The sequence below is a fragment of the Vigna angularis genome, chromosome 7 (assembly GCF_016808095.1).
Source record: "Vigna angularis cultivar LongXiaoDou No.4 chromosome 7, ASM1680809v1, whole genome shotgun sequence".
Lineage (NCBI taxonomy): Eukaryota > Viridiplantae > Streptophyta > Magnoliopsida > Fabales > Fabaceae > Vigna > Vigna angularis.
Window position 1 is genome coordinate 36687645 of NC_068976.1, and position 288358 is coordinate 36976002.

At 37.7% G+C, this 288358-nt stretch overlaps 2 protein-coding genes, 2 non-coding genes and 1 pseudogene across 4 annotated transcripts; 3 read left to right on the forward strand and 2 right to left on the reverse strand.

The window, feature by feature from the left end:
- Positions 1-37897: 37897 nt before the first annotated feature.
- On the reverse strand, positions 37898-38005 carry LOC128193404 (small nucleolar RNA R71). Its single transcript, XR_008244625.1, has one exon. It is a non-coding gene; the product is annotated as a small nucleolar RNA R71 (small nucleolar RNA).
- Positions 38006-52403: 14398 nt separating this feature from the next.
- Positions 52404-155238, reverse strand: LOC128197919 (uncharacterized; annotated as a pseudogene).
- LOC128193408 (small nucleolar RNA R71) lies at positions 52720-52826 on the forward strand. The gene has a single exon (XR_008244629.1). It is a non-coding gene; the product is annotated as a small nucleolar RNA R71 (small nucleolar RNA).
- An 11436-nt stretch (positions 155239-166674) lies between the features above and the next one.
- On the forward strand, positions 166675-168133 carry LOC108336314 (AT-hook motif nuclear-localized protein 17). Its single transcript, XM_017572728.2, has one exon. The coding sequence runs from the start codon at positions 167152-167154 to the stop codon at positions 167935-167937; it is 786 nt and encodes a 261-aa protein (XP_017428217.1). The 5' UTR covers positions 166675-167151; the 3' UTR covers positions 167938-168133.
- Positions 168134-186603: 18470 nt separating this feature from the next.
- LOC128197920 (kinesin-like protein KIN-14B) lies at positions 186604-190542 on the forward strand. Its single transcript, XM_052880771.1, has 6 exons — positions 186604-186613; positions 186824-186963; positions 188537-188779; positions 189254-189367; positions 189456-189614; positions 190111-190542. Exons 1-6 carry the CDS (start codon positions 186604-186606, stop codon positions 190540-190542), a joined length of 1098 nt encoding a protein of 365 aa, XP_052736731.1.
- Positions 190543-288358: the final 97816 nt, after the last annotated feature.

The following is a 288358-nucleotide window of genomic DNA, read 5'->3' on the forward strand; positions in this document are numbered from 1 at the left end:
GCATAGTACAGAGTGAGCCTGTAGAGCATTGTTGAATGACCGAGCGATCTGAGCCTTAAGCACCAAACAGTCAGATGCAATAACCAGAGGAACAACAGTAGTGTTGGATGCACATTCTGGGACTTCAAGAGGATGGGCACGTCAATAGTGTAGCGTTTTGGAAGGTCATTGGGTCAAACTTTAGGAATTTGGGCCCAATTGTAGGTCATTTTGTAGGACAAGCCCATTAGGAGGGCATTTTTGGTCTTTTGGTTATATAAAAAGCCTAAAAGCAGAATTCTCGAGGAGTCTTTGATGGGGTTTTCGCAGCCCACACAAATTTGATGTGAAATTAAGAATGCAGTATAATGCTAGGAAGTGACTCTTAGATCGTCTCTCAAGGACCAAATGTGGTTCAGGTAATAGGTCGAACACTTTGTGGGGGGAGGGGGTTGTGAAGATTTTGTGAATGCAAGTAAACTAAACTAAAACACGAATATAAACACGGATGTAAACACAAAATTAAAACGGTTGTTCATTAACTCAATTACAAAACTTTCAATCACAAATTAACAAAATGAAGGGCTACTTTAACCTCTTTTCCAACAAAAATTACCAAACTAACTTAAACTAACATCTCACTTAAATTCTCCCAACCGACATGGTTAAGAACATGCAAATAATTGAAAGAAACATCAAAGTTGAACGATATTGAAGTTGAGTCCCTGAGGTAAGGACCTAGCATGGAATTAATTATATATGTATCCTATGCTAAAGCAAATGGAACAAGGATCAAATATGGTGAATAAAGGCACCATCCAGGCTGTGATAAAAGATGCTAGCATAAGTAGACCGAAAGGTATATAATTGGCAATTCCATAAATGCAATTAGCGCTAACCATAAGCACAATGCGACAGTAATTAAACAAGAAATGCTGAAATTAGTAATTGAAATGCACCAAAAATCAATCACGTTTCCTCTTCTTTCCAGGATGTTCCGTGTGCACCTTTTTCAACAAAGATGATTCAGCCTTCCACTTCTCTTCCAGCTCAACAGCGTGCTTTTACCTATTCCACTTGAATGAAGATTGAAATCAGCGCCCCCTTCTCCATCATCAATCACCGCTACTGCCTGCTACTGGACCCGCATGAGCTGTGTACTCTCCATTACGTTGTATTGCTCGCTGCACCCCAAAAGCAAATGAATCAGTTGTGTGCTTCCTATTTAAATCACCGTTTCCAGCATCCACCTTCCCGTGCACACCAACGCTTTTCATTCTTGGAGGCCGTAATAGCACATCTTCAAATTGAATGTAAATTGCTTTCAATTTCAAAGCAAAATAAATATCACCATGGTGCACTTCTTTGAACTGGACGTCACATGTGCCTTTCTCCGTACCCTCTTCTCAAAGAAAGAAAATAAAACTCAATCACCCAGTACACCTAATGCCGGACACTACCTACTTCTAAAATGAAATAAAATGAATGTGCTCTGTGGTTCTACACAAGACCGTGTGCCTCTTTCCCCAAAATCATAGAATGCGAGAAGAGATTGTATAAACATGCACAAAACCAAATGAGAAATGCAACCAGAATTCAATAAAATGAATAAAATGTCAGCTCTTCATTCATTGCATTCAAAAACAGCGTTCCAAAAAACAAGAGCAGAATGAGAGAAAAATAAAACTAGTAACGAGTGGCGGCTGCCCTAAAGGCCGTGTGTCACCTTTTAATAAGGGTGGGGTTGATGGACAAATTTATGAACACCGAAATACAGCGCCACAAACTTGTTTAACAATCGGCAAGTGTGACCGAATCGTTTCAAGTAATAAACTCGGTAAGACCAAGTATCGTTCTCCCAAAGGACTCACGGCCTAGTTTAGTTATGTGATTCGTTGATTATTTAAGACCTAAGAACGAAATAAGTGGAGTTTAATATGCAAAACAGAAAATAAACATGTATGCATGAATTTGATCAATGGCTAAAACAAAATACAAACACTTCAATGGAATATATGGATGAGTATGTTGTTGGGGTTATCAATTTCATCTTATCCACTCTCATATACTTTAGGAATTCAACATTCTTTTCATCATTGTTAATGCCACTCTCTAAATTACCTTGCAAGAAGTCCTATCCCTAATTACGAGTTCATACGATTCCTAGCATTCCTAATAATTAGTTCTTTTAGTGCAGGAGCTTAACGGCAACCAATATACTATTGGGAGAAATTCGCCGGATCTAGACTTTCCCGTACGTTCCCGTATCGACAAAATCACTAATCATGCATTGAATGAGTTAAACAAAGCAAGCATTGAGCAAAGAGGAAAAACCCTAACTAATGATGAAAGAAAGCATAGGTCTTAAATATAAGATGTAAAAACAAATTCCATATATGAGAGTTTCACAAGACTACATTGATTCCCCAACAACAATACAAGGTTTACTTCACCATATTCATGGTGAAACTAGATGAATAATAATGAAAGAATGAAAGATAAAACTCTAGAAAGGTGAAGAGGTAGCCTGAGCATCCAAGATCCTCCTTCAAAGGGGTGGAAAAGAGAGTGTTTGCTTCGTCCCAGCCAAAGATACAAACCCTAGGAAGCCCTAAAGCTTATATACTATTCGTAAATTACAGAAAAATTAGGCCCAAGCCCATAAAAGTACCGCTCAGCGGTAAGTGCGCGAGCTCGGTTCTTCCCCTCAGCGGCCATTTTGCCTCTCAGCGGATCCCCCGTGAACTCCTGAGTGCCGCTCAGCGGTAAACTGCCGCTGAGCGGTAGTTGCGGCTTCTCCTTTTGCACTTTTTGATGTCTTTTCTGATTCCATCTCTCTCCTTCTTCACTTCTTTCACCAAATTCACCTTAAAACCTGCACAAAAACACTGAAATCAAGCATAAACCTATCCAGCTCTCTTATTTATGAAAATATGAACAAAAGCATGATTTCAAGCTAGTTTCTAAGGGTTAAAGGTTGCTTTTAGTATCAATTTCAAGCATAAAAATAACAATTTTTCAACTATTATCACAACCCCAAACTTAGAACTTTGCTTGTCCTCAAGCAAACAAGATGTAACTCAATCTTCTACCAATTCATATGATGGTCCACTCATACAAAAATCTTCTTTTCAAGATAAGTAAAAACTTCAATCAAACTTATGACTAAGATTTCAATCAAGATGTGCAAATGCTTTAGTGTTCACAAAGTTATTTAATATCCAACAAATGCCATTTTTTCATGAATGATCAATCAATTAAGCATGGATGTTCATGTGCTCATGGAATACTTCCTCACCAGGTAAAGTGTTTCACTCACACTCAAGTGTATAAGAGGTAATCACTCATTCACTCCACTATCACAATGTCACATGAATCAACTTTGCCTTTCATTTAACCACAATCAAAAACATTAACAAGCATGCATCATCACAAGGACTTTTCAATGGCTTATAACGTGGCTGGGCTAACAAGAAAATTGGTTTTTCTGGATCACAAAATCCTTGAGTTAAGAGAATCATAACAACACAATTATTCTTATTTTTCCCCTTTTGCCTTTGCATTGAGCTTTGCCTTTCTTTTCTTTTCTTTCTCTTTTTTCTTTTCACATTCTTATTTCTTAACTTCTTAGCTCAATGCTTTTCCATTTTTCTTTTTCATGCTTTCCCAACAACCCCAAACTTGAACATTTATCAATACCACATAAGATTTTCTACTTAACTCAAGGTAAAGCTTTTCAACAAGGGTTTTCAATTTATGTTCAAGGCTAAGGGTTCAAAGGATAGAACACAAAGTGTTCTCTTTTAATGGCTAACTTTATGAATTTGGCCAATAAAAAGGGTTCCAACAAACGACCTTGATCATATGATGCAAAACAAGCAATTGATTCAATCATAGAAAACCTGGGCAAAATCATTCATGATTCCAAAGTAATAACATTCAATCAATAAAAATTCTGGAGCTTAAAACCTCACATATAAGCTCATTCACATTTGACATACACATCCTGCTTAATCTTACAATCACAATCATAATATCCTGCATTTGTTCACAAAGCTTGTGAATCACCTGTATAAGCATTTTATGTGCACATCTATCTCAACATCAATCAGTCAATAATCATCATCAAGCATTAGTTATCACACAATCACAGTCAATAGCAAACCATCATAACAAACCAGGTTTCCAATAGAGTACATCAACCTTAATCTAAAACAAAAGTAAATAAGTTCAGAACACTTAAACCAACAAAAGCATAAGTTCATGATAGCATTCATCAGTAAATGCTATCTCAGCTCCTCATCAATCTAAGCTGTCCTTTGTATCTTCCTCTTCTTCCTCATCTTCATCATCTTCAAATGCATCATCATCATCAGCTTCATCTTCTTCCATCTCCCTAACTGAAGCTTCAGCTGCTTCAACTCCTCCTCCTTGTACCTGCTCTTCGGGCCAGGCTACCACATTATGGAATTCCTCCATAGTCCACCTGTGAGCTGGAGGTGTATCATACATCCCCACAATCATCTCAGTAGTAGCCACATGCCCTCTATGAATTGACTGTAACTGAGCACCTATAAGAGACATGTACATGTCCCTCATCTGAAACGGTTCTGCTTCATGTGTCTCAGCAGATGTCTGGCTCTGTGCTTGCCCTCTTTCTCTGCGAGCACGGCGTGGTGGAACTAGCTGAGCTGCCTCCTCACCTCCACAGTACTGCCTGTAATATGCCTCATCAATGGCTTTTCTTGGCCTTTCAAATGGTGGAGCAGAAGTGTCCACCCCAGCTATCTTACAAAGGTGAGTGATTAAGGAGGGATGTCCGAGGGGTGCTTTGTTATTTGAGGTATTGGCACACACACTAATCTCATCAGCTATCACCTGCCCAATGTTAACATTTAAGTTCCTGATAGCAGAGTAGATGAAGAGTGTCCGGCTGAGAGTAATATCTGACACATGTGAACATGGCTGAATGTTGGCATGAGAAAATGCCATCCAATACTTTGCAAGAGGAGTCAGATCAATCCTCCTAATGTTTACCACTGAGCCAGATCTATTCCTTTGGAAGTGTCCTCCAGGTATACATAGTACTCTTTCTACATCCTCAAAATCAGCCCCTTCCTCCATGCAAAGAGCAAACTGGCACTGCTCACCAGCCCACACAGTATCCAGGAAGTTATTGATAGAATCAGGATCATACCTGATAGCATGGCCTCTGACATAGCCCAGATAATTTTCAGCTGGATAATCACCAATCTTCTTTGCATTTGTGTAGAATTCCTTTACCACAGCTATGTTGGCAGGTGCAGGATATGTGGCTAGCTTTCCCCAGTCATTCCCTAACAATTGCTCTCCAAATTGAGGAGCAAAGTTAGGTATCATTCAAACTTTTCTCTCCATAAGGAGTCTTCTGTCTTGCACCACCTTGAAGTGCTTCTCATGTTTCCGAGAGAGGAACCTACTAGAATGGGACTGTTCTGGTTCCTTTTCCTTTCTCTTGGTTGCCATGGTTTTCAATTTTTTTCCTAAAGAGGATGCCATTCCTGTAATCAAACCCAGATACAAAACCACAGAACATGATGTTAATCATTAGTAAAAACACAAAATACAACTCCTTTCAAAGCTAAACCACCGCTGAGGGTCAGATTTACCCCTCAACGCCACCAGTGCCACGTTCCAGAACGCAACAACTAAAAAAAATCACGTCTTGCAGAGTGCCGCTCAGCGGCAGTTTACCCCTGAGCGGTAACTCTGCAGAATTTTTAAAAACTTCTTTTTAAGCTAACCTAACTCCACCCAAATGCAATTTTCAGTTTTCCAGATCAAAATCATGCAGTTTAATCGGTTCAAACATCAATTATATCATCAAATCATGCATAGAAATCAATACCCCTAAATATTCATGGTTTGACAATCATATTCAAAATCAAAAACCCTAGAATGATTGATGGAATCCTACTTGACTTAGTCTTCCTTTTGTATTTTTACCTTTCCTAGCTTAGCTCTTAAGGAGCATGGGTTACTATAAATACCCAACTCCTCTCTTGTATTAGCACTTTTGAGCTTAATGGGAATTAAATTTTCTGAAATCAGAAATTATTCTCTCTTGAAAGTCATAGGCTAGAGAGTCCATAGACTCCCTCTAGCCACCTTCCAAGCACCTCTCTTACTTTCATTTTCTATTCAACCGTGCTTCTCTCTCATTTCCACGCTGACTCTCCACTGCCACATCTGGCACGCGGCAGCTACCAGTACGTCTCCACTCCAACGCATCAGCCACGTCTTCAGATCGCGCCTCTCATTCCTTCCCTCATTCATCCATCGCGCCTGTCTCTCACATTCAGAGCGTCTCCTTCTCTCTTCCGATACGCTCATCGTCACCAAACCACATATCCGCACTCCACACGGATCTTCGCAGGTATATTCTCTTCATTCTCCACACTTCATCATCTTCTTCTAGGGTTTCCACCCTCTACCACCATTTTTCTCCATTAAAAACCACTTTTCCACCGTTCAATCTCCATTTACCACCGTTTAATCGGTCCAAATCGCGTCTCTTTCCAAACCTAGGGTTTCATTCGTACTTCTCGGTTCTCCACCGGTTAATCCTAAATCCTAGGGTTCCCTGTATTCAACCTCATTTCCCCTTCAAATCTCGAGTTTCCTATTCCATTCCGCTGCGTCTTCACTCGTCGGAGAAGCTTCGAGGAGTCCGAATCGAGCTCGCATAGCTTCGGTCGTCATCTTCTCGGGCGTTCGTCCATCAATGATCAAAATGCTTTTACTTACTTGGGTGGAGATATTAGATGCAATGAGAATGCGTCCAAGCTAATATGCTCTCTTCCAACCCCAAACTTAGATGAAATACTAGTGAGAAAGTGAGTGAAAGAGAGATTTTTTTTTAAGAGGGAAGAGGGAAAAGATGTAGAAAACCTTGGAAAAGGTATGTGGGAGTGTTTGTGCAGAGAAGAGCCAGCAAACAGAAGCTTATGCACAGCTAAGGGTATAAAAATACCCTAATGGGCTCGGATCCCGCTAAGGGGAAACTAAAGCCCATTCTGCGAGAGTACCGCTCAGCGGCACTTTCGTGATGTGCTCTTCTCCTTCTTTTCTTACCCTACGTGCCTCCTAAACATGCCCCTCACTGGTTCCCTGCAATTCAATCCTCAGATTACTTATGCACAACCCTATTACTACTACAATGAAACAAACAAAATAATCAATCAACTGGGTTGCCTCCTAGGTAGCGCTTGTTTAACGTCACGAGCCTGACCCAAAATCCACCAACACCCATCAGAAGGTGTTACAATACTTACCAACACCCATTAGTAGGTGCAAAATTTTCTCACCAACACCCATCAGTAGGTGTTACACACTTAGCATCCTTCAGTAGATGCTATATCCAACTAGCATCCTTCAGTAGATGCTATGTCCAACAAAATATTTAGGTTTAATTGCTTCCTTTGTCCCCAGTTTGGTTGAATTGTGTCAAATTCATCCTCATTTTTAAAAAAGTTTCATTGTCGTCCTCACGTGGTGTAAAAGTTTCATTGTCGTCCTCACGTGGTGTAAAAGTGTCAATTGAATCCAAACATAGAAAAAATTTGTGTCAAAGTAGTCATTTTTTCTATATCTCTGTGTCTTCCTTTCATACAATCAAGTACAGATATTCATTTTACCTTATCTAATTTAAGGCTTTTCATAGCTCCAGAGAAGTGACATATGAAAGGAAGACACAGAGATATAGGAAAAATGACTACTTTGACACAAATTTTTTCTATGTTTGGATTCAATTGACACTTTTATACCACGTGAGGACGACAATGAAACTTTTTTAAAAATGAGGATGAATTTGACACAATTCAACCAAACTGGGGACAATTAAAAGTTAAAAAAACAAAAATAAAATCAAAAGTTTTTAAATCACTGGGTTGCCTTCCAGCAAGCGCTCTTTTAACGTCATTAGCTTGACCCAGTAAAGTTCAAGTTTTTTTTTCATAGTTGATGTTGTTATCCCACCAACTCCTCAGCTGTTTCCTGTGCACTGTTTTGATACTTCCAAAATGTGGAGATTCTATCTCTATCATCTCCTTCTCTTTATAGCCTTTCACAACCCACAACTTATTTTTGATTCTCACTGGTGTACCAAGTTGGGGTCTTCCTTTCTTCCAGTCCTCAGGAACTTTTCCTCCTCTTCCAATCTTTTCTCCTTTATGCACCTGAAATAACAAACAATGGTTACCTGTAACCTTGGGCTCTTCATCTTGATGGCTAGTCATGTGTGCATCTTGAAATGCAGCTTTATAACAAGCTTCTTCCTCCTGTGTTTGCTTCTCACCTTTAAAGACATCTACAACAACTCTCTCCTCTCGGTCCTGGAGCACCACTATACCTTCGTTTACATCAATGATAGCTTTGGCCGTTTTCATAAATGGTCTTCCAAGAATGATAGGTATCTTTTCTGTCTCCATCTTCATCACCACAAAGTCTGCCAAGAACTGGAGTTTGCCAACACAAACTATAATGTCCTCTGCAATCCCACATGGTTCCTTTGAAGATCCATCGGCCATTACTAACTTAACCTTTACAGGTTTCATATTAACATTGCCGATTTGCTCCAGTAAAGAGTAAGGTATCAAGTTAACACTTGAACCTAAATCAAGAAGAGCTTTTTTAATCCTTTTCTTCCCTATAGTACAAGGGATAGAAAAGCCTCCTGGATCTGCTGCTTTTGGAGGGAATGGCTCCTTTTTAATAGTTTTACACTTCTTTGTATCATCATCTCTACGCCTTTTCTTTGTAGAGACATCTTCCTCAGGTTTGGTGTAAACTGCAATTTGTTGTAGAATCTGCTCCCAAGGTGCATCATTATCCACCATCTTGAATAGTTCTGTGAAATCCAGTTGATTCTCCTGATTCATTGGAAAAGGAAAAGTATTTTTGCTCTCTATTTCTCTTTTCTCTTCTGTTTCTCCTTTGTCTAACTCAACTATCTCATCATTTGTGCTCTCCACCACTCTACATTCTTCCCTGGGGTTAACCTCAGTATTAGCCCCAAAATTTCTGTTAGGTTTTTCTTCCACTTGCTTTGTAATCTGACCCATATGAATCTCCAAATTCTTGATAGCAGCTTCAGTGCTCTTGGGTAGACTTAGTTTTCTGTATAAATTGATTCACAGTTTCTTCCATCTTTGTAAACCTTTCGTTAAATGCAGCAAACTGTTGCCATAGAGTTGGTTGTTGCTATTGCTTGTTGAATTGACCATTTTGTCCAACCTGCCCATTCTGCCCTTGACCAATGCTTGGGTGTGGTTTCCACCCTTGATTGAAGTTCCCTTGACGGTATGGAAACTGGAAGGCCATAAAGTTCACATCTTCCAAAGCTTCTGCTGGAAAGGCACACTGACCATTTATGTGGTCACCTCCACATAATTCGCACAACTGAGATTGTACCTGTGTAGTAGTCTTCAACTCTTTAGGCAATTGTGCAAATGTTTTTGTAAGAGCTTCCAGTTGTTGAGTTAGAATTTTATTTTGTGAACCAAGCATCATCTTGGTTTGTGAACCAAGACCTCCAAGGAAAGTAAGTGTCAGAGCGGATGCAGCGGATGGATTAGCGTGGAACAACAAACCAAGAGGGGGGGGGGGGGTGAATTGGTTCTTACTAAAAACGTGTGCCTTAAAAATTTCTACTCAATTAAACATACTTAGCAAATAATAAAGACAAATAAATAGAGTAAGGTTGAGAGAAATTTGCACAGATAATTTTATCCTGGTTCGGATCTTACCAATCCTACGTCCAGTCGCTTATCTCAAAACAAGATAAACAATTCACTAATCACAAAACAATTACAAACTACAATCACACAGATACAATTTGTAAAAGTTTAGAAAACACCTCTCTTGATGCCACAAGAGATGAGACAACACCTCCTTTGAATCTTCACAAAGGATGAAACACTTCCTCCAAATACTTCACGAAGGATGACTTCCTCTTCCGAACACTTCCTTAGATACACCAAGGATGAACCAACTATTCCTCTATCACCGTAGCAGTATTTCACCAACTCTACAGACAGAGTTTCCTTAACTGAGCAAGAGCACACAATTCTCAAGAGTTTCTGAGTATTTGAGCACAAGGGAAGAGTTTCTAATGTTTTCCTTGAGAGGAAATGAGAGTTTATTTATAGACTCATCCAAAGGCTCTTCCATTCTTCGAAAATGGGCCATCTAACGTATTTAATCGATTAATACAAAGATTAATCGATTAAAATGGGTACAACGGCTAGTTCTTCAAATCTGAAACCCCCAACGGCTAGTGTTAATCGATTATTCTCAGGCATAATCGATTAACTAATCGATTATTATAGGCTTTAATCGATTATTACAGTGCAACGACTAGTCTTCAACTCTGGAACCCCCAACGGCTATTGTTAATCGATTATTCTCAGGAATAATCGATTACCTAATCGATTATTACAAGCTTTAATCGATTATTACAGAGGCAATTTGGTTTTCAGTGTCAGCCTCGTTTTAATCGATTATTACCCATTTTAATCGATTAAAACAGTGCGATTTTGACTCTGGACATTAATTATATAATATAACATTACATGGAATCAAAACCTCTACAAATCTAAGTCCTAGACACTAAACTACAATTATTACAAAAGCTTTCCATCATACTATAAGTCTTCAATGCATTTTGATTCTTGATTGGTCTTGACTTGATTTGGACATCATCAAAACTTCATCTTCATCATTTTGCTAACAATCTCCCCCTTTTTGATGATGATCAAAACCTTCTTGATTTAAAGCTTTTGGTAATAATCTGTATTTAAAACACAACTTACCGAAGAAACAATTGTTAGTGTACTTAGAAATAAGTTTAAGGCTTTAAATATTTCTCCCCCTTTTTGATCATTATTAAAAAGTGATGTATAATGGCTCCCCCTAAATTTATTAGAAATTATACTCCCCCTTAATAAAAAGAAAGTATGCATAAAAATAGTGTTTTATTGAAAATAAAAAGATGCATACAATTATAAATATAACCAATAAAGCAAACAAAGAGGATCTTAGAACTCATCACTTGCGTCACTATTAAAGTGCCGCTCTAATCCTGAAATCCTAGTGTCTAGATTTCTAAGATGAGTACATATTTCTTCGTGTCTAGATCTCAGTCATTTGTCTAGAGAGACTCTCTAGACTATATTCCTCATGCATTTAAGATGGGCCAGCAACATTGGTAGGGTCAGGCATGTGGATATTTGCAGCTTCGTCTTCACTTTCTTGCCCACCAATGGCATCCTCAGGGTGGATGTAGGAGAGTCCTTGTTGGATAAAACCCATCTGCCTCAGGGAGTTATCTCCAACCTTATGACCCGAAAGGACATGCTCATAATGTTCATTTGTGATATCTACTCCTTTGTATTCACAAATTTGGGAGACAAGGAGAGGATATGGAAGAGGTGCAACATCTAACCTTTTGGCTTTGAACATGATTGTTTGAATCAGGTGAGGCCAGTTTAGTGGAATGCTCTGAACAATTGCATACATAATGATGAGATCAGTTTCAGAACATTGGGCATGATTTGACCCTCTAGGGCACAAAAGCCACACAATAAGGTAGTGCAAGAGGCGTTCTTCCATCTTGAGTCCACCAGCAAGAAAGAGGCGAGCATTGCGTTGTCGAGGATTGCGGAGAAATGATTGATACACCATTATCTTGTTGAATTGAGCAAAGTCATTTGGAATGATTTGAGAATTTTGTAAGACAGGAACTTTTGCTACATTTGTCCAAATCTCATTGTCCAAGACAATGTCTACACCTTTCACCCTTGTTTGGAAAACCCCATCTCGAACCTTTAAATTAAAATAGAAGATTCGAACAAGATCTGGATAGTACCTTCCTTGGAGTTCCATGATGTGTTGAACTCCTTGTTCAATGATGAGATTGGGAAAGGAGAAGTTGTAGTGTGTATACCAAGAGAGATCAATGAATTTTTGTTTAATGAGCTTCCTTTCCTTCCAAAATTGGGAGAATGAGTGTTGATCTTGCTCATCGAAAAGCCATCCTTCTATGGTAGCATCTCTTCTGCGTATATTACTCTCTGAAACTTCACTTGTTCTTCTTCTCCTTCTTCTTGAAGGTTCAGCCATTGAGATGGATGGAAAGCAAGGATTTTGGTGAAAGAAAGAGAGAGAGTAAGAGGGAAAAGCTCAAGATTGGTTCAAGTATGGAGGATGGAGAACAAGGGGGGTATAAATAGGCTCAAGAAAGCTCCCCAATGTTCAAAATTTGAGATTTTTCCCGTTAATAGCCGTTGGCAACGGCTAGTTTTGATGAGAAACGACAACATTTAAAAAAAAACAGTCTGGAGCGCTTTTAATCGATTAAATATACTTTTAATCGATTACATAATCGATTAATACCTGGATTAATCGATTAAACCAGTCGTGAATGTATAGGTAACGCTTTTAATCGATTTACACGTAGATTAAACACGTTTAAGCAACGAAAAATGCAATATTAAGTCCAAGAGTACCTATTTTACTATTTCCAATATGCCTAAATCTCTTCCAAGCTCAAAATATCTATCCTTAGGCAATGCTTTGGTGAAAATGTCTGCTAATTGACGCTTAGAATCTATGAATTCTATTTCACAATCACCTTTTTAAACATGGTCTCTAATGAAGTGATGACTAATCTCAATGTGCTTGGTTCTAGAATGCATTATGGGATTCTTTGTAAGATTTATTGCACTTGTATTATCACACTTAAGTGGAATATGATCTAAATGAATGTCATAATCTTCTAATTACTGTTTTATCCATAAAATTTGCACACAACAATTTCCAGCAGCAATATATTCAACCTCAGTGGTTGATAAGGCTACACAGGCTTGTTTCTTAGAGTTCCAAGAAACTAAGGAACTACCTAGAAGATGACATGTTCCACTAGTGCTTTTTCTATCTATCTTACAACCTCCATAATCTCCATCGGAAAAACCTACAAGACTAGGTTCTGTTCCTGATGGATACCATAAACCAAAGGATGCAGTTCCCTTAAGATATTTCAATATTCTTTTAACTGTTGTAAGGTGAGATTCTCTAGGACTAGATTGATACCTGGCACACACACAAACACTCTGCATAATATCCGGTCTACTAGCATAATATCCGGTCTACTAGCAGTAATATCTTCCCTAGGAATCAATTCCCAAACTTGGTTTCTTTCAAACTGGTTGAGTTCTTCTTGCATTGCTATACACCATTGTTCATCTTGAAGAGCTTCCTTAATGTTCTTAGGTTCTATCTGCGACATAAAAGCTACATTCATACAAAAATTAACTAAATTTCTTCTAGTGTTTACCCCTTTTGATATGTTGCCAATGATGTTGTCTAGTGATAATCCTCTAGGTTGTTGCCATATTTTGTTGAGATCTTCATCATCTTGAGGATTATTCATTTTCTCTTCATTGGTTGTCTTTTGCAAATCTTCATTTTCACCTGCATGTGATTCATCTGACTCAAGAGGTTTTACCTCAAGGTCCACAATTTCATCAAAGACAACATGCACAGATTCTTCTATTTCAAATGTTTTCCGATTAAAAACTCTATAAGCTTTGCTAGTTAGAGAATATCCTAGAAAAATAGCTTCATCGGCTTTGGAATCAAATTTTCCTAAATTTTGTTTTCCATTATTTAAGACAAAACATTTGCATCCAAAAATTCTTAAATGTGAAACATTTGGTTTTCTACCTTTAAAAAGTTCATAAGGAGTACATTTCAAAATTGGCCTAATAAGCATTCTATTCAATACATAACATGCAGTACTCACAGCATCAACCCAAAATTGTTTAGGAACACTATATTCATTTAACATAGTTCTAGCAAGTTCCTCTAAGGTGCAGAAAAATTATGAGAAATGCCATATTCTTCACAAAAAGTTTCAAAAGATTCATTTTGAAATTCACCTCCATGGTCACTTCTAATAGCCTTTATTTTCAAATCCTTTTCATTTTGAACTAAATTTGCAAATTTTTTAAATTCTTTGAAAGCTTCACTTTTAAGAGTAAGAAAGAAAGTCCAAGTATATCTTGAATAATCATCTACAATAACTAAAGCATAATAATTTCCTCCAAAACTTTTTATCCTAGAGGGACCAAATAAATCCATGTGCAAAAGTTCTAAGGGTTTTAAACTAGAAACAACATTTTTTGAATGAAAAGATGATTTCACCTGTTTTCCCTTTTGACATGCATCACACAATTTATCTTTCACATATTTTAGTTTTGGTAGACCAATTACTAAGTCTTTAGAAATGAGTTTATTCAATTGTTGCATATGAATATGTGCAGCTCATTTATGCCATAACCATGGATTTTCTTCTTTTACTACTAAACATGAAATATTCCTATTTGATGCATTTTCTAAATCAATCAAATAAATATTGTTATGCCTAATTCCTTTCAAAGCAATTTCAGAAGAATCATTTTTATAAATAGTGCAAGAATTTTGTTCGAAGGTTACCTTGAATCCTTTATCGCATAATTGACTAATGCTAATTAAGTTGTGCTTTAATCCTTCCACATATAGCACGTCTTTGATCATCAAGGTATCTTCACTTCCAATATCTCCTATTCCAAGGATTTTTCCTTTGTTGTTGTCACCATAGGTGACAAAGCCTCGTTCCTTTTTCCGGAAGCTTGTAAATTTCTTTTTATCTCCGGTCATGTGTTTTAAACATCCACTGTCAAGACACCACATATACTTCCTTGGTTTTGATAATTCCTACAACATAAAAAGAACAAGCTATTTAGGTACCCAACTACTTTGTATGGGTCCTTTGGGTTAGATTAAAAAGATTGAAATCATTTTACAACCCAAGCATATCTACCACTTGGAACACCATAATGCTTAATTTTACATTTGTTAGATGTATGACCCTTTTTCATACAATAAAAGCATGATGCAACATTTGTGTTCCTGTTAATAGTTCCTTTTTCTACCCATGCTCTGCGAGTTCTATATTTATTTTTAGGAACAAATTTCTTAGCAGTTCTATTTTCAGAGATTTTACTACATTCTCCAGTGGTTGTATTTTCAGAAAAATATTTGAATTTTATGCAAGATTCACATTCATTATTAGCAATATATTTTTCTTTTTCATAATATAAAACTTTACTTTTTAAATTTCTGATTTCTTCTGCTTGATATAAAAATTTATTTTTCAAACTTGTGTTTTCTTCAGACAAATTTGTAAATTCAGTTTTCAAATTATCATTTATTTTAGAGAAATTTTCAGAAGTAATCTTCAAATTTTCTATTTCTTCAAGAATATTTTCAAAATTTAATTTTAACTCTTTGAAATCCTTTTTCAATTTCTTATGAGCTATGTCTAATTTTTCGGATTCTACTAATAAAGCAGCATAAGTATCATGCAATTCAACTTCACTATCATATTGACTAGAATTATCTGAATCGTTAAATGTACTTACTTGGCTTCCAGCAGTGTTGTCATCCGCCATTAGACATATGTTTGCTTCTTCATCAAAATTGCTCGATTCAGAAATTGATTCGTTATCATCGTCCCATGCGATGTATGCTCTCTTTTTCTTGAAGAATTTCTTTTCTTTCTTTTCTTCACCCTTCTTTTGATTTGGGCAGTCTGCTTTTAAATGTCCCTTTTCTCCGCAACCATAGCATATATAGTTTGAGGAAGATCCTTGATTTTCTCTCTTTTCGTTTCTGAATCTCCCTTTGCCTTTTGTTTTTCTCTCTTTTCGTTTCTGAGTCTTCATCTTCCATTTTGCTTTTGCTCTTTTCTACCTCAGATTTGAAGGCTAGAGTCTTTTTCTTAGTTTTTGCTTCTTCTTCATCTAGTCTTCCGAGGTCAAGTTCATGCTCTCTCAACTTTCCAAATAATGCAGCCATGGTCATTGTGTTGAGATTTTGTGACTCAGAAATTGCAGTCACTTTTGGTTGCCAAGACCTGTCTAAAGATTTCAAAATTTTTATATTAAGCTTATCAGTATCGAAAGACTTACCTAGTCCAATAAGATGGTTTACTATGTTGGTGAAGCGTTTCTGAACATCTACTATTGTTTCCCCTTGCTTCATCCTGAACATCTCGTATTCTTGGATTAAGGTATTCTTTCTAGCTCTCTTAACATCATCTATACCTTTGTGGGTTACTCTAAGTACTTCCCACATTTCTTGTGCAGTTTTACAAACAGAAATCCTGTAAAACTCGTCAACAGTTAAAACAGATGAAATAATATTACGAGCTTTTACATCATTACCAAATTTTTTCTTATCTTCAGTAGTCCATTGGTCACGGGGCTTTGGTTCCTGCATATTGTTAGTTGGAACAAAAGGACCAAATGCAACAGCATCCCAAATATCTATATCAATTAGGCAACAAACCAAGAGGGGGGGTGATAGACGGGGCCTAAGCCCAATTAGTTTAGTGTAGTATTTCTTTTACTTTTATTAAAACATGTGTAAAAGGTGTTAGGCATGTGCTAGATAGGAGGGACTTTTAGTCCTATATATAGCCATGTCACCACCTCTTGTAAGATACTTTTGAGAATAATGAATTAAACTTTCTGTAGAGAGAACTCCAGAATTTAGTTCCCTTGAAAGTCAAGGTTAGAGAATCCCAAAGGATCTCCTCTAGCCACCTTCCATCTCACATTATCATTCTCTCATTTTCCATTATCCGAATCTCTCTCCTCTGTAACATCCATATCACGCCAGTTTCACCAATTACTAGCTTCCTCGTGGCTTGCATCAGATCTATTGCCACGCGTGCCTTTTTCCCTCACGAGTTTCCATCAGCACAACACTACATCTTCATTTCGCGAATCTTCATCTACTTCACTCTCGAGAGAGAGCTCTTCCACCACGAACCACATCGTTTCCGCAGACCTCCCCGTAAATCATTTTCCACCGATTAATTCCCTTCTCGCCGACTAAAATCACTTCCTCACCGTTCAAATCCGCTTCCGCATCAAACCCTAGGTTTTCCACCGAACAAACCTCCAATCCTAGGGTTCCTAATTCTTCCGTTGCCTCATCTGTTTCTCCTTGGCAGAATTTGAGGATTCACGGGTCAAATCGTTTCTTCAGCTGCTTCTCGGTACTTCATCTCGATCAAATCCAGATTTCACGTCGTCTCCGGATTCAGCTCAAGCCGTCCGCTATCAAGTGGTATTCAGAGCCTAGGTTAGGCGCGTACGCTTGAGCTAAGTATCTCGTTTCTCTCTGATCTGAGTTTTACTCTTCGTGGATTCTCAAATTGTCGGTCTCGATCTGTTTTCTATTCTTGAGATTCAATCTGTGCGTTTGGTTGTTTTCAAATTTTCCCGTGTTGTTCATTATCATTCGTTCAATGTCTTGAGTATTTTACTTTGTCTTGTTCATTGTTTGGTTTCTGTACATCAATTGCTGCTTACAGTAGGTTCTGGTTGAGTCAATTTGTGTGTTTTCTTTTCTTTGAGTCTTTTCCTCATTTTAATCGATCCATTTGTTCATTTGAGTCATTTTCATTGATGAATCATATTCTGTCATGTTTACAGTTATGTTTAATTGCTTAAAATGTCATAAATTCTGTGTTCAAAGCTATATTTGATTTTTTTATGAGATTCTGGATTATATGATCAGTGGCTGTACACCATATGAGCTATGATACAGTCATTGTGAGCTCGGGTGCATGCAAAAGTGACCTTAATCTCAGATTTAAGTGTTGTTGATGTGTATTCTGATTTGCGTTTATTGTCATGGCCAATACATATTATTTCGATGATAAAAGGCTTGAATGAGTTCGTATCAGGTGCACACCACTTAAGCCATGAATTGCTGAAGCAAATAGCTTGGTGGCATCTTGTGAAAACTCCAATAGTATCAAAGTTGCAGTTGACTGATCTGCATTGTCTTGTTTGAGTGTAGTTTTTTGTTTTAAAATATGTTTGGCATTTAGATCATTGTTGGACATCTTGCATTAATTTTTCTAGTGTTTTGTTCAAGACTTAATAGATATTCCTGTGTCCAGAAAACTGTGAGAATGCTTTTTGAATCATTGAGTCAAATTTTGGTGGGTTGATTTGCTTGTTTTGAATGAATGTGGGGGGGCTAGAACATCAAAATTATGAAGTAATTTGTTTCTACATCATTAAGCTGTTTAAACCAGTTTGAATTATGCATTAAACTTGCTGATGCAAAAATAGTATGTGTTCTAGCTGCCATACAGATTTTCATGCTTTAAACCACCAAAATTTTGACATGTTTCATTCACAAGTTGCTGCAGCAGATGTATAATTCTGATTCTGGTTTTGAGCATTGTAATTGGATTGTAGCAAAAGGAATGGTCACATTATCTATAGCCTAAAAATATCCTTCAAAAGATCAAGAAAAAGTTCTGAAAAGCCAAATAGGCCTGTGCAATCCATATTTTAAAAACTAAAACACAGAATCAGACTTTGGAAATTGGACTTGGGTTATCCTTGACAGTCTAGTAGCTTCTTGTTTGTCTTTTCTTGCTTTAAAAATCTGTTCTAGCTCTATTCATTAGGTTCATTTTTGAGTACTTTCCTTTTTGATAGCTTTGTTTCTTGCTTGTCTTTGTTGGTTATCTGGTTTTGTCTGCAATGCATGTGAAATCTATTCTGCCAATCTTTAATTGAAGCTTTTAATTGCTTATTTCATCTGGTCTAGAGTTTCCTAGGTTAGAGTTTGCTCTGCTGTTTGAGTGGTTGTCTTGTTTGTCCATCACTTGCCTTAGCCTAACCATTTTTCCTGATTTGAGAAATCTGATTCCATCCTGGTTTTTGGGAATTGAAAGAAGGTAAGTGTGAATGGTAGCATATTAGGTGGTGGTGATCCACAGGATTCTCTGGCTTAGACTGAAAATTTCATTTGAGTGCCTTAAAATGTTTTAAAGAGAACTCTGGGTGCTGTGAGATTAGCGGCTATTGGCATTTACAAGAGTTCAGTTTCAACTAACCATTTGTTGATTGTTCATTGTGCAGGAAACGAAAATGAGATGATCAGAGTGGAGAGTTGTGACTGTTTAAGAAGTTATTGAAATCAATTTAGTTCATAAACTGTTTGATGAAGTTAGTGAGATATTAAATGCTTGAATGTGATTGCTGATTTGCTAGTGATGCTTATTGTGCTTGTGAATGTTTAAACTGTCATTGCACTCACTTTATTGTCAAACATTGCCTGCTGAATTAATTGATCTACTCACTGTTTGACAGTGAAATGTTGATTTCATGGTTTAATTGGGCATGTTGAATGTTGATGTTGATTTGGTAAGATTTCTTTGAACTTGGTAGATGCATAGGAATTGCAAATAATGTGCTGATGGTTTTATGAGCATTTTTGGAATTGCAAGAACACTGTTTTAAAACTGCCAATTTCTGATTTGCCTCACATTACTCTGTCCATTGATTTGATTAGCATGGTCCACTAATTTCTGAATTAGTTAGGACATTGTTCTTGACTAGTGTGGTCCAATTGTTTCTACCCAGTGTAATTCACTGAGTTGCTGCAAAGGCTGCTCTTGTCATAATCAGTTGTGCATCAATCTATTTTTAATTGCCAATGTATCATCCAGTTTTAAGAAGTGATTAAAGTACCTAAATTCCAGTTCTGACTTGGCGGTTGAATTAATTAGGTGGTTAGTTTCTGCAGTGAATTACATCCAATCTAAATCTAGTTGACTGTCCATTTGCACTTGCTGGATTTTGTTGCTGGATTTTGTTTAGATTTATGTGTGCAGAGCTGATGTTTGAGAATTTAGTTGCAGCAGATGTTTACTGAGAAAACAACAACCTAAGCATTTCATATGGAAGCTTTGAACTGAAGGGAGTTTTCTTTTACCTTAAATGGCTTCTGTTTTGATTGAACTGTTCTTGTCATGATTTGTAATTACTTGTAATGTGTGAATTGTTGATGTTGGTCTAAATATCTGTGCAGGTTTTCTCTGTGCAACAAATTGTAATGGACAGTCAATAGGAACCTTTCTCTGCATCAAGTGTACAAACCCAAGAAAGGGAAGGCTCATTTAAGTGTAACTTCCCTCTTCCAATATGTTCGTTAACAGCTCTCTGATCCAGCTTTGTACATTTGTGATTGTAGAGTTGAACCCAAGAGCTAGGAGACTCCAACGTTGTCCAGAAGCAACCAAAAAGCGGAGCACTAGATCCTTCATGCGGATTTGAATCAGGACCAGGATTGAAGCATAGCTGTTATTTGTTTTTTTTTTTAATTGTTTCTTCATTTTGATGTGTAATAGGCTCTATTGTTAGTTTTCTTAATTTCATTGTAAAAGGCCATTCAAAGTCCAAGTGTCTTGGAAGAGTCCTTGGTGCTCTTTCAACTCTTGGCAAAACTTTTCTTGTTTGTGTTTAAATTATAGTGTCTTACGTTTAGGGTGATTTAGGCTAAATGGGATTAAACTCTAAGCCTTGTCACATTAGAGTCCGAAAAGTCTCGTCTTTTAGTGTTTAATTGTTGTGATTGTTTGTGAGTTGTGTTCTTTGATTTTAAAAGTGATTTTAGTTTAAAGGATAACTAGTAGTAACCTAAGACATTTCTGGCAAGGCAAGACTTGGTACTTAAGCAGTCTTCATGACTCACCTCTCTTACCTGGGACTTGTCTAAGTGTGAATCTTGTAAATCTTTTACTCTAGAAAAACTTTTAGAAACAAAGATGTCTTGTTATCCATATAGGTCTTCTAGGAATTTTAATGTTGATAAGCAACTTAGTTACAAAGACATCAAAAGAGCACATGATAAAGCTAGAAGGAAGTCTTGTTCATTTTATGAATTTGATAGGATTGAAGATGATTTGTATAAACAAGCTAGTGAAAGAATTCCATTCTTTGGTGATGATATTGGTGCATTAACATACCTAGCTTGGGAAAAGGAAATTGATGACATGCATTCATTCATGGTGAGCAAAAGTAAATCTGAATCCTTCTATTCTAGAGATAATGAATCTTATATTCTTAGTCTTTACACTTCTAGTTTTAAAAGGCATGCAAGAGAGTGGTGGGATGATAGGAAATATCATGTTAAGATAGGTAGAAAATATCCCATTCATGATTGGAATGAATTGAAAGCTTGTATGAAAAGAAAGTTTGTGCCTCGAGAAATTGAAAGAAACTTAGAACTTATGAGAGAGCTTATTAGAAAAGGTGAGTCATTCATTCAAAATATAAGTGGGTACTCTCGTAGGAAAAGTGAGTTTCTAGAAAAACTTAAGAGGCTATGGGAAGGGACAAGCAAATATAGAATTGAGAGATTAAAAAGAGAAAAACAAAAGCAAGAAGTAAGAGAGAAAAGAGAAAAAGAGAGAAGAGAAAAAGAAAGAAGAGAAGAGGAAGAACGAAATAGAAGAGAAGAGGAAGAAAGAGAGAGAAGAGAGAAAAGAGAAGAAGAGAAAAGAAGAGAGCAAGAGAGAAGAGAAGAAGAAGAAAACAAGAGAAGAAAAGAGGAAGAAAGAGAGAGAAGAGATGAGGAAGAAAGCGAAAGAAGAGAAAGAAGAGAAGAAGAGAAAAGAAGAGAGAAAGAGAGAAAAGAAGCACAAAGAAGAGAAAAGGAAGAAGTTGAAAGAATAGAAATGGAAGAAAAGAAAAAGCAACTAAGGGTCACATCTCCTCCTACCCTAGAAGCTAGACTCTTAAGGGGAGGTTTTCTATCCTCTCACTTTTCTCCATTTATATTTGAATTTTCCAAATTTCACTTTTCTTTCAAAGACTTTGCCACTCCATCTTTAAAAATGTTATCACTTTCAACACATGCAAAGTCACAACTTAGGTTATGGTTACCTTTATGGTTACCAATAACTCAAGATACACATAAAATTGCAAATGAAGAAAGGTTTCCTTGTTATATTAACATTAAAAATTTCAAAATTAGGAAACCTTCTTCTACACATAGTCTTTTATATATATTATTGGGTCAAAGAAAACTAATTAGAGATATGTTTGATGTTTATTGCAGATGGATATTTGACCCAGGAGGAACCCTTGTGAAGCCAACAAAAATAAGTCTTCAGAAGCACCATCAGATTTGAGGACAAATCCTTTCCAAGGGGGAGGGGATGATAGACGGGGCCTAAGCCCAATTAGTTTAGTGTAGTATTTCTTTTACTTTTATTAAAACATGTGTAAAAGGTGTTAGGCATGTGCTAGATAGGAGGGACTTTTAGTCGTTGATAACAGTTGAAAAACTGTTATTTTCATGCTTAAAATTGATACTAAAAGCAACCTTTAGACTTAGAAACTAGCTTGAAATCATACTTTTATCCATATTTTCAGAAATAAGTGAGCTGGACAGGTTTATGCTTGATTTCAGTGTTTTTGTGCAGGTTTTAAGGTGAATTTAGTGAAAGAAGTGAAGAATGAGAGAGAGGGAATCAGAAAAGGAATCAAAGAGTGAAAAAGGAGAAGCCGAAGTCACCGCTCAGCGGCATTTTACCGCTAAGCGGCACTCAAGAGATTGCGGGAGGTCCGCTGAGGGGCAAAATGGCCGCTGAGGGGAGAAAACGAGACGCGCAATCACCGCTGAGCGGTATTTACCGCTGAGCGGCACTTTAATGGGCTTGGGCTTGATTTTTTGTAATTTACGAATGGTATTTAAGCTTTAGGGTTTCCTAGGGTTAGGTATCTTTGGCAGAACGAAGGCAAACACTCTCTCTTCCACCCCTTTGAAGGAGGATCTTGGATGCTCAGGCTACCTCTTCACCTTTTCAGGGTTTATTCTTTCATACTTTCATTGTAATTCATCTAGGTTCACCATGAATATGGTGAACTAAACCTTGTATGTTTGTTGGGGAATCAATGTAATCTCTTGAAGCTCTCATATATGGAATTTATGCTTGCATCTTAATCTAAGATTTATGCTTTCTTTCATCATTAGTTAGGGTTTTTCCTCTTTGCTCAATGCTTGCATAGTTTAACTCATTCAATGCATGATTATTGGTTTTGTCGATACGGACACGTACGGGGAAGTCTAGATCCGGGGAATTTCTCCCAATATTATATTGGTTGTCGTTAAGCTCCTGTACTTATGAACTAATCATTAGGAATGCTAGGAATTGTATGAACTCGTGATTAGGGAGAAGCCATCTAGAATGGTACTTTAGAGAGTGGCATTAACAATGATGATTTGAATGTTGAATTCCAAAAATGTATGAGAGTGGATGAGATGAATTTGACCCCCAACAACATATTCATTCATATATTTCATTGAAAGTGTTTATCTTTTGTCTTTGCCATTGATCAAATTTCATGCATACATGTTTATTTTCGTCTTTTGCATAATATAATCCAAATATTTCGTTTGTAAGTCTTAGTTAATCAAGAAACCACACAACTAAACTAGGCCGTGAGTCCTTTGGGAAGAACGATACTTGGTCTTACCAAGTTTATTACTTGAACGATTCGGTCATACTTGCCGATTGAAAAACAAGTTTGTGACATCATATTTTGGTGCTTACAAATTTGTCCATCAAGTTTTTGGCGCCGCTGCTGGGGACTCGTGGTTTAACTGGTTAATTTGTGTGATTATTGATTATCTTTGACTTTAAATTTGAATTTCTGTTTTTATTTTTTTCTCTGTTTTTATTTTTCTGTTTTATTTTATTTTATTTGATTAGGTTAGATTTGATTTTATTTTATTTGTTTAGATTTTATTTTATTTTATTTTATCTTTTAGATTAGGTTTTATTTTATTCTATCTTATTTGATTCTATCTTCTAAATCTATCTTCTGAATATATATCTTCTTCTATATCTTTTTGTGCTAACAAATCTTTTCTAGGGTTTTGTTTTCTTGTGTATGCAGGAAGCAATTCGGACTAGGAGTAAGAAAACAACAGAACCACTTCTTGAAGGTCTAGAAGAGAGTAGAAGGAGGAGAAGAATCAGAACGTCTAGAGAACTTTTCCCTTCTCCAGAAACTCTCTTACAATCATCACCACAAGGTTCTGTTCATAGCACAGAAAATATGGAGAACAACAATGTTAGAAGAACTCTTACTGACTACACCAATATAGCTGGACCTCAGCACTTTAACAGTATAGCTAGACCTAGAGTCAATGCAGCTAATATGGAGGTCAAACCAGCACTGATTCAACTGGTGAAAAGCAACCAATTTAATGGGTTATCTCATGAAAGCCCATATGAGCACCTCACTACCTTCAATGAGATTTGCAACACAGTCAAAATTAATGGGGTGCCAGACGAAGCTATCAAACTTAGCTTGTTTCCTTTCTCATTGGGAGGCAATGCTAAGCTTTGGTTGAATTCTTTTCCAGAAGAAAGTTTCACAGAGTGGGAAGCAGTGGTCACAAAATTTTTAAACAAGTACTTCCCACAATCTAAGGTGACCAAAGGCAAGCAAGAGATTTCTTCATTCAAGCAGGGCATGGAAGAATCACTGGGGCATGCATGGGACAGGTATAAAAGCTTGTTACGTAAAACTCCCATGCATGGTTTCAAAGAAGAAGAAGTAGTCCTAACTTTTCTTGGAGGGCTTGGTTCACAAACCAAGATGATGCTGAACGCCTCAGCAGGAGGCAATATTAACTGGAAAACTCCAGAGGAAGCAACTGAACTTATTGAAAATATGGCTACTAGTGACAACGAACTCAATATTGAAAAAGAAGATCTTAGTCAGAAGGAGTTGTTACAATTAAATGAGGCCTTGCTTATCCAAAACAGAATTATCTCCCAACAGCTTGAAGAAGTAACCATGCAATTTTCTCAAATACCACAGGAAGTACAACAGGTTTCAATGGTTCAAGAGCACCAAAAATGGCAGGTGCAATCTACTCCAGTTGAGAAAACAACAACACTTGAAGAGACTTTCCAGAGATTCTTAAAAACAAATGCGTCTTATTGTCATAATGTGGATGCTGCATTTAAAAAAATGGAGGTCTATGTTGAGAAAATAGTTGATGAAATGGAACATGATAATCTTGGAAAGGAATGTAAAACTGTTGTGACTAGAAGTGGTAGAGTGTTAGAGGAGAGAAAAAAAGAGAGAAAGGAGAAAGAAAATGAGAGTGAGAGTGAAAAAGAAACATGTGAGTGGAAAGAAAGAGTTGAGAGAGAGAAACAGAAAAAAGAAGAAGAGGAGAGGAGAGAAAAAATTGAGAGAGAAGAGAGACAGAAAGAAAAAGAGTATGAAAAGCCACTTCCTTATCCAAAGGGTTATTCAAGGAAGGAGAAAGAAAAGCAGTTGGAAAGATTCATGGAACTGTTTAAGAAGTTGGAGATCACTATACCATTCTCTGAAGCATTGCAACAGATGCCAGCATATGCAAAATTCTTGAAGGAACTTCTCACAAAGAAACACAAGTACATTGAGAAGGAAACTATAAATATACAGGGCAATTACAGTGCAATCATACAGAAACTACCTCCTAAACTTAAAGACCCAGGAAGCTTCACCATTCCATGCACCATAGGAGATGTGAAAGTTGGAAGAGCATTGATTGATTTGGGAGCTAGCATTAATCTAATGCCATTATCCATGTGCAGAACAATTCAGGGGCTGGAAATTAAACCAACCAGAATGGCTCTTCAATTGGCAGACAGGTCTCTTAAATATCCATATGGAGTAGTTGAAGATGTTTTAGTGAAGGTTGACAAATTTGTATTTCCAGTAGATTTCATTGTGATGGAGATGGAAGGAACTAGTGATGTTCCTCTTATTCTTGGGAGACCTTTTATGAAGACTGCTAGAGTTTTGATTGATGTAGAGAATGGTAAGCTTAAACTGAGAGTTGATGATGAAGAAGTCACTTTTGATGTAGCCAAGGCCATGATGTATCCAAATGATGACAAAGCATGCTTTCAATTTGATGAACTTGATGAAGTTTGTATGGTTCAAGAAAGAATGGTGCGTCACATTTCTCCATTGGAAAAAATGCTTATTGATGCATGTGAAGATTTGGATGAAGAAGAAGAGAAATTGATTGATGAATATCTGATGGACTTGGAAACATTGAAAAAGGGTCCAGAGGAAGATCCAATATTCGAAACAATTGATAAGGAAGAAACAATCAAAGCACAGTCTCCAGAACTAAAAAGATTGCCATCACATTTGAAATATGTGTTTTTAGAAGAGGATGGAACAAAGCCAGTCATTATCAGTAACTCTTTATCTTTACAAGAAGAAGAGCAGTTGATAGAAATTCTGAAAGCCAACAAAGAAGCCATTGGGTGGTCCATATCAGATCTCAAAGGTATTAGCCCAACTTATTGCATGCACAAGATTTTTATGGAAGAAGACTATAAACTAAGTGCTCAACCACAGAGAAGGTTAAATCCTGTTATGAAGGAGGTGGTCAGAAAAGAAGTGTTGAAACTGCTAGAAGCTGGTATCATCTATCCAATTTCTGACAGTGAATGGGTGAGTCCAGTACAGGTGGTACCAAAGAAAGGTGGGATGACAGTAATTTATAATGATAAGAATGAACTTATTCCCACTCGGACAGTTACTGGCTGGCGTATGTGCATTGATTACAGGAAGCTGAATAAAGCTACTAGGAAAGATCATTTTCCTCTTCCTTTCATGGATCAGATGCTAGAGAGGTTGTCAGGGCAGGCTTTCTATTGTTTTCTAGATGGATATTCTGGATATAATCAAATTGTGGTAGATCCAAAAGACCAGGAGAAGACGGCTTTTACTTGTCCTTTTGGTATCTTTGCATATAGAAAGATGCCTTTTGGATTATGTAATGCTCCAGCTACGTTTCAGAGGTGTATGCAGGCAATCTTTGCTGATCTTTTAGAAAAATGCATTGAAGTATTCATGGATGACTTCTCAGTTTTTGGAAACTCCTTCCAAAGATGCTTGGCTAATTTGAACACTGTCCTCAAAAGATGTGTTCAGACAAATCTGGTTTTGAATTGGGAGAAATGTCATTTCATGGTAACTGAAGGAATTGTATTGGGGCACAAAATCTCTGCTAAAGGAATTGAGGTAGACAAAGCTAAAGTAGAAGTTATTGAGAAACTACCTCCACCAACAAATGTAAAGGGAATTAGAAGTTTTCTTGGTCATGCTGGGTTTTATAGAAGATTTATCAAAGATTTCTCAAAAATTGCTAAACCATTAAGTAATCTCTTGATGAAGGATGCTCCTTTTGTGATGAATGAAGATTGCCTGAAAGCTTTTGATATATTGAAGCAGAAGCTAGTGTCAGCTCCAGTAGTTGCAGCACCAGATTGGAATCAAAATTTTGAATTAATGTGTGATGCAAGTGATTATGCAATAGGAGTTGTCCTCGGTCAAAGGAAAGAACAAAAGTTTCATCCAATTTATTATGCTAGCAAGGTGCTGAATGATGCCCAATTGAATTATGCTACCACAGAGAAAGAGTTTCTTGCCATTGTATATGCTTTAGAGAAATTTAGATCTTATCTTATTGGGTCTAAGGTGATTGTCTATACAGATCATGCAGCTATTAAATATTTGTTGACAAAACCAGATTCTAAGCCACGTCTGATCAGATGGGTACTACTGTTGCAAGAATTTGATGTAGAAATCCGTGATAAGAAAGGAAGTGAGAACTTAATTGCTGATCATTTGTCACGGTTAGTCAACAATGAGGTCACGAGCAAGGAGCCTGAAATCTGGGAATCTTTTTCAGATGAATCACTCATGTATATTCAGCAGAGGCCCTGGTTTGCTGATATGGCGAATTTCAAAGCTGCAAGAGTCATGCCGGAAGATTTAACTTGGCAACAGAGAAAGAAATTTCTGCATGATGCCAAGCAGTTTGTGTGGGACGATCCATATTTGTTCAAAATTGGAGCAGATAATCTTTTGAGGAGGTGTGTTACGAATGAAGAAGCAGAAGGAATTCTCTGGCATTGTCATGATTCACCTTATGGAGGACATTTTAATGGAGAAAGAACAGCAGCAAAAGTCCTTCAATCAGGATTCTATTGGCCAACTGTATTTAAAGATGCTCATAATCACGCTAGGAATTGTGACAAATGTCAAAGAGAAGGGACAATCACTAAACGTCATGAGATGCCTTTACAAGGTATTTTAGAGGTTGAGGTTTTTGATTGTTGGGGTATTGACTTTGTTGGACCCTTTCCTCCATCTTTCAACAATGAATATATTTTGGTAGCAGTGGATTATGTGAGTAAATGGGTGGAAGCATTGGCTTGTCCTAAAAATGATGCTAGTACGGTAATTAAATTCCTGAAGAGGCAGATATTCTCACGTTTTGGCACTCCAAGAGTGTTGATTAGTGATGGAGGATCTCATTTTTGCAATTATCAGTTAGAGAAAGTACTCAAACACTATGGAGTGAAGCATAAGGTAGCTGCACCTTATCATCCACAAACCAATGGACAAGCTGAGGTATCTAACAGGGAGATAAAAAGAATCCTGGAAAAAACCGTGACTTCATCAAGGAAAGATTGGTCTCTCAAATTGGATGATGCTCTTTGGGCTTATAGAACAGCAATGAAGACGTCTATGGGATTATCACCATTTCAATTAGTTTATGGGAAAGCATGCCATTTGCCAGTTGAATTGGAGCATAGAGCATTATGGGCTTTGAAATTCTTGAATTTTGATCCTTATGAAACTCAATGCACACGCAGAAGGCAGATTTTAGAGCTTGAAGAAATGCGGTTACATGCATATGATTCATCCAAGGCTTACAAAGATAAAATTAAATTTTATCATGACAGGAAGTTGGTGAATAGAGTTTTCAATCCAGGACAACAGGTACTATTGTTCAACTCAAGATTGAAGATATTTCCTGGGAAGCTGAAGTCAAAATGGACAGGACCATTTGTGATAAAAGAAGTGCATCCACATGGAGCAATTGAAATATTTGATCCATCTGCTGATGATCCACAGAAAAGCTGGGTGGTAAATGGTCAACGTCTCAAGCCCTATCTAGGGGGAGAAGTGCAACGATTTTCCACAATGATGTTGTTAGTTGATCCTTGAAAGTTGGGTCAGGCTCGGGACGTTAAACAAGCGCTTAATGGGAGGCAACCCAGTCACTTGTAAGTATTTTTGTTTTTGTTTTTAGATTCGGGTTTGATGTACTCTATTGAAACCCAGGTTTGTTATGATGGTTTGCTATTAACTGTGATTGTGTGATAAGTACTGCTTGATGATGCTTATTGATTGATTGATGTTGAGATAGGTGTGCACATTAAAATGTTTATACAGGTGATTCACAAGCTTTGTGAACAAATGCATGATATCATGATTGTGATTGTGAGATTAAGCAGGATGTGTATGTCAAATGTGAATGAGCTTATATGTGAGGTTTTGAGCTCCAGAGTTTTTGGTATGATTGAATGCTATTACTTTGAAAGCATGAATGATTTTGCCCAGGTTTTCTATGATTGAATCAATTGCTTGTTTTGCATCATGTGATCAAGGCCATTTGTTGGAACCCTTTTTATTGGCCAAATTCATAAAGTTAGCCTACTAAAATAGAACACGTTGTGTTCTATCCTTTGAACCCTTAGCCTTGAACATACACTGAAAACCTTTGATTGAAAATCTTTACCTTGAGTTAAGTAGAAGATCTTGTATGGTATTGTTAAATGTTCAAGTTTGGGGTTGTTGGGAAAACATGAAAAGAAAAGCATTGAGCTAAGAGCTAAAAATTAAGAATATGCAAAGAAAAAGAAGTAAAGCTCAATGCAAATGCAAAGGTAAAAGAAAGTTGGGAATGAATAAGATGATTGTGTTGTTATGATTCTCTTAACTCAAGGATTTTGTGATCCAGAAAAACCAATTTTCTTGTTAGCCCAGCCACATTATAAGCCATTGAAAAGTCCTTGTGATGATGCATGCTTGTGAATGTTTTTGATTCTGGTAAAATGAAAGGCAAAGTTGATTCATGTGACATTGTGATAGTAGAGTGAAGGAGTGAAACACTTTACCTCTTATACACTTGTGTGTTGAGTGAAACACTTTACCTAGTGAGGAAATATTCCATAAGCACATGAACATCCATGCTTAATTGATTGATCATTCATGAAAAATAGCATTTATTGGAATTTAAATGACTTTGTGAACACTAAAGCATGTGCACATCTTGAATGAACTCTTGGTCATAAGTTTGAGTGAAGTTGTTACTTATCTTGAAAAAGAGGATTTTTGAAGGAGTGAATCATCATATGAATTGGTTGGAGATTGAGTTACATTTTGTTTTGCTTGAGGACAAGCAAAGTTTTAAGTTTGGGGTTGTGATAACAGTTGAAAAACTGTTATTTTCATGCTTAAAATTGATACTAAAAGCAACCTTTAGACTTAGAAACTAGCTTGAAATCATACTTTTATCCATATTTTCAGAAATAAGTGAGCTGGACAGGTTTATGCTTGATTTCAGTGTTTTTGTGCAGGTTTTAAGGTGAATTTAGTGAAAGAAGTGAAGAATGAGAGAGAGGGAATCAGAAAAGGAATCAAAGAGTGAAAAAGGAGAAGCCGAAGTCACCGCTCAGCGGCATTTTACCGCTGAGCGGCACTCAAGAGATTGCGGGAGGTCCGCTGAGGGGCAAAATGGCCGCTGAGGGGAGAAAACGAGACGCGCAATCACCGCTGAGCGGCACTTTAATGGGCTTGGGCTTGATTTTTTGTAATTTACGAATGGTATTTAAGCTTTAGGGTTTCCTAGGGTTAGGTATCTTTGGCAGAACGAAGGCAAACACTCTCTCTTCCACCCCTTTGAAGGAGGATCTTGGATGCTCAGGCTACCTCTTCACCTTTTCAGGGTTTATTCTTTCATACTTTCATTGTAATTCATCTAGGTTCACCATGAATATGGTGAACTAAACCTTGTATATTTGTTGGGGAATCAATGTAATCTCTTGAAGCTCTCATATATGGAATTTATGCTTGCATCTTAATCTAAGATTTATGCTTTCTTTCATCATTAGTTAGGGTTTTTCCTCTTTGCTCAATGCTTGCATAGTTTAACTCATTCAATGCATGATTATTGGTTTTGTTGATACGGACACGTACGGGGAAGTCTAGATCCGGGGAATTTCTCCCAATATTATATTGGTTGTCGTTAAGCTCCTGTACTTATGAACTAATCATTAGGAATGCTAGGAATTGTATGAACTCGTGATTAGGGAGAAGCCATCTAGAATGGTACTTTAGAGAGTGGCATTAACAATGATGATTTGAATGTTGAATTCCTAAAATGTATGAGAGTGGATGAGATGAAATTGACCCCCAACAACATATTCATTCATATATTTCATTGAAAGTGTTTATCTTTTGTCTTTGCCATTGATCAAATTTCATGCATACATGTTTATTTTCGTCTTTTGCATAATATAATCCAAATATTTCGTTTGTAAGTCTTAGTTAATCAAGAAACCACACAACTAAACTAGGCCGTGAGTCCTTTGGGAAGAACGATACTTGGTCTTACCAAGTTTATTACTTGAACGATTCGGTCATACTTGCCGATTGAAAAACAAGTTTGTGACATCATATTTTGGTGCTTACAAATTTGTCCATCAGTCGTATATATAGCCATGTCACCACCTCTTGTAAGATACTTTTGAGAATAATGAATTAAACTTTCTGTAGAGAGAACTCCAGAATTTAGTTCCCTTGAAAGTCAAGGTTAGAGAATCCCAAAGGATCTCCTCTAGCCACCTTCCATCTCACATTATCATTCTCTCATTTTCCATTATCCGAATCTCTCTCCTCTGTAACATCCATATCACGCCAGTTTCACCAATTACTAGCTTCCTCGTGGCTTGCATCAGATCTATTGCCACGCGTGCCTTTTTCCCTCACAAGTTTCCATCAGCACAACACTACATCTTCATTTCGCGAATCTTCATCTACTTCACTCTCGAGAGAGAGAGCTCTTCCACCACGAACCACATCGTTTCCGCAGAACTCCCCGTAAATCATTTTCCACCGATTAATTCCCTTCTCGCCGACTAAAATCACTTCCTCACCGTTCAAATCCGCTTCCGCATCAAACCCTAGGTTTTCCACCGAACAAACCTCCAATCCTAGGGTTCCTAATTCTTCCGCTGCCTCATCTGTTTCTCCTTGGCAGAATCTGAGGATTCACAGGTCAAATCGTTTCTTCAGCTGCTTCTCGGTACTTCATCTCGATCAGGGGGTGAATTGGTTCTTACTAAAAACGTGTGCCTTAAAAATTTCTACTCAATTAAACTTACTTAGCAAATAATAAAGACAAATAAATAGAGTAAGGTTGAGAGAAATTTGCACAGATGATTTTATCCTGGTTCGGATCTTACCAATCCTACGTCCAGTCGCTTATCTCAAAACAAGATAAACAATTCACTAATCACAAAACAATTACAAACTACAATCACACAGATACAATTTGTAAAAGTTTAGAAAATACCTCTCTTGATGCCACAAGAGTGAGACAACACCTCCTTTGAATCTTCACAAAGGATGAAACACTTCCTCCGAATACTTCACGAAGGATGACTTCCTCTTCCGAACACTTCCTTAGATACACCAAGGATGAATCAGCTATTCCTCTATCACCGTAGCAGTATTTCACCAACTCTACAGACAGAGTTTCCTTAGCTGAGCAAGAACACACAATTCTCAAGAGTTTCTGAGTATTTGAGCACAAGGGAAGAGTTTCTAATGTTTTCCTTGAGAGGAAATGAGAGTCTATTTATAGACTCATCCAAAGGCTCTTCCATTCTTCGAAAATGGGCCATCTAACGTATTTAATCGATTAATACAAAGATTAATCGATTAAAATGGGTACAACGGCTAGTTCTTCAAATCTGAAACCCCCAACGGCTAGTGTTAATCGATTATTCTCAGGCATAATCGATTAACTAATCGATTATTATAGGCTTTAATCGATTATTACAGTGCAACGGCTAGTCTTCAACTCTGGAACCCCCCACGGCTATTGTTAATCGATTATTCTCAGGAATAATCGATTACCTATTCGATTATTACAAGCTTTAATCGATTATTACAGAGGCAATTTGGTTTTCAGTGTCAGCCTCATTTTAATCGATTAATACCATTTTAATCGATTAAAATAGTGCGATTTTGACTCTAGACATTAATTATATAATATAACATTACATGGAATCAAAACCTCTACAAATCTAAGTCCTCGACACTAAACTACAATTATTACAAAAGCTTTCCATCACACTATAAGTCTTCAATGCATTTTGATTCTTGATTGGTCTTGACTTGATTTGGACATCATCAAAACTTCATCTTCATCATTTTGCTAACAGTAAGGACTACTTCCACTTCATCGAATCCATGCGTGGGTGTTTTTCGTAGCAAGCTTTTGTATCTATCCCATGCATGACCCAGTGATTCTTGCATGCCCTACCTGAATGAAGAAATCTTTTGCTTGCCTTTGTTCACCTTTGATTGTGGAAAGTATTTATTTAGAAACTTGGTTACCACTGCTTCCCACTCTGTGAAACTTCCCTCTGGAAAAGAATTTAACCAAAGCTTAGCATTGCCTCCTAATGAGAAAGGAAACAAGCTAAGTTTGATCGCTTCATCTGGCACCCCATTGATTTTGACTGTGTTGCAAATCTCATTAAATGTAGTGAGGTGCTCATATGGGCTTTCATGAGATAACCCATTGAATTGATTGCTCTTCACCAGTTGGATCAATGCTGGTTTGACCTCCATGTTAGCTGCATTGACTCTAGGTCTAGCTATACTATTAAAGTGCTGAGGTCCAGCTGTATTAGTGTAATCAGCAAGACTTCTTCTGTTATTATTGTTCTCCATATTTTCTGTGCTATGGTCAGAACCCTGTGGTGATGGTTGCAACAGAGTTTCCGGAGAAGGAAAGAGTTCTCTAGATGTTTTGATTCTTCTCCTCCTTCTACTCTCGTCCAAACCTTCAAGAAGAGGTTCTGCAATTATCTTGCTCCTAATTCGAATTGCCTCCTGCATACACAAGAACACAAAACCCTAGAATTTTTGGTTAGCACAAAAAGATATAGGAGAAGATAAAAAATAAAAACAGAAAAAATAAAAACAAAAAAATAAAAACAGAAATTCAAAATTAAAGTCAAAGATAATCAATAATCACACAAATTAACCAGTTAAACCACGAGTCCCCAGCAACGGCGCCAAAAACTTGATGGACAAATTTATGAACACCGAAATACGGCGCCACAAACTTGTTTAACAATCGACAAGTGTGACCGAATCGTTTCAAGTAATAAACTCGGTAAGACCAAGTATCGTTCTCCCAAAGGACTCACGGCCTAGTTTAGTTATGTGATTCGTTGATTATTTAAGACTTAAGAACGAAATAAGTGGAGTTTAATATGCAAAGCAGAAAATAAACATGTATGCATGAATTTGATCAATTGCTAAAACAAAATACAAACACTTCAATGGAATATATGGATGAGTATGTTGCTGGGATTATCAATTTCATCTTATCCACTCTCATATACTTTAGGAATTCAACATTCTATTCATCATTGTTAATGCCACTCTCTAAATTACCTTGCAAGAAGGCCTATCCCTAATTACGAGTTCATACGATTCCTAGCATTCCTAATAATTAGTTCTTTTAGTGCAGGAGCTTAATGACAACCAATATACTATTGGAAGAAATTCCCTGGATCTAGACTTCCCCGTACGTTCCCGTATCGACAAAATCACTAATCATGCATTGAATGAGTTAAACAAAGCAAGCATTGAGCAAAGAGGAAAAATCCTAACTAATGATGAAAGAAAGCATAGGTCTTAAATATAAGATGTAAAAACAAATTCCATATATGAGAGTTTCACAAGACTACATTGATTCCCCAACAAAAATACAAGGTTTAGTTCACCATATTCATGGTGAAACTAGATGAATAATAATGAAAGAATGAAAGATAACACCCTAGAAAGGTGAAGAGGTAGCCTGAGCATCCAAGATCCTCCTTCAAAGGGGTGGAAAAGAGAGTGTTTGCTTCGTCCCAGCCAAAGATACAAACCCTAGGAAACCCTAAAGCTTATATATTATTCGTAAATTACAGAAAAATTAGGCCCAAGCCCATAAAAGTACCGCTCAGCGGTAAACTACCGCTCAGCGGTAAGTGCGCGAGCTTGGTTCTTCCCCTCAGCGGCCATTTTGCCCCTCAGCGGATCCCCCGTGAACTCCTGAGTGCCGCTTAGTGGTAAACTGCCGCTGAGTGGCAGTTGCGGCTTCTCCTTTTGCACTTTTTGATGTCTTTTCTGATTCCATCTCTCTCCTTCTTCACTTCTTTCACCAAATTCACCTTAAAACCTGCACAAAAACACTGAAATCAAGCATAAACCTGTCCAGCTCTCTTATTTATGAAAATATGAACAAAAGCATGATTTCAAGCTAGTTTCTAAGGGTTAAAGGTTGCTTTTAGTATCAATTTCAAGCATAAAAATAACAGTTTTTCAACTGTTATCAAGGGTCCACACAAAAAACCCTAAGGTGCCAAGTCATTCACCTCCACTTTTGGGTGTAGTCTACTTTACCAAAAATTGACCCAAAATGTGAGAGTTGATTCAAAAATTCTAAACTACCAAATTACAATTTAATTAATTCTAAAATATCTATGTGGAGAGTCTTGAATTTATTTGCATTCTTCCTAATGCCCCAAAATATATCTCCAAAAGTTTTCCTGCAATCAATAATGAACATAATAAACTCAAATAATTCAAATTAATTAAAATAAGAACTTCTGGTCAAATTAAGCACAATTAGCAAAAACGGAAAAATACCGGACATTTAAGCACAATTCCCTGATTAATTCTAGCACAATAAACTAGGTGAAGTCAAGAAAATATTGACTCATCAGTCTCCCAGCCACCACTACGTATTTGTCTTTGGGGAGCTTTCTCTCAATTCCATCCGTCACTTATGTTTATGCTCTAGGATTTCAAGCTTGGTTTTTGTTCTTCTGCTTCCCCTTTTTGGGGAGGTTTATGTTTTTCTTTCTCTTCATTTTTTATCTTCATGTATTGAATCTTCTCTATTTTAATTACAATTTCCACTTTACGTTCTTGCTTTTATGTTTCATAGCACCTTCATTTAATGTTGTTGAATCTTCATTTTCATCTACGCATTGCCTTTCGTATCCAATCCCGTTTTCACCTTTAGATTTTGGATCCAGTCAGTTTCATTTTCGAATTTATGTTTCATTTCTGCAATGTCATTTCTTAATTACGTTCTTGTGTTTGTGCTTAATTTTCCTTCCAATTTTAACTTCATTTTATTGTTCCAATTTACCGTTGTGTGTTACTGCTATTGTTATATTCATGAGCCTTCATTTTGCAATGTTTACAAGCTTGCCAGATTTCATTTCCTTCTACTGCACTGTTTCATTTTCTGCATTTCTCTATTTTACTGCTGTTGCGTTTATACCGATCGATCACTGCATTTAGACCGTTCAGTTCTGAACTTCTTTATCTTATAGATCGTTCGGTCTGCTCACGCTTGCTGTTAGGACCGTTTGGTCGCTTTCGATCTCCTATGCTTTTCTTGTTTACTGTTGCTGCATTTACTTAATACCGTTCGGCTTGTGTTTGTATGTTTCGGTTGCATTTAGTTTTCCGTTTACAGTTCCATTCGCTCGTTGTCTATACCATTCGCCTTGTCTGATTTTCCTTTAGCTTGTATGCTTTTACACTGTAATATCGTTCGGTCTGTTAGAGACCGAACGACCCCCTTCATCTTTTGCTTACGTTACCGTTCGACTTTCGTGTTTTGCTCATTTCTATTTTGTTGAATTAGAGATCGTTCGGTCTCAATGTTAAGACCGTTCGGTATACTGTAGGACCGTTCGATATTTATGTTTTGCAGATTTCTATCATTGCTTTTAATTATTTTTGGTTGTCTTTAATTTCAAATTTTAATTTAATTTAATTTTCCTTGCAAAAACACTTTCAAACCCCCCCTCCCCCACTGTGTGTTTGACCTAAGTCTCAAACCACATTTGGTCCTTGAGAGAGAACCTAGGAGTCACTTCCTAGCACTATACTGCATTTATTTGCACATCAAATTTGATGGGCCGCGACAGCCGCATCAAATTTTTGTGTCATTGCTGGGGACCAACGGTTTGGTTTTAGGTCTTTTGTTGTGTTTGTGTGTTGTGTGTTTGTTAGTATATGTTTTGTCTTGTATGTTTGAGTATGTGTGTTTTGTTTGCTTAGGTTGTTTTGTGTGTTTGAAATTGTTGTGCTATCGTTTCATGGTTGTAGGGTGTTGTGACTTATTGTATGACTAGGGGCAATCCTGGACCCATACCACCCTTTGATCCTGAGATTGATAGGACTTTTCATAGATTAGCTAGGCATTCTAGGAATTTATCTTTAGAGTCTGTTTTTGAGTCAGTTCCATTAGAGACTTTACATTCGACTTCTTATTCTTCATCTATTGTTCCGTACTTTGTGCATACTGCATCTACTGGATCTGTTGCATCTACTATATCTGTTGCATCTGCACCTGATTCTGATTCTGATTTTGTTATTTTTCACACTGAGAACAATATGACACAACCTCCACCTCGCGAGAGGACTCTTAGGGAGATGGCTACACCTGATTTCACCTATGAAAGCTTTTGCATCCAATATCCTGATGAGGAGGTGCCATATGTTCTCAAGACTGGACTAAGCCATTTGTTGCCCAAGTTTCATGGCCTTGCAGGTGAGTGTCCGCATAAGCATCTGAAGGAATTCCACATTGTCTGTTCCACGATGAAACCTCATGATGTTCCTGAAGATCACATCTTCTTAAAGGCATTCCCTCATTCATTAGAAAATGCAGCAAATGATTGGTTATACTGCTTGGCGCCTAGATCCATCACCAGCTGGGATGATCTGAAGAGGTTGTTCTTGGAGAAGTTTTTCCCAGCATCCCGGACCACAACTATCAGGAAAGACATATCTAGGATTAGGCAGCTTGGTGGAGAGAGCTTATATGAGTACTGGGAGAGATTCAAGAAACTCTGTGCAAGTTGTCCTCATCATCAGATACCTGAGCAACTCCTTCTCCAGTATTTCTATGAAGGCCTCAACAACATGGATAGGAGTATGATTGATGTTGCCAATGGTGGAGCACTAGGAGATACGACACCTGCTGAAGCCAGGCACTTGATAGAGAAGATGGCTTCCAACTCCCAGTAGTTTAGCACTAGAAGTGATGCCATTATGGTGAGGAGAGTACAGGACATTGCTACCCAGTCTTCATCATCTGCTGATAGGAAGTTGGAAACCAAGCTTGATTCTCTTGTGAGTTTGATGACACATCTTACATCCAACCAGAGGCCAGCACCTCCATTTGCATCTATTGCACGACTGTGTCCTATATGTCCTTCTAGTGACTGCTATACAGATGCATGTTCTTCTGTGTAGCACCCTATTGCTCATGATACGCCTCAAGCTTATTCTACAAACATCTACAATAACAGGCAACCACAACAGCAAAACTATGACTTGTCCAACAACAGGTATAACCCAGGGTGGAGGGATCACCCTAATCTTAGATGGAACAATGGTCCACATCATCATCAGCAACAACAACAACAACCACCTCATTTTCAGAATGCTGTAGGTCCTAATAGATATGTGCCTCCTCTTGTTCAGAGATTTCAAAGGCAACAGCAAAAGATTCCTGCCCAGCCAGCTTCCCAACCTTCCACTTCTTCGTCTGAGCTTACCTTAGAGAAGTTGGTGAAGCAGATCACTATTCAAAACATGCAATTTCAGCAAGAAACAAGGGCCTCAATCTAGGAGACAAAAGCTTCCATCCAAAGCTTGACTAATCAGATGGGACAGATGGCCATACAGCTAAATCAAGCACAGTCGAAAAATTCGGACATATTGCCTTCTCAGACTGTTCAAAATCCTAGAAATGAAAATGTCAGTGCCATCACCCTCAAATCTGGGAAGCAAATTGTTGTGCCCACTGTGCCACCACCTGCACCTACACTTGCTGCCTCTCAGAGAAAGGATGACCAGGCAGGTCCTACTAGGACATTTGAGGCAGGTGGACCTTCTTCCTCTTCTGGTGGTTGTTCTTCTTCAGGTGGACCTTCTTCTTCTTCTTCTGCCACCTACACCACCCCCATCACTTCTCATGACATGCAACACCAGCCTATCCCTCTTCCATTCCCCCCTAAAGTTATTCAAGGAAAAAATGTGGAAGAGGTGGATAAGGAGATATTGGAAACCTTCAGGAAAGTAGAGGTGTACATACCTCTGCTCGATGCCATAAAGCAGATTCCCAGATATGCCAAATTCCTGAAGGAGCTATGCACCAATAAAAGGAAGATAAAGGGAAATGAAAGAGTGAGCATGGGCAGAAATGTATCTGCACTGATAAGTAAAGTTGTACCTCAGATTCCTGAAAAATGCAAAGACCCAGGTACATTCTGCATTCTGTGCATTATTGGAAATAACAAATTCGAGAATACCATGCTTGATTTGGGTGCTTCCATAAATTTCATACCTTTTTCAACCTTTAAATCTCTTTCTCTTAGAACTTTTCTACCAACGGGTGTGGTAATACAGTTAGCAAATAAGAGTGTTGCCCATCCCACTGGTTACACAGAGGATATTTTAGTTAGGGTTGGAGAACTCATTTTTCCTGCTGATTTTTACATTCTTGAAATGGAGGAAGGATTTTCCCGTGGGTCTGCCCCAATTATCTTAGGGAGACCATTTTTGAAAACTGCACGAACTAAAATTGATGTCTATGCTGGTACATTGTCAATGGAGTTTGGTGATATTGCTATTCGTTTTAATATCCTTGATGCCATGAAACATCCATCTGAGGACCAGTTTGTGTTTCGTGCTCAGATACTTGATTATACGGTTGATGAGCATTTTTCTACTTCTCACTCTTTGCATGATAAGAACCACTTTTTTCCATCACATGTGAATGCTTCTTTTCCATGCACTAAACATGAATTTGAGACTGTTGTTGATTTTGAATCTAAAGTTAAACCTCATTCATGTTCTGAAAGTGTATTTGAGGTCCAGCCTGATACATTTGAATTGCGTGTTGTACCCTTGCATTTAAATTCTGTGGACTTGGATTGCATTAACCTAATTGCAGGAGGTACGCAAAAATTTGACCACCAAGCGCCCAAAGTTGAATTGAAAGGCGCATGCACAGACAAAAGATTCAGGGACAAAGGGAATAGACTGGACCCGCTCATCAACAATCCCTCCTTGGTAGATGTAGGTTTGAAAGAGACTTCTCTGCTCAATCAAGCTTGGAAACGTCCACCATGACTCAGGGAGTTCTCTTTTCTCCTTCCCTCCTCACTTTTATTGCACTTGTCTATATCTTGTGACTGTTCTGATTCTTAATCTGATGATTGTGACACACTGAGGACATTGTGTAGTTTGAGTGTGGTCTATTAGGGGAGATTTTTATTTTTCTTTGTTAGTTTTTGTTTTCTTGGTTAAATTTTTTCTTTTCTAGGTTATTTTTGTCGTGTCTTGTGTACAGTTTGCATGTTTCTCTTGATTTCTGGACTTTGTTTAGGTTGTAGATGTGTCTTTCACTTCATTGATACTCTGATTGGTTGGAAATCCTTACTTTTCTCTGCTTGGAAGATGATTATGCTGTTTGAGAGGTTGATTTGATTGTGACAAATGCCCTGTGTGAGATTTGAGCCACTTTATGTTCTTTCTTGTGTGATATGTCTCTTGATTGCTTGCGCATATGCCTTGGCTTGACTCTTGTTGATTACTCTTGATTAATATGCATGTTTGGAAGTGATAAAGGTAGTTATGTTCTTGAGCCTCTCTAGCCAAATAAGCCTACCTTGTGTTGATCCTTGACAACCCCTTTGAGCCTATGTTTTTCCTCTATTCTTTGTTTTCAAGCTCATACATTAGCCTTAAGTGAAAAAACCATGATTGCCTAAACCTTAAGGAATTTTGGAGCTTTGGAATTGTTTTGGGAACAAGTGTGGTCTCCTTGGGGAGTCTGATGAGTTGGCTAGTTGGTTCCTCTTCTTGGTTGATTGTGTAAATATGTGTATATCTTGTCTCTTACAGTTGTGTCTTAAAGTGAGAGAAAAAAAAAAGAGAGACAAGATGAGAACAGAGAAAAAAATAGATAGAGAAAAATGAGAAAAATAAAAAAAATTTGAATAATGGAGTCAAGAAGAGGATTGAAGTAGAGGTTTGGGTGTGATTTCATTGCATTTTCACTTGTTCCCCATTGCTCCTCTATTCTTTTTGGGTTGTAGATACTTATCCATATTTTATCCTCCCCTGTCCTTGGCCCCATTACAACCATGAAAAGACCTTTTGATTTGAACATGCATATATTTTGAGTGTTGATATTAGAGGCTTGCCAAGTCTGTTTGTGTTTGCTTTCTCGAGTGCATTGAGTTGACAGTGCTTACCTTAGACGCTTGAGAGAAACAGTGATAATGCATCTGTGAGGTTTTGTTGCTTTTAGATTCACCTCTTGAACTGATTGATTATATTACCATGTTTGGAATTGCTTGGATAACAACCATAAGTATTTGTTTCCTCTGATTATCTGTGTGTTGGATGTTGTTTACTCCTTTTCTTTTTCCAGAATCATTGAGGATTGTGTAAATTTGCTTTGTGTCTTTGGTGTCTTTTTGTTTTTGTTTCCTAAAGATTGTGTCACACTGTTGATGTATTCAGAATGGTTCCTTGTTCTGCGTCTTGATTTTGCCCAAGAATGCAAAAGACTAAGTGTGGTCTATTTTGATGAGTCACAAATCTTCATTATACACTTAGCTTTTCGCACCATATTTTGTTAGTGAATTGTGTTTAATTCTCCATTTTTATCTCATTTTCACTATTTGGGCTTAATTTCAAGACTAATTCTTATTTTAATTAATTTGAATTATTTGGGCTTATTATTTCAATTATAAATTGCAGGACAATCACTTTTGAAAAGTTTAGAAAAGGTTTGAACGTAATGCATAGAGCCGTACGGTCTGACACTGCCAGAACCGAACGGTTAGGGTCTGAATGACCGAACCGTCTAACCATAGTCTTGACCGAACGGTCTGTCAAAGATATGACCGAACGACCTGTCAAAGTCTGCACCAAACGAGCTGAGAGCCTTGCTGGAAGCCTCCACCGAACGGTCAGCTACCAGTGGAGCACTGTTGAACAGAATGGCCGAACAATAATGAACTGAACGGCAAAAACCTGTTGTTTGAGAGTGGATGACCGAACGATCATGGGAAGACTGCATAGTACAGAACTAGCCTGTAGAGCATTGCTAAATGAACGAGCGGTCTAAGCCTTAAGCACCGAACGGTCAGATGCAGTAACCAGAGGAACAACAGCAGTGTTGGATGCACATTCTGGGACTTCAAGAGGATGGTCACGTCAATAGTGTAGCGTTTTGGACTTTGGGCCCAATTGTAGGTCATTTTGTAGGACAAGCCCATTAGGAGGGCATTTTCGGTCTTTTGGTTGTATAAAAAGCCTAAAAGCATAATTCTCGAGGAGTCTCCCAGCCACCACTACGTATCTATCTTTGGGGAGCTTTCTCTCAATTCCAGCCGTCACTTATGTTTATGCTCTAGGATTTCAAGCTTGGTTCTTGTTCTTCTACTTCCCGTTTTTGGGGAGGTATATGTTTTGCTTTCTCTTCATTTTTTATCTTCATGTATTGAATCTTCTCTATTTTAATTACAATTTCCACTTTACGTTCTTGCTTTTATGTTTCATAGCACCTTCATTTAATGTTGTTGAATCTTCATTTTCATCTACGCATTGCCTTTCGTTTCGAATCCCGTTTTCACCTTTAGATTTTGGATCCAGTCAGTTTCATTTTCGAATTTACGTTTCATTTCTGCAATGTCAATTCTTAATTACGTTCTTGTGTTTGCGCTTAGGTTTCCTTCCAATTTTAACTTCATTTTACTGTTCCAATTTACTGTTGTGTGTTACTGCTATTGTTATATTCATGAGCTTTCATTTTGCAATGTTTACAAGCTTTCCAGATTCCATTTCCTTCTACTGCAGTGTTTCATTTTCTGCATTTTTGCATTTCATTGCTGCTGTGTTTATATCGATCGGTCACTGCATTTAGACCGTTCGGTTCTGAACTTCTTTATCTTTTAGACCGTTCGGTCTGCTCGTGCTTGCTGTTAGGACCGTTCGGTCGGTTTTGATATCCTGTGCTTTTCTTGTTTACTGTTGCTGCATTTACTTAATATCGTTCGGCTTGGGTTTTTACATTTCAGCTGAATTTAGTTTTCCGTTTACACTTCCATTTGTTCGTTGTCTATACCGTTCGGCTTGTCTCGTTTTCCTTTAGCTTGTATGTTTTTACACTGTAATTTTGTTTGGTCTGCTAGAGACCGAACGACACCCTTTCGTCTTTAGCTTACGTTACCATTCGACTTTCGTGTTTTGCTCATTTCTATTTCGTTGATTTAGAGATCGTTCGGTTTCAATGTTAAGACTGTTCGGTCTACTGTAGGACCGTTCGATATTTATGTTTTGCAGATTTCTATCATTGCTTTTAATTATTTTTTGTTGTCTTTAATTTCTAATTTTAATTAAATTTAATTTTCCTTGCAAAAACACTTTCAAACCCCCCCGCCCCACTGTGTGTTTGACCTAAGTCTCGAACCACATTTGGTCCTTGAGAGACGACCTAGGAGTCACTTCCTAGCACTATGCTACATTTATTTGCACATCAAATTTCATGGGCCGCAACAGCCGCATCATTGAGTTATAATTTTGTTCTGCGCAAGCAAGGCATCATTTGATGGCAATTGTAGAACTCCTTTCTGTTGAATTGGAGTTCCTCTCTCATTATGCAGCTCATTATCTTTTGTAGCCATGTTGTCAATCAATTCAGTGGCTTCCTCTAGAGTCTTGCATTTAATATTACCTCCAGCTGAGGCATCTAGCATCAACTTGGTCTGTGAACCAAGACCTCCAAGGAAAGGAATGACTATAATTGCTTCGTCAAAGCCATGAGTGGACGTCTTTCTAAACAAGCTCTTGTATCTATCCCAGGCTTGACCTAACGTCTCCTCTATGCCTTGTCTAAAAGAAGAGATCTCTTGCTTCCCTTTGTTGATTTTAGATTGTGGGAAGTACTTGTTTAAGAATTTTGAAACCACGACTTCCCATTCAGTAAAGCTTTCCTCTAGAAAAGAATTCAACCATAACTTAGCATTGCCTCCCAATGAGAAAGAAAACAAACTAAGCTTTATTGCTTCATTCGACACTCCATTGATATTTACAGTGTTGCAAATCTCATTGAATGTGGTGAGATGCTCATATGGACTTTCATGTGATAGCCCATTAAATTGGTTGCTCTTGACCAACTGTATGAATGCCGGTTTCACCTCCATGTTTATAGCATTGACCCTCGGCCTAGCAATGCTATTAAAGTGAGGAGGGCCAACAACACTGGTGTAATTCGCCAGAGTACGTCTACCATTGTTCTCTCCAGCCATATCCTCAGTGCTTTGGTTGGACCTTTGTGGTGAGGGTTGTAGAGTGTTTTCGGAGAAGGAAATAATTCTCTAGAAGTTCGAATTCTGCTCCTCCTTCTATTTTCGTCCAATCCTTCAAGAAGAGGTTCCAAAGTTTTCTTGCTTCTAGTCCGAATTGTACTCTGCATACACAAGGAAACAAGTCCCTAGAAAAAAATTGTTAGCACAAAAAGATAGAAAAGATAAAAAATTAAAAAAACTCAAGTCAAAGTTAAACCACGAGACCCCCGCAACGGTGCCAAAAACTTGTTAACCTTCGGCAAGTGTAACCGAATCGTATCAAGTAATAATAAATGGTAAGACCAAGTATCGTTTCCCAAAGGACTCACGGCCTAAACAGTTACGTGATTTGTTGATTAAATTAGACTTGTGAATAAATTCTTATAGGTTTAAATACAAATACTAAAAATTAAATATGAATGCATGTATTGATCAATTGGATCAAAAGAAGCAAAAGTGATTGAAATTATAGAATGATGATGTTGTTGGGGGTTTTCAATTCATCCTATCCACTCTCATGTATTCAAGAATTCATCTTCTTCATTAATGTTATTGTCACTTTCTAATTTACCTTAAACCCAATGTCTTGATGAAGAAAGCCTACTCCTAATCACTAGTTTACAATGTCTTGTCTCCCTAGCAATTATTCATGCATTACATTCGCACAGAAGCTTAAAGGCAACCAATCCTCCTATCCCTATGTCTAGGCAATATTACTATTCGGAGAATTTCTTCATGTCTAAATTTATATGTGTCCATACAAATAAAATCAATGATCATTCAATTGAATTAGTTAAACAAAGCATGCATAGAGTATAGAAGAAAAACCCTAAGAATTAATGAAAGAAAGCATATGGATTAGAGAACCAATTCAATATATGAGAGTTTCAAAGGATTACATTGATTCCCCAACAACAATGAAGGTTTAGTTCACCATAATCATGGTGAAACTAGATGAAAAATAATGAAAGATAGAACCCTAGAATTTGAAGAGTGGAGCTTGAGCATCCAAAATCCTCCTCCAAGGGGTGAAGAAAGTATGATTTTGCTTCGTTCTGCCAAAAGATACTAACCCTAGGTCGACTAAAAGCTTATATAGACTCTTAAAGGTTACAAAAATTGGCCCAAGGCCCATTAAAATGGTGCTCAGCGGTAATTACCGCTCAGCGGTAAGTGCAATTCTTCTATTTGACGCTCAGTTGCAGTTTTGCCCCTCAGTGGTGACTACGGGACTACAGAATGCCGCTTAGCGGTAATTTCCGTTGAGCGGTACTTGCGGCTCTTCTTTTATGCACTTTGTCTTCCTTTTTTGACTCCAACTTATGGCTACTTCACTTCTTCCATTCAATTCATCTTAAAACCTGAAAAAACAAGAGAAACCAAGCATAAAACCCATCCAACTCTCTTATTTCCAAAACATAAGCAAAAGCATGATTACAAGCTAGTTTCTAAGTCATAAAGGTTGTCTTTAAGGTCAAAATTAAGTCTAAAAATAATAGTTTTTCAAGTGTTATCACATCCCAATGATCATCTCTGCTGTGGCCACCTGCCCTCTGTGGATGGACTACATCCTAGCATCTATAAGATACATATACATATCTCTCATCTGAAACGGCTCTACATCATAAGGTTGTGCAGCTCCCTGTGGTGGTCCTCTTCCTCCGCCACAATATTGTCTGTAGTAGGCCTCATCAATTGCCTTCCTAGGCCTCACAAATGGCGGTGTAAAGATATTCACTCCAACTAGCTCATAGGTGTGTAATCAAAGAGGGTTGTCCCAAAGGTGCCTTGTTGTTCATAGTGTTGGCACACACCTGTATCTCATTGGCTGTGACCTGGCCAATGTTAATGCTCATCCCTCTGAGCACACAGTACAAAAGAAGTGCCCTGCTGATAGTAATATCTTAGACATGTGAGCATGGCTGGATGTTGGCATGAGAAAATGCCATCCAATACTTTGCTAGAGGAGTCAGATCAACTCTCCTTATGTTCACAACTGCACCATTCCCATTTGTCTGAAAGTGCCCTCCAAGCACACATAACACACTTTCCACATCACCAAAGTCTAAACCTTCTTACATATTTAGAGCAAACTGACACTGCTCACCAGCCCATCCAGTATCTAAAAATCTGTTGATAGAATCAGGGTCATACCGAATGACGTGTCCTCTAACATAGCTCAAATAATCCTCAGCAAGATGATCACCCAACCTCCTTGCGTTGATGTAGAATTCTTTCACCACTGCTATGTTAGCTGGTGTAGGGTAAGTTACTAGCTTCCCCCAGTTCCTGTTCTCCAATTTCTCTCCAAACTGTGGAGCAAAATCAGGTATCAGTCCAGCCTTCCTTTCCATTAATAGCCTCCTATCTTGGACAACATTGAAGTGACGCTCATGCTTGCGGGAAAGGAACTTATTGGAGTAAGAGCGGTCTGGTTCCTTGTCCTTTCTCTTTGATCCCAAAGTCTTGATCCTCTTGCCCGATGAGGAGGCCATCCCTACATTAAACACAATTTACAAAACCACAAGACACATCATTAAGCATTAGTAAACCACAACACCCTAAAACCATTCCTATCAGCCTGAGGAAAAACAGAACCCCTTAGTGAAACCTGTTCATCAAACCAGCAAACCAACAAGCTTAAAAACCACTCTGTAGGAATCACGCTCAGAGGAAGTTTTCGATAAGTGGCGATTCTGCAGATTTTTTAAAAATGCCTAAAGCATGTTCTAATCTTCACCCACATGCAATTTTCCTAGTTCCAGACCCAAATTAAGCATTTTAATCGGTTCAAACAACAATTAATTCATCTAATCATGCATAAAAATCAAAATCCATAAAGAATCATGCTTAGACAACCATGTTCATATCAATCCATGCTTTTAAAAACCCTAGAATGTAAAATGCTGGTACTTGGGTGGACATGCTAGATGATTGAAAAATGCTCTGAGAAAGTGAAGAAATCAGCCCCCAACAACAATGCTCTCACCAAATCCCTAGACTTGAGTGGAAACTTGGTGCAAAAGTGTTTGAAAGAGAGATTTTGTGAAGGGGGAAGAAGGGAAAAGTGAAGAGAACTCTTTGGAGAGTGCTTGAGAGTCTGTGGGAAGCGGGAGATATGAAAGTGGAAGCAAAGTCGCGCCCTAGGGTATAAAAATAACCTAATGGGCCTAATCCCGCTGAGCCCAATTAAAAAAAAAACAGTCCACCCAAATTTGCAGTAGTCGCGCTCAACGGTAGTTACCGCTAAGCGGCATTTGCAGCACCAACTCTTCTTCTTCCTAGCTTGCCCTAGGTGTCTGATAACAGTTGAAAAACTGTTATTTTTAGACTTAATTTTGACCTTAAAGACAACCTTTATGACTTAGAAATTAGCTTGTAATCATGTTTTTTCATATGTTTTGGAAATAAGAGAGTTGGTTGGGTTTTATGCTTGGTTTCTCTTGTTTTTGCAGGGTTTAAGATGAATTGAATGGAAGAAGTGAAGTAGCCATAAGTTGGAATCAAAAAAGGAAGAAAAGGTGCAATAAAGAAGAGCCGCAAGTACCGCTCAAGACCCGCAGTCACCGTTGAGGGGCAAAACTGCAGTTGAGTGTCAAATAGAAGAATCGCACTTTGATAAACAAATTTTTGATCCCCGGCAACGGCGCCAAAAACTTGTTAACCCTCGGCAAGTGTAACCGAATCGTATCAAGTAATAAAAAATGGTAAGACCAAGTATCGTTTCGCAAAGGACTAACGGTCTAAACAGTTATGTCATTTGTTGATTATCTTAGACTGTACAAAAGAATATTGTTGTTCAATAATGCAAAAATAAACATGAATGCAAGGTTTTGATCAATGGACTTGAACAATGCAAAAAACAGTTGATAGATAATATGAATGATTATGTTTTTGGGTTTACCAATTCATCCTATCCACTCTCATGTATTCAAGAATTCATCTTTCTTCATTAATTGTAATGCCACGTTCTAAATTACCTTAAACCCAATGTCTTGGTGAAGAAAGCCTACTCCTAATCACTAGTTTACAATGTCTTTTCTCCCTAGGAGTTATTCATGCATTATTCGCACAGAAGCTTAAAGGCAACCAACCATCATATTCCTATGTCTACGTTTATACAACTATTGGGAGATCTTCTTCAGTTCTAGATTTCCCGTATGTGTCCATATCGACAAAATCAATGATCATGCAATTGAATGAGTTAAACAAAGCATGCATAGAGTATAGAAGAATCAATTCGATACATGAGAGCTTCAAAGGATTACAATGGTTCCCCAACAACAATGAAGGTTTAGTTCACCATAATCATGGTGAAACTATATGAAGTATAATGAAAGAATGAAAAATAGAACCCTAGAATTTGAAGAGTGGAGCTTGAGCATCCAAAATCCTCCTCCAAGAGGTGAAGAAAGTGTATTCTGCTTCGTTCCAGCCAAAGATGTCTAACCTAAGTCAACTAAACCCCTTTTATCATTTCTAAAAATTGCACAAAATAAGCCCAAGCCCATAAGAATGGCGCTCAGCGGTAATTACCGCTCAGCGGTAAGTGCGTGTCTTCTATTTTTACCCCTCAATTGTAGTTTTGCGCCTCAGCGGTGATTTCGGCACTTCAAAACTGGCGCTCAGCAGTAATTACCGCTCAGCGCAACTTTTTGTGCACTCTGGTTGACTTTTCTGCATTCTAGTTGACTGATTGACTTTTTCGATTGACTAGTTGATTTTTCTTGCTGACTAGTTGACTTTTCTTATTTCTGGTTGACATTTCTACATTGCAATCATTTGGTACTTTAACTCTTCTTTCAAATCATTCCAATAACCTACAAAATCAAAGGAATCTAGCACAAAACCATTAAATTCACCTTCAACTCTCTTATTCAAAAAACTAAAGTGAAAACGTGAGTTAAAGCAAGTTTCTAAGTCAAAAAGGGTTGATTGATTATCAAAATTAAGTATAGAAATAACGATTTGTCAACCGTTATCACAACCCCAAAATTAGAACTTTGCTTGTCCTCAAGCAAACAAGATGTAACTTAGCTTTCAACCAATCAATGCAATGATTCAACACATTTCAAAACCTTTTCTTTTAAGAGAAGTAATTGCCCAAATCAGCTTATCATAAAAAATATCAGTCAAGATGAATACATGCCTTGATTCAATCAGCAACCACATGGTGTCATGGCTGGATTCATTTTGGGCTTATTAGAAAAGGTGCATTCAATTGAAGAGGTGCACACGGGTTGGGCTAGAGTGTCACAGTCTTGGCCTGGTCACACAGCAGCTGCCACGATCCAGTCTAGCAGCGTCCAACACACGTCCAAGAAGAGCTGCACACAGCAGCAAGGTGGTGACGTCCAGCAAGAAGCACACGAGCAGCCCACGGGAATTAATTCTGGTCCAGCTTGGGAGGTGTCACGACATAGTGTGCTGGATGAATGAAGGGGTGCAGGTCCAGCAAGCATTACCGTCTCGCTTTTGAGCAGGTGCAGCACGCGGACAATATCAACACGGCTTGGTCTAGCAAGCATGGGCTTCACGCTTCCAGTAGTTGATTCACGTCCAGCAAAGATGAGAGCAAACATCAACTCGGACATCAGCAAAAAAAAAGGGTGTCCAACAACGTGAAGCAGGTCCAGTATCCAGAAGCTTGAAAGGTGCACAATAGCTGTGATGTTAAGAAATAAAAGCACACGGCCCTTGAGCATCACAGGTCCAACAAGCTTGGGAGCTGCAAAATGAAGAGAACACACGGCCTGCACTCATTGAATTATTACATCCAAAGAGTCAGGAGCTCAAGTCCGGGAATGTAGGGTCGAGGTTGGTGTGCACACTTGGAGGGCTCCAGCCGCCACTTCGGAGAAAGAGGCCTTCAATTGGAGAAGGTGCTACACGGTCAGGGAACGCACGAGAATGTAGGAGGAAGTCGTGATGAGAATGGAGGTGATGCGGCTGTCGCGGCCCATCAAATTTGTTGTGCATTAAAAATGCAGTACAATGCTAGGAAGTGACTCCTAGGACATCTCTCAAGTACCAAATGTTTTTGGTTCGAGAATCAGGTCAAATATGTAGTTATGCAACCAATTGAAACTGAGCAACAAAGAAGGCAGCCGAACGCATGCATCAACAATGACCAGAACAAACTGAATGGTCTACAGTAAGAACTTCGACCGAACGGTACAAGAGCATTCAGTCATCAAGCTAAAGGAACCAAGACCAAGACTAAACCAGAACATAAAGAATCAACCGAACGGTAGTAAATGGACAAACACTTGCATAACTGAACGGTCTAGAGAGGTAACCGATCGGTATCAAATGAAGCAAAACCAGAAAATGCAGAATTCATCAAACTTTGAACGAAGTGCGACAGAAACTAAACTTTAACTTCGAAATGCACAAATAAGCCGAAAATATTCTAAACGTTAATGAAAATACACCGAATGGGATTAAAATGATTCACAACACTAAAGGCACCATCCAACGCAAACTGAGAATCAAAAAGCATTGGAAATGCAACGTGAACAGTAGAATCGCAAACGAGAAATGCAGGAAGGTGACGATGAACAGTGAACAAGATGAACGAGCAATGAACGATGAAAATAAATTAATGAGTAACTGTGTGCATTCCAATATGAAGAAAATATAAACATTTTATCAGTTCAAGTAAGAAAACAACGAAAAGGAACCTCTTGGAGCTCTCCTCCTAACCCATGGATGCAACCTCAAACTCCCCAAGAACAGGTGCATAGTGGTGGCGGCTAGTCCCTAGAGAATTCTGCTTTTAGGCTTTTTATATAACCAAAAGACCAAAAATGCCCTCCTAATGGGCTTGTCTTACAAATTGGGCTCAAAGTCTTAAAGTTTGACCCAATGACCTTCCAAAACGCTACACTATTGACATGCCCATCCTCTTGAAGTCCCAGAATGTGCATCCAACACTGCTGCTGAGTTTCTCTGGATACTGCATGTGACCGCTCGGTTCAAGGAACACATGCACCAAGGCTTTGTCGTTCGGTTCAACAGTGTTCGACCAGTGTAAGCTCACAAACCGTTCGGTATATGCATCCACATACCGTTCGGTTATGTGATGCTCGCCCATTCTATTCAACGGTTGAGCTGGGTTTCCACAAAACGTTCAACCAATCCTTCAACAGACCATTCGATCACATCTTTGACAAACCGTTCGGTCAAGACTATGATCAGACCGTTCGGTCATTCAGACCCTAATCGTTCGGTTCTGGCAGTGTCAGACCGTACGACTATGTGCATTACGTTCAAACCTTTTCTCAACTTTCAAAAGTGATTGTCCTGCAATTTATAATTGAAATAATTAAGCCCAAATAATTCAAATTAATTAAAATAAGAATTAGTCTTGAATTTAAGCCCAAATAGTGAAAAGGAGATAAAAATGGAGAATTAAACATAATTCACTAACAAAATATGGTGCGAAAAGCTAAGTGTATAATGAAGATTTGTGACTCATCAAAATAGACCATACTTAGTCTTTTGCACTCCTGGGCAAAATCAAGATGTAGAACAAGGAACCATTCTAAATACATCAAGAGTGTGACACAATCTTTAGGAAACAAAAAGAAAAAGACACGAAAGAAACAAAGCAGATTTACACAATCCCCAATGATTCTCGAAAAAGAAAAGGAGTAGACAACATCCAACACACAAATAATCAGAGGAAACAAATACTTATGGTTGTCATCAGAGCAATTCCAAAACAGGGTAATTTAATCAATCAGCTCAAGAGGTTAATCCAAAAGCAACAAAACCTCACAGATGCACTATTGTGTTTCTCTCAAGTGTCTAAGGTAAGCAATGTCAACTCAATGCACTCAAGAAAGAAAACATAAACAGACTTGGCAAGCCTCTAATATCAACACTCAAAACATATGCATGTTCAAATCAAGAGGTCTTTATGGATGAAATCGGGCAAGGACAAGGGAGGATATAATATGGATGAGAAGCTAAGCTTGCTTTCCAATTTCCTATCAGTAGATGATGAAGACTGGGTAGCAATATCATGTACTCCCTTCACCACAATGGTGCCACTTCTGGCGCTAAACTGTTGGGAGTTGGAAGCCATCTTCTCAATCAAGTGCCTGGCTTCAGTAGGCGTCGTATCTCCTAGTGCTCCACCACTGGCAGCATCAATCATACTCCTATCCATGTTGTTGAGACCTTCATAGAAGTACTGGAGAAGGAGTTGCTTTGGTATCTGATGGTGAGTACAACTTTCACAAAGCTTCTTGAATCTCTCCCAGTACTCATATAAGCTCTCTCCACCAAGCTGCCTAATCCCCGTTATGTCTTTTCTGATGGTTGTGCTTCGGGATGCTGGGAAAAACTTTGCTAAGAACAATAAGAGAGTTGGACAAGTTTATGCTTGATTTCAGTGTTTTATGCAGGTTTTAAGGTGAATTTGATGAAAGAAATGAAGAAGGATAGAGATGGAATCAGAAAAGAACTCAAAAAGTGCAAAAGAAGAGAAGCCGCAAGTACCGCTCAGCGCCAGTTTACCGCTGAGCGGCACTCAAGAACACCCGTTGGCTCGCTAAGGGGTGAAAGTGCAGTTGAGGGGAGAATTGACTACGCGCTGGTACCGCTGTGCGGTGGTATTTTGGGCTTAGGCCCACTTTTCTGTAATATTGCGAATAGTATATAAGCTTTAGGACTTTCTAGGGTTTGTATCTTTGGTTGGAGAAGACGCAAAACACACTTTTCACCCCTTGGGGGTAGAATTGGAGATGGTGACGACTCTCCTCTTCTCTTTCTAGGGTTTTTCTATCTCTTCCATTCTTTCATTATTGTTCATCTAGTTTCACCATGAATATGGTGAACTAAACTTTGTATTGTTGCTGGGGAATCAATGTAATCTTTTGAAGCTCTCATATATGGAATTTTGTGTTTAAACATCATATCTATGATACATGCTTTTTTTCATTAATTGTTAGGGTTTTTCCTCTTTGCTCAAAGCATGCATTGTTTAATGATGACAAATTTATGAACATCGAAAACGGTGCCATAAACTTGTTTAACAATCGGCAAGTGTGACCGAATCGTTTCAAGTAATAAACTCGGTAAGACCAAGTATCGTTCTCCCAAAGGACTCACGGCCTAGTTTAGTTATGTGATTCGTTGATTATTTAAGACTTAAGAACGAAAAAAGTGGAGTTTAATATGCAAAACAGAAAATAAACATATATGCATGAATTTGATCAATGGAATATATGGATGAGTATGTTGTTGGGGTTATCAATTTCATCTTATCCACTCTCATATACTTTAGGAATTCAACATTCTTTTCATCATTGTTAATGCCACTCTCTAAATTACCTTGCAAGAAGGCCTATCCCTAATTACGAGTTCATACGATTCCTAGCATTCCTAATAATTAGTTCTTTTAGTGCAGGAGCTTAACGGCAACCAATATACTATTGGGAGAAATTCCCCGAATCTAGACTTCCCCACACGTTCCCGTATCGACAAAATCAATAATCATGCATTGAATGAGTTAAACAAAGCAAGCATTGAGCAAAGAGGAAAAATCCTAACTAATGATGAAAGAAAGCATAGGTCTTAAATATAAGATGTAAAAACAAATTCCATATATGACAGTTTCACAAGACTACATTGATTCCCCAACAACAATACAAGGTTTAGTTCACCATATTCATGGTGAAACTAGATGAATAATAATGAAAGAATGAAAGATAAAACCCTAGAAAGGTGAAGAGGTAGCCTGAGCATCCAAGATCCTCCTTCAAAGGGGTGGAAGAGAGAGTGTTTGCTTCGTTTCTGCCAAAGATACCAAACCCTAGGACGTCCTAAAGCTTATATACTATTCTAAAATTACAGAAAATTTAGGCCCAAGCCCATAAGTGTGTCGCTCAGCGGTAAAGTACTGCTCAGCGGTAAGGGCGTGAGTTGGTTTCTTCCCCTCAGCGGCCATTTTGCCCCTCAGCGGATCCCCCGTGAGCTCCTGAGTGCCGGTTAGCGGTAAACTGCCGCTGAGCGGCAGTTGCGGCTTCTCCTTTTGCACTTTTTGATGTCTTTTCTGATTCCATCTCTCTCCTTCTTCACTTCTTTCACCAAATTCACCTTAAAACCTACACAAAAACACTGAAATCAAGCATAAACCTGTCCAGCTCTCTTATTTCAGAAAATATAAACAAAAGCATGATTTCAAGCTAGTTTCTAAGGGTTAAAGGTTGCTTTTAGTATCAATTTCAAGCATAAAAATAACAGTTTTTCAACTGTTATCACAACCCCAAACTTAGAACTTTGCTTGTCCTCAAGCAAACAAGATGTAACTCAATCTTTTACCAATTCATATGATGGTTCACTCATTCAAAAATCTTCTTTTCAAGATAAGTAAAGACTTCAATCAAACTTATGACCAAGATTTCAATCAAGATGTGCACATGCTTTAGTGTTCACAAAGTTATTTAATATCCAACAAATGCTATTTTTCATGAATGATTAATCAATTAAGCATGGATGTTCATGTGCTCATGGAATACTTCCTCACCAGGTAAAGTGTTTCACTCACACTCAAGTGTATAAGAGGTAATCACTCATTCACTCCACTATCACAATGTCACATGAATCAACTTTGCCTTTCATTTAACCACAATCAAAAACATTAACAAGCATGCATTATCACAAGGACTTTTCAATGGCTTATAACGTGGCTGGGCTAACAAGAAAATTGGTTTTTCTGGATCACAAAATCCTTGAGTTAAGAGAATCATAACAACACAATTATTCTTATTTTTCCCAAATTTCTTTTGCATTGAGCTTTGCTTTTTCTTTTCTTTTCTTGTGTTTTTAATTTTCTTTTCATATTCTTAATTCTTAGCTCTTAGCTCAATGCTTTTCCTTTTTCATGCTTTCCTAACAACCCCAAACTTGAACATTTAACAATACCACACAAGATTTTCTACTTAACTCAAGGTAAAGCTTTTCAACAAGGGTTTTCAATTTATGTTCAAGGCTAAGGGTTCAAAGGATAGAACACAAAGTGTTCTCTTTTAATGGGCTAACTTTATGAATTTGGCCAATAAAAAAGGTTCCAACAAACGGCCTTGATCATATGATGCAAAACAAGCAATTGATTCAATCATAGAAAACCTGGGCAAAATCATTCATGTTTCCAAAGTAATAGCATTCAATCAATAAAAACTCTGGAGCTTAAAACCTCACATATAAGCTCATTCACATTTGACATACACATCCTGCTTAATCTCACAATCACAATCATAATATCCTGCATTTGTTCACAAAGCTTGTGAATCACCTGTATAAGCATTTTATGTGCACATCTATCTCAACATCAATCAATCAATAATTATCATCAAGCATTACTTATCACACAATCACAGTCAATAGCAAACCATCATAACAAACCAGGTTTCCAATAGAGTACATCAACCTTAATCTAAAACAAAAGTAAATAAGTACAGAACATTGGGTTGCCTCCCAGTAAGCGCTTGTTTAACGTCACGAGCCTGACCCAAACTTTCAAGGATCAACCAACAGCATCATTGTGGACAATTGTTGCAACTCCCCTCCTAAATAGGGCTTGAGACGTTGACCATTCACCACCCAACTTTTCTGTGGATCAACAGCAGCTGGATTAAATATTTCAATTGCTCCATGCGGATGCACTTCTTTTATCACAAATGGTCCTGACCATTTTGACTTCAGCTTCCTAGGAAATATCTTCAATCTTGAATTGAACAATAGTACCTGTTGTCCTGGATTGAAAACTCTATTCACCAACTTCCTGTCATGATAAAATTTGATCTTGTCTTTGTAAGCCTTGGATGAATCATATGCATGTAATCGCATTTCTTCAAGCTCCAAAATCTGCCTTCTGCGTGTGCATTGAGTTTCATAAGGATCAAAATTCAAGAATTTCAAAGCCCATAACGCTCTATGCTCCAATTCTACTGGCAAATGACATGCTTTCCCATAGACTAATTGAAATGGTGATAATCCCATAGACGTCTTCATTGCCGTCCTATAAGCCCAAAGAGCATCATCCAATTTGAGAGACCAATCCTTTCTTGATGAAGTCACTGTTTTTTCCAGGATCCTTTTTATCTTCCTGTTAGACACCTCAGCTTGTCCATTTGTTTGTGGATGATAAGGTGCAGCTACCTTATGTTTCACTCCATAGTGTTTGAGTACTTTTTCTAGCTGATAATTGCAAAAATGAGATCCTCCATCACTAATCAACACTCTTGGAGTGCCAAAATGTGAGAATATCTACTTCTTCAAGAATTTAATTACCGTGCTAGCATCATTTTTAGGACAAGCTAATGCTTCCACCCGTTTACTCACATAATCCACTGCTACTAGAATATATTCATTGTTGAAAGATGGAGGAAAGGGTCCAACAAAGTCAATACCCCAGCAATCAAAAACCTCAACCTCTAAAATGCCTTGTAATGGCATCTCATGACGTTTAGTGATCGTCCCTATTCTTTGACATTTATCACAATTTCTGGCATGATTATGGGCATCTCTAAATAAAGTTGGCCAATAAAATCTTGATTGAAGGACTTTTGCTGCTGTTCTTTCTCCATTAAAATGTCCTCCATAAGGTGAATCATGACAATGCCAGAGAATTCCTTCTGCTTCTTCATTTGTCACACATCTCCTCAGAAGATTATCTGCTCCAATCTTGAACAAATAAGGATCATCCCAAACAAACTACTTGGCATCATGCAAAAAATTTTTCTTTGTTGCCAAGTTAAGTCTTCTGGCATGACCCTTGCAGCTTTGAAATTAGCTATATCAGCAAACCAGGGCCTCTGCTGAATATACATGAGTGTTTCATCTGAAAAAGATTCCCAGATTTCGGATTCCTTGCTAGTGACCTCATTGTTGACTAACCATGACAAATAATCAGCAATTAAGTTCTCACTTCCTTTCTTATCACGAATTTCTACATCAAATTCTTGCAACAGTAGTACCCATCTAATCAGACGTGGCTTAGAATTTGGCTTTGTCAACAAATATTTGATAGTTGCATGATCTGTATAGACAGTCACCTTAGATCCAATAAGATAAGATCGAAATTTCTCTAAAGCATACACAATAGCCAGGAATTCTTTTTCTGTGGTAGCATAATTCAGTTGAGCATCATTCAGAACCTTGCTAGCATAATAAATTGGATGAAACTTTTGTTCTTTTCGCTAGCCAAGAACAAATCCTATTGCATAATCACTTGCATCACACATCAATTCAAAATTTTGATTCCAATCTGGCGCTACAATTACTGGAGCCGACACTAATTTATTCTTCAATGTGTCAAAAGCTTTCAAACAGTCTTCATTCATCACAAAAGGAGCATCCTTCATCAAAAGATTACTCAATGGTTTAGCAATTTTTGAGAACTCTTTGATGAATCTTCTATAAAACCCAGCATGACCGAGAAAACTCCTTATCCCCCTTACATTTGTTGGTGGAGGCAGTTTCTCAATGACTTCTACTTTAGCTTTATCTACCTCAATTCCTTTAGCAGAGATTTTATGCCCCAGCACAATTCCTTCAGTTACCATGAAATGACATTTCTCCCAATTAAGAACAAGATTTGTCTTAACACATCTTTTTAGAACAATATTCAAATTAGCCAACATCTTTGGAAAGAATTTCCAAAAATTGAGAAATCATCTAGAACACTTCAATACATTTTTCCAAGAGATCTGCAAAAATTGCCTGCATACACCTTTGAAATGTGGCTGGAGCATTACATAATCCAAATGGCATTTTTCTATATGCAAAGATACCAAAAGGACAAGTAAAAGCCGTCTTCTCTTGGTCTTTTGGATCTACCACAATTTGATTGTATCCAGAATATCCATCTAGAAAACAATAGAAAGCTTGACCTGATAATCTTTCTAACATCTGGTCCATGAAAGGAAGAGGAAAATGATCCTTTCTAGTAGCTTTATTCAGCTCCTGTAATCAATGCACATACGCCAACCAGTAACTGTACGAGTAGGAATGAGTTCATTTTTATCATTATGAATTACTGTCATCCCACCTTTCTTTGGAACCACCTGTACTGGACTCACCCATTCACTATCAGAGATTGGATAGATGATACCAGCTTCTAGCAGTTTCAACACTTCTTTTCTAACCACTTCCTTCATAACAGGATTTAACCTTCTCTGTGGTTGAGCACTTGGTTTATAATCTTCTTCCATAAAAATCTTATGCATGCAATACGTTGGGCTAATACCTTTAAGATTTGATATTGACCACCCAATTGCTTCCTTGTTGGCTTTCAAAATTTCTATCAACTGCTCTTCTTGTAAAGATAAAGAGTTATTGATGATGACTGGCTTTGTCCCATCTTCTTCTAGAAAAACATATTTCAGATGTGATGGCAATCTTTTCAATTCTGGCGTCTTTGCTTTGACTTCTTCTTCCTTATCAATTATTTCAAAGATTGGATCTTCCACTGGACTCTTTTTCAATGTTTCCAAGTCCATAACACATTCATCAATTAATTTCTCTTCTTCTTCATCTAAATCTTCACAAGCATCAATGAGAGTTTTCTCTAATGGAGAAATATTTCGCATCATCCTTTCTTGCACCATACAAACTTCATCAAGTTCATCAAATTGAAAACATGCTTTGTCATCATTTGGATATGTCATGGCCTTGGATACGTCAAAAGTGACATCTTCATCATCAACTCTCAATTTAAGCTTACCATTCTCTACATCAATTAAAACTCTAGCAGTCTTCATAAAAGGTCTCCCAAGAATAAGAGGAACATCACTATTTCCTTCCAACTCCATCACAATAAAATCCACTGGGAATACAAATTTATCAACCTTCACTAGAATATCTTCAACCACTCCATATGGATATTTAAAAGACCTGTCTGCCAGTTGAAGAGCCATTCTGGTCGGTTTGATTTCCAAACCCTGAATTGTTCTGCACATGGATAGCGGCATTAAATTAATGCTAGCTCCTAAATCAATCAATGCTCTTCCAACTTTCAAATCTCCTATGGTGCATGGAATAGTGAAGCTTCCTGGATCTTTAAGTTTAGGAGGTAGTTTCTGTATGATTGCACTGCAGTTACCCTGTACATTGATAGTTTCCTTTTCAATGTACTTGTTTTTCTTTGTAAGAAGTTCCTTAAAAAACTTTGCATATGCTGGCATCTGTTGCAAGGCTTCAGAGAATGGTATAGTGATCTCCAACTTCTTAAACAACTCCATGAATCTTTCCAACTGCTTTTCTTTCTCCTTCCTTGAATAACTCTTTGGATAAGGAAGTGGCTTTTCACCCTCTTTTTCTTTTTGTCTCTCCTCTCTCTCTTCTCTCTCTTTTTTTTCTCTCCTCTCCTCTTCTTCTTTTTTCTTTTTCTCTCTCTCAACTCTTTCTTTCCACTCACATGTTTCTTTTTCACTCTCATTCTCATTTTCTTTCTCCTCTTTTTCTTTTTTTTTCTCCTTTAACACTTTACCACTTCTGGTCACAACAGTTTTACACTCCTTTCTGTTGCTTCCTCTGGAGTTTTTTCCATTTAATGTTTCCTCCTGCTGAGGCATCAAGCATCATCTTGGTTTGTGAACCAAGACCTCCAAGGAAGGTTAGGACTACTTCCTCTTCTTTGAATCCATGCGTGGGTTTTTTTCGTAGCAAGCTTTTGTATCTATCCCATGCATGACCCAGTGATTCTTCCATGCCCTGCCAGAATGAAGAAATCTCTTGCTTGCCTTTGTTCACCTTTATTTGTGGGAAGTATTTATTTAGAAACTTGGTTACCACTGCTTCCCACTCTGTGAAACTTCCCTCTGGAAAAGAATTTAACCAAAGCTTAGCATTGCCTCCTAATGAGAAAGGAAACAAGCTAAGTTTGATCGCTTCATCTGGCACCCCATTGATTTTCACTGTGTTGTAGATCTCAGTAAATGTAGTGAGGTGCTCATATGGGCTTTCATGAGATAACCCATTGAATTGATTGCTCTTCACCAGTTGGATCAATGTTGGTTTGACCTCCATGTTAGCTGCATTGACTCTAGGTCTAGCTATACTGTTAAAGTGCTGAGGTCTAGCTGTATTGGTGTAATCAGCAAGAGTTCTTCTGATATTATTGTTCTCCATATTTTCTGTGCTATGGTCAGAACCTTGTGGTGATGGTTGCAACAGAGTTTTCCGGAGGAGGGAAAAGTTCTCTGGATGTTCGGATTCTTCTCCTCCGTCTACTCTCGTCTAAACCTTCAAGAAGAGGTTTTGCAATTATCTTGCTCCTAGTTCGAATTGCCTCCTGCATACACAAGAACACAAAACCCTAGAATATTTGGTTAGCACAAAAAGATATAGGAGAAGATATAAGATTCAGAGAATAAAATAAAATAAAATAAAATAAAATAAAATAAAATAAAAACAAAAAATAAAAACAGAAAAATAAAAACAGAAATTCAAAATTAAAGTCAAAGATAATCAATAATCACACAAATTAACCAGTTAAACCACGAGTCCCCGGCAACGGCGCCAAAAACTTGATGACAAATTTATGAACACCGAAAACGGCACCACAAACTTGTTTAACAATCGGCAAGTGTGACCGAATCATTTCAAGTAATAAGCTCGGTAAGACCCAGTATCGTTCTCCCAAAGGACTCACGGCCTAGTTTAGTTATGTGATTCGTTGATTATTTAAGACTTAAGAACGAAATAAGTGGAGTTTAATATGCAAAACAGAAAATAAACATGTATGCATGAATAGGATTAATGGCTAAAACAAAATACAAACACTTCAATGGAATATATGGATGAGTATGTTGTTGGGGTTATCAATTTCATCTTATCCACTCTCATATACTTTAGGAATTCAACATTCTTTTCATCATTGTTAATGCCACTCTCTAAATTACCTTGCAAGAAGGCCTATCCCTAATTACGAGTTCATACGATTCCTATCATTCCTAATAATTAGTTCTTTTAGTGCAGGAGCTTAACGGCAACCAATATACTATTGGGAGAAATTCCCCGGATCTAGACTTCCCCGTACGTTCCCGTATCGACAAAATCAATAATCATGCATTGAATGAGTTAAACAAAGCAAGCATTGAGCAAAGAGGAAAAACCCTAACTAATGATGAAAGAAAGCATAGGTCTTAAATATAAGATGTAAAAACAAATTCCATATATGAGAGTTTCACAAGACTCTACATTGATTCCCCAACAACAATACAAGGTTTAGTTCACCATATTCATGGTGAAACTAGATGAATAATAATGAAAGAATGAAAGATAAAACCCTAGAAAGGTGAAGAGGTAGCCTGAGCATCCAAGATCCTCCTTCAAAGGGGTGGAAGAGAGAGTGTTTGCTTCGTTTCTGCCAAAGATGCCAAACCCTAGGACGTCCTAAAGCTTATATACTATTCTAAAATTACAGAAAATTTAGGCCCAAGCCCATAAGTGTGCCGCTCAGCGGTAAGTGCGTGAGTTGGTTTCTTCCCCTTAGCAGCCATTTTGCACCTCAGCGGATCCCCCGTGAGCTCCTGAGTGCCGCTTAGCGGTAAACTGCCGCTGAGCGGTATGCGGCTTCTCTTTTTGCACTTTTTGATGTCTTTTCTGATCCCATCTCTCTCCTTCTTCACTTCTTTCACCAAATTCACCTTAAAACCTACACAAAAACACTGAAATCAAGTATAAACCTGTCCAGCTCTCTTATTTCGGAAAATATGAACAAAAGCATGATTTCAAGGTAGTTTCTAAGGGTTAAAGGTTGCTTTTAGTATCAATTTCAAGCATAAAAATAACAGTTTTTCAACTGTTATCAATGGCCTTGATCATATGATACCTACAAGAAAGTCATTCAATCATAGAAACCTGGGCAAAGTCATTCATGCTTTCAAAGTAATAGTATTCATTTACCAAAAACTCTGGAGTTCAAAACCTCACAAGTAGCGCTTGTTAAACGTCACGAGTCTGACCCAATATCCTCCAGCACCCTTCAGTAAGTGCAAACCTTTCTTACCAACACCCATCAGTAGTTGTAAACAAACGTAGTATCCTTCAGTAGATACTCAACCACCTAGCATCCATCAGTAGATGGTATACCATAAAATCTCAAACAACAACAATCAATGTCCACAGTTTATAAAATTACATAACCAAAATCAAAAATCAATGTTCTGAAATCACTGGGTGCCTCCCAGTAAGCGCTCTTTTAACGTCATTAGCTTGACCCAATAAAGTTCAAGTTCCATCACACCAACTCATCAACTGCTTCCGGTCCACCTTTTTGACTCTCCTTGAATATGGAGCTTCAATTTCTATCACTCCATTCTCTTTATAGTCTTTCACAACCCACAACTTATTTTTGAATCTTATAGGTGTACCAAGTTTGAGTTGTGCTTGGATAGAGTCATCATGAACCTTCCTTCCTTTGCCATCTTTTTCTTCTTGCCTAACCTGTGACAAGAAACAATTTTTACCTTTGAAGACCGACTTTGCAGCTTTTGAACTAATCAAGGGTACATCTTTACATGCAGCTTTATGACTAGCCTTCTTCTCTTGAATATACTGCTCCTCTTTGAAGACATTAAAGATCACCTTCTCTCCTCGGTCTTGAAGCACTATCATCCCTTCATCCACATTGATGATTACCTTTGTCGTTTTCATAAACGGTGTTCCAAGAATGATTGGGACCTTCTCATCCTCCTTCATCTCCATCACCACAAAGTCCACCAGGAGTTTTAATGTGTCAATGCACACCACAACATCTTCCACCACACTATAGGTGATAGCTCCAGCTTTGGTGCTATTCTACAGATCCGTGAGCTTCCAGGGAAGAAAAGCAGTGACAGCGGAAGAACAAGATGAAAACAGTCTAGACTGTGCAGTAGCAGCGAATGAAAATGTGGAAGCAGAGTTTGGATGAGGTGCTTTGGGGAAATGGAGCTAGCTCAGACAGCCTTCATCAATGGAAGGAAGCTAGAGGAGGTTTGGTAGGAAGCACAAGAGTGACTTTCGGTGGGAGAAGACGTTGGAAATTGCATCAGCAAATCTATTCTCTCAATTCATCAAAAGTGAGCTACAAGCTTTGCTTATGAGATTTTATAGATCAATCTCAAAGCCTTTTACATGTTTTCTTTGGATCTGAAATGTTAACCATGTGCTCAATGTGTGGCTTCTATAAAAGCCTTATGAAGCACGTTGACAATTGAATTTTACATGTGAAAAATGAAAAATTACTAATGCCACCCCATAGAAGGATAAGCACACCCCTTCTTGTGTGTAAATGTCTATTTTACCCCTGTCCATGTTTTGGCAATTTTGTAACATCTTCTTGTTCTCCAATTTCCCATCCAAAAATAGCAAATAGTATTTGACCTTTGGGAGAATACTCATCTTGGATTTTTTTGGCCATCCCTCTTGTGATGGGTCCTATGGTGCTAGGCCTTCTTGTATCATCCCCTCCCTCTTGAGAAGGATTTGCCCTCAAATCCAAAAGGTCTTCATCTTCACTATCAAATCCTGAAAAAGGTTTAAGATCAGATACATTGAAGGTAGCATGAACACCATATTCAGGAGGAAGATCAAGTTGATATGCATTGTTATTAATCCTCCTGATCACTCTGAAGGGTCCATCTCCTCTAGGATTGAGTTTGGATTTTCTTAGTTGAGGAAATCTTTCCTTTCTAAGATGAATCCAAACTAAATCTCCTTCATTGAAGATTAACTCTTTCTTGCCCTTATTATGTTTCTTGGCATATTTCTCATTTTGTTGTTGAATTTGAATTTTAGCCCTTTGATGTAACTCTTTGATAAATTTAGATTTAGATACCCCATCTTGATGAACAAAATCAATAGAATTTGGAAGGGGTATTAAATCCATGGGTGTCAAAGGATTAAAACCATAAACAACTTCAAAAGGAGACAATTTAGTAGTTCCATGAACTACTCTATTGTATGCAAACTCAACATGAGGTAGGTACTCATCCCAAGATTTGTGATTTCCTTTAAGAACTACCCTTAGTAAAGTGGAAAGAGATCTATTGACTACTTCAGTTTGACCATCTGTTTGAGGATGGCAAGTAGTAGAAAAAGATAACTTAGTCCCTAATCTAGACCCACTATCAACAATGAGAGAACAATGATTTTCTTGAATTTTACATCTTGTGTGAAAGATGTTCTCTCTTTGTGATATGTGTTCAAGACTTGGTTGGTTGCTAAGTATCCTTCTCACCATGAGAAGTTGCCCATCATCAGCATATATTTCCTCTTCCCTCTCTTCTTCCTCACTCTCACTTGTACTACTTGGGGTGTCACTTTCACTACTATAAATGTCCTTGCCTTTCAAAATAATATTTCTTTTTGTAGGACATTGAGTAGCTACATGACCCCTTCCTAGACATTTGAAGCATTTGATTTCACTTGTTCTTGTGTGTGAGGGTGTCTCTTTCTTGGGTCTCTCTTCTATTTTGGCTAGAGGTTTAAATGGCTCTTTTTCTTTAAAAATTTTCTTTTCAAAAGTAGGTTGAACTTGAATTCTTTTAGAAGAAGATTTTCTCAAGTTTTGTTGTTCTACCTTTATACACATTTGAACAAGATCATTCAAATCTCTATAAGGTAGAAGTTCAACCTTATCTCTTATGTCAAAATTGAGCCCACTTAAAAATCTAGCTAAAGTAATTTTTGGACCCTCCACTATGCCTGCCCTCATCATATACAACTCCATCTTTTGTCTATATTCCTCAACTGTCATAGACCTTTGTTGTAACCTTTGGAGTTTATCCATGAGTTCCCTATTGTAGTAGGAGGGAATGTGTCTCCTCCTAAGGGCAGACTTGAGATCATTCCAATAGTGGATGGGAGGGGCTTGATGTCTAAGCCTCTCTTTGACCAAGGCAGTCCACCAGTACATTGCATACCCTTGAAAGCTTAGGGTAGCTAGAGAGACCTTCCTCTCTTCACTCACTTGGTGGCATTCAAATAATTGTTCCACCTTCATCTCCCAATCAAGATAAGCCTCTACATTGTCCTTCCCATGAGAGTGAGGCAACACAACATTGACTTCTTTAGGGGGTGGGGGTGCATGAGAATTTCTCCTATGCCTTCTAGAAGTAGAAGGCTGATGAGGGTAATAATCACCCAAACTCATAGTCATCCCTCCCTCTTGAGAGTTGTCACTCTGACTTCCCCTAGACTTACTTTTCCTTATCATTCTCAACTCATCTTGAATAACAGCATTTTGAAGCTCTCTATTGACTTTTTCTTCATTCATTTCTCTTCTTATTTCCTTGAATTCATTAACTAAAGTTTGAAGAGAAAAATGTTCTTTTTCACTATCACTAATCCTAGGAGAATGCCTTCTAGACATTATGATGGACTTAAATGTTATTCTTGAAATAAGGACTAGAGATTTCACTTGAAAGCAATATTCCAGGTAAGGGAGGTGATTCACTAGGAATGCTTAAGTACCAAGCCTTATCCTTGCCAAATATGCTTCTAGTTACTTACTAGAGTCCTTAGATCAAAATCACTCTTAAATCCACTTAAGTCTTAAAGACACAAAGAAAAATACAAAGCAAAGAAAAGACACAACCTAACTCTAAATTCAGACCCCTAAGAGAGCTTCCTATTCGCACAAGATATATACTTATCTAGTCGAGAATGGAACAAGCAATTAAAGTGAGGTCTCCTAGGTGAGGCTTAAATTTTGGATCTAAGACACACTCACCGTCTACCAATTTAAAATGATGAGACTTTAAGTCAAGTTAGCAAATGAGTGAAGAACACTTATGAGCTCTTCCCTTCATTTGCTTGAAATGGCCAACTTACAAAAAGAACAAAAAAAAAGAAAACTGCTAATACAATTAGACTTTGCAAAAAGGAAAAGAGACAAGGTTTGACAATGCAACTTTGGCTTCTCTCAAATAAAACTGAGTGATTCTGGATGCAATCACGCAAGGCTCACAGTTGCAGCTAGGTGGAATTCAATTGGCAGCAATCAAACTGCTATTACAGTATCAGCAGCAGCTATGTTTCCAGCAATTCAATTTCTGCAGCACCGTAGTCACCATGCCTTGTGTTTCCATCAAATCTCCACTTCCTAGGAGGCTACCAATGATGAAGGATCTCTAGATAGCTCAATCCCATGTAATTATACCTCAACAGATTTTAAATCAGCAGGAGATTAGAAAAGGAAATGAAGCAACTGCACAGAATTATCTCAGAAAAATTACTGCACTACAACACCTTTTATCAAACAGGTGGTAGGCCAGAAAGCCAATGACTGAGAATAAAGCAAGAAAAGGAGATGCAAACACGGAGGCACAACAAAAAGAACCTAGGAAAAGTTCTAGAGTATATTAATAAAGCAAGAAATTAAAACAATCTGCAATGGACTCAAATTCGGAGACAATTAGAAATTGATCAAAACTGTTTGATGAATTGTCTGAATGAACAATCAGTTTGATGCACCAAATTTTGCAGATTCAACTTGCACTGGCCAATCAACTTTTTAATTTGCAATATTTGTTTCTGTTATATTGTTTTTAACATTGAATACGTTTGACCAAGCTTTTGCTAACAAGTTTAGATTATTGGATTGCACCGAAACAGTTTGTACAAATAACTTTGTAGTATGCAGCTTGTACCAACAAAAGAAGACTAAAACTGGTGGTTTAGAGAATAAAATTGTGCAGGGTTATTTCAATGTAAAATTTCTTTGCATGACCAATTTTAATTCATCAAATCAAACGTGTTGATACTGAAATTTGATGCAGAAACTTATGATAACAAATTTTTTACTCATTCAACCCTTTTTATGCAGCAAAATGAAGAACTCAACCACCCAGATTTTAGTGCACTGAATCAAACGACCTTTGAACACTGAAATGTGTCCATATACAGCATTTAAAACTTGTTAAAAGTGCTGGAAATAGTTGCAAAGATGTTCAGCAGTGATCTAATACTGAAACAGAATAAAAAAAATACTGGACTAAGCAAAGCAGTGCAGTTCGGCCAACTGCAGATTAGATGCAATGTGAGTTTTCCAATGATGCTACTAAGCCTTTTGCAGAAGCAATTCAATGCTTAGATGGTGTGCATCAAGTACTAACTCGGTTTGGGCATTCAATCACAGATCTAATTCACCAATTTCTTTCAAATAGACACACAAAACTATTCTACTGCTCAAAATTCTGAAACTGGAATTGGTGTCACAAATCATGCACTTGAGCTCCCACTGAGTTTGTCATGGCTCATTTAATGTGCAGATAATGACAACTTCTTCAGTTTATTCAGATATAGCAGAGCACACAATTTTTAAACCAGATTTGAAGACAGAAACGTAAACACACATGACTGAACATTACAGGAAAAAGATGCTCAAACAAAAAAAAGACTCAAACAACACAAATGGACCGATTAAAATGATGAGACACAATCAAAATAAAACGAGCACACAAGAACAGACTGAAACAGAACCTAATAACACCAGAAAATGAATAGAACAGTGAAACAGATTCAAAGACAACAAAAGAGCATGATGACAGTGTGGAATTTAAAAGGAAACACTTAGCTCACTGGTGCATTTCGAACCAGGGTCTGAATACCACATGATAGCTCCAGCTTTGGTACTATTCTACAGATCCGTGAGCTTCCAGGGAAGAAAAGCAGTGACAGCGGAAGAACAAGATGAAAACAATCTAGACTGTGCAGTAGCAGCGAATGAAAATGTGGAAGCAGAGTTTGGATGAGGTGCTTTGGGGAAATGGAGCTAGCTCAGACAGCCTTCATCAATGGAAGGAAGCTAGAGGAGGTTTGGTAGGAAGCACAAGAGTGACTTTCGGTGGGAGAAGACGCTGGAAATTGCATCAGCAAATTTATTCTCTCAATTCATCAAAAGTGAGCTACAAGCTTTGCTTATGAGATTTTATAGATCAATCTCAAAGCCTTTTACACATTTTCTTTGGATCTGAAATGTTAACCATGTGCTCAATGTGTGGCTTCTATAAAAGCCTTATGAAGCACGTTGACAATTGAATTTTACATGTGAAAAATGAAAAATTACTAATGCCACCCCATAGAAGGATAAGCACACCCTTTCTTGTGTGTAAATGTCTATTTTACCCCTGTCCATGTTTTGGCAATTTTGTAACATCTTCTTGTTCTCCAATTTCCCATCCAAAAATAGCAAATAGTATTTGACCTTTGGGAGAATACTCATCTTGGAGTTTTTTGGCCATCCCTCTTGTGATGGGTCCTATGGTGCTAGGCCTTCTTGTATCAATAGGGCTTCTTTAAAGATCCATCTGCCATTAGCAAGGTTACCTTTGTTGGCTTGACTTCAAGATCACCAATTCTTTGAAGCAGAGATAAAGGCATCAAATTAATACTTGACCATAAATCAATTAAGGTTTTCCTTATTTTCTCCTTCCCTATGACGCAAGGAATAGGAAAACTTCCTGGATCTTTCACTTTTGGAGGATGTGGCTTATTCTCAATAACATTGCAATCTCCCTGTTCATCTAGAAATTTCTTCTTTATGGAGACTTGCTTCATGTGCTTTGCATAAGCTGGAATTTGCTGCAATGCTTCATTCACAGGTATTGAAATCTCCAATGGCCTGAAGATATCTTTAAAGCGCCCATATTGTCTCTCTTTTTTAATCTTTTCACTCCCTTTAAGGGTAAGGAATAATTTTATCACTTTTCTCTATCTTTTTCTCTCCCCTCTTCTTGTCTTTCTCTTTTCTCTCATCCTCACCTATTATCTCTTGTTTTCTCTCAACTCTCTCTTTTCTCTCTTCTTTTATTACTAACTAAACTCTCTTTTTTTCTTCATCCTCCCTCTCATCATCTGTACTTACAATAAATTTGCACTCTTCCTTAGGGTTAACCTCAGTATTAGCCCCAAAATTCTTCCTAGGCTTCTCCTTTAAATCTTTAGCCATTTGACCAATCTGGATCTTCATATTTCTAATTGTAGCTTCAGTACTGTTATGGTTGGAGATGGTCACCTGAATAAATTATTGAAGAGTTTCTTCAAGCTTTGTTGATTTCTCATTTAATGCAGATATTTGTTGCCAAATTGATGGTTGTTGTTGTGGTCTATTGAATTGTCTTATTGATGACAAATTTATGAACACCGAAAAATGGCGCCAAAAACTTGTTTAACCCTCGGCAAGTGTGACTGAATCATATCAAGTAATAAACTCGGTAAGACCAAGTATCGTTCTCCCAAAGGACTCACGGCCTAGTTAGTTATATGATTTGTTGATTATTTAAGACTTGTGAACAATTGATTGTAGGTTTTAAATGCAAAAGACAATAACTAAACATGTACGCATGAATTTGATCAATGGAAAAGAGGAAATCAAACACTTTAATGTATTAGATGGATGAGTATGTTGTTGGGGTAATTGATAGGCTGTCGCTGAAGCTATCAAATTAATACTTGATGACAAATTTATGAACACCGAAATACGGCGCCACAAACTTGTTTAACAATCGGCAAGTGTGACTGAATCGTTTCAAGTAATAAACTCAGAAAGACCAAGTATCGTTCTCCCAAAGGACTCACGGCCTAGTTTAGTTATGTGATTCGTTGATTATTTAACACTTAAGAACGAAATAAGTGGAGTTTAATATGCAAAACAGAAAATAAACATGTATGCATGAATTTGATCAATGGCTAAAACAAAATACAAACACTTCAATGGAATATATGGATGAGTATGTTGTTGGGGTTATCAATTTCATCTTATCCACTCTCATATACTTTAGGAATTCAACATTCTTTTCATCATTGTTAATGCCACTCTCTAAATTACTTTGCAAGAAGGCCTATCCCTAATTACGAGTTTATACGATTCCTAACATTCCTAATAATTAGTTCTTTTAGTGTAGGAGCTTAAAGGCAACCAATATACTATTGGGAGAAATTCGCCGGATCTAGACTTCCCCGTACGTTCCCGTATCGACAAAATCACTAAGCATGCATTGAATGAGTTAAACAAAGCAAGCATTGAGCAAAGAGGAAAAACCCTAACTAATGATGAAAGAAAGCATAGGTCTTAAATATAAGATGTAAAAACAAATTCCATATATGAGAGTTTCACAAGACTACATTGATTCCCCAACAACAATACAAGGTTTAGTTCACCATATTCATGGTGAAACTAGATGAATAATAATAAAAGAATGAAAGATAAAACCCTAGAAAGGTGAAGAGGTAGCCTGAGCATCCAAGATCCTCCTTCAAAGGGGTGGAAGAGAGAGTGTTTGCTTCGTTTCTGCCAAAGATACAAACCCTAGGACGTCCTAAAGCTTATATACTATTCTAAAATTATAAAAAATTTAGGCCCAAGCCCATAAGTGTGCCGCTCAACGGTAAGTGCGCGAGCTCGGTTCTTCCCCTCAGCGGCCATTTTGCCCCTCAGCGGATCCCCCGTGAGCTCCTGAGTGCTGCTCAGCGGTTGATAACGGTTGAAAAACCGTTATTTTTATGCTTAAAATTGATACCAAAAGCAACCTTTAAGACTTAGAAACTAGCTTGAACTCATATTTTTGCTTTAGTTTTGTGAATAAGAGAGTTGAAAGTGAATTTAATGGTTTTGTGCAAGATTCCCTTGATTTTGTAGGCTAATTGAATGATTTGAAAGAAGAATGGAAGTACCGAATGATTGGAGTGCTGAAAAGTCAACCAGAAACCAGAAAAGTCAACCAGTCAACCAGAAAAGTCAACCAATCAACCAGAATGCTGAAAAATCAACCAGAACGCAGAAAAAGTGTGACCGAGTGGCGCTTAGCGGTAAAATACTGTTGAGCGGCACTTTTCAGGTGCCAAAATCACCACTGAGGGGCAAAAACAGCAGTTGGGGGCAAAATGGATCATGTGGTATTACCGCTCAGCGGTAAAATACCGCTGAGCGCCATTCTAAGTGGGCTTGGACCAGTTTTTTGTTACTTTTATGGGCTAGGGCCTAATTTTCTGTATTTTTAGAATAGTATATAAGATTTAGGACGTCCTAGGGTTTGTATCTTTGGCTGGGACGAAGCAAACACTCTCTCTTCCACCCATTTGAAGCAGGATCTTGGATGCTCAGGCTACCTCTTCACCTTTCTAGGGTTTTATCTTTCATTCTTTCATTATTATTCATCTAGTTTCACCATGAATATGGTGAACTAAACCTTGTATTGTTGTTGGGGAATCAATGTAGTCTTGTGAAACTCTCATATATGGAATTTGTTTTTACATCTTATATTTAAGACCTATGCTTTCTTTCATCATTAGTTAGGGTTTTTCCTCTTTGCTCAATGCTTGCTTTGTTTAACTCATTCACTACATGATTATTGATTTTGTCGATACGGGAACGTATGGGGAAGTCTTGATCCGGGGAATTTCTCCCAATAGTATATTGGGTGCCATTAAGCTCCTGCACTAAAAGAACTAATTATTAGGAATGCTAGGAATCGTATGAACTCGTAATTAGGGATAGGCCTTCTAGACAAGGTAATTTAGAGAGTGGCATTAACAATGATGAAAAGAATGTTGAATACCTAAAGTATATGAGAGTGGATAAGATGAAATTGATAACCCCAACAACATACTCATCCCTATATTCCATTGAAGTATTTGTATTTTGTTTTAGCCATTGATCAAATTCATGCATACATGTTTATTTTCTGTTTTGCATATTAAACTCAAATTATTTCGTTCTTAAGTTTTAAATAATCAACGAATCACATAACTAAACTAGGCCGTGAGTCCTTTGGGAGAACGATACTTGGTCTTACAAAGTTTATTACTTGAAACGATTCGGTCATACTTGTCGATTGTAAAACAAGTTTGTGGCGCCGTATTTCGGTGTTCATAAATTTGTCCATCAAGTTTTTGGCGCCGTTGCCGGGGACTCGTGGTTTAACTAGTTTATTTGTTTGATTATTGATTATCTTTGACTTGTTTTTGAATTTTTAATTTAAATTTTGAATTTTTATTTTCTGTTTATATTTTTGAGTTTTTATTTTATTTTATTTTATTTTTCTGTTTTTATTTTTCTGTTTTTTGTTTTTTATTTTATCTTCTTATCTCTGATCTTATATCTTCTTTTATATCTTTTGGTGCTAACAATTGTTTTTAGGGTTTTGTGCCTAATGTCTGCAGAATGCAATTTGGTCAAGAATTTAACTATATGGGCACTCAATTCTACCAAAGTAATCTCAACCACTGGTGGGAACCTCACTCAAGCATGGATCAAAGCCAATTTTGGAAAGCTGCCGGACAATTTGAGAACCAACCACAACAACAATGGCAGCAACAAAGCTTTAAAATCAACAATGGGAAGCAAGAGATCTCTTCGTTTAGACAAGGCATGGAGGAAACACTAGGTCACACATGGGACAGGTACAAAAGCCTATTAAGAAAGACTCACACACATGGATTTGACGAAGGAGAAGTAGTCCTAATCTTCCTTGGAGGTCTTGGTTCACAAACCATGATGATGCTTGATGCATCAGCTGGAGGCAATATCAAATGGAAGACTTCAGAGGAAGCCACAGAAATAATTGAAGACATGGCTACTAGTGATAACGAGCTGAACAGTGAAATCTCATGACGCCTTGCTAGCACAGAACAAAATACTAATAAAACAATTGGAGACTCTCAAAAATACACTTGCACAACTGCCACAAGAGTTAAAGACTATTGCACAGGTTCAATCACAGTTGTGTGAATTATGTGGAGGTGATCATATCAATGGTCAATGCGCCTTTCCAACAGAAGCTTTAGAGGATGTTAACTTCATGGCCAACCAATTTCCATACAGTTAGGAGAATTTCAACCAAGGGTGGAAACCACACTCAAGTATTGGTCAAGGGCAGAATGGGCAGGCTGGACAAAATGGGCAATTCAACAAGCAACAGCAACAACCCACTTTATGGCAACAATTTTCTGCATTTAATGAAAGGTTCATAAAGATGGAAGAAACTCTTAATCAATTTATACAGAAAACTGAATCTTCTCAAAAGAGTACTGATGCTGCTATTAAGAACTTGAAGATTCAAATGGGTCAGATTACCAAGCAGTTGGAAGAAATGCCTAACATAGATTTTGGGGCTAATACTGAGGTTAACCCCAGGGAAGAGTGTCAAGAGCTAGTGAGTGTAAATGTTGAAAAAGTTGAGTTGGAAAAAGAAGAGAGAAAAGAGAAAGAAGAAGAGAAAATTTATGTGAAGATTGAGAAGGTGAGTAGAAAAAGAAAAGAAAAAAAGAAAGTGAGAGAAAAGAGAAAGAGGACGAGAGAGAAAAAGAAAGAATCATATGAAAAACCTCGTCCTCATCCAAAGAAGTATCATAGGAAGAAGGAATTTGAGCGCTTTATGGAAATCTTCAAGAAATTGGAGATTAAAGTTCCTATGATTGAGACATTGCAACAGGTTCCTGGGTTTATCAAATTCCTGAAGAAGTTCAGTAGAAAGAAGAAAAAGAAGAAAGAACATGAGCTTGGGTCAAGCTAGTGACGTTAAAAGAGCGCTTGTTGGGAGGCAACCCAGTGATTTAAGAACTTTTAATTTTTGTTTTGGTGATGGAATTTTGAACTTATGGGTATTTGTTTTTGTTATAAGTTTGTTACCGGGTTTACATCTATTGATGGATGTTAGGCGGAAGAGTATCTACTGAAGGATACTATGTTTGTATACACCTACTGATGGGTGTTGGTAACAAAGATCTGCAGCTACTGATGGGTGTTGGCGGATTTTGGGTCAGGCTCGTGACGTTAAACAAGCGCTACCTGGGAGGCAACCCAGTTGATTGATTTTATCTGTATTGTTTGTTTTTATTCTGCTTTAGTTGCATGATAGGGATTGAATGTTTGAGTGATTTGAGACCTTAATTGCAGGAAGCCAGTTAGGGGTATGTTTAGGACGCATTTAGGTTAAGCTAAGGAGAAGGAGAGCACTTCCCGTAAGTGCCGCTGAGCAGCAAACTACCGCTGAGCGGTAGTGTCGCAGAAGGGGCTTAGGTTGCCCCTCAGCGGAACCCAAGCCCATTAGGGGTATTTTTATACCCTAAGCTGTGCCTTGGCCTTTCTTTTTAGATTCTTCTCTGCACACACACTCCTACATACTTTTCCAAGATTTTCTACAACTTTTCCCTCATCCCCTTTTTGAGAAAATTTCTTTTCCACTCACTTTCTCACTTGTTGTCCATCTAAGTTTCGGGTTGGGAGAGAGCATCATTGATGGGGATGAGTTTTTTTCAAAGCACTAGAGCAGGATTTGTTTTATCGTTCATCGTTATTTTTAGAATAGGGTTTGATATACTCAATTGGAAACTTTGTCTGTTATGATGGTTTTCCTATGATTGTGATTGTTTGATAAGTAATGCGTGAATGATGCTTGGTATAGATTGATGGTGAGATGTGCACATTACATGCTTATACAGGTGGTTCACAAGCTTCGTGAACAAATGCAAGTTATTGTGATTGTGATTTTGATATTGAGCAGGATGTGTATGTCAAATGTGAATGAGCTTATATGTGAGGTTTTGAGCTCTAGAGTTTTTGTGATTGAGTGCTATTACTTTGAAAGCATGAATGACTTTGCCCAGGTTTGCTATGATTGAATTACTTGATTGTTTGCATTATATGATCAAGGCCATTTGTTGGTAACCCTTGTATTAGCCAATTTCATGAAATAAGCCACTAAAAGATAACACTATGTGTTCTATCCTTTGAACCCTTAGCCTTGAACATGATTTGAAAACCCTTACTGAAAAGCTTTACCTTGAGTTAAGTAGAAACTATTTTGTGGTATTGACAAATGTTTAAGTTTGGGGTTGTTAGAAAACAGAAAGGGAAATTGAAAGCGTTGAGCTAAGAGCTAAGAATTAAGTATGTGAAAAGAGAAAGAAAAAGAGAAAGAAAAGAAAAGAAAAAAACAAAGCTCAATGCAAAAGAAAGTTGGGGAAACGTAAGAATGATTGTGTTTATATGATTTTCTTAACTCAAGGGTTTTGTGATCTAGAAAAACCAATTTTATTGTTAGCCCAGCCACATTATAAGCCATGAAAAAGTTCTTGTGTTGATGCTTGCTTGTAAGTGTTTTTTATTCTGGTTAAATGAAAGGAAAAGTTGATTCATGTAACATTGTGATAGTAGAGTGAATGAGTGAATACCTCTTATACACTTGTGTGTTTGAGTGAAACACTTTATCTAGTGAGGAAAGATTCCATGAGCACATGAACATCCATGCTTAGTTGATTGATCATTCATGAAAAATAGCATTTGTTGGATATTAAGTGACTTTGTGAACACTAAAGCATGTGCATGTCTTGATTGAAGTCTTTGTCATGAGCTTAATTGAGTACTTACTTATCTTGAAAAGAGGATTTGAATGTGTTGAACCATCATAGTGATTGGTGGAAGATTGAGTTACATCTTGTTTGCTTGAGGACAAGCAAAGTTTTAAGTTTGGGGTTGTGATAACGGTTGAAAAACCATTATTTTTATGCTTAAAATTGATACCAAAAGCAACCTTTAAGACTTAGAAACTAGCTTGAACTCATATTTTTGCTTTAGTTTTATGAATAAGAGAGTTGAAAGTGAATTTAATGGTTTTGTGCAAGATTCCCTTGATTTTGTAGGCTAATTGAATGATTTGAAAGAAGAATGGAAGTACCGAATGGTTGGAGTGTTGAAAAGTCAACTAGAAACCAGAAAAGTCAACCAGTCAACCAGAAAAGTCAACCAGTCAACCAGAATGCTGAAAAATCAACCAGAACGCAGAAAAAGTGTGACCGAGTGGCGCTGAGCGGTAACATACCGCTGCGCGGCACTTTTCAGGTGCCAAAATCACCGCTGAGGGGAAAAAACAGTAGCTGGGGGCAAAATGGATCATGCGGTATTACCGCTCAGCGGTAAAATACTGTTGAGCGCCATTCTAAGTGGGCTTGGACCGGTTTTTTGTTACTTTTATGGGCTTGGGCCTAATTTTCTGTATTTTTAGAATAGTATATAAGTTTTAGGACGTCCTAGGGTTTGTATCTTTGGCTGTGACGAAGCAAATACTCTCTTTTCCACCCCTTTGAAGGAGGATCTTGGATGCTCAGGCTACCTCTTCACCTTTCTAGGGTTTTATCTTTCATTCTTTCATTATTATTCATCTAGTTTCACCATGAATATGGTGAACTAAACCTTGTATTGTTGTTGGGGAATCAATATAGTCTTGTGAAACTCTCATATATGGAATTTGTTTTTACATCATATATTTAAGACCTATGCTTTCTTTCATCATTAGTTAGGGTTTTTCCTCTTTGCTCAATGCTTGCTTTGTTTAACTCATTCACTGCATGATTATTGATTTTGTCGATACGGGAACGTAGGGGGAAGTCTAGATCCAGGGAATTTCTCCCAATAGTATATTGGTTACCGTTAAGCTCCTGCACTAAAAGAACTAATTATTAGGAATGCTAGGAATCGTATGAACTCGTAATTAGGGATAGGCCTTCTAGACAAGGTAATTTAGAGAGTGGCATTAACAATGATGAAAAGAATGTTGAATTCCTAAAGTATATGAGAGTGGATAAGATGAAATTGATAACCCCAACAACATACTCATCCATATATTCCATTGAAGTATTTGTATTTTGTTTTAGCCATTGATCAAATTCATGCATACATGTTTATTTTCTGTTTTGCATATTAAACTCAAATTATTTCGTTCTTAAGTTTTAAATAATCAACGAATCACATAACTAAACTAGGTCGTGAGGTCTTTGGGAGAACGACACTTGGTCTTACCATGTTTATTACTTGAAATGATTCGGTCATACTTGCCTATTGTAAAACAAGTTTGTGGCGCTGTATTTCGGTGTTCATAAATTTGTCCATCAGCGGTAAACTGCCGCTGAGCGGTAGTTGTGGCTTCTCCTTTTGCACTTGTCTTTTCTGATTCCATCTCTCTCCTTCTTCACTTCTTTCACCAAATTCACCTTAAAACCTACACAAAAACACTGAAATCAAGCATAAACCTGTCCAGCTCTCTTATTTCGGAAAATATGAACAAAAGCATGATTTCAAGCTAGTTTCTAAGTGTTAAAGGTTGCTTTTAGTATCAATTTCAAGCATAAAAATAACAGTTTTTCAACTGTTATCAGTACTACTGTTCAAGGCAACTTCAGTATTGCCAAGTAGTATTCAAGAAGGTAGATAGGGCTAAAGTAACTCTAAGTCGTCTCCCAACGAACACAGAATTACTTTTGAATATCTGACTCTTACGAATGCTATGCAATGCTTATGCATAAAAGTAATATTTGGAGAATGTTTAAAGAACAAATAATTGTTCAATTGATCATCGGTTATTCACGGATAATTGTTCAATTGATTATTGTTTAAGTTTCAAATTAATTAAAGTACATTCTTAATTATTTTGAGGGCGATCATGCATTTAACCAAAGTAAATTCTCAATCAAAGGCAAAACCTTTCTAGATTATTCACAATAAATTCAACCAAAGTACATTCTCAATCAAATTCTATTGTGTTTAATCATGTCTATTCTTAAATCTCCTAACCAAGTTAAAAGTTAATCAATCAAAGTAAAATCTCAATTAATTATAGTTGAAATTATTACTACCAACCAAAGTACATTCTCAATTGATAGTAAAAACCATTTAATCATATGAAAGTTCCTAAATCAATCAAAGTAGATTCTCAATTAAACCTAGAAACCCTAGAACTCATATAATCAATATGCATGTAGATTCAAACACATTATGATGCAAAAATCTTTACTATTAACAAGATAGAGAGATGAAAGACATAGAGAGAGAACAAATTAAATTAATAATCAAAATAAACAATTGCATTAATTGAACGTAACCTCAGAATCCATCATGGAATTACAGCAGAATAGCCCTAGATGCTTAGCTCTCCATGAATGGAGTTGAATACAAGATGAAAGAAAAGTGAGAGGAGTATGAGAGAATGAATGAATTGAAGTCCCCCCTGGGTCTCTTAATATAGGGCTTGCTTGGGCTTAGACTCTGAATATTCAGTTGAAAGAATCTTTTATCTCATATCTTCCAAATAACTAAAAGATTTAGATAATTATAACATTATTTGGAAGATATTTTCTGTTGATATTCACAAATTAAATTAATTTAACAACTAAATTTTATCTTTTAGCTTTTTCTGACTTTCCAAAATTGCACAAATACCCTAAAATTTCCCCTATCTGCATTTTAGCCCCTTCAGAATTCTCTATAATTGCACCAGAAACCCCTGTTGACCAGCTTTGACCAGAGAGGTCGCACCCAATGAGAGCTTGCCACGTGGCAGCCCTCTTTCTCACCCAATTAGGGTTTCAGATTGGGAAAGGGCTTCCCCCTTTGCTCCTGCGGTGACAACTTTGCCTGGGATTTTTCTGCAGGTTGTTGATGATGCTGGCAGCGGCGGCTTTGAGGATGGAGGACGATGAAGGTGACGCGGATGTTGTTCACGGTGGTGTTGTGGTGAAGATGATGGATGGTGATGAAGGTCGCGGTTTTGATGTGCGCAACGTTCACGATTCGAACTCGCGATTTTTAGGTTGGTGATGTTTCTCTCCATTTCAGGTTTGATGGCGGACACGGTTGAAGTCTCGCGGTGGCTGGTGCGTGTTTGATGGTGGTGTCGTGGCGCGGATAGGCGACGACAAGGTGGTTTCGCTGTTGGCGGCGAGACTTAATGCAGTCGCGGCGGCTAATGGAGGAGGCTCTTCGTGATGTTGGTGTCGCGGCCTTGTGATTCTGGCAAGGATGGTATGCGAGGAAGGTGGAGGAGATGACGGCGAGGGAGAAACTGCCATGGTTGAGGCGTTGTGGTGGCCGGATTAGGGGGTTTCGAAAGCGGCGACCATTTCGCGAGTGGAGGAGATGAAGATGGTTGTGCGATGGTGGTCGAGATGCGAAACCGTGGAAGAAGGTGGTGTGCGGCATGGTGACTGACGGTGTTGCGTAGGAGGATGGCGACGGATCTCACGAGGAAGATGGTGGCCGTGCAAGATGGTCGTTGATGCGCCGGCGGTGGTAGTGGATGGTGCGGCGGTTGCTGACGACGCATGGCCTGCCGGAAGCGGAACGGCGGCTAGGGTTTCAGTGGGTGGAAGATGATGCTCATGTGTTAGGGCTGAGGTGGCGTGTTCTGATTGTTTCACTAGTGAGTGCAACGATCAGTGATGTGGCATCATCTGGATGGTTTGATATGTTAGTGGTGGACTTCCACGTGGCATGATCTGGTGAATTTTGGCTTAGGAGGCGTATGGGTAGGGAAATTTAGGAGGTGTATTTAGAATAGGATTACTGTTTGGCTTAGTATTGGGCCTGTTTAAGAGAAGAGGGGTGTATGTAGGGAAATTGGGAGGTGCAAGGGTAAAAGTTGCCTGTTTGGCCCATCTGTACATTATTTTTCAAATAAAATCTGATTTTGGGCATTGAATTGCCATTTGGACCAATAGAACTTATAATTTCAGCTGCACAAATAAATGTAAGAACATCCAAGAATATTTTATGCGCTAAAACTCACTTTTTACGTCTCTTTAATTCCCAAACCCAACAATTTCAATCATCACAAATTCACTTAAAATCAATCATTTAAGCACAATTATCCCATCAAAAATTAAAATTTTAAAGCATAAATGTGGGCATAAATATGCACTCATCAGTAATCAATTTCATCTTATCCACTCTCATATACTTTAGGAATTCATCATTCTTTTCATCAATGTTAATGCCACTCTCTAAATCACCTTGCAAGAAGGCCTATCCTTAATTACGAGTTCATACAATTCCTAGCATCCCTAATAATTAATTCTGAAGTGTAGCAGCTTAACGACAACGAACCCTCATATTCCTATGTCTAGGCAATAGGCTATTGGGAGAAATTCCCCGAATCTAGATTTCCCCGTACGTTCCCATATCGACAAAATCAATAATCATGGCATTGAATGAGTTAAGCAATGCAAGCTTTAAGCAAGGAGGAAAAACCTAACTAATTCCATATATGAGAGTTTCACAAATTCCATATATGAGAGTTTCACAAATTCCATATATGAAAGAAAGCATGTATCTTAAAATAAGATGTTAAAACACAAATTCCATATATGAGAGTTTCACAAGACTACATTGATTCCCCAACAACAATACAAGGTTTAGTTCACCATATTCATGGGGAAACTAGATGAACAATAATGAAAGAATGAAAAATAGAACCTTAGAAAGATGAGAAGGTAGCCTTAGCATCCAAGATCTTCCTCCAAGGGGTGGAAAGGTGTGTGTTTACTTCGTCTCCAGCCAAAGATCTTCATCCAAGTCCTGAAGCTTATATACTATTCGTAATATTACAGAAAAGTGGGCCTAAGCCCAAAATACCCCGCTCAGCGGTAAACTGCCGCTCAACAGTACTAGCGCAAAGTCAATTTTCCCCTCAGTTGCATTTTCACCCCTCAGCGGAGCCAACGGGTGTTCCTGAGTGCTGCTCAGTGGTAAACTGCCGCTGAGCGATACTTGCGGCTTCTCCTTTTGCACTTTTTGAGTTCTTTTCTGATTCCATCTCTATCCTTCTTCACTTGTTTCATCAAATTCACCTTAAAACCTGCATAAAACACTGAAATCAAGCATAAACCTGTCCAACTCTCTTATTTCTAAAAGTATGAACAAAAGCATGATTCTAAGCTAGTTTCTAAGTGTTAAAGGTTGCTTTTAGTATCAATTTTAAGCATGAAATAAAAATTTTTTTAACTGTTATCACAACCCCAAACTTAGAACTTTGCTTGTCCTCAAGCAAAAAAGATGTAACTCAATCTTCTACCAATCAATATAATGGTTTACTCCATTCAAAAATCCTCTTTTCAAGATAAGTAAAAATTTCAATTAAGCTCATGACAAAGACTTCAATCAAGACATACACATGCTTTAGTGTTCACAAAGTCACTTAATATCCAACAAATGTTATTTTTCATGAATGATCAATCAACTAAGCATGGATGTTCATGTGCTCATGGAATATTTCCTCACTAAGTAAAGTGTTTCACTCAAATACACGTGTATAAGAGGTAATCACTCATTCGCTCTACTATCACAATGTCACATGAATTGACTTTGCCTTTCATTTAACCACAATCAAATAAATTCACAAGCATGCATCCTCACAAGGACTTTTCAATGGCTTATAATGTGGCTGGGCTAACAAGAAAATTGGTTTTTCTAGATCACAAAACCCTTGAGTTAAGAGAATCATATAAACACAATCATTCTTAGTTTTCCCCAACTTTCTTTTGCATTGAGCTTTGCTTTTTCTTTTCTTTCTCTTTTTCTTTCTCTTTTCACATACTTAATTCTTAGCTCTTAGCTCAATGCTTTCAATTTCCCTTTCTATTTTCCAACAACCCCATACTTGAACATTTGTCAATACCACAAAATATTTTCTACTTAACTCAAGGTAAAGCTTTTCAACAAGGGTTTTCAAATCATGTTCAAGGCTAGCGGTTCAAAGGATAGAACACATAGTGTTCTCTTTTAGTGGCTCATTTCACGAAATTGGCTAATACAAGGGTTACCAACTAAATGCCCTTGATCATATGATCAAACAAGCTAGTAATTCAATCATAGAAAACCTGGGCAAAGTCATTCATGCTTTCAAAGTAATAGCACTCAATCACAAAAACTCTGGAGCTCAAAACCTCACATATAAGCTCATTCATATTTGACATACACATCCTGTTTAATATCACAATCACAATCACAACATCATGCATTTGTTCACAAAGCTTGTGAACCACCTGTATAAGCATGTAATGTGCACATCTCAACATCAATCCATATCAAAGCATCATCAAGCATTACTTATCAAACAATCACAATCATAAGCAAACCATCATAACAGACAAAGTTTCCAATTGAGTACATCAAACCCTATTCTAAAAACACAAGTAAATAAGTTCAGAACATATAACAAAAACATAAGTCCACCTGTATGCTGGAGGTGTATCATACATTCCAACAATCATCTTAGCAGTGGCCACCTGCCCTCTATCGATAGACTGTAACTGTGCACCTATAAGAGACATGTACATGTCCCTCATCTGGAAAGGTTCTGCTTCATGTGTCTCAGCAGATGCCTGACTCTGTGCTTGCCCTCATCACCTCCACAGTATTGGCGTAGTGGAACTGGCTAAGTTGCCTCCTCACCTCCACAGTATTGTCTGTAATAGGCCTCATCAATTGCTCAGCGGCAATTTACCCCTGAGCAGTGACTCTGCAGATTTTTGGAAAAAACACTTTTAACTTGTCCTACCTCCACCAACATGCAATTTTCAGTCTTCCAGATCAAAATCATTAAGTTCAATCGGTTCAAACATCAATTAAATCATTAAATCATGCATAGAAATCAAAACCCCTAAAAATTCATGCTTCAACAATCAAATTCAAACTCAAGAACCCTAGAATGAAAAATGCTTGACTTATTTGGGTGGAGATGCTAGATGAATGGAGAATGCTTTCAAGCTATGAAGAATAATGATGCTCTCTTCCAACCCGAAACTTAGATGGAAAACTAGTGAGAAAGTGAGTGGAAGGGAGATTTTCTCAAGAGGGATGAGGGAAAAGTCGTAGAGAACCTTTGAAAAGTATGTAGGAGTGTGTGTGCAGAGAAGAATCTGAAAAGAGAAACCAAGGCGCAACTTAGGGTATAAAAATACCCTAATGGGCTCGGGTTCCGCAAAGGGGAAACCTAAGCCCAGTCTGCGACACTACCGCTCAGCGGCACTTTCGGGAAGTGTTCTCCTTCTCCTTAGCTTAACCTAAAGGCCTCCTAAACATACCCCTCACTGGCTCCCTGCAATAAAATTCTCAGATTACTCATGCACAACCCTATTATGCAACTAAAGTAAAACAAACAAAAATATAATCAATCAACTGGGTTGCCTCCCACGTAGCGCTTGTTTAACGTCACGAGCCTGACCTAAAATCCACCAACACCCATCAGTAGGTGTAAATCTTTCTTACCTTCACCCATCATTAGGTGTAACAAACCTAATATCTTTTAGTAGATACTTAACCACCTAGCATCCTTCAGTAGATGTTATACCCAAAACTTTTACAGAAATAATGTCCAACTGATTAAAAATTACAAAACCAAAATAAAATCAATAGAACAATTGTCCTCAAATCACTGGAATTCCTTCCAGCAAGCGCTCTTTTAACGTCATTAGCTTGACCCAATAAAGTTCAAGTTCCTTCTTCATGGTTGATGTTCATATCACACCAACTCCTCAACTGCTTCCGGTACACTTTTTTGACTCTTCTAGAATGTGGAGACTATATCTCTATCATCTCATTCTCTTTGTAGCCTTTCACAACCCACAACTTGTTTTTGAATCTCACAGGTTTACCAAGTTGGAGTCGTTCTTTCATCCAGTCATCATGGACTTTTTTTTCTCTTCCAATCTTTTCTTCTTCCTATACCTGAAACAACAAACAATGTTTACCTTTAACCTTAGGCTTTTCATCTTCAAGGCTAGTCATGAGTACATCTTGATATGCAGCTTTATGACTAGCTTCTTCCTCCTGCATCTGCCTCTCTTCTTTGAAGACATCTACAACAACTCTTTCTTCTCGGTCTTGGAGCACCACTATACCTTCATTCACATCAATGATGGCTTTGGCCGTTTTCATAAACGGTCTTCCGAGAATAATGGGTATCTTTTCAGTCTCCATCTCCATCACCACAAAGTCTGCCAAGAACTGTAGTTTGCCTACACAAACTATAATATCCTCTGTTATTCCATAGGGTTTCTTCGAAGATCCATCTGCCATTACTAAGTTAACCTTTATAGGCTTCACATCAACATCACCAATTTGCTCAAGTAAAGAATAAGGTATCAAGTTAACACTTGATCCTAAATCAAGTAAAGCTTTTTTTATCCTTTTCTTCCCTATTGTGCATGGAATGGAAAAACCTCCTGGATCTTTTGCTTTTGGTGGGAATGGCTCCTTTTTAACAACTTTATAATTCTTTGTATTATCATCTCTACGTCTTTTCCTTGTAGAGACTTCTTCCTCAGGTTTAGTATAAACTGCAATATGCTGTAATATCTCCTTCCAAGGTACATCATTGTCGACCATCTTGAATAATTCTGTAAAATCAAATTGTTTCTCTTGATTAATTGGAAAAGGAAAAATATCTTTACTCTTTATCTCTCTTCTCTCTCCTTTCTCTTTTTTTTCTTCTTTTTATTTTTCTCTCTTTTCTCTCTCTTCTTTTTCTTTCTCTCCTTTTTCTTTCTCTCCTTTTTCTTTCTCTCTGTCTAACTCAATTGTTTCATCATTTGTACTCTCCAACACTTTACATTCTTCCCTGGGGTTAACCTCAGTATTAGCCCCAAAATTTTTGTCAGGCCTTTCTTCCAACTGCTTGGTAATCTGACCCATTTGAATCTCCAAGTTCTTAATAGCAGCTTCAGTGCTCTTTTGAGAAGATTCAGTTTTCTGTATAAATTGCTGAAGAGTTTCTTCCATCCTTATTGATCTTTCATTAAGTATAGAAATCTGTTGCCATAAGGTTGGTTGTTGTTGTTGCTTGTTAAATTGCCCAGTTTGTCCAGCTTGCCCACTTTGTCCTTGACCAATGCTTAGGTGTGGTTTCCACCCTTGATTGAAATTCCCCTGACGGTATGGAAATTGATTGGCCATGAAGTTAAAATCATCTAAAGCTTCTGCTGGAAAGGCGCATTGACCATTGATATGGTCACCCCCACATAATTCACACAACTGTGATTGAACCTGTGCAACAGTCTTTAACTCTTTTGGCAGTTGTGCAAGTGTTTTTGTGAGAGTCTCCAGTTGTTGAGTTAGTATCTTGTTCTGTGCTAGCAAAGCATCATTGGTTTGTAACTGTAGAACTCCTTTTTGTTGAATAGGAGCTCCTCTTTCACTGTTCAGCTCATTATCATTTGTAGCCATATTTTCAATTATTTCTATAGCTTCCTCTGGAGTTTTCCATTTGATATTTCCTCTAGCTGAGGCGTCAAGCATCATCTTGGTTTGTGAACCAAGACCTCCAAGGAAGATCAGGACTACTTCCACTTCGTCAAAACCATGTGTGGGAGTTTTTCTTAATAAGCTTTTATATCTGTCCCATGCATGACCTAGTGATTCCTCCATACCTTGCCTGAAAGATGAAATCTCTTGCTTTCCTTTATTTACCTTTGATATTGGAAAGAATTTGTTTAGGAACTTTGTCACCACTGCTTCCCACTCTGTAAAGCTTCCTTCTGGAAAAGAGTTCAACCAAAGCTTAGTGTTGCCTCCTAATGAGAATGGAAACAGGCTAAGTTTGATTGCTTCGTCCGGCACCTCATTTATCTTTATTGTGTTGCAGATCTCGTTAAACGTTGTGAGGTGCTCATATGGGCTTTCGTGAGACAACCCATTAAATTGGTTAGTCTTAACCAGTTGGATTAATGTTGGTTTCACCTCCATATTAGCCGCATTGACTCTTGGTCTTGTTATGCTATTGAAATGCTAAGGTCCAGCTATATTAGTGTAATCTACAAGAGTTCTTCTGGCATTATTATTCTCCATCTCCTCAGTGTTATGGTCAAAACTTTGTGGTGATGGTTGTAACACAGTTTCCGGAGAAGGAAAAATTTCTCTAGATGTACGGATTTTTCTCCTCCGTCTACTCTCGTCTAAGCCTTCAAGAAGAGGTTCTGCAGTTTTCTTGCTCCTAGTTCGGATTGCTTCCTGCATACACAAGAAAACAAATCCCTAGAAGAATTGGTTAGCACAAAAAGATATAAAAGAAGATATAAGATCAGAGATAAGAAGATAAAATAAAAACAGAAAATAAAAACAGAAAAAATAAAAACAGAAAAATAAAAACAGAAAAAATAAAAACAGAAAAATAAAATAAAATAATAACCGAAAAATAAAAGCAGAAAATAAAAACAGAAAATAAAAACAGAAATTCAAATTTCAAAATTAGAAATTCAAGTCAAAGATAATCAATATTCACACAAATGAACTAGTTAAACCACGAGTCCCTGGCAACGGCGCCAAAAACTTGATGACAAATTTATGAACACCGAAAAACGGCGCCAAAAACTTGTTTAACCCCCGGCAAGTGTGACCGAATCGTATCAAGTAATAAACTCGGTAAGACCAAGTATCGTTCTCCCAAAGGACTCACGGCCTAGTTAGTTATATGATTTGTTGATTATTTAAGACTTGTGAACAATTGATTGTAGGTTTTAAATGCAAAAGACAATAATTAAACATGTATGCATGAATTTGATCAATGGAAAAGAGGAAATCAAACACTTTAATGTATTAGATGGATGAGTATGTTGTTGGGGTAATCAATTTCATCTTATCCACTCTCATATACCTTAGGAATTCATCATTCTTTTCATCAATGTTAATGCCACTCTTTAAATCACCTTGCAAGAAGGCCTATCCTTAATTATGAGTTCATACAATTTCTAGCATCTCTAATAATTAATTCTGAAGTGCAGAAGCTTAACGGCAACCAACCCTCACATTCCTATGTCTAGGCTATTGGGAGAAATTCCCCGGATCTAGATTTCCCCGTACGTTCCCATATCAACAAAATCAATAATCATGGCATTGAATGAGTTAAACAATGCAAGCTTTAAGCAAGGAGGAAAAACCCTAACTAAGGATGAAAGAAAGCATGTATCTTAAAATAAGATGTTAAAACACCAATTCCATATATGAGAGTTTCACAAGACTACATTGATTCGCCAACAACAATACAAGGTTTAGTTCACCATATTCATGGTGAAACTAGATGAACAATAATGAAAGAATGCAAAATAGAACCCTAGAAAGATGAGAAGGTAGCCTTAGCATCCAAGATCTTCCTCCAAGGGGTGTAAAGGTATGTGTTTACTTCGTCTCCAACCAAAGATACAAACCCTAGGAAGTCCTAAAGCTTATATATTATTCGTAATATTACAGAAAAGTGGGCCTAAGCGCAAAATACCACCGCTCAGCGGCAAACTGCCGCTGAGCGGTACTTGCGGCTTCTCCTTTTGCACTTTTTGAGTCCTTTTCTTATTCCATCTCTATCCTTCTTCACTTCTTTCATCAAATTCACCTTAAAACCTGCATAAAACACTGAAATCAAGCATAAACCTGTCCAACTCTCTTATTTCTAAAAATATGAACAAAAGCATGATTCTAAGCTAGTCTGTAAGTGTTAAAGGTTGCTTTTAGTATCAATTTTAAGCATGAAAATAACAGTTTTTCAACTATTATCACCTACTTGTCCAACTTGTCCATTCTGACCTTGACCCATGCTAGGGTGTGATTTCCACCCTTGGTTGTAGTTCCCTTGACGGTATGGAAATTGATTAGCCATGAAATTGAAATCTTCTAAAGCCTCCAATGGAAAAGCGCATTGATCATTGATATGGTCACCACCACACAGTTCACAAAGTTGTTGGTTAACCTGTGCAACACTCTTTAGCTCTTTTGGCAACTACGCAAGTGTCTTTGTCAAATTCGCCAACTATTGAGCTATGATTTTGTTGTATGCAAACAAGGCCAGAACCACCCTGCCATCCTTGTAGAGCGAGAGGATCATCACAGAGTCAAGCATCTGTAGAGCCTCATGAGGCAGAACCATTTCAGATGGAGCTATGATATTCCGTGAGTGCCCGTTCTCAAGTAGAGAGGGGTATGTCATGTGTGGGAATGGCAGGAGGTCTTAGTCCATAACTGTAACTTGGACAGAACGGACTAACCTCAAGTGGCTGCTGACGAGTATTACAGCTATCCCACCTGGGTGCAGGGACGTCGTAGCTACACAGAATTCATACAGTCCGGACAGTCGGTCTAGTATCAGGATTTTGATTGAGTTATGGATGAATTGAATGTATGTGTTATGATTCATTTGATATATTTGATATGTATGAAATGTATGTTTTGGCTTGAATTAAATTCAATAAGCTTACCCTGTGTTGTTTCCTTGTGTTGTCGTTCGTCCATGAACTTTCGTCTTGTCTATGCAATGATCATCCATGTGGATGTGAGCAGACGGAGAGGCATTACTTGAAGAAACACTGGAAGAAGAAAATTTGGAGGACGCTAATCTCGTAGAAGTAGAAGTGAAGGCCGAACAGTAAAGGCGTTCGGTTTTTAGTTAGTGTAGTTAGGAGACTGAGCGGCTGTGAGCGAGCGCTCTTTTTGATTGTGTAAATATTAGGACGTTCAGTAATGGTTTTTGTAAACCGTTCGTCCTCATTTATTTTTGTGAACGCTCGTTGAATTATACATGAATGGCCGTTCGGCCACTTTCGGAATTTTCGTTCTCTTTGCTTTAAAACTATTTTGCCATATTAATATATGTGATTATTCTAAGTATATAGTTGGTGACTGTATAATTTTGGGATGTTACATGAAGAAACAAACACAATTTTAGGATCTTTAAATTGATTTCACAGAAATGATAATCGATTATTTTTCAAATAATTTTTGAAAAACCAGCTTTCATACCAATTGTTAGAAAAGATTGACTTTGTTGCTCAACACCAAGAGGGGGTGATAACGGTTGATTTTACCGTTATCTGTCATGCAATTTTATACTAAATCAACTCTCTTTGACTGTGAAGCTTTCTTAAACTCTTGTTTTTAGTTGAATTTTGTGAATAAGTTAGTATAGGCTATACTTAATGATGTTTATCATTAATTCCCTCAATTTTGTAGGTTATTGGAGTTGGAACCTAGGAAGGGCAGCAGAAGCACCAGAATAGAAGGCTGCAAAAGGCTGAAGGAGGCTTGGTTTCCTTTTTTGTGTAGTCTCGCCTGGTATCCCCCTCTTGGGGCGTTGAGCGCCTGCGACGTTTTCCTATGTGGCACTTTTGATCTATTTAAAGGCTTTTACGCACTAGGGTTCACATCTTTGGACGGTTGAAGCATAGAAACACTATTTTTGACCCTTTGGAGGAAGATTGGCATTGCGGGAGCTTTCCTTTTCTCTTTCTAGGGTTTCCATCTCATTTACATTTTTCCATTGTAAGCCAAGGTTCTCCATGAAAATGGAGAGATAAATTCCTTTGTTGTTGGGGAAACATGTAACCTCTAAACTTCATGTAGTTGAACATGTTTTGAATATTTTATACTTCTTTCATTGAATGTTAGTGATTGTCTACTATTCTTAATGCTTGTTATGTTTTTGGCCATTCATAGCTTGATGATTGGATTTCTTTGTTATTGGGAAATACTTAGAAACCATGATCTGAAATATTTCACCTAAAGGAAATATTATCTAGGGATAGAAATAGGACGTTTAGTTGTCTTAAGCTTCTTTTATGAAAAAGTCAACCAGAGCGAGTTTTGGGCCTGGACCCGTTTTCTGTTAATTTTATGTCCTATTTAAAGACCCAGATGTTTTAGGTTTTGTATCTTTTGATGGCTTAAGCACACAAACACACTTTTCACCCCTTGGGGGTACATTTGGGGATGGTGACAGCTCTCCTCTTCTCTTTCTCGGGTTTTTCTATCTCTTTCATTCTTTCATTCCATTATTCATCTAGTTTTTCCATGACGATGGAAGGCTAATTCTTGTTGTTGTTGGGAAAGATGTAACCTTTGTAAACTCTCATGTATTGAATTTGTTCTTCAAGATCTTCTTTAAGATATATGCTTTATTCATTATTTGTTAGGGAATTCATATGTTTCTAATGCTTGCTCTATTTAACTCATTTAGTGCATGATTTATGAATTGCATGAGTGCCGAGAGGTTCCTTACAATTCAGGTTCTTGTTGAATTCTACCAAGGGTAATATTTCTCAGGGATGAGGGTATGAGTACTTGGTCGTCTTAAGCTCTTGATCTTCAGACTTAATTCTCTAGGAACGCTAGGAATTGCACGAACTAGGAATTAAGGCAAGCTTATTGCGTCGAGGGATCGGGTTCTAAGTAATTTAGTGAGTGACGTTAACATTAATGCATAAAGACGAATTCATAAATACATGAGAGTAAATTAGGTGAAATCTAAACCTCAACAACAATATCATTAACTTCATCCATTCTTTCATGTGTTTAACCTCAATTGATCAAATTGCATTCATGTTTATTTTATCGCATTTGCATTCAAAACCCAAAAATATGTTCTTTAGAGTCTTAATTAGTTGAGTAATCACATAACTGTTTAGTGTTGTGAGTCTCTTGGGAAACGATACTTGGTCTTACCCTATTTATTACTTGATACGATTCGGCTACACTTGCCGAGGTCTTAACAAGTTTTTGACTCCGTTTTCGGGGATCAAAAATTTGTTCATCACGTTTTTGGTGTCGTTGTTGGGGACTCGTGGTATAACTATTCTATTTGTGTGATTCTTAACCGATTATACTTTATCTTTAATTTTTATATTTTTATTTCTTTTCATCTTTCTATCTTCTTATTTATTTTATTTTATTTTTTATTTTTATTTTTTTCTTTTTATCTTTCTATCTTTCTATCTTTTCATCCTTTTTTTCTTTTTATCTTTTTCTCTTTTTATTTTTCTATTTATCTTTTAATCCTTTTATTTTTTTTTCTTTATCTTTTTATATTTTCATCTTTTCTTTTTTTTTACCTTTCCAATTTTTTATTTTTTATTTATTTATTTTCTTTTTATCTTTTTATCTTCTTTTTTTTTCTTTTCTGTTTATCTTTTTTTATCTTTTAATTTTTTTTTTTATTTTCTGTTTATCTTTTTTTATCTTTTAATTTTTTTTTATTATTTTTTTTTCTTTTATCCTTCTATCTTTCTATATTGTTATCTTTTTATCCTTTTTATCTTTTTATCTCTTCATTTTTTTTCTTTTTTTTTTTTACTTTTTTTTATCTATTTCTGCTAATTAAGTGCTCTAGTGCATTGTTCTTTAGTGTTTGCAAGATCAAATTCGAAAATTTGTACTAGGAACACAAGATCATCAAGAGAAGAAGCACAGCATCTACTAATGGATGTCAGGTGATTGAGTATCTACTGAAGGATACTATGCTATTAGACACTTACTAATGAGTGTTGATGAAAAGGATTTGCATCTACTGAAGGATACTATGTTTGTATACACCTACTGATGTGTGTTAGTGATAAAGATATGCGTCTACTGAAGGATGTTGGACATTTTGGGTCAGGCTCGTGACGTTAAACAAGCCCTTATTGGGAGGCAACCCAATTTTTGACTTTTTCTTTTTAATTGATTACTTGTGTGATTTGGATTTGATTTTTCTTTGTGTGTTTAAGTTTTTTTAGGTTATATGCTGCTTCTGATGGCAGTGATGAAAGCATATATTGATGGATGCTACTACAACATCTACTGATGGATGTTCCCATGATAAGGACGAGAAATAATAGCATCTACAAGAGGATGTTATGTGATTAAGCATCTACTGAAGGATGCTATGTGATTAGGCATCTACTGATGGGTCTCATTAACAACATTCATTGATGAATGCTGATGAAGACGAGAAAGATTAGCATTTACTAATGGGTGTTAATGAGAAAGATGTGCATCTAGTGATGGGTGCTAGAAGGAGTTTGGGTCAGGCTCGTGACGTTAAACAAGCGCTACCTGGGAGGCAACCCAGTTGATTGATTTATTTTTGTTTCTTGTTTTGATTCTGTTCTAGTTGCATTTTAGGGCTTCATCGTTAAATGTTTGAGTGGAGTGAAGGGAAATTGCATGAAATTCGAAAATTGTGAGTTAAATTTGAGTGATAATGGATTAAGAGCGCTTAGGGCAAGCTAGGAAGAAGGAAAATTGGGGTCGCGCGTGTTGGCTCATTAAGTATTTTTTTTAAACCTTAGGGTGCATTTTGGTCGTCACTTTCAGTCTCCATTCTTCCCAAGCACTCTCCCTAACACTCTCTTCACTTTTACCTTCACCCCTTGATGAGTCAATATTTTCTTGATTTCACTTAGCTTATTGTGCTAGATTTAATCAGGGAATTGTGCTTAAATGTCCGGTATTTTTCCGTTTTTGCTAATTGTGCTTAATTTGACAAAAAATTCTTATTTTAATTAATTTGAATTATTTGAGCTAATTATTTGCATTATTAATATTGTAGGGAAATTGTTGGATAATATTTGGGACATTTGGAGGTGAAAAGAAAATGCCACATAAATTATAATTTAAGTTAAAATGAAAGAGAGGTGTGGGTTTCAATTTTTTGATGCACATGGAAGTGGTGTATGCATTGGAGAAAGTTTGTGACACACAAGAACTTTGGAGTCCAGCAACAGCAGCACACGGGTTTGGCTTCCAGCACATTCAACCACGTGAAGCAAGGCATCCAACAGGGCATGAAGAGGTGTTGCACGTCCAGTAAAAAGAGGTGGCAGCAAGTAGCTCCAGCAATTTGAATTGGGGAGCGTCCAGCCTTCACACATTCACGGCTTGGCAGCAACACTCCACATGAAATGAAGCAACACGGCCCACACCTTCTTCCATTCAGCAGCACGCGTCCAAGAGAATTGGAGAAGGGCTTCACGCGGAGCTTCATTTTCCACCAGCTTCACCACGCGGTCCAGCAGCTTGAGGAAAGGAGTGACATCCAGCTATCTTCACGCACCCACCATCAGCACACGTATTCGGCCCACACCGAGAGAAGCACGGTCCAGGAGAGGGCAGCGTATCCAGCAGCAACCCACGTACAACCTTCACGTTTCCAGCGTCCAGCGTTAGGAGTGTCCAGCAACACTTGGAAGCACTTCACGGGCTGAAGGGGATTGAATGAAAGGGGGTGCATCAATTAGAAGAGGGGAGCGTCCTTGGAGAATTGCACGTCCAACAACACACGGCCCTTGAGAAGGTGACGTCCAGCAGCTGGAAGGAGTTCACGGCCTGGGAGAAATGCTCTCAAGGCTTGAACCAAATATGATAGGTGCAAGTCCAGATGTGCACACGGGTTGCATCCACACAAGTCCAGCAAGAAGTGAAGCAGCGGGCCCATGAGAAGCTTGGGAGCTGCAAATTGAAGAGAGCATCACGGTCCAGCTGCCACACACACAGCAGCCGTGATAGGGAGATTCATTCCCTTTAGAAAGCTTGATAACAGCAGCAGTGGCAAAAAAAAAAAGAAGAAGCGGTCCAGCATCCGGCACTCATGTTCATCCAGCACGGCCCACCAGAAAGAAGCACACGTGAACAGCAGGAGATGGCTTATTTAGAGCACGCACAGCAAACGGACAACATCCAACAACAGCAACCCGGAAGTTGGTCCAGGAGCTTCCTCTCGGTGCAGCACACGTCCACGTACACGGCCCACATCTTCATTTTTCCAGCAGCAGTTCACGGCATGGGAGGCAGCCTACGGTCTTGCACGTCCAGCAAGAGGGGCCCATGGAGGAGGTCCAGCAAGTGAAGGGGTTGCGAAAAGAAGCTGGTCCAGCACACTCCACGGCCACGTCCAGCAAGCAGCTTCAGCACTCCACACTCACGGCCCTTGAAAAGAGAGACACGGACAGCAGCTTAGGCAGCAACAACGTCCAGGAGGTGCTGTTACGTAAAAAGCAGGTGTGTGCTTGGAGAGAAAGGGAGGCAGTCCATGATTAAGATGACGCATCCAGCAGAAAAAGAGGAGGCAGCAAGGATGTTAGTATTTTGAGGTTGTGAAAGGAATAGTTGATGATAGAGAAAATGTAGAGATAGTTGAATGTAGAAGTAGTAGTTGGAAGAAGTGTTGTAGTTGTCTTTAGTTGTAGTAGATGTTGGTTCATACAAATGATAGATGTTGGCTACATACAAATGGTAGATGTTGGCTACATCATGCAAATGGTAGAGTTCATGTGGAATGTTCTAGATTTTTACCTATGTAGAATATTCTTGATTTTTCTTCCTATCTTAGGTTTTTCTAGAATATTCTATAACTTGTATTACATTTCAATTCTTCTATCTAAGGAGCTTCTACATTCTTCTAGAATTTGCATTACACTTTAATACTCCTCCTTAATGCAAATTCGGTAACTCCAAACATTGTGCATAGTAGTTCAAATCTTTGTCTTGGTAACATATCTTCAATTTGATCTTCTTCCTCCATTTCCTTGACCATAGTTCATGCTTTGACGCTTCTTCATAACAGTTAGGTTCAATCATGGCCATATTGCAGGTTTCATACATGTCTTCCAAAGATCTTACTCTTCTTGGACTAGATTCAGGTGAAGAATCTTGTTGTGGAGGTGGAGAGAGCATACCTGAATTTTCTACCTCTTCTTGAGTTTCTTCTTGAGATTGTTGCACTGGAAGTAAAATGTTGCTTTTAACAACTTTTTCTTCTTCCCAATTCCAAGAAGCATTTTCGTCAACTTCAACATCTCGACTGATGATGAGCTTTTTCGTTTGTAGGTTGTAGACTCGATAGCCTTTTGATTGTGTGCTATATCCCAAGAATATTCCTCGTATAGTTTTGTCTTCAAGCTTGTGCCTCCTTTGATCAGGAACATGTATGTAGCAAATAGACCCAAATACTCGTAGGTGTTTAGCTGATGGCTTTCTCCCACTCCAAGCTTCAATAGGAGTCTTGTCTTGGACTGCTTTAGTTGGACATCTGTTTAGAATATAAACTGCAGTGTAGACTGCTTCAGCCCAAAAAGTGTTAGGCATACTTTTCTCTTTCAGCATTGATCTTGCCATCTCCATAACTGTGCGATTCTTTCTCTCTGACACGCCATTTTGTTGTGGAGTATATGCGACTGTAAGTTGTCGCTCTATGCCTTCATCTTCACAGAATTTGTCAAACTCGTGAGATGTGTACTCCTTGCCACGATCACTTCTAAGTACTTTTAGCTGTTTTCCACTTTGCTTCTCAACAAGGGCCTTGAATTTCTTGAATACTCCAAAAACTTCTGACTTTGCCTTTAAGAAATAGACCCATGTCATTCTAGAGAAGTCATCGATGAAGAGGATGAAATACCTGTTGTTATGATGTGAAGGTGTTCTCATCGGTCCGCAAACATCAGTATGAATCAACTCCAATAAGTCCTTTGCTCTCCATGCTTTGTCTGTCGAGAATGGTAATCGATGTTGTTTTCCGAGGAGACATCCTTCACATGATTCATTATTCTCCTTCAAGCATGGAAGATCTCTCATCATGTTTTTCGTGTATAGAAGCTTTAAGGCATGTGTGTTGAAGTGGCCAAATCTCCTATGCCAAAGCCATGAGTCATCAACTTCTACCTTCATGGAAATATTAGTTTCAGGTTTGAAGCTTATAGGAAAGCTTCTATTTCTCTTCTCCATTTTTACTTGGCCAATTTCTATCATTTTATTGTCATAAATTTTGCATGTATCTTTCTCAAAATGAAGAGAATATCCATTCTCCATCATTTGGCCAATACTTAAAAGATTTTCTTTAAGATTTGGAACTAGTAAAACGTCTTTGATGAATTTAGTACCTTTCTTTGTCTCCACCATGACAGTTCCTTTGCCTCGAGACTCCACTGTGGTGCCATTTCCTAGCCGAACTTTGACATTGACAGATTTATCAATGTCTTTGAAGATGCTTTGATCTTTCGCCATGTGATTGCTGCATCCACTATCCAAGTACCAACTTCCTTCTCTACTAGGAGATTCTTGATTGGCGTAGAATAAGAGTTTCTCTTGATTATCTTCTTCCGCAAAGTTTGCTTGATGCTTATTTTTGTTACGACAATACTTTTCTATGTGACCAAATTTCTTGCAATAGTGGCATTGAGGTTTTCCATGATGCCAACAATCTTTTTCCAAGTGACTTGTCTTTTTACATATGCCACATGGAGGATATTTTTCTTGACGAGTCATAGAGAAGCTTCTAGGATTTTCTTTATTTCTAGAAATTTCTTCTCTACTTTTATCTCCTTCATATTCTTTATTCTGAGACCGTAATTTTAGTTTTGATTGAAAGGCATTTTCAACCGAGTCTTCTTCATGCCTTTTCAATCTTTGTTCATAAGCTTCAAGAGAGCCCATTAGTTGCGTGACTGACAATGTAGCCAAATCTTTTGTTTGTTCAATCGCGGTTGCGATTGTATCATACTTTTGGGGAATAGAAATTAAAATTTTCTCAACGATCTTTTTGTCAAGAATATTTTCCCCATAGGCTCTCATCTGACTAACTATTTCTTTTATTCTAGAATAGTAGTCTTTAATGGTCTCAAATTCTTTCATTCTTAATAATTCAAACTCTCGTCTTAGAGAATGAAGTTTAATATTGCGTACCTCGTCACTTCCTTGAAACTCCTCTTGTATTGTGTTCCAAGCTTGTTTTGCACTTGTGGCACCAATTATCCTTGGAAAAATTGTGTCATCAACTGCTTGTTGAAGAACAAATAAAGCCCTTGAATCCTTCTGCTTGTTTTCTTTCAACTCCTTCTTTTGAGCTGCAGTAAGAGTAGAGGTGTCTTCTGGAATAGTGAATCCCTCTTCTATGATATCCCATAAATCTTGAGAGCGGAAGAATGTCTTCATTTTGACACTCCAAAAATCATAACTTTCTCCTTTGAAAATAGGTACTGGAATTGATGATGTTTGATTAGTAGTAGCCATTGTTGAGAATATATTTGGGAGTAGTAGAATGAGTTATAGTTTTGTTTGAGGTAGTTGAAAATTTTATCTACGCCCAGTAGATGACCGAACGTAGCTCTGATACCACTGTTAGTATTTTGAGGTTGTGAAAGGAATAGTTGATGATAGAGAAAATGTAGAGATAGTTGAATGTAGAAGTAGTAGTTGGAAGAAGTGTTGTAGTTGTCTTTAGTTGTAGTAGATGTTGGTTCATACAAATGATAGATGTTGGCTACATACATCAAATGGTAGAGTTCATGGGTATTTATAGACCCATAGATTATTCTAGAACATACTAGCCACAACTTATGTGGAATGTTCTAGATTTTTACCTATGTAGAATATTCTTGATTTTTCTTCCTATCTTAGGTTTTTCTATAATATTCTAGAACTTGTATTACATGTCAATTCTTCTATCTAAGGAGCTTCTACATTCTTCTAGAATTTGCATTACACTTTAATAAAGGAGGTGCAACAGCAACTTGAGGTGACATCTAGCTATCTTCATGCACCCAACAGCAACACGCGAAAGGGCCTGGTTGATTAAGGGAAGAAGCCTTCAAGTCCAGTAGCTTGGAGGGAGCGTCCAGCAGGTAGCGTCAAAAGGAGGGGGGTGCAGGAAGGAAGAAAAGGAGAAGCAGCACACGCGTCCAGGGGGCTTCATTCACGCATCCAGTAAAGGGCTCCAGCAGCTTGGAGAGAGATGTGCATCCAGCAGCATCCAGCTTCACCACGGCCCACCACACGTCCACGCTCAGCAGCAACCTAGGAGAGGAGGAGGATATAAGCCCGTTGCAGCGAAGCAGAAAAAGGGGGAGGAGTTCCAATAGAGTAGTTTTTCCTGTAGTGTAATGTAGAGTAGAGAGGGCAGTGAGTGAGAGAGGGCCGTGAGTGAGGAGGTGCTGGAACAGTAGAAGCTTGTGACTGAGAATGGAGGACTACGGTTGAAGCAAAATGGTGTGCACGTTCTAATTTTATTTTCTTGTTTCTTGTATTAAATTCTTGTACAATTTAAATGCAATTCAAAGTTGGTTTCATGTTGTTAAATTCCAGAACTGTTTACTGTTTTTATTTTGTTGCTGTAATTTTTGCTGAATTTAATTTTTGTTGTTGTTTGTCTCCAGTTTAATTCATACTGTTGCTTTCACTATGTTGTTGATGATTTCATTTTTAATCATTCGCTGTAATTTTGTTCTCTAAATTTTGCTGCCGTAATGTTGATTATGTTTTCATATTTAAAATTTATTGTTCTCTATTTTTATTGTTTACTGTATTTTCATTCTCTGTATATTTTGTATTTCTGTATTTTCATTTTTAGTACCAATGTCATTTTCACTATTTTAATTTCAGTTTAACTGTTTTGAAATTTACTTCGCCATTTTTAATTCGGTTTTATTTAAATTCCAGTTCGTTTTAATTTTTCCGCATCAAAAACAAAACTTTCACAACCCCCCACTTCGTGTTTGATCTGAGACTGAACCCACATTTGGTCCTTGAGAGATGACCTAGGAGTCAATTCCTAGCACTATACTGGATTCTTTAATGCACATCAAATTTGATGGGCCACAAAGCTCGCATCAAATTTTGGCGCCGTGGCCGGGGACCAACGGTTCAGTTTTAGGTCTTGTGTTGTGTTAGTGTGTGTTGTGTTTTGTCTTGTGTTGTGAGTGTGATGTTCTGTTTTGTGTGTGCGTTATTGTGTGTGCGTGTCGCATGGTCAATTGTGTTGTGTTTTGTTTGTTTCGTAATTTTTAGCATTTCCTTTCTACCTTCCCCCTTCTCTTTCCATGTCTACCTATTTTGATTTTGTGAATACAGCTTATTCTGCCAATGCCTCTGATTACGATTCTCCTTCTGCATGTTACTCTGATTGTAATTCATATTCTGCTGATTTTTATGCTGAGAACAATATGGCTCATCGTCCAACTTCTGAGAGTTCTCTTCGGGAGCCAGTTTCACTTAATGAGGATGATGTTCATTGCGTTCTCGCCTCTGGACTGATACATTTGCTGCCTAAGTTTCATGATTTTACAGGTGAATGCCCACATAGACATTTGGAGGAATTCCACATCATTTGCTCTTCAATGAAACCTCCACATGTCCAGGATGACGATATGTTCTTAAAGGCATTTCCGCAATCATTACAAGGAGCAGCAAGGGATTGGCTTTATAGTCTTCCTTCAGGGTGTATCACTTCTTGGGAAGATCTTAAGCGATTGTTCTTGGATGAATTCTTCCCTGCTCAGTATGGTTACAACAATAATCCTGGATGGAATGACACTAACTTGGGATGGCAGGATGCCCCACAACAACATCATTATCAAGAACCACCATTCCAGAGTACTTGTATGCTTCCACCAGTCCAGCAATACCAGAGTCAGCAATACCAGAGTCAGCAATATGATGCTTCTACCCAAATAGCTCCTCAGCCTTTTACTTCCGAGCCTACATTGAAGGAGTTATTGGAGCAGATGACCATGAAAAACCTTCAGTTCAAGCAAGAGAACATGGAGTTTCAGCAGGAAACACAAGCTGTCATTCAGAGTTTGACTGATCAGATAGGGCAGATGGCCACTCAACTCACTAAGGAATAGTCTCAAGATTCAGAGAGACCATTTCAGACTGTTCAGATTCCAGATGATGTTAGTGTCATTGACTTAGGAGATGGGAACCAGAGTCTTGCGCTCATTGTGCCACCTACTCTTCCACCTTCAGATGTCCCTACTCTGGCGATTGAGGAGATAGATCCTGATAAAGATTTTGAGGACCAGGTAGGAATAAGCAGTAATGATGAGCCAGGTAGACCATTTTCATCTACCACCACTCTACCAATCTTCAAGGAAGTGGAGGTAAACATACCACAATTTGATTATGCTTTTAATGATTATGCTATTGATAGGTATGTTGATGATTATATTGTTGATGAGTCTGTTTTTAATTCTCCCTCTGTGCATGATGAGAACCACTTTTTGCTACCACATGAATATTTATTCTCCATGCACTGAACATGAATCTGAGCCTGTTATTGATATTGATTGTACATTTGAAATTGATTCATGTTTTGAGGATGTATCTGAGGTTAAGCCTGTTACACAGAGATTGGGTGTTATACCCTTGCATGTTATTTCTTTGGAACCACATTGCACTAACACTATTGCAGGAGGTACACATGAATTTGACCAATATGCACCCACAATGGAAGACAAAGGTGCTTACATACACAACATTTTGAAGATCAATAGGCACCGGCTAAACCCGCTCATCAACAATCACTTCTTCTTAGATCCAGTTGTGGAAGACATTTCCCTGCTAGATCAAATCTGGAGGATGAAGAAATTCTTCCTCAAAACTTCCTTGTTGGATCCAATGGTGGAAGACATCTCCCTACAAGTCCAAAATTGGCAACTGCCACCATGACGAGGGGAGTTTTCTTTTTCCCTTCTCCCCCTTTCCCTACTTTTATTGCACTTGTCCATGATCTGTTCACTGTTCTGATTTCTGATCTTATACTTATGACACATTGAGGACACTGTGTAGTTTAAGTGTGGTCTATTGGGGGAGTTTTTTATTTTTCTTTGTTACTTTTTGTTTTCTTGGTTAAATTTTTTCTTTTCTAGGTTATTTTTGTCGTGTCTTGTGTACAGTTTGCATGTTTCTCTTGACTTTTGGACTTTGTTTAGGTTGTAGACTCGTCTTCACTTCCTTGATACTTGGTTTGAAATCCTTGCTTTTCTTTGCTTGGGAAGATGATTATAAGCTAGTTTCTAAGTGTTAAAAGTTGCTTTTAGTATCAATTTTAAGCATGAAAATAACAGTTTTTCAACTGTTATCACAACCCCAAACTTAGAACTTTGCTTGTCCTCAAGCAAACAAGATGTAACTCAATCTTCTACCAATCAATACAATGCTTCACTCCATTCAAAAATCCTCTTTTCAAGATAAGGAAATACTCAATTAAGCTCATGACAAAACCTTCAATCAAGACATGCACATGCTATAGTGTTCACAAAGTCACTTAATATCCAACAAATGCTACTTTTCATGAATGATCAATCAACTAAGCATGGATGTTCATGTGCTCATGGAATCTTTCCTCACTAGATAAAGTGTTTCACTCAAACACACAACTGTATAAGAGGTAATCACTCATTCACTTTACTATCACAATGTCACATAAATTGACTTTGCCTTTCATTTAACCATAATCAAATACATTCACAAGCATGCATCATCACAAGGACTTTTCAATGGCTTATAATGTGGCTAGGCTAACAAGAAAATTGGTTTTTCTAGTTCACAAAACCCTTGAGTTAAGAGAATCATATAACACAATCATTCTTACTTATTCCCAACTTTTCTTTCCATTGAGCTTTGCTTTTTCTTCTCTTTTCTTTTTCTTTTCACATACTTAGTTCTTAGCTCTTAGCTCAATGCTTTCAATTTCCCTTTCATAACTTCCCAGCAACCCCAAACTTGAACATTTGTCAATAACACAAAATATTTTCTACTTAACTCAAGGTAAAGCTTTTCACAAAGGATTTTCAAATCATGTTCAAGGCAAAGGGTTTAAATGATAGAAAACATAGTGCTCTCTTTTGTGGCCTAAAATCATGCATTTGGCTAACAAAAGGGTTACCAACAAATGACCTTGATCATATGATGCAAACAAGCAATTGATTCAATCATAAAAAACCTGGGCAAAGTCATTCATGCTTTCAAAGTAATAACATTCAATCACAAAAACTCTGGAGCTCAAAACCCCACATATAAGCTCATTCACATTCCACATGTAGACATCCTGCTTAGCATCATAATCACAATCACAACAACTTGCATTTGTTCACAAAGCTTGTGAACCACCTGTATAAGCATATCAACATCCATCATCATCAAAGTATCATCAAGCATTACTTATCAAACAACAATCATACGCAAACCATCATAATAGACCAAGTTCAAATTGAGTACATCAAACCCTATTCTAAAAACAAAAGAAAATAAGTTCAAAAATATAAAACCAAACAAAAGCATAAATCCTGCTCTAGTGCTGATGGCATTCATCAGTAAATGCTATCTCAGCTCCTCATTAGTCTGAGCTGTCATCTGTATCCTCCTCTTCTTCCTCATCTTCAGCATCCTCATCATCATCAGCATCATCTTCATCCATCTCCATAGTTGAAGCTTCAGCTGCTCCAGCTCTGCCGCCTTGGGCCTGCTCCTCTGGCCAAGCTACTACATTATGGAACTCCTCCATAGTCCACCTGTGTGCTGAAGGTGTATCATACATTCCAACAATCATCTCAGTAGTGGCCACCTACCCTCTGTGGATAGACTGCAACTGTGCACCTATAAGAGACATATACATGTCTCTCATTTGGAAAGGCTCTGCGTCATGTGTCTCATCAAATGCCTGACTCTGTCCTTGTCCTCTTTCTCTATGAGTACAACGTGGTGGAACTGGTTGAGCTGCCTCCTCAGCTCCACAGTATTGTCTGTAATAGGCCTCATCAATTGCTTTCCTTGGCCTCTCAAATGGTGGAGCAGAAGTATCCACCCCAGCTATTTTGAGTAAATGTGTGATCAAAGAAGGATGTCCTAATGGTGCTTTGTTGTTTGTTGTGTTAGCACACATACTTACCTCATTAGCTATTACCTGCCCAATATTGACATTCAAATTCCTGATCGCACAATAAAGGAGGAGTGCCCTGCTTAGAGTGTTGTCTGAAACATGAGAACATGGCTGAATGTTGGCATGAGAAAATGACATCAAATACTTTGCAAAAGGATTCAAGTCAGTCCTTCTAATGTTTACCATAGAACCAGTTCTGTTTCTCTGAAAATGTCCTCCAGGTATGTATAGAACACTCTCCACATCATCAAAATCACTGCCCTCTTCCATACATAGAGCAAACTGGCACTGCTCACCAGTCCATACTGTACCTAAGAAGCTCTTGATAGAGTCAGTTGGATAATCACCAATCTTCCTTGCATTGGTGTAAAATTCTTTCACCACAACTATATTGGCTGGTGTTGGGTATGTGGCTAGCTTTCCCCAATTCCTTCCCAACAGTTGCTCTCCAAACTGAGGAGCAAAGTTAGGTATCATTCCAACTTTCCTCTCCATAAGAAGCCTCCTATCTTTTACCACATTAAAATGTTTCTCATGTTTGCGAGATAGGAACCTACTAGAGTGAGGTTGTTCTGGTTCCTTTTCTTTCCTTTTGGATGCCATGGTCTTCACTCTTTTGCTTGAAGAGGATGTCATTCCTACATCAAACACAGATTACAAAACCACAAGACATGTTGTTAATCATTAGTAAACCATAAACAACACCCTATTTCCAGGCTAAACCACCGCTGAGGGTTAAAATCACCCCTCAGCGCCACCAGTGCATGAATCCAATACAGAATGCAGCAAAAAATTCAAGTCTGTCAGAGTGCCGCTCAGCGGCAATTTACCCCTTAGCGGTAATTCTGCAGATTTTTGAAAAACCTCTTTTGACCTATCTTAACTCCACCCACATACAATTTTCATGCTTCCAGATCAAAATCAAACAGTTCAATCGGTTCAAACATCAATTAATTCATCAAATCATGCATAGGAATCAAAAACCCCTAAAAATTCATGCTCAAGAACCCTAGAATGAAAAAGGCTTGACTTACTTGGGTGGAGATGCTAAATGAGTAGAGAATGCTTTCAACTTGTGAAGAAATATTTATGCTCTCTCCCAACCCCAAACTTAGATGGAAAACTAGTGAGAAAGTGAGTGGAAAGGAGTGTGTGTGCAAAGAAGAATATGAAAATAGAGGCCAAGGCGCGACTTAGGGTATAAAAATACCCTAATGGGCTTGGGTTCTGCTAAGGGGCAACCTAAGCCCATCTGCGACGCTACCGTTCATCGGTAGTTTGCCGCTCAGCGACACTTTCGTGAAGTGCTCTTCTTCTTCCTAGCTCAACCTAGGTGCCTCCTACTCATGCCCCTCACTTGCTCCCTGCAATAAAACTCTCATATCACTCATGCATCCAAAAGCCCTATCATGCAACTAAAGCAGAACAAACAAAAAATATAATCAATCAACGGGGTTGCCTCCCAGGTAGCGCTTGTTTAACGTCACGAGCTTGACCCAAACATCCACCAACACCCATCAGTAGGTGTCAAATCTAGTATCTTTCAGTAGATACTTCCACCTAGCATCCTTCAGTAGATTCTAAATCCAAAAATTTACAGCAGTAATGTCCAAATTTATAAAAATTTACAAAACCAAAATAAAAATAAAAGAAAAATTGTCCTCAAATCACTGGAATGCCTTCCAGCAAGCACTCTTTTAACGTCACTAGCTTGACCCAATAAAGCTCATGTTCCATCTTCATGGTTGATGTTCATATCACACCAACTCATCAACTGCTTCTGGTCCACTTTTCTGACTCTTCTGGAATGTGGAGACTCTATCTCTATCATCTCATTTTCTTTGTAGTCTTTCACAACCCACAACTTGTTTTTGAACTTCACAGGTTTACCAAGTTGGAGTCGTTCTTGCATCAAGTCATCATGGACCTTTCTTCCTTTCCCAATCTTTTCTTCTTCCAGTACCTGAAACAAAAAACAATGTTTACCTTTTACCTTTGGCGTTTCATCATGATGGCTAGTCATGAGTACATCTTGATATGTAGCTTTATGACTAGCTTCTTCCTCCTGCATCTGCCCCTCTTCTTTGAAGACATCTACAACAACTTTTTCTTCTAGGTCTTGGAATACCACTATGCCTTATCCACATCAATGATGACTTTGGTCGTTTTCATAAACGGTCTTCCGAGAATAAGGGGTATCCTTTCATCCTCCATTTCCATCACCACAAAGTCCACCAAGAACTGTAGTTTGCCTACACAAACTATAACATGCTCTGCTATACCATAGGGATTCTTTGAGGATCCATCTGCCATCAATAAATTCATCTTTATAGGCTTCACATCAAGATCACCAATCTGCTCAAGTAAGGAATAAGGCATTAAATTAACACTTGATCCTAAATCAAGTAAAGCCTTCTTTATCCTTTTCTTCCCTATAACGCATGGAATGCAGAAACCTCCTAGATCTTTTGCTTTTGGAGGGAAAGGCTTCTTTTTCACAGCTTTATACTTCTTTGTCTCATCATCTCTACGTCTTTTCTTTGTAGAGACTTCTTCCTCAGGCTTTGCATAAACTGCAGTATGCTGTAATATCTCCTTAAAAGGTAAATCATCATCCAACATCTTAAAAATTTTTGTAAAATCAAACTCACGATCTGTTGGAAAAGGAAGAATATCTTCACTCTTTATCTCTCTTGTCTCTTTTTTTTCTTTTCTCTCTTCTTTTTCTTTCTTTTCTCTCTCTTCTTTTTCATTCTCTCTTTCTAACTCAATTGTTTCAACATTTGCACTCACTAACACCTTACATTCTTCCCTGGGGTTAACCTCAGTATTAGCCCCAAATTTTTTTTCAGACCTTTCTTCCAACTGCTTAGTAATTTTGCCCATTTGCATCTCCAAGTTCTTAATAGCAGCATCATTGCTCTTTTGAGTGGATGCAGTTGTCTGTATGAATTGCTGAAGAGTTTCTTCCATCCTTATTGATCTTTCATTAAGTTTAGCAATTTGTTGCCATAAGGTTGGTTGTTGCTGTTGCTTATTGAATTGCCCTGATTGTCCAGCTTTCCCACTTTGTCCTTGACAAATACTTGGATGTGGTTTCCACCCTTGATTGAAATTCCCCTGACGGTATGGAAATTGATTGGCCATGAAGTTAACATCCTCTAAAGCTTCTACTGGAAAGGCCCATTGACCATTGATATGGTCACCACCACATAATTCACACATATGTGGTTGAACTTGTGCAACAGTCTTTAACTCTTTTGGCAATTGTGCAAGTGCCTTTATGAGACTCTCTAATTGTTGAGTTATTATCTTGTTCTTAGCTAGCAAGGCGTCATTGGATTGCAACTGTAGAACTCTTTTTTGTTGAATAGGAGCTCCTCTTTCACTATTCAGCTCATTATCATTAGTAGCCATGTTTTCAATTATTTTCGTGGCTTCCTCTTGAGTTTTCCATTTGATATTTCCTCCAACTGAGGCGTCTAGCATCAACTTGGTTTGTGAACCAAGTCCTCCAAGGAAGAATAGGACTACTTCCACTTCGTCAAATCCATGCGTGGGAGTCTTTCTTAGTAGGCTTTTGTATCTATCCCATGCATGACCTAGTAATTCCTTCATGCCTTTCTTAAAAGATGATATCTCTTGATTTCCTTTATTTACCTTGGACTGTGGAAAGTATTTGTTCAAGAACCTTATGACTACATCTTCCCACTCTGTAAACCTCCCTTCTGGAAAAGAATTCAACCAAAGCTTAGTGTTGCCTCCCAATGAGAATGGAAACAGGCTAAGTTTAATTGCTTCGTCAGACACCCCATTTATCTTCACTATATTGCAAATTTCATTAAATGTTGTGAGGTGCTCATATGGGCTTTCATGCGATAACCCATTGAATTGGTTACTCTTAACCAGTTGGATTAATGCAGGTTTCACCTCCATATTAGCTGCATTGACCCTTGGTCTTGCTATGCTATTGAAATGCTGAGGTCCAACCACATTAGTATAATCAACAAGACTCCGTCTGACATTATTATTCTCCATCTCCTTAGTGCTATGGTAAGAACCTTCTGGTGAAGGTTGTAAAAGGATTTCCGGAGGAAGAAAAAGTTCTCTAGATGTACGGATTCTTCTCCTCCGTCTACTTTCGTCTAAACCTTCAAGAAGAGGTTCCGAGGTTTTCTTGCTTCTAGTTCGAATTGCCTCCTGCATACACAAGAAAACAAATCCCTAGAAAAATTTGTTAGCACAAAAAGATATAGAAGAAATAATATAAGAGATAAAAAGATAGAATAAAAACAGAAAAATAAAAATAAAAATGGAAAATAAAATAAAATAAAATAAAAACAGAAAAATAAAATAAAATAAAAATAAAATAAAATAATATAATAACTGAAAAATATAAACAGAAAATAAAAACAGAAATTCAAAATTCAAAATTCAAAATTTCAAAATTCAAAATTCAAAATTCAAGTCAAAGATAATCAATAATCACACAAATGAACTAGTTAAACCACGAGTCCCCGGCAACGACGCAAAAAACTTGATGACAAATTTATGAACATCGAAAAACGGCGCCAAAAACTTGTTTAACCCTTGGCAAGTGTGACTGAATCGTATCAAGTAATAAACTCGGTAAGACCAAGTATCGTTCTTCCAAAGGACTCACGGCCTAGTTAGTTATATGATTTCTTGATTATTGAAGACTTGTGAACAAATTGTTATAAGTTTCAAATGCAAAAGACAAAAAGTAAACATGTATGCATGTGATGATCAATGGGAAAGAAGAACACAAACACTAAACGGATTATATGGATGAGTATGTTGTTGGGGTAATCAATTTCATCTTATTCACTCTCATATATTTTAGGAATTCATCATTCTTTTCATCAATGTTAATGCAACTCTCTAAATTACCTTAAACCCGATGTCTCGGCGAAGAAAGCCTATCCTTAATTATGAGTTCATATAATTCCTAGCATCCCTAATAATTAATTCTGAAGCACAGAAGCTTAAAGGCAACCAACCCTCATATCCCTATGTCTAGGCAATACTGCTTTTGGGAGAATTTCCCCAGTTCTAGATTTCCCCGTATGTGTCCATATCGACAAAATCAATAATCACGACATCGAATGAGTTAAACAATGCATGTTTTGAGCAAAGAGGAAAAACCCTAACAATTAATGAAAGAAAGCATGTATCATAGATATGATGTTTAAACACAAAATTCCATATATGAGAGCTTCAAAAGATTACATTGATTCCCCAACAACAAGAAGAGTTTAGTTCACCATATTCATGGTGAAACTAGATGAAATACAATGAAATAGTGAAAGATAGAACCCTAGAAAGATGAGTAGGTAGCCTTAGCATCCAACATCTTCCTCCAAGGGGTGGAAAGGTGTGTGTTTGCTTCGTAGTTTGCCAAAGATACAAACCCTAGAAAGTCCTAAAGCTTATATACTATTTGCAATATTACAGAAAAGTGGGCCTAAGCCCAAAATACCACCGCTCAGCGGTACCAGCGCAAAGTCAAATCTCCCCTCAGCTGCACTTTCACCCCTCAGCGGAGCCAACGTGTGTTCTTGAGTGCCGCTCAACGGTAAACTGGCGCTGAGCGGTACTTGCGGCTTCTCTTCTTTTGCACTTTTTTGAGTTCTCTTCTGATTCCATTTCTATCCTTCTTCACTTCTTTCATCAAATTCATCTTAAAACCTGCATAAAACACTGAAATCAAGCATAAACCTGTCCAACTCTCTTATTTATGAAAATATGAACAAAAGCATGATTTTAAGCTAGTTTCTAAGTGTTAAAAGTTGCTTTTAGGATCAATTTTAAGCATGAAAATAACAGTTTTTCAACTGTTATCACAACCTACTGCCCATCTCACTCTAAAGGGTATGCCAAAACCTGGAAGTGAACCTCGGGTCTCTATCTAACACGATGTTGGAGGGTACACCATGTAGTCTTACAATCTCCATAATATAAAGTTGTGCCAGCTTTGTCATTGACATCCTTAGACTGATTGCCAAGAAATGAGCACTCTTGGTAAGCCTGTCCTGAATCACCCATATGGCATCATGACCTCTAATCGTGCGTGGTAAATGGGTAACAAAGTCCATGGCTATGTCATCCCACTTTCACTTGGGAACCTCGAACTGCTGTAGCAACCCACCAGGTCTTTGATGCTCGATCTTCGCCTTCTGACAAGTCAAGCAAGAAGCAACAAATTGTGACACGTCTCTCTTCAAACCCGACCACCAGAAGGACTTCTTGAGGTCTTGGTACATCTTGGTCATACCTGGATGCATGCTAAAACGACTTTGATGTCCTTCCTTAAGTATTAATCTTTTTAGTTCTCCATCATTAGGAACACATGTCCTACCTCTGAACCGTAAAAGACCATTCGTCCCTGTATTGAAGTCCTTTCCTTGTTCAGTACCAATTAAATCTACTTTGATCCTTATACTTCCTTACTCACCAATTTAGTGAAAAGAACACTTCCTTCATGACAACTGTAACCAGAAAATGATCACCCTCGAAGAACCTTTCTCAAAACTTCTATGACCTTACAAAACCCTAACAACTCTTCTTTTCCACGATAATCTTGTCACTCAATTTCCTCAACATTGACTCTACTCCTCGAAACGTAAATGCCTGAACGCACTCCTGACTACTAAGAGTTATACTAGACTGTTCCAACTTGCCCTCTACTTCCTTTCTGAGATTCTTTAACCTTGTAGTTCTTCCGACGATTACACTGAGTTCAAACCCCTACTTCTTTAACCAAACCATCACCTGCCTCTTGTACTCCAATCCTTCACAAAAATTATCCAAAAGGAGTTGTTCCCATTAGCTTTGTTTCAAACACCAACCAAAAACCCTTACACCACAAAAACCTGATATTCTCTTCTTCACATATCCATGTTAACCTCTTTTGATTCTCACAACCCTTTTTCTTTACTTTCTAACTTGATCCACGACTGATGTATGACCACTAACATTTCTTCTTGAAACACGAAGCTTCTCTTGAAGACCAAACCTCTAGAAACGGCTTGAAAATAATCGAACCTCCCTTGCGATCACACCCCAAACTTATGAAGAACAACATCATCTCTTCTTCACTTGCGTTTATCAGACTTCCTTGATTCACATAACACTAATTCTCAACTATATCTTAATCAACCTTTAATGCATCACCATTGTTTTCCTTCTCTCAAAATGAGAAACACCTCTGAAAGACTAAAACTCCCTTAGAACAAGGCTTAGAAACGACTCATTCTCTTATAAGGTCAAGCTCCAAACCTGCAAAGAAATTACTTCACATAAACCTCCAACCTAAGCACTTTGATCACCTCGTCGAATGCCACATAATCAAAGAAATCTTCATGGAATTGATGACAAATTTATGAACACCGAAAAACGGCGCCAAAAACTTGTTTAACCCTCGGCAAGTGTGACCGAATCGTATCAAGTAATAAACTCGGTAAGTGTGACCAAAGGACTCACGGCCTAGTTAGTTATATGATTTGTTGATTATTTAAGACTTGTGAACAATTGATTGTAGGTTTTAAATGCAACAGACAATAATTAAACATGTATGCATGAATTTGATCAATGGAAAAGAGGAAATCAAACACTTTAATGTATTAGATGGATGAGTATGTTGTTGGGGTAATCAATTTCATCTTATCCACTCTCATATACTTTAGGAATTCATCATTCTTTTCATCAATGTTAATGCCACTCTCTAAATCACCTTGCAAGAAGGCCTATTGATGACAAATTTATGAACACCAAAAAACGGCTGATAACAGTTGAAAAACTGTTATTTTCATGCTTAAAATTGACACTAAAAGCAACCTTTATGCTTAGAAACTAGCTTGAAATCATGCTTTTATTCATATTTTCAGAAATAAGAGAGCTGGACAGGTTTATGCTTGATTTCAGTGTTTTTGTGCAGGTTTTAAGGTGAATTTGGTGAAAGAAGTGAAGAAGGAGAGAGATGGAATCAGAAAAGACATCAAAAAGTGAAAAAGGAGGAGCCGCAACTACCGCTGAGCGGCAGTTTACCGCTGAGCGGCACTCAGGAAGTCACGTTGGATCCGCTGAGGGGCAGAATGGCCGCTGAGGGGAAGAACCGAGCTCGCGCACTTACCGCTGAGCGATACTTTACCGCTGAGCGGCACACTTATGGGCTTGGGCCTAAATTTTCTGTAATTTTAGAATAGTTGTGACGAAGCAAATACATTCTCTTCCACCCCTTTGAAGGAGGATCTTGGATGCTCAGGCTACCTCTTCACCTTTTTAGGGTTTTATCTTTCCTTATTTCATTATTATTCATCTAGTTTCACCATGAATATGGTGAACTAAACCTTGTATTGTTGTTGGGCAATCAATGTAGTCTTATGAAACTCTCATATATGGAATTTTTTTTACATCTTACATTTAAGACCTATGCTTTCTTTGATCATTAGTTAGGGTTTTTCTTCTTTACTCAATGCTTGCTTTGTTTAACTGATTCACTGCATGATTATTGATTTTGTCGATACGGAAACGTACGGGGAAGTCTAGATCTGGGGAATTTCTCCCAATAATATATTGGTTGCCGTTAAGCTCCTACGCTGAATGAACTAATTATTAGGAATGCTAGGAACCGTATGAACTCGTAATTAGGGAGAAGCTTTCTTGAAAGGTAATTTAGAGAGTGACATTAACAATGATGAATTGAATGTTGAATTCCTAAAATATATGAGAGTGGATAAGATGAAATTGATAAACCCCAACAACATACTCATCCATATATTCCATTGAAAGTGTTTGTATTTTGTTTTAGCCATTGATCAATCTCATGCACACATGTTTATTTTCGTCTTTTGCATAGTAAAATCCAATTATTTCGTTCTTAAGTCTTAGCTAATCAACGAATCACATAACTAAACTAGGCCGTGAGTCCTTTGGGAGAACGATACTTGGTCTTACCAAGTTTATTACTTGAAACGATTCGGTCATACTTGCCGATTGTAAAACAAGTTTGTGACGCCGTATTTCGGTGTTCATAAATTTGTCCATCAAGTTTTTGGCGCCGTTGCCGGGGACTCGTGGTTTAACTGGTTAATTTGTGTGATTATTGATTATCTTTGACTTTAATTTTGAAATTCTGTCTTTATTTTTCTGTTTTTATTTTTCTGTTTTTATTTTTTCTGTTTTTATTTTTCTGTTTTTATTTTATCTTATTTTATTTCTGTTTTTATTTTTCTGTTTTTATTTTATCTTCTCCTATATCTTTTTGTGCTAACCAAAAATTCTAGGGTTTTGTGTTCTTGTGTATGCAGGAGGCAATTCGAACTAGGAGCAAGATAATTGCAGAACCTCTTCTTGAAGGTTTGGACGAGAGTAGAAGGAGGAGAAGAATCAGAACATCTAGAGAACTCTTTCCTTCTCCGGAAACTCTGTTGCAACCATCACCACAGAGTTCTGACCATAGCACAGAAAATATGGAGAACAATAATAACAGAAGAACTCTTGCTGATTACACCAATATAGCTGGACCTCAGCACTTTAACAGTATAGCTAGACCTAGAGTCAATGCAGCTAATATGGAGCTCAAACCAGCGTTGATCCAACTGGTAAAGAGCAATCAATTCAATGGGTTATCTCATGAAAGCCCATATGAGCACCTCACTACATTTAATGAGATTTGCAACACAGTCAAAATCAATGGGGTGCCAAATGAAGCGATCAAACTTAGCTTGTTTCCCTTCTCATTAGGAGGCAATGCTAAGCTTTGGTTAAATTCTTTCTGATGAGTGCATATTTATGCCCACATTTATGTTTGAAAATTAAAATTTTGATGGGATAATTATGTTTAAATGATTTATTTTAAGTGAATTTGTGATGATTGGAATTATTGGGTTTGGGAAATAAAGAGACGTAAAAAGTAAGTTTTAGCGCATAAATTATTCTTGGATGTTCTAATGTTTATTTGTGCAGCTGAGATTATAAAGTCTATTGGTTCAATTGGCAATTCAAGGCCCAAAATCAGGTTTTATTTGGAAAATAATGTACAGATGGGCCAAACAGGCAGACTTTACCCTTGCACCCCCTAAAATCCCTAAATACACTCCTATTTCTGAAACAGGCCAAAGACCAAGCCCAAACACTAAGCCATTTCTACTACACCTCCCTAAGTTTCCTATTCACACCCCTCCTAAGCTAGACTCCACCAGATCATGCCACGTGTCCAAATCCTCCCCACACAGATCTAGCCAACCACATCTCGCCACCTCAGCCCTAACACATGTGCATCATCTTCTCCAAAGAGAAACCCTAATCCAAACCCTAGCCGCCACTGCCGTTCCGCCGTCAACGTCCGCCGTTGCCGCAACCTCGACGCCAGCCGCCGCGACACCACTCTTCTCAAGCGCAAACCATCTTCATCTTCTCCCAAACGCGTCTCCATCAACGCCAACCTCCATCCACCATCACTGTAACACCATGGGAACCTGCACACAGCAAAACCCAGAACAAGAAATCGCCACTACAACCACCGTGGAAGCTCCACAATCTCGAGCCTCTCCTCTTTTCCTCACGGCACGCAGACGGCAAAAGGGGGAAGCCCTTTCCCCAATTCTGAACCCTAATTTTGGGAAGGAAGGAGCCTGACACGTGTCGAGCTCCCATTGGGCGCGTCCTCCTCTGGTCAAAGTTGGTCAATAAGCCTTCTCTGGTCAAAGTCTGGTCAACTGAGGGGATTTCTTGCAATTTCAGAAATTCAGAAGGGGCTAAAGTGCAGATAGAGACAATTTCAGGGCATTTGTGTAATTTTGGAAATTCAGAAAAGCTAAAAGATAAAATTCAGTTGTTTAATTAATTTAATTTGGGAATATCAACCGAAAATATCTTCCAAATAATGTTATAATTATCTAAATCTTTTAGTTATTTGGAAGATATAAGATAAAAGATTCTATCAACTGAATACTCAGAGTCCAAGCCCAATCAAGCCCTATATAAAGAGACCTAGGGACTTCACTAAATTCATTCTCTCATACTCCTCTCACTTTTCTTTCATCTTGTATTCAACTCCATTCTTGGACAACTAAGCATCTAGGGCTATTCTGCTGTAATTCCATTATGGATTCTGAGGTTAGAGTGATTTAATGCAATTGTTTACTTTGGTTATTAATTTAAGTGTTCTCTCTCTATGTCTTTCATCTCTCTATCTTGTTAAAAGCAAAGATTTTTGCATCATAATGTGTTTGAATCTACATGCATATTGATTTTATGAGTTTTAGGGTTTCTAGGTTTAAATTGAGAATCTACTTTGATTTAATTTAGGAACTTTCATATGATTAAATGGTTTTTACTATCAACTGAGAATGTACTTTGATTGATTAGTAATAATTTCAACTATAATCAATTGAGAATTTACTTTGATTGATTAGCTTTTAATTTGGTTAGGAGATTTAAGAATAGACATGATTAAACACAATAGAATTTGATTGAGAATGTACTTTGGTTGAATTTATTGTGAATAATCTAGAAAGGTTTTGCATTTGATTGAGAATTTACTTTGGTTAAATGCATGATCGCCCTAAAATTAATTAAGAATGTACTTTAATTAATTTGAAACTTAAACAATAATCAATTGAACAATTATCCGTGAATAACCGATGATGAATCTATCTTGGAAAAGCAGTGGAATTAGCCTATTTAATCATAACTATTTTTAAGTTTATTATTTGTTCTTTAAACATTCTCCAAACATCATTTTTATTCATAAGCATTGCATAGCATAAGAGTCAGATATTCAAAAGCCATTCCGTGTTCGTTGGGAGACGACTCAGGGTTACTTTAGCCCTATCTACCTTCTTATACTACTTGGCAATACTGAAGTTGCCTTGAAAAGTAGTACTAATTTGATAGGTTCAACGACAGCTTATCAAATTTCCCAGAAGGAAGTTTCACAGAGTGGGAAGCAGTGGTAACCAAGTTTCTAAATAAATACTTTCCACAATCAAAGGTGACTAAAGCCAAGCAAGAGATTTCTTCATTCAGGCAGGGCAGGGAAGAATCACTGGGGCATGCATGGGATAGATACAAAAGCTTGTTAAGGAAAACACCCACGCATGGCAATGATCAAGGATCATGACAATGAATGAGTTAAACAATGCAAGCATTAAGCAAAGAGGAAAAACCCTAACTACTGATGAAAGAAAGCATGTATCTCAAATAAGATGTTTAAACACAAATTCCATATATGAGAGTTTCACAAGATTACATTGATCCCCCAACAACAATACAAGGTTTAGTTCGCCATATTCATGGTGAATCTAGATGAACAATAATGAAAGAATGAAAGATAAAACCCTAGAAAGGTAGAGATGTAACCTGAGCATCCAAGATCTTCCTTCAAAGGGGTGGAAAAGAGAGTGTTTTCTTCGTCCCAGCCAAAGATACCAACCCTAGGAATACCTAAAGCTTATATATTGTTCGTAATAATACAGAAAATTAGGCCCAAGTCCAAAATAGTGCCACTCAGCGGTAAGTGCGTGAGTTGGTTTCCTCCCCTCAGCGGCCTTTGCACCCCTCAGCGGTAAACTGCCACTGAGCGGTGGTTGCGGCTTCTCCATTTGCACTATTTAATGTCTTTTCTGATTCCATTCCTATCCTTCTTCACTTCTTTCACCAAATTCACCTTAAAACCTGCATAAAACACTGAAATCAAGCATAAACCTGTCCAGCTCTCTTATTTCTAAAAATATAACCAAAAGCATGATTTCAAGCTAGTTTCTAAGTGTTAAAGGTTGCTTTTAGTATCAAATTTAAGCATGAAAATAACAGTTTTTCAACTGTTATCACAACCCCAAACTTAGAACTTTGCTTGTCCTCAAGCAAACAAAATGTAACTCAATCTTCTACCAATCTGTACAATTATTTACTTCATTCAAAAATCCTCTTTTCAAGATAAGTAAAAACTTCAATGAAACTCATGACAAAGATTTCAATCAAGATGTGCACATGCTTTGGGTGTTCACTAAATCACTTAATATCCAACACATGCTATTTTTCATGAATGATCAATCAACTAAGCATGGATGTTCATGTGCTCATGGAATATTTCCTCACTAGGTAAAGTGTTTCTCTCAAACACAAGTGTATAAGAGGTAATCACTCATTCACTCTACTATCACAGTGTCACATGAATTGACTTTGCCTTTCATTTAACCACGATCAAATAAATTCAAGAGCATGCGTCATCACAAGGACTTTTTCAATGGCTTATCATGTGGCTGGGCTAACAAGAAAATTGGTTTTTCTAGATCACAAAACCCTTGAGTTAAGAGAATCATATAAACACAATCATTCTTACTTTTCCCAACTTTCCTTTGCATTGAGCTTTGCTTTTTCTTTTCTTTTCTTTTCTTTCTATTTTCACATACTTAATTCTTAGCTCTTAGCTCAATGCTATCAATTTCCCTTTTTATTTTCCAACAACCCCAAACCTTAACATTTATCAATACCACATAATATTTTCTACTTAACTCAAGGTAAAGCTTTCAACAAGGGTTTTAAATTTATGTCCAAGGCTAAGGGTTCAAATGATAGAACACATAGTGTTCTCTTTTAGTGGCTTATTTCATGCAATTTTGGCTAATATAAGGGTTTCCAACAAACGGCCTTGATCATATAATGCAAACAAGCAAGTAATCCAATCATAGAAAACCTGGGCAAAGTTATTCATGCTTCCAAAGTAATAACTTCAAAGTAATAACTCTGGAGCTCAAAACCTCACATAAAAGCTCATTCACAGTTGACATACACTTCCTGCTTAATATCACAATCACAATCATAATAACTTGCATTTGTTCACAAAGCTTGTGAATCACCGTATAAGCATGTAATGTACATATCTCAAAATCAATCCATATCAAAGCATCATTCAAGCATTACTTATCAAACAATCACAATCATCAGCAAACCATCATAACAGATAAAGTTTCCAATTGAGTACATCGAACCCTAAACAAAAATAAATAAATAAGACAAATCCTGCTTTAGTGCTTTGAAAAACTCAGCCCCATCAATGATGCTCTCTCCCAACCCCAAACTTAGATGAACAACAAGTAAGAAAGTGAGTGGAAAAAAAATTTTCTCAAAAGGGGTGAGGGAAAAGTTGTAGAAAACTATGGAAAAGTATGTAAGAGTGTGTGTGCAGAGAAAAATCTAAAAGGAGAGGCCAAGGCACAACTTAGGGTATACAAATACCTGATAACAGTTGAAAAACTGTTATTTTCATGCTTAAAATTGATACTAAAAGCAACCTTTAGACTTAGAAACTAGCTTGAAATCATACTTTTATCCATATTTTCAGAAATAAGAGAGCTGGACAGGTTTATGCTTGATTTCAGTGTTTTTGTGTAGATTTTAAGGTGAATTTAGTGAAAGAAGTGAAGAATGAGAGAGATGGAATCAGAAAAGGAATCAAAGAGTGCAAAAGGAGAAGCCGAAGGCACCGCTCAGCGGCATTTTACCGCTGAGCGGCACTCAGAAGGTCACGGGAGGTCCGCTGAGGGGCAAAATGGCCAATGAGGGGAAGAAAAGAGACGCGCACTCACCGCTGAGCGGTACTTTACCGCTGAGCGGCACACTTATGGGCTTGGGCTTAGATTTTTTGTAATTTTAGAATAGTATATAAGCTTTAGGACGTCCTAGGGTTTGTATCTTTGGCAGAAACGAGGCAAACACTTTCTCTTCCACCCCTTTGAAGGAGGATCTTGGATGCTCAGGCTACCTCTTCACCTTTATTGGGTTTATTCTTTCATACTTTCATTGTAATTCATCTAAGTTCACCATGAATATGGTGAACTAAACCTTGTATGTTTGTTGGGGAATCAATGTAATCTCTTGAAGCTCTCATATATGGAATTTATGCTTGCATCTTAATCTAAGATTTATGCTTTCTTTCATCATTAGTTAGGGTTTTTCCTCTTTGCTTAATGCTTGCATTGTTTAACTCATTCGATGCATGATTATTGGTTTTGTCGATACGGGAACGTACAGGGAAGTCTAGATCCGGGGAATTTCTCCCAATATGATATTGGTTGTCGTTAAGCTCCTGCACTTATCAACTGATCATTAGGAATGCTAGGAATTGTATGAACTCGTGATTAGGGAGAAGCCTTCTAGAAAGGTACTTTAGAGAGTGGCATTAACAATGATGATTTGAATGTTGAATTCCTAAAATATATGAGAGTGGATAAGATGAAATTGACCCCCAACAACATATTCATTCATATATTTCATTGAAAGTATTTATTTTTTGTTTTAACCATTGATCAAAACTTCATGCATACATGTTTATTTTCTGTCTTGCATATTAAACTCCAAATATTTCGTCTTTAAGTCTTAGCTAATCAAGAAATCACATAACTAAACTAGGCCGTGAGTCCTTTGGGAAGAACGATACTTGGTCTTACCAAGTTTATTACTTGAACGATTCGGTCATACTTGCCGATTGAAAAACAAGTTTGTGACATCATATTTTGGTGCTCATAAATTTGTCCATCAAGTTTTTGGCGCCGTTGCCGGGGACTCATGGTTTAACTGGTTAATTTGTGTGATTATTGATTATCTTTGACTTTAATTTTGAATTTCTGTTTTTATTTTTCTGTTTTTATTTTTTTTCTGTTTTTATTTTTATTTTATTTTATTTTCTGTATCTTATATCTTCTCCTATATCTTTTTGTGCTAACAAATATTTTCTAGGGTTTTGTTTTCTTGTGTATGCAGGAGGCAATTCGAACTAGGAGTAAGAAAACAACAGAACCTCTTCTTGAAGGTCTAGACGAGAGTAGAAGGAGAAGAAGAATCAGAACGTCTAGAGAACTTTTCCCTTCTCCAGAAACTCTCTTACAATCATCACCACAAGGTTCCGTTCATAGCACAGGAAGTATGGAGAACAATAATGCTAGAAGAACTCTTGCAGATTACACTAATATAGCTGGACCTCAGCATTTTAACATCATAGCTAGACCTAGAGTCAAAGCAGCCAATATGGAGGTCAAACCAGCACTAATTCAACTGGTGAAGAGTAATCAATTTAATGGGTTATCTCATGAAAGCCCATATGAGCACCTTACTACCTTTAATGAGATTTGCAACACAGTCAAGATTAATGGGGTGCCAGACGAAGCTATCAAACTTAGCTTGTTTCCTTTCTCATTGGGAGGCAATGCTAAGCTTTGGTTGAATTCTTTTCCAGAAGAAAGTTTCACAGAGTGGGAAGCAGTGGTCACAAAATTTTTAAACAAGTACTTCCCACAATCTAAGGTGACTAAAGGCAAGCAAGAGATTTCTTCATTCAAGCAGGGCATGGAAGAATCACCGGGGCATGCATGGGATAGGTATAAAAGCTTGTTACGTAAAACTCCTATGCATGGTTTCAAAGAAGAAGAAGTAGTCCTAACTTTCCTTGGAGGGCTTGGTTCACAAACCAAGATGATGCTGAACGCCTCAGCAGGAGGCAATATTAAATGGAAAACTCCAGAGGAAGCAACTGAAATTATTGAAAATATGGCTACTAGTGACAACGAACTCAATATTGAAAAAGGAGATCTTAGTCAGAAGGAGTTGTTACAATTAAATGAGGCTTTGCTTATCCAAAATAGAATTATCTCTCAACAGCTTGAAGAAGTAACCATGAAACTTTCTCAAATACCACAGGAAATACAACAGGTTTCAATGGTTCAAGAGCAACAAAAATGGCAGATGCAATTTACTCCAGTTGAGAAAACAACAAAGCTTGAAGAGACTTTCCAGAGATTCTTAAAGACAAATGCGTCTTATTGTCATAATGTGGATGCTGCATTTAAAAAAATGGAGGGTTATGTTGAGAGAATAGTTGACGAGATGAAACATGCTAATCTTGGAAAGGAGTGTAAAACTGTTGTGACTAGAAGTGGTAGAGTGTTAGAGGAGAGACAAAAAGAGAGAAAGGAGAAAGAAAATGAGAGTGAGAGTGAAAAAGAAACATGTGAGTGGAAAGAAAGAGTTGAGAGAGAGAAAAAGAAAAAAGAAGAAGAGGAGAGGAGAGAAAAAAATGAGAGAGAAGAAAGACAGAAAGAAAAAGAGTATGAAAAGCCACTTCCTTATCCAAAGGGTTATTCAAGGAAGGAGAAAGAAAAGCAGTTGGAAAGATTCATGGAACTGTTTAAGAAGTTGGAGATTACTATACCATTCTCTGAAGCATTGCAACAGATGCCAGCATATGCAAAATTCTTGAAGGAACTTCTCACAAAGAAACACAAGTACATTGAGAAGGAAACTATCAATATACAGGGTAATTGCAGTGCAATCATACAGAAACTACCTCCTAAACTTAAAGACCCAGGAAGCTTCACTATTCCATGCACCATAGGAGATGTGAAAGTTGGAAGAGCATTGATTGATTTGGGAGCTAGCATTAATCTAATGCCGCTATCCATGTGCAGAACAATTCAGGGGTTGGAAATTAAACCAACCAGAATGGCTCTTCAATTGGCAGACAGGTCTCTTAAATATCCATATGGAGTGGTTGAAGATGTTCTAGTGAAGGTAGACAAATTTGTATTTCCAGTAGATTTCATTGTGATGGAGATGGAAGGAACTAGTGATGTTCCTCTTATTCTTGGGAGACCTTTTATGAAGACTGCTAGAGTTTTGATTGATGTAGAGAATGGTAAGCTTAAATTGAGAGTTGAGGATGAAGAAGTCACTTTTGATGTATCCAAGGCCATGACATATCCAAATGATGACAAAGCATGTTTTCAATTTGATGAACTTGATGAAGTTTGTATGGTTCGAGAAAGAATGGTGCGAAATATTTCTCCATTGGAAAAAACTCTCATTGATGCATGTGAAGATTTAGATGAAGAAGAAGAGAAATTGATTGATGAATGTCTGAGGGACTTGGAAACATTGAAAAAGAGTTCAGAGGAAGATCCAATATTTGAAATAATTGATAAGGAAGAAACAATCAAAGCACAGTCGCCAGAATTAAAAAGATTGCCATCACATCTGAAATATGTGTTCTTAGAAGAAGATGGAACAAAGCCAGTTATCATCAATAACTCCTTATCTCTACAAGAAGAAGAGCAATTGATAGAAATTCTGAAAGCCAACAAAGAAGCAATTGGATGGTCAATATCAGATCTTAAAGGTATTAGCCCAACTTATTGCATGCACAAAATTTTTATGGAAGAAGATTATAAACCAAGTGCTCAACCATAGAGAAGGTTAAATCCTGTTATGAAGGAGGTGGTCAGAAAAGAAGTGTTGAAACTGCTAGAAGCGGGTATCATCTATCCAATTTCTGATAGTGAATGGGTGAGTCCAGTACAGGTGGTTCCAAAGAAAGGTGGGATGACAGTAATTTATAATGATAAGAATGAACTTATTCCTACTCGGACAGTCACTGGTTGGCGTATGTGCATTGATTACAGGAAGCTTAATAAAGCTACTAGGAAAGATCATTTTCCTCTTCCATTCATGGATCAGATGCTAGAAAGGTTATCAGGGCAGGCTTTCTATTGTTTTCTAGATGGATATTCTGGATATAATCAAATTGTGGTAGATCCAAAAGACCAGGAGAAGACGGCTTTTACTTGTCCTTTTGGTATCTTTGCATATAGAAAGATGCCTTTTGGATTATGTAATGCCCCAGCTACGTTTCAGAGGTGTATGCAGGCAATCTTTGCGGATCTGTAAGAAAAATGCATTGAAGTATTCATGGATGATTTCTCGGTTTTTGGAAACTCTTTTCAAAGATGTTTAGCTAATTTGAACATTGTCCTCAAAAGATGTGTTCAGACAAATCTGGTTTTGAATTGGGAGAAATGTCATTTCATGGTAACTGAAGGAATTGTATTGGGGCATAAAATCTCTGCTAAAGGAATTGAGGTAGACAAAGCTAAAGTAGAAGTTATTGAGAAACTACCTCCACCAATAAATGTAAAGGGGATTAGAAGTTTTCTTGGTCATGCTGGGTTTTATAGAAGATTTATCAAAGATTTCTCAAAAATTGCTAAACCATTGAGTAATCTTTTGATGAAGGATGCTCCTTTTGTGATGAATGAAGACTGCCTGAAAGCTTTTGATATATTGAAGGAGAAGCTAGTGTCAGCTCCAGTAATTGTAGCACCAGATTGGAATCAAAATTTTGAATTAATGTGTGATGCAAGTGATTATGCAATAGGAGTTGTCCTTGGCCAAAGGAAAGAACGGAAGTTTCATCCAATTTATTATGCTAGCAAGGTGTTGAATGATGCTCAATTGAATTATGCTACCACAGAGAAAGAGTTTCTTGCTATTGTATATGCTCTAGAAAAATTTAGACCTTATCTTATTGGGTCTAAGGTGATTGTCTATACAGATCACGCAGCTATCAAATATTTGTTGACAAAACCAGATTCTAAGCCACGTCTGATTAGATGGGTACTACTATTGCAAGAGTTTGATGTAGAAATCCGAGATAAGAAAGGAAGTGAGAACTTAATTGCTGATCATTTGTCACGGTTAGTCAACAATGAGGTCACTAGCAAGGAATCTGAAATCTGGGAATCCTTTTCAGATGAATCACTAATGTATATTCAGCAGAGGCCCTGGTTTGCTGATATGGCGAATTTCAAAGCTGCAAGAGTCATGCCGGAAGACTTAACTTGGCAACAGAGAAAGAAATTTCTGCATGATGCCAAGCAGTTTGTGTGGGACGATCCATATTTGTTCAAAATTGGAGCAGATAATCTTCTAAGGAGATGTGTTACAAATGAAGAAGCAGAAGGAATTCTTTGGCATTGTCATGATTCACCTTATGGAGGACATTTTAATGGAGAAAGAACAGCAGCAAAAGTCCTTCAATCAGGATTTTATTGGCCAACTTTATTTAAAGATGCTCATAATCATGCTAGGAATTGTGACAAATGTCAAAGAGCAGGGACAATCACTAAACGTCATGAGATGCCTTTACAAGGTATTTTAGAGGTTGAGGTTTTTGATTGTTGGGGTATTGACTTTGTTGGACCCTTCCCTCAATCTTTCAACAATGAATATATTCTGGTAGCAGTGGATTATGTGAGTAAATGGGTGGAAGCATTGGCTTGTCCTAAAAATGATGCTAGCACGGTAATTAAATTCCTGAAGAGGCAGATATTCTCACGTTTTGGCACTCCAAGAGTGTTGATTAGTGATGGAGGATCTCATTTTTGCAATTATCAGCTAGAGAAAGTACTCAAACACTATGGAGTAAAGCATAAGGTAGCTGCACCTTATCATCCACAAACCAATGGACAAGCTGAGGTATCTAACAGGGAGATAAAAAGAATCCTGGAAAAAACCGTGACTTCATCAAGGAAGGATTGGTCTCTCAAATTGGATGATGCTCTTTGGGCTTATAGAACAACAATGAAGACGTCTATGGGATTATCACCATTTCAATTAGTCTATGGGAAAGCATGTCATTTGCCAGTTGAATTGGAGCATAGAGCATTATGGGCTTTGAAATTCTTGAATTTTGATCCTTATGAAACTCAATGCACACGCAGAAGGCAGATTTTGGAGCTTGAAGAAATGCGGTTACATGCGTATGATTCATCCAAGGCTTACAAAGACAAGATTAAATTTTATCATGACAGGAAATTGGTGAATAGAGTTTTTAATCCAGGACAACAGGTACTATTGTTCAATTCAAGATTGAAGATATTTCCTGGGAAGCTGAAGTCAAAATGGACAGGACCATTTGTGATAAAAGAAGTGCATCCACATGGAGCAATTGAAATATTTAATCCATCTGCTAATGATCCACAGAAAAGTTGGGTGGTAAATGGTCAACGTCTCAAGCCCTATCTAGGGGGAGAGGTGCAACAATTTTCCACAATGATGTTGTTGGTTGATCCTTGAAAGTTTGGGTCAGGCTCGGGACGTTAAACAAGCGCTTACTGGGAGGCAACCCAGTATCTTGTAAGTAATTGTTTTTGTTTTTGTTTTTAGATTAGATTTGATGTACTCTATTGAACACCTGGTTTGTTATGATGGTTTGCTATTAACTGTGATTGTGTGATAAGTACTGCTTGATGATGCTTATTGATTGATTGATGTTGAGATAGATGTGCATATTAAAATGCTTATACAGGTGATTCACAAGCTTTGTGAACAAATGCATGATATTATGATTGTGATTGTGAGATTAAGCAGGATGTGTATGTCAAATGTGAATGAGCTTATATGTGAGGTTTTGAGCTCCAGAGTTTTGGTATGATTGAATGCTATTAATTTGAAAGCATGAATGATTTTGCCCAGGTTTTCTATGATTGAATCAATTGCTTGTTTTGCATCATGTGATCAAGGCCATTTGTTGGAACTTTTTTTTATTGGCCAAATTCATAAAGTTAGCCTACTAAAAGAGAACACGTTGTGTTCTATCCTTTGAACCCTTAGCCTTGAACATACACTGAAAACCTTTGATTGAAAATCTTTACCTTGAGTTAAGTAGAAGATCTTGTATGGTATTGTTAAATGTTCAAGTTTGGGGTTGTTGGGAAAACATGAAAAGAAAAGCATTGAGCTAAGAGCTAAAAAGTAAGAATATGCAAAGAGAAAAGAAAAAGAAGTAAAGCTCAATGCAAATGCAAAGGTAAAAGAAAGTTGGGAATGAATAAGATGATTGTGTTGTTATGATTCTCTTAACTCAAGGATTTTGTGATCCAGAAAAACCAATTTTCTTGTTAGCCCAGCCACATTATAAGCCATTGAAAAGTCCTTGTGATGATGCATGCTTGTGAATGTTTTTGATTGTGGTAAAATGAAAGGTAAAGTTGATTCATGTGACATTGTGATAGTACAGTGAAGGAGTGAAACACTTTACCTCTTATACACTTGTGTGTTGAGTGAAACACTTTACCTAGTGAGGAAATAGTCCATAAGCACATGAACATCCATGCTTAATTGATTGATCATTCATGAAAAATAGCATTTGTTGGAATTTAAATGACTTTGTGAACACTAAAGCATGTGCACATCTTGAATGAACTCTTGGTCATAAGTTTGAGTGAAGTTGTTATTTATCTTGAAAAAGAGGATTTTTGAATGAGTGAACCATCATATGAATTGGTTGGAGATTGAGTTACATTTTGTTTGCTTGAGGACAAGCAAAGTTCTAAGTTTGGGGTTGTGATAACAGTTGAAAAACTGTTATTTTCATGCTTAAAATTGATACTAAAAGGAACCTTTAGACTTAGAAACTAGCTTGAAATCATACTTTTATCCATATTTTCAGAAATAAGAGAGCTGGACAGGTTTATGCTTGATTTCAGTGTTTTTGTGCAGATTTTAAGGTGAATTTAGTGAAAGAAGTGAAGAATGAGAGAGATGGAATCAGAAAAGGAATCAAAGAGTGCAAAAGGAGAAGCCGAAGGCACCGCTCAGCGGCATTTTACCGCTGAGCGGCACTCAGAAGGTCACGGGAGGTCCGCTGAGGGGCAAAATGGCCAATGAGGGGAAGAAAAGAGACGCGCACTCACCGCTGAGCGGTACTTTACCGCTGAGCGGCACACTTATGGGCTTGGGCTTAGATTTTTTGTAATTTTAGAATAGTATATAAGCTTTAGGACGTCCTAGGGTTTGTATCTTTGGCAGAAACGAGGCAAACACTTTCTCTTCCACCCCTTTGAAGGAGGATCTTGGATGCTCAGGCTACCTCTTCACCTTTATTGGGTTTATTCTTTCATACTTTCATTGTAATTCATCTAGGTTCACCATGAATATGGTGAACTAAACCTTGTATGTTTGTTGGGGAATCAATGTAATCTCTTGAAGCTCTCATATATGGAATTTATGCTTGCATCTTAATCTAAGATTTATGCTTTCTTTCATCATTAGTTAGGGTTTTTCCTCTTTGCTTAATGCTTGCATTGTTTAACTCATTCGATGCATGATTATTGGTTTTGTCGATACGGGAACGTACGGGGAAGTCTAGATCCGGGGAATTTCTCCCAATATGATATTGGTTGTCGTTAAGCTCCTGCACTTATGAACTGATCATTAGGAATGCTAGGAATTGTATGAACTCGTGATTAGGGAGAAGCCTTCTAGAAAGGTACTTTAGAGAGTGGCATTAACAATGATGATTTGAATGTTGAATTCCTAAAATATATGAGAGTGGATAAGATGAAATTGACCCCCAACAACATATTCATTCATATATTTCATTGAAAGTATTTATTTTTTGTTTTAGCCATTGATCAAAACTTCATGCATACATGTTTATTTTCTGTCTTGCATATTAAACTCCAAATATTTCGTCTTTAAGTCTTAGCTAATCAAGAAATCACATAACTAAACTAGGCCGTGAGTCCTTTGGGAAGAACGATACTTGGTCTTACCAAGTTTATTACTTGAACGATTCGGTCATACTTGCCGATTGAAAAACAAGTTTGTGACATCATATTTTGGTGCTCATAAATTTGTCCATCAATACCCCTAATGGGCTCGGGTTCCGTTGAGGGGCAGCAACCCAAGCCCCTTCTGCGACACTACCGCTCAGCAGTAGTTTGCCGCTCAGCGGCACTTACGGGAAGTGTTCTTCTTCTTAGCTTGACCCAGATGCGTCCTAAACATACCCCTCACTGGCTCCATGCAATAAAATTTTCAGATCACTCATGCACAACCCTATTATGCAACTAAAGCAGGATCCAAACAAAAAAATACAGATAAGTCAACCAACTGGGTTGCCTCCCAGGTAGCGCTTGTTTAACGTCACGAGCCTGACCCAAAATCCTCCAGCACCCTTCAGTAGGTGCAAATATTCCTTACCAACACCCATCAGTAGGTGTATACAAACATAGTATCCTTCAGTAGATACTCTTCCGCGTAACATCCATCAGTAGATGTAACCCTATAACAAACTTATAACAAAAACAAAAAAATAAACTATCCAAAAGTTCAAAATTACATCACCAAACCAAAAATTAAAAGTCCTTAAATCACTGGGTTGCCTCCCAGCAAGCGCTCTTTTAACGTCATTAGCTTGACCCAAAATTTCAAAGATCAACCAACTGCATCATTGTGGACAATTGTTGCCTCCCAGCTTTTCTGTGGATCATCAGCGGTTGGATTAAATATTTCAATTGCTCCATGTGGATGCACTCCTTTTACTACGAATGGTCCTGACCATTTTGTCTTCAATTTCCCAGGAAATATCTTCAATCTTGAATTGAATAATAGTACCTGTTGTCCTGGATTAAAAACTTTATTTACCAGCTTCCTGTCATGATAGAATTTGATCTTATCTTTATAAGCCTTGGATGAATCATATGCATGTAATCACATTTCTTCAAGCTCCAGAATCTGCCTTCTGCGTGTGCTTTGAGTTTCATGAGGATCAAAATTCAAAAATTTCAAAGCCCACAACGCTTTATGCTCCAATTCTACTGGCAAATGACATGCTTTCCCATAAACTAATTGGAACGGTGATAATCCCATAGACGTCTTCATTGTCGTCCTATAAGCCCAAAGAGCATCATCCAGCTTTACTGACCAATCCTTTCTTGATGAAGTCACTATTTTTTCTAGGATCCTTTTTATTTCTCTGTTAGATACCTCAGCTTGTCCATTGGTTTGTGGATGATAAGGTGCAGCCACCTTATGTTTCACTCCATAATGTCTAAGTACTTTTTCTAGTTGATAATTGCAAAAATGAGATCCCCCATCACTAATCAACACTCTTGGAGTTCCAAAACGCGAAAATATCTGCTTCTTCAAAAATTTAATTACTGTGCTAGCATCATTTTTAGGACAAGCTAATGCTTCCACCCATTTACTCACATAATCTACTGCTACCAAAATATATTCATTGTTGAAAGATGGAGGAAAGGGTCCCACAAAGTCAATACCCCAACAATCAAAAATCTCAACCTCTAAAATGCCTTGTAATGGCATCTCATGACGTTTAGTGATTGTCCCTGCTCTTTGACACTTATCACAATTTTTAGCATGATTATGAGCATCTTTAAATAAAGTTGGCCAATAAAATCCTGATTGAAGAACTCTTGCTGCTGTTCTTTCTCAATTAAAATGTCCCCCATAAGGTGAATCATGACAATGCTAGAGAATCCCTTCTGCTTCTTCATTTGTCACACATTTCCTCAGAAGATTATCTGCTCCAATTTTGAACAAATAAGGATCATCCCAGACGAACTGCTTGGCATCATGTAAAAATTTCTTTCTTTGTTGCCATGTTAAAACTTTTGGCATGACCCTTGCAGCTTTGAAATTAGACATATCAGTGAACCACGGCCTTTGCTGAATATACATGAGTGCTTCATCTGAAAAAGATTCCCAGATCTCTGATTCCTTCCTAGTGACCTCTTTGTTGAATAATCATGATAAATGATCAGCAATCAAGTTCTCACTCCCTTTCTTATCACGGATCTCCACATCAAATTCTTGCAAGAGTAGTACCCATCTAATCAGACGTGGCTTAGAATCTGGCTTTGTCAACAAGTATTTAATAGCTGCATGATCTGTATAAATAATCACCTTAGACCCAATAAGATAAGGTCTAAATTTCTCTAGAGCATACACTATGGCTAGAAATTCTTTTTCTGTGGTAGCATAATTCAACTGAGCATCATTCAAAACTTTGCTGGCATAATAAATTGGATGAAAAATCCTCTCTGCTCGCTGGCCAAGAACAACTCCTATTGCATAATCACTTGCATCACACATTAGCTCAAAATTTTTATTCCAATCTGGAGCTATAATTACTGGAGCTGACACTAATTTGCTCTTCAATATGTCGAAAGCTTTCAAACATTCTTCATTCATCACAAAAGAAGCATCCTTCATAAGAAGATTACTCAATGGTTTAGCAATTTTTGAGAAGTCTTTAATGAATCTTCTATAAAATCCAGCATGACCTAGAAAACTCCTGATCCCCCTTACATTTGTTGGTGGAGGTAATTTCTCAATGACTTCCACTTTTGCTTTATCTACCTCAATCCCTTTAGCAGAAATTTTATGTTCCAGCACAATTCCTTCCTTTACCATAAAATGACATTTCTCCCAATTAAGAACAAGATTTGTCTCAACACATCTTTTAAGAACGATATCCAAATTCACCAAACACCTTTGGAAAGAATTTCCAAAAACTGAAAAATCATCCATGAAGACTTCAATACACTTTTCTAAGAGATCTGCAAAAATTCCCTGCATACACCTTTGAAAGGTAGCTGGAGCATTACAGTATCCAAATGGCATCTTCCTATAAGCAAAGATACCAAAAGGACAAGTAAAAGTTGTCTTCTCTTGGTCTTTTGGATCTACCACAATTTGATTGTATCCAGAATATCCATCAAGAAAGCAATAGAAAGCTTGACCTGCTAATCTTTCTAACATCTGGTCCATGAAAGGAAGAGGAAAATGATCCTTCCTAGTGGATTTATTTAGATTTCTGTAATCAATGCACATACGCCATCCAGTAACTGTCCGAGTGGGAATAAGTTCATTCTTATCATTGTGAATTACTGTCATTCCGCCTTTCTTTGGAACCACCTGAACTGGACTTACCCATTCACTGTCAAAGATTGGATAGATAATACCAGCTTCTAAAAGTTTCAACACTTCTTTTCTGACCACCTCCTTCATTACAGGGTTTAACCTTCTCTGTGGTTGAGCACTCGGTCTATAATCCTCTTCCATAAAAATCTTATGCATACAATAAGTTGGGCTAATACCTTTGAGATCTCATATTGACCACCCAATTGCTCCTTTATTTGCTTTCAGAATTTCTATCAACTGTTCTTGTTCTTGTAGAGACAAAGAATTACTGATAATAACTGGCTTTTTTCATCTTCTTCTAGAAAAACATACTTCAGATGTGCTGGGAGTCTTTTTAATTCTGGCTACTTTACTTTGACTTCTTCTTCCTTATCAATTATTTCAAATTTTGTATCTTCCACTGGAATCTTCTTCAATGTTTCCAAGTCCATCAAACACTCTTCAACTAATCTTTCTTCTCCTTCATCTAGATCTTCACAAGCATAGATAAGAGTTTTTTCTAATGGAGAAACAGACCTCACCATCTTTTCTTGTATCATACAAACTTCATCAAGTTCGTCAAATTGAAAACATGCCTTATCATCATTTGGATATGTCATGGCTTTGAATACGTCAAAAGTGACTTCTTCATCATGAACTCTCAATTTCAGCTTACCATTCTCCACATCAATTAAAACTCTAGTAGTCTTCATAAAAGGTCTCCCAAGAATGAGAGATACATCACTATTCCCTTCCATCTCCATTACAATAAAATCTACTGAAAATACAAACTTATCAACCTTCACTAACACATCTTCAACCACTCCATATGGATATTTAAGAGATCTATCTGTCAGTTGAAGAGCCATTATGGTAGGTTTGATTTCCAATCCCTCAATTTGTTTGCACATAGATAGCGACATTAAATTAATGCTAGCTCCCAAATCAATCAATGCTCTTCCAACTTCCAAGTCTCCTATGGTGCACGGAATATTGAAGCTTCCTGGATCTTTAAGCTTAGGAGGTACTTTTTGTATAATTGCACTACAGTTACCCTGTATTTGGATAGTCTCCTTCTCAATGTACTTGTTTTTCTTTGTAAGGAGTCCTTCAAAAATTTTGCATATGTTGGCATCTGTTGCAATGCTTCAGAGAATGGTATAGTAATCTCAAACTTTTTAAACAACTCCATGAATCTTTCCAACTGTTTTTCTTTCTCCTTCCTTGAAATATTTTTTGGATAAGGAAGTGGTTTTTCAAATTCTCTTTCTTTTTTTCTCTCATCTTTCTCTTCTCTCTCTTTTTCTTCTTTCTTTTTATCTTTTTCTTCTTTTTTCTCTCTCTCAACTCTTTCTTTCCACTAACAGGTCTCTTTTTCACTCTCATTTTCTTTCTCCTCTCTTTCTATTTTTCTCTCCTCTAACACCTTACCACTTCTGGTCATAATAGTCTTACACTCCTTTCTGAGATTATCAGTTTTCATCTTGTCGACTATTCGCTCAATGTAAGTCTTCATATTTTGAAATGCAGCTTCCACATTCTTACAATAAGTTGCATTCATTTTCAAGAATTGTTGAAAGGTTTCGTCTAGTTTTGTTGTCTTCCTAGATGAAGTAGGTTGCATTTGCCATGTTTATTGTTGCTGTTGTACCATTGACACCTTTTGTATTTCCTGTGGTAATTGAGAAAGTTTCATAATTACTTCTTCCAACTCCTGAAAAATAATCTTATTTTGAATACGCAGAGCATCATCTACTTGTAACAACTCCTTCTGACTAGGATATCCTCTTTCACTACTTAACTCATCATCACTAGTAGCCATATTATCAATGATTTCTGTAGCTTCCTCTAGAGTTTTCCATTTGATGTTTCCTCCAGCTGTGGCGTCCAGCATCATCTTGGTTTGGGAACCAAGACTTGTAAGGAAAGCCAAGACTACTTCCCCTTCGTCAAAACCATGTGTGGGAGTTTTTCTCAGTAAGCTTTTATATCTGTCCTAGTCATTCCTCCATAGCTTGCCTGAAAGATGTAATCTCTTGCTTTCCTTTATTTACTTTTGATTATGGAAAGTATTTGTTTAGGAACTTTGTTACCACCTCTTCTCTTCCCACTCTATAAAGCTTCCTTCTGAAAAAGAATTCAACCAAATCTTAACGTTGCCTCCTAGTGAGAATGGAAACAAGCTAAGTTTGATCGCTTCATCCGGCACCCCATTTATCTTTATTGTGTTGCAAATCTCATTAAATGTAGTGAGGTGCTCATATGGGCTTTCGTGAGACAACCCATTAAACTGGTTACTCTTAACCAATTGGATTAGTGCTGGTTTCACCTCCATATTAGCCGCATTGACTCTTGGTCTTGCTATGCTGTTGAAATGTTGAGGTCCAGCTACATTAGTATAGTCAACAAGAGTTCGTCTGTTATTATTGTTCTCCATCTCCTCACTGCTATGGTCAGAACTTTGTGGTGATGGTTGTAACAGAGTTTCCGGAGAAGGAAAGAGTTCTCTAGATGTACGGATTCTTCTCCTCCGTCTACTCTCGTCTAAACCTTCAAGAGGTTCTGCAGTTTTCTTGCTCCTAGTTCGGATTGCTTCTTGCATACACAAGAAAACAAATCCCTAAAAGAATTGGTTAGCGCAAAAAAATATAGAAGAAATAAGATCAAAGATAAGAAGAAAAAAATAAAAACAGAAAATAAAATAAAATAAAATAAAAATAAAAACAGAAAATAAAATAAAATAAAAACAATAAAATATAAACAAAAAATAAAAACAAAAAAAATAAAAACAGAAATTCAAATTTCAAAATTCAAGTCAAAGATAATCAATAATCAAACAAATAAAATAGTTAAACCACGAGTCCCCAGCAACGGCGCCAAAAACTTGATGAAAAATTTATGAACACCGAAAAACGGCGCCACAAACTTGTTTAACAATCGGCAAGTGTGACCGAATCGTATCAAGTAATAAAACTAGGTAAGACCAAGTATCGTTTTCCCAAAGGACTTACGACCTAGTTAGTTATCTGATTTGTTGATTTTTTAAGACTTGTGAACGATTGATTGTAGGTTTTTAATGCAAAAGACAATAATTAAACATGTATGCATGAGTTTGATCTATGGCAAAAAGAGTAAAACAAACACGTAATGGATTATATGGATGAGTATGTTGTTGGGGTTATCAATTTCATCTTATCCACTCTCATATACTTTAGGAATTCATCAATCTTTTCATCAATGTTAATGCCACTCTCTAAATCACCTTGTCAAGAAGGCATATCCTTAATTACGAGTTCATACAATTCTTAGCATTCCTAGTAATTAGTTCTGAAGTGCAGGAGCTTAAAGGCAACCAATATGCTATTGGGAGAAATTCCCCGGATCTAGACTTCCCCGTACGTTCCCATATCGACAAAATCAATGATCATGACAATGAATGAGTTAAACAATGCAAGCATTAAGCAAAGAGGAAAAACCCTAACTACTGATGAAAGAAAGCATGTATCTCAAATAAGATGTTTAAACACAAATTCCATATATGAGAGTTTAACAAGATTACATTCATCCCCCACCAACAATACAAGGTTTAGTTCACCATATTCATGGTGAATCTAGATGAACAATAATGATAGAATGAAAGATAAAACCCTAGAAAGGTAGAGGTAGCCTGAGCATCCAAGATCTTCCTTCAAAGGGGTGGAAAAGAGAGTGTTTCCTTCGTCCCAGCCAAAGATACAAACCCTAGGAATACCTAAAGCATATATAATGTTCGTAATAATACAGAAAATTAGGCCCAAGCCCAAAATAGTGCCGCTCAGCGGTAAGTGCTTGAGTTGGTTTCCTCCCCTCAGCGGCCTTTCCACCCCTCAGTGGAGCCAACGTGAGTTTCTAAGTGCCGCTCAGCGGTAAACTGCCGCTGAGCGGTGGTTGCGGCTTCTCCTTTTGCACTTTTTAATGTCTTTTCTGAAATCAAGCATAAACCTGCATAAAACACTGAAATCAAGCATAAACCTGTCCAGCTCTCTTATTTCTAAAAATAAAACCAAAAGCATGATTTCAAGCTAGTTTCTAAGTGTTAAAGGTTGCTTTTAGTATCAAATTTAAGCATGAAAATAACAGTTTTTCAACTGTTATCACGTATCCTTAATTACGAGTTCATACAATTCCTAGCATCCCTAATAATTAATTCTGAAGTGCAGAAGCTTAACGGCAACCAACCCTCATATTCCTATGTCTAGGCAATATGCTATTGGGAGAAATTCCCCGAATCTAGATTTCCTCGTACGTTCCCATATCGACAAAATCAATAATCATGGCATTGAATGAGTTAAACAATGCAAGCTTTAAGCAAGGAGGAAAAACCCTAACTAATGATGAAAAAAAACATGTATCTTAAAATAAGATGTTAAAACACAAATTCCATATATGAGAGTTTCACAAGACTACATTGATTCCCCAACAACAATACAAGGTTTAGTTCACCATATTCATGGTGAAACTAGATGAACAATAATGAAAGAATGAAAAATAGAACCCTAGAAAGATGAGAAGGTAGCCTTAGCATCCAAGATCTTCCTCCAAGGGGTGGAAAGGTGTGTGTTTACTTCGTCTCCAGCCAAAGATACAAACCCTAGGAAGTCTTAAAGCTTATATACTATTCGTAATATTACAGAAAAGTGGGCCTAAGCCCAAAATACCACCACTCAGCGGTAAACTACCGCTCAACGGTACTAGCGCAAAGTCAATTTTCCCCTCAGCTACATTTTCACCCCTCAGTGGAGCCAACGGGAGTTCCTGAGTGTCGCTCAGCGGTAAACTGTCGCTGAGCGGTACTTGCGGCTTCTCCTTTTTCACTTTTTGATTTCTTTTCTAATTCCATCGCTATCCTTCTTCACTTCTTTCATCAAATTCACCTTAAAACCTGCATAAAACACTGAAATCAAGCATAAACCTGTCCAGCTCTCTTATTTCTAAAAATATAACCAAAAGCATGATTTCAAGCTAGTTTCTAAGTGTTAAAGGTTGCTTTTAGTATCAAATTTAAGCATGAAAATAACAGTTTTTCAACTGTTATCACCTATCCTTAATTACGAGTTCATACAATTCCTAGCATCCCTAATAATTAATTCTGAAGTGCAGAAGCTTAACGGCAACCAACCCTCATATTCCTATGTCTAGGCAATATGCTATTGGGAGAAATTCCCCGAATCTAGATTTCCTCGTACGTTCCCATATTGACAAAATCAATAATCATGGCATTGAATGAGTTAAACAATGCAAGCTTTAAGCAAGGAGGAAAAACCCTAACTAATGATGAAAAAAAACATGTATCTTAAAATAAGATGTTAAAACACAAATTCCATATATAAGAGTTTCACAAGACTACATTGATTCCCCAACAACAATACAAGGTTTAGTTCACCATATTCATGGTGAAACTAGATGAACAATAATGAAAGAATGAAAAATAGAACCCTAGAAAGATGAGAAGGTAGCCTTAGCATCCAAGATCTTCCTCCAAGGGGTGGAAAGGTGTGTGTTTACTTCGTCTCCAGCCAAAGATACAAACCCTAGGAAGTCCTAAAGCTTATATACTATTCGTAATATTACAGAAAAGTGGGCCTAAGCCCAAAATACCACCACTCAGCGGTACTAGCGCAAAGTCAATTTTCCCCTCAGCTACATTTTAACCCCTCAGCGGAGCCAACGGGTGTTCCTGAGTGCCGCTCAGCGGTAAACTGCCGCTGAGCGGTACTTGCGGCTTCTCTTTTTTCACTTTTTGATTTCTTTTCTGATTTCATCTCTATCCTTCTTCACTTCTTTCATCAAATTCACCTTAAAACCTGCATAAAACACTGAAATCAAGCATAAACCTGTCCAACTCTCTTATTTCTAAAAATATGAACAAAAGCATGATTCTAAGCTAGTTTCTAAGTGTTAAAGGTTGCTTTTAGTATCAATTTTAAGCATGAAAATATTAGTTTTTCAACTGTTATCACAACCCCAAACTTAGAACTTTGCTTGTCCTCAAGCAAACAAGATGTAACTCAATCTTCTACCAATCAATACAATGGTTTACTCCATTTAAAAATCCTCTTTTCTAGATAAGTAAAAACTTTTAAGCTCATGACAAAGACTTCAATCAAGACATACACATGCTTTAGTGTTCACAAAGTCACTTAATATCCAACAAATGCTATTTTTTATGAATGATCAATCAACTAAGCATGGATGTTCATGTGCTCATGGAATATTTCCTAACTAAGTAAAGTGTTTCACTCAAATACACGTGTATAAGAGGTAATCACTTATTCGCTCTACTATGACAATGTTACATGAATTGACATTGCATCCTCACAAGGACTTTTCAATGGCTTATAATGTGGCTGGGCTAACAAGAAAATTGGTTTTTCTAGATCACAAAACCCTTGAGTTAAGAGAATCATATAAACACAATCATTCTTACTTTTCCCCAACTGTCTTTTGCATTGAGCTTTTCTTTTTTTTTTCTTTTCTTTCTCTTTTTCTTTCTCTTTTCACATACTTAATTCTTAGCTCTTAGCTAATGCTTTCAATTTCCCTTTCTAGTTTCCAACAACCCCAAACTTGAACATTTGTCAATACCACAAAATATTTTCTACTTAACTCAAGGTAAAGCTTTTCAACAAGGGTTTTCAAATCATGTTCAAGGCTAGGGGTTCAAAGGATAGAACACATAGTGTTCTCTTTTAGTGGCTCATTTCATGAAATTAGCTAATACAAGGGTTACCAACAAATGGCCTTGATCATATGATGCAAACAAGCTAGTAATTCAATCATAGGAAACCTGGGAAAAGTCATTCATGCTTTCAAAGTAATAGCACTCAATCACAAAAACTTTGGAGCTCAAAACCTCACATATAAGCTCATTCATATTTGACATACACATCCTGCTTAATATCACAACCACAATCACAACGTCATGCATTTGTTCACAAAGCTTGTGAACCACCTGTATAAGCATGTAATGTGCACATCTCAACATCAATCCATATCAAAGCATCATCAAGCATTACTTATCAAACAATCACAATCATAAGCAAACCATCATAACAGACAAAGTTTCCAATTGAGGACATCAAACCCTATTCTAAAAACACAAGTAAATAAGTTCAGAACATAAAACAAAAACATAAGTCCTGCTTTAGTTATGATAGCTTTCATCAGTAAATGCTATCTCAGTTCCTCATCAATCTGAGTTGTCATCTGTATCCTCCTTTTCTTCATCATCTTCGGCATCCTCAAATGCATCATCCTCATCATCATCAACATCATCTTCATCCATCTCCATAGCTGAAGCTTCAACTGCTTCAGTTCTGTCTCCTTGTACCTTCTCTTCTGGCCAGGCTACCACATTATGAAACTCCTCCATAGTCCACCTGTGTGCTGAAGGTGTATCATACATTCCAACAATCATCTCAGCAATGGCCACCTGCCCTCTGTGGATAGACTGTAATTGTGCACCTATAAGAGACATTTACATGTCCCTCATCTAGAAAGGTTCTGCTTCATGTGTCTTAGCAGATGCCTGACTCTGTGCTTGCCCTCTTTCTCTACGAGTACGGCGTGGTGGAACTAGCTGAGCTGCCTCCTCACCTCCACAGTATTGTTTGTAATAGGCCTCATCAATTGCTTTCCTTGGCCTTTCAAATGGTGGAGCAGAAGTATCCACCCCAGCTATCTTACATATGTGTTATCAAAGAAGGATGTCCTAAGGGTGCTTTGCTGTTTGTTGTGTTGGCACACACCCTTATCTCATCAGCTATTACCTGTCCAATATTGACATTCAAGTTCCTGATTGCAAAGTAAAGGAGGAGTGCCCTGCTAAGAGTGATGTCTGACACATGAGAACATGGCTGAATGTTGGCATGAGAAAATGCCATCCAATACTTTGCAAGAGGAGTCAAATCAGTCCTCCTAATGTTTACCACAGAGCCAGTTCTATTCCTCTGAAAATGTCCTCTAGGTACACATAAAACTCTCTCCACATCATCAAAATCAGTGCCTTCTTCGATACATAGAGCAAACTGGCACTACTCACCAACGCACACAGTACCCAAGAAGTTGTTGATGGAATCAGGATCATACCTAATAGCATGGCCTCTGACATAGCCTAGGTAATTCTCAGCTGAATAATCACCAATCTTCCTTGCATTGGCGTAGAATTCTTTCACCACACCTATATTGGCAGGTGTAGGGTATGTGGCAAGCTTCCCCTAATCATTTCCCAACAATTGCTCTCCAAATTGAGGAGCAAAGTTAGGTATCATTCCAACCTTCCTCTCCATAAGGAGTATCCTATCTTGGACCACCTTAAAGTGCTTCTCATGTTTGCGAGATAGGAACCTACTAGAATGGGGTTGTTCTGGTTCCTTTTCTTTTGGAAGCCATGGTCTTCATTCTTTTGCCTGAAGAGGATGTCATTCCTACATCAAACACAGATTACAAAACCACAAAACCTGTTGTTAATCATTAGTAAACCATAAACAACACCTTATTTCGAAGCTAAACCACCGCTGAGGGTCAAAATCACCCCTCAGCGCCAGCAGTGCAGTAATCTAGTACACAACTCAACAAAAATAACATATCAGTCAGAGTGTCGCTCAGCGGCAATTTACCCATGAGCGGTGACTCTGCAGATTTTTGAAAAAAACACTTTTAACCTGTCATGCCTCCACCCACATGATATTTTCAGTCTTCCAGATCAAAATCATTCAGTTCAATCGATTCAAACATCAATTAAATCATTAAATCATGCATAGAAATCAAAACCCCTAAAAATTCATGCTTCAACAATCAAATTCAAACTCAAGAACCCTAGAATGAAAAATGCTTGACTTACTTGGGTGGAGATGCTAGATGAATGGAGAATGCTTTCAAGCTGTGAAGAATAATGATGCTCTCTTCCAACCCCAAACATAGATGGAAAACTAGTGAGAAAGTGACTGGAAGGGAGATTTTCTCAAGAGGGATGAGGGAAAAGTTGTAGAGAACGTTTGAAAAGTATGTAGGAGTGTGTGTGTGTGTAGAGAAGAATGTGAAAAGAGAAACATGGGCGCAACTTAGGGTATAAAAATACCCTAATGGGCTCGGGTTCCGCTAAGGGGCAACCTAAGCCCAGTCTGCGACACTACCGCTCAGCGGCACTTTCGGGAAGTGCTCTCCTTCTCCTTAGCTTAACCTAAATGCCTCCTAAACATACCCCTCACTGGCTCCCTGCAATAAAATTCTCAGATTACTCATGCACAACCCTATTATGCAACTAAAGTAAAACAAACAAAAATATAATCAATCAACTGGGTTGCCTCCTAGGTAGCGCTTGTTTAACGTCACGAGTCTGACCCAAAATCCACCAACACCCATCAGTAGGTGTAAATCTTTCTTACCTTCACCCATCATTAGGTGTAACAAACCTAATATCTTTCAGTAGATACTTAACCACCTAGCATCCTTCAGTAGATGTTATACCCAAAAATTTTACAGAAATAATGTCCAACTGATTAAAAATTACAAAACCAAAATAAAATCAAAAGAACAATTGTCCTCAAATCACTGGAATGCCTTCCAACAAGCGCTCTTTTAACATCATTAGCTTGACCCAATAAAGTTCAAGTTCCTTCTTCATGGTTGATGTTCATATCACACCAACTCCTCAACTACTTCCGGTACACTTTTTTGACTCTTCTAGAATGTGGAGACTCCATCTCTATCATCTCATTCTCTTTGTAGCCTTTCACAACCCACAACTTGTTTTTGAATCTCACAGGTTTACCAAGTTGGAGTCGTTCTTTCATCCAGTCATCATGGACTTTTTTTTCTCTTCCAATCTTTTCTTCTTCCTATACCTGAAACAACAAACAATGTTTACTTTAACCTTGGGCTTTTCATCTTCAGGGCTAGTCATGAGTACATCTTGATATGCAGCTTTATGACTAGCTTCTTCCTCCTGCATCTGTCTCTCTTCTTTGAAGACATCTACAACAACTCTTTCTTCTCGGTCTTGGAGCACCACTATACCTTCATTCACATCAATGATGGCTTTGGCCGTTTTCATAAACGGTCTTCCGAGAATAATGGGTATCTTTTCAGTCTCCATCTCCATCACCACAAAGTCTGCCAAGAACTATAGTTTGCCTACACAAACTATAATATCCTCTGCTATTCCATAGGGTTTCTTCGAAGATCCATCTGCCATTACTAAGTCAACCTTTATAGGCTTCACATCAACATCACCAATCTGCTCAAGTAAAGAATAAGGTATCAAGTTAACACTTGATCCTAAATCAAGTAAAGCTTTTTTTATCCTTTTCTTCCATATTGTGCATGGAATGGAAAAACCTCCTGGATCTTTTGCTTTTGGAGGGAATGGCTCCTTTTTAACAGCTTTATACTTCTTTGTATTATCATCTCTACGTCTTTTCTTTGTAGAGACTTCTTCCTTAGGTTTAGTATAAACTGCAATATGCTGTAATATCTCCTTCCAAGGTACATCATTGTCCACCATCTTGAATAATTCTGTAAAATCAAATTGTTTCTCTTGATTTATTGGAAAAGGAAAAATATCTTTACTCTTTATCTCTCTTCTCTCTCCTTTCTCTTTTTTCTCTTCTTTTTCTTTTTCTCTCTTTTCTCTCTCTTCTTTTTCTTTCTCTCTGTCTAACTCAACTGTTTCATCATTTGTACTCTCCAACACTTTACATTCTTCCCTGGGGTTAACCTCAGTATTAGCCCCAAAATTTTTGTCAGGCCTTTCTTCCAACTGCTTGGTAATCTGACCCATTTGAATCTCCAAGTTCTTAATAGCAGCTTCAGTGCTCTTTTGACAAGATTCAGTTTTCTGTATAAATTGCTGAAGAGTTTCTTCCATCCTTATTGATCTTTTATTAAGTATAGAAATCTGTTGCCATAAGGTTGGTTGTTGTTGTTGCTTGTTAAATTGCCCAGTTTGTCCAGCTTGCCCACTTTGTCCTTGACCAATGCTTGGGTGTGGTTTCCACCCTTGATTGAAATTCCCCTGACGGTATGGAAATTGATTGGCCATGAAGTTAACATCCTCTAAAGCTTCTGCTGGAAAGGCGCATTTACCATTGATATGGTCACCCCCACATAATTCACACAACTGTGATTGAACCTGTGCAACAGTCTTTAACTCTTTTGGCAGTTGTGCAAATGTTTTTGTGAGAGTCTCCAGTTGTTGAGTTGGTATCTTGTTCTGTGCTAGCAAAGCATCATTGGTTTGTAACTGTAGAACTCCTTTTTGTTGAATAGGAGCTCCTCTTTCACTGTTCAGCTCATTATCAATTGTAGCAATGTTTTCAATTATTTCTGTAGCTTCCTCTGGAGTTTTCCATTTGATATTTCCTCCAGCTGAGGTGTCAAGCATCAACTTGGTTTGTGAACTAAGACCTTCAAGGAAGATCAGGACTACTTCCACTTCGTCAAAACCATGCGTGGGAGTTTTTCTTAGTAAGCTTTTATATCTGTCCCATGCATGACCTAGTGATTCCTCCACACCTTGCTAGGAATCATGCTTTAACACTTAGAAACTAGCTTGAAATCATGCTTTTGGTTATATTTGGAGAAATAAGAGAGCTGGACAGGTTTATGCTTGATTTCAGTGTTTTATGCAGGTTTTAAGGTGAATTTGGTGAAAGAAGTGAAGAAGGATAGGAATGAAATCAGAAAAGACATTAAAAAGTGCAAAAGGAGAAGCCGCAATTACCGCTGAGCGGCAGTGTACCGTTGAGCGGCACTCAGAAACCCACCTTGGCTCCGTTGAGGAGTGAAAAGGCCGCTGAGGGGAAGAAACAAACTTGCGCACTTACCGCTGAGCGGTACTATTTTGGGCTTAGGCCTAATTTTCTGTAATTTTATGAATAGTATATAAGCTTTAGGGTTTCCTAGGGTTTGTATCTTTGGCTGGGATGAAGCAAACACTCTCTTTTCCACCCCTTTGAAGGAATATCTTGGATGCTCAGGCTAGCTCTCTACCTTTCTAGGGTTTTATCTTTCATTCTTTCATCATTGTTCATCTAGATTCACCATGAATATTGTGAACTAAACCTTGTATTGTTGTTGGGGGATCAATGTAATCTTGTGAAACTCTCATATATGGAATTTGTGTTTAAAAATCTTATTTGAGATACATGCTTTCTTTCACTAATTGTTAGGGTTTTTCCTCTTTGCACAAAGCATGCATTGTTTAACTCATTCATTGTCATGATCATTGATTTTGTCGATATGGGAACGTACGGGGAAGTCTCGATCCGAGGAATTTCTCCCAATAGCATATTGGTTGCCTTTAAGCTCCTGCACTTCAAAACTAATTACTAGGAATGCTAGGAATTGTATGAACTCGTAATTAAGGATAGGCCTTCTTGACAAGGTAATTTAGAGAGTGGCATTAACATTGATGAAAAGATTGATGAATTCCTAAAGTATATGAGAGTGGATAAGATGAAATTGATAACCCCAACAACATACTCATCCATATAATTCATCCTGTGTTTGTTTTACTCTTTTTGCCATTGATCACATTCATGCATACATGTTTAATTACTGTCTTTTGCATTAAAAACCTACAATCAATCGTTCGCAAGTCTTAAATAATCAACGAATCAAATAACTAACTAGGCCGTGAGTCCTTTGGGAGAACGATACTTGGTCTTACCGAGTTTATTACTTGATACGATTCGGTCACACTTGCCGAGGGTCAAACAAGTTTGTGGCGTCGTTTTCGGTGTTCATAAATTTGTCATCAAGTTTTTGGCGCCGTTGCCGGGGACTCGTGGTTTAACTAGTTTATTTGTTTGATTATTGATTATCTTTGACTTGTTTTTGAATTTTTAATTTAAATTTCGAATTTTTATTTTATGTTTATATTTTTCAGTTTTTATTTTATTTTATTTTATTTTTTGGTTATTATTTTATTTTATTTTATTTTACTGTTTTTATTTTATCTTCTTATCTCTGATCTTATGTCTTCTTTTATATCTTTTTGTGCTAACAATTGTTTTTAGGGTTTTGTGCCTAATGTCTGCAGAATGCAATTTGGTCAAGAATTTAACTATATGGGCACTCAATTCTACCAAAGTAATCTCAACCACTGGTGGGAACCTCACTCAAGCATGGATCAAAGCCAATTTTGGCAAGCTGCCAGACCATTTGATTGGCCATCACCACAACAATGGCCGCCACCACAACAATGGCAGTAACAACCCTTTCTATCAGGAAGTTTGGATAGGTTGGATGACACCCTTCAACGATTTTTGAAAACTTCTGACGCTACTCAGAAAAGCATTGAAGAATCATGTAAAAGAATGGAGATGCAACTTCGTTACATTAGTCAGAGATTGAATGATGAGGTTAATACTGAAGTTAACCCTAAGGAGGAAGGGCAAGCCGTTTTCACTGAAAGTGACAAGATTCTTGATGAAAAAAAAATAGGGGGCGATGAGGAAAAGATAGAGAGAAAAGAAAAAGAAGAGTTGAGTGAGAAAAATAAAGATGAAGAAAAAGAGAAAGAAGTGGTTGAGAGAGAAGAGAGAAAGAAAATTTGTGTGAAAATAAAGAAGTTGAAAAGAAAAAGAAAAGGGAAGAAAAAAATAAGAGAAAAGAAAAAGAGAAAATTTAGTGATAGGAAAAGGAAGAAAAAGAAGATGAGAGGAAAGAAGAAGAAATCATATGAAAAATCCCATCCTCATCTAAAGAAGAATCATAGGAAGGAAAAGAAATTTAAGTGCTTTATGGAAATCTTCAAGAAATTGGAGATTAAAGTTCCTTTGATTGAGACACCGCAACAGGTTCCTCGTTTTATCAAATTCCTGAAGAAGTTCAGTAGAAAGAAGAAAAAGATGAAAGAACATGAGCTTGGGTCAAGCTAGTGACGTTAAAAGAGCGCTTGCTGGGAGGCAACCCAGTGATTTAAGAACTTTTAATTTTTATTTTGGTTTTGTAATTTTTAATCAATTGGACATTATTTCTGTAAATATTTTTTTAGGTATAGCATCTACTAAAGGATGCTAGGTGGTCAAGTATCTACTGAAGGATACTCGGTTTGTTACACATACTAAGGGGTGTTGTTAAGAAAGTTATATACCTACTGATGGGTATTGGATGATTTTGGGTCAGGCTCGTGACATTAAACAAGCGCTACCTGGGAGGCAACCCAGTTGATTGCTTTTATCTGTATTGTTTGTTTTGATTCTGCTTTAGTTTCATAATAGGGTTGTGCATGAGTGATCTGAGAATTTTATTGCAGGGAGCCAGTGAGGGGTAGGCTTAGGACGCATTTAGGTCAAGCTAGGAAGAAGAAGAAAATTTCCCGAAAGTGCCGCTGAGCGGCAAACTACCGCTGAGCAGCAGCGTCGTAGACTGGGCTTAGGTTGCCTCTTAGCGGAACCTGAGCCCATTAGGGTATTTTTATACCCTAAGTTGCGCCTTGGCCTCTCTTTTAATACTTTCCTCTACACACATACTCCTACATATTCTTTCAAAGGATCTCTACAATTTTTCCCTCATCCCTCTTGAGAAAACCTCTCTTTCACTCACTTTCTCACTAGTTCCATCTAAGTTTGGGGTTGGAAGAGAGCATCATAGCTTGAAAGCATTCTCCATTCATCTAGCATCTCCACCCAAGTAAGTCAAGCATTTTTCATTCTAGGGTTCTTGAGTTTGAATTGGATTATTAAAGCATGAAATTTTAGGGGTTTTGATCTTTATGCATGATTTGATGATTTCATTGAGGTTTGAACCGATTAAACTGAATGATTGTGATCTGGAAAACTGAAAAATGCATGTGGGTGGAGTTAGGATAAGCCAAAAGGAGTTTTTCAAAATTCTGCAGATTTACCGCTCAGGGATAACTTGCCGCTGAGCGGCACTCTAACAGACTTGTGATTTTGCTGAGTTGCATTTTGGATAGTTGCACTGGTGGCGCTGAGGGGTGATTTTGACCCTCAGCGGTGGTTTAAGCTTTGAAATAATGGTGTTGGATGTGTTTTTACTAATGATTAGCAACATGTTTGTGGTTTTGTATTTGTGTTTGATGTAGGAATGACATCCTCTTCAGGCAAAAGAATGAAGACCATGGCATCCAAAAGAAAAGAAAAGGAACCAGAACAACCCCATTCTAGCAGGTTTCTATCTCGCAAACATGAAAAACACTTCAAGGTGGTCCAGGATAGGAGACTACTTATGGAGAGAAAGGTTGGAATGATACCTAACTTTGCTCCTCAATTTGGAGAGCAATTGTTAGGGAATGATTGGGGGAAGCTAGCCACATACCCTACACCTGCCAATATAGTTGTGGTAAAAGAGTTCTACACTAATGCAAGAAAGATTGGTGATTATCTAGCTGAGAATTACCTAGGCTATGTCAGAGCCCATGCTATTAGGTATGATCCTGATTCCATCAATAACTTCTTGGATACTGTGTGGGCTGGTGAGCAGTGCCAGTTTGCTCTCTGTATGGAAGAAGGTGCTGATTTTGATGACGTGGAGAGAGTTTTATGTGTACCTGGAGGACATTTTCAGAGAAATAGAACCGGCTCTGTGGTTAACATCAGGAGAACTGACTTGACTCCTCTTGCAAAGTACTGGATGGCATTTTCTCATGCCAACATTCAGCCATGTTCTCATGTGTCAGACATCACTCTTAGCAGGGCACTTCTCCTTTACTATGCAATCAGGAACTTGAATGTCAATATTGGACAAGTAATAGCTGATGAGATAAGGATCTGCGACAACACAACAAACAACAAAGCACCCTTAGGACATCCTTCTTTGATTACACACCTCTACAAGATAGCTGGAGTGGATACTTCTGCTCCACCATTTGAAAGGCCAAGGAAAGCAATTGATGAGGCCTATTACAGACAATACTGTGGAGGTGAGGAAGCGGCTCAGCCAGTTCCACCACGCCGTACTCGTAGAGAAAGAGGGCAAGCACAGGGTCAGGCATCAGCTGAGACACATGAAGCAGAACCTTTTCAGATGAGGGACATGTACATGTCTCTCATAGGTGCACAGTTACAGTCTATCCACAGAGGGCAGGTGGCCACTGCTGAGATGATTGTTGGAATGTATGATACACCTCCAGCACACAGGTGGACTATGGAGGAATTTCATAATGTGGTAGCCTGGCCAGAAGAGTAGGTACAAGGAGACAGAGCTGAAGCAGCTGAAGCTTCAACTATGGAGATGGAAGAAGACGATGCTGATGATGATGAGGATGATGCATTTGAAGATGTTGAAGATGAGGAAGAAGAGGAGGATACAGATGACAGTTCAGATTGAAGAGGAGCTGAGATAGCATTTACTGATGAATGCTATCATAACTGAAGCAGGATTTATGTTTTTGTTTGGTTTTCTAAACTTGTTTATTTATTTGTTTTTAGTTTAGGGTTTGATGTACTCAATGAAAACTTTATCTGTTATGATGGTTTGCTGATGATTGTGATTGTTTGATAAGTAATACTTGAATGATGCTTTGATATAGATTGATGGTGAGATGTGCACATTACATGCTTATACAGGTGGTTCAAAAGCTTTGTGAGCAAATGCAAGTTATTATGATTGTGATTGTGATATTAAGCAGGATGTGTATGTCAAATGTGAATGAGCTTACATGTGAGGTTTTGAGCTCTAGAGTATTACTTTGAGTGTTATTACTTTGGAAGCATGAATAACTTTGCCCAGGTTTTCTATGATTGAATTACTTGCTTGTTTGCATTATATGATCAAGGCCCTTTGTTGGTAGCCCTTATATTAGCCAAGTTGCATGAAATAAGCCACTAAAGAGAACACTATGTGTTCTATCCTTTGAACCCTTAGCCTTGAACATAAATTTAAAACCCTTGTTGAAAGCTTTACCTTGAGTTAAGTAGAAAATGTTTTGTGGTATTAACTAATGTTCAAGTTTGGGGTTGTTGGAAAATAGAAAAAGGGAAATTGAAAGCATTGAGTTAAGAGCTAAGAATTAAGTATGTGAAAATAGAAAGAAAAGAAAAAAAAAAGAAAAAGCAAAGCTCAATGCAAAGGAAAGTTGGGAAAAGTAAGAATGATTGTGTTTATATGATTCTCTTAACTCAAGGGTTTTGTGATCTAGAAAAACCAATTTTCTTGTTAGTCCAGCCACATTATAAGCTATAGAAAAATTCCTTGTGATGATGCATGCTTGTGAATTTATTTGATCGTGGTTAAATGAAAGGCAAAGTCAATTCATGTGACACTGTGATAGTAGAGTGAATCAGTGATTACCTCTTATACACTTGTGTTTGAGTGAAACACTTTACCTAGTGAGGAAAGACTCCATGAGCACATAAACATCTTTGCTTAGTTGATTGATCATTCATGAAAAATAGCATTTGTTGGATATTAAGTGATTTAGTGAACACCTAAAGCATGTGCACGTCTTGATTGAAATCTTTGTCATGAGTTTAATTGAAGTTTTCACTTATCTTGAAAAGAGGATTTTTGAATGAGTGAACCATTGTACAGATTGGTAGAAGATTGAGTTACATTTTGTTTGCTTGAGGACAAGCAAAGTTCTAAGTTTGGGGTTGTGATAACAGTTGAAAGACTGTTATTTTCATGCTTAAATTTGATACTAAAAGCAACCTTTAACACTTAGAAACTAGCTTGAAATCATGCTTTTGGTTATATTTTTAGAAATAAGAGAGTTGGACAGGTTTATGCTTGATTTCAGTGTTTTATGCAGGTTTTAAGGTGAATTTGGTGAAAGAAGTGAAGAAGGATAGGAATGAAATCATAAAAGACATTAAAAAGTGCAAAAGGAGAAGCCGCAATTACCGCTCAGCGGCAGTTTACCGCTGAGCGGCACTCAGAAACCCACGTTGGCTCCGCGGAGGGGTGAAAAGGTGATGGACAAATTTATGATCACCAAAATATGATGTCACAAACTTGTTTTACAATCGGCAAGTATGACCGAATCGTTTCAAGTAATAAACTTGGTATGACCAAGTATCGTTCTCCCAAAGGACTCACGGCCTAGTTTAGTTATGTGATTTGTTGATTAGCTAAGACTTAAGGACGAAATAAGTTGAATTTAATATGCAAAACAGAAAATAAACATGTATGCATGAATGTGATCAATGGCTAAAGCAAAATACAAATACTTTCAATGGAATATATGGATGAGTATGTTGTTGGGGTTATCAATTTCATCTTATTCACTCTCATATATTTTAGGAATTCAACATTCAATTCATCATTGTTAATGCCACTCTCTAAATTACCTTTCAAAGAAGGCTTCTCCCTAATTACGAGTTCATACGATTCCTAGCATCCCTAATAATTAGTTTATTTAGCACAGGAGCTTAAGGCAACCAATATACCTATTGGGAGAAATTCCCCAGATCTAGACTTCCCCGTACGTGTCCGTATCGACAAAACCAATAATCATGCATTGAATGAGTTAAACAAAGCAAGCATTAAGTAAAAAGGAAAAACCCTAACTAATGATGAAAGAAAGCATAAATCTTAGATTAAGATGCAAGCACAAATTCCATATATGAGAGCTTCAAAAGATTACATTGATTCCCCAACAAACATACAAGGTTTAGTTCACCATATTCATGGTGAACCTAGATGAACAATAATGAAAGAATGAAAGATAAAACCCTAGAGAGGTGAAGAGGTAGCTTGAACATCTGATGGACAAATTTGTAAGCACCAAAATATGATGTCACAAACTTTTTTCACAATCGGCAAGTATGACCGAATCGTTCAAGTAATAAACTTGGTAAGACCAAGTATCGTTCTTCCCAAAGGACTCACGGCCTAGTTTAGTTGTGTGGTTTGTTGATTAGCTAAGACTTAAGGACGAAATAATTGGATTATATTATGCAAGACGAAAAACTAAACATGTATGCATGGAGTTTGATCAATGGCAAAGACAAAAGATAAACACTTTCAATGGATTATATGAATGAATATGTTGTTGGGGGTCAATTTCATCTCATCCACTCTCATACATTTTAGGAATTCAACATTCAACTCATCATTGTTAATGCCACTCTCTAAAGTACCATTCTAGATGGCTTCTCCCTAATCAAATAGTTCATACAATTCCTAGCATTCCTAATGATTAGTTCATAAACGCAGGAGCTTAACGACAACCAATATAATATTGTTAGTATAATATTGGGAGAAATTCCCCGGATCTAGACTTCCCCGTACGTGTCCGTATCGACAAAACCAATAATCATGCATTAGAATGAGTTAAACAATGCAAGCATTAAGCAAAGAGGAAAAACCCTAACTAATGATGAAAGAAAGCATAAGTCTTAATTTAAAGATGCAAGCATAAATTCCATATATGAGAGCTTCAAGAGATTACATTGATTCCCCAACAAACATACAAGGTTTAGTTCACCATATTCATGGTGAACCTAGATGAATTACAATGAAAGTATGAAAGAATAAACCCTGAAAAGGTGAAGAGGTAGCCTGAGCATCCAAGATCCTCCTTCAAAGGGGTGGAAGAGAGAGTGTTTGCCTTCGTTCTGCCAAAGATACCTAACCCTAGGAAACCCTAAAGCTTAAATACCATTCGTAAATTACAAAAAAATCAAGCCCAAGCCCATTAAAGTGCCGCTCAGCGGTAAATACCGCTCAGCGGTGATTGCGCGTCTCGTTTTCTCCCCTCAGCGGCCATTTTGCCCCTCAGCGGACCTCCCGCAATCTCTTGAGTGCCGCTCAGCGGTAAAATGCCGTTGAGCGGTGACTTCGGCTTCTCCTTTTTCACTCTTTGATTCCTTTTCTGATTCCCTCTCTCTCATTCTTCACTTCTTTCACTAAATTCACCTTAAAACCTGCACAAAAACACTGAAATCAAGCATAAACCTGTCCAGCTCACTTATTTCTGAAAATATGGATAAAAGTATGATTTCAAGCTAGTTTCTAAGTCTAAAGGTTGCTTTTAGTATCAATTTTAAGCATGAAAATAACAGTTTTTCAACTGTTATCAGCATCCAATATCCTCCTTCAAAGGGGTGGAAGAGAGAGTGTTTGCTTCGTTCCAGCCAAAGATACTAACCCTAGGAAACCCTAAAGCTTATATATTATTCGTAAATTACATAAAATTAGGCCCAAGCCCAAAAATAGTGCCGCTCAGTGGTAAGTGCGCCAGCTCGGTTCTTCCCCTCAGCGGCCATTTTGCCCCTCAACGGTCCTCCCGTGAGCTCCTGAGTGTCTTTTCTGATTTCATCTCTCTCCTTCTTCACTTCTTTCACTAAATTCACCCTAAAACCTGCACAAAAACACTGAAATCAAGCATAAACCTGTCCAGCTCTCTTATTTCTGAAAATATAAATAAAAGCATGATTTCAAGCTAGTTTCTAAGGATAAAGGTTGCTTTTAGTATCAATTTTAAGCATGAAAATAACAGTTTTTCAACTGTTATCACAACCCCAAACTTAGAACTTTGCTTGTCCTCAAGCAAACAAGATTTAACTCAATCTTCAACCAATTGATATGATTATTCACTCATTCAAAAATCTCTTTTTCAAGATAAGTAAAAACTTCAATCAACGTTATGACCAAGAGTTCAATCAAGATGTGCACATGCTTTAGTGTTCACAAAATCATTTAATTTCCAACAAATGCTATTTTTCATGAATGATCAATCAATTAAGCATGAATGTTCATGTGCTTATGGAATATTTCCTCACTAGGTAAAGTGTTTCACTCACACACAAGTGTATAAGAGGTAATCACTCATTCACTCTACTCTCACAATGTCACCTGAATCAACTTTACCTTTCATTTTACCACAATCAAAAACATTCACAAGCATGCATCATCACAAGGAGTTTTCAATGGCTTATAATGTGGCTGGGCTAACAAGAAAATTGGTTTTTCTAGATCACAAAATCCTTGAGTTAAGAGAATCATAACAACACAATTGTTCTTATTCTTCCCAACTTGCCTTTGCATTTGCATTGAGCTTTGCTTCTTTTTCTTTTCTTTTCTTTTTCTTTTTCTTTGCATATTCTTATTTTTTAGCTCTTAGCTCAATGCTTTTCCTTTTTCATGTTTTCCCAACAACCCCAAACTTGAACATTTAACAATACCACACAAGATCTTCTACTTAACTCAAGGTAAAGCTTTTCAACAAGGGTTTTCAATTTATGTTCAAGGCTAAGTGTTCAAAGGATAGAACACGAAGTGTTCTCTTTTAAGGGGCTAACTTTATGAATTTGGCCAATAAAAAGGGTTCCAACAAATGGCCTTGATCATATGATGCAAAACAAGCAATTGATTCAATCATAGAAAACCTGGGCAAAGTCATTCATGCTTTCAAAGCAATAGCATTCAATCAATAACAACTCTGGAGCTCAAAACCTCACATATAAGCTCATTCACATTTGACATACACATCCTGCTTAATATCACAATCACAATCATAATACTTTGCATTTGTTCACAGAGCTTGTGAACCACCTGTTTAAGCATGTAATGTACACATCTATCTCACATCAATCAGTCAATAATCATCATCAAGCATTACTTATCACACAATCACAGTCACTAGCAAACCATCATAACAAACTAGGTTTTGAATAGAGTACTTCAACCCTAAACAAAAACAAAAATACGTACAGAACACTGGGTTGCCAACCAGTAAGCGCTTGTTTAATGTCACGAGCCTGACCCAGACTTTCAAGGATCAACCAACAACATCACTATGGATAATTGTTGCACTTCTCCTAGATAGGGCTTGAGACGTTGACCATTCACTACCCAACTTTTCTGTGGATCAGCAGCAGCTGGATCAAATATTTCAATTGCTCCATGCGGATGCACTTCTTTTATCACAAATGGTCCTGACCATTTTGACTTCAGCTTCCCAGGAAATATCTTCAATCTTGAATTGAACAATAGTACCTGTTGTCCTGGATTGAAAACTCTATTCACCAACTTCCTGTCATGATAAAATTTGATTTTGTCTTTGTAATCCTTGGATGAATCATATGCATGTAATCACATTTCTTCAAGTTCCAAAATTTGTGTTCTGCATGTGCATTGAGTTTCATAAGGATCAAAATTCAAGAATTTCAAAGCCCATAATGCTCTATGCTGCAATTCTATTGGCAAATGGCATGCTTTCCCATAGACTAATTGAAACGGTGATAATCCCATAGATGTCTTCATTGCTGTCCTATAAGCCCAAAGAGCATCATCCAATTTGAGAGACCAATCCTTTCTTGATGAAGTCACTGTTTTTTCCAGGATCCTTTTTATCTCCCTGTTAGACACCTCAGCTTGTCCATTGGTTTGTGGATGATAACGTGCAGCTACCTTATGTTTTACTCCATAGTGTTTGAGTACTTTCTCTAGCTGATAATTGCAAAAATGAGATCCTTCATCACTGATCAACACTCTTGGAGTGCCAAAACGTGAGAATATCTGCCTCTTCAGGAATTTAATTACCGTGCTAGCATCATTTTTAGGACAAGCTAATGCTTCCACCCATTTACTCACATAATCCACTGCTACCAGAATATATTCATTGTTGAAAGATGGAGGGAAGGGTCCAACAAAGTCAATACCCCAACAATCAAAAACCTCAACCTCTAAAATACCTTGTAAAGACATCTCATGACGTTTAGTGATTGTCCCTGCTCTTTGACATTTATCACAATTTCTAGCATGATAATGGGCATCTTTAAATAAAGTTGGCCAATAAAACCCTGATTGAAGGACTTTTGTTGATGTTCTTTCTCCATTAAAATGTCCTCCATAAGGTGAATCGTGACAATGCCAGAGAATTCCTTCTGCTTCTTCATTTGTAACACATCTCCTCAGAAGATTATCTGCTCCAATTTTGAACAAATAAGGATCATCCCAAACAAACTGCTTGGCATCATGCAGAAATTTCTTTTTTTGTTGCCAAGTTAAGTCTTCCGGCATGACCCTTGCAGCTTTGAAATTAGCCATATCAGCAAACCAGGGCCTCTGCTGAATATACATGAGTGATTCATCTGAAAAAATTCCCAGATTTCAGACTCCTTGCTAGTGACCTCATTGTTGACTAACCGTGACAAATAATCAGAAATTAAGTTCTCACTTCCTTTCTTATCACGGATTTCTACATCAAATTCTTACAATAGTAGTACCCATCTAATCAGACGTGGCTTAGAATCTGGTTTTGTCAACAAATATTTGATAGCTGTATGATTTGTATAGACAGTCACCTTAGACCCAATAAGATAAGGTCTAAATTTCTCTAGAGCATACACAATTGCAAGAAATTCTTTCTCTGTAGTAGCATAATTCAATTGAGCATCGTTCAGAACCTTGCTAGCATAATAAATTGGATGAAACTTTTGTTCTTTCCGCTGGCCAAGGACAACTCCTATTGCATAATCACTTGCATCACACATTAATTCAAAATTTTGATCCCAATCTGGCGCTACAATTACTGGAGCTGACACTAACTTCTTCTTCAATGTGTCGAAAGCTTTCAGACAGTCTTCATTCATCACAAAAGGAGCATCCTTCATCAAAAGATTACTCAATGGTTTAGCAATTTTTGAGAAATCTTTGATGAATCTTCTATAAAACCCAGCATGACCAAGAAAACTTCTAATCCCCTTTACATTTGTTGGTGGAGGTAGTTTCTCAATGACTTCTACTTTAGCTTTGTCTACCTCAATTCCTTTAGCAGAGATTTTATGCCCCAATACAATTCCTTCAGTTACCATGAAATGACATTTCTCCCAATTAAGAACAAGATTTGTCTGAACACATCTTTTGAGGACAGTGTTCAAATTAGCCAAACATCTTTGGAAAGAATTTCCAAAAACTGAGAAATCATCCATGAATACTTCAATGCATTTTTCTAAGAGATCTGCAAAAATTGCCTGCATACACCTCTAAAACGTAGCTAGAGCATTACATAATCCAAAAGGCATCTTTCTATATGCAAAGATACCAAAAGGACAAGTAAAAGCCGTCTTCTCCTAGTCTTTTGGATCTACCACAATTTGATTGTATCCAGAATATCCATCTAGAATACAATAGAAAGCCTGCCCTGATAACCTTTCTAACATCTGATCCATGAAAGGAAGAGGAAAATGATCTTTCCTAGTAGCTTTATTCAGCTTCCTGTAATCAATGCACATACGCCAGCCAGTAACTGTCCGAGTAGGAATAAGTTCATTCTTATCATTATAAATTACTGTCATCCCACCTTTCTTTGGAACCACCTGTACTGGACTCACCCATTCAGTGTCAGAGATTGGATAGATGATGCCCGCTTCTAGCAGTTTCAACACTTCTTTTCTGACCACCTCGTTCATAACAGGATTTAACCTTCTTTGTGGTTGAGCACTTGGTTTATAATCTTCTTCCATAAAAATCTTGTGCATGCAATAAGTTGGGCTAATACCTTTGAGATTTGATATTGACCACCCAATTGCTTCTTTGTTGGCTTTCAGAATTTCTATCAACTGCTCTTCTTCTTATAGAGATAAAGAGTTATTGATGATGATTGGCTTTGTTCCATCTTCTTCTAGAAAAACATATTTCAGATGTGATGGCAATCTTTTTAATTCTGGTGTCTGTGCTTTAACTGCTTCTTCCTTATCAATTATTTCGAATATTGGATCTTCCTCCGGACTCTTTTTCAATGTTTCCAAGTCCATCAGACATTCATCAATCAATTTCTCTTCTTCTTCATCTAAATCTTCACATGCATCAATGAGAGTTTTTTCCAATGGAGAGATATTTCGCATCATCCTTTCTTGCACCATACAAACTTCATCAAGTTCATCAAATTGAAAACATGCTTTGTCATCATTTGGATATGTCATGGCCTTGGATACGTCAAAAGTGACTTCTTCATCATCAACTCTCATTTTAAGCTTACCATTCTCTACATCAATCAAAACTTTAGCAGTGTTCATAAAAGGTCTCCCAAGAATAAGAGGAACATCACTATTCCCTTCCATCTCCATCACAATAAAATCCACTAGAAATACAAATTTGTCAACCTTCACTAGAACATCTTCAACCACTCCAGATGGATATTTAAGAGACCTGTCCGCCAATTGAAGAGTCATTCTGGTTGGTTTAATTTCCAGCCCCTGAATTGTTCTGCACATGGATAACGGCATTAGATTAATGCTAGCTCCCAAATCAATCAATGCTCTTCCAACTTTCACATCTCCTATGGTGCATGGAATAATGAAGCTTCCTGGATCTTTAAGTTTAGGAGGTAGTTTCTGTATGATTGCACTGCAATTACCCTGTACATTGATAGTTTCCTTTTCAATGTACTTGTGTTTCTTTGTGAGGAGTTCCTTCAAAAACTTTGCATATGCTGGCATCTGTTGCAATGCTTCAGAGAATGGTATAGTGATCTCCAGCTTCTTAAATAATTCCATGAATCTTTCCAACTGCTTTTCTTTCTCCTTCCTTGAATAACTCTTTGGATAAGGAAGTGGCTTTTCATACTCTTTTTCTTTTTGTCTCTCCTCTCTCTCTTCTCTCTCTTTTTTTTCTCTCCTCTCCTCTTCTTCTTTTTTCTTTTTCTCTCTCTCAACTCTTTCTTTCCACTCACATGTTTCTTTTTCACTCTCACTCTCATTTTCTTTCCCCTCTCTTTCTTTTTCTTTTCTCTAACACTCTACCACTTCTGGTCACAACAGTTTTACACTCCTTTATGAGATTATCATGTTTCATCTTGTCAACTATTCTCTCAACATAAACCTCCATATTTTTAAATGCAGCATCCACATTCTGACAATAAGACGCATTCGTCTTCAAGAATCTTTGGAAAGTCTCTTCAAGTTTTGTTGTTTTCTCAACTGGAGTAGATTGCATTTGCCATTTTTGCTGTTGCACTTGAACCATTGAGACCTGTTGTCTTTCCTGTGGTATTTGAGCAAGCTTCATAATTACCTCTTCAAGCTATTGAGAGATAATTCTATTTTGAATAAGCAAAGCATCATTTGATTGTAACAACTCCTTCTGACTAAGATATCCTCTTTCAATGTTGAGTTCGTTGTCACTAGTAGCCATATTTTCAATAATTTCAGTTGCTTCCTCTAGAGTTTTCCAGTTAATGTTTCCTCCTGCTGAGGCATGAAGCATCATCTTAGTTTGTGAACCAAGACCTCCAAGGAAAGTTAGGACTACTTCTTCTTCTTTGAAACCATGCATGGGAGTTTTTCGTAACAGGCTTTTATATCTGTCCCATGCATGCCCCAGTGATTCTTCCATGCCCTGCTTAAATGAAGAAATCTCTTGCTTGCCTTTAGTCACCTTGGATTGTGGGAAGTACTTGTTTAAAAATTTTGTTACCATTGCTTCCCACTCTGTGAAACTTTCTTCTAGGAAAGAATTTAACCAAAGCTTAGCATTGCCTCCCAATGAGAAAGGAAACAAGCTAAGTTTGATAGCTTCGTCTGGCACCCCATTAATCTTGACTGTGTTGCAAATCTCATTGAAGGTAGTAAGGTGCTCATATGGGCTTTCATGAGATAACCCATTAAATTGGTTGCTTTTCACCAGTTGGATCAATGCTGGTTTGACCTCCATATTAGCTGCATTGACTCTAGGTCTAGCTATACTGTTAAAGTGCTGAGGTTCAGCTGTATTGGTGTAATCAGCAAGAGTTTTTCTGTTATTATTGTTCTCCATATTTTCTGTGATATGGTCAGAACCTTGTGGTGATGGTTGCAACAGAGTTTCCAGAGAAGGGAAAAGTTCTCTAGATGTTTGGATTCTTCTCCTCCGTCTACTCTCGTCTAGACCTTCAAGAAGAGGTTCTGTTGTTTTCTTGCTCCTTGTTCTAATTGCTTCCTGCATACACAAGAAAACAAAACCCTAAAAAAATTGGTTAGCACAAAAAGATATAGGAGAAGATATAATATTCAGAGAATAAAATAAAATAAAAATAAAATAAAATAAAAACCGAAAAAATAAAAAACAGAAAATAAAAACAGAAATTCAAAATTAAAGTCAAAGATAATCAATAATCAAACAAATTAACCAGTTAAACAAGAGTCCCCGGCAGCGGCGCCAAAAACTTGATGGACAAATTTATGATCACCAAAATATGATGTGACAAACTTGTTTTACAATCGGCAAGTATGACCGAATCGTTTCAAGTAATAAACTTGGCAAGACCAAGTATCGTTCTCCCAAAGGACTCACGGCCTAGTTTAGTTATGTGATTTGTTGATTAGCTAAGACTTAAGGACGAAATAAGTTGAATTTAATATGCAAAATAGAAAATAAACATGTATGCATGAATGTGATCAATGGCTAAAGCAAAATACAAATACTTTCAATGGAATATATGGATGAGTATGTTGTTGGGGTTATCAATTTCATCTTATTCACTCTCATATATTTTAGGAATTCAACATTCAATTCATCATTGTTAATGCCACTCTCTAAATTACCTTTCAAAGAAGGCTTCTCCCTAATTACGAGTTCATACGATTCCTAGCATCCCTAATAATTAGTTTATTTAGCACAGGAGCTTAAGGCAACCAATATACCTATTGGGAGAAATTCCCCAGATCTAGACTTCCCCGTACGTGTCCGTATCGACAAAACCAATAATCATGCATTGAATGAGTTAAACAAAGCAAGCATTAAGTAAAAAGGAAAAACCCTAACTAATGATGAAAGAAAGCATAAATCTTAGATTAAGATGCAAGCACAAATTCCATATATGAGAGCTTCAAAAGATTACATTGATTCCCCAACAAACATACAAGGTTTAGTTCACCATATTCATGGTGAACCTAGATGAACAATAATGAAAGAATGAAAGATAAAACCCTAGAAAGGTGAAGAGGTAGCTTGAGCATCCAAGATCCTCCTTCAAAGGGGTGGAAGAGAGAGTGTTTGCTTCGTTCCAGCCAAAGATACTAACCCTAGGAAACCCTAAAGCTTATATATTATTCGTAAATTACATAAAATTAGGACCAAGCCCAAAAATAGTGTCGCTCAGCGGTAAGTGCGCCAGCTCGGTTCTTCCCCTCAGCGGCCATTTTGCCCCTCAACGGTCCTCCCGTGAGCTCCTGAGTGCCGCTCAGCGGTAAACTGCCGTTGAGCGATACTTGCTACTTCTCCTTTTTGCACTTTTTGGTGTCTTTTCTGATTTCATCTGTCTCCTTCTTCACTTCTTTCACTAAATTCACCCTAAAACCTGCACAAAAACACTGAAATCAAGCATAAACCTGTCCAGCTCTCTTATTTCTGAAAATATAAATAAAAGCATGATTTCAAGCTAGTTTCTAAGGATAAAGGTTGCTTTTAGTATCAATTTTAAGCATGAAAATAACAGTTTTTCAACTGTTAGCAAAAGGCCGCTGAGGGGAAGAAACAAACTCGCGTACTTACCGCTAAGCGGTACTATTTTGGGCTTGGGCCTAATTTTCTGTAATATTATGAATAGTATATAAGATTTAGGGTTTCCTAGGGTTTGTATCTTTGGCTGGGACGAAGCAAACACTCTCTTTTCCACCCCTTTGAAGGAAGATCTTGGATGCTCAAGCTACCTCTCTACCTTTCTAGGGTTTTATCTTTCATTCTTTCATTATTGTTCATCTAGATTCACCATGAATATGGTGAACTAAACCTTGTATTGTTGTTGGGGGATCAATGTAATCTTGTGAAACTCTCATATATGGAATTTGTGTTTAAAAATCTTATTTGAGATACATGCTTTCTTTCATTAATTGTTAGGGTTTTTCCTCTTTGCTCAAAGCATGCATTGTTTAACTCATTCATCGTCATGATCATTGATTTTGTCGATATGGGAACGTACGGGGAAGTCTAGATCCGGGGAATTTCTCCCAATAGCATATTGGTTGCCTTTAAGCTCCTACACTTCAGAACTAATTACTAGGAATGCTAGGAATTGTATGAACTCATAATTAAGGATAGGCCTTCTTGACAAGGTAATTTAGAGAGTGGCATTAACATTGATGAAAAGATTGATGAATTCCTAAAGTATATGAGAGTGGATAAGATGAAATTGATAACCCCAACAACATACTCATCCATATAATTCATCCTGTGTTTGTTTTACTCTTTTTGTCATTGATCACATTCATGCATACATGTTTAAATACTGTCTTTTGCATTAAAAACCTACAATCAATCGTTCACAAGTCTTAAATAATCAACGAATCAAATAACTAACTAGGCCGTGAGTCCTTTGGGAGAACGATACTTGGTCTTACCGAGTTTATTACTTGATACGATTCGATCACACTTGCCGAGCGTCAAACAAGTTTGTGGTGCCGTTTTCGGTGTTCATAAATTTGTCATCACAAAGCATCATTGGTTTGTAACTGTAGAACTCCTTTTTTTTGAATAGGAGCTCCTCTTTCATTGTTCAGCTCATTATCATTTGTAGCCATGTCTTCAATTATTTCTGTAGCTTCCTCTGGAGTTTTCCATTTGATATTTCCTCCAACTGAGGCGTTAAGCATCATCTTGGTTTGTGAACCAAGACCTCCAAGGAAGATACAGACTACTTCCACTTCGTCAAAACCATGCGTGGGATTTTTTCTTAGTAAGCTTTTATATTTGTCCCATGCATGACCTAGTGATTCCTCCACACCTTGCCTGAAAGATGAAATCTCTTGCTTTCCTTTATTTACCTTTGATTGTGGAAAGTATTGGTTTAGGAACTTTGTCTCCACTACTTCCCACTCTGTAAAGCTTCCTTCTGGAAAAGAGTTCAACCAAAGCTTAGCGTTGCCTCCTAATGAGAATGGAAACAGGCTAAGTTTGATTGCTTCGTCCGGCACCCCATTTATCTTTACTATGTTGCAAATCTCGTTAAACGTTGTGAGGTTCTCATATGGGCTTTCGTGAGACAACCCATTAAATTGGTTACTCTTAACCAGTTGGATTAATGCTGGTTTCACCTCCATATTAGCTGCATTGACTCTTGGTCTTGCTATGCTATTGAAATGCTGAGGTCCAGCTATATTAGTGTAATCTGCAAGAGTTCTTCTGGCATTATTATTCTCCATCTCCTTAGTGCTATGGTCAGAACTTTGTGGTGATGGTTGTAACAGAGTTTCCGGAGAAGGAAAAAGTTCTCTAGATGTACGGATTCTTCTCCTCTGTCTACTCTCGTCTAAGCCTTCTAAAAGAGGTTCTGCAGTTTTCTTGCTCCTAGTTCGGATTGCTTCCTGCATACACAAGAAAACAAATCCCTAGAAGAATTGGTTAGCACAAAAAGATATAAAAGAAGATATAAGATCAGAGATAAGAAGATAAAATAAAAATAGAAAAAATAAAAACAGAAAAATAAAATAAAATAATAACCGAAAAATAAAAACAGAAAATAAAATAAAATAAAATAAAATAAAAACAGAAAAATAAAAACAGAAATTCAAATTTCAAAATTCAAAATTCAAAATTCAAGTCAAAGATAATCAATAATCACACAAATGAACTAGTTAAACCACGAGTCCCCAGCAACGGCGCCAAAAACTTGATGACAAATTTATGAACACCGAAAAACGGCGCCAAAAACTTGTTTAACCCTCGGCAAGTGTGACCGAATCGTATCAAGTAATAAACTCGGTAAGACCAAGTATCGTTCTCCCAAAGGACTCACGACCTAGTTAGTTATATGATTTGTTGATTATTTAAGACTTGTGAACAATTTATTGTAGGTTTTAAATGCAAAAGACAATAATTAAACATGTATGCATGAATTTGATCAATGGAAAAGAGAAAATCAAACACTTTAATGTATTAGATGGATGAGTATGTTGTTGGGGTAATCAATTTCATCTTATCCACTCTCATATACTTTAGGAATTCATCATTCTTTTCATCAATTTTAATGTCACTCTCTAAATCACCTTGCAAGAAGGCCTATCCTTAATTACGAGTTCATACAATTCCTAGCATCCCTAATAATTAATTCTGAAGTGCAGAAGCTTAACGGAAACCAACCCTCATATTCCTATGTCTAGGCAATACGCTATTGGGAGAAATTCCCCGAATCTAGATTTCTCCGTACGTTCTCATATCGACAAAATCAATAATCATGGCATTGAATGAGTTAAACAATGAAAGCTTTAAGCAAGGAGGAAAAACCCTAACTAATGATGAAAGAAAACATGTATCTTAAAATAAGTTGTTAAAACACAAATTCCATATATGAGAGTTTCACAAGACTACATTGATTCCTCAACAACAATACAAGGTTTAGTTCACCATATTCATGGTGAAACTAGATGAACAATAATGAAAGAATGAAAAATAGAACCCTAGAAAGATGAGAAGGTAGCCTTAGCATCCAAGATCTTCCTCCAAGGGGTGGAAAGGTGTGTGTTTACTTCGTCTCCAACCAAAGATACAAACCCTAGGAAGTCCTAAAGCTTATATATTATTCGTAATATTACAGAAAAGTGGGCCTAAGCCGAAAATACCACCGCTCAGCGGTAAACTGCCGCTCAGTGGTACTAGCACAAAGTCAATTTTCCCCTCAGCTGCATTTTTACCCCTCAGCGGAGCCAACGGGTGTTCCTGAGTGCCGCTCAGCGGTAAACTGCCCCTGAGCGGTACTTGCGGCTTCTCCTTTTGCACTTTTTGAGTTCTTTTCTGATTTCATCTTTATCCTTCTTCACTTCTTTCATCAAATTCACCTTAAAACCTGCATAAAACACTGAAATCAAGCATAAACCTGTCCAACTCTCTTATTTCTAAAAATATGAACAAAAGCATGATTCTAAGCTAGTTTCTAAGTGTTAAAGGTTGCTTTTAGTATCAATTTTAAGCATGAAAATAACAGTTTTTCAACTGTTATAAGGAACCCCTACCAACACGAACATTGTCAACTTACCCTCAAACGTTTTCAAGAATTTACCTCTTCAACTCGAGACCTTAGATTAACAAAGCTTGCCTCTGAACCTCTGCACCATAGAGTACCATTACCCCTCAAGGAAACTTTCTGACCTACTCTGAATCCCACAGTCTCATTGTCTTCTGTAACCTAACATCCAACAACTACCTCTTTCTTGATCAAACTCAATCGGTCATTCCACACTACCACAAAACCATACATGATGAAAACTAACTTCAACTTAATATGCAGCTTCATATCTCTAAACCTCTCGACCAACCCAACTCTCAAATCATCTCGATAATCACTTCAACAACTTATATATATATATATATATATTTAGATACCCTATTTTTATTTGTTTCAAATGCTTTCTTCCCATTTCCTCCTACCTTGTGCTCTTAATGCTCTTGTCTTACCTTTTCTTACAAAACCGACGTTCTAATGTATTACTTCCTTCGATGCTTGAAATTTTCTACCCCAGCCCAAGGTCAAACCTTTCTCCTATTCGAACCATTTATATTGAAACATCCCTTTAAACTTGACTCTGATCATCCACTTGCTGAGAACACCTAACCATAACCTTCCGATTATTTAATTAACTTAAGACCCTTACAGTACTTCATTCTTCTTAAAATACATCATGTTCTCTCAACTTGGAAATTTTTCCTTCTACTAAACTCCCCTTAAATCTGCTCTATGTCTTTCACAACTATTTTTTTTCAAACTCTTCTTCGTCTACTTCCTTTCTAGATATTGATTCCCTTCGGTCCACTTTAGAATTCTTATTCATTTCTTAACTCAAGCTTCAAACCATCCATCACTTTCTTCTTCAGACCTCAAACATCACTGATATACCAAACCATGTTGCCTTCTCTACCATTGCTACTTCATTGCTCACCAACATTTTCCTTTCTATCCCACTTCTGACACCACTGATGTATAGAACCAAGCTGATTCCTTAAACCTTGCTACACCAATGCTTACCCAAAGCTCCTCTTATTCTAGCCTTTGAACTCAACTCTTCTTGTGAAACGTAAGATATCTGATCTCCTGATTTTGTTCTTGAAAACTTCTTCACAAAAAACATTACTTCTAAACACCAACATCTTCACCCATCCTTTGAAACCTAAACTCTAGTCTTTTATCTCCTTATCTTCGAGGAAAGAATTTGCCTCAAAGGCTTTAACCAATTCTAATGAAGGTATACGGGGCAAGTTGTCCTTGAATCTGCATCCCTCTACCACTATAGAGCACAGTACACTACCATAAAGGCAAGAAGAAGACAAAGATTTCTAAAGACAACCACACTGGAACCACAACTCTATCTTTCCCCAAACCTTCAGAATTAAGAAAGGAAAATCATCTCTGGTAAAAGTCATGAGTATGCACCCTCATTACTCCTATCAAGACGTTTTTTGTTCTCAAAACCTCCAATTAGATACAATACTATACTATCTAGACTTGGAGGAAATGATAAATTATACCATTTACACTCAATTCTTCACAAAGAAGACACGACAAGCCCTCAACTCACAAGTCATCCTAAGGACAAACTGCTATGATACCATAAATGTGGCATTCCAAATATATAATAACCACAATCATATAACTTAGGCGTCCACATTTCAATAAAGAGAACAGTCATAGTAGAATAGTAGTTCAGTAGCTGATATTACATTTATCCACAAAAGGGCAGAACTTAAAACTTAAACTGTTTAGAGTACTTCAAAATAACACCAACTTAAATTTAGAAATCCTAAAATTACTATACTGCATCATCAGCATCCTCCAACTCTTGCTCCAAGGGAACCTCCTCAACAACATCTGCTCTCATCCAAGTGGATGATCATCGCAAAGGAAAATATACACAAGCAACACACAACAAAGAAGTAAGGGTGAGCTAGATAAACAAGCAGTAATCATATAGTTCAATCAATAAATATCATTGTGCTTAGCTACATATAAAGAACAATCAAGGCATACCACTTTAAACCATGACTCAAACACTCACACGACTCATCCGGATTGGTATAACTATCGAACTATTAGTCGTCTTTGCACTTGCGTAGTTCAGCCGGCACTCCCCAACACTATGCAAGGTAAATCCCCCATCTGTCTATGTCTAAACTCTAAGACTATAGACGAGAACCTCCCCCTACTCTCACCACTTACATTGCTCTCCTCTATTTGAGCATGAACAGTGCTTCGAGTGTAGGGATAGACATACCAGTTCAAAGCTCCATACAGATATACAGAACAACAACAACACCTCACACATCACTTTCAATCATCTCACCCTGAGATGTCCACTTCATACTCAATTACATCATTGTAGTTCACATTCATATGCTTTACAACTACTCAACAACACCATACATACATCGTGGTAGTTAAACAACATCAATCAATCCAAACAGAAGAAGAAAAATGAGTGAGATCCCCTCCATGCACCAGTTTACGTTCATATATACATATATATATATATATATTATGATAACAATTTATATCATACGTTTCATATGTTAATATAATATAGGTTTAATCCTTTTCGACATCCCTATTTATGTACGAATGTCTCAATTGGGTCCTCGTTTTTTAAAGTGTATCAAAATGGTCCCTAATTTTGAAAATTGATATCAATTGAGTGCTTTCCGTTAAGTTGGCTGGACGGCGTTAAAAAAATTGATGAGTGGATGCTGAGATGACGAACGAACGCTCGTCCACCAGCGAACGAACGCTTGTCCACCAGCGAACGAACGCTCGTCCACCAGAGAACGAACGCTCGTCGACCTCTTACTGCTGGACGACCGTTCGTTCCACACTGGACGACCGTTCGTTCGGTGGTCGACGAGCGTTCGTTCGCTGGTGGACGAGCGTTCGTTCGCTGGTGGACGAGCGTTCGTTCGCTGGTGGACGAGCGTTCGTTCGTCATCTCAACATCCACTCATCAATTTTTTTAACGTCGTCCAGCCAACTTAACGGAAAGGACTCAATTGATATCAATTTTCAAAATTAGGGACCATTTTGATACACTTTAGAAAACGAGGACCCAGTTGAGACATTCGTACATAAATAGGGATGTCGAAAAGGATTAAACCTATAATATATATCATGCTTTCCTAACTTATATTTCCATAACATTTAATAATATACATACATATATATGTTATGATAACAATTTATATCATACGTTTCATATGTTAATATAATATATATATATATATATATATATATATATATATATATATATATGTATCATGGTTCTTATTTGGTAAACTACTTGTCTAATTTTCATCATAGTAGAGATCTTACTTTCCCCCAGTTGGTCATCGGAGAGGGTTCAGATGCCTGAACGCATCAGACTCACTTTCGGCGCTAGCACATATGACTAGTCACAACGTACTGGACCAGGTCAGGGCTGCTCTATGATCAGGGATGTGCCAACTCAGGTTTTTAAGTCCCCTCTATCCTACCAACAAAGAAAGGCTTTTAATAAGTTATGAATTAATTATCTAAGTTATTAAAACTGTCCTACAGTGTTTTAGACATCAAATACCCAACTATATATATCACTCTTCCCTTCACAGTAACCTTAAACAGTACCTGCCCATATACATGCTATCATAGAGCCCTTACTCCAAACCCTCCAACCAGAACAATTTCAACCAAAACAGATTAATTTCAACAAAGACACTTACAAACATAATTGCCACATGTACCAGTTCAACACCAAAGAATAAATTATTTAAGAATAATTCCACAGTCTTAGTTATAATTATCCAATAAAAATTAACATCGTAGAACAGCTTCACAAGAACACACCAGTTCAACATTCAACCTGCATATATTTGTATAAAATAAATTCATACAAAAATAATTAGCTCCCCTTACTTGGAAGTTGAGCAGTACAGCTTGCTAGAATACTTTAAACAGGACCCCACACAACGGAGAACCAAACAGGACCTACAGATCACCGCATTGGTGACAGCCAACAACTCTTAGAGCTAGAATATGCCAAGGAATGAAAAGAAGAATACACAAGGCACATGCAAGAGCAAAATCGCATGCCCTAATTTCAAGAACAGGGGAGGAAAAGGGCAAAACCACTTACCCGCTATAGAACGCGAAACCGATCGGTTCAAGTCGAAGCTCTCGACTCCGGGAACGCAAAATCACCACCTAAATGACAATGCACCGGTTCAATTTCAAGATTTGGTAGAGAGAAGACAGAGAAAGTTTAGGGCTGAAGTTTTATAGAGAGGATATGGCTTTGAAGAAAATGTGCAGAGTTTGGTAAAGTTTTCCCCCTTTAATTTAATTTCTTTTCTTTCTTATTTAATATATGCCTCTATATTTATATATATAATTACAGGTCCTTACATTAAACACGTCAAACACTTCAATATCTTCCATTTTTTGCTGCACCTATTTCCATGACTGTTCTACTCTGGTTTGGACCTCCTCCTTGCGTGAATCCAGCTGGAAGTAGCATTCCATCATAATACTTTTAAAATTAATATAATTATTTATTAATTTTATTTTTTAAGTATTTTTTTTAATTTAATTGTTTTTTTATTTGACTGTTTTTTATTAAACTTAATATTTTTTTAATTATAAAACTACTTACAAAATAAAATAAAACTAATTACAATAAAATCATAAAAATTATTAAGATTTACAATAAAATTATATAAATTATTCTTTATCATCATAAAAAATAACGTATGCTAGGTGTTTTCAGCTATTTATAATAAATATATTATCATACCATGTTACTTTTAAATAGTAACAAATGATTTTGAAGATATTAAATTTGGGTTAGAAGAATAAAAATTATTTTTAAAGAAGAACATGGATCCACCTTATACCATTATCATGATTTGAATTCCAACACATTCGCATCACTGGAGACTTTACAGGTAAAGGTGTATAATGAAGCATTGATAAAATGCACAATGCCACCTTTTATCACTGTTGAAATTCCAAACCAAGCCAATCTTCTGCTGCGAGAAATCACTTTCGCCTATGTCAAATTATCAGGAAATGTCCATTAACTGCACCAAAACAAAACCTGACCCCATCAATTAAATCAATAAAAATTATTCAGATTTACAATAAAATCATAAAAATTATTAAGATTTACAATAAAATTATTCTTTATCATCATAAAAAATAACGTATGCTAGGTGTTTTCAGCTATTTATAATAAATACATTATTATACCATGTTACTTTTAAATAGTAACAAATGATTTTGAAGATATTAAATTTGAGTTAGAAGAACATTAAAAATAAATATTCAAAAGTAGTTTTTATTGATGAAAAATATGTAGTCACAACAGAATATCAAGAAGGATGTTAAGCAATAATAGATAGGTAATTTTTTAAAATAAGTTTTTATTATAATAGAATCTAGGTAATTTTTTAAAATAATTTTTTATTATAATAGAATCTAGAAAGTAAGAATATTTAAAAAAATGCGGATAATTGGACGTAAACAATGATTGATGTTTGAAATAGGGAAGAAGTAGAAGTTAGAAGATGTGAGATATAGTGATTGATAGGGTAGGGCAAAGATTTTGAATTTCTTGGAAGTAAGGGCGTGTACGGTGAGAGGAGAAAAAGGGCATATTCTTAACAGAAAAACAACCCATCAGCCAAACACGTCCTTATCAGTTGTGTACCAGAGTAAGGTCAGATCCTCCAAGACAGAGGAACCTCCTCTCCCAAACTAACCCCATTCTCCGTCGCCCAAACATCAATCTCTGCTGTCTCATCTGTCAGCGTGGGTCCCACTCTCTCCCACCACCTTCACCATTACTCTCTCTCTCGATAAAACCCTTAACACAACGCTTTTCTTCTCTGATCCAAAAATCCTTCTCCAACCTTCTTCACCCTTCCCAGGTTCACACAGTGCAACCTCAACGAAACACACGTGATGAGACAGTAGCTTCAGGTTTTAAGCACATCAACATGTTCTCAAAACTTCATCCACAGCACCAACCGTTTCAGTTCTCTCGGGAATGTCAAACATCCGAGGAGGATGACAGCCGGAGTAACGGGGGACCCAACCTCGCGGCCCAGAAGCCCGTCTCCACAGGGGATGGAGCTACAATTGAAGTAGTGCGGAGGCCCAGGGGCCGCCCTCCGGGCTCCAAAAACAAGCCCAAGCCGCCTCTTATTATTACCCGCGAGCCAGACCCCTCCATGAGCCCCTTCATTTTAGAAATCCCCGGCGGAAACGACGTCGTGGATGCCCTAGCCCGGTTCAGCCACAGAAAGAACACGAGCCTCTGTGTCCTCAACGGTTCGGGAACAGTCGGTAACGTCACTCTCCGCCAACCCTCCGTCGCTCCCGTCGGCACTGTTACCTTCCATGGCCGCTTCGACATCCTCTCCATGTCCGCCACCTTCCTCCTCCACGCAACCCTGCCGTCGGCCTCTCCCTCTACCTTCGCCGTCTCGCTCGCCGGACCGCAGGGGCAGATCGTCGGCGGACACGTCGCTGGAGGGCTGCTCGCTGCTGGGACGGTGTTCATCGTCGCCGCGTCGTTCAACAACCCCTCCTTCCACCGGCTCTCGTCAGAGGACGACGCGCAGAATAGCTCCGCGTCCGGCGGCGGTGTCGGCGATGCGCAATCGCCGCCTGCCTCTACTGGCGGCGCGGAGAGCGGACAACTTCCGGCGGAGTCGTGTATGTACAGCTGTCACCTCCCTTCGGATGTGATTTGGGCTCCGACGGCCAGACCACCTTTCTGACTATCTTAATTCGTCGCTGTTCTGTGAATTTTGTTTCGTTAATTGTGGGCATTTTTGTTTCGCTATTTTTTTCTTTCTGGAGTTTCTTTATTTAGTTGTAATGTTGCTGCTAGCTACTTATTTAGCTCTAGTTCTGGATAGAATACTCTGGTTTAGAGTTTTAGAATAATGCTTAATGCATGCGTTCTTATTGTTTCGTCGTTTCTTTCTTTCTTTACATCATTTAATTCTTCAAATTTGCTAAGACTTCATTGGGTAAAACATGTTTAACCGCTGGTGAATAAACTCTCTTTCGGTACTATCTTGTTATTTTTCATATTCTGTATCCAACACATTGTATCTTACTTATGTATAAACTCTAAATCGCGTAATTAATGATCTATAAAACATTGGAACTTTAGTTGGTGATGTTTAAAATATTACTTGAAGAAGATAAAAAAGTGATTTTTAAAGGAGGGAAATTTGTATACACTACGTGTAACGTCCAAAATGGAACTTTCTGGTGTCTTGGACCACATTTGGATTATTAGAAGCAAAGGGTGTAATAGATTGAGAAGAAGGTTGCATAGTGAGTTACGGGGTGGTTAAGGGAAATAATGGGGGTTAATTGGTTTGAAGAGTGAGACTGGGATATGATGCATTATTGTGGGTGCAGTGTAGCAGAGGTTATTGGGAGAAGATAACGCGATGCAAGTTGGTGACTGGTGGCACTGTGCATAGCTTTCTTGATTTGGAAAAAGTGTGGCAGTGGAGAACGTGGCAAGTGTTGTGGTTGCCTGTTTCTAACATCAGCAGAAGTCACCTCTTGTTCCTTCTGCTTGGTTTGGTGTGGTGTGGTTTTGTATGTGTTTTTGTGTCCATCCACTACGGATAAATCCCCTCCCTCGCTTTATTTCTAGGTCTCACTGATTTATAACTCATCTCTCTGTACTTGTTTTGTCTCTTTCTTCTGATTTCATCAATATAGAGAGAGAGAACCAAAAGAAAGTAAAAGCCAAGCGTAAGTTGCAATATTGAACACTTGCTCCTCCGACTGCGCCTTTCCTTTATTGCATCGCAGTGTGGAAGCTTATTCTCAACGCTGATGGAACTCAAAATTCCAAGATTTATGACATCAGAAGTGAGTTTGACGTGTGTATAGGTATGCATACTGGGGTCTTGTTTTGGTGATGAGATTAATTGATGGGGTCAGGTTTTGTTTTGGTGCAGTTAATGGACATTTCCTGTTAATTTGACATAGGCGAAAGTGATTTCTCGCAGCAGAAGATTGGCTTGGTTTGGAATTTCAACAGTGATAGAAGGTGGCATTGTGCATTTTATCAATGCTTCATTATACACCTTTACCTGTAAAGTCTCCAGTGATGCGAATGTGTTGGAATTCAAATCATGATAATGGTATATGGTGGATCCATGTTCTTCTTTTTTGCCGCCATACTCTAAATAGGAAAATAACTATGATTCACTGCTCTCTTTTATGGTTTAACATTTACTTTCAGCTTCTGCTTATTATTACTTCCCTTTCTTTAAACTATCTTTTGCATTTTGTTATCACTAAATATAGGTGCCTTAAGCCTTTTTAATAACTTCCGTTTGAATTTAGGGTTTACTTCAAATGGTTCTCTTTTTCTTTTTCCACCACTTGTTTTCAGTGTAGTATTCCTTTTTTTTTATACAATATCTTAAAATAAATTAAATGATAGAGTATTTGTTTCCTAACAAAATTTTTAAAATATTTTTTACATTATACATTAAAAAACACTCTTCTGGCTCTCAGTTGAAGAACTTCTCTCTCTTTTAATATGCATTTCACGTGTGATTTTTCTACCTGTATTCTATCTCTCATTCATACAATATTATCTTATTTTATCTTTAAATGATAATTTTAAGTTGATGTTATTGATTATTTATATTTTTCTATCTATTTTAAATTCCTTATGTTGAATTTCTAAAATTGTTAAAGTTAAAGTAATATGATATTAACTTTAAATTATTTATTATAATTCATAACATAACTTATATGTTGTACTATATGCAATATATCAATCGGAATTAATTGTCATTTATGGACAATTAATAGGTATTAATAGGTCAGATTGTCTTACGCTTTACAAATATACGGTATTATTCGGGTTTGATTGCCTAAAAATATATTGCACTAATGGTTAATCAACGGACTTCACTATCACAAGTCCTATAAATATACAATTGATTATGTCCAGGTACAATCATCTTTTTCTATCATAATAAAATAGTGACCTCTCTTTATGAAACATATCTAACTTGAGCGTCGGAGTGTCTTCTACAGGTCAACAACTCACCAAAGTGGATTGCATTCTCGGAAAGGATTGAAGATCAAAAGATAGTAGAGCAAGGAAGGACGACTGACCCTCAGACCAATTTAACCGAAACATTTTGGCGCCCACCGTGGGGCCGAGTGACATCCCCATGAAACTACGAGGAACCAGACGTGTAGACGTGCGCTCGGCCTCAACATTGCTACTTCGAATCAATACCAGGTTTTGCAACAAGAGTACAAAATTCCATAATACACTAGTGGAAAAATAGCTTTCTATGACGACCTATTATGACGGACAAAAATTATCCATCATAATAGGTTGATCGGTGGAAGAATCGTAATAAAAGTAAGACATATTATAACGTAGTTTTGTACATCAGTTGATAGAAGCGTTCCCAATCTTCAAAACTGGACCCGCTCCTTGAAGCAGAAAGTGCCAACGGAGTGAAAAAGTGAGCGTGAAGGAAATGCACAGTAGGTGTTTGTGAAGATGTTTGGTGCGGTTTTGGAAGTTTGTATGCAGTGGTTCTAACTCAGAACGCCTTCCAAGAGGGAAGGAAGCTAGAGGATGAGTGTGCTAAAGTGGCACAATACCGAGAATTTGACGAAGAAGTGGCTGAAAACAATTCAACAGCATTTCACTATATCAAGTCAAGTTGAGTTTTACAATGAATCAAGCTCTCTTTTATAGATGAAGAGAAGCTTGGAAACGTGCAAGTAAAGCTGCATATTTACAATGTGCTTGAAGCAAAGAGAAGTGTGCAGGAGACGGTAGTCAACACTACTGGAAAAATAATTATTTCCGAAGGCAAATTACCGAAGGACTTTGTGGCCTTCGGTAAATGTAGTTTACCGAAGGATTTTCCGAAGGCTTGTGTAGTATCTCTTTACCGAAGGGTATTGGCCGTCTGTAATGGACAGGAGTGATTACCGAAGGCCTATGACCGTCGGTAAGTGAATGATGTATATGAAATTAGAAAGTGACACATTTCCCTCCCTCTCATTTCGCGAAAACCCCTTCTTCCCCAATATTGAGATTCTGTGCCCTTCCTCCCTCAGACGAACTGACTGTGTGGCGTGTGCAGACTTCTTCCCACCCTAACCATAACTGGGATACGATTCTTCCCCAGTCTTCCATTATAGGTGAAGTCTCCCATTCTCCCATCTCATTTTCTTTCCCTGTTACTGTTTTCGATTAGGCATCAGTGGTGGAACCTTTCTTCTTGTAGCGTTTTGCAGTGTTCTGAGCTGAGGAAGGTGGTGGGTGGTTCAGTTGAAGGCTATACCATTCTCGAGGGAGGATATTGGAGGAGGCGGCGTAGAGGAGGCGGCGCAACCAGGGGAGTGTCGCTCTGTGACAAGGTCTTCCAGTACCGCTTCAGAGGCTATCGAAGGGGCTACCGTCGAGGTAAGTTGTCATTTTCATTGATGAACTATAAAAGCTAAGAAGAATGTGTTCTGACTTTGTTCAATGTATGCCCAGAATGAGTTTGTGCAATATGATTTTTTACAGAAAATATTGTTCAAAGTAGTCATTTTGATTGCTAATGCATTTTTTAGAAATAGTCCTATATAATCTAGAATATCGTGCTCGAGTTCCATCTGCAGTCCTTGCTAGGGCAAGCAATCTTAGAGCCTCGGGTAGTTCAGCAAATACTTGTTTCATTTCCTCCAAGCTCAAATTTTCCAAAATGGACGGCCTTGGGGCAACCCTCACAATCTCACCTTCTTTAGGTTCCTGAACTCGAGCCTCGGCTTTAATGATTAGTTCTGAATTTGAGTTTGCTCCACATTTTATTAAAAATGAGGAGGTATTACCCGTATTGAATTGAAGGACGTTCCACTGTGCCACATCAGTTCCAGACCCAGAGCCTGTATCAGTAGATGACATACGAGAATGTGATAGGTTCTGACTGCGGTCATCTTCTTCAGGAATTGACTGCATCATAAAAGAGGTTTAGGAATCAAAAAACTCAACATAAGTCGGACATAGACCCAATTTTACCAGAAATGCTGAGATAGAAAAGCATTTCAAATTGTTTTTATCATTTCATTCCCTACTTTTCCTTTTTGTTTCGGGTACAGCATTTCTTAAGTATATAACTGGGTTGATAACACAAACTTAGTTAACAATTTTAAAAAAATGATAAAATAGTCAAATACAGAAAAGTCAGATAAATCTTGGGAAACATAAAGAGAGACTTTTTAAAAGGTACGACAGAGTACATAAATGGTAATTTTCAGAAGGCGTCAGCTACTCCCGCACCCACCCACCCAATGGCCTTGTTCCTGTGATTATGATGAGAATGTTTTTTCCCCAGAGAAAAAGTTGTGATTTTAGTCGAAACTGAGTATGCCGAATTCAGAATGAGCATAATCTGATTCCTTCACAACTCAAAATACAATCTAGCCATATGGAGCATCAATTTGCTTACCTCAACCACTCTGCGAGCATCTGCAATGTACCTTTGAGCACATGGATGATCAATTTCAAGAAGTGAAGACATTTGTTCTGTCAGTTTGTCTAGAGAACCAAGCACCGTTCTTTTCTTACTTTTCTCGATGGTGTTCACAGTAGAAAGTTTAGTTATATCCTGTTCAAATTATACCATGAATTATTGAGTATTTGCTAGCACAACACCAAATTTTGAAGAACAGATTTCAAAATAAGAAAAAAGAAACCTTGACTTGCTTCAATATTCTATCAAGTGAAATAAGAGACGCTAATCTTGCATCCTCAGCAGCAGTAGAAAAATTTTGAACAGGTGAACCACCATTTTCCAAGGTAGTGAAATACTGAAGATAACATTAAAGCTGAGTCCTGTTTCACAATTTGGTGTGTCTGTCTCTGTTGAAGCATCTGAAGGTTCGTTATAGAGCATCACCTAACCATGTCACTTGGTAAGGGAATCACGGGAAGGATATCACAGTTGCATATCTCAATCATGAACCCATGTGGGTCATGAAAAAACAACTGATCCACTTTGATCCCGGCTTCTTCCACTCCATTTCCTCAAGCTTCTTCTCCACTACTCCCATGCTTTGACACTGTTTTCATTCATCACAAAAACCAAACAAACCATGTCAGTTTCCTTTTGTTCAGTCATTTTGTCAAACACACTGTAATTAATTTCAAGTAATGCTATGAAACAAATTTCATTTCACACTGAAACCTTGCCTGGAATGATATGTGATTATCTTTCGGATTATTTTATTTCTTTCTTGGAATGTTGCTGGGGTCCTCTACTTGAAGCAACACTCATGCATTACCCAATCAGTTCTGATTCCTTGAGGAGGTCTGCCTCTATAGTACACCTTGGTATCTTTTCCAGTGGACTTCCCGTAGCCTGCAGGAGTTGGAGAATCATGTCCAAGAGCTTCAAGAGCTTGTGCTGCATTACACAAGACATGTTGAAAACCTAGACAAAGGTGGTTGAAGTTGAGCTGAAAGAGTGTTTCTTGTGAGTTCTGCTCAGCTTTGAAGAGTGGCACGAGATGTGAGAGTAAGGGAAGCTATATATAATGAAAAAACTCAGCCCTGTCAGCACAGTCCATAACAATAAATGAAATAAATTTAAGAGTGAGAAAAAGAAAATGAAAAAAATAAGACATCAAACACTGAAGCGGTGAATATAAATGATGATTACCTGCACCTAAAATTAGGGTTGATGTGTCCCTTTCTAGCTAGGGTGAGACAGGAAGGATAATGAGAGTTTGTTTTCTTGGGATTCAAAAAATGAACCCACTATTCCTGCTTGGATATGGACACTCTGCCCTCTTAAATTATGATGTCAGGTTCTGCTGACATTCTTTTCCTATCAAACTGCAAAATATTTTGGTTTCATTTTAAACCTGTGTGTATCAATCCAATAAACAATTACTTTTATGAGATGCTCTACCATTCTGATTTTTTACCCAGCTGGGAAATCACAGGTTTTGTTTTCACCCATTTGAACTTTTTTTTAGTTTCTGTTTTAGTTTCTGATTTTTTTTAGTTTCTGTTTTAGTTTCTGTTTTAGTTTTTTTTAGTTTCTGTTATTGATTTGAGTTAAGTTCATATGTATGTGTTTTTGTGATTTGGTTATGAAAATAATTGTATGTTCTTTATGGTGCTATAATGTTGAGATTGATTTCTAAGAGAAGAGTACCGTGTGAATTCCATTGTTAGATATATAGTACCAATTTGATCGTTTGATGTAAAAGACAATTTTTTGTGTTAGTGTAAGGATAATTCAATTACAAAATATCATTATATATACATGTAAGTTAAACACTACACACTGTAACTTGTCACAGTCAAGGACTTTGTTTTCTTATTTGGATTTAGTGAAACTTGACATATGTATTCATAAGTAAAAATGTATGCAACCAGAGGAAGACAAGTGATAACAACATTGTCTGGTTTCACTAGAGATAGCATTCCTGGACTGAACCCAATAAATCCCTGCACTGCCACTGACCTGGAATCTCAAGTAGATTTCACCACTTGGAGGGTTGGTATAGTCAAACACTGACCTGGAATCTCAATTAGATTTCATCAGTTTCCTTGTTTAAATTTTCTAAACCAAGTTGCCCTATTAGCAGTAGCTTATAGTTGTTCAACACCATAGAAACACTTCATCCTCTTGTCTTCCACAGTACCCAACAACAATCTATTTATAAGTCAAACTAATTCAAGTTTCTAAGTACATGGATGTCTATTAAAATAATAATGGTGTTGAGGATATGGAAGCAAACTTTGAAATGTCTGAACTTTTGAAATAAAAGTATAAAATAGAGTACAGTGACTGCAGATGCAGAATCAAGTCCTTCAAATCAAGTCCTTGGTTGGCAAACAATGTTTGCAGGGTGGTGATGTTGTCAAATGGAGCAGGAATGTTATTTCTGGCTTCCTCCAAGATAGAGACTACCCCATCTCTTCAACCTGTCGGAACTTTCCTCCATAATGAGTATTTTTTTGTTATCAAAATCAAAGTGTCAAGATAGAGACTAAGCAGAACTGTTTTGTGCTTATACTTCAGCTTTCTTGATAAAGATTAAGCTCTTACTGTGGCTACAATGGTGTCTATGGTGACATCAATGGTTTACTGCTTATACTTCAGCACAAGAGACCACGCCAGGGCATTCAAACTCAACAAGGGTCTTTATTCTGTCAATGAAGTCAAAGCCTCTGACTGTGGCAGTGTGACCATATTTCAAGCAAATTTGACACCAATAGCCATAAACTTGGGCTGTTGCTGCAAGAACAATGGTTTACTGAATTTGTCATGATAACTTAATCTTATTCATGACTTGCTAAAGTATTAGAAGTCCATAACCTCATTGTTCTGAGGCCTAGGTAGCATGTGATAGGTTTCTTGGTTTCTACTTTGTTGTCCCCTATTCTCGTGCTTAAAAGTAATTTTGCCAATCTTGTCTCTTTCTCATGTATCCAGCTTAGAACTCACCTCTGGACATCTTTGAATTCACTCCTAGAGTGTTATTCACATCTCAATTGTTGTCCTAGAGTCAGATTACATGATGACAATCCAATTTGATTCTTATGCTTGAATTTGGTTGGTGAAAATGGTTAAAGTTGGTGTTAAAGAGCAATTGAAACAGTGATATTTTGATTTAATCATATTTAGCATGTGCTGGCAGCTTGTACAAGTCATATTTCATAAAGAAAAGTTGCTAAAACCATAAAATTATGATTATAAACACTTTTGTGCAAAATGACCATTCAAACCACCAATATTTCAGCATTTTTTGTGGTATAGTTGCAGATTTGTGATATAGAAAGCTTATTTTGATTGCTGCATCAAAGGCATTGCATTTTGAAATCTATTCTACCACATATCTTACGTTCCTTTTGACTCCCTATGTGTTTCATAACTGTTATTTCTTACTTGTATCAATTATTGACATTCTAAGTTCCCAAGCTAATGATATCATTGTTTTAGAGTTAGAATATTTTTCAAATTGATCATGCTTGATTGCTCAGGTTGACTTTTTTTACCCTAAATGTGATCAAACCAAATAAGACAAAACCCACAACCCTCACTCATTCCACCTTCTCTTCCACTTCGAAGAAGAGAAACCCAAAACCCTCACACCCATCACACTCTTTGTAAGAGGTGTAGGAATGTGCCCACATAGGGACCATTTTATAGCTGAAAGGAAAATCACTTTAACCAATCAACTTCCACCAAAGTGAACTAAAGAAAATCACTTCACACCAATTGAATTAAACTAAAATAACATAAACAAACTTTGAAGAATGAGATAGGCTAAACTCCACTAACTACACTAAACTACACTAAGTAGAATTAGTCTTAAACTATTCTAAAGTAAAACCTAAAAAAGTGTACTAATAGGTGAGAAATTGGGAATTCACCTAAAGTAACCGAAGTGTTCAAATTGCCTTCCATGTTCGACTTGAATAGTAATAGGTTTATTACTTATGTCGCATGGAGTGTTGCTGTTTTGACAATGATTTTTTTTTTTTGGCTTGTCACAGAACATGGCCTATTTTCTCAACCATCGTGCATGGATGTACGACCGTTGTTATAGCGGAAGGAGAGGTTTGAAGGAATCTTTTGTCATCGGAGTTCAAGAGTTTGTGGAGACGGCTCGACGCAGTCATTATTATGCCATTGATGGAGGGATTCGATGCCCATGCATGAAGTGCGAATGTACAAGGATTTTGAAAGATGAAGAGATTAAAGTTCACCTATACCAAAAAGGGTTCATGCCTAATTACACGGTTTGGACATTTCATGGTGAAGAAAATCCTTCGACCTCCAATAGAGTTCAAAATCGGCTTGCATCAGGTTCGAATACTGTTGTACATACATCTGAGATAGATCAATTTGCCTATATGCAAGAGATGGTCAACAATGCTCTTCATCGACATGACGAACAAGAAGCAAACGGTAGTCATGATGAACAGTCTCCAAATGAAGCCACTCAGAGGTTTTACAAATTACTGACAGAGGCAAATCTACCTGTATTTGAAGGTTCATCTGAGTCAAAGTTGTCAGTGTCCATCAGACTGTTGGCTGGTAAATCTAATTGGAACGTTCCCAATCAAGCAGTGGATCACTATACAAAATTGATTTTAGATCTGACACCACCAAACAATTCTATTCCGAAGAATTGTTATCAAGCCAAAAGATGTGTTTCAATGTTTTAATTTATAGTGATCCTTTCTTATTCTTTTCTATTGTTTCACTTTATGTGTAAACATTTCAAATGCAGCAATGACAGGACAAGGTTCAGATAAACCTGATAAAGGAAAAGGGGTAGCCAGGCCTAAAAAAAGGCAACGGAAGGCCCCAAAGTATGTACTTAGGGTGCCTAGTACACTACCTACCCGTACAGTACAACCTCCCTCTACTCCTGCAGTACACCCTCCTTCTCCTACCCCTGCAGTACATCCTCCTCCTCCTACCCCTGTTGTACACCCTCCTGCTCCTACCCATGCAGAAGAGCCTCTGCCTCCCCCTGTGATTATTATTCCCACTCCTCCCCCTGTCATTATTACCCCCACTCCTCCCCCTGAGGTTATTACCCCCACTCCTCCCCCTGACCCTACTTCTATAGCTTCCTCATCTTCTACACCGCGTTCAGCTGGTGATGCTGAAGATGTTGACCCGCCTTTCCATGATCGACCATGGATTGAGCCATATGGAAAAGGGTAAATACTTTAATCCCAGTTTTAACTTTGATTGATGTTTTAAACTTTCTTTACTGAAATGACTTTTATTTATTTATATGAAGGTTTATTCCCTCCAGAGTTGCTTCCCAGGCCATAACACGTTCAATTAAGCAACAGTATTTGACTCCATGGCCTACTTGGGGAGCCATACCTATAGACGACAGAAAGCCATTCTGGGAGCGTTTTAAGGTCAACAACACTTTAAATTAATTATCATTCATATCTTACCATGTCTTAATCAATGTTTGTTTTGTTCATCATTACAGAAGAAGGTGCAGTGGAAAGCTGAGCATGAAAGTCAAATTCATAGAAATTTTCACATGAAAGCATCTCATCGGCTCTCAGAGATGTTTAGGGATGCCAGGATTGCAGGGGAGCGCCCTGACTGGATGGGCGAAATTATTTGGAACTCTTTGCTTGCACATTGGAACACAGTAGAGTTTCGTAAGAAGTCTGCTACAGCCCAGAAGAATAGATCGTCTGAAAGGGGTGGTGCCTTGCATACTGGTGGGTCGATCACGATTCACGAGCATGCCATTCGTATGGTAATCTCTTCAAGCTGTTTCTGTCCAGATTTTCTTGTCTCTTAAGCATTGTGCAAGTATGTTTGATGTTGATAAGCATTGCTAAAGGTGTAGCAACTCATATTAATCACTTAATTGCAAAATGAGTGGTTGAGTTCATCATAAACTTATTTAAAAATCTGCATAAAAATACTTCTCTGGTTTGACATGTGCAATCTGTTTTGTTCAGATTTTTTTTGCATCTACAACTTTGAACAAATTTATTTGATGATGATAAACATGATTGAAGTGTTTCCTTGAATTCTAGTGCAATTTTTTTAGTAAAAAGTGCTGCATAATTGGCTACAGCAGGGGTGTTTTGTTGAATCTGTCCATTTCAGTGCATTTTACACATTTGTGCAACTGTATTTTACCATTTGAAACATGTATGCACTGTTCATTTGGTCAAATTTGAGCTCATATGCAAAATCACTTCCTAAACCATCAATTTTGCCTTATTTTGGAAGTGAAGTAGTGATTTTCTAGTGCAGTGTGATTCTTTGCTGTCTTAGTGTCTAAACATGTTAAAATTGATGATAAAAGTTGCCCCAACCATCAAATAATGTTTCCAAACGTGTTTATGCAGAATGACCCATTAAACCACCAAATTTTGCCTAAATGTGGAAGTGAACTTGTGATTTTCTGCTGCATTGTGTCCCTTGACTGTCTTAGTGCTTAAACATTTTCAATTTGATGGTTTAAAGTTGTTAGCACTGTTCGTTTGGTCTTTCTCCAGCCACTGTACCAAATCACCTTTTGAACCATCACTTTTGCCTTAAATTTGCAAGTGCACACCTCGTATTGAGAGCTTGACTGTTTTGGTTGTGTTTCATTGCTTATGGAGTCATTTTTGGTGAATTGAAAGTTGTTTTCTATTGTTCATATGGTCAATTTTGAGCCAAACCGAAATATACTTGCTACATGACCAAATTTTGGTCACTTTTACCAAGTGCACAACTGAAATTCTGCAGTAGATTTTTTCTTGCTTGTTTCACTGCTTCTACATGTTCAATATGATGATATAAACTTCCTTTAGGTGTCATTTGATCCCTAAAACCACTGCCACTCATTTTTACCACTGAAACCATCATTTTTCTACTCAATTTGCTGCTGCAGTGTACATTTTAGTTGCTGTTTGGTTTTTAGTCACAGTTAAATTTCGAATTTGGATTGGAAAAAGCTGGGTTTATCTCCTTTGGTTTCCACATAATTGGATTCCATGTTAAGTCTAAATTATGTTACAGGCACAAGCTCTTGGACGAGCGGTCCATGTTGACGAGGTCTTTGCACAGACCCATGTTCGGAAGGGCACTAATGAATTCGTTGATGAAAGGTCTCGCAAGACTCATGTAAGCAAATAGCACTCCTAGTATTAGTAATCCACATGATTATGTTATCTTCATCATTCTCTGACATTGCTTTTATTGTTTGAACAGGAAGATTTTTCTATGAGACTTTCACAGGTTAGATCCGAACATGGGTCAGCTCCTACACCGGATGATACGAGTAATACAGATGACGACATCCGTAGGACACAGTGCTGGGTCGATGTCGTTGGTGGGAAGAAAAAGGGACGAGTCTACGGTGCAGGACAACTTGCTGCAAACTATACAGCATCGAAAGGAGGTACACTGAAGCATCAACCTTCTTCTTCCACCTCTTCTGCTGACGAGGCCATCCAGCGCTTGACACAGCTATTGGACCAACGTGACCAGGAAAACCGTGCATTGAGAGAAGAATATAGTGACTTGAGAGATGAGTTCTCAAGCTTCAAGACCCTGGTCATGAGAGCGCTGCCTCAAACTTCAGACACTCCTTCCATTACCCCTCCGACCCAGCCACGACCCTCCCTGTCACCCGCCGTCCCTCATCAGCCCACACCAGTGCAGCCCACACCAGTCCAGCCCACACCAGTCCAGCCATCTACAGATGACCAGGAGGATGAACATCTTTCTGAAGACTATGTAGATTTTTAGTTTCATTTTGTTATTGATCATAGTACATTTAAATGTTATTATGATATTGTTAGAATATAATTGATGTTAGTACATTATGATAACAATGTTATAGTACTTTATGCTTTTCCATCAATGAATATCAAATTTTGGGATGGACAATATATATATGCAGGTCTGTTTGTTTGTAAATTGAAACTGTTATACAGGTCTGTGTGTTGTGAATATGATATGCAGGTATGTGTGGTAGAATAGCAAAACAATTAAAACAGATATTTCTCTGCACCGTACCGAAGGCTTTAACGAGGGCCTTCGCCCTTCGGTAATTACCGAAGGCTTATGGCCTTCGGTAATTACCGAAGGCTTACGGCCTTCGATAATTACCGAAGGCTTACGGCCTTCGGTAATTACCGAAGGCTTACGGCCTTTGGTAATTACCGAAGGGCGTAAGCCTTCGGTAATGGTTACCGACAGGGGGTTTACCGAGGGCTTTTCGACCGTCGGCAGGCCGTCGATAATGGGCCGTTACCGAAGGCTTTTGGCGTTTTCCGAAGGATTTGGGCCTTCGGTAATGCCCTTCATTACTGTAGTGCAACTAGCTGCATTTTGCACGTGGAACATGTTGGAAAAGAAGCTACGGCTGGTGTGTTCCATGTGGTAAATATGCTCCACGGTTGGAATGTGCTCCACAAGAGAAATATGCAGGGTTGAATATGTGTCACATGGAAAGGGTTGAAAACGTGCTCCAAAAGAGAAGGGCTTCATGGCTTAACTTGTCTTTATTGTGCTCCCTTGCTTGGTAAGGTTTTTAGGATGTATAAGCATACTTTCCAACCTTATTAATGTCCTACAAAACAATGTGAATGGAATTTAGTTAAAGAGACACTACAGTAATGAAGGGCATTACCGAAGGCCCAAATCCTTCGGAAAACGCCAAAAGCCTTCGGTAACGGCCCATTATCGACGGCCTGCCGACGGTCGAAAAGCCCTCGATAAACCCCCTGTCGGTAACCATTACCGAAGGCTTACGCCCTTCGGTAATTACCGAAGGCCGTAAGCCTTCGGTAATTACCGAAGGGCGAAGGCCCTCGTTAAAGCCTTCGGTACGGTGCAGAGAAATATCTGTTTTAATTGTTTTGCTATTCTACCACACATACCTGCATATCATATTCACAACACACAGACCTGTATAACAGTTTCAATTTACAAACAAACAGACCTGCATATATATATTGTCCATCCCAAAATTTGATATTCATTGATGGAAAAGCATAAAGTACTATAACATTGTTATCATAATGTACTAACATCAATTATATTCTAACAATATCATAATAACATTTAAATGTACTATGATCAATAACAAAATGAAACTAAAAATCTACATAGTCTTCAGAAAGATGTTCATCCTCCTGGTCATCTGTAGATGGCTGGACTGGTGTGGGCTGGACTGGTGTGGGCTGGACTGGTGTGGGCTGATGAGGGACGGCGGGTGACAGGGAGGGTCGTGGCTGGGTCGGAGGGGTAATGGAAGGAGTGTCTGAAGTTTGAGGCAGCGCTCTCATGACCAGGGTCTTGAAGCTTGAGAACTCATCTCTCAAGTCACTATATTCTTCTCTCAATGCACGGTTTTCCTGGTCACGTTGGTCCAATAGCTGTGTCAAGCGCTGGATGGCCTCGTCAGCAGAAGAGGTGGAAGAAGAAGGTTGATGCTTCAGTGTACCTCCTTTCGATGCTGTATAGTTTGCAGCAAGTTGTCCTGCACCGTAGACTCGTCCCTTTTTCTTCCCACCAACGACATCGACCCAGCACTGTGTCCTACGGATGTCGTCATCTGTATTACTCGTATCATCCGGTGTAGGAGCTGACCCATGTTCGGATCTAACCTGTGAAAGTCTCATAGAAAAATCTTCCTGTTCAAACAATAAAAGCAATGTCAGAGAATGATGAAGATAACATAATCATGTGGATTACTAATACTAGGAGTGCTATTTGCTTACATGAGTCTTGCGAGACCTTTCATCAACGAATTCATTAGTGCCCTTCCGAACATGGGTCTGTGCAAAGACCTCGTCAACATGGACCGCTCGTCCAAGAGCTTGTGCCTGTAACATAATTTAGACTTAACATGGAATCCAATTATGTGGAAACCAAAGGAGATAAACCCAGCTTTTTCCAATCCAAATTCGAAATTTAACTGTGACTAAAAACCAAACAGCAACTAAAATGTACACTGCAGCAGCAAATTGAGTAGAAAAATGATGGTTTCAGTGGTAAAAATGAGTGGCAGTGGTTTTAGGGATCAAATGACACCTAAAGGAAGTTTATATCATCATATTGAACATGTAGAAGCAGTGAAACAAGCAAGAAAAAATCTACTGCAGAATTTCAGTTGTGCACTTGGTAAAAGTGACCAAAATTTGGTCATGTAGCAAGTATATTTCGGTTTGGCTCAAAATTGACCATATGAACAATAGAAAACAACTTTCAATTCACCAAAAATGACTCCATAAGCAATGAAACACAACCAAAACAGTCAAGCTCTCAATACGAGGTGTGCACTTGCAAATTTAAGGCAAAAGTGATGGTTCAAAAGGTGATTTGGTACAGTGGCTGGAGAAAGACCAAACGAACAGTGCTAACAACTTTAAACCATCAAATTGAAAATGTTTAAGCACTAAGACAGTCAAGGGACACAATGCAGCAGAAAATCACAAGTTCACTTCCACATTTAGGCAAAATTTGGTGGTTTAATGGGTCATTCTGCATAAACACGTTTGGAAACATTATTTGATGGTTGGGGCAACTTTTATCATCAATTTGAACATGTTTAGACACTAAGACAGCAAAGAATCACACTGCACTAGAAAATCACTACTTCACTTCCAAAATAAGGCAAAATTGATGGTTTAGGAAGTGATTTTGCATATGAGCTCAAATTTGACCAAATGAACAGTGCATACATGTTTCAAATGGTAAAATACAGTTGCACAAATGTGTAAAATGCATTGAAATGGACAGATTCAACAAAACACCCCTGCTGTAGCCAATTATGCAGCACTTTTTACTAAAAAAATTGCACTAGAATTCAAGGAAACACTTCAATCATGTTTATCATCATCAAATAAATTTGTTCAAAGTTGTAGATGCAAAAAAAATCTGAACAAAACAGATTGCACATGTCAAACCAGAGAAGTATTTTTATGCAGATTTTTAAATAAGTTTATGATGAACTCAACCACTCATTTTGCAATTAAGTGATTAATATGAGTTGCTACACCTTTAGCAATGCTTATCAACATCAAACATACTTGCACAATGCTTAAGAGACAAGAAAATCTGGACAGAAACAGCTTGAAGAGATTACCATACGAATGGCATGCTCGTGAATCGTGATCGACCCACCAGTATGCAAGGCACCACCCCTTTCAGACGATCTATTCTTCTGGGCTGTAGCAGACTTCTTACGAAACTCTACTGTGTTCCAATGTGCAAGCAAAGAGTTCCAAATAATTTCGCCCATCCAGTCAGGGCGCTCCCCTGCAATCCTGGCATCCCTAAACATCTCTGAGAGCCGATGAGATGCTTTCATGTGAAAATTTCTATGAATTTGACTTTCATGCTCAGCTTTCCACTGCACCTTCTTCTGTAATGATGAACAAAACAAACATTGATTAAGACATGGTAAGATATGAATGATAATTAATTTAAAGTGTTGTTGACCTTAAAACGCTCCCAGAATGGCTTTCTGTCGTCTATAGGTATGGCTCCCCAAGTAGGCCATGGAGTCAAATACTGTTGCTTAATTGAACGTGTTATGGCCTGGGAAGCAACTCTGGAGGGAATAAACCTTCATATAAATAAATAAAAGTCATTTCAGTAAAGAAAGTTTAAAACATCAATCAAAGTTAAAACTGGGATTAAAGTATTTACCCTTTTCCATATGGCTCAATCCATGGTCGATCATGGAAAGGCGGGTCAACATCTTCAGCATCACCAGCTGAACGCGGTGTAGAAGATGAGGAAGCTATAGAAGTAGGGTCAGGGGGAGGAGTGGGGGTAATAACCTCAGGGGGAGGAGTGGGGGTAATAATGACAGGGGGAGGAGTGGGAATAATAATCACAGGGGGAGGCAGAGGCTCTTCTGCATGGGTAGGAGCAGGAGGGTGTACAACAGGGGTAGGAGGAGGAGGATGTACTGCAGGGGTAGGAGAAGGAGGGTGTACTGCAGGAGTAGAGGGAGGTTGTACTGTACGGGTAGGTAGTGTACTAGGCACCCTAAGTACATACTTTGGGGCCTTCCGTTGCCTTTTTTTAGGCCTGGCTACCCCTTTTCCTTTATCAGGTTTATCTGAACCTTGTCCTGTCATTGCTGCATTTGAAATGTTTACACATAAAGTGAAACAATAGAAAAGAATAAGAAAGGATCACTATAAATTAAAACATTGAAACACATCTTTTGGCTTGATAACAATTCTTCGGAATAGAATTGTTTGGTGGTGTCAGATCTAAAATCAATTTTGTATAGTGATCCACTGCTTGATTGGGAACGTTCCAATTAGATTTACCAGCCAACAGTCTGATGGACACTGACAACTTTGACTCAGATGAACCTTCAAATACAGGTAGATTTGCCTCTGTCAGTAATTTGTAAAACCTCTGAGTGGCTTCATTTGGAGACTGTTCATCATGACTACCGTTTGCTTCTTGTTCGTCATGTCGATGAAGAGCATTGTTGACCATCTCTTGCATATAGGCAAATTGATCTATCTCAGATGTATGTACAACAGTATTCGAACCTGATGCAAGCCGATTTTGAACTCTATTGGAGGTCGAAGGATTTTCTTCACCATGAAATGTCCAAACCGTGTAATTAGGCATGAACCCTTTTTGGTATAGGTGAACTTTAATCTCTTCATCTTTCAAAATCCTTGTACATTCGCACTTCATGCATGGGCATCGAATCCCTCCATCAATGGCATAATAATGACTGCGTCGAGCCGTCTCCACAAACTCTTGAACTCCGATGACAAAAGATTCCTTCAAACCTCTCCTTCCGCTATAACAACGGTCGTACATCCATGCACGATGGTTGAGAAAATAGGCCATGTTCTGTGACAAGCCAAAAAAAAAAATCATTGTCAAAACAGCAACACTCCATGCGACATAAGTAATAAACCTATTACTATTCAAGTCGAACATGGAAGGCAATTTGAACACTTCGGTTACTTTAGGTGAATTCCCAATTTCTCACCTATTAGTACACTTTTTTAGGTTTTACTTTAGAATAGTTTAAGACTAATTCTACTTAGTGTAGTTTAGTGTAGTTAGTGGAGTTTAGCCTATCTCATTCTTCAAAGTTTGTTTATGCTATTTTAGTTTAATTCAATTGGTGTGAAGTGATTTTCTTTAGTTCACTTTGGTGGAAGTTGATTGGTTAAAGTGATTTTCCTTTCAGCTATAAAATGGTCCCTATGTGGGCACATTCCTACACCTCTTACAAAGAGTGTGATGGGTGTGAGGGTTTTGGGTTTCTCTTCTTCGAAGTGGAAGAGAAGGTGGAATGAGTGAGGGTTGTGGGTTTTGTCTTATTTGGTTTGATCACATTTAGGGTAAAAAAAGTCAACCTGAGCAATCAAGCATGATCAATTTGAAAAATATTCTAACTCTAAAACAATGATATCATTAGCTTGGGAACTTAGAATGTCAATAATTGATACAAGTAAGAAATAACAGTTATGAAACACATAGGGAGTCAAAAGGAACGTAAGATATGTGGTAGAATAGATTTCAAAATGCAATGCCTTTGATGCAGCAATCAAAATAAGCTTTCTATATCACAAATCTGCAACTATACCACAAAAAATGCTGAAATATTGGTGGTTTGAATGGTCATTTTGCACAAAAGTGTTTATAATCATAATTTTATGGTTTTAGCAACTTTTCTTTATGAAATATGACTTGTACAAGCTGCCAGCACATGCTAAATATGATTAAATCAAAATATCACTGTTTCAATTGCTCTTTAACACCAACTTTAACCATTTTCACCAACCAAATTCAAGCATAAGAATCAAATTGGATTGTCATCATGTAATCTGACTCTAGGACAACAATTGAGATGTGAATAACACTCTAGGAGTGAATTCAAAGATGTCCAGAGGTGAGTTCTAAGCTGGATACATGAGAAAGAGACAAGATTGGCAAAATTACTTTTAAGCACGAGAATAGGGGACAACAAAGTAGAAACCAAGAAACCTATCACATGCTACCTAGGCCTCAGAACAATGAGGTTATGGACTTCTAATACTTTAGCAAGTCATGAATAAGATTAAGTTATCATGACAAATTCAGTAAACCATTGTTCTTGCAGCAACAGCCCAAGTTTATGGCTATTGGTGTCAAATTTGCTTGAAATATGGTCACACTGCCACAGTCAGAGGCTTTGACTTCATTGACAGAATAAAGACCCTTGTTGAGTTTGAATGCCCTGGCGTGGTCTCTTGTGCTGAAGTATAAGCAGTAAACCATTGATGTCACCATAGACACCATTGTAGCCACAGTAAGAGCTTAATCTTTATCAAGAAAGCTGAAGTATAAGCACAAAACAGTTCTGCTTAGTCTCTATCTTGACACTTTGATTTTGATAACAAAAAAATACTCATTATGGAGGAAAGTTCCGACAGGTTGAAGAGATGGGGTAGTCTCTATCTTGGAGGAAGCCAGAAATAACATTCCTGCTCCATTTGACAACATCACCACCCTGCAAACATTGTTTGCCAACCAAGGACTTGATTTGAAGGACTTGATTCTGCATCTGCAGTCACTGTACTCTATTTTATACTTTTATTTCAAAAGTTCAGACATTTCAAAGTTTGCTTCCATATCCTCAACACCATTATTATTTTAATAGACATCCATGTACTTAGAAACTTGAATTAGTTTGACTTATAAATAGATTGTTGTTGGGTACTGTGGAAGACAAGAGGATGAAGTGTTTCTATGGTGTTGAACAACTATAAGCTACTGCTAATAGGGCAACTTGGTTTAGAAAATTTAAACAAGGAAACTGATGAAATCTAATTGAGATTCCAGGTCAGTGTTTGACTATACCAACCCTCCAAGTGGTGAAATCTACTTGAGATTCCAGGTCAGTGGCAGTGCAGGGATTTATTGGGTTCAGTCCAGGAATGCTATCTCTAGTGAAACCAGACAATGTTGTTATCACTTGTCTTCCTCCGGTTGCATACATTTTTACTTATGAATACATATGTCAAGTTTCACTAAATCCAAATAAGAAAACAAAGTCCTTGACTGTGACAAGTTACAGTGTGTAGTGTTTAACTTACATGTATATATAATGATATTTTGTAATTGAATTATCCTTACACTAACACAAAAAATTGTCTTTTACATCAAACGATCAAATTGGTACTATATATCTAACAATGGAATTCACACGGTACTCTTCTCTTAGAAATCAATCTCAACATTATAGCACCATAAAGAACATACAATTATTTTCATAACCAAATCACAAAAACACATACATATGAACTTAACTCAAATCAATAACAGAAACTAAAAAAAAACTAAAACAGAAACTAAAAAAAATCAGAAACTAAAACAGAAACTAAAAAAAAGTTCAAATGGGTGAAAACAAAACCTGTGATTTCCCAGCTGGGTAAAAAATCAGAATGGTAGAGCATCTCATAAAAGTAATTGTTTATTGGATTGATACACACAGGTTTAAAATGAAACCAAAATATTTTGCAGTTTGATAGGAAAAGAATGTCAGCAGAACCTGACATCATAATTTAAGAGGGCAGAGTGTCCATATCCAAGCAGGAATAGTGGGTTCATTTTTTGAATCCCAAGAAAACAAACTCTCATTATCCTTCCTGTCTCACCCTAGCTAGAAAGGGACACATCAACCCTAATTTTAGGTGCAGGTAATCATCATTTATATTCACCGCTTCAGTGTTTGATGTCTTATTTTTTTCATTTTCTTTTTCTCACTCTTAAATTTATTTCATTTATTGTTATGGACTGTGCTGACAGGGCTGAGTTTTTTCATTATATATAGCTTCCCTTACTCTCACATCTCGTGCCACTCTTCAAAGCTGAGCAGAACTCACAAGAAACACTCTTTCAGCTCAACTTCAACCACCTTTGTCTAGGTTTTCAACATGTCTTGTGTAATGCAGCACAAGCTCTTGAAGCTCTTGGACATGATTCTCCAACTCCTGCAGGCTACGGGAAGTCCACTGGAAAAGATACCAAGGTGTACTATAGAGGCAGACCTCCTCAAGGAATCAGAACTGATTGGGTAATGCATGAGTGTTGCTTCAAGTAGAGGACCCCAGCAACATTCCAAGAAAGAAATAAAATAATCCGAAAGATAATCACATATCATTCCAGGCAAGGTTTCAGTGTGAAATGAAATTTGTTTCATAGCATTACTTGAAATTAATTACAGTGTGTTTGACAAAATGACTGAACAAAAGGAAACTGACATGGTTTGTTTGGTTTTTGTGATGAATGAAAACAGTGTCAAAGCATGGGAGTAGTGGAGAAGAAGCTTGAGGAAATGGAGTGGAAGAAGCCGGGATCAAAGTGGATCAGTTGTTTTTTCATGACCCACATGGGTTCATGATTGAGATATGCAACTGTGATATCCTTCCCGTGATTCCCTTACCAAGTGACATGGTTAGGTGATGCTCTATAACGAACCTTCAGATGCTTCAACAGAGACAGACACACCAAATTGTGAAACAGGACTCAGCTTTAATGTTATCTTCAGTATTTCACTACCTTGGAAAATGGTGGTTCACCTGTTCAAAATTTTTCTACTGCTGCTGAGGATGCAAGATTAGCGTCTCTTATTTCACTTGATAGAATATTGAAGCAAGTCAAGGTTTCTTTTTTCTTATTTTGAAATCTGTTCTTCAAAATTTGGTGTTGTGCTAGCAAATACTCAATAATTCATGGTATAATTTGAACAGGATATAACTAAACTTTCTACTGTGAACACCATCGAGAAAAGTAAGAAAAGAACGGTGCTTGGTTCTCTAGACAAACTGACAGAACAAATGTCTTCACTTCTTGAAATTGATCATCCATGTGCTCAGAGGTACATTGCAGATGCTCGCAGAGTGGTTGAGGTAAGCAAATTGATGCTCCATATGGCTAGATTGTATTTTGAGTTGTGAAGGAATCAGATTATGCTCATTCTGAATTCGGCATACTCAGTTTCGACTAAAATCACAACTTTTTCTCTGGGGAAAAAACATTCTCATCATAATCACAGGAACAAGGCCATTGGGTGGGTGGGTGCGGGAGTAGCTGACGCCTTCTGAAAATTGCCATTTATGTACTCTGTCGTACCTTTTAAAAAGTCTCTCTTTATGTTTCCCAAGATTTATCTGACTTTTCTGTATTTGACTATTTTATCATTTTTTTAAAATTGTTAACTAAGTTTGTGTTATCAACCCAGTTATATACTTAAGAAATGCTGTACCCGAAACAAAAAGGAAAAGTAGGGAATGAAATGATAAAAACAATTTGAAATGCTTTTCTATCTCAGCATTTCTGGTAAAATTGGGTCTATGTCCGACTTATGTTGAGTTTTTTGATTCCTAAACCTCTTTTATGATGCAGTCAATTCCTGAAGAAGATGACCGCAGTCAGAACCTATCACATTCTCGTATGTCATCTACTGATACAGGCTCTGGGTCTGGAACTGATGTGGCACAGTGGAACGTCCTTCAATTCAATACGGGTAATACCTCCTCATTTTTAATAAAATGTGGAGCAAACTCAAATTCAGAACTAATCATTAAAGCCGAGGCTCGAGTTCAGGAACCTAAAGAAGGTGAGATTGTGAGGGTTGCCCCAAGGCCGTCCATTTTGGAAAATTTGAGCTTGGAGGAAATGAAACAAGTATTTGCTGAACTACCCGAGGCTCTAAGATTGCTTGCCCTAGCAAGGACTGCAGATGGAACTCGAGCACGATATTCTAGATTATATAGGACTATTTCTAAAAAATGCATTAGCAATCAAAATGACTACTTTGAACAATATTTTCTGTAAAAAATCATATTGCACAAACTCATTCTGGGCATACATTGAACAAAGTCAGAACACATTCTTCTTAGCTTTTATAGTTCATCAATGAAAATGACAACTTACCTCGACGGTAGCCCCTTCGATAGCCTCTGAAGCGGTACTGGAAGACCTTGTCACAGAGCGACACTCCCCTGGTTGCGCCGCCTCCTCTACGCCGCCTCCTCCAATATCCTCCCTCGAGAATGGTATAGCCTTCAACTAAACCACCCACCACCTTCCTCAGCTCAGAACACTGCAAAACGCTACAAGAAGAAAGGTTCCACCACTGATGCCTAATCGAAAACAGTAACAGGGAAAGAAAATGAGATGGGAGAATGGGAGACTTCACCTATAATGGAAGACTGGGGAAGAATCGTATCCCAGTTATGGTTAGGGTGGGAAGAAGTCTGCACACGCCACACAGTCAGTTCGTCTGAGGGAGGAAGGGCACAGAATCTCAATATTGGGGAAGAAGGGGTTTTCGCGAAATGAGAGGGAGGGAAATGTGTCACTTTCTAATTTCATATACATCATTCACTTACCGACGGTCATAGGCCTTCGGTAATCACTCCTGTCCATTACAGACGGCCAATACCCTTCGGTAAAGAGATACTACACAAGCCTTCGGAAAATCCTTCGGTAAACTACATTTACCGAAGGCCACAAAGTCCTTCGGTAATTTGCCTTCGGAAATAATTATTTTTCCAGTAGTGAGAACATTCTAAGACTTAGAAAGAAAGGATCCTTTTGTTTATTGAACTTCCCTTTCTTAGTCTTAAGTTGATACTTCTTTGGATGGAAAGTCCCTAAAGGGGTTGCCATCATTCCCTCCCTCTTTAAAAACGATTTGTCCTCAAATCGGGAAGAAAGAAAGAAGCACAACTTTGGTTTCTATTTTCCACCTGGGTCAAAAATATATCTACAAAAAATAGCAACAATTAGTATGAGTAAAAGCATGTATGCAAAGATAAGAAGATAAAACGAAGGCCTTTTGAGAAAAATTTTATCAGAAGAAGTCGTGGCCTTTAATTTATTTTTGGTTTCACTTTGTTTGGAACATTCCCCATGTTGAAATGTAGAAACAAAGTGATGTTTTTGAGAAGAAGAGTCAAGGTATTAACCTGTTAATGAAGAAGTTAACAACATGCATACCTTGGTCTCCATCTTCTTTTCTTGAGAAGGTTGCTTTTCCAACCTATTTTCTTGTTTTCTTTCTTTTTCAATTTTTTTTTGATTGTTATCTCATCCTCTTTCACTTGTTTAGGTGTAAGAGGAATCATTGTGATTTGATTTCCTTTATGGAGGAAAGTTATTTTGTTGGTATAGCCATCATGAGTGGAATTATGATCAAATTGCCATGGCCTACTGAGTAGAACATGCCCAGCATCCATTGGAACAACATCACATAAAACTATTTCTTCATAGTTGCCAATGGATATTGGTATGTTTACTTGTGTGTTCACTACTATTTCGTCATCAACTTTTATCCATTGAAGCTTATAAGGTTTGGGATGAGGAATAGTAGGTAAGGTGTTAATCCAAAAACTTGTTGGGCTCAATTTCGGCAAGCGTACCGAATCGTTCAAGTAATAAACCGGTAAAATCGGGTATCGTTTTCCCAAGAGACTCGTAATACTAGAGAATTGTGCGATTAACAACTCATATAGACTCAAGAACATAACATCAATTTACAAACAAGTGTAGAAATGTAAATTCATACATAATTACAAGGTTGGACTTTGGTATTGAAGGCACTTGGAAATGAAAAAGACTAGAAATGGTATGAAATGACATTGTTAAGGCTAGTTTTCACCAATGCACTCTTGTGTATGACCAATTTCGTCTCCTCTCTATCAATTTACTAAAGTCAATCCACTAAAACACTCTAGCCCTAATCCCTTAGGTGAAAGAGCCTAGGTTTTCCTTATCAAACTCCAATCCCTTGGACAATCTAACAAGCAAAACCCGCATTAAAGAGTTAAGATCTAAGACAACATGTGAATCATCTTCCATCCCTAGAATCAATGACCCACAAGGACTCCTATTTCAGTTCTGGGTTTCATCTTACGTCCCCATAATCCATAAAACCCCAAAATCAAGTCATGAACGTCCCCATTACATGCAAGCTTTAAGATTGGAAACAAGAATACTAGCAATTGATAGAAAAGGCATATATATAATCAAATCATTCAACAATTACACAAGATTCAAAGGCTACAACTAATCCCTAACAAGATGGGTTTGGTTCTCCATTTCCATGGAGAACCCTAAAGCTTACAAACATGGAAGATGGAAGAAGAAGGAGACGCAAAGGAAGAGGAGGAGATGTTCCCACAAGCTCCTCGCGCCCTCCATGAGCTCCAGACGTGAAATCGCGCCTCCAAAGAACCAAAGACGGTAACCCCTTCGTGTTTCTGGGTTAAATAGACACATCAGCAAAAGTCGCGCCCAGCGTCCCTTCTGTCTCGCGCCCGGGCGCGAGGCTCTCGGAAAAAATCAAAAACTCACAAAAAGTCGCGCCCGGCGCCCCTTCTATCTCGCGCCCGGGCGCGAGCCTCTCGCAAAAAGTCGCGCCCGGCGCCCAGTCGCGCCCGGCGCGGACCATCTGGATAGGACGAGCGTCCTCTTCTCTGGCCTGGACGAGCGTCCTAAATCTTGGACGAGCGTCCTCTTATCGCTCTGGACGAGCGTCCTCTTAACTCTCTGGACGAGCGTCCTCTCTGCCTTGCCGAATGAGAGTCCTCTGCCTGGCTGGACGAGCGTCCTCTGCCTAGCTCGCTGGACGTCTTCTCTGGACGAGCGTCCTATTAACTCCTGGACGAGCGTCCTCTGCTCTGACGAGCGTCCTGCCTGGCTTGGACGAGCGTCCTCTTCTGCGTTTCTGGACGAGCGTCCGCTTTGCGACGAGCGTTCTTGCGCTGCTGATGGCATTTCTGCATGTGCTTGCTTCATGGTCTAGTTCTATACATTGTTGGAGACTCTTCCAAGCTCATTTTTAGCTACAAAATAAGGGATTATTGATGAAAGTACATCAAAGTAGCCAAAAACACAATTATTTAGAAAACAAGACAAAACAAGGGGATTAAGCAAGTTATAAGTTAGAAAGGAGTTGATTTTGCTACTAAAATGATGCTTAAAATATGGTAAAATTTAGCATTATCAAATACCCCCAAACTTACAACTTTGCTTGTCCTCAAGCAAAAGTACTTCACCTAGCAAACAATTCAATCACAATGGTCTAACAATCCAAGAGTCAATTTAAATCAAATAAACAAAATCAATCATGCTTGCTCAACTTATAAATCACATTCAAGAGACAATATAGTCTTAGCAAGCTAAACTTCAATCATGGTGCCAACAGTTCAAAATCACATGATAGATGCAAATGATAGATCAACAAACATGGCAAGTTGTTTTCAATGAGTGCATGGAACCAATCCTCACCAAGGAAAGTGTTTCACTCAAGCACAATGGTGTATAAGGATGTGTGTCTATCTCTCAAATATCACAATGTTTCACAAATCAACTTTGCCTTTCGTTTCAACAATATCAAACACATCAACAAACAAGTTACATCACAAGGACTTTTTGAATCTTGTATTGTGGCTGGGCTAAGAAGAAAAATTGGTTTTTCTGGACAACAAAGCACCTTGAGCTTAAGAGATAAAACAATTTACTTCATGATATAGCATAGTATCTCTTTTTCTCCAAAATTGAATAAACCACTCTCAACTTATTTCCCAACTCTTTTTCATTGAATTCATGTTTTTGTCTTTCTTCTTCTTTCTTCTTTTTCTTTCTTTTTACTCAACTTATTGTTTTTCACAATGCTCCCCTTTTGACAAGAAAAACTCCCCCAAACTTAGACCATTCTCCTCATTCTAACATATATGTTCATCTCAACTCAAGGTAAGGAGGTTAAGGATTTTTCAATAGGCTTAATGATAGCTCCAGCTTTGGTGCTATTCTACAGATCCGTGAGCTTCCAGGGAAGAAAAGCAGTGACAGCGGAAGAACAAGATGAAAACAGTCTAGACTGTGCAGTAGCAGCGAATGAAAATGTGGAAGCAGAGTTTGGATGAGGTGCTTTAGGGAAATGGAGCTAGCTCAGACAGCCTTCATCAATGGAAGGAAGCTAGAGGAGGTTTGGTAGGAAGCACAAGAGTGACTTTCGGTGGGAGAAGACGCTGGAAATTGCATCAGCAAATCTATTCTCTCAATTCATCAAAAGTGAGCTACAAGCTTTGCTTATGAGATTTTATAGATCAATCTCAAAGCCTTTTACACGTTTTCTTTGGATCTGAAATGTTAACCATGTGCTCAATGTGTGGCTTCTATAAAAGCCTTATGAAGCACGTTGACAATTGAATTTTACATGTGAAAAATGAAAAATTACTAATGCCACCCCATAGAAGGATAAGCACACCCCTTCTGGTGTGTAAATGTCCATTTTACCCCTGTCCATGTTTTGGCAATTTTGTAACATCTTCTTGTTCTCCAATTTCCCATCCAAAAATAGCAAATAGTATTTGACCTTTGGGAGAATACTCATCTTGGAGTTTTTTGGCCATCCCTCTTGTGATGGGTCCTATGGTGCTAGGCCTTCTTGTATCATCCCCTCCCTCTTGAGAAGGATTTGCCCTCAAATCCAAAAGGTCTTCATCTTCACTATCAAATCCTGAAAAAGGTTTAAGATCAGATACATTGAAGGTAGCATGAACACCATATTCAGGAGGAAGATCAAGTTGATATGCATTGTTATTAATCCTCCTGATCACTCTGAAGGGTCCATCTCCTCTAGGATTGAGTTTGGATTTTCTTAGTTGAGGAAATCTTTCCTTTCTAAGATGAATCCAAACTAAATCTCCTTCATTGAAGATTAACTCTTTCTTGCCCTTATTATGTTTCTTGGCATATTTCTCATTTTGTTGTTGAATTTGAATTTTAACCCTTTGATGTAACTCTTTGATAAATTTAGATTTAGATACCCCATCTTGATGAACAAAATCAATAGAATTTGGAAGGGGTATTAAATCCATGGGTGTCAAAGGATTAAAACCATAAACAACTTCAAAAGGAGACAATTTAGTAGTTCCATGAACTACTCTATTGTATGCAAACTCAACATGAGGTAGGTACTCATCCCAAGATTTGTGATTTCCTTTAAGAACTACCCTTAGTAAAGTGGAAAGAGATCTATTGACTACTTCAGTTTGACCATCTGTTTGAGGATGGCAAGTAGTAGAAAAAGATAACTTAGTCCCTAATCTAGACCATAAGGTCCGCCAAAAGTGACTAAGAAATTTTGTATCTCTATCCGAAACTATTACCTTAGGTAACCCATGAAGTTTAACCACATCTCTAAAGAATAACTTTGCAATGTTGCTTGCATCATCTACTTTGTGGCAAGGTATAAAATGAGCCATTTTGCTAAATCTATCTACCACCACAAAGATAGAATCAAAACCCCTAGAAGTTTTAGGAAGACCTAACACAAAATCCATACTTATCTCTTCCCAAGGGGTGGAAGCAACATTCAAAGGAGTATACAGTCCATGAGGCATTGATTTAGATTTAGCTTCTAAACAAGTTATACACTTAAAGCAATGCCTTTGAACATCCCTTCTCATGTGAGGCCAAAAGAATTTTTCTTTCAACATGCCAAGGGTCTTTTCTACCCCAAAATGCCCCATTAATCCTCCCTCATGTGTCTCTTTAACAAGGAGTTTTCTATGTGAACCTTGGGGAATGCAAATTTTTCCTTCTTTAAAAAGATACCCCTCTTTCACATAGAATCCTCCTTGAGGCTTATTGAGACATTCCTCATAGATATGAGCAAAATCAAGATCTTGTGAATATAATTCAAGAATGTTATTAAATCCAAGAATTTGAGCTCCCAATGTGGCTAATAGATTAATTTTTCTTGACAAAGCATCAGCCACCACATTGGATTTTCCTTTCTTGTATTTAATAACATAAGTGAATTGTTCAATGAATTCCAACCACTTAGCATGCCTCTTTTGTAACTTGTGTTGGCTCTTCAAATACTTAAGTGATTCATGATCACTATGAATGATAAACTCCTTGGCAACAAGGTAATGTTCCCAAGTTTGAAGAGCCCTCACAAGTGCATATAGTTCTTTGTCATAGGTGGGGTAATTACAAGAGGCACCATGAAGTTTTTCACTAAAGTATGCAATTGGGTGTCCTTCTTGTAATAATACTGCACCTATGCCAAATCCTGAAGCATCACATTCTAGCTCAAAAGTTTTGGAAAAATTTGGCAAAGCTAGAATGGGTGCTTGTGTGAGCTTCTCTTTGAGTAGCTCAAAAGCTTTTTGTTGTTTATTCCCCCAATGGAATGTAACATCTTTTTTCACCAACTCATTGAGGGGTGAAGCAAGACTAGAGAAGTTAGGAACAAATCTTCTGTAAAAGCTTGCCAACCCATGGAAGCTCCTTACTTCTCCTACATTCTTTGGAGGAGGCCAATCTTGGATGGCTTTTATTTTTTCTGGGTCCACATGAACCCCATTTTTGGTGACCACAAATCCAAGAAATATGACACTATCAACACAAAAGGTACACTTGTCAAAGTTTGCAAACAATTTGTGTGTTCTAAGAATTGTTAAAACAACTCTCAAATGATTTTCATGAGTTTGCAAATTTTGACTATATACCAAGATGTCATCAAAGTAAACAACTACAAACTTCCCAATGCAATCCCGAAGGACATGATTCATAAGTCTCATGAATGTACTTGGAGCATTTGTAAGACCAAAAGGCATAACTAGCCATTCATATAATCCAAACTTGGTCTTAAAGGCAGTTTTCCATTCATCACCTTCTTTAATTCTTATTTGGTGATAGCCACTTTTTAAATCTACCTTTGAAAATATTTGTGCTCCATGCAATTCATCCAACATATCATCAAGCCTAGGAATGGGATGTCTATACTTGATTGTGATGTTGTTGATAGCTCTACAATCACAACACATGCGCCACTTCCCATCTTTTTTTGGAACAAGCAACACTGGTACAACACATGGACTTAGACTCTTTTGAACTAAGCCTTTATCTAGCAACTCTTGGACTTGTGTCTCAATCTCCTTAGTTTCTTGGGGGTTTGTCCTATAGGCTGGCCTATTAGGAAGAACTGCCCCTGGAATGAAATCAATTTGATGTTCAATTCCTCTTATGGGTGGAAGCCCTTTAGGAATTTCTTGTGGGAATAAATCATCAAATTCTTTCAAAAGTTTTTGAATGGATGGAGAAGGAGTTGAAATCTTTGAATTACTAGATGTGCATGTAAGTGTCCCTTGACAAAGAAGAAGATATGAAGGTTGCTCAACTTGAAGTGTATTTATTAAAGTCTTTTTGTTTAAAAGGACTTCATGTTGAGTGACCTTAGGTGGCACACTTGTTTCTATACCCTCCTTTCTTTTTGACTTTTTCTTTTGAGCATGTTCTTGCTTTCTTAAAGACTTCATTTGTGCTTGATCCTTAGCCACTTGGTTAGGAGTCAAAGGATGAAGCACAAACTTCTTGTCCTTTTGATGGATAGTGATGGTATTGGTTAGACCATGATGGATAGTTTGATGATCAAATTGCCATGGTCTCCCCAATAACACATGACATGCTTCCATGGGAACTATATCACATAAAACTTCATCTTTGAAGTTCCCAATGGAAAATGCCAACTTCACTTGATTCTGGACTATTATATCCCCATCTTCATTTAGCCAATGAAGTTTATAAGGTTTTGGATGGGGTATAATATCAAGTTTCAACTTCTCAACCAACCTTGTGCTACAACAATTGCAACAAGACCCACTATCAACAATGAGAGAACAATGATTTTCTTGAATTTTACATCTTGTGTGAAAGATGTTCTCTCTTTGTGATATGTGTTCAAGACTTGGTTGGTTGCTAAGTATCCTTCTCACCATGAGAAGTTGCCCATCATCAGCATATATTTCCTCTTCCCTCTCTTCTTCCTCACTCTCACTTGTACTAGTTGGGGTGTCACTTTCACTACTATAAATGTCCTTGCCTTTCAAAATAATATTTCTTTTTGTAGGACATTGAGTAGCTACATGACCCCTTCCTAGACATTTGAAGCATTTGATTTCACTTGTTCTTGTGTGTGAGGGTGTCTCTTTCTTGGGTCTCTCTTCTATTTTGGCTAGAGGTTTAAATGGCTCTTTTTCTTTAAAAATTTTCTTTTCAAAAGTAGGTTGAACTTGAATTCTTTTAGAAGAAGATTTTCTCAAGTTTTGTTGTTCTACCTTTATACACATTTGAACAAGATCATTCAAATCTCTATAAGGTAGAAGTTCAACCTTATCTCTTATGTCAAAATTGAGCCCACTTAAAAATCTAGCTAAAGTAATTTCTGGACCCTCCACTATGCCTGCCCTCATCATATACAACTCCATCTTTTGTCTATATTCCTCAACTGTCATAGACCTTTGTTGTAACCTTTGGAGTTTATCCATGAGTTCCCTATTGTAGTAAGAGGGAATGTGTCTCCTCCTAAGGGCAGACTTGAGATCATTCCAATAGTGGATGGGAGGGGCTTGATGTCTAAGCCTCTCTTTGACCAAGGCAGTCCACCAGTACATTGCATACCCTTGAAAGCTTAGGGTAGCTAGAGAGACCTTCCTCTCTTCACTCACTTGGTGGCATTCAAATAATTGTTCCACCTTCATCTCCCAATCAAGATAAGCCTCTACATTGTCCTTCCCATGGAAGTGAGGCAACACAACATTGACTTCTTTAGGGGGTGGGGGTGCATGAGAATTTCTCCTATGCCTTCTATAAGTAGAAGGCTGATGAGGGTTATAATCACCCAAACTCATAGTCATCCCTCCCTCTTGAGAGTTGTCACTTTGACTTCCCCTAGACTTACTTTTCCTTATCATTCTCAACTCATCTTGAATAACAGCATTTTGAAGCTCTCTATTGACTTTTTCTTCATTCATTTCTCTTCTTATTTCCTTGAATTCATTAACTAAAGTTTGAAGAGAAAAATGTTCTTTTTCACTATCACTAATCCTAGGAGAATGCCTTCTAGACATTATGATGGACTTAAATGTTATTCTTGAAATAAGGACTAGAGATTTCACTTGAAAGCAATATTCCAGGTAAGGGAGGTGATTCACTAGGAATGCTTAAGTACCAAGCCTTATCCTTGCCAAATATGCTTCTAGTTACTTACTAGAGTCCTTAGATCAAAATCACTCTTAAATCCACTTAAGTCTTAAAGACACAAAGAAAAATACAAAGCAAAGAAAAGACACAACCTAACTCTAAATTCGGACCCCTAAGAGAGCTTCCTATTCGCACAAGATATATACTTATCTAGTCGAGAATGGAACAAGCAATTAAAGTGAGGTCTCCTAGGTGAGGCTTAAATTTTGGATCTAAGACACACTCACCGTCTACCAATTTAAAATGATGAGACTTTAAGTCAAGTTAGCAAATGAGTGAAGAACACTTATGAGCTCTTCCACTTCATTTGCTTGAAATGGCCAACTTACAAAAAGAACAAAAAAAAAAGAAAACTGCTAATACAATTAGACTTTGCAAAAAGGAAAAGAGACAAGGTTTGACAATGCAACTTTGGCTTCTCTCAAATAAAACTGAGTGATTCTGGATGCAATCACGCAAGGCTCACAGTTGCAGCTAGGTGGAATTTAATTGGCAGCAATCAAACTGCTATTACAGTATCAGCAGCAGCTATGTTTCCAGCAATTCAATTTCTGCAGCACCGTAGTCACCATGCCTTGTGTTTCCATCAAATCTCCACTTCCTAGGAGCCTACCAATGATGAAGGATCTCTAGATAGCTCAATCCCATGTAATTATACCTCAACAGATTTTAAATCAGCAGAAGATTAGAAAAGGAAATGAAGCAACTGCACAGAATTATCTCAGAAAAATTACTGCACTACAACACCTTTTATCAAACAGGTGGTAGGCCAGAAAGCCAATGACTGAGAATAAAGCAAGAAAAGGAGATGCAAACACGGAGGCACAACAAAAAGAACCTAGGAAAAGTTCTAGAGTATATTAATAAAGCAAGAAATTAAAACAAGCTGCAATGGACTCAAATTCGGAGACAATTAGAAATTGATCAAAACTGTTTGATGAATTGTCTGAATGAACAATCAGTTTGATGCACCAAATTTTGCAGATTCAACTTGCACTGGCCAATCAGCTTTTTAATTTGCAATATTTGTTTCTGTTATATTGTTTTTAACATTGAATACGTTTGACCAAGCTTTTGCTAACAAGTTTAGATTATTGGATTGCACCGAAACAGTTTGTACAAATAACTTTGTAGTATGCAGCTTGTACCAACAAAAGAAGACTAAAACTGGTGGTTTAGAGAATAAAATTGTGCAGGGTTATTTCAATGTAAAATTTCTTTGCATGACCAATTTTAATTCATCAAATCAAACGTGTTGATACTGAAATTTGATGCAGAAACTTATGATAACAAATTTTTGACTCATTCAACCCTTTTTATGCAGCAAAATGAAGAACTCAACCACCCAGATTTTAGTGCACTGAATCAAACGACCTTTGAACACTGAAATGTGTCCATATACAGCATTTAAAACTTGTTAAAAGTGCTGGAAATAGTTGCAAAGATGTTCAGCAGTGATCTAATACTGAAACAGAATAAAAAATATACTGGACTAAGCAAAGCAGTGCAGTTCGGCCAACTGCAGATTAGATGCAATGTGAGTTTTCCAATGATGCTACTAAGCCTTTTGCAGAAGCAATTCAGTGCTTAGATGATGTGCATCAAGTACTAACTCGGTTTGGGCATTCAATCACAGATCTAATTCACCAATTTCTTTCAAATAGACACACAAAACTATTCTACTGCTCAAAATTCTGAAACTGGAATTGGTGTCACAAATCATGCACTTGAGCTCCCACTGAGTTTTTCATGGCTCATTTAATGTGCAGATAATGACAACTTCTTCAGTTTATTCAGATATAGCAGAGCACACAATTTTTAAACCAGATTTGAAGACAGAAACGTAAACACACATGACTGAACATTACAGGAAAAAGATGCTCAAACAAAAAAAAAGACTCAAACAACACAAATGGACCGATTAAAATGATGAGACACAATCAAAATAAAACGAGCACACAAGAACAGACTGAAACAGAACCTAATAACACCAGAAAATGAATAGAACAGTGAAATAGATTCAAAGACAGCAAAAGAGCATGATGACAGTGTGGAATTTAAAAGGAAACACTTAGCTCACTGGTGCATTTCGAACCAGGGTCTGAATACCACATGATAGCTCCAGCTTTGGTGCTATTCTACAGATCCGTGAGCTTCCAGGGAAGAAAAGCAGTGACAGCGGAAGAACAAGATGAAAACAGTCTAGACTGTGTGATGAATCAATATTTTACTCACTTCACTTAGTTTATTGTGCTAGAATTAATCAGGAAATTGTGCTTAATTGTCCGATATTTCCCCGTTTTTACTAATTGTGCTTAAATTGATCAGTAATTCTAATTTTAATTAATTTGAATTATTTGTCTTAATTATTTGCATTAGTAATTACTGGGAAATTATTGGATAAAATTTAAGGACTAATTTGTTTTGTGAAACAATTAATTAGAAGGTGTTGAAGAATAACACACGGTTTGATTTGAAGATTTGAAGGAGACATTTTCTCACGCAAGTTAATGGCTCTCAGTTTTCATTTGCAAATTGGACATGGGCAAAGAAACGTGGGGTTTGTCACGTTGATATAATGTTGGTGCATGGTGACATGGAAGCAAAGCACATGGGTCTCTTGGTTTTCCATCAGCACGTGAAAGAGGAGTACAAGCATCATTAGAAAAGCTTGGTGGTGGATGGGAACGCATCATGGCCCACAATATTGAAAGAATTTTCAATTTGCTTTCAAAAAGGAATGAGTAGAAGAGGTGCAGCTGCCCATACTTGCACGTACACACGTTGAAGAAGTGAAAACTCAGCACGGAAAGAGAAGCTCACAGCATGGGGTCATCCACTACAAAGAAAGTCATATTTCTCAAGGGAAGTAACTCTCGGCCTTGAGCTGTAACAGTACGACCTCGTCCAGCTGCCACGGAGGTGGAGTTTTTGATTGAGTTCTAGAGCTGCAAGGTGTTATAACGCATGGGAGAGGAGTCACGTTGATGACAGCACGGTGCGGCAGCGGCAAGAAGCTGCAGTCAGCCACGGTCCGACCAGTGACAGTGTCTCGGCCACCAACTTCACGCAGTCCAGCCACATCCAGAAGCACCCACCATCAGCACACAACTCACATGGGTCCAGCAGATGGCAGCAGAGAGCGTCCAGTCTAGCTGAGATGAAGAAGATAGCTCACGGCAGCCAGCTTTGAAAAACCACACAGCAAGAGGACATGCACGTGCAGCCATGATTTCATTCTTCCAGGAGCCTCACGTTCCAGTTTGCAACAACACATAGGCAACCACGGCCAGAGAAGCAAGAGCAGCTAGGTGGTGCTGTCACGGTCTACTTGGATAAGCTACACGTCCAGCATCCACCAAACGCTCCACCATTCAGCCCACACATGGTCCAGTACATCCAGCATTGTTGGAAGAAGAAGCCACCACCGAGAAGGAGAGTGATGACCGTTAAAGAAAATTGTTCCAGCACTCTCACTCGTCCACCATGGCAGCAAAGAATGAAGGTGCAGTAGCCACCTAGAGAAGTGAAGCTCAAGGAAGCTCATGGCTTGATGATGAATGAGAAGAAGAAAGCTACAGGTTGTCACGACCAAAGCAGCAAGTGATTTCATTTTGGTATTTTGTGTGCATGAAGAAGAAAGGTGTTGATTCAATTTGATGTCCAGCAAAGTGGTGCCAAGGAGATTACATGGAGTTCATCACGGATGGGAATAAGTCACGGCTGAAGCAAGCAAGAGTTGAAGCAGCTGCAGCAGTTTGGAAGGTGTCTCGGACGGAAGGAATAGCAGCAGACTGCATGAAGATCATGGACCAGTAGGGAAGACCAGCACACGTCCAACCACCATCAAGGAATCTTCTTTCTCTTGAGGAGTTAACGGCCAGCAGTAAGGTATCATGGCATGGTATGCTGAATGAATGAAGAGGTGCAGGTCCAGCTTACACAAACCAGCAACCCACGTCCAACCACACCCAGCACACATGAAGAATGAAGTTGGAGAAGTCTGCAGCACGGTCCAGGAAGCTTGAAGGATAGTAGCTTTGTTGTTGATGTCTTGGAGTGAGACACTCACGACCCTTGAAGGCCTTCACGGTTCAGCAGAGGAGTCTTCACGTTCCCAGCCACGTCCAGGAGCATCACGGGTCCAGCAATTCAACAAAGAGAAGACTAGGTGGAGTGGCAATGTTCTCAGTCTCGGTGCAGAGCATGCAGAAGTTAAAAAATGGAAGGCCCCACCTTATTTTATTCTGCACATAATGGATAATGCAAGAAATGAATATAATAGAAGTTAATGGGAGACCAAGGTGGAACTGACAGAGGGAGATACACTCACTTCCAGCCTGCATTTGCACTTCCAGCCATGGGAGAAAAGACCTCCAAGAATAAAAAGAGGAGTCCCAGTTCCAAAAGAGAGTGACGTCCGGGGAGAGAACCTCTCTTCCAGAGGGTTTCAGCAGAGTAATTTCCAATAACTTCCACAGTGTAGTGTAGTATAGGAGAGTAAATTCCAGTGTGTGAGTAGTTCCAGTAGCAGTAGAGAGAGTTTGGCCGTGAAGGAGATGGAGATGATCATTGTCCCGCAAAGAGAACAGCACTCCACTGGACAGCTGATGGAACAAATGTGGAAGGCTGTTGTTGATGCACAATAACTGATTTGGTGTACACGCTCCTAGGTTCCAATTTTATGTTTTTAGTTGTAATGAATTTACATTCAATGCAAAATGTGATTTAATTTCCTGTTACTCAAATGCCAATTCCATTTTACTGTATCTGTTTTATTTGTTGCTGTAATTTTAATTATGTAGCAATTTAATTCCTGTGTTGTTTACCTCTCGTCTAATTTTTACCGTTGTTTGCACTGCGTTGTTGAATATTGCACGTTAAATTATTAGCTGAAGTTTTGATCTAAATGTTTTGCCGCCGTAATGTTGATGTTGTTTTCAGATTTGAATTTTACTGTTTTATGTTTTTACTTTTTACTGTATTTTCTGTTTTTACTGTTTTCTGTATTTACGTTTTCTGTATTTTTCTGTTACTGTTTTACTGATTTTGAAATTCTGTAATTGCTGTTTTTACTGTTATTATTTACTACATGTAATTCCATTTTTTTTTGTATTAAATATTTTACTGTTTTTACTGTTTTCTGTTTTTACTATTTTCTGTATTTTTCTATTTTTCTGTATTTTCGTTTTTACTGTCCCAGATTTATTTTTACTGTTTTATGTTACTGTATTTTCGTTTTTTTTTTACTGTTTTCTAAAATTTACTGTTTTGGTGTTTTTAGTGTTTTTACTGTTTTCTGTATTTATTGTTTACTGTATTTTCATTTTCTGTATTTTAGTTTTCTGTTCCAGCTGTTTTTAATGATTCACTGTTCACTGCAATTTCGTTTTTACTGTAGCAATTTCGTTTTTACCGTTTTAATTTTGTTTTACTGTACTGCGTTTTACTTCATCGTTTTTATTTCAACGTTTTTAAAATTCAGTCGCATTTAATTTTCATCGCAAAAACAACCATTTCAAACCCCCACTTCGTGTGTGATCCGAAACTTGAACCACAATTTGATCCTTGAGAGACGACCTAGGAGTCACTTCCTAGTATCTATACTGCATTATTTTGTTGTATCAAATTTGTATGCGGTGCGACCCGCGTGTCAAATTTTGGCACCGCTGCCGGGGACCAATAGTGGTTTAATCTTGGATTTTTTTTTTGTTGTTGTGTGTTTGTATTTGTTATGTTTAATGTTTTGTCTCGTGTTGTGATGTGATGTTCTGTTTTCTGTACGCATGTCATATGTATTTTGATTGTTAAAAATAAAAAAATAAAAAAATGTTTTGTGTTTTATTTATTTCGTAATTTTCAGTATTTTTATTTTTCCATGTCTACCAATTTTGATTATGTGAATTATGCTTATTCTGCCAATATCTGTGATTATGATTCTCCTTCTGCTTGGTACTCTGATTGTAATTCTGCTGAATTCCACGATGAGAATTATATGGCTCGTCCTAAATTTCCTGAGACCGCTCCTCGTGAGCCGGTTCCACCTACTGAGGATGGTGATCATTTAGTGATCACCACTGGACTGATAAATTTGCTGCCCCATTTTCATGGAGTTGCGAATGAATGCCCACAGGCGCATTTGGAGAAGTTCTATGGAATTTGCTGTTATATGAAACCTCCAAATATCCCAGATGATCACATTTTCTTGAGGGCATTTCCGCATTCATTACAAGGAGCAGCTAAGGATTGGTTGTATTGTCTTCCTCCAGGACTCATTACCAGATGGGAAGATCTTGAGCAAAAATTTCTGAGCAAATTTTCCCCTGTGCATGATGGAAACAACAACAATCCTGGATGGAATGACCCTACCTTGGGATGGTACAATGCTCTACAGCATCAATATCAAGAACCACCATTCCAGAGTATTTTCATGCCTCCACTAGTCCGGCAAGAACAGCAGATGCAATTCCATGATGTTACTGCCGAAATAACTCCTCAGCTTTTCACTTCTGAACCCGCATTGAAGGAGTTATTGGAGCAGAAAACCATGCAGAGCATTCAGTTTAAGCGAGAAATCATGGAGCTTCAACAAAAGACACAAGCTCTCATTCAGAGTACGAATAATCAGATATGGCAGTTGACTACTCAATTCACTGAACAACAGTCTCAAGATTCAGAGATACCATTTCAGACTGTTCAGATTCCAGATGACGATGGCAGTGCCATCAACATAGGAGATGGGGAACAAAGTTATGACCTTACCACTGAGCAACCTACTTTCCCATCGTCCTATGTCCCTATTCTTGCACCTGATGAGACTTACGAATATCTTGAGGACGAGGCAGGAATAAGCAACACTTTAGAGCCTGGTAGACCACCTTCATCTTCCCACACTTTAGCAATTTTCAAGGAAGTGGAGGTAAGCATACCGCAAATTGATTATTTTGTTGATTGTGATGATGATCGGTATGCTGATGACTATATTGTTGCTGAGTCTGATTTTAATTTTTCCTTTGTACATGATGAGGACCGCTTTTTACTATCACACTCGAATGACTATTCTCCATGCATTGAACCTGAATCTGAGTCTGCGGTTAACATAGTTTCTAATTTTGAAATTGATTCATGTTCTGAGGATGTATTTGAGGTTCAGCCTGTTACACTGGATTTGGGTGTCATACACGTGCATGAAATTTCTGCAGTGCCACATAGCACTAACCCTATTGCAGGAGGTACACATGAATTTGATCAACAAACACCGACAATGGACAACAAAGGTGCTGACATTGGCAGTTCGAAGATCAACAGGCATCTGCTGAACCCGTTCAGTAACACTATTTGCTGCTTAGATCCGGCGATGGTGGATATTTCCCTGCTTGATCAGATATGGAGGATGAAGCAGTTTTTCCTATTAACTTTCGTGCTGGATACTGAAGCGAAAAACATCTCCCTGCTCGTCCAAGTTTGGCAACTGCCACCATAACCAGGGGAGTTTTCCTGTTCTTCTTCCCTTAATTTTCTTGGTTTGTGAATTAAGGGAGAATTCTGATTTTCTTAGTTTTCGATTTGTTATTTTTATTTAAAAAAAAAATTTATTTGTGTTCTGTTTTTGGTCTGTTATTTTGTTAATGTATGTTTTGTAAATATGTGTTTTGTTTGCTGTTTTTGAAATATGTGTTTTATCTGCTTTGATATCTTGTGTTTGGTATTAGATATTTTGTTTTGTTAATACGTGTTCTGTTTTATTTATTTATTTAGTTTTTGTTTTTGTTAAAAAAAAAAAAAAAAAAAAAAACTGAGAGCATAAAATTGCAGTAATAGGTAGAGAGGTGAGGTTTGAGCAGAGATATAATCTGAGTGCATTTATTGAAAATAACCTAATTCACCGAAAACATTCTGTCTTACACTGCTGATAATAAAATAAAATGCATAAAAAAAAACATAATAAAGATGTTCAGGGTTCGATCATTTCTGATCGTTAAATATTATAGACCATAAAAAAAACATAAAAAAAATTAAAAACATAAAAAAAATTAAGTGTTCAGATTACATGCCTTGTTCAAATTCTGGCCACACTCGGCCAGCCAAAACATAAAAAAAAAAAAAAAAAAAAAACATAAAAAATTCAACGAAAGAATTCTCGTGCTGGTTGTGGCGGTCTAAGGGAGAGCTCCGTCGAGGGAGCTCTGGTTCGGAATGTGAGAAGCATGGGTGGCGGGATTTGTCGTACGTCCCTATCGTCGTCGATGATGATCGGAACGGGAAACAGATTCAGCAGCCTCGGTGCCCTCATGATCACCCAGTCATAATCTTTCGGCCAAAAAAAAAAAAAAACAAAAAAAAATTGTGTGTTAATAATAGAAGAGGAAAAGAAAAAAAAAATAAAAGTGAGATTTGATCAGAGTCTTACCATACATATATAGCGGCAGTTGTGAAAACTGAGTGCCAGTGGGGTCTATCTCCGCTTGCCAGCGCCTGACCCTATTGCCGTGATTGTTGAACCAGCAGTGCACGTTGTATTCGCTGGCATCTCCGAAGATCCTTAGTCGAGACGTGATCTCGACGACTTGCGCTCTGCTTGGGTGTGTGACCCCAAAGTTGTAGATTCTGGTCATCATCTGGGTCTGATCTTCGGTAGGACGCCACCGCTGACTGGTGTATCTCTCTGATTCCATCTCGCTCATTCTTCCTCTCGCTGTATTCTAAAAAAAAAAAAACAAAAAATAAATAAAACAAAGCATAACTCATAAAAAAGCATAATTTAAAAAAAAAAAAAAATTTTTAAAATTTTAGTTCTGTGTTTTCTTTATTTGTTCTTGTTTTCTTTTAGATTTATTTTGTCCTGTCTGTCTTTGTTGATTTTGTGTCTGGTCTCAGATCTGTTTCACGGTCCTTGCAAAAGGGTCCTAAACGGATCTACGTCCTGTTGTCCTGTTGTCCTTGTCCGTGTTGTTCTTGTTTTAATTTATGTTTATGTGTTTTTAGTTTTTAGTGGGGTACGTGGCGTTGTTCTACCCGATTGTCTCTGCCATACCTTCAAACGAAGGGAGATTAACGTCTGGTTTCCAGCCGATATACCCCTTAAGTTTTTAGACATTTGTGTTTTTAGTGTTTTTAGTTAAAAAAAAATTGAAAAGGAGAAGAAAAAAAGAGAAGACAGAAAGAAGATGGAACGGAAAGAAAAATAAAGAGCAGTGCAAAGAAGAAAAATACGGGAAAGCAGGAAAGGAAATATAGAAAGAAGATGGAACGGGAAGCTGGGAAAGCGCATGAAAATAAAGGAAAGCAGGAAATGAAATAAAGAAAAGAGTACGGGAAAGCAGTAAAGGGAGAGTAGAAAAATAGAGGAAAGCAGAGGAAAATAGAAGAAAAAAAGAGAAGGCAGAAAGAAGGAAAAGTAAGGCAAGCAGAAAGAAAGGGAGATCCAGGTGAAGAAGGACTTACCGGAGTAGTAGGGCTTGCAGAGGCTCCTCGCCGATCTCAGACTCTTCAGCAGGCACGGTGGCAGAGGCTCCACGCAGACTCCAGACGCTCAGAAGAGAGAGAAGAGAGAGAGAAGAGAGGAGTAGAGAGAGAGCAGACTAGGTCAGAAATGTCGCTCAGGCGCTGAAGTTGGCCCATTTATAGCCAAATTGTTTTCACTGTAGCAATAGTTCCGGTCATAGCCACCGAAACTGTTGCCACAGTACCGGTCTTCTCCTTTTTCAAAAAAAAAAAAAAAAAAAAAAAAGAATTATATTAGCATCTACTGATGGGTGCTAGGTGATTTTAACATCTACTGATGGATGTTACTAAAAATTTCTTCCCATTTCCCTACCTTTTATTGCACTTGTCCATAATATGTTTCGTGTTTTGATTGCTGATGTATGCTTAGAACACATTGAGGACAATGTGTAGTTTAAGTGTGGTCTATTGGGAGAGATTCTGATTGTTCTTTGTGTTGTGTGTTAAATTTTTGTTTTTGAGTGTTAAATTTTTTCTGTTTTAGATTGTTTTTAGTTTGTTTTTGTGTGCAATTTTACATTTTTTTTTCTCTATTTTCTGGACTTTGTTTAAGTTGTAGACTCGTCTTTCATTTCACTTGATTGATACTCATGGCATGAAATCTTTGCTTTTCTCTGCTTGGAAAATGATTATGATGTTTAAGAGGTTGATTTAATTGTGACAAATACCCTGTGCGAGATTTGAGCCACTTCATTTCTTTCTTGCGTGTTACATGTCTCTTGATTGCTTGCACATGTGCCTTGGCTTGACTCTTGTTGATAATTCCTGATGGATATGCATGTTTAGAAATGATAAAGGCATTTTATTTCTTGAACCTCGTTAGCCAAATAAGCCTACCCTGTTATTATCATTTGATAACCCATTTGAGCCTATACTGTATCCATTTCTTTGTTTTAAAGCCCATACACTCGACCTAAGTGAAAAAAATCATGATTACCTTAACCTTAGGAAATTTTGGAGCTTTGGAAGTGTTTTGGGAATAAGTGTGGTCTCCGTGGGGATTCTTATAAATTGGCTAGTTGGTTCCTCATCTTGTTTTATTTTTGGAAATATGATCTTGTTGAGTGATAAAAAAAAATTGAAAAAAAAAAGAAAAAAAAATTGAAAAATGAAAAAAAAAAAAAACAATTTTGTGAATAATGGAGTCAAGAAGAGGATTGAATTAGAGGTTTGGGTGTTATTTGACTATGTTTACACTTGTTCCCCATTGCTCTTCTATTTCTTGTGGTTTGTAGCTACTTATCCATATTTATCCTCCCTTGTCCTTGGCCCCATTATAACCCATAAAAGACCTTTTGATTTAAACATGCATATACTTCTGAGTGTTGATTTTAGAGGCTTGTCAAGTCTGTTTGTGTTTGCTTTCTTGAGTGCATCGAGCTGATATTATTATTTACCCTAGACACTTGAGAGAAACACTGATAGTGCATCTGTGAGGTTTTGGTACTTTTAATTCACCTCTTGAACTGATTAATTGTTTTACCATGTTTTGAATTGCTTGGATGATTTTTGTGAGTATCTGTTTTCTATGATTTTGTGTCTGATATTGTCTACATCTTTTCGTTGTCCAGATTTCTTGAGAACTCTAAAATTCTGTTATTTTTCCTTGTGAGTTTTTATTTTCTGTGTGTGCTGAGTTTTTGGTCGTACACCTGTGTCCTTTGAACTATTCTCTGATTTACGTCTTGATTTTGCCCAGGAGTGCAAAAGACTAAGTGTGGTCTATTTTGATGAATCAATATTTTACTCACTTCACTTAGTTTATTGTGCTAGAATTAATCAGGAAATTGTGCTTAATTGTCCGATATTTCCCCGTTTTTACTAATTGTGCTTAAATTGATCAGTAATTCTAATTTTAATTAATTTGAATTATTTGTCTTAATTATTTGCATTAGTAATTACTGGGAAATTATTGGATAAAATTTAAGGACTAATTTGTTTTGTGAAACAATTAATTAGAAGGTGTTGAAGAATAACACACGGTTTGATTTGAAGATTTGAAGGAGACATTTTCTCACGCAAGTTAATGGCTCTCAGTTTTCATTTGCAAATTGGACATAGGCAAAGAAACGTGGGGTTTGTCACGTTGATATAATGTTGGTGCATGGTGACATGGAAGCAAAGCACATGGGTCTCTTGGTTTTCCATCAGCACGTGAAAGAGGAGTACAAGCATGATTAGAAAAGCTTGGTGGTGGATGGGAACGCATCATGGCCCACAATATTGAAAGAATTTTCAATTTGCTTTCAAAAAGGAATGAGTAGAAGAGGTGCAGCTGCCCATACTTGCACGTACACACGTTGAAGAAGTGAAAACTCAGCACGGAAAGAGAAGCTCATAGCATGGGGTCATCCACTACAAAGAAAGTCATATTTCTCAAGGGAAGTAACTCTCGGCCTTGAGCTGTAACAGTACGGCCTCGTCCAGCTGCCACGGAGGTGGAGTTTTTGATTGAGTTCTAGAGCTGCAAGGTGTTATAACGCATGGGAGAGGAGTCACGTTGATGACAGCACGGTGCGGCAGCGGCAAGAAGCTGCAGTCAGCCACGGTCCGACCAGTGACAGTGTCTCGGCCACCAACTTCACGCAGTCCAGCCACATCCAGAAGCACCCACCATCAGCACACAACTCACGTGGGTCCAGCAGATGGCAGCAGAGAGCGTCCAGTCTAGCTGAGATGAAGAAGATAGCTCACGGCAGCCAGCTTTGAAAAACCACACAGCAAGAGGACATGCACGTGCAGCCATGATTTCATTCTTCCAGGAGCCTCACGTTCCAGTTTGCAACAGCACATAGGCAACCACGGCCAGAGAAGCAAGAGCAGCTAGGTGGTGCTGTCACGGTCTACTTGGATAAGCTACACGTCCAGCATCCACCAAACGCTCCACCATTCAGCCCACACATGGTCCAGTACATCCAGCATTGTTGGAAGAAGAAGCCACCACCGAGAAGGAGAGTGATGACCGTTAAAGAAAATCGTTCCAGCACTCTCACTCGTCCACCATGGCAGCAAAGAATGAAGGTGCAGTAGCCACCTAGAGAAGTGAAGCTCAAGGAAGCTCATGGCTTGATGATGAATGAGAAGAAGAAAGCTACAGGTTGTCACGACCAAAGCAGCAAGTGATTTCATTTTGGTATTTTGTGTGCATGAAGAAGAAAGGTGTTGATTCAATTTGATGTCCAGCAAAGTGGTGCCAAGGAGATTACATGGAGTTCATCACGGATGGGAATAAGTCACGGCTGAAGCAAGCAAGAGTTGAAGCAGCTGCAGCAGTTTGGAAGGTGTCTCGGACGGAAGGAATAGCAGCAGACTGCATGAAGATCATGGACCAGTAGGGAAGACCAGCACACGTCCAGCCACCATCAAGGAATCTTCTTTCTCTTGAGGAGTTAACGGCCAGCAGTAAGGTATCATGGCATGGTATGCTGAATGAATGAAGAGGTGCAGGTCCAGCTTACACAAACCAGCAACCCACGTCCAACCACACCCAGCACACATGAAGAATGAAGTTGGAGAAGTCTGCAGCACGGTCCAGGAAGCTTGAAGGATAGTAGCTTTGTTGTTGATGTCTTGGAGTGAGACACTCACGACCCTTGAAGGCCTTCACGGTTTAGCAGAGGAGTCTTCACGTTCCCAGCCACGTCCAGGAGCATCACGGGTCCAGCAATTCAACAAAGAGAAGACTAGGTGGAGTGGCAATGTTCTCAGTCTCGGTGCAGAGCATGCAGAAGTTAAAAAATGGAAGGCCCCACCTTATTTTATTCTGCACATAATGGATAATGCAAGAAATGAATATAATAGAAGTTAATGGGAGACCAAGGTGGAACTGACAGAGGGAGATACACTCACTTCCAGCCTGCATTTGCACTTCCAGCCATGGGAGAAAAGACCTCCAAGAATAAAAAGAGGAGTCCCAGTTCCAAAAGAGAGTGACGTCCGGGGAGAGAACCTCTCTTCCAGAGGGTTTCAGCAGAGTAATTTCCAATAACTTCCACAGTGTAGTGTAGTATAGGAGAGTAAATTCCAGTGTGTGAGTAGTTCCAGTAGCAGTAGAGAGAGTTTGGCCGTGAAGGAGATGGAGATGATCATTGTCCCGCAAAGAGAACAGCACTCCACTGGACAGCTGATGGAACAAATGTGGAAGGCTGTTGTTGATGCACAATAACTGATTTGGTGTACACGCTCCTAGGTTCCAATTTTATGTTTTTAGTTGTAATGAATTTACATTCAATGCAAAATGTGATTTAATTTCCTGTTACTCAAATGCCAATTCCATTTTACTGTATCTGTTTTATTTGTTGCTGTAATTTTAATTATGTAGCAATTTAATTCCTGTGTTGTTTACCTCTCGTCTAATTTTTACCGTTGTTTGCACTGCGTTGTTGAATATTGCACGTTAAATTATTAGCTGAAGTTTTGATCTAAATGTTTTGCCGCCGTAATGTTGATGTTGTTTTCAGATTTGAATTTTACTGTTTTATGTTTTTACTTTTTACTGTATTTTCTGTTTTTACTGTTTTCTGTATTTACGTTTTCTGTATTTTTCTGTTACTGTTTTACTGATTTTGAAATTCTGTAATTGCTGTTTTTACTGTTATTATTTACTACATGTAATTCCATTTTTTTTTGTATTAAATATTTTACTGTTTTTACTGTTTTCTGTTTTTACTATTTTCTGTATTTTTCTATTTTTCTGTATTTTCGTTTTTACTGTCCCAGATTTATTTTTACTGTTTTATGTTACTGTATTTTCGTTTTTTTTTACTGTTTTCTAAAATTTACTGTTTTAGTGTTTTTAGTGTTTTTACTGTTTTCTGTATTTATTGTTTACTGTATTTTCATTTTCTGTATTTTAGTTTTTTGTTCCAGCTGTTTTTAATGATTCACTGTTCACTGCAATTTCATTTTTACTGTAGCAATTTCGTTTTTACCGTTTTAATTTTGTTTTACTGTACTGCGTTTTACTTCATCGTTTTTATTTCAACGTTTTTAAAATTCAGTCGCATTTAATTTTCATCGCAAAAACAACCATTTCAAACCCCCACTTCGTGTGTGATCCGAAACTTGAACCACAATTTGATCCTTGAGAGACGACCTAGGAGTCACTTCCTAGTATCTATACTGCATTATTTTGTTGTATCAAATTTGTATGCGGTGCGACCCGCGTGTCACTGTGCAGTAGCAGCGAATGAAAATGTGGAAGCAGAGTTTGGATGAGGTGCTTTGGGGAAATGGAGCTAGCTCAGACAGCCTTCATCAATGGAAGGAAGCTAGAGGAGGTTTGGTAGGAAGCACAAGAGTGACTTTCGGTGGGAGAAGACGCTGGAAATTGCATCAGCAAATCTATTCTCTCAATTCATCAAAAGTGAGCTACAAGCTTTGCTTATGAGATTTTATAGATCAATCTCAAAGCCTTTTACACGTTTTCTTTGGATCTGAAATGTTAACCATGTGCTCAATGTGTGGCTTCTATAAAAGCCTTATGAAGCACGTTGACAATTGAATTTTACATGTGAAAAATGAAAAATTACTAATGCCACCCCATAGAAGGATAAGCACACCCCTTCTGGTGTGTAAATGTCCATTTTACCCCTGTCCATGTTTTGGCAATTTTGTAACATCTTCTTGTTCTCCAATTTCCCATCCAAAAATAGCAAATAGTATTTGACCTTTGGGAGAATACTCATCTTGGAGTTTTTTGGCCATCCCTCTTGTGATGGGTCCTATGGTGCTAGGCCTTCTTGTATCACTTAAGGTTTCGGGAATGAGAAAGTTTTCTTTTTAAGGTTCAAAGGTTATACATTGGCTTTTAGGTTCAAAATGTAGAAGAGGTGGAAGAACAAGATGGCCTTGATCATTTGTAACATGCAAGTAAATAGTTCAAATAGAGAAACTTAGGCAAAATCAACTGTGATTCCAAAGTAATAACATTCAACAATAACTCTGAGGCACAACATCTCACAGGTTTACTCAAGGTTCCAAAATTTGATAAACATCATGCCAAGAGTATTGATCACAATTACAACAAGCATCTATCTAAACAGATACAAGCAACCACAATCTCTGTTCAACAAGATCAACCACATAATCTCAATCAGATTTTCAAAACAATTCTCATGGATAAAGAGCAAGCACAAGAGATTTGCATTCAATTCAAGCTTAACATATGATTCACTCAAATCACCAGACCAATTGCACAAGAACTATCCACAAGGCAAGTCAAAAAGAAATCCAAATTCAAAAACTGAAAGCAAATAAGAACTGAAAATTAAAACTGAAAAACCGAATTAAAATGGACTCTTTGCAGCAGTAGTGTAGAACACTAGCTTCACTTTCATCTGCAACATCTTCCTCCAACAGTAGCTAATACTCTGCAACTGCTCCACCTCCCCCATCAGTAGGGGCCTGGCCCCTAGGCCATGCTACACGAGCAGCAAAATCTTCAATATGGTTGCTCAACTCACGCATGCCTCAAAGGTTCACAAATGGTGGTTTTAAACTCTTTAATTCCTAAGGAAGATCTTATCCTGTAACAAGAAAGCTCAAAGCAAAATTAGTATCCCATAGTCAACAACTGAAGAGAAGAATCCATAAAACAAACTAAAAGAAATATGCAAAAGAAAGCAAAGAAACAAGACAATGAAAGCCAAAACAAACAAAGACCAAAGTACATAAACAAAGAGGGAAGACTTAAAATTAAGCTTCCCAAAGGTACAACAACACAAAAAGGTATAAAAACACAACAAAAGGAGTGTGTGAAAGAGTGAAAAAGAATGGGAAACTCATCATAAATCAAGAAAAACAAAAGTGCAGAACCAGAATTTTTGGTGCTGGGCGCCCCTGGTGCAGCTCGCGCTGGGGCGCCCCTCAACAGGGGGGGCTTGGGCGCCACTCAGTCAGTTGGGTGCAGGAGGCCACTGGTGCAGCTCGCGCCCGGGTGCCCCTCAGTAGGGGGGGCTTGGGCGCCATATCAGTTTTCTGCATAATGCAGATTTCTGCGAACTTGGCCACTCACCATGTGATTTTTGGTTCTAGACCATCATTCAATGCACTTACACACAAACCAAGCTACAAATAACATAATAAACTTATACAAACCACAAAAACAACATTACAACTCAAAAATCACAACAATTCAAAACTACACAAACATGCAAAACATAAGTTACTAATGCACATAACACAAAAATCACACAAACACTAGTAAAAAGGGTAATGAAAATGGGTTGCCTCCCAAAAGCGCTTGTTTAACGTCATTAGCTTGACGGATTACTCAATGAAGTGCAAACATTGTTGTTGGTGTGCTCCTTTCACCAACTCCTCTTGAATCACATTCTAGCCTCCAAATCAACTCTCATAGCTTGAATTCTTTATTTTTGCCCTTCCACTACCTTGACATCTTCAAACACTCAATCCTCTTGATCAAATTTTGTTTGCTAGGCTTGAGTTCTTTGTCTCTCATCCAAGGGTGGTGGTGACTAGTCTTTCTCTTTTCCTTCTCCCTTTCTTCTTCATCTTTCACTTAGCACTTGGAGCATCTTCAATGAAGGGAGAATTTTGGGCAGCTTGTAGTGCTCAAGCTAGTTGTATCCTTGTGTCGTATAATTTCTTCAATCTCAGGGTCTTCATGATGCTTTTGAGGCTGCAGTCCTCCTTATGTGAACATCTCCCTGCATACAATTAGACACAACTAGGCTAAAGCCACAAATTAGCCCAAATAAAATTAAAAATCTATTAACAACAAAAGAGTTAGTTCTATATACAAAATCAAGTCTACATAAGTTAGAAACCTCACAAAAGTCTAGTATTGACACGAGTCCCCGACAACGGCGCCAAAAACTTGTTAATCCAAAAACTTGTTGGGCTCGATTTCGGCAAGCGTACCGAATCGTTCAAGTAATAAACCGGTAAAACCGGGTATCGTTTTCCCAAGAGACTCGTAATACTAGAGAATTGTGCGATTAACAACTCATATAGACTCAAGAACATAACATCAATTTACAAACAAGTGCAGAAATGTAAATTCATACATAATTACAAGGTTGGACTTTGGTATTGAAGGCACTTGGAAATGAAAAAGACTAGAAATGGTATGAAATGACATTGTTAAGGCTAGTTTTCACCAATGCACTCTTGTGTATGACCAATTTCGTCTCCTCTCTATCAATTTACTAAAGTCAATCCACTAAAACACTCTAGCACTAATCCCTTAGGTGAAAGAGCCTAGGTTTTCCTTATCAAACTCCAATCCCTTGGACAATCTAACAAGCAAAACCCGCATTAAAGAGTTAGGATCTAAGACAACATGTGAATCATCTTCCATCCCTAGAATCAATGACCCACAAGGACTCCTATTTCAGTTCTGGGTTTCATCTTACGTCCCCATAATCCATAAAACCCCAAAATCAAGTCATGAACGTCCCCATTACATGCAAGCTTTAAGATTGGAAACAAGAATACTAGCAATTGATAGAAAAGGCATATATATAATCAAATCATTCAACAATTACACAAGATTCAAAGGCTACAACTAATCCCTAACAAGATGGGTTTAAAGCTTACAAACATGGAAGATGGAAGAAGAAGGAGACGCAAAGGAAGAGGAGGAGATGTTCCCACAAGCTCCTCGCGCCCTCCATGAGCTCCAGACGTGAAATCGCGCCTCCAAAGAACCAAAGACGGTAACCCCTTCGTGTTTCTGGGTTAAATAGACACATCAGCAAAAGTCGCGCCCAGCGTCCCTTCTGTCTCGCGCCCGGGCGCGAGGCTCTCGGAAAAAATCAAAAACTCACGAAAAGTCGCGCCCGGCGCCCCTTCTATCTCGCGCCCGGGCGCGAGCCTCTCGCAAAAAGTCGCGCCCGGCGCCCCGTCGCGCCCGGCGCGGACCATCTGGATAGGACGAGCGTCCTCTTCTCTGGCCTGGACGAGCGTCCTAAATCTTGGACGAGCGTCCTCTTATCCCTCTGGACGAGCGTCCTCTTAACTCTCTGGACGAGCGTCCTCTCTGCCTTGCCGAACGAGCGTCCTCTGCCTGGCTGGACGAGCGTCCTCTGCCTGGCTCGCTAGACGTCTTCTCTGGACGAGCGTCCTATTAACTCCTGGACGAGCGTCCTCTGCTCTGACGAGCGTCCTGCCTGGCTTGGACGAGTGTCCTCTTCTGCGTTTCTGGACGAGCGTCCGCTTTGCGACGAGCGTTCTTGCGCTGCTGATGGCATTTCTGCATGTGCTTGCTTCATGGTCTAGTTCTATACATTGTTGGAGACTCTTCCAAGCTCATTTTTAGCTACAAAATAAGGGATTATTGATGAAAGTACATCAAAGTAGCCAAAAACACAATTATTTAGAAAACAAGACAAAACAAGGGGATTAAGCAAGTTATAAGTTAGAAAGGAGTTGATTTTGCTACTAAAATGATGCTTAAAATATGGTAAAATTTAGCATTATCATAAGGCCAATTTGTTAACCACTCTAGAACTACAACAATTGCAAGAGGAACCATTATCCACAATCAATGAACAAGTGTTTTCAAAGATTTTGCATCTTGTTTTAAATAGGTTTTCCCTTTGTTATTGTTCTAGTTCTTGGGATTGACTTCCAAGAAGTCGTCTTACCAATAATAACTCACCTTCACAAGGTAAGGCTTCTTCCTCAGAAATAAAAGTATATGAGTCTCTAGGAGAATATTCATTTTGACTTTGATGGTCTAAGAGATAAGTAGACCGTTTGTAAGGACACTCAGAAGAATAATGTCCTCTCTCTCCACAGTTAAAGCATCTGGTCTCTCTACCCCTTATGTCTCTTGAAGATTCTTTGGGAGAGGTATTTCTTTCTCGCTCTCTCTCTTTTTCTTTACCTCTCACTCGCTCTTTCTCTTTTTCTCTTTGTTTTCCTCGAGGTTTGATGAACAAATCTTTAATCCCCGAAAATGGAGTCAAAAACTTGTTAATACCTCGGCAAGTGTAACCGAATCGTATCAAGTAATAAACCTAGTAAGACCAAGTATCGTTCTCCCAAATGACTCACGGCCTAGCCAGTTGTGTGGTTTGTTGATTAGTTAAGACTTGTAAAACCAATTTATTAAGATTTAAATGCAAATACTCAAAAGTAAATATGTATGCATGGATTGATCAATGGTAAGAAGAAACAAAAACACGTGAATTGAAATATGTGGATGATTATGTTGTTGGGGTTTATCAATTTCATCCTTATCTACTCTCATGTATTCAGGAATTCATCTTTCTTCATTAATTGTTAATGCCACTTTCTAAATTATCTTAAACCTGATGTCTCGGCGAAGAAAGCCTAATCATAATCACTAGTTTACAATGTCTTGTCTCCCTAACAATTAATCATGCAATATAGTGAACAGAAGCTTAAAGGCAACCAACCATCATACTCCTATGTCTAGGTTTATACTACTATTGGGAGAGATTCCCCAGATCTAGATTTCCCCATATGTGTCCATATCGACAAAATCAATGATCATGACATCGAATGAGTTAAACAATGCATGCTTTGAGCAAAGAGGAAAAACCCTAACAATTAATGAAAGAAAGCATGTATCTTAAAGAAGATTTTGAAGAACAAATTCCATACATGAGAGTTTCAAAAGGATTACATTGATTCCCCAACAACAATAAATGTTTAGTTCACCATATTCATGGTGAAACTAGATGAAATACAATGAAAGAGTGAAAGATAGAACCCTAGAAAGTTGAGAAAGGAGCCTTAGCATCCAAAATCCTCCTCCAAGGGGTGAAAGAGTGTGTTTCTACTTCGTCCTAGCCAAAGATGACTGACCTAGGTTAACTAAAACCTTATACAGTATTCTAAAAATTACAGAAAAGTAAGCCCAAGCCCATCAGAATGCCGCTCAGCAGTAAAATAGCGCTCAACGGTGAGTGCGTGCACCCCTTAGCTGCACTTTTGCCCCTCAACAATGTCTTTGAGTCTTGAAGAACACCGCTCAGCGGTAATTTCCATTGAGCGGTACTTGGTTTTTCTCTTCTTGTGCACTTTTTGTGTCCTTTTCTGATTCTATTTCTTTTCATACTTTTCTTCTTTCATCAAATTCATCCGAAAAACCTGCAAAAACAAGGAAATCAAGCATAAAACCTGTCCAACTCTCTTATTTCTATAAACATAAGCAAATGCATGATTCCAAGGTAGTTTCTAGTCATAAAGGTTGTTTTTTATATCAATTTTAAGTATAAAAATAACAGTTTTTCAACTGTTATCAAGGTTCTTCATACCTCGATGGACTAGCCTCCCTCTTAGGATCTTTCCTATACTCAGAGGTGGTAGGGTAATTCCTTTTAGTGGAAGCTTTTCTTCTAATTTATTCTTCCACTCTCACACATAGTTGTATAAAGTCATTGAGATCTAAATAAGGTAAAAGTTCTACCTTATCTCTGATCTCATAGTTAAGGCCGCTTTGGAACCTAGCTATGGTGAATCTTTCTTCCTCTTTGATTCCAGCTCTTAACATGAGTAGTTCCATTTTTTGTCTATATTCCTCAATACTCATGTTTCTTTGTTGAAGTCTATGGAGCTTGTCCATGACCTCTCTGGCATAGTAGGCTGGAACATGCCTCCAATGCAAGGTTGCCTTTAACTCATTCCAGTACTGGATGGTATAATCGCCATGCATCTTTTGATCTCTAATGATGGAGGTCCACCAATAAAGGGCTGCACCTTGAAAGGTTAAGGTGGCTAGGGTCACCCTCCTCCTATCATCTATGTGGTAGCACTCAAAAATTTGTTCAACCTTCATCTCCCATTCAAAATATTCTTTTACATTGTCTTTGCCATAGAAGGGGGGAAGGTCAAGTTTGGGTTCCACATTATGGTCCCTATGATGGCGGTGTCTCCTAGGAGGGTGTTGATAGTGATCATAAGAATGAAAACTATTGTGATCACTATGTTGGGAATGATCACCATGATCATGGTGTTGTCTATGAGATTGTTCTCATGAGTTTGTCCTCTCTGTTGAGAGTGAGGTTTACAACCATCTGTCTGAGTTCATTTAACTCAACTTTAGTTCTATTAAGTTCCTCTCTCAATTGTATAGTTTCCTGATCATGATGAATAGTACCTTGAACACTAGAGTGACTCATACTTAGGAAGTAGGGAAAAGGTTTTCACAAGAGTTTTTGAAAGGCTTCACAAGTGTTGAGTCAAAAACTTTTTTTAGAACTGTTTTTGTATTTTTTTTTTTGGTGAATGACTTCTAGAGAGATTCTAAAGGTGAAGAAACCGAATAGCTCCCAGGAAGGAGAGGTGAGTCGCAATGGACAAGCTTAAAAACCTTGTCCTGCCTTAGCCAGAGTTTCTCCTGACGTTTCTTACCCCAGTTTCAATGTAGAAGTCTTTCAAAAACTTTTAGAATGCAATAATGAGATGCGCCTAGAAACCAAAAGAAGGTTTATCTATATGAGCGCAGACCTAGATATCACGGAGACGTAAAACAGGAATATCAACAAGCAAAAATGAAAGAAAGATGGTAATGAAATGAAAGAGTGAGACACGACCCTAAGTGAAAGTGCAAGTGACACTTGGAGCCACTTGACACACTTTCACACTAAGAAGTGGAAACTAAGCTATTACAATGTTTGATTGTGCACTTGGAATTGCTTAAAGCATTTTTCCAAGCCACTTTAAGTTGCAAAAATGAAAAGCCAAAGAAACTTCAAATGTTCCGTGATATATAGCCAAAATACAAGTAAATGTGTGGACAATGGAACAAAGTCAAGTGTGGCTGCTGTTTCTGGGTTGTGCAAATCCAAAAAGGCGAGCAAATGTGTTGTGTTGGCTGTAAAAATGCTGCTGGACCAGTAGTGAAACTTTGCACTTTGAGTTGCAAGCTTGTAGCCCTTTTAACACCTCATCCACTTCCTAAGATGCTAGCCCCTTGGAGCAAGGAATCTGAGGTAAAGCAGCTGCACCAATACTTCACACAACAGTAACAAACAATTAGCACAAGAAAACTTGCACTGCACCAGATTTTTGGAGTGAAAAACCAACTTGACAGCACAATAGAATGCCAATTAAAGTTGAATTGTAATGATTTTTGGCTGGAAAAAGAGGTGGCACTCAAAAGGAACCTAGGAAATGATATAAAACAAATTAATCAAGCAAGAAAAAAAACTCAAAACAGTGAGTGAACTGTGTGCAATGTAAGTGTTTGATGAAAATTTCAAACTGTTTGACAAAATGCCACAAATAATAGCAGATTTTGTGTTTTCTGGTTTTGGACTTTTCAAAACTGGATTGCAGGGGTATACTTGCTTTTTATGATTGGTTTACACTTGTATAAGCTTTTAAATGTCTTTGGAAACTAAATCCCCAACTTTTGCCAATCCAAATTGAATATCTAAAGTTGAGAATGTGTAAACAACAAACACAAGCAAGCTGCACCAGGAAAATGTGGCTGGAAAATGGAAACAACAATGGCCAAAAAGAGTGGTAATGTGTTTAAAGTGAAACTAAAACTTCCACCAAGTTTGTATGATGAAATGGAATGTGTGCAATCACTTAGGCAACAAAGAAAGTAACCACATCAGAATTTCACTGGTTCACTTTCCAAAAGTTAGCCAAATATGAGTGTTTCAAATGTGGAATTGCGCAAAAGCTGGAAAATGATCATTTGCACAGTAACAACATGTTTGAAATAGCCAATTATACTTCCACAAACATTCAAACAACATAGAAACACACAAATTCTCAAAATCACCTTATAAGTTGCCAATTTTGCAATAAAAAAATGGCCAAACAACACCAGGAATGAAGAATAAACAAAATCAAAAACTGGTTGGTTCAAGAAACGTGTAAGAAAGGTCCTAAACAACTAGATCTAGCTGAACAATGTAAGCTAGGGGATGTTAAATGACCTAAGACAGCAATTGAAAGAAGCACGGTGCAAAAGCTGAAATGCAACAGTAACAGTGATAAAATACCAGATATATGATGAACTCAACAACTCTTTTTGAAATGCAGTGGTGAATTCCAATTGCTAGCACTTGAAACATGTATAAATGCATCAAATAAACTTGTCTCAAGCATTAGGATTCAGAAATCTGGACAAACACAGTGTCCATATGATCAAGCCAAAAGTGACTTTTGTTGCAGAATGTGAAATCAGAGTTGGATGAACTCTACCACACATTTTGCTTTTCTGAGATTAATATGAGTTGCTATCACTTGAGACACGTTTAAGATCATTAAAAAAACGTGTGCAAAGCTTTAGTCACAACAAATCTGGACTAAATCAGTTTACACATTATCAAACCAGAAAAAAAAATTTGATGCAGGATTTGCAATTGGTAACTCTCGGTCAGTGCTCCAAACTCATTTGATCAAAGCTAGACAATGTCTTATTGCTTTATATAATCAAAATATATCTAGCAAATGCACTAAACACGAAATAAAACCAAAAATGACAGTTGAATAGAGTCAAACACGTAATGACAGAGTTAAAAACTACACAATGCACATGATTGTGACATAAATGGATTTTGAAATTGAAGCTGGAATAAACCGAAAACAAATGAAATGCACCGATTAAAATGATAAAGAAACACTAAGGAACAATGAACGAAAGCTATTATCCACTCAAACACAAAATCAAATCAAAAAGACAATGAAACAGTGACATCAATGAACAAAACAACACAGACTAATGGAGAAAGTGAATGAAAGAGCAACTTAGCTCTTGCAGTGGCAGCGTGGATGTAACATCCCAATTATTATAGCATTAAACTATAATAGAGTTCTTACATCATTGATACATTAGAACAGTTGATAGGAGGAGGAATAACAGTTTTCCTCATTATTATACAAACCCTCACTCATATTTCAAACTAAATACAATTCAAGCTTAAAACAGAGACTAAAAATATAAGTCTCATTCTTATAACTAAGCTTCCGTCGATCCTCCGTCTAAAGCTTGCTCCACGGGCATATCACCAACTTCTGCTCCCATCCACCGGATGATCATCGCCAGACAAAATACATAACACAAAATAATAACCACACAATAGACAAAGCAAGGGTGAGCTAATGCAAAATAAAATGTTATGGTAAATTAAATTAATAACCAAATTTCCAAATTTCAAGTTAAATTACTCAATAATACAATGAACATACCATACTCATCGTAAACTCACTCATCCGAACAATCGTATGAATATTGAACTCTTAGCTAGTTCTACACTTACAGTGGTACTTTACTCAGCTACATCCTATCCTACTTTGTCCCCCAAATTGAATCTTCGGATATGGATGCACTTATTCGCTAGCTCAATTATTCTATCCTACTCTGTCCCCCAAACTGGATCTTCGGATATGAATACAACCACTGAAGCTACATCCTTCCTACTCTGTCCACCCTACTGTGGATCTTCGGTAAGGATTTCCCACTCTCCACCACATAGCTTTCTCTCTAAGTGAGATCGAGACTATTGAGAGCATAAGAATGAACCCCTAAGTCGGAGTTCCTATATTCATACGTACAGTACTTGACACAGAATCAACAAGGAGTTCCTCCTTGGAACTCTATTCCACACTTTCCATTCATAAATACACATGTCAACATATTATCATCTTTAGTCATATCTCAAGAAAATAATTCTCACATACTCAGACATTTCACATCCTCACAGAAACATCACTTATTAACACATAACTCTTTATGGTTTATTAATTTGACCCCTTAAGTAGTTCAAACAGTTTGGATACCCTCACCAATGGCTCCAAAAGGGTCAAAAACCCCCCATATCGACCTAAAGAACGTCCAAAACGGACATCCAGAACTCCCAAAATGTCAAAAACATCAAAAACACTAAATTTGTCACGCATAACTCGTTCCAGCGAGTTGACTCATTCGCTCAAGCGAATTTACCATTCCAAAATCACGAAAATTTCCTTTCCGGGCTATACCGACTGTTCCTTTCATCATACACACTTTCTAGACGTCCAAAAACTCATCTTCTATCAACGACCCATATTTATCCAAATCTTACAAACATCTAAACTAAACATATAAATAAAAAGGCAGCGGATAAATAGTACAATCCAAAATTTCATATCAAAAACCTAGTCCCCTTTTAAATCCATAAACAGATTCAAAATCTTCAATCTATACGTATACCTAAAAAAAAAACTTCCACCGATTCAAAATACTTAATACGAACAAGATCTCTTCAAAATCATCAAAACAGAAGCATATCCCAATTCCAAACTGTACATCAATTCAAAAGATAAAACAGAAGCAGGATTTCATTCTAGAATCATAAAGAGAATCAAAATCCTAAACATATACCTAATTTAAGATCACGCAGAAACAAAAGGACTCAAGGTTAGCTCCCCTTACGGTTTTCTCCTTAGCTAGCCTTTCGAAAACACTTTGTGAACGTTCCCCCGACTCAAATCACAGCTCTAAAGTCCCTCTGCTCTAAAACCTTCGTACTCTAGCCTCTGGTTCAACTTAGGAACCATTCCAGCCCCTGGGATGTCCTTAAATAGCCAAAAATTTGGCCAAAAACGCGTTTAAACAGTAAAACGCTTTTAAACAGTCAAAAACGCGTCAAAAACGTGTCCACTCACTCGGACAACTTTGTCAGTCCGGTTGAACCCCTTCCCGATGTCGGAATTACGCGTATGAGTACTCGAATCGAAGCTATTCGAGTCTACTTTCTAATGGAAGAAGAAACAACCCAAGATCTAATTTTAACAAATATTAATAATTAAAATACTAAACCATGTCAAAGTCGACAACATTGTATTTTGTACTATACTTTGTACTTTTGTTACAACTTGTTACATTTTGAGTTTCTTAGTCTCCTAATTACCCAAAACTTACTTTTTCTTCTAATTTTCAGGTTCTTACAGTGGACGAATGGCTCTTGATGCCAAATCATAGAAGCATTCCCAATCTTCAAAACTGGACCCGCTTCTTGAAGTAGAAAGTGGCAGTAGAGTGAAGAAGTGATTGGTGAAGGCAATGCACGGTAGGTGTTTGTGAAAATGTTTGGTGCAGTTTTGGAAGTGTGTATGCAGTGGTTCTAACTCAGAAAGCCTTCCAAGAGGGAAGGAAGCTAGAGGATGAGTGTGCTAAAGTGGCACAATACTGAGAATTTGACGAAGAAGTGGCTGGAAACAATTCAACAGCATTTCACTATATCAAGTCAAGTTGAGTTTTACAATGAATCAAGCTCTCTTTTATAGATGAAGAGAAGCTTGGAAACGTGCAAGTAAAGCTGCATATTTACAATGTGCTTGAAGCAAAGAGAAGTGTGCAGGAGACGGTAGTCAACTAGCTGCATTTTGCACGTGGAACATGTCGGAAAAGAAGCTACGACTGGTGTGTTCCATGTGGTAAATATGCTCCACGGTTGGAATGTGCTCCACAAGAGAAATATGCAGGGTTGAATATGTTTCACATGGAAAGGGTTGAAAACGTGCTCCACAGAGAAGGGCTTCATGGCTTAACTTGTCTTTATTGTGCTCCCTTGCTTGGTAAGGTTTTTAGGATGTATAAGCATACTTTCCAACCTTATTAATGTCCTACAAAACAATGTGAATGGAATTTAGTTAAAGATAACATTCTAAGACTTAGAAAGAAAGGATCCTTTTGTTTATTGAACTTCCCTTTCTTAGTCTTAAGTTGATACTTCTTTGGATGGAAAGTCCCTAAAGGGGTTGCCATCATCAGTCATAATATGAAACGCGGTGGCAAACTTGTAAATAAGTTTAAGACATATTATGACGTAGTTTTATACATCAGTTATAATATGAAACGCGGTGAAAAACTTGTAAATAAATTTAAAACCTATTATTATGTAGATATAGACAATTGTCATAAGGTGTGAAAGTTTCTTCATTTATTATGACTGAGTTTTAGAAATCAGTCTTATTATCTCTATGCGTATCTAATTTTTCACATTTCCCTCTTGCTATCTTTAATTTCACTTTCACTCTCACTTTCGTTCCTTTCTTCCTCTCTATACCGCACACTCCTCCAAGAACACTCCTTCCTCACATCACCGAACCACATCTTCATACTCTCTACTCCTTGAGAGAATCAGGACACCAAAACCTAACCTCTTTCGAAGCACTCTCGATTTCGCATTCGTTCCTCACCAAACTACATCTTCTTCGCTACCTCGAGTGTGGCCTCAAACACCAAACCTCATCTTCGTTCCAACCTTTTCCACCGATTAAATCCCTTCCTACCTCGAACCCTAGAATCTCCTTCGAACAAACCTTCGAATCTAGGTTCTGTTCCCCTTTCGAAGTAAAGTTTTTTATAATTAGTGGTGTTTGTTCGTTAGGGTTTCATCCCGTGGAATAACGAGTCTTACCTTTTGTTGGTGTTTATGGTGGAAAGGGAGTTTGCTATGCGCAAAAGGACTTCAATTTGGAGAAGCAACCTGAGATGGACGTGCCTAATCTATAGGTGATTAAGTTGATGCAAAGTTTCAAATCTCGCGAGTATGTGAGGGAGACCTTTGCTTCGATGCATTACTACTAGTTCCTAACCAACGATGGCATAGATTTTCTCAAAACTTATCTTAACCTTCCTTCTGAAATTGTCCCTACCACTTTGAAGAAACAGGCCAAACCACTTGGCAGTTAATAAATGATTTAAAAAGATTTCTTGTAGTCATCATATACACATCGCAATGTTTTATTATTCTTTTTTATTCATCTTCAATTTATGTTTGGGCATGTTTTTTTGTCTTTTCAACACTCTTTTGTTGTGGAGGGTTCATTTACAAGACGAAAGTGGAACGCTAGGTCAGTATATTTCTTTCACTTGCAAGTTTCCAGTATAAGACCCAATGTCTTTGTTCTTCAATGTTCTGCGACTTCTTCATAGCTTATCTTCAATGTCTAACATGTTAACCTTGTGCAGCGTGGAGTTGATGCTTTGCCTGGCATGAATATCCTTTCTGCGTGCTTAGAGATAGTGAGTTATGAGCTATTTGTTAATTTGTATTGGAACTGTTGACTAATAGTTGTTTAACTCTGAACTTGATAATATATTGGGTCTTTGTTAACCGTCAGTTTGAGGAATTTTAAGCATATGGTGAACATCACAATTTCTTTTTATATAATTTATATATATAAAAAAGAACATATGCAAAGAAATTAGAATATATAATGAATATTGGTTTAGATAGGTTAACTTTAATTTTTATGTATATATTTGTTGGTCTAATTGAGAAGGTTTGTCAATAGAATAAGAACTTTAATTCAGCTTTATGGAAAAAAAAAATGAATAAGAGCAAAGAGAATGTTAAGAAGTATTCTTAGCACACTGGTTAAGCAATTGAAAGTTAGGAGTTTAAAAACTTCCTATTATTTAGTATAGTAGTGCCCATGAGGTGGTTGTTAGCAAAACCTAAGAATAATAATCCCATGTTCTCTTCGTTAATGGAAAGTTACATTTAAGCTTCACTTAAAAGAGATGCACTCATTAGTGATAACAGTTGAAAAACTGTTATTTTTATACTTAAAATTGACGTCAATTACAACCTTTATAACTTAGAAATTATCTTGAACTCATGATTTTGTTGAATTGTTGGAAATAAGAGAGTTGAAGGTGAATTTAATGGTTTTGCGCTAGATTCCCTTGATTTTGTAGGCTAGTTCAATGGTTTGAAAGAAGAGTTGAAGTACCGAATGATTAGAATGCAGAAAAGTCAACCAATCAACCAGAAAAATCAACCAGTCAACCAGAAAAGTCAACCAGTCAACCAGAATGCAGAAAAGTCAACCAGAGTGCAGAAAAAGTTGCGACTGAGTGGCGCTGAGCGGTAATTACCGCTGAGCGCTAGTTTTCAGGTGCCGAAATCACCGTTGAGGGGCAAAAACAACAGTGAGGTGTCGCACTTGCCGTTGAGTGGTATGTACCGCTGAGCGACACTTTTCTAGGCTCGGGCCTACTTTTCTATAATTTTTAGAACATTATATAAGCTTTAGGATGTTCTAGGGTTTGTATCTTTGGCTGGAACGAAGTAGAAACACATTTTTCACCCCTTGGGGGTAGAATTGGAGATGGTGACGACTCTCCTCTTCTCTTTCTCGGGTTTTTCTATCTCTTCCATTCTTTCATTCCATTGTTCATCTAGTTCTTCCATGATAATGGAGAACTAAACTTATTTTGTTGTTGGGGAATCAATGTAAATCCTTAGAAACTCTCTTGTATGGAATTTGTTCTTCAAGATCATTTTTATGATACATGCTTTCTTTCATTAATAGTTAGGGTTTTTCCTCTTTGCTTAAAGCATGCATTGTTTAACTCATTCGATGTCATGATTATTGGTTTTGTCGATATGGATACATACGGGGAAATCTAGATTTGGGGAATCTCTCCCAATAGTATATTACAAACCTAGACATAGGAGTATGATGGTTGGTTGCCTTTAAGTTTCTATGCTTCAAAATTAATTATTAGGGATGCTAGGAATTGTATGAACTCATAATTAAGGATAGGCTTTCTTCACCGAGACATTGGGTTTAAGGTAATTTAGAAAGTGGCATTAATATTAATGAAAAGAATGATGAATTCCTAAATACAAGAGAGTGGATAGGATGAAATTGATAAACCCCAACAATATATTCATTCATATAATTCAAATCACGTGTTTTGTTTCTTCTTGCCCATTGATCATCACATGCATACATATTTACTTTTCAGTCTTTTGGTTTTGAAACTTATAACAATTTGTTCACAAGTCTTAATTAATCAATAAATCACATAACTGTCTAGGCCGTGAGTCCTTTGGGAGAACGATACTTGGTCTTACCAGGTTTATTACTTGATACGATTCGGTTACACTTGCCGAGGACCTGGAGCTTAAAGGACCTGGAGCGGAAATGTCTAGAAGAGTACAAAATCTACTAATTGTATCTCGTGTTAAAGGTAATAGAAATGGATTTGGTGGCTCCATTTACCTTCCAGGTTCAACCAAAATTCATTATCAAAGTCTTGCTGACCTACATGAGGTGAGATGGAACCAATTTGAGATAGATTTTATTTAACATCTTGATTCTTGATTTTCCTTTTTTATTTTTTTAAAAAAGTATTACTTGTATGAGATAATGCGCATGATACATTCAAATAATTCAATATAACGATATTGTGCAAACAAGTTTTACAACAACAAATGGAGGCCATTGTAATACTTGGTGGTGTTCTAAACCGAGATATACGGAATATGGAGATTATGATCACTGGTGACACAAGAAGAATTGAAAATGAGAATTTAATATGAATTTTGTCTAGAAAAACAAGAACATTCTTGCACTATATTCACATTTTATTATATATTTTTTCTAATGTATCATGATTTGAAGAAATGATTTTTATCTTAGCTCATTTTGAATTAGCGTCTAACTTATAGAACTTTAGTCTGGATAAGTATTTTATTCCAAGCCCTTACAAATTATAGTTCCCTTTGTGGAGAAGTTCTGAACAAGTTGAAACAGAAGTTAGAATTGATGGGACATTTTGTGTTGAATAGTTGAATTGAATTTGTTCATTTGAAATTATATTGATCATAAATTGATTGGATGAGATGACAGGAATATAATTATAATTTCATTGGATGTCAATTGTAATAATTATTTTTTTGAAAAAAACATATATTATGACGTATTGAACAATGTGCGTCATAATACGTTGATTATGAAAACCATTTATTATGATAGGTGAAAAATTATACATCATAATACATTCAACATATGATGATTGATAAAAATATCTACGTCATAATATACCACATATTATAACGTACAAACACATTTACGTCATAATACGTTTCGTCATATTATGACTGATAAATGAAAGTTTGTCATAATAAACTACGCATATTATGACTGATTTCAGAAATTACGTCATAATATGTTCAAGCTATTATGACATAAATTTCTGCTACATCATAAAATGCAGAGACCTACTATAATGTCCATAACTATGTCCCCAATAACTACGTCACAATACCTCATATTTGTACGTCATAAAATGTGATTTTTCCACTAGTGATAATTTCTAAAGGCATGTCTTTTGTTTTGAGAACTTTCAGAACGTTTAGCCCTACATCCAACCTTGTCAGGTTCCAATACTTTTTATTATAATTTATAAATTATAATTTTTATTTTGCTTAACTCATATTTGTGAGTAAAAATATCCTCTAGAGGCTTACGTTGAACCTTGTCAAGTTCTACTTTTTATTATAATTTATAAATTATAATATATTGAAGCATTTATTTTATTTTGTTTAACTCATATTTTTGTGAGTAAAAATATCCTTCATAAAAAGGTTCAGTCTTACGTTCAACCTCCTTGTCAGGTACTACTTTTTATTATAATTTATAGGTTTAATCCTTTTCGACATCCCTATTTATGTACGAATGTCTCAATTGGGTCCTCGTTTTTTAAAGTGTATCAAAATGGTCCCTAATTTTGAAAATTGATATCAATTGAGTCCTTTCCGTTAAGTTGGCTGGACGACGTTAAAAAAATTGATGAGTGGATGCTGAGATGACGAACGAACGCTCGTCCACCAGCGAAAGAACGCTCGTCCACCAGCGAACGAACGCTCGTCCACCAAAGAACGAACGCTCGTCGACCTCTTATTGCTGGACGACCGTTCGTTCCTTACTGGACGACCGTTCGTTCGGTGGTCGACGAGCGTTCGTTCGCTGATGGACGAGCGTTCGTTCGCTGGTGGACGAGCGTTCGTTCGCTGGTGGACGAGCGTTCGTTCACCATCTCAGCATCCACTCATCAATTTTTTTAACGCCGTCCAGCCAACTTAACGGAAAGGACTCAATTGATATCAATTTTCAAAATTAGGGACCATTTTGATACACTTTAAAAAACGAGGACCCAATTGAGACATTCGTACATAAATAGGGATGTCGAAAAGGATTAAACCTAATTTATAAATTATAATATATTGAAACATTTATTTTATTTTGTTTAACTCATATTTTTCTGAGTAAAAATATCCTCCACTGGCTTACGTTGAACCTTGTCAGGTTCTATTTTTTATTATAATTTATAAATTATAATATATTGAAGCATTTATTTTATTTTGTTTAACTCATATTTTTGTGAGTAAAAATATCCTTTATAAAATGGTTCAGTCTTACGTTCAACCTCCTTGTCAGGTTCTACTTTTTATTATAATTTATAAATTATAATATATTGAAACATTTATTTTATTTTGTTTAACTCATATTTTTGTGAGTAAAAATATCTTCCACAGGCTTACGTTGAACCTTGTTAGGTTTTACTTTTTATTATAATTTATAAATTATAATATATTGAAGCATTTATTTTATTTTGTTTAACTCATATTTTTGTGAGTAAAAATATCCTTTATAAAAAGGTTCAGTCTTACGTTCAACCTCCTTGTCAGGTTCTACTTTTTATTATAATTTATAAATTATAATACATTGAAACATTTATTTTATTTTGTTTAACTCATATTTTTGTGAGTAAAAATATCATTTACAGGAAGGTTCAGTCTTACATTCAACCTTGTCGGGTTCCACTTTTTATTATAATTTATAAATTATAATATATTGAAGCATTTACTTTATTTTGTTTAACTCATATTTTTGTTAGTAAAAATATCATGTGCAAGAGTCCAAAGTTCAACCTTGTCAGGTTCTAAAGGCTCCTCATTATAAAAATAAAATATTAAATATTTTATTTAACGCGTACTTTTGGGAGTAAAAATATGCTGCACAAGAAGGTTCATACCAACTTTCAACCTTATGAAGTTCTAATGTCATCTCATTATTGAATATTTTATATTTTTGTGAGTAAAAATATCCTGCACAGGAAGGTTCAGACCAACGTTCAACCTTATCATGTTCTAATGCCATCTCATTATAAAAATAAAATATTGAATATTTTATTTAGCGCATATTTTTTAGTAAATATATCCTGCACAGGAAGGTTCAATACCTTACCGTTTGGTCAGTTGGACCATCAACGTTCAACCTTGTCAGGTTCTAATGATTTCTCATTATAAAAATAAAATATTAAATATTTTATTTAACGCATATTTTTGTGAGTAAAAATATCTTGCGCATGAAAAAGTTCTAAAAAGAACTCCTATTGTTCGTCGCTCGACCTAAGAAGAAGTTATAGAAAAAGAACTCATATCAGTCGTCGCTCGGGCTCAAAGAAAAAGTTCTGGCAAAAAAACTCCTATGAACGTAGGTAAAGGTTCTCGGACTCTTAGGCTCAAAACGGAATCCCTATTGTTCGTCGCTCAACGTGGGAAAAGGCTCTCGGGCTATTAAGCTCAAAAAGGAGTCCCCACCGATCAATGCCCAACATAGGAAAAGGCTCTCGGGCTATTATGCTCAAAAGGGAGTCCCTACCGTTCATTTCTCAATGTGGGAAAAGGCTCTCGGGCTATTAAGCTAAAAAGGGAGTCCCCACCGATCATTGCCCAACGTAGGAAAAGGCTCTCGGGATATTATGCTCAAAAGGGAGTCCCTACCGTTCATTGCTCAACATGGGAGAAAGCTCTCGGGCTGTTATGCTCAAAAGGGAGTCCCCACTGATCATTGCCCAACGCAGGAAAATGTTCTCGAGCTCTTAAGCTCAAAAGGGAATCCCTATCGCTCGTCGCTCAACGTATGTAAAGGTTTTCGAGCTCTTAAGCTCAAAAGGGAATCCCTACCGCTCGGCCTAAAGAAAAAAGTTCAAAAAAGAACTGCTATCAGTCAACTACTCAACAAGTCCAATCCTTTCCCGCTCGGACCACCTATGTTTAGCTTTATCAGGTTTCAATGCCTTCTCGTTATAAAAATAGATATTGAAGTGTTTAATTTATTTTGTTTAATGCATATTTTTTGGAGTGAAAATTTCTTGCACAATATGTCGCTTGGTACAGAAAGGAATGAAGACTTAAAGTGCAACGAAAATAGACTCCTGAAATACAACGTGAGCGACCCCTTTTAGAGCTCATAATAATCCCTACGCACCTCTTTTAATAAAGAGCTTGCTTGGGCTTGGGGGACTTATGTACTATATGAAATATACCGATCGGAATTAATTGTCATTTATGGACAATTAACAGGTATTAATAGGTCAGATTGTCTTACACTTTACAAATATACGGTATTATTGGGTTTGATTGCCTAAAAATATATTGCACTAATGGTTAATCAATAGACTTGACTGTCACAAGTCCTATAAATATACAATTGATGTTCAGGTACAATCATCTTTTTCTATCATAATAAAATAGTGACCTCTCTTTATGAAACATATCTGACTTAAGCGTCGGAGTGTCTTCTAGAGGTGATGAGTGCATATTTATGCCTACATTTATGCTTTAAAATTAAAATTTTTGATGAGATTCATGTGCTTAATTGATTGATTTAAAGTGAATTTGTGATGATTGGAATTGTTGGGTTTGAGAATTAAAGAGATGTAAAAAGCGAGTTTTAGCGCATAAATTGTTCTTGGATTTTCTAATATTTATTTGTGCAGCTGAAATTAAAGTTTTATTGGTCTAAATCGCAAATTAAGGCCCAAAATCAGGTTTTATTTGGAAAATAATGTACACATGGGCCAAATAGGCAACTTTTACCCTTGCACCTCCTAATTTCCCTACATACACCCCCCTTCTCTTAACCAGACCCAACATAAAGCCAAACAGTAACCCTATTCTGAATACACCTCCTAAATTTCCCTACCTATACCCCTCCTAAGCCAAACTCTACCAGATCATGCCACGTGTGCAAATCCTCCCCACATAGATTTAGCCAACCACATGCTGCCACATCACCTCCCTCTGCCACATCATCATCATCTTCCACCCACTGAAACCCTAATTCCCAATCCAAACCCTAGCCGCCGTTCCGCCTCCGCTAGGCCATGCGCAGTCAGCCGCCGCTGTACCATCCTCACCGCCGACCAACTTCTTCTTCCTCCATCAACATCCACAACTGTCGTCGGTCACCATCGGAAGTTCCACCGTGACAGCACTTCACCAGCTCCACAGACACGAGTTTCACAAGCCGAACAAGAACACACAAGTCTCAAGAATTTCTGAGTATTTTGAGCACAAGGGAAGAGTTTCTGTGTCTCTAGATTTTGAGAGGAAATGAGAGTCTATTTATAGACTCATCCAAAGACTCTTCCATTTTTCGTTTTCAGCCTTTCACACTGTGTTAATCGATTAGCTACAGTGGTTAATCGATTAGCACCCCAACGGATAGTCCAACGGCTCTTAAAACGGCTAGTTTTTCAAACGGTCCATGTGTTAATCGATTAACAGCCCTTGTTAATCGATTAACACCCTCTGTTAATCGATTAGCATTGCACAGTTTTGGCTTTTTGGTTTATTTTTACATCACTTTTGAATACATACATAAAACTACTAATTTTCCTATGTTCATACAATTATTACAAAGGTTACAAGTCTTCAAAGATCATTCTTCATGAGTCTTGATTGTTGTTGACTTGATTTGGACATCATCAAAACTTCATCTTCATCATTTTGCTAACATTTTGAAGGGGCTAAAGTGTAGATAGAAGAAATTTCAGGGCATTTGTGCAATTTTGGAAAGTCAGAAAAACTAAAAGATAAAATTTAGTAGGTGAATTAATTTAATTTGGGAATATCAACAGAAAATATCTTCCAAATAATGTTATAATTATCTAAATCTTTTAGTTATTCAGAGTCCAAGCCCAATCAAGCCCTATATAAAGAGACCCAGGGGAGGCAAGAAAGGACTGGACTTCATTCATTCATTCACCACTTTTCTCTCTCTTATTTAATCTTGATACAAGAAGGCCTAGCACCATTGGACCTATCACAAGAGGGATGATCAAGAAGCTACAAGATGATTACTCTCCCAAAGGCCAAACCCTCTTTGCTATCTTTGGATGGAAAATTGGAGAACAAGAAGATATTCCAAATCTGCCCAAAACATGGAGAAGGGTAAAATAGACATTTCTATACAAGAAGGGGTGTGCTTATCCTTCTATGGGGCTGCATTAGTAATTGTTTTCGCCACATAAAACTCATTTGTCACGTGTTTTAGAAGCCACACATTTAGCACATGGGTTCAGATCTGAAACGTGTAAATTGCTTGCTTAAGCCTTGAGATTGATCTATAAAATCTCATAGGCAAAGCTTGTAGATTACTTTTGATATATGGAATTTTACTCTGCTGATGCATTTTCCAGCACCTAAAACTCTGCCCAAAAGTCACTCCAAATGAGCTTCCCTTCTCCATCTAGCTTCCTTCCAGTGGAAGGCCTCTTGAGCTAGTTATCCACCTTCCAAAAAGCTCCTCTACCATCACCTATGCCACTGCATTATCATTCTTCATCTCTGCTGCCATCTCTGAATTCAACGTCTGCACTGCATTTCCATTCTTCACCCCTGCTGCCATCTCTGGATTCAACCTCCCGCTGCATTCAATCCTTCCTTCTAGCTGGAACAACTTCATCAAGTGGTATTCAAAGCCTGGTTCTGCATCACGCTCCAGCTAAGTGTTCTTTCCATTCCAAACTGTCATAAACACTTCCTTCGTGTTTTTCTTGAATCTGTGCACTGTTTCATTACTCTCTTCAATTCTAGTAGTTTTCATTTACATCGTTTCTTTGTTCCAGCTTTTACTTGATTTTATTTCCATCATTTTAATCGGTTCAATCTTTGTCTTGAGTATTTTAATTTTTGCAATCTTATTCAGTCATGTCCAGTCATGTGTATTTGTTGTAATTTTGTCAAAATTCTTAGTAAGTTTGGTGCCTGGGTGAATCTGCATATATGGAATGGTTTTTCAATAGATGCACATCACAAGAGTAATGATGAATGAGCTTAGTGCATCTTGAGTTCCATCACAGTGCAGTTCTAGTTAATACAAAATTCAAATCTGTTTTGAATTTGATTTAAAATGTGTTTTCTGAAATGCACCGTGTGAAATTAAAATTGGTGATGTTTGAGTTGGTGTAATGTGATGTGTGCATACCATATGAACAAGGAATTGTCCAAGACAATCAATCTGGTTGCACCATTCTGCAGAATCCATAACTCATTCAAGCAGCTTGACCGAACTGCACCTATCTTTGATTGATGTTTCTGAATTTTTCTGATTTTTGAATCTGTCCAGTTTAGAATTCTTTCTGGACATCTCTTAAATGCATTTCTAGAGTCTTGTTTAAGTTTGATTTGCTGTCCTATAGTCATTTTAATTGATTACATATCAGTTTGATTCCTTTGCTAAAAGTTGGATGGTGAATTGGCCAAATCTGGTGTGAAAGAGCAACTGCAATAGTAAAATTTTGATTTAAAGGCATTTAGCCTCTGCTGGCAGTTTGCACAAGTCGTAATTGGTAAAACAAATTTGCTCAAATCATAAAATTAAGAGTCCAAATTCGTTCTTGCAAAATGACCATTCAAACCACCAATTTTTAAGCACCTTTTCTGGTATAGTTGCAGATTTTTTTAATTTGAAAGCTTGTTGTGATTACTGCATCAAAGTTAGTTTCAATTTGGTAGCAAAAGCTTGGTTCAAGTGACTATAAAGAAGTGCATCATTGAAAATTAACAATATACTTCATTTTAAAAAGAAAGCTGTGTGAACCAGTGCCAAGCAAATTTTAAACTCTGATGCACAATTTTCAACCGTTCTCCTAGGCATTTTATCAAACACTTTGCCTAGTTTACATTTGGTTTCGAAATTGATCAAAGCTGCAACTTATATTTGTTTCTTTCTTTTCAAATCCACTCTAGATCCTTTCCTAAGTTCATTTCGAGTGCCACCATTCATTGGAAACCGATTAATTGATTGATTTAAGTTGTTTGAAAATCCTGCACATAAGCTGTTTGATAAAACTACAGTGTGCATTCTGGTTTAACAGTTTTCTGGCAGCAGCAGTGTTGATTTTCTGGCTTAATAATTGATTATTGGTGGTTTGTATGAGCTCTTTGTTGGGTGCATAAGTATTTCAGGTGGTCCTATAACACTGTGATGAGTCAATATTTTCTTCACTTCACTTAGTTTATTTTACTAGAATTAATCAGGGAATTGTGCTAAAATGTCTGATATTTTCCCGTTTTCACTAATTGTGCTTAAATTGACCAGTAATTCTAATTTTAATTAATTTGAATTATCTGAGATTAATTATTTACAAGAAAATTGTTGGATAATATTTTGGGACATTTGAAAAAATTTCATGTGCATACTCTCTGTTTACTTGGAAGAAGCACTCACGGCTGCATTTGAACGGGAGTAAGGTCCAGCATTTTGTGAAATGTCACACGCATCAAACCACTACATGGACAATTCATTTTGAAATGAAGCTTACGGTTATATAGAATTCTTTTTAAATATGTAAGCCGTGCTTGATGGAAGAAGGAGGCCACAAATTTGAAAGCTCACGTGCATGAGAGGAGCTCCAATATGTGCTGAATTTTATTATTAAAGGGAGTGGTGTCACGGCCCCACACAAAAGAAATCTAACTTTGGTTTGAAGAAATGTGTGCATGTTGTGCTATTCTACTCCACTCAATTGGTAGTTTGGTCACGGCTTGGTCTTGGAGAAAGAGCACCCACCATCTTTGAAGAAAGCAAACGACCCACTTTGGTTTGAAAAGAGATTTGCAGATTTGTTTGATGTGCTCTCCTATTCCACAGAACATCTTGGGAAGCTCACGGCCTGGTGCAGCACGAGAAGCATCCAGCAGCCCTTCACCGTCCAGCAGCTTCAAGTGCAGCAACGGTCTTCACAGCAGCAGCTCCGCACACAGCAGTAGCGTCCAGGAGGTGTTGATACGTTCCAGCTAGCAGCTTCAAGCATCCAACACAGCAGAGGTTTGGTGTCACGGCAGTTCACGTCCGGTTTGGAGCAGACACCACAAGTGAAAGCTCACGGTTTTTCTTGCAGGGAATTAATTTTCCTTATGGTGCAGCAGCGTCCGGTCTGGGAAGAGCTGGGACGTGCTATCTTCACGCATCCACCAACCTTCACACGATCCAGCAACTTGGTTGCAGTCCAGCTTGGAACTGCTCACGCCCACTATGAGTTGAAAAAGAATTACAACAGCAAAATGAAGAGAAGCTTTGAGAAGAAGTGGTGCACATGGAAATAACTTAACACTTTTGGCTAGAAGAAGCAAGCAAAGAGAGTGGATGTAAGAGTGGAGAAGAAAGCAAGAAGAGAAGAAATGTTTGGACAGCAGCGGGAGACATAACATCCAGAAAAGCCACCTTGAGCAAAGGAACACGGATGGACGCTGCCACCTGCAGCGTGAACGAAAGGAAAGCTCCAAGGTACTGTTGCGCACTGATTCAATAGCATGATGGTGGAGAGGTGTCTCGGTAGGAATAGTGTTTGCCAATTCATTTTCATGAAGAGGAGATGATTATTGAATGGAGGGTCCCTTACTCACGTCCATACAGTGAAGAGAAAAGAGAAAAGCATTTATATATGGACTATGGAATATTTTGTTCACGTGCAGAGTATAAGTATGGAATGAAATCTGAAATTAGGAAGGCAGCATGTCCCACGGCAGTGGAGGGTCCCTTGCTCCATTTATCTTGCCATCCAAAAGAGCACAAGAAGACGGGAGGAAATTGGCTTTAAAATGAGACATTCCAGAGGCAGTTAAGGCAGTAGTGTAGTGTAGGGGAGTGAGATATAGGGTCACGGCCTTAGTGGCCTGGAAGAAGCTCACGGCTCTTCCTCTTTCTCTTCCCGTCTCTCTATTTCCATTTTCATAACAAATGTAGATTTCGGTTCTTGAAATGTGTTATAGTATTCGGATCAGTTTACTCAGTTTTATTTTCAATGTTCAAGAATTTTTATTTTTATTTAAGTTTTCAATCTGCTATAACTTTCATTTGCAAGTATTTTTAATTTTACAGTCTCTTTTATTTTACCATTTATTGTTTTCTGCATCGTTAAATTTTATCGTTTCTGCATATTTACTGTTCCGTTTTTACCATCTTTTACTGTTCAGCTTTTATTGTCTTTAAAGTTTATTTCAACGTTTTTAAATTTTGTTGTCTCGTTTTATTTCCAGTTGTGTTTAATTTTACTTTTTAATTTAATTTTCCTTGCAAAAACATCCACAAAACCCCCCCTTTTCGTGTAAAATCTCAGACTGAACCCAAATTGGTCTTTGAGAGACGACCTAGGAGTCAAATCCTAGTAATATACTGCATATTTTCTTGTATAAAATTTGTATGACCGCGACAGTCGTATCACACTGGTAGCATCTTAGGCAGTGGATTGGAGCAAGGAAAGATCAACTTTGGAGTTGATTTTTGGTGCAGCAGAATCACGTTTTCATTGGTCTGCAGAAAATCTATTTGTTGTAACAGTAGCATATTTCACTTGGCAGCTGTGAGATTAGTGTGAATCAACCAAATTCACTTCCTTTAAGAGAAGCCAGAGCTGCATACCACTTTTACTTACTATTCCCTTGTTGTTTCATCTCTATTGTTTTGCAAAATACTTGTAATTGGCCATTAAGTAAGTGAGTTGGAAGAATTCACAAGTGTTCTTCCATCACTTGCAAACTTTGTTTTTAATTGTCATTTTAAAATTGGTAGACAGTGAGTGTGTCTTGGATCCAAAGTTTCAAGCCTCACTTAGGAGCTATCACCATAGGAATAGTTTTCATTTCTTTTTGGTTTAATTGTTCTACGATTTAGGGTGATTTAGGCTAAAAGGGATTAAACTCTAAGCCTTGTCACATTAGAGTCCAAAGAGTCTCGTCTTTTAGTGTTTAATTGTTGTGATTGTTTGTGAGTTGTGTCCTTTGATTTTAAAAGTGATTTTTGTGTAAAGGATAACTAGTAGTAACCTAAGACATTTCTGGCAAGGCAAGACTTGGTACTTAAGCAGTCTTCATGACTCACCTCTCTTACTTGGGACTTGTCTAAGTGTGAATCTTGTAAATCTTTTACACTAGAAAAACTTTTAGAAACAAAGATGTCTTGTTATCCATATAGGTCTTCTAGGAATTTTAATTTTGATAAGCAGCTTAGTTACAAAGACATCAAAAGAGAACATGATAAAGCTAGAAGGAAGTCTTGTCCATTTTATGAATTTGATAGGATTGAAGATGATTTGTATAAACAAGCTAGTGGAAGTGTTCCATTCTTTGGTGATGATATTGGTGCATTAACATACCTAGCTTGGGAAAAGGAAATTGATGACATGCATTCATTCATGGTTAGAAAAAGTAAATCTGAATCCTTCTATTCTAGAGATAACGAATCTTATATTCTTAGTCTCTACATTTCTAGTTTTGAAAAGCATGCAAGAGAGTGGTGGGATGATAGACAATATCATGTTAAGATAGGTAGAAAATTTCCCATCCATGATTGGAATGAATTGAAAGCTTGTATGAGAAGAAAGTTTGTGCCTCGAGAAATTGAAAGGAACTTAGAACTTATGAGAGAGCTTATTAGAAAAGGTAAGTCATTCATTCAAAATATAAGTGGGTACTCTCGTAGGGAAAGTGAGTTTCTAGAAAAACTTAAGAGGCTTTGGGAAGAGACAAGCAAATATAGAATTGAGAGATTAAAAAGAGAACAACAAAAGCAAGAAGTAAGAGAGAAAAGAGAAAAAGAAAGAAGAGAAAAAGAAAGAAGAGAAGAGGAAGAACGAGAGAGAAGAGAAGAAGAGAAAAGAAGACACCAAGAGAAAAGAGAAGTAGAAGAAAACAAGAGAAGAAAAGAGAAAGAAAGAGCGAGAAGAAACGAGGAAGAAAGAGAAAGAAGAGAAGAAGAGAAAAGAAGAGAGAAAGAGAGAAAAGACGCACAAAGAAGAGAAAAGGAAGAAGTTGAAAGAATAGAAATGGAAGAACAGAAAAAGCAACTAAATGCAACATCTCCTCCTACCCTAGAAGCTAGATTCTTAAGGGGAGGTTTTCTATCCTCTCACTTTTCTCCATTTATATTTGAATTTTCCAAATTTCACTTTTCTTTCAAAGACTTTGCCACTCCATCTTTAAAAATGTTATCACTATCAACACATGCAAAGTCACAACTTGGGTTATGGTTACCTTTATGGTTACCAATAACTCAAGATACAAATAAAACTTCAAATGAAGAAAGGTTTCTTTGTTATATTAACATTAAAAATTTCAAAATTAGGAAACCTTCTTCTACACATAGTCTTTTATATATATTATTGGGTCAAAGAAAACTAATTAGAGATATGTTTGATGTTTATTGCAGATGGATATTTGACCCAGGAGGAACCTTTGTGAAGCCAACAAAATAAGTCTTCAGAAGCACCATCAGATTTGAGGACAAATCCTTTCCAAGGGGGAGGGGATGATACAAGAAGGCCTAGCACCATTGGACCTATCACAAGAGGGATGATCAAGAAGCTACAAGATGATTACTCTCCCAAAGGCCAAACCCTCTTTGCTATCTTTAAATGGAAAATTGGAGAACAAGAAGATATTCCAAATCTGCCCAAAACATGGAGAAGGGTAAAATAGACATTTCTATACAAGAAGGGGTGTGCTTATCCTTCTATGGGGCTGCATTAGTAATTGTTTTCGCCACATAAAACTCATTTGTCACGTGTTTTAGAAGCCACACATTTAGCACATGGGTTCAGATCTGAAACGTGTAAATTGCTTGCTTAAGCCTTGAGATTGATCTATAAAATCTCATAGGCAAAGCTTGTAGATTACTTTTGATATATGGAATTTTACTATGCTGATGCATTTTCCAGCACCTAAAACTCTGCCCAAAAGTCACTCCAAATGAGCTTCCCTTCTCCATCTAGCTTCCTTCCAGTGGAAGGCCTCCTGAGCTAGTTATCCACCTTCCAAAAAGCTCCTCTACCATCACCTATGCCACTGCATTATCATTCTTCATCTCTGCTGCCATCTCTGAATTCAACGTCTGCACTGCATTTCCATTCTTCACCCCTGCTGCCATCTCTGGATTCAACCTCCCGCTGCATTCAATCCTTCCTTCTAGCTGGAACAACTTCATCAAATCTTGTATTGAACTCCATTCATGGAGAGCTAAGCATCTAGGGCTATTCTGCTATAATTCCATTATGGATTCTGAGGTTAGATTGAGTTAATGCAATTGTTTATTTTGATTATTGATTTAAGTTGGTCTCTCTCTATGTCTTTCATCTCTCTATCAAATTAAAAGCAAAGATTTTTGCATCATAATGTGTTTGAATCTACATGCATATTGATTATATGAGTTCTAGGGTTTCTAGGTTTAATTGAGAATCTACTTTGATTTAATTTAGGAACTTTCATATGATTAAATGGTTTTTACTATCAATTAAGAATGTACTTTGATTGGTAGTAATAATTTCAACTATAATCAATTGAGAATTTACTTTGATTGATTAGTTTTTAATTTTGTTAGGCGATTTAAGAATAGACATGATTAAACACAATAGGATTTGATTGAGAATGTCCTTTGGTTGAATTCGTTGTGAATAATCTAGAAAGGTTTTGCATTTGATTGAGAATTTACTTTGGTTAAGTGCATGATCGCCCTCAAATTAATTAAGAATGTACTTTAATTAATTTGAAACTTAAATAATAATCAATTAAACAATTATCTGTGAATGACCGATGATGAATCTATCTTGGAAAAGTAGTGGAATTAGCCTATTTGATTATAATCGTTTTTAAGTTTCTTATTTGTTCTTTAAACCTTCTCCAAACATCATTTTTATTCTTGAACATTGCATTACATTCATAAGATTCAAATATTAAAAGGCAATTCTGTATTCGTTGGGAGACGACTCAGAGTTACTTTAACCCTATATACTTTCTTGAATACTACTTGGCAATACTGAAGTTTCCTTGAAAAGTAGTATTAATTTGATAGCTTCAACGACAGCCTATCAAATTTGGCACCATTGCTGGGGAGTACGGTTAGTATTTTGTATATTTTGATTCTTATTTTTTTTTAATGCACATACATTTAATTTAATTTGAGTTATTTTGTAGTCTTTAGTCATTATTGTTTTAGCAAAAAAATCTTTGTTCTTGTTTTAATTAAGAATTTCTCTTGAGAAATACTTGAGGCTAGTTTGAATAGACTCTGGCTAGGAAAGACTTGGTACTTAAATTGTGATTTGTGACACACCTCTTTTTTCTGGGAGTGGACCCAAACAAAGTCTCTCTTATCTCTTAGCTGAAATCTTTCTCTAAAGCAAGAACTAAAGAAAAAAAGAAGTCAAGAACAGATAAACAACTTCAAGCAGACTGCCTAGTGCATGACTAGAGCTAACCCGGGAGAATTTTATCAAATTAACCCGGAAGTTGAAAGGAATTTGCGTAAGCTGCGAAGAAGTTTGAAATTTGGGTGTTCTACTAAGGGAACACTTCTTACATCTGAGGCCATACCACCTTCATTATCTCCAGTTATAAACGTACCATCTAATCCTTTACCTGACCCTAACCCAAACAATATGGCACAAAGAACCATCAGACAGTTAGCCACCTCCCAGAATACAATTATCCGAAGTAACATTGAATACCCTAATGAGGAGTGGGAGTTGAGACTTGACTGTTAAATGCCTTACCAAAGTTCAATGGGTTATCAAGGGAGAATCCACACAAGCACTTGAGACAATTTCACATGTTGTGTGAAAACTTTAGATCTCCCAGGATCACAATAGAGAGCCTTAAAATGAGAGCTTTTCCTTTTACTCTTTAAGGAGCAACTCAAGATTGGTGGTATTATCTCTCTGCACGTATTTTGGGAAACTATTGAAAGACTATTTCTTGAGAAGTATTTTCCTGCATCTAGATTATCAACTATCCGTAGAGAAATTCAAGATATAAGACAGAGAGATAGAGAGAATCTTAGTGAATATTGGGAAAGATTCAAGAAACTATGTTCTTCATGCCCTCAACTCCAAATTGAAGATTTTATTCTAAGCTTTTATGAAGGCTTAAGTCCTACTTATAGGTCATGGGCAGATGCTGCAAGCGGAGGATCTTTCTTAGACAGGTCACTAGAAGATGCTATAGATCTAATAGAACGGAAGGCAGTAGACAATCAACAATATGACACAAGAGAAAATTCAGTTACTTTGCTGAAGGGAGTGCATGAAATTGAAAATGGTGCAGTTGATGGGAAGAAGATAGATGAAAGATTAAATAAGCTAGAAAGCAAACTCGATCAGATTGCAAGCTTGTTTAAAACTGTTGAGAGGGTCGCACCTCCCAACAAAAGTTGTGCATAAAAGAATGCAGTATATTACTAGGAAGTGACTCCTAGGTCGTCTCTCAAGGACCAATTTGGGTTCAGTCTCAGATCAACACGTAGGGGGGGGGGTTTGTGAAAGATTTTTGTGAATGCAACTGAACTTAAATAAGACACTAATGCAAACGGAAATGTAAAAACGGTCTCAATTACAAAATTAAAGCAGTTGGTTACTAAAGCTAACATTACTTTTAAATTAAAGAAGTGAAAATTAACCAATTTAAAAGAGTGAAAATTAACTTTGTGATGATTAACATTGAAAGGAGAATATGGTAATCAAGCAAAGATCACTTAAACATTAGCAACCATTCAAACCTAAGTGTATGCAATATGAAAATTGTAACAAAAAAAACTTAAGAATAGAATCAAAGCATTTAAAATAATTTAAAAGAAAACCCTTGGAGCATCTCTCTTGGACGTGGCAGCTCTATGCTTTACTAAATGCAAAGAAAATAAAACTTCACTGCTCCCCTTCATCCAATATCGTGTACCCTTAATCAAATAAAAGAAACCTTAACCCTTGCGCGTGTTGCTGGAACCAAAACGTGACACCACTCCCATCAAATCAACGAGCTCCTTGCTTAAATGAAAAACCATTCTCCAACAATTGCTGCCAAATGTCCCATCATCCTATACTTTATCCTAATCCACTCTTCTTATCCTATGAATAAAATTAAAGACACCATCCACCTACCCTTCAATCAACGTTCCAGCACGTGACCAAGTGTTTCTCTTTCTCCCAACCAATCTCCATCAACCCGTGCCTCATTTCTCCCAGCCGAGAATCACCTCATCTCAAAATGAAGAGAAAGAACGCTCGTTCACGGAACGAGCGCACCATTCCAGCCGTCCGCGTGCACACCAGCCATGACACCTCAACGTGCTTCTACTGCATCCAAACGGTGACAGCTCCACTTGCATCACCTAAATCACCTTCTCGGCCTTCTAGCTCATGACCGAGACACCTACTGCTGCTTCCTTTCTTCCAGCGCAACACAAGCTACACCAAACCGTGCCAGCTCCTACTTTCCGTGCACACCAACACCTCTCCTTCCAGCTCCACGTGAATCACATCACTCCATGCTTATTTCAATCACCGAGTTGCCTCCAAAACCATAAAAACCGAGTAGAGAGTAACGTGCACAAGCTTTCATTCAATGAAAATTTAAACATACATTGTTCATGAATCCAGCACTTTCCAAACGAAAATGAAAAAAAAATAGAATATGTGTTATTCCTCCCTCAAACGTTCAAAAGCCGAGAGCCAAAAAAAACTAGTAAACAGTGGCCAAAAACATGTAAGTGGCGGCTGGACAAGGGCCGTGTGTCCCCCTTTTTATATGTGGGGTAGCGTTGCCCTATTCACTTTGGACACATCAGCTGCTGGATGTTTGAGCAGTGTATTCTTCATCCGCTTACATTCTCTCGGTAGCTGCTGGTCTGTACTGGATGCACCCCCATTTTTGCTGCCAGCGTGTGCTTGAAGGCTGCTTGTATGTTGCTGGAAGCGTGAAGGCTTTGTTGCTGCTGGACCGCTTCCCTTGTGCATCTCCTAATCTTTTGTGGCCGTGAGCGTGAGTGTGCTACTGGGCTACTACTTTCTTCACGCACCCCTCTTCGCTGCCTCCCTCAATGCTTCCAGCCTTGGCCCGTGATGCCTCTTCGTGCTGGGCTTGCTGGATGTTTGCAGCCAAGTGTGGGCCGGGGCCGTGATGTTTTTCGTTCCAACATGCACATCTCCAAGTGCGCCCCCAAATATGAAATTCACACCTCTTCACTCATTTAGCCTCTAAATGTCCCAAATTGTATTTCCAAAATTTTCCCTACAATTAATAATGCAAATAATTAGCTCAAATCATTCAAATTAATTAAAATAAGAATTTCTTATCAAATTAAGCACAATTAGGAAAAATGGGAAAATACCGGACATTTAAGCACAATTCCCCGATTAATTCTAGTACAATAAACTAAGTGAAGTGAATAAAATATTGACTCATCAAAATAGACCACACTTAGTCTTTTGCACTCCTGGGCAAAATCAAGACGCAGATCAAGGAATAGTTCAAAGGACTTTTAGTAAAGTGACACAGACTCAGCATACAGAAAACAAAGACTCAACAAGGACAGAAACAGAATTACACAGTCCTCAAGAAATCTGGACAGAGAAAAGAAGTAGACAATTCCAACACAGAATGAATCAGAGAAAGCAGATACTCATGAAATCATCCAAGCAATTCAAGACATGGCAAAATGATCAATCAGCTCAAGAGGTGAATCAAAAGTAACAAAACCTCATAGATGCACTATCAGTGTTTCTCTCAAGTGTTTAAAGTAAATCAAAGTCATTCAATGCACTCAAGAAAGCAAACACAAATAGACTTGGCAAGCCTCTAATATCAACACTCAAGCACATACGCATGTTTAAATCAAAAGGTCTTTTCATGGTTGTAATGGGGCCAAGGACAAGGGAGGATATATCTGGATAAGAAGCTACAAACCATAAGGAACAGAGGAGCAATGGGGAACAAGTGTAAACACATTCAAACACACCCACAACCTCTAATTCCATCCTCTTCTTGACTCCACTATTCACATTTCTTTTTCTATTTTTCTGCTCTTTTTTTTTTTCATTTTTCTCTACTTTTTTTTTTTTCATCCTGTCTCTTTTCTTTTCCCTCTTTACAAAACAAAATTGTAAAAGACAAGATACACATATATTTACCAAAACAAAACAAGAAGAAGAACCAACTAGCCAACTCATCAGAATCCCCAAGGAGACCACACTTGTTCCCAAAACACTTCCAAAGCTCCAAAATTCCCTAAGGTTAAGGTAATCATGGTTTTTCACTTAGGGCTAGTGTATGAGCATTCGAAATAAAGAAATGGGGGAAAGTATAGGCTCAAAAAGGGTTTTCGAAGGATAAGAACAAGGTGGGCTTATTTGGCTAGAGAGGTTCAAGAACAAAACTGCCTTTATCACTTCCAAACATGCATATCAATCAAGAATTTTCAATAAGAGTCAAGCCAAGGCATATGTGCAAGCAATCAAGAGACATATCACACACAAGAAAGAACATAAAGTGGCTCAAATCTCACACAGGGTAATTCTGTCACAATCAATTCAACTCTCAAAAATCATAATCATCTTCCAAGTAGAGAAAAGCAAGGATTTCCAACCAATCAGAGTATCAATGAAGTGAAAGACACATCTACAACCTAAACAAAGTCCAGAAATCAAGAGAATCATGTAAAACTGTACACAAGACAAAACAAAAACTACCTAGAAAAGAAAAAAAAAATTTAACAAAGAAAACAAAAGCTATCAAAGAAAAATCAGAATCTCCCCCAGTAGACCACACTTAAACTACACAGTGTCCTCAATGTGTCATAAGCATAAGATCAGAAATCATAACAGTCAACAGATCATGGACAAGTGCAATAAAAGTAGGGAAAGGGGGAGAAGAGAGAAAGGAAACTCCCCTGATCATGGTGGCAGTTGCCAATTTTGGACTTGCAGGGAGATGTCTTCCACCACAGGATCCAGCAAGGAAGTTTTGAGGAAGAATTGCTTCATCCTCCAGATTTGATCTAGCAGGGAGATATCATCCACAGCTGGATCTAAGAAGCAAAGATTGTTGATGAGCAGGTTCAGCTGGTGCCTATTGATCTTGAAGCTTTTGTCAGTGTTAGCACCTTTATTTTCCACTGTGGGTGTTTGTCTAACAAATTCATGTGTACCTTCTGCAACATGGTTAGTGCGATGTGTCTCCAAAGAAATGATATGTAGGGGTATAACACCCAATCCTAGTGTAACAGACTGAACCTCAGATACATCCTCAGAACATGAATCAATTTCAAAATCACAAGCAATATCAACTATAGACTCAGATTCATGTTCAATGCATGGAGAATAAACATTCGGATGCGACAGCAAAAATTGGTTCTCATCATGCATAGAGGGAAAATTAAAATCAGACTCAACAACAATATAATCATCAGCATACCTCTCAACAACATAATCATCAATATAATCAAATTGAGGTATGCTTACCTCCTCTTCCTTGAAGATTGCTAAAGTGTTGGAATATGAAAGTGGTCTACCTGGCTCACAATTTCTGCTTATACTTTCCTGGTCCTCCAAATCATCATCAGGATCTATCTCCTCAATCGCAAGAATAGGGACATTTGAAGGTGGGAGAGTAGGTGGCACAGTAGTAAGCGCATGACTCTGCTCCCCATCTCCTATGTGGATGACACTAACATCATCTGGAATCTGAACAGTCTGAAATGGTAACTCTGAATCTTGAGACTGTTCCTCAGTGAGTTGAGTGGCCATCTGCCCTATCTGATCAGTCATATTCTGAATGGCAGCTCCTATTTCCTGCTGAAACTGCATGTTCTCTTGCTGAAACTGAAGGTTCTGCATGGTCATCTGCTCCAACAACTCCTGCAATGTAGGCTCAGAAGTAGAAGGCTGAGGAGCTATTTGGACAGGAGCATCATGTTGTTGACTCTGGTATTGCTGGACTGGTGGAGGCATAAAAGCATTCTGAGATGGTGCTTCCTGATATTGCTGTGGAGCATCATACCATCCCAAACTAGTGTCATTCCATCCAGAATCGTTGTTGTAACCATACTGAGCAGGGAAGAATTCATCCAAGAACAATCGCTTAAGATCTTCCCAAGAAGTGATACACCCTGAAGGAAGACAATAAAGTCAATCCCTTGCTACTCCTTGTAATGAATGCGGAAATGCCCTCAAGAAAATGTGATCATCAGGGACATGTGAAGGTTTCACTGAAGAGCACATGATGTGGAACTCCTCCAAATGTCTATGTGGGCATTCTCCTGTAAAACCATGAAACTTAGGCAGCAAATTTATCAGTCCAGAAGTGAGAACGCAATGAACATCATCCTCATTAAGTGAAACTGGCTCCCGAAGAGAACTCTCAGAAGTTGGAGGATGAGTCATATTGTTCTCAGCATAAAAATCAGCAGAATATGAATCACAATCAGAGTAACATGCAAAAGGAGAATCGTAATCAGAGGCATTGGCAGAATAAGCAGTATTCACAAAATCAAAATAGGTAGACATGGAAAGAGAAGAGGAAAGGTAGAAAGGAAATGCTAAAAATTACGAAACAAACAAAACACAACACAATTGAACATGCGACACACACACACAAAACAGAACATCACATCACAATGTAAGACAAAACACAACACACACTAACACAACAAAAACCTAAGACTGAACCGTTGGTCCCCGGCAGCGGCGCCATTTTGTTGAGAGGGTCGCACCTCCCAACAAAAGTTGTGCATAAAAGAATGCAGTATATTACTAGGAAGTGACTCCTAGGTCGTCTCTCAAGGACCAATTTGGGTTCAGTCTCAGATCAACACGTAGGGGGGGGGGGTTTGTGAAAGATTTTTGTGAATGCAACTGAACTTAAATAAGACACTAATGCAAACGGAAATGTAAAAACGGTCTCAATTACAAAATTAAAGCAGTTGGTTACTAAAGCTAACATTACTTTTAAATTAAAGAAGTGAAAATTAACCAATTTAAAAGAGTGAAAATTAACTTTGTGATGATTAACATTGAAAGGAGAATATGGTAATCAAGCAAAGATCACTTAAACATTAGCAACCATTCAAACCTAAGTGTATGCAATATGAAAATTGTAACAAAAAAAACTTAAGAATAGAATCAAAGCATTTAAAATAATTTAAAAGAAAACCCTTTGAGCATCTCTCTTGGACGTGGCAGCTCTATGCTTTACTAAATGCAAAGAAAATAAAACTTCACTGCTCCCCTTCATCCAATATCGTGTACCCTTAATCAAATAAAAGAAACCTTAACCCTTGCGCGTGTTGCTGGAACCAAAACGTGACACCACTCCCATCAAATCAACGAGCTCCTTGCTTAAATGAAAAACCATTCTCCAACAATTGCTGCCAAATGTCCCATCATCCTATACTTTATCCTAATCCACTCTTCTTATCCTATGAATAAAATTAAAGACACCATCCACCTACCCTTCAATCAACGTTCCAGCACGTGACCAAGTGTTTCTCTTTCTCCCAACCAATCTCCATCAACCCGTGCCTCATTTCTCCCAGCCGAGAATCACCTCATCTCAAAATGAAGAGAAAGAACGCTCGTTCACGGAACGAGCGCACCATTCCAGCCGTCCGCGTGCACACCAGCCATGACACCTCAACGTGCTTCTACTGCATCCAAACGGTGACAGCTCCACTTGCATCACCTAAATCACCTTCTCGGCCTTCTAGCTCATGACCGAGACACCTACTGCTGCTTCCTTTCTTCCAGCGCAACACAAGCTACACCAAACCGTGCCAGCTCCTACTTTCCGTGCACACCAACACCTCTCCTTCCAGCTCCACGTGAATCACATCACTCCATGCTTATTTCAATCACCGAGTTGCCTCCAAAACCATAAAAACCGAGTAGAGAGTAACGTGCACAAGCTTTCATTCAATGAAAATTTAAACATACATTGTTCATGAATCCAGCACTTTCCAAACGAAAATGTAAAAAAAATAGAATATGTGTTATTCCTCCCTCAAACGTTCAAAAGCCGAGAGCCAAAAAAAACTAGTAAACAGTGGCCAAAAACATGTAAGTGGCGGCTGGACAAGGGCCGTGTGTCCCCCTTTTTATATGTGGGGTAGCGTTGCCCTATTCACTTTGGACACATCAGCTGCTGGATGTTTGAGCAGTGTATTCTTCATCCGCTTACATTCTCTCGGTAGCTGCTGGTCTGTACTGGATGCACCCCCATTTTTGCTGCCAGCGTGTGCTTGAAGGCTGCTTGTATGTTGCTGGAAGCGTGAAGGCTTTGTTGCTGCTGGACCGCTTCCCTTGTGCATCTCCTAATCTTTTGTGGCCGTGAGCGTGAGTGTGCTACTGGGCTACTACTTTCTTCACGCACCCCTCTTCGCTGCCTCCCTCAATGCTTCCAGCCTTGGCCCGTGATGCCTCTTCGTGCTGGGCTTGCTGGATGTTTGCAGCCAAGTGTGGGCCGGGGCCGTGATGTTTTTCGTTCCAACATGCACATCTCCAAGTGCGCCCCCAAATATGAAATTCACACCTCTTCACTCATTTAGCCTCTAAATGTCCCAAATTGTATTTCCAAAATTTTCCCTACAATTAATAATGCAAATAATTAGCTCAAATCATTCAAATTAATTAAAATAAGAATTTCTTATCAAATTAAGCACAATTAGGAAAAATGGGAAAATACCGGACATTTAAGCACAATTCCCCGATTAATTCTAGTACAATAAACTAAGTGAAGTAAATAAAATATTGACTCATCAAAAACCTCAACTCCACAAATTGCTAAGAAATGTGGAATATGCATTTCAACTGACCATTATACTGATGAATGTCCTAGCTTGGTGGAAACCACTATGGAAAATCCATCTCAAGCTTTTGCTGCAAACATGATTGGAGGAAATAGACCATACCAGAATTATCATGACTCATCCTCCAATAGGTATCAACAAAATAAACAACCTTATGTTCCACCTCAACAAAGGCAACAACCTCAACCTGAAATCTCAATACAAGATTTCATGAAAACAATACTTGAGCAAAATTCAGAAATCAAGAAATCAATTAAAGAGTTGACTGAGAGGGTGGAAAAATTAGAGGCTAAGGAGTCAAATAAACTACCTGCACAAACAGTGATCAACCCGCAAAATGTAAGTGCTATTACTTTGAGAACGGGTAAGCAAGTAGAAGGCCCTAAAGGAGCCCAAATTGATGACAATGGAGGACCAAGTGAACCACCCCTGAGACTACCACTGATAAATCCTGGTTAGTATCCTCTAAAAATTCTTCTTCATCTTATTCTCCACCTCCTCTATAATCAAATCGGTTGAAACCGAAAAACAAAAAAATGGAGGAATTAGACCAAGAGATCTTAAATACTTTCAAAAAGGTGGAGATCAACATTCCCTTGGTAGATGTTGTAAAGAAAATCCCTAAATACGCCAAGTTTATGAAAGAAATTTGCACAAATAGAAGGCGTTTCAGGGATAATGAGGTTGTGCATTTGGGAAGAAATGTGTCAACCTTGATTAAGAAGCATATTGAAATATCGCGAAAATGCAAGGATCTAGGTATGTTTTCTGTTCCATGTGTTATTGGAAATTCCAAGTTTGACAATGTAATGCTAGATTTAGGGGCTTTCATAAATGTAATGCCTTTATTAGTGTTTACTTCTCTATCTTTGGGACCTCTTAAGACTACTGGTGTGGTCATTCAACTGGCCAACAGATGGACAAATCTTCAATCCCCGAAAATGGAGTCAAAAACTTGTTAACCCTCGACAAGTGTAACCGAATCGTATTAAATAATAAACGTGGTAAGACCAATTATCGTTCTCCCAAAGGACTCACGACCTAAACAGTTGTGTGTTTCATTGATTATCTAAAACTTGTGAACAAATTCTTATAGGTTTAAATGCAAAATATTGAAAAGTAAATATGTATGCATGTGATGATCAATGGACAAGAAGAAACAAAACACGTGAATCGAAATATATGGATGGATATGTTGTTGGGGTTTATCAATTTCATCCTATCCACTCTCTTGTATTTAGGAATTCATCATTCTTTTCATCAATATTAATGCCACTTTCTAAATTACTTTAAACCCGATTTCTCGGCGAAGAAAGCCTAGTCATAATCACTAGTTTACGATGTCTTGTTGATGAGTCGTTATTTCTTGAATTATATTTAGTCTATTGCACTTAAATAAACCAGAGAATTGTGTTTAATTGTCTGTTATTTCCCTATTTTCCGAATTTTGCTTAATTTGGTCGGAAATTGGTAATTGTGCTAATTTGGGTTTTCTGAGCTGATTAAGTGCATTTTTAATTACAGGAAGAATTTTGGAGATACATTTTGGGACATCAGGAAGAATGCAATTAAATTCAAGACTCTCCACTCAGACATTGTAGAATTAATTAAATTGTAATTTAGTAGTTTAGAATTTTTGAATCAACTCTCACATTTTGGGTCAATTTTTGGTAAGTAGACTTAGACCCAAAACTGGAGATGAATGACTTGGCACCTTAGGGTTTTGTATGTGGACCCACCCTTATTAAAAACAGGACACATGGCCTTAGGGCAGCCGACACCCTCACGGAATAGTCTCTCTCGGCTTTTGAACAGTTTTATTCATGGAGAATGTCAGGGAAGCATTTTTTGTCTTCTCTTTTGAAATGAAGGGGTGATTTTTATCTTTGCTTAATATAAGAAAGCGCTGAAGTGATTGACGAAGAAAAAGCTCGATGCTAATCTCAATTTACTGATTTACTCATTGCCTTTTATTTGGTTTTCATGCACTTTTAATTGAAGTTTACTCAAGCAGCTGTTACGGAGAAAGAAAATGAAAGACCAACGTTAATTTGTGTTTTTGGTTGCATTTGTTATTCCGCCCTTTTCATTTTAGCAGCAGCATAGAAGAGAGCAGTGCAGCAGTGTTGATTCCATTGGGAAGGCATGGGCTTCACGGGTAGAGAGCTGGGACGTGTGGAAGCAGTCAGCCGCCAACCTCACTCGGTTTTCTTCCTTGAACGTTTTTTTTATTAATTTTCATTTCAATAAAAGAGGGGCTGGAATGATGTGCACGGTGATGAAAAAAAAAAGGGAAGTTTTAATTTTGTTGAATGTGTTGCTTTCAATTTGGTTACGCACCTTTTATTGAAGCTGGATTCCAGCGAGGACAACTAGTAAAAGTGGTGATTCATTTTTCTTTCCAATTGCTTTGGAGTGCTGAATTTACTGTGTTATTGAAAAGAGTGTTCATTCATTGTTGAAAAGAGAGCATTGTCACGTCCGAATGGACTTTGGGTGGTGCTGGCATTTTTTTTATTTCATCTCCTTTAGAAGAAGTAGTTGTATGCTGCCACCTACAAAGCTGAAATTAGAGAATAGGATGTTGTTTTAATGAGGGACCCACACGGTTTGTGCACACTATATTTTATTTTATCTTCTTTCTTATGGACCTAGGATGAATTTTATATTTTACGTGTTACAACTTTCTTAAATGCATTTAAATGTTTTAAAGTCATTTCTACTTATTCCACTATTGCAATTTAGTTTACTATTAACTTGTTTTCTATGTGTCATTTCCGTGATGAATTACTTTTAATGCTAGGTTACTAGTTGGATCTTAATAGCTTCAATTACGTTTGGATATTTACTTATTACATTGTTCACTTTAATGTCTTATTTTATTTCAATGTTTTCAATTCAGGTTACGGTTTTATTTAATTTCCAGTTTAATTTGTTTTAATCAAAAACAAAACTTTCAAACCCCCCACTACGTGTCTGACCTAAGACTGAACCACATTTGGTCCTTGAGAGACGACCTAGGAGTCACTTCCTAGTTTATACTGCATTAATTTTGCAATCAATTTTTGTGTGAGGTGCGACCCTCTCAACAAAATGGCGCCGCTGCTGGGGACCAATGGTTCGGTCTTAGGTTTTTGTTGTGTTTGTGTGTGTTGTGTTTTGTCTTGTGTTGTGATGTGATGTGATGTGATGTGATGTTCTGTTTTGTGTGTGCGTGTTGCATGTATAAATGTGTTGTGTTTTATTTGTTTCGTAATTTTTAGTATTTTTCTTTTTCCATGTCTACCTATTTTGGTTATGTGAATGGTGCTTATTCTGTGAGTGCCTCTGAGTATGATTCTCCTTCTGCATCTAACTCTGAGTACAGTCCTCATGTTTATTCTGCTGATTTTTATGCTGAGAACAATATGGCTCATCCTCAAACTTCTGAGAGCTCTCTTTGTGAGTCGGTTCCACCCACAAAGGATGATTTTTATTGCGTTCTAAGCACTGGACTGACATATTTGCTCCCTAAGTTTCATGGTTTTGCAGGAGAATGCCCACATAGACATTTGGAGGAGTTCCACATCATGTGCTCTTCAATGAAGCCTCCAGATGTCCCTCTTGATCACATTTTCTTGAGCGCATTTTTGCATTCATTACAAGGAGCAGCTAAGGATTGGAAAGACTCTCTTCCTCTGAGATCCGTTACCGATTGGGGATATCTTGAGCATCAGTTTCTGAGCAAATTTTCCCCTGTGCAATATGCTTACAGCAACGGTCTTGGATGGAATGACCCTACCTTGGGATGGTATAATGCTCCACAGCATCAATATCAAGAACCACCATTCCAGAGTACTTTTATGCCTCCACCAGTCCAGCAATACGAGAGTCAGCAGTATAGTGCTCCTGCCGAAATAGCTCCTCAGCCTTCTACTTTTGAGCCTACATTGAAGGAGTTGTTGGAGCAGATGACCATGCAGAACTTTCAGTTCCAGCAAGAGAACATGCAGTTCCAGCAAGAAATAGGAGCTGTCATTCAGAGTATGACTGATCAGATAGGGCAGATGGCCACTCAACTCACTGAGGAACAGTCTCAAGATTCAGAGTTACCATTTCAGACTGTTCAGATTCCAGATGATGATGATAGTGGCATCAACATAGAAGATGGGGAGAAGAATCATGAGCTTACTACTGTGCCATCTACTTTCCCATCATCCTAAGTCCCTACCCTTGCACCTGAGGAGACTGATAAAGATTTTGAGGACCAGGCAGATATGAGCAACATTTTTGAGAAAGGTAGACCATCATCATCTTCCACCACTCTTCCAATCTTCAGGGAAGTGGAGGTAAACATACCTCAATTTGATTATGTTGTTGAGGGGTATGTTGATGATTATATTGTTGATGAGCATGCTTTTCATTTCCACTCTTTGCATGATGAGAAACAACTTTTGTCATCATATCTGAATACTTCTTATCTATGCATTGAACATGAATCTGAGCATGTTGTTGATATTGTTTCTAAATTTGAAGGTGATTCATGTTCTGAGAGTATATTTGAAGTTCAGATTGATAAATTAGGATTGGGTGTTGTACCTCTGCATGTCATTTCTTTGGAGCCACATTGCACTAACCATGTTGCAGGAGGTACACATGAATTTGACCAACATGCACCCACAGTGGAAGGAAAAGGTGCTTACATACACACTAATTTCAACATCAATAGGCACCAGCTGAACCCGCTCATCAACAATCACTTCTTCTTAGATCCAGCTGTGGAAGACATTTCCCTGCTTGATCAAATATGGAGGATGAAGCAATTTTTCCTCAAAACTTCCTGGCTGGATCCTGTGGTGGAAGACATCTCCCTGAAAGTCCAAAATTGGCAACTGCCACCATGATCAGGGGAGTTTTCTTTCTCTCTTCTCCCCATTTTCCCTACTTTTATTGCACTTGTCCATGATCTGTTGACTGTTATGATTTATGATCTTATGCTTATGACACATTGAGGACACTGTGTAGTTTAAGTGTGGTCTACTGGGGGAGATTTTTATTTTTCTTTGTTAGTTTTTGTTTTCTTGGTTAAATTTTTTCTTTTCTAGGTTATTTTTGTTGTGTCTTGTGTATAGTTTTACATGTTTCTCTTGATTTCTGGACTTTGTTTAGGTTGTAGATGTGTCTTTCACTTCATTGATACTCTGATTTGTTTGAAATCCTTGCTTTTCTTTGCTCGGAAGATGATAATGATGTTTGAGAGTTGAATTGATTGTGACAGAATTACACTGTGTGAGATTTGAGCCACTTTATGTTCTTTCTTGTGTGTGATATGTCTCCTGATTGCTTGCTGATAACAGTTGAAAAACTGTTATTTTCATGCTTAAAATTGATACTAAAAGCAACCTTTAGACTTAGAAACTAGCTTGAAATCATACTTTTATCCATATTTTCAGAAATAAGTGAGCTGGACAGGTTTATGCTTGATTTCAGTGTTTTTGTGCAGGTTTTAAGGTGAATTTAGTGAAAGAAGTGAAGAATGAGAGAGAGGGAATCAGAAAAGGAATCAAAGAGTGAAAAAGGAGAAGCCGAAGTCACCGCTCAGCGGCATTTTACCGCTGAGCGGCACTCAAGAGATTGCGGGAGGTCCGCTGAGGGGCAAAATGGCCGCTGAGGGGAGAAAACGAGACGCGCAATCACCGCTGAGCGGTATTTACCGCTGAGCGGCACTTTAATGGGCTTGGGCTTGATTTTTTGTAATTTACGAATGGTATTTAAGCTTTAGGGTTTCCTAGGGTTAGGTATCTTTGGCAGAACGAAGGCAAACACTCTCTCTTCCACCCCTTTGAAGGAGGATCTTGGATGCTCAGGCTACCTCTTCACCTTTTCAGGGTTTATTCTTTCATACTTTCATTGTAATTCATCTAGGTTCACCATGAATATGGTGAACTAAACCTTGTATGTTTGTTGGGGAATCAATGTAATCTCTTGAAGCTCTCATATATGGAATTTATGCTTGCATCTTTAAATTAAGACTTATGCTTTCTTTCATCATTAGTTAGGGTTTTTCCTCTTTGCTTAATGCTTGCATTGTTTAACTCATTCTAATGCATGATTATTGGTTTTGTCGATACGGACACGTACGGGGAAGTCTAGATCCGGGGAATTTCTCCCAATATTATACTGACAATATTATATTGGTTGTCGTTAAGCTCCTGCGTTTATGAACTAATCATTAGGAATGCTAGGAATTGTATGAACTATTTGATTAGGGAGAAGCCATCTAGAATGGTACTTTAGAGAGTGGCATTAACAATGATGAGTTGAATGTTGAATTCCTAAAATGTATGAGAGTGGATGAGATGAAATTGACCCCCAACAACATATTCATTCATATAATCCATTGAAAGTGTTTATCTTTTGTCTTTGCCATTGATCAAACTCCATGCATACATGTTTAGTTTTTCGTCTTGCGTAATATAATCCAATTATTTCGTCCTTAAGTCTTAGCTAATCAACAAACCACACAACTAAACTAGGCCGTGAGTCCTTTGGGAAGAACGATACTTGGTCTTACCAAGTTTATTACTTGAACGATTCGGTCATACTTGCCGATTGTGAAACAAGTTTGTGACATCATATTTTGGTGCTTACAAATTTGTCCATCAAGTTTTTGGCGCCGCTGCCGGGGACTCGTGGTTTAACTGGTTAATTTGTGTGATTATTGATTATCTTTGACTTTAAATTTGAATTTCTGTTTTTATTTTTTTCTCTGTTTTTATTTTTCTGTTTTATTTTATTTTATTTGATTAGGTTAGATTTGATTTGATTTTATTTGTTTAGATTTTATTTTATTTTATTTTATCTTTTAGATTAGGTTTTATTTTATTCTATCCTATTTGATTCTATCTTCTAAATCTATCTTCTGAATATATATCTTCTTCTATATCTTTTTGTGCTAACAAATCTTTTCTAGGGTTTTGTTTTCTTGTGTATGCAGGAAGCAATTCGGACTAGGAGTAAGAAAACAACAGAACCACTTCTTGAAGGTCTAGAAGAGAGTAGAAGGAGGAGAAGAATAAGAACATCTAGAGAACTTTTCCCTTCTCCAGAAACTCTCTTACAATCAATACCACAAGGTTCTGTTCATAGCACAGAAAATATGGAGAACAACAATGTTAGAAGAACTCTTGCTGACTACACCAATATAGCTGGACCTCAGCACTTTAACAGTATAGCTAGACCTAGAGTCAATGCAGCTAATATGGAGGTCAAACCAGCACTGATTCAACTGGTGAAAACCAACCAATTTAATGGGTTATCTCATGAAAGCCCATATGAGCACCTCACTACCTTCAATGAGATTTGCAACACAGTCGAAATTAATGGGGTGCCAGACGAAGCTATCAAACCTAGCTTGTTTCCTTTCTCATTGGGAGGCAATGCTAAGCTTTGGTTGAATTCTTTCCCAGAAGAAAGTTTCACAGAGTGGGAAGCAGTGGTCACAAAATTTTTAAACAAGTACTTCCCACAATCTAAGGTGACAAAAGGCAAGCAAGAGATTTCTTCATTTAAGCAGGGTATGGAAGAATCACTGGGGCATGCATGGGACAGATATAAAAGCTTGTTACGCAAAACTCCCACGCATGGTTTTGAAGATCAAGAAGTAGTCTTAACTTTCCTTGGAGGGCTTGGTTCACAAACCAAGATGATGTTGGACGCCTCAGCAGGAGGCAATATTAAATGGAAGACTCCAGAGGAAGCAACTGAAATTATAGAAAACATGGCTACTAGTGACAATGAGCTGCACAATGAGAGAGGAGCTCCTATGCAACAAAAAGGGGTTCTTCAATTACAAACACATGATGCCTTGCTAGCTCAGAATAAAATTCTAACTCAATAGCTGGAGACTCTGACGAAAACTTTGGCTCAATTACCTAAAGAGTTGAAATCTGCTGCACAGGTACAAACCCAGTTGTGCGAATTATGTGGAGGTGATCATGTCAATGGTCAGTGTGCTTTTCCAGTGGAAGCCGTGGAGGATGTTAATTTCATGGCTAATCAATTTCCATACCGTCAAGGGAATTACAATCAAGGGTGGAAACCACATCCAAGCATTGGCCAAGGACAAACTGGGCAAGCTAATCAATATAATAAGCAGCAGCAGCAACCAACCTTGTGGCAACAGTTATCTATGCTTAATGAAAGACAAACAAGGTTGGAAGAAACTCTTAATCAATTCATACAGAAAACAGAATCTTCTCAAAAGAGCACTGAAGCTGCTATAAAGAATTGGGAGATTCAAATGGGTCAGATTACCAAGCGATTGGAAGAAAGACCAGATAGAAATTTTGGGGCTAATACTGAGGTTAACCCCAGAGAAGAGTGCAAAGTGGTAAAAAGTGTTAATGAAGAGATAATTGAGTTAGAAGAAGACGAAACAGAAGAAAGAAGAGAAGTAGAAAGAAAGAACGCTTTTCCTTTTCCAATCAATCAAGAGAAACAAATGGACTTCACAGAGTTATTCAGAATGGTGGACAATGACGCACCTTGGGAACAAATTCTACAGAAAATTGCAGTATACACAAAATCAGATGAAGGAACTTCTACAAAGAAGAGACGTAGAGGTGTTGAGGAAGAAAAGTGTATAACTGTTAAGCAAGAGTCATTCCCTCCTAAAGCACCAGATCCAGGTAGTTTTTCTATCCCTTGTACTATAGGGAAGAAAAAGGTAAAGAAAGCTCTCCTTGATTTAGGTTCAAGTGTTAACTTGATACCTTATTCTTTACTGGAGCAAATTGGCAATGTTAAAGTGAAACCTGTAAAGGTTAATCTAGTAATGGCCGATGGATCTTCAAAGGAGCCATGTGGGATTGCTGAGGACATTATAGTTTGTGTTGGCAAACTTCAGTTTTTAGCAGACTTTGTGGTGATGAAAATGGAGACCGAGAAGATACCTATCATACTTGGAAGACCGTTTATGAAAACGGCCAGGGCCATCATAGATGTACATGAAGGTATAGTAGTGCTTCAGGACAGAGAGGAGAGAGTGGTGGTGGATGTCTTCAAAGATGAGACGCAAGCAAAGGAGGAAGAGGCTAGTTATAAAGCTGCATTTCGAGATGCACCCATGACTAGACATAAAGATGAAGATCTTGAGGTTTCAGGTAATCATTGTTTGTTATTTCAGGTACCCAAGGAAGAGGAGATTGGAAGAGGAGAAGAAATTCCTAGAGACTGGAAGAAAAGAAGACTCCAACTTGGCACACCAGTAAGAATCAAGAACAAGTTGTGGGTTGTGAATGGTTTTAAAGAGAAGGAGATGATAGAGATAGAGTCTCCATGTTCTAGAAGAATCAAGACAGTCCAAAGGAAGCAGTTGAGAAGTTGGTGGAATGATTACATCAACTATAAGGAAGATGGAACTTGAACTTTATTGGGTCAAGCTAATGACGTTAAAAGAGCGCTTGCTGGGAGGCAACCCAGTGGATTTACAAACTTTTGATTTGTTTTATTTTGGTTGTGTAACTTTTAATCTGTGAACATTATTCTGGACATTATTTTGTTGAATTTAGCATCTACTGAAGGATGCTAGGTGGTTAAGTATCTCCTGAAGGATACTAGGTTTGAAACACCTACTGATGGGTGTTGGTGGATTTTGGGTCAGGCTCGTGACGTTAAACAAGCGCTACCTGGGAGGCAACCCAGTTGATTGATTGTTTTTGTTTGTTTATTTTTAGTTAGGATTTGCATAAGCATTTTTAACATTGAATTGCAGGGAACCTATGAGGGACATGTAGGGAAGGCACGTAGGTCAAAAAAAGAAGGAGAGGAGCACTTCACGAAAGTGCCGCTGAGCGGTACTATCGCAGATGGGCTTAAGTTCCCCTTAGCGATACCCGAGCCCATTAGGGTATTTTTATACCCCAAGCTGCGTTTTAGGGTTTATTTTCTGGCTTCTCTCTGCACAAACACTTCCACACACATTCTCTTAGGTTTTCCACATCTTTTCACTCTCCCCTCTTTAGAAAATCTCTCTTTCACTCACTTTTTCACTAGTGTGCCATCAAAGTTTGGGGTTGGAAGAGAGCATTCTAGTTTGGAAGCATTCTCATATCATCTAGCATCTCCACCCAAGTAAGTAAAATGCATTTGGTTCATTCTAGGGTTTTTGAATTTGAATGTGATTTTCAAAGCATGAATATTTAGGGGTTTTGATTTCTATGCATGATTTGATGATATATTTGATGTTGAACCGATTAAACTGCATGATTATGAACTGGATATATGAAAATTGCATTTGGGTGGAGTTAGGAAAGCTTTAAAACAAGATTTTCAAAAATCTGCAGAGTCACCGCTGAGCGGCATTTACCGCTGAGCGGCACTCTGCCAGATTTGATTTTTCTGGTTTGTTGTGTGGCACTGGTGGCGCTGAGGGGAAATTCTGGCCCTCAGCGGTGGTTTAGCTTCAAAAGGAGTTGTGTTATGTGTTTTACTAATGATTAACATCATGTCTGTGGTTTTTGTTTGTGTTTTGAATGCAGGAATGGCATCCTCTTCAGGAAAGAGATTGAAAACCATGGCAACTAAGAGGAAAGAAAAGGAACCAGAGCAAACCCACTCTAGCAGGTTCCTCTCTAGGAAACATGAGAAGCATTTTAGGGTGGTTCAGGACAGGAGACTTCTAATGGAGAGAAAGGTTGGAATGATACCTAATTTTGCTCCTCAATTTGGAGAGCAAGTGTTAGGGAATGATTGGGGAAAGCTAGCCACTTATCCAGCACCTGCCAACATAGCTGTGGTCAAGGAATTCTACACCAATGCAAAGAAGATTGGTGATCATCCAGCTGAGAATTATTTGGGTTATGTTAGAGGCCATGCTATCAGGTTTGATCTTGATTCTATCAACAACTTCCTGGATACTGTGTGGGCTGGTGAGCAATGTCAGTTTGCTCTTAGCATGGAGGAAGGTGCTGACTTTGAGGATGTTGAGAGAGTACTGTGTATACCTGGAGGACACTTCCAAAGGAATAGATCTGGCGCAGTGGTTAACATTAGGAGGACAGATTTGACTCCTCTTGCAAAATATTGGATGGCATTTTCTCATGCCAACATTCAGCCATGTTCACATGTGTCAGATATTACTCTCAGCAGGGCACTATTCATCTACTGTGCTATCAGAAACTTGAATGTTAATATTGGGCAGGTAATAGCTGATGAAATCAGTGTATGTGCTAACACCTCAAACAACAAAGCACCGCTAGGACATCCTTCTTTGATCACTCACCTTTGCAAGCAAGCTGGGGTGGACACTTCTGTTCCACCATTTGAGAGGCCAAGAAAAGCTATTGATGAGGCTTATTATAGACAGTACTGTGGAGGTGAGGATGCAGCTCAGCCAGTTCCACCAAGCCATGCTCGTAGAGAGAGAGGGCCAGCACAGAGCCGGACATCTGCTGATGCGCATGAAGCAGAACCATTCCAGATGAGGGACATGTATATGTCTCTTATAGGTGCTCAGTTGCAGTCCATTCACAGAGGGCAGGTGGCCACTGCTGAGATGATAGTGGGGATGTATGATAATCCTCCAGCCCACAGGTGGACTATGGATGAATTCCATAATGTCGTAGCTTGGCCAGAAGAACCAGTATATGGAGGAGGAGCTGGAGCAGCTGAAGCTTCAGCAAGAGATATGGAAGAAGATGAAGCTGAGGAGGAAGATGCATTTGATGAAGATGAAGATGAGGAGGAAGAGGAAGATACAGAGGACAACTCAGACTGATGAGGAGCTCAGATAGCATTTACTGATGAATGCTATCATATGATTATGCTTTTGTGGTTTAAGTTTTCTGAACTTATTTGTTTTTGTTTTTAGATTAGGGTTTGATGTACTCTATTGAAAACCTGGTTTGTTATGATGGTTTGCTATTAACTGTGATTGTGTGATAAGTACTGCTTGATGATGCTTATTGATTGATTGATGTTGAGATAGGTGTGCACATTAAAATGTTTATACAAGTGATTCACAAGCTTTGTGAACAAATGCATGATATCATGATTGTGATTGTGAGATTAAGCAGGATGTGTATGTCAAATGTGAATGAGCTTATATGTGAGGTTTTGAGCTCCAGAGTTTTTGGTATGATTGAATGCATGAATGATTTTGCCCAGGTTTTCTATGATTGAATCAATTGCTTGCTTTGCATCATGTGATCAAGGCCATTTGTTGGAACCCTTTTTATTGGCCAAATTCATAAAGTTAGCCTACTAAAATAGAACACGTTGTGTTCTATCCTTTGAACCCTTAGCCTTGAACATACACTGAAAACCTTTGATTGAAAATCTTTACCTTGAGTTAAGTAGAAGATCTTGTATGGTATTGTTAAATGTTCAAGTTTGGGGTTATTGGGAAAACATGAAAAGAAAAGCATTGAGCTAAGAGCTAAAAATTAAGAATATGCAAAGAAAAAGAAGTAAAGCTCAATGCAAATGCAAAGGTAAAAGAAAGTTGGGAATGAATAAGATGATTGTGTTGTTATGATTCTCTTAACTCAAGGATTTTGTGATCCAGAAAAACCAATTTTCTTGTTAGCCCAGCCACATTATAAGCCATTGAAAAGTCCTTGTGATGATGCATGCTTGTGAATGTTTTTGATTGTGGTAAAATGAAAGGTAAAGTTGATTCATGTGACATTGTGATAGTAGAGTGAAGGAGTGAAACACTTTACCTCTTATACACTTGTGTGTTGAGTGAAACACTTTACCTAGTGAGGAAATATTCCATAAGCACATGAACATCCATGCTTAATTGATTGATCATTCATGAAAAATAGCATTTATTGGAATTTAAATGACTTTGTGAACACTAAAGCATGTGCACATCTTGAATGAACTCTTGGTCATAAGTTTGAGTGAAGTTGTTACTTATCTTGAAAAAGAGGATTTTTGAAGGAGTGAATCATCATATGAATTGGTTGGAGATTGAGTTACATTTTGTTTTGCTTGAGGACAAGCAAAGTTTTAAGTTTGGGGTTGTGATAACAGTTGAAAAACTGTTATTTTCATGCTTAAAATTGATACTAAAAGCAACCTTTAGACTTAGAAACTAGCTTGAAATCATACTTTTATCCATATTTTCATAAATAAGTGAGCTGGACAGGTTTATGCTTGATTTCAGTGTTTTTGTGCAGGTTTTAAGGTGAATTTAGTGAAAGAAGTGAAGAATGAGAGAGAGGGAATCAGAAAAAGAATCAAAGAGTGAAAAAGGAGAAGCCGAAGTCACCGCTCAGCGGCATTTTACCGCTGAGCGGCACTCAAGAGATTGCGGGAGGTCCGCTGAGGGGCAAAATGGCCGCTGAGGGGAGAAAACGAGACGCGCAATCACCGCTGAGCGGTATTTACCGCTGAGCGGCACTTTAATGGGCTTGGGCTTGATTTTTTGTAATTTACGAATGGTATTTAAGCTTTAGGGTTTCCTAGGGTTAGGTATCTTTGGCAGAACGAAGGCAAACACTCTCTCTTCCACCCCTTTGAAGGAGGATCTTGGATGCTCAGGCTACCTCTTCACCTTTTCAGGGTTTATTCTTTCATACTTTCATTGTAATTCATCTAGGTTCACCATGAATATGGTGAACTAAACCTTGTATGTTTGTTGGGGAATCAATGTAATCTCTTGAAGCTCTCATATATGGAATTTATGCTTGCATCTTTAAATTAAGACTTATGCTTTCTTTCATCATTAGTTAGGGTTTTTCCTCTTTGCTTAATGCTTGCATTGTTTAACTCATTCTAATGCATGATTATTGGTTTTGTCGATACGGACACGTACGGGGAAGTCTAGATCCGGGGAATTTCTCCCAATATTATACTGACAATATTATATTGGTTGTCGTTAAGCTCCTGCGTTTATGAACTAATCATTAGGAATGCTAGGAATTGTATGAACTATTTGATTAGGGAGAAGCCATCTAGAATGGTACTTTAGAGAGTGGCATTAACAATGATGAGTTGAATGTTGAATTCCTAAAATGTATGAGAGTGGATGAGATGAAATTGACCCCCAACAACATATTCATTCATATAATCCATTGAAAGTGTTTATCTTTTGTCTTTGCCATTGATCAAACTCCATGCATACATGTTTAGTTTTTCGTCTTGCGTAATATAATCCAATTATTTCGTCCTTAAGTCTTAGCTAATCAACAAACCACACAACTAAACTAGGCCGTGAGTCCTTTGGGAAGAACGATACTTGGTCTTACCAAGTTTATTACTTGAACGATTCGGTCATACTTGCCGATTGTGAAACAAGTTTGTGACATCATATTTTGGTGCTTACAAATTTGTCCATCACTTGCGCATATGCCTTGGCTTGACTCTTGTTGATAGTTCTTGATTGATATGCATGTTTTGAAGTGATAAAGGCAATTTTGTTCTTGAGCCTCTCTAGCCAAATAAGCTTACCTTGTTTTAATTCTTTGATAACCCATTTTGAGCCTATACTTTCCCCCATTTCCTTGTTTTGAAGCTCATACACTAGCCCTCAGTGAAAAACAATGATTACCTTAACCCTAGGGAATTTTGGAGCTTTGGAAGTGTTTTGGGAACAAGTGTGGTCTCCTTGGGGTTTTTGATGAGTTAGCTAGTTGGTTCCTCTTCTTGTTTTGTTTTGGTAAATATATGTGTATCTTGTCTTTTACAGTTTTGTTTTGAAAAGAGAGAAAAGAAAAGAGACAGGATGAAAAAAAAGAAAGCAGAAAAATAGTGAAAAAAAAAGGTGAATAATTGTGAATAATGGAGTCAAGAAGAGGATGGAATTAGAGGTTGTGGGTGTGTTTGAATGTGTTTACACTTGTTCCCCATTGCTCCTCTGTTCCTTATGGTTTGTAGCTTCTTATCCAGATATATCCTCCCTTGTCCTTGGCCCCATTACAACCATGAAAAGACCTTTTGATTTGAACATGCGTATGTGCTTGAGTGTTGATATTAGAGGCTTGCCAAGTCTATTTGTGATTGCTTTCTTGAGTGCATTGAGTGACATTGATTTACCTTAAACACTTGAGAGAAACACTGATTGTGTGCATCTGTGAGGCTCTGTTGCTTTTGATTCATCTCTTGAACTGATTGAATGTTTTCCTTGTACTAAACTGTTTGGATGATTCTTTGAGTATTTCCTTTCATTGACTCTGTGTGGGATTCTGCCTATACCTTTTACCGTCCAGATTTTGTGAGAATTGTGCAACTGTGTTTCTGTTTTGGAGTCTTTGTTCTCTGTCTGTCGAGTCTCTGTCAGCTTCCTAATGTTTGAGTAGTCCCCTGGTTTTCGTCTAGGTTTTGCCCAGGAGTGCAAAAGACTAAGTGTGGTCTATTTTGATGAGTCGTTATTTCTTGAATTATATTTAGTTTATTGCACTCAAATAAACCAGGGAATTGTGTTTAATTGTCTGTTATTTCCCTATTTTCCGAATTTTGCTTAATTTGGTCGGAAATTGGTAATTGTGCTAATTTGGGTTTTCTGAGCTGATTAAGTGCATTTTTAAGTACAGGAAGAATTTTGGAGATACATTTTGGGACATCAGGAAGAATGCAATTAAATTCAAGACTCTCCACTCAAACATTATAGAATTAATTAAATTGTAATTTAGTAGTTTAGAATTTTTTAATCAACTCTCACATTTTGGGTCAATTTTTGGTAAGTAGACTTAGACCCAAAAGTGGAGATGAATGACTTGGCACCTTAGGGTTTTGTATGTGGACCCACCCTTATTAAAAACAGGACACACGGCCTTAGGGCAGCCGACACCCTCACGGAATAGTCTCTCTCGGCTTTTGAACAGTTTTATTCATGGAGAATGTCAGGGAAGCATTTTTTGTCTTCTCTTTTGAAATGAAGGGGTGATTTTTATCTTTGCTTAATATAAGAAAGCGCTGAAGTGATTGACGAAGAAAAAGCTCGATGCTAATCTCAATTTACTGATTTACTCATTGCCTTTTATTTGGTTTTCATGCACTTTTAATTGAAGTTTACTCAAGCAGCTGTTACGGAGAAAGAAAATGAAAGACCAACGTTAATTTGTGTTTTTGGTTGCATTTGTTATTCCGCCCTTTTCATTTTAGCAGCAGCATAGAAGAGAGCAGTGCAGCAGTGTTGATTCCATTGGGAAGGCATGGGCTTCACGGGTAGAGAGCTGGGACGTGTGGAAGCAGTCAGCCGCCAACCTCACTCGGTTTTCTTCCTTGAACGTTTTTTTTATTAATTTTCATTTCAATAAAAGAGGGGCTGGAATGATGTGCACGGTGATGAAAAAAAAAAGGGAAGTTTTAATTTTGTTGAATGTGCTGCTTTCAATTTAGTTACGCACCTTTTATTGAAGCTGGATTCCAGCGAGGACAACTAGTAAAAGTGGTGATTCATTTTTCTTTCCAATTGCTTTGGAGTGCTGAATTTACTGTGTTATTGAAAAGAGTGTTCATTCATTGTTGAAAAGAGAGCATTGTCACGTCCGGATGGACTTTGGGTGGTGCTGGCATTTTTTTTATTTCATCTCCTTTAGAAGAAGTAGCTGTATGCCGCCACCTACAAAGCTGAAATTAGAGAATAGGATGTTGTTTTAATGAGGGACCCACATGGTTTGTGCACACTATATTTTATTTTATCTTCTTTCTTATGGACCTAGGATGAATTTTATATTTTACGTGTTACAACTTTCTTAAATGCATTTAAATGTTTTAAAGTCATTTCTACTTATTCCACTATTGCAATTTAGTTTACTATTAACCTGTTTTCTATGTGTCATTTCCGTGATGAATTACTTTTAATGCTTAGCTTACTAGTTGCATCTTAATAGCTTCAATTACGTTTGGATATTTACTTATTACATTGTTCACTTTAATGTCTTATTTTATTTCAATGTTTTCAATTCAGGTTACGGTTTTATTTAATTTCCAGTTTAATTTGTTTTAATCAAAAACAAAACTTTCAAACCCCCCACTACGTGTCTGACCTAAGAATGAACCACATTTGGTCCTTGAGAGACGACCTAGGAGTCACTTCCTAGTTTATACTGCATTAATTTTGCAATCAATTTTTGTGTGAGGTGCGACCCTCTCAACACTTGTCTCCCTAGCAATTAATCATACATTATAGTGAACAGAAGCTTAAAGGCAACCAACCATCATACTCCTATGTATGGGTTGTAATATACTATTGGGAGAGATTCCCTAGATCTAGATTTCCCCGTATGTGTCCATATCGACAAAAGCAATAATCATGACATCAAATGAGTTAAACAGTGCATGCTTTGAGCAAAGAGGAAAAACCCTAACTATTAATGAAAGAAAGCATGTATCATAAAAATCATCTTGAAGAACAAATTCCATACAAGAGAGTTTCTAAGGATTTACATTGATTGCCCAACAACAAAATAAGTTTAGTTCACCATATTCATGGTGAAACTAGATGAAATACAATGGAAAATTGAAGGATAGAACCCTAGAAAGTTGAGAAAGGAGCCTTAGCATCCAAAACCCTCCTCCAAGGGGTGAAAGAGTGCGTTTTTGCTTCGTCCCAGCCAAAGTTACGAACCCTAGAACGTCCTAAAGCTTATATACTATTCTAAAAAATACAGGAAATTAGGCCCAAGCCCATAAAAGTGCCGCTCAGCAGTACATACCGCTCAGCGGTAATAGCGCGTGACCAATTCTTCCCCTTATCGGCCTTTCTCCCCTTAGCGGTGCCAACAGGTCTTTGAGAGTGTCGCTCACCGGTAATTTGCGCTGAGCGGTACTTGCGGTTTCTCTTCTTTTGCACTTTTTGTGTCCTTTTCTGATTCCATCTCTATCCTTTTTCACTTCTTTCATCAATTTCATCTCAAAACCTGCAAAAATAAGGAAATCAAGCATAAAACCTGTCAAACTCTCTTATTTCCAACAATTCAACAAAATCATGAGTTCCAGCTAATTTCTAAGTCATAAAGGTTGTAATTGAAGTCAATTTTAAGTATAAAAATAACAGTTTTTCAACTGTTCTCACAACCCCAAACTTAGAACTTTGCTTGTCCTCAAGCAAATAAGGTGTAACTCAATTTTCCACCAATCCATACAATGGTTCACTACATTTAAAAATCCTTCTTTCAAGACAAGTAAATACTCAATTTAGCTTATCACCAAGACTTCAATCAAGATGTGCACATGCTTTTAGTGTTCACTCAATCACATAATATCCAATAAATGCTATTATCATGAATGATCAATCAACTAAGCAAAGATGTTCTTATGTGTTCATGGAATCTATCCTCACCAGATAAAGTGTTTCACTAAAACACACAAGTGTATAGGAGATATTTACTCATTCACTCTACTATTACAATGTCACATGAATCAACTTTGCCTTTCATTTAACCATAATCAAAAAAACTTACAAGCAAACATCATCACAAGGACTTTCAATGGCTTATAATGTGGCTGGGTTTACAATAACAATTGGTTTTTCTGGATCACAAAACCCTTGAGTTAAGAGAATCATCTAAACACAACCATTCTTGATTATTCCCAACTTTCTTTTGCATTGACCTTTTCTTTTATTTTTCTTTTGCTTTTCACATGCTTAACTTTTGGCTCAATGCTTTTTATTTTCCCTTTCTATTTTCCAACAACCCCAAACTTGAACATTTATCAATACCATAGAATAATTTCATCTTAAATCAAGGTAAAGTTTTTCAAAAGGGTTTTAAAATTATGTTCATGGCTAAGGGTTCAAAGGATAGAACATATTGTTCTCTCTTTTAGTGGGCTAAATTCATGCATTTGGCTAACAAAAGGTTTACCAACAAATGGACTTGATCATATGATGCAAACAAGCGAGTGATTCAATCATAGAAAACCTGGGCAAAGTCATTCATGCTTTCAAAGTAATAACATTCAACAACAACTTTGGAGCTCAAAATCTCACATATAAGCTCATTCACATTCCACATACACATCCTCCTTAGCATCATAATCACAATCATAACATCATGCATTTGTTCTTAATGCTTGTGAACCACCTGTATAAGCATATAGTGTGCACATTCTCAATCATCAATAAAGATCAAAACATCATCAAGCATTACTTATCACACAATAGTCACAAGCAAACCATCATAATAGACAAGTTTCAAATTGAGTACATCAACCCTATTCTAAAAACAGAAGCAAATAAGTTCAATATTACAAAACCAAAGATAGAAAAGATCCTGCTCTAGTGCTGATAGCATCCATCAGTAGATGTTATCTCAGCTCCTCGTCAGCCTGTGCTATCATCTGTATCTTCCTCCTCTTCATTATCTTCAAATGTGTCATCATCATCATCATCTTCATCTTCCTCCATAGCTGAAGCTTCAGCTGCTCCAACTCTGCTACCTTGGGTCTGCTCCTTTGGCCAATCCACCACAATATGGAACTCGTCAACTTCGTCCACTTCATCCACTTCTTGATGGCATACCCCTTGCGATAACCTAGGACATTAATGAAGTGTTGGAAGCATCTATGAAGATGGGCCTAGACTCTTTCTCTTGGACCATCTTAAGTCATCATGAAGATTTAGTAGATTAAGAATAATTTTGGGCCTTTTATTTTGGGCCAAGTAGACTAGATTTTATTTGGGCTTTGTATTATGAGCCAAGTAGTCTAGATTTTATCTGGGCTTGGTATTATGGGCCTAGTAGTGTAGCATTTCAATTGGGCCTTGTATTTTGGACCAAGTAGAATAGGATTTTGACCAAACAAATCAACAAAGGGTCAAGGCCCAAAGTTGACTATGCTTGGACCTCAAAAATGGGTGTGTTGACTAAGGGGTCAATATTTTGGCTAAGCTTGGAGAACAAGGGAGAATAATTTCGTTTTAGACATGTGGAAGCTTCCCATTGGAGAGTTTTCCTCCTAGTTAGTGGCCATGTGTCACTCTAGGAATGGAGAGTTTTTCTATTGGTAGTGGCCACATGTCACTCTCTCATTTGAGAGGATTTTTGCCACTTGTCTCCCTCCTATTGGAGAGGATTTCTCCTTGCTCTCCAAGACAACCAAGGTGGATCTTTTAGGTTAAAGTTTTAGCCCATTTTGAGACACCTTAGCCTATAAATAGAGGTGCTCTCTGATGACAAATTCATGAACACCGAAAATGGCGCCACAAACTTGTTTAACAATCGGCAAGTGTGACCGAATCGTATCAAGTAATAAACTCGGTAAGACCAAGTATCGTTTTCCCAAAGGACTCACGGCCTAGTTAGTTATTTGATTTGTTGATTATTTAAGACTTGTGAACGATTGATTGTAGTTTTAAATGCAAAAGACAATAATTAAACATGTATGCATGAATGTGATCAATGGCAAAAAGAGTAAAACAAACACGGAATGAATTATATGGATGAGTATGTTGTTGGGGTTATCAATTTCATCTTATCCACTCTCATATACTTTAGGAATTCATCAATCTTTTCATCAATGTTAAATCCACTCTCTAAATCACCTTGTCGAGAAGGGCTATCCTTAATTACGAGTTCATACAATTCCTAGCATTCCTAGTAATTAGTTCTGAAGTGCAGGAGCTTAAAGGCAACCAATATACTATTGGGAGAAATTCCCTGGATCTAGACTTCCCCGTACGTTCCCATATCGACAAAATCAATAATCATGACATCGAATGAGTTAAACAATGCATGCTTTGAGCAAAGAGGAAAAACCCTAACTAATGATGAAAGAAAGCATGTATCTCAAATAAGATGTTTAAAGACAAATTCCATATATGAGAGTTTCACAAGATTACATTGATCCCCAACAACAATACAAGGTTTAGTTCACCATATTCATGGTGAATCTAGATGAATAATAATGAAAGAATGAAAGATAAAACCCTAGAAAGGTAGAGAGGTAGCCTGAGCATCCAAGATCTTCCTTCAAAGGGGTGGAAAAGAGAGTGTTTGCTTCGTCCCAGCCAAAGATACAAACCCTAGGAAACCCTAAAGCTTATATACTATTCGTAAAATTACAGAAAATTAGGCCCAAGCCCAAAATAGTACCGCTCAGCGGTAAGTGCGCGAGTTCGTTTCTTCCCCTCAGCGGCCTTTTCACCCCTTAGCGGAACCAACGTAGGTTTCTGAGTGCCGCTCAGCGGTAAACTGCCGCTGAGCGGTGGTTGCGGCTTCTCCTTTTGCACTTTTTAATGTCTTTTCTGATTCCATTCCTATCCTTCTTCACTTCTTTCACCAAATTCACCTTAAAACCTGCATAAAACACTGAAATCAAGCATAAACCTGTCCAACTCTCTTATTTCTAAAAATATAACTAAAAGCATGATTTCAAGCTAGTTTCTAAGTGTTAAAGGTTGCTTTTAGTATCAAATTTAAGCATGAAAATAACAATTTTTCAACTGTTATCACAACCCCAAACTTAGAACTTTGCTTGTCCTCAAGCAAACAAAATGTAACTCAATCTTCTACCAATCTGTACAGTGGTTCACTCATTCAAAAATCCCCTTTTCAAAATAAGTAAAAACTTCAATTAAACTCATGACAAAGATTTCAATCAAGACGTGCACATGCTTTGGGTGTTCACTAAATCACCTAATATCCAACAAATGCTATTTTTCATGAAGGTTTAATAGGTTCGGAGGTCCCTATATTTGCGGGTTTGTTTCAATTGGGTCCTTTAATTTTGAAAGTGATCAATTGGGTCCCTAATTTAACAAAATTGAGTTAATAATACCCTTTCCGTTAAATGCAATGAACGACGTTAACTTCTTAAATAGGTGGCATGCTGAACATCTTTTTTATTTCCATGTGGCACAGTTTGAACTAATACGTGGCATCCATGTGGCAAAGTTTGAACTAATACGTGGCACATGGCAAAATTCTCTCCCGTACTTTTAGCACGACATAACCTCACCTATATTTTCTCAAAGGTATCAGTGACCACACCTTCAGAAGGAACCAAATGTTTATGCAGATTATATTTTGCATACCTCACCAAAAGCACCTTTCCCAATCACCGTCAATTGCTCGAAATCGTCAAATCCAATTTTACGTCTCTGAATCCTCATGAACTCAGTTTCTCGGCGCTCCAAGTTCCTCATCATTTCCTCCTTCTCCTCAACCGGTATCTGAGATTCTTGCACTTTCCTCTGCGTAATTGCTTCCATATTTCATTCCTTGAATAGAGATTACAGTTCTATATTCTATCCATTAATTAAAAAGGTCAATGCAACAATTACCCTTTAAGATCCCTAATGTTAATGTAGATGAAATGCCAGATGCAACATTAACAACCAATTTCTGCAATTTTTAATTTGCATTCAGATTCCCTTTTCCTTTCTGATCCAAAACCCTAATTTTCTTTTTTCACCCTCCAGCGTTGTCGAAATCCCAAATTCTGTGTGAAGTGTTTCACTCCCGATTACTCTTTGTTTTTTATTCTTATTCGTTGCTTCTTCTTCCACCATGAAATAGGGTAAATCCGTTAACCATCAACAGCAGCACCAGGACGGTCACTGATAACAGTTGAAAAACTGTTATTTTCATGCTTAAAATTGATACTAAAAGCAACCTTTAGACTTAGAAACTAGCTTGAAATCATACTTTTATCCATATTTTTAGAAATAAGAGAGCTGGACAGGTTTATGCTTGATTTCAGTGTTTTTGTGCAGATTTTAAGGTGAATTTAGTGAAAGAAGTGAAGAATGAGAGAGATGGAATCAGAAAAGGAATCAAAGAGTGCAAAAGGAGAAGCCGAAGGCACCGCTCAGCGGCACTTTACCGCTGAGCGGCACTCAGAAGGTCACGGGAGGTCCGCTGAGGGGCAAAATGGCCGCTGAGGGGAAGAAAAGAGACGCGCACTCACCGCTGAGCGGTACTTTACCGCTGAGCGGCACACTTATGGGCTTGGGCTTAGATTTTTTGTAATTTTAGAATAGTATATAAGCTTTAGGACGTCCTAGGGTTTGTATCTTTGGCAGAAACGAGGCAAACACTCTCTCTTCCACCCCTTTGAAGGAGGATCTTGGATGCTCAGGCTACCTCTTCACCTTTTTAGGGTTTATTCTTTCATTCTTTCATTGTAATTCATCTAGGTTCACCATGAATATGGTGAACTAAACCTTGTATGTTTGTTGGGGAATCAATGTAATCTTATGAAGCTCTCATATATGGAATCTGTTTGTTACATCTTTTAATTAAGGTTTATGCTTTCTTTCATCATTAGTTAGGGTTTTTCCTCTTTGCTTAATGCTTGCATTGTTTAACTCATTCGATGCATGATTATTGGTTTTGTCGATACGGGAACGTACGGGGAAGTCTAGATCTGGGGAATTTCTCCCAATATGATATTGGTTGTCGTTAAGCTCCTGCACTTATGAACTGATCATTAGGAATGCTAGGAATTGTATGAACTCGTGATTGGGGAGAAGCCTTCTAGAAAGGTACTTTAGAGAGTGGCATTAACAATGATGATTTGAATGTTGAATTCCTAAAATATATGAGAGTGGATAAGATGAAATTGACCCCCAACAACATATTCATTAATATATTCCATTGAAAGTGTGTGTCTTTTGTTTTAGCCATTGATCAAAACTTCATGCATACATGTTTATTTTCTGTCTTGCATATTAAACTCCAAATATTTCGTTTGTAAGTCTTAGCTAATCAACAAATCACATAACTAAACTAGGCCGTGAGTCCTTTGGGAAGAACGATACTTGGTCCTACCAAGTTTATTACTTGAACGATTCGATCATACTTGCCGATTGAAAAACAAGTTTGTGACATCATATTTTGGTGCTCATAAATTTGTCCATCAAGTTTTTGGCGCCGTTGCCGGGGACTCGTGGTTTAACTGGTTAATTTGGGTGATTATTGATTATCTTTGACTTTAAATTTTGAATTTCTGTTTTTATTTTTCTGTTTTTATTTTATTTTATCTTATTTGATTAGATTTTATTTTATTTTTATCTTTTAGATTAGGTTAGATTTTATTTTTATTCTATCTTATTTTTATTCCATTTTCTGAATCTTTTATCTTCTATATCTTTTTTGTGCTAACAAATATTTTCTAGGGTTTTGTTTTCTTGTGTATGCAGGAGGCAATTCGAACTAGGAGTAAAAAAACAACAGAACCTGTTCTTGAAGGTCTAGACGAGAGTAGAAGGAGGAGAAGAATCAGAACGTCTAGAGAACTTTTCCCTTCTCCAGAAACTCTCTTACAATCATCACCACAAGGTTCTGTTCATAGCACAGGAAGTATGGAGAACCATAATGCTAGAAGAACTCTTGCAGATTACACTAATATTGCTGGACCTCAGCACTTTAACAGCATAGCTAGACCTAGAGTTAATGCAGCCAATATGGAGGTCAAACCAGCACTAATTCAACTGGTGAAGAGTAATCAATTTAATGGGTTATCTCATGAAAGCCCATATGAGCACCTTACTACCTTTAATGAGATTTGCAACACAGTCAAGATTAATGGGGTGCCAGATGAAGCTATCAAACTTAGCTTGTTTCCTTTCTCATTGGGAGGCAATGCTAAGCTTTGGTTGAATTCTTTTCCAGAAGAAAGTTTCACAGAGTGGGAAGTAGTGGTCACAAAATTTTTAAACAAGTACTTCCCACAATCTAAGGTGACTAAAGGCAAGCAAGAGATTTCTTCATTTAAGCAGGGCATGGAAGAATCACTGGGGCATGCATGGGACAGGTATAAAAGCTTGTTACGTAAAACTCCCACGCATGGTTTTGAAGATCAAGAAGTAGTCTTAACTTTCCTTGGAGGGCTTGGTTTGCAAACCAAGATGATGTTGGACGCCTCAGCAGGAGGTAATATTAAATGGAAGACTCCAGAGGAAGCAACTGAAATTATAGAAAACATGGCTACTAGTGATAATGAGCTGCACAGTGAGAGAGGAGCTCCTATGCAACAAAAAGGGGTTCTTCAATTACAAACACATGATGCCTTGCTAGCCCAGAATAAAATTCTAACTCAACAGCTGGAGACTCTGACTAGAACTTTGGCTCAATTACCTAAAGAGTTGAAATCTGCTGCACAGGTACAAACCCAGTTGTGCGAATTATGTGGAGGTGATCATGTCAATGGTCAGTGTGCCTTTCCAGTGGAAGCCGTGGAGGATGTTAATTTCATGGCTAATCAATTTCCATACCGTCAAGGGAATTACAATCAAGGGTGGAAACCACATCCAAGCATTGGTCAAGGACAAACTGGGCAAGCTAATCAATATAATAAGCAGCAGCAGCAACCAACCTTGTGGCAACAGTTATCTATGCTTAATGAAAGATCAACAAGGTTGGAAGAAACTCTTCAGCAATTCATACAGAAAACAGAATCTTCTCAAAAGAGCACGGAAGCTGCTATAAAGAATTGGGAGATTCAAATGGGTCAGATTACCAAGCAATTGGAAGAGAGGCCAAATAGAAATTTTGGGGCTAATACTGAGGTTAACCCCAGAGAAGAGTGTAAAGTGGTAAAGAGTGTTAATGAAGAGATAACTGAGTTAGAAGAAGGAGAAACAGAAGAAAGAAGAGAAGTAGAAAGAAAGAACACTTTTCCTTTTCCAACAAATCAAGAGAAACAAATGGACTTCACAGAATTATTCAGAATGGTGGATAATGAAGCACCTTGGGAACAAATTCTACAGAAAATTGCAGTTTACACAAAATCAGATGAAGGAACCTCTACAAAGAAGAGACGTAGAGATGATGAGGAAAACAAGTGTATAACTGTTAAGAAAGAGTCATTCCCTCCTAAGGCACCAGATCCAGGTAGTTTTTCTATCCCTTGTGCTATAGGGAAGAAAAAGGTAAAGAAAGTGTCAGAGCGGCTGCAGCGGAATGGTTAGCGTGGGAACAAACCAAGAGGGGGGGGGGGGTGAATTGGTTATATTTAAATAGGTTTAATCCTTTTCAACATCCCTATTTATGTACGAATGTCTCAGTTGGGTCCTCGTTTTCTAAAGTGTATCAAAATGGTCCCTAATTTTAAAAATTGATAGCAATTGAGTCCTTTCCGTTAAGTTGGCTGAACGGCGTTAAAAAAATTGCTGAGTGGATGCTGAGATGACGAACGAACGCTCGTCCACCAGCGAACGAACGCTCGTCCACCAGTGAACGAACGCTCGTCCACCAGCGAACGAACGCTCGTCCACCAGAGAACGAACGCTCGTCGACCTCTTACTGCTGGACGACCGTTGGTTCCACACTGGACGACCGTTCGTTCGCTGATGGACGAGCGTTCGTTCGCTGGTGGACGAGCGTTCGTTCGTCATCTCAGCATCCACTCATCAATTTTTTTAACGCCGTCCAGCCAACTTAACGGAAAGGACTCAATTGATATCAATTTTCAAAATTAGGGACCATTTTAATACACTTTAGAAAACGAGGACCCAATTGAGACATTCGTACATAAATAGGGATGTCGAAAAGGATTAAACCTATTCAAATATTATCCCTTTTTAATATTTTTCTCTTAATTTCTTACTAAGCAGATAATTAAACGTAAATAACAGAGTAAGGGAAAGAGAAAAATTGCACAGGTATTTTATCCTGGTTCAGATCACTAGGATCCTACGTCCAGTCGCTTATCTCAAACAAGATAAACCTTTTTCACTATCAGAAAACTATTACAAATATTAGTCACACAGAAAAACAATTTGTAACAGTTTAGAAATTACCACCTCTCTTGAAACCACAAGAGATGAACTTACACCTCCTTTGAATCTTCACAAAGGATGATCACCTCCTTCGAATGCTTCACGAAGGATGATTCTCTTCCAGACACTTCCTCAGACACACCAAGGATGATCAAGCTATTCCTCTGTCACCGCAGTACCACTTCAGGACTTTGCAGACAAGAGTTTCCTTAGCTTCAGCAATTTCACAGAGTTCTCAAAAGAGTTCAGAGTACTTGAGCACAAGGGAAGAGTTGGAGTTGAGAGAAAATGAGAGTCTATTTATAGACTCATCCAAAGGCTCCTCCATTTTCGCTTTTAGACTTTCTGACTGTGTTAATCGATTAGCTACAGTGGTTAATCGATTAACAACCCAACGGATACTTCAACGGCTCTAAAAAATGGCTAGTTTTTCAAACGTTCACTATGTTAATCGATTAACACCCTCTGTTAATCGATTAGCACTGCACTGCTGGGCTTCTCCATGGCGCACTAGAACAATCGATTAACACTCTCTGTTAATCGATTAACTGTTAATCGATTAACGTTAATCGATTAACGTTAATCGATTAACACCCTCTGTTAATCGATTAACACTGCATAGAATTTTACTTTTGATTTATTTTTACATCACTTTTGAATGCATACATAAAACTACTAATTCTCCTATGTTTATACAATTATTACAAAAGGTTACAAGTCTTCAAAGATGAGTCTTCATGAGTCTTGGTTGTTCTTGACTTGATTTGTACATCATCAAAACTTCATCTTCACATTTTGCTAACAATCTCCCCCTTTTTGATGATGATCAAAATCTTCTTGATTTAAAGCTTTTGGTAATAATCTGTATTTAGAAAAACAACTTAAGGAAGAAATAATTTGTTAGTGAACTTAGAGATAATTTGAAGACTTAGAGATAATTTGAAGACTTTAAATATTTCTCCCCTTTTTTGATCATTATTAAAAAGTGATGTAGAAGTGCTCCCCCTAATTTGATTAGAAATTATACTCCCCCTTAATAAAAGCATGTATGCATAGAAAGAATAAGAAAAACAACATACATTTTATTGAATATTAAGATGCAAGCATACAAGGAAATATAAAGGGCACACACTAATAAAAACATAGAAACATAAATTGCCTATGGCTCATCATCGTTATCGGGTACATAGAGTTTTGCCAGTTTGTCATCAATCTCCTTAAGATGATTATCAATTTCATCATATCTAAGAGCATGATAAGCCATCATATCATCCATCCGTGATTGTTGCATAGAAGCCATATCTGCAATTTGTCTAGATATACTCTCTAGACTATATTCTTGGGGAGGATGGGATGGTCCAGCAACATTGGTTGGATGAGGCATAGGTATATCTTCATCTTCTTCAGCTGATGCATCATCTTCTGGTGCAATATCATCTTCAGCACGGACAAACAGATTTCCTTGTCGTATAAAGCCCATTTGATGCAAAGCTGATTCCTCAATTTCATGATTTCTTAAGACGGAGAGATGTTTCTCTCCCGTAACATCAACTCCTTTATACACACATATTAAGGAAATAAGGAGGGGATATGGAAGATGACCTCTATCATACCTCTTTGCCCGGACAATAGTGTCGGAGATGAGATCTGCCCAATTGATTTTCATATTTTGAGTAATGGCAGACATGATCATGAGATCAATTTCAAAGCATTGGGCTAGGTTTGAGCCTCTTGGACACAACAACCATACAATAAGATAATGAAGAACCCTTTCCTCCATTCTAAGATTTCCTACAAGAAGATATCGCCTATTTGGTAGAGGTTGTTGAGGGTTGCGCATGAACGAACGATATGCCAAAATTTTGTTAAAATCACCAAAGTCATTTGGCACATGCATGGTATTTTCTAAAATGGGAAGATGAGCAACATTTGTCCAAATGTCATTATCCAGAATGATATCTATCCCTTTTACACGAGTGTAAACAATACCATTTTGGGATTTTAGATTGTAGTAGAATACTCTTACCAAATCTGGATAATAATGCCCTTGAAGTTGCATTAGATGCTGGACGCCTTGCTCAATCAATTGCTGAGAAAATTGAAATTGATGTGTGGTGAACCAATTGAGATCTACAAATTTTTGACGAAGAATCTTGCGTTCTTTCCACATTTGTAGATATTCGTCATGCTTTCCATCATCGGAAATCCACCCATGAATGTTTGGACCACGTGCAAGAGGTGTGCTTTCCGATCCATAGCTTCTTCTTCTTCTTCTTCTTGATGGTTCAGCCATGAGAGTGTGAAAGAAAGTTTGGACAACAAAAGAATGGAATTTGAGTGAAGAAAAGAAGTGAAATTGAGTTGGAGAAGGATGGGTAAAGTGAGTGGGTAAAAATGATGGATAGAATGGGTTTAAATAGGCCTACAAAGGACCCCCCAACGTTCAAAATTAAGAAAATGACCGTTTATAGCCGTTTATAACGGCTAGATTCTGCAGAATTTACAGCAGGTTACCGTTGTTAATCGATTAACACGACCTGTTAATCGATTAACGTTAATCGATTAACACCCTCTGTTAATCGATTAACTGACGCTGATTTCCGAAAATCAGCAAATTTGTCCCTTTGTCCAATTTTAAGATATTTTTAATATTCCTAAGTCTCTTCTAAGCTCATAGAATCTATCTTTAGGCAATGCTTTGGTGAAAATATCAGCTAATTGATGTTGGGTATCAATATATTCTATTTCACAATCTCCTTTTTGCACATGATCTCTAAGAAAGTGATGCCTAATCTCAATGTGCTTGGTTCTAGAGTGCATTATGGGATTCTTTGTAAGGTTTATTGCACTTGTATTATCACACTTAAGTGGTATATGATCTAAGTGAATGTCATAATCTTCTAATTGCTGTTTCATCCATAAAATTTGCGCACAGCAATTTCCCGCAGCAATATATTCAGCCTCAGTGGTAGATAAGGCTACACAGGCTTGTTTCTTAGAATGCCAAGAAACTAAGGAACTACCTAGAAGATGACATGTTCCACTAGTGCTTTTTCTATCTATCTTACAACCTCCATAATCAGCATCTGAAAAACCTACAAGACTAGGTTCCGTTCCAGATGGATACCATAAACCAAAGGATGCAGTTCCCTTAAGATATTTCAATATTCTTTTAACTGCAGTAAGGTGAGATTCTTTAGGACTAGATTGATACCTAGCACATACACAAACACTTTGCATAATATCTGGTCTACTAGCAGTGAGATATAGCAAAGAACCTATCATACATCTATATTTAGTTTGATTTACCTCTTTACCTGACTCATCTTTGTCAAGATAGCAAGAGGTTCCCATAGGTGTAGATGCTTCCTTTGCTTTGTCCATTTCAAACTTCTTAAGAATTTCTCTACAATACTTAGTTTGAGAAATGAACGTACCTTCTTTCATTTGCTTAATTTGAAGACCAAGGAAGAATGTTAATTCTCCCATCATAGACATTTCAAATTCACCCTGCATAGTCTTAGCAAATTCCTCACAAAGAGATTTATTAGTTGATCCAAAAATAATATCATCAACATATACTTGAATAATCAAAATATGTTTTCCGACTCTCTTAATAAACAAAGTGGAATCAACTTTCCCTCTATTGAAATCATTTTCTAAAAGAAAATTGCTAAGTCTTTCATACCAAGATCTAGGTGCTTGTTTTAAACCATAAAGTGCTTTCTTTAACTTATATATGTGATTTGGAAATTTAAAATCTTCAAAACCGGGTGGTTGTTCAACATACACATCTTCTTTTATAAAACCATTTAGAAATGCACTTTTAACATCCATTTGAAATAATTTAAATTTCATTATAGATGCATAAGCAAGAAGTAGGCGTATTGCCTCTAACCTGGCAACTGGAGCATATGTCTCATCATAATCTATACCTTCTTCTTGACTATATCCTTGAGCCACAAGCCTAGCTTTATTCTTGGTGATGTTTCCATCTTCATCCAGTTTGTTTCTGAATACCCATTTTGTTCCAATTACTTGATGAGTATCTTCTCTAGGAATCAATTCCCAAACTTGATTTCTTTCAAACTGGTTGAGTTCTTCTTGCATTGCTATACACCATTGTTCATCTTGAAGAGCTTCCTTAATGTTCTTGGGTTCTATCTGCGACATAAAAGCTACATTCATACAAAAATTTACTAAATTTCTTCTAGTGTTTACCCCTTTTGATATGTCGCCAATGATGTTGTCCAATGATAATCCTCTAGGTTGTTGCCATATTTTGTTTAGATCTTCATCATCTTGAGGATTATTCATTTTCTCTTCATTTGTTGTCTTTTGCAAGTCTTCATTTTCATCTGCATCTGATTCTGACTCAAGAGGTTTTGCCTCAAGGTCCACAATTTCATCAAAGACAACATGCACAGATTCTTCTAATTCAAATGTTTTCCGATTAAAAACTCTATAAGCTTTGCTAGTTAGAGAATATCCTAGAAAAATAGCTTCATCGGCTTTAGAATCAAATTTTCCTAAATTTTGTTTTCCATTGTTTAGGACAAAACATTTGCATCCAAAAATTCTTAAATGTGAAACATTTGGTTTTCTACCTTTAAAAAGTTCATAAGGAGTACTTTTCAAAATTGGCCTAATAAGCATTCTATTCAATACATAACATGCAGTACTCACAGCATCAGCCCAAAATTGTTTAGGAACACTATATTCATTTAACATAGTTCTAGCAAGTTCCTCTAAGGATCTATTCTTTCTTTCTACAACTCCATTTTGTTGAGGAGTTCTAGGTGCAGAAAAATTATGAGAAATGCCATATTCTTCACAAAAAGTTTCAAAAGATTCATTTTGAAATTCACCTCCATGGTCACTTCTAATAGCCTTTATTTTCAAGTCCTTTTCATTTTGAACTAAATTTGCAAACTTTTTAAATTCTTTGAAAGCTTCACTTTTAAGAGTAAGAAAGAAAGTCCAAGTGTATCTTGAATAATCATCTATAATAACTAAAGCATAATAATTTCCTCCAAAACTTTTTATCCTAGAGGGACCAAATAAATCCATGTGCAAAAGTTCTAAGGGTTTCAAACTAGAAACAACATTTTTCAAATGAAAAGATGATTTCACTTGTTTTCCCTTTTGACATGCATCACACAATTTATTTTTCACATATTTTAGTTTTGGTAGACCAATTACTAAGTCTTTAGAAATGAGTTTATTCAATTGTTGCATATGAATATGTGCAGCTCTTTTATGCCATAACCATGGATTTTCTTCTTTTACTACTAAACATGAAATATTCCTATTTGATGCATTTTCTAAATCAATCAAATAAATATTGTTATGCCTAATTCCTTTCAAAGCAATTTCAGAAGAATCATTTTTATAAATAGTGCAAGAATTTTGTTCGAAGGTTACCTTGAATCCTTTATCGCATAATTGACTAATTCTAATTAAGTTGTGCTTTAATCCTTCCACATATAGTACGTCTTTGATCATCAAGGTATCTTCACTTCCAATATCTCTTATTCCAAGGATTTTTCCTTTGTTGTTGTCACCATAGGTGACAAAGCCTCGTTCCTTTTTCCGGAAGCTTGTAAATTTCTTTTTATCTCCGGTCATGTGTTTTGAACATCCACTGTCAAGACACCACATATACTTCCTTGGTTTTGATAATTCTTGGCTTCCAGCGTCATCGTCATCCGCCATTAGACATATGTTTGCTTCTTCATCAGAACTGCTCGAGTCAGAAATTGATTCGTTGTCATCGTCCCATGCGATGTATGCTCTCTTTTTCTTGAAGAATTTCTTTTCTTTCTTTTCTTCACCCTTCTTTTGATTTGGGCAGTCTGCTTTTAAATGTCCTTTTTCTCCGCAACCATAACATCTATAGTTTGAGGAAGATCCTTGATTTTCTCTCTTTTCATTTCTGAATCTCCCTTTGCCTTTTGATTTCATGAACCTGTTGAACCTCTTGATTAACAAACTCAAGTTTTCATCTTCATCTGAGTCTTCATCTTCCATCTTGTTTTTGCTCTTTTCTACCTCAGATTTGAATGCTAGAGTCTTTTTCTTCGTTTTTGCTTCTTCTTCATCAAATCTTCCAAGGTCTAGTTCATGCTCTCTCAACTTTCCAAATAATGCCGCCATGGTCATTGTGTTGAGATTTTGTGACTCAGAAATTGCAGTCACTTTTGGTTGCCAAGCCCTGTCTAAAGATTTCAAAATTTTTATATTAAGTTCGTCAGTATCGAAAGACTTACCTAGTCCAATAAGATGATTTACGATGTTGGTGAAGCGTTTCTGAACATCTACTATTGTTTCTCCTTGCTTCATCCTGAACATCTCATATTCCTGGATCAAGGTATTCTTTCTAGCTCTCTTAACATCATATGTACCTTCATGGGTTACTCGAAGTACTTCCCACATTTCTTGTGCAGTTTTACAAACAGATATCCTGTAAAACTTATCAACAGTTAAAGCAGATGAAATAATATTGCGAGCTTTTACATCATTACCAAATTTTTTCTTGTCTTCAGCAGTCCATTGGTCACGGGGCTTTGGTTCCTGCATATTGTTAGTTGGAACAAAAGGACCAGATGCAACAGCATCCCAAATATCTATATCAATAGACTCCATAAATATTTGCATTCCTACCTTCCAAAATGCGTAATTCTCACCAGTGAATAGTGGTGGTCTATTGATAGAAGCACCCTCTGCAAAGGTTTGATGTGATCCTGCCATTTGAATGACTATCAAAGCAAGCTCTAATACCAATTGTCAGAGCGGCCGCAGCGGAATGGTTAGCGTGGGAACAAACCAAGAGTGGGGGGTGAATTGGTTATATTCAAATATTATCCCTTTTTAATATTTTTCTCTTAATTTCTTACTAAGCAGATAATTAAACGTAAATAACAGAGTAAGGGAAAGAGAAAAATTGCACAGGTATTTTATCCTGGTTCAGATCACTAGGATCCTAAGTCCAGTCGCTTATCTCAAACACGATAAACCTTTTTCACTATCACAAAACTATTACAAATATTAGTCACACAGAAAAACAATTTGTAACAGTTTAGAAATTACCACCTCTCTTGAAACCACAAGAGATGAACTTACACCTCCTTTGAATCTTCACAAAGGATGATCACCTCCTTCGAATGCTTCACGAAGGATGATTCTCTTCTAGACACTTCCTCAGACACACCAAGGATGATCAAGCTATTCCTCTGTCACCGTAGTACCACTTCAGGACTTTGCAGACAAGAGTTTCCTTAGCTTCAGCAATTTCACAGAGTTCTCAAAAGAGTTCAGAGTACTTGAGCACAAGGGAAGAGTTGGAGTTGAGAGAAAATGAGAGTCTATTTATAGACTCATCCAAAGGCTCCTCCATTTTCGCTTTTAGACTTTCTGACTGTGTTAATCGATTAGCTACAGTGGTTAATCGATTAACAACCCAACGGATACTTCAACGGCTCTAAAAAATGGCTAGTTTTTCAAACGTTCACTATGTTAATCGATTAACGCTAATCGATTAACACCCTCTGTTAATCGATTAGCACTGCACTGCTGGGCTTCTCCATGGCGCACTGGAACAATCGATTAACACTCTCTGTTAATCGATTAACTGTTAATCGATTAACGTTAATCGATTAACACCCTCTGTTAATCGATTAACACTGCACAGAATTTTACTTTTGATTTATTTTTACATCACTTTTGAATGCATACATAAAACTACTAATTCTCCTATGTTTATACAATTATTACAAAAGGTTACAAGTCTTCAAAGATGAGTCTTCATGAGTCTTGGTTGTTCTTGACATGATTTGTACATCATCAAAACTTCATCTTCACATTTTGCTAACAGAAAGCTCTCCTTGATTTAGGTTCAAGTGTTAACTTGATGCCTTATTCCTTATTGGAGCAAATTGGCAAGGTTAAAATGAAACCTGTAAAGGTTAATTTAGTAATGGCCGATGGATCTTCAAAGGAGCCATGTGGGATTGCAGAAGACATTGTAGTTTGTGTTGGCAAACTTCAGTTCTTGGCAGACTTTGTGGTGATGAAAATGGAGACCGAGAGAATACCTATCATACTTGGAAGACCGTTTATGAAAACGGCCAGGGCCATCATAGATGTAAATGAAGGTATAGTAGTGCTCCAGGACAGAGAGGAGAGAGTGGTGGTGGATGTCTTCAAAGATGAGACGCAAGCAATTGAGGAAGAGGCTAGTTATAAAGCTGCATTTCGATATGCACCCATGACTAGACATAAAGATGAAGATCTTGAGGTTTCAGGTAACCATTGTTTGTTGTTTCAGGTACCCAAGGAAGAGGAGATTGGAAGAGGAGAAGAAATTCCTAGAGACTGGAAGAAAAGAAGACTCCAACTTGGCACACCAGTAAGAATCAAGAACAAGTTGTGGGTTGTGAAGGGCTTTAAAGAGAAGGAGATGATAGAGATAGAGTCTCCATATTCTAGAAGAACCAAGACAGTCCAAAGGAAGCAGTTGAGAAGTTGGTGGAATGATAACATCAACTATAAAGAAGATGGAACTTGAACTTTATTGGGTCAAGCTAATGACGTTAAAAGAGCGCTTGCTGGGAGGCAACCCAGTGATTGACAAACTTTTGATTTTGATTTTAGTTTTATAATTTTTAACCTGTGGACATTATCTTGTAAATATTATGTTGGATCCAGCATCTACTGAAGGATGCTAGGTGGTTAAGTATCTACTGAAGGATACTAGGTTTGTAACATCTA

Bases quoted from the DNA above. Each gene is read 5' to 3' on its own strand.
- LOC108336314 (XM_017572728.2), top strand. From the start codon at position 167,152: ATGTTCTCAAAACTTCATCCACAGCACCAACCGTTTCAGTTCTCTCGG.
- LOC128197920 (XM_052880771.1), top strand. The intron at 188,780-189,253 runs GTAATGCATGAG...TGTTATCTTCAG, and splicing joins AAGGAATCAGAACTGATTGG to TATTTCACTACCTTGGAAAA. The intron at 189,368-189,455 runs GTTTCTTTTTTC...TAATTTGAACAG, and splicing joins GAATATTGAAGCAAGTCAAG to GATATAACTAAACTTTCTAC.